The sequence below is a fragment of the Lepus europaeus genome, chromosome 4, assembly GCF_033115175.1.
Source record: "Lepus europaeus isolate LE1 chromosome 4, mLepTim1.pri, whole genome shotgun sequence".
Lineage (NCBI taxonomy): Eukaryota > Metazoa > Chordata > Mammalia > Lagomorpha > Leporidae > Lepus > Lepus europaeus.
In genome coordinates this window covers 139,306,463-139,588,423 of record NC_084830.1, presented here as the reverse complement: position 1 = coordinate 139,588,423, position 281,961 = coordinate 139,306,463, and the positions used below count along the sequence as shown (strand labels likewise).

At 45.1% G+C, this 281,961-nt stretch overlaps 8 protein-coding genes across 18 annotated transcripts; 4 read left to right on the top strand and 4 right to left on the bottom strand.

Moving 5' to 3' along the window:
* Nucleotides 1-27,872: 27,872 nt before the first annotated feature.
* Nucleotides 27,873-39,244, bottom strand: HBEGF (heparin binding EGF like growth factor). Its single transcript, XM_062189024.1, has 6 exons — nucleotides 38,957-39,244; nucleotides 38,571-38,744; nucleotides 35,742-35,919; nucleotides 30,738-30,893; nucleotides 29,895-29,985; nucleotides 27,873-29,261 (listed from the first exon to the last, which is right to left on the bottom strand). The coding sequence occupies exons 1-5, from the start codon at nucleotides 39,000-39,002 to the stop codon at nucleotides 29,913-29,915; spliced, it is 627 nt and encodes a 208-aa protein (XP_062045008.1). The 5' UTR covers nucleotides 39,003-39,244; the 3' UTR covers nucleotides 27,873-29,261; nucleotides 29,895-29,912.
* A 14,337-nt stretch (nucleotides 39,245-53,581) lies between these two features.
* Nucleotides 53,582-66,402, top strand: SLC4A9 (solute carrier family 4 member 9). The gene is made up of 22 exons (XM_062189944.1): nucleotides 53,582-53,799; nucleotides 54,145-54,305; nucleotides 54,555-54,668; nucleotides 55,051-55,106; nucleotides 55,253-55,410; nucleotides 55,658-55,745; nucleotides 56,020-56,174; nucleotides 56,534-56,650; nucleotides 56,822-56,996; nucleotides 57,512-57,645; nucleotides 57,809-58,071; nucleotides 58,816-58,874; nucleotides 59,096-59,284; nucleotides 59,413-59,526; nucleotides 60,633-60,794; nucleotides 60,928-61,106; nucleotides 61,726-61,798; nucleotides 63,140-63,208; nucleotides 63,461-63,634; nucleotides 64,222-64,377; nucleotides 64,687-64,787; nucleotides 66,187-66,402. Exons 1-21 carry the CDS (start codon nucleotides 53,582-53,584, stop codon nucleotides 64,738-64,740), a joined length of 2,868 nt encoding a protein of 955 aa, XP_062045928.1. The 3' UTR covers nucleotides 64,741-64,787; nucleotides 66,187-66,402.
* A 28,977-nt stretch (nucleotides 66,403-95,379) lies between these two features.
* ANKHD1 (ankyrin repeat and KH domain containing 1) lies at nucleotides 95,380-245,011 on the top strand. 7 transcript variants are annotated; one of them, XM_062189010.1, is made up of 36 exons: nucleotides 95,380-95,795; nucleotides 132,507-132,660; nucleotides 145,244-145,358; nucleotides 146,586-146,733; nucleotides 148,195-148,342; nucleotides 152,998-153,231; nucleotides 155,201-155,295; nucleotides 162,643-162,880; nucleotides 163,100-163,291; nucleotides 171,569-171,678; nucleotides 182,288-182,375; nucleotides 186,268-186,395; nucleotides 186,585-186,728; nucleotides 187,662-187,764; nucleotides 198,335-199,093; nucleotides 205,446-205,588; nucleotides 206,062-206,173; nucleotides 207,389-207,534; nucleotides 208,041-208,183; nucleotides 208,824-209,037; nucleotides 211,032-211,207; nucleotides 211,394-211,556; nucleotides 216,032-216,127; nucleotides 216,568-216,684; nucleotides 222,115-222,289; nucleotides 223,080-223,536; nucleotides 225,192-225,338; nucleotides 226,681-226,830; nucleotides 226,996-228,611; nucleotides 233,211-233,387; nucleotides 234,395-234,646; nucleotides 235,784-235,959; nucleotides 236,622-236,786; nucleotides 240,136-240,245; nucleotides 244,356-244,529; nucleotides 244,671-245,011. In XM_062189010.1, the coding sequence occupies exons 1-36, from the start codon at nucleotides 95,505-95,507 to the stop codon at nucleotides 244,672-244,674; spliced, it is 7,860 nt and encodes a 2,619-aa protein (XP_062044994.1). In that variant the 5' UTR covers nucleotides 95,380-95,504; the 3' UTR covers nucleotides 244,675-245,011. The 7 variants fall into 7 exon arrangements, with proteins under 7 accessions (XP_062044994.1, XP_062044995.1, XP_062044993.1 ...); XM_062189011.1 differs by having other exon boundaries at nucleotides 145,202-145,358; nucleotides 234,446-234,646; XM_062189009.1 differs by having other exon boundaries at nucleotides 145,202-145,358; nucleotides 235,787-235,959.
* Nucleotides 245,012-245,818: 807 nt separating this feature from the next.
* SRA1 (steroid receptor RNA activator 1) lies at nucleotides 245,819-252,095 on the bottom strand. The gene is made up of 5 exons (XM_062189022.1): nucleotides 252,003-252,095; nucleotides 251,726-251,851; nucleotides 247,151-247,353; nucleotides 246,403-246,511; nucleotides 245,819-246,244 (listed from the first exon to the last, which is right to left on the bottom strand). Exons 1-5 carry the CDS (start codon nucleotides 252,061-252,063, stop codon nucleotides 246,036-246,038), a joined length of 708 nt encoding a protein of 235 aa, XP_062045006.1. The 5' UTR covers nucleotides 252,064-252,095; the 3' UTR covers nucleotides 245,819-246,035.
* Nucleotides 252,096-253,057: 962 nt separating this feature from the next.
* APBB3 (amyloid beta precursor protein binding family B member 3) lies at nucleotides 253,058-258,725 on the bottom strand. 5 transcript variants are annotated; one of them, XM_062189019.1, is made up of 13 exons: nucleotides 258,336-258,470; nucleotides 257,901-258,064; nucleotides 257,747-257,823; nucleotides 257,109-257,169; nucleotides 256,781-256,927; nucleotides 256,528-256,655; nucleotides 256,274-256,279; nucleotides 256,013-256,148; nucleotides 255,837-255,921; nucleotides 255,490-255,573; nucleotides 255,103-255,218; nucleotides 254,775-254,966; nucleotides 253,058-253,294 (listed from the first exon to the last, which is right to left on the bottom strand). In XM_062189019.1, the coding sequence occupies exons 1-13, from the start codon at nucleotides 258,382-258,384 to the stop codon at nucleotides 253,058-253,060; spliced, it is 1,482 nt and encodes a 493-aa protein (XP_062045003.1). In that variant the 5' UTR covers nucleotides 258,385-258,470. The 5 variants fall into 5 exon arrangements, with proteins under 5 accessions (XP_062045003.1, XP_062044999.1, XP_062045000.1 ...); XM_062189015.1 differs by lacking the exon at nucleotides 256,274-256,279 and having other exon boundaries at nucleotides 256,013-256,127; XM_062189016.1 differs by lacking the exon at nucleotides 256,274-256,279 and having other exon boundaries at nucleotides 256,013-256,127; nucleotides 257,109-257,166.
* A 104-nt stretch (nucleotides 258,726-258,829) lies between these two features.
* Nucleotides 258,830-261,899, top strand: LOC133757992 (SLC35A4 upstream open reading frame protein). Its single transcript, XM_062189023.1, has 3 exons — nucleotides 258,830-258,977; nucleotides 260,584-260,682; nucleotides 261,284-261,899. Exons 1-3 carry the CDS (start codon nucleotides 258,963-258,965, stop codon nucleotides 261,479-261,481), a joined length of 312 nt encoding a protein of 103 aa, XP_062045007.1. The 5' UTR covers nucleotides 258,830-258,962; the 3' UTR covers nucleotides 261,482-261,899.
* A 12-nt stretch (nucleotides 261,900-261,911) lies between these two features.
* Nucleotides 261,912-263,819, top strand: SLC35A4 (solute carrier family 35 member A4). The gene has a single exon (XM_062189020.1). It carries the CDS (start codon nucleotides 261,912-261,914, stop codon nucleotides 262,884-262,886), a length of 975 nt encoding a protein of 324 aa, XP_062045004.1. The 3' UTR covers nucleotides 262,887-263,819.
* Nucleotides 263,820-265,314: 1,495 nt separating this feature from the next.
* LOC133758798 (uncharacterized) lies at nucleotides 265,315-277,241 on the bottom strand. The gene is made up of 14 exons (XM_062189942.1): nucleotides 277,103-277,241; nucleotides 276,846-276,928; nucleotides 276,459-276,578; nucleotides 275,912-275,989; nucleotides 275,619-275,701; nucleotides 275,070-275,156; nucleotides 270,162-270,295; nucleotides 268,941-269,149; nucleotides 268,785-268,868; nucleotides 268,210-268,270; nucleotides 267,179-267,246; nucleotides 266,676-266,840; nucleotides 265,555-265,713; nucleotides 265,315-265,476 (listed from the first exon to the last, which is right to left on the bottom strand). Exons 1-14 carry the CDS (start codon nucleotides 277,239-277,241, stop codon nucleotides 265,315-265,317), a joined length of 1,632 nt encoding a protein of 543 aa, XP_062045926.1.
* Between the last annotated feature and the right edge of the window lie 4,720 nt (nucleotides 277,242-281,961).

Here is a 281,961-nt window from a genome sequence, read left to right as displayed (position 1 = left end):
GGCTTAGTCTACCTTGAGCCTGGATCTAGTTCCATGTAGAAGCTATGTGGTTTTGAGCAGTTCACTCATCCCTGATGAGTTTCAGTCTCGTTATTTAATTCTGAGAATAAGAATATTAACCTAACAGGATCACTATTTGGAATTAATGACATCATGAGAAAATGCTTCAAGCACTGAACTATGCACTCATTAGGTACTCAAATGATTGACATTGTCCTGTTTGTCTTTCAAAATCAGTAAATGGGGGCCTGCTCTGTGGCTGTGGTGTAGCCACCTGCAGTGCCGGGATTCCATATGGGCGCTGGTTCAAGTCCCGGCTGCTCCACTTCTGATCCAGCTCTCTGCTTTGGCCTGGGAAAGCAGTAGAGGATGGGCCAAGCACTTGGGCCCCTGAACCCACATGGGAAATCCAAAAGAAGCTCCTGGCTTCAGATTGGCCCAGCTCAAGCTGTTGCAGCTATTTGGGGAGTGACCAGCGGATGGAAGACCACCACCCCCACCTGCTTCTCCCTCTCTGTAACTCTGCCTTTCAAATAAATAAATAAATCTTTTTTAAAAATCCAGCATATGGGTATCCATCCCCATCACACAGGCCAGAGATAATGTCTTCTCTGAACTCCACTCAAAACACTTGCTTCTCTCTCAAAGTACCTAATACTTACTACCTTTTCATTTTATTTTACATTTTTCTTATTAGACTGTAAGCTCCTTGAAATCAAGAGTATCATTATATTCCTAGAATTGGATTTATGAACCATAAAAATTTTTTAATTAAAAAAAAAGGACTATGGAACAATGGTTGCCCCACTGCTGATACCCAGAACACCTATCACAATGCATTAAAGGGAAAGAGTATAATATCTCATACCAGGGGCCAGCATCGTTGTACAGCAGAGTTGCTGCCTGGGACACCAGCTTCCCATATGAGCACTGGAGTGAGTCCCGGCTGCTTCACCTCTGTGAAGGGATCCAGCTCCCTGCTGGTGCACCTGGGAAAAAGTGGAAGATGGCCCAGGTACTGAACCTCTGCTATCCACATGGGAGACCACATAGAATTCCTGGCTCCTAGTTTTGGCCTGACCCAGTGCTGGCCACTGGGACCATTTTGGGAGCAAATTAGTGGATAGAAAGATGGAAGACCTCTCTCTTTCTGTTTCTCTGCCTTTCAAAGGAGTAAATAAATCTAAAAAAAAAAAAAAAAACAAACACCTGATGTGAATAAGTTCTTCAGAAGAAAGCTGTCATCCCTCTCTCATTTGAAAAAGGAAAGAAAAAAGGCCTGACCCATGACTTTAGAGTCACTGGGACTTCTTGGAAATTCATTGTAAATGATCACTAAATAGTGGCTGAACACTGAAATTCAAAGAAAGTCTCAGCTACGTTCTTGTATATTGCTTGTGAGATTTTGTTTTAAACTCTGCTCTCAGAAATGTGGGAAGTATAAAAGGAGCCCGGGGCTAAGCTGTCCAACAACCTGAGTCAGTGCTGACTGAAGCTACTTAAACTCAGGGTCAGCTCAGGCCTCCTCACCACTTTTTGGTCTTTGCTTCCCTTTGCATGCCACTCCTTCCTCCTGCATTTAATTTCCTTGTTGCTGATCATTTGTGAGGGTCTGGATTCTAGTGCTGGCTTTGCTCTCCATTCTAGCCTTCTCCTAATGCAGACTCTCGGAGGCAGCATGTGATGGCTCCAGTACTTAAGACCTGACACCCACGTGGGAGAATTGCATTGAGTCCCTAGCTCCTGCCTTCCACCTGACGCAGCCCCAGTCATGGCAGACGTGGGGAGAGTGAACCAGCCTGTGGGAGCACTTTCTCCCTCTCTCTCCCTCTCTCTCCCTCTCTCTCCCTCTCCACAAAAAGCAAAAATTAAATTTAAAAAGGTTTAAAGTAATATATCTTCTGTATGTTTTAAGACATTACACTTTGAATTCTACCATTCTATGCTGGAGTGTGTATTTTACCTTCTTCTTTAATCTGAGGCTTTGTGTCAGTTATGGAAAATGTTCAATGGAAGTTGGTATTCACCTCTCATTATAGAAGTCCTAGTAGAATGTGTTGCTCATTCTCTATTTTGTACTTACTATCTGTCTATTTTCCTATGCTAAACCCTAGATTTCTACAACTCTTCTCCCATATATTTATGTATTTTTTTTTTAATTTTTTTTTTTTGACAGGCAGAGTGGATAGTGAAAGAGAGAGAGAGACAGAGAGAAAGGGCTTCCTTTTGCCGTTGGTTCACCCTCCAATGGCCACCGCGGCCGGCACATCTCGCTGATCCGAAGCCAGGAGCCAGGTGCTTCTCCTGGTCTCCCATGCGGGTGCAGGGCCCAAGGACTTGGGCCATCCTCTACTGCACTCCCAGGCCATAGCAGAGAGCTGGCCTGGAAGAGGGGCAACCGGGATAGAATCCGGCGCCCCAACCGGGACTAGAACCCAGTGTGCCGGCGCCGCAAGGCGGAGGATTAGCCTGTTAAGCCACGGCGCCGGCCCCATATGTTTATGTATTGTCTCTTCAACTATGACTAGTTTACAGTTTAACCATAAGTTTAATTATTTCAATAACTATGGTATTTGATGTTGTTTTTAAATGTCCCTGATATTTGTTTGTTTAATTTATTTAGTTTTCCTAAGAGACAGAGAAATAAACGAGAGCTCCCATCCTCTGGTTTGCTCCCCTGGTACCCTCAGCAGGTGGGGCAGGGGGAGAACCAGGTCTGGAACCCATGCACTCCCTTATGGGAGGCAGGTGTCCCAAGCAGCAGCTTAACTGATGCACCAAATGCTCACCCCCTAGAGTCTTTACATCTTAAATTTCCATTTGGGCATTTTTCAAATCCATCTGCTCTTTCTTTCTCATAATGACTTTTTTAAGCATTTATTTGACAGAGTTACAAAAAGATAGGGAGAGACAGAAAGAGATCTTCCATCCACTGGTTCACTCCCCCAAATGGCCACACAGCCAGGACTGTGCCAGGCTGAAGCAGGAGCCCAAACACTTGGACCATCTTCTGCTGCTTTTCCCAGGTCATTAGCAGGGAGCTGGGTTGGAAATGGAGCAGTCAGGGCACAAACCAGGAGCAATATGGGATGCTGGCATCACAGGCCACACTTTCTTAATTAATATTGAACATAGTTAGAGCATAGTAAGCACAAGTATTTTTTAAACATCTATTTATTTATTTGAAAGAGTTATACAGAGAGAGGAGAGGCAGAGAGAGAGATCTTCCATCCACTGGTTCACTCCCCAGTTGGCCACTCCGATCTGAAGCCAGCAACCAGGAGCTTCCTCCGGGTCTTCCCATGTGGGTGCAGGGGCCCAAGCACTGGGCCATCTTCTACCACCCTCCCAGGCCATAGCATAAGTATTTTAAACTTTCTCTACAATGTCATCATGTGAAGGTTTTTGGATATGAATTCTTCTATAGGAGGTATCTGCTGGATCTCGCCTCTGAAACTTCTCTATGGATGGCTTCACATTCACTTCTTCCAAAACTCTGAGATTTATGGGATCCAGACTGGTTTTATCTTAATTAGTGATTCCACAGTAGGGAAGCCTATTTGGAGAGGAATAAAACTTGTCCTGAGCATAAGGTTGGCAGTATAAATGCATTTTTAGGGCTGGAAGTTGTTAGGCTATGTTTCTACATCTCCCTTTCACTTGGATCTTCAGAATAAATGAGCTATTTCCTTTCTCTCATAGGCACTTCTAAAATGACAGGAAGAAACCATGCCTGAAAGAGTTTGCAGTCCTTGGACAGCTGCCCAAAGAATAATCACGATATGCTTGTTTCTGTTACACTTGAAAAAGCAGACTTTGCACTCAAGGCTTAGCTAATACACAGATGTACCTTTTTTTTTTTTTTTTTGACAGGCAGAGTTAAACAGAGAGACAGAGAGAAAGGTTTTCCTTCCATTGGTTCACCCCCCAAATGGCCACTACGGTCTGTGCGCTGCGGCCAGCGCGCTGCACCGATCCAAAGCCAGGAGCCAGGTGCTTCCTCCTGGTCTCCCATGCAGGTGCAGGGCCCAAGCACTTGGGCCATCCTCTACTGCACTCCCGGGCCACAGCAGAGAGCTGGACTGGAAGAAGGGCAACCGGGACAGAATCTGATGCCCCAACCGGGACTAGAACCTGGGGTGCCGGCGCCGCAGGCGGAGGATTAGCCTAGTGAGCCACAGCGCCGGTCCACAGAGAAAGAGAGAGACAGACAGAGAGAGAGAGAGAGAGAGAGAGATGGATCTTGCATGTGCTTCACTCTGTAGATGGTTACAATGGCCAGGGCTGCACCAGGCCAAAGCCAGGAGCCAGAAGCTCACCGGGCTGCCCTCCCAAGATGTGCATTAGCAGGAAGTTGCATTGGAAGCAGAGGCAGGAATCAAATCCAGGAATTGCAATATGAGATGTGAGTGCCCAAGAGGTGGCTTAACTCATTGTACCACATTGCCCACCCTAATAAAGCTGTGTTTAAAAAGAAAAAAAAAAAAGACTCCTAGGTTTTAAATCTCAGCAAATTAGTTGAATGTTAACTTTTGCTGAGAAGGAAAATAAATTGCTATCATGTAACCTGTGTGCAGTCTCAAGGCTGCTGTGTGGAAACACTAAGAATAATCCTTCCCCTTGTGAACAGACGTGTAAGTTATAATAGATATATAGCAGGTTCAGCTGCTCTAACAGAGATCCAAAATAGTAATGGCTAACCCAAGATAGAAGCTTGTTTCTCTACCACAGTCACCCAGGCAGAAGCAGTGTAAGGGCAAGTGGGGGGAGTCCCCTAGTGCCAGAGTTCCCAGGCCCCTGCTCTCTTATCCTTCTGATCCGAGATCATTCATCACTACCATATGCAAAGTCCAGTTTGAAGAAAGGGGAAACAAAAAGGAGAGCTCATCCTTGCCCTCTAAGGGCTCGTCCCAGAGGTTGCAGGCATGGCTCTGTTCCCATCACATCTGCCCGAACAGAATCGCATGGCCATTTCTGGATGCAAGAGAAGTAGGGCAATTTTGTTAGTGTTATTGGCAACTGTGTGACTAATTGAACACTAATAATTCTATTATCATGAAAGAGGAACAAAAGAAAGACATTTAGGGGAAATTGTCAGTTTGCGACGTAAGGTTTTCAGCTTATACAGCCGTTTCCCATTCATCATAGCATTCAAGTTCACGCTTCCCGAGGTATATAGACCCTGAGCGGCTCATACCGCTTGAGAAGTTTTGTGGAATGGTTAACACTATGGACTCAGGAATCTGGCCTCACAGTTTCGAATCAGATTCTACCATTTACTAGCCATGAGATCCAGGAAAAGTCGGTTCACTTCTTGGAGTTTCAACTCTTCGCCTGTAGAACAGTCACTGAGAGCCAGTGTGGGGGGTGACCAGGTGAGGGGTGGCTCAGCGCTTTGGCACCGTAGCAGATATCACCATGGCTGTGCCATGCAGAAGATGAGAAGCCAGCTTAGATACCGAGGGGCCAGGAGGAAGATGGTCCAGGATGAGACAGCTCCAGAGTTCATCTGCTTTTCAAAAATCACACCCTGTCTTGAGCTTAAGTTCTCTCTCAGTTCTGCCTTATGCTACTTGTGCATCATTTAAATCACTAGAGACGCACCTTTTTTGCAAATATTTCTTTATGAAGGTGATAACCATTAGGGTTTGCCCAAGACTGTCCTGGTTTTTACACTAAAAGCGCTGCACCTCAGTAAACCCTTCAGTCCTGGACCGACCAGGACAGTTGGTCATTGAACCATTAGACAGTCAAGGGGGAATAATAGTTAAAATCAAGTTTTTGTGGCTGGTGCTATGGCATAGCCAATAAAATGACCACCTGTGACACCAGTATCCCATATGGGTGACAGTTTGAGTCCTGACTGTTTCACTTCCGATCCAGCTCCCTGCTAATGGCCTGGAAAAAGCAACTGAAAATGGTCCAATTGTTTGGGCCCCTGCCGTCCACAAGGGAGACCTAGAAGAAGCCTCTGGCTCTTGGCTCCTGGCTTCAGCCTGCCCAAGCCCTGACTGTTGTAGCCATCTGGGGAGTGAACCAGCAAATGGAAGATCCTCTTTCTGTGTCTCTTTCCCCCACCCCATAACTCTTTCAGAACAAATAACTCAATCTTTTTTTAAAAAATCAAATTTTGAAGTTGCCTGGGTTCAAATCCTAATTCAATCAAATGTGAGGATCAGTTGCTTTACCTCTAAGTACTCCAGTTTCCCCACATGAAAAATCAGGAGAAGGCATTGTAGTCACTAACCCACTGGGTCATTGTGAGAATTACATGAACTGATGAGAGTGCTGAGTATTTATTTATTTATTTATTGGACAGGCAGAGTGGATAGTGAGAGAGAGAGAGAGACAGAGAGAAAGGTCTTCCTTTTTGCCATTGGTTCACCCTCCAATGGCCGCTGCGGCCAGCGCATCGCACTGATCCGAAGCCAGGAGCCAGGTGCTTCTCCTGGTCTCCCATGCGGGTGCAGGGCCCAAGCACTTGGGCCATCCTCCACTGCACTCCCGGGCCACAGCAGAGAGCTGGCCTGGAAGAGGGGCAACCGGGATAGAATCCGGCGCCCCAACCGGGACTAGAACCCGGAGTGCCGGCGCTGCAAGGCGGAGGATTAGCCTGTTAAGCCACAGCGCCGGCCAAGTGCTGAGTATTTAGGGTGGTGCTTAGCGCACTGTGTTCCCTATGAACATTTTGAAATTAGAGCTGCTGTAAACATGTTGCCTCCCGGTTTGTTTCACTCCAGTTGCTGCACATCCCCTCGCTACATCATTGTATCCTGGATATCTCTGTATCTTCCAAGCTTTCCATCACCCCATCCCAGGCTGGTAAGGAAAAGTGGTTCTGTGACACTGGAGACTCTTCCAACCTATGCGCAGCCTCTGAGAGGACTCAGACTCTCTCCCAGTGGGCCACCCTCTGAAATCCTTAAGAATGGGGCACTCTGCAGCTGTTTCCTTTGAAGATGGATTCTGGACAATGGGAGTAGGATGGTGTGAGCTGGGGGCTTTTGGAAGGCCGGTCTGGCAGCTCAGTGATGGGGATTCGGAAAGGACTTTCCCAGGTGACACTTTGCCAAGACACTTGAGCTAGCCCTTCGAGTTAATGAGGTAAGTTCAAGGCTGGGACCTTCCACGGCCGGAAAGGGATTTCACTGCGCCTACAGAGTCAAACAGTCATAGGAAACTGCAAGCGGAGGAAGTGAGTCGCTGTTAGCGGGAACCGATGCTGGCTTTTCCCAGGCATCTCGCCACAACTGTTTCAACCCGTTTATGAACAAATCTCAAGAAAGGTAATATTTTCAATTAATCCTGATGATTTAAGCCTGGGTAAGAGATGAAGCTGTCAAGTTGTTTGTCCCAGAGAAAGTGACGGTGTGGGGCCTGCCAGAGGTGAGAGCCAAGAATGCAGACTTCGCACAAGAAGAGGAAATGAATGAAACTAGGGAAACCAAAAGTCGAGTGAGGAACCCATGCCTGCATCACCCCAACTCAGCAAGCAGGAAAACTTCACAGCCCTTTAGAATGACAAGGGGAAGGCTTGGCGTTGGGTGGAAGTTTGGACAAAACTCCAGACATTTTATGAACAGGCACCAAAAAAATACTATCACAGAGAATGTGTCTCCACTTTTAGAGCCATATCTAGGGCAAGATAATTAAGACTTTTCCCCAGGGCACCCACTTTAACAGCTCCAAAGGTTTTTTTATTAAAATCTTTTAAAAATTTATTTATTTGAAAGGCATAGCTAGAGAGAGGGAGAGACAGAGATCTTCCATCTGCTGGCTCACTCCCCAAATGGCCACAGGAGCTGGGACTGAGCCAGGCTGAAGCCAAGAGCCAGGAGCTTTAACCAGGTCTCCCACATGAGTGGCAGGAGCCCGAGCACTTGCGCTGCTTTCCCAGGTGCATTAACAAGGAGCTGAATCAGAAGTGGAGCGACTGGAACACAAACCAGCACCTGTACTGCAGCACTTAACTGGCTACGCCGCAACACTGGCCCCCATTTTTAAATGAAGGTTTTAAAAATTATAAGAAGCTTAAAAAGTAATATTGTTGCTTTTATAAATTAGAAGAACTTGAGTGAATGTAGTACCTACTAAGAAAGGAACTCACTTGAAAAAGGAAGCCATGGGGAGGGCATTTGGCCTAACAGTTAAAATGCCCACATTCTATATAGGAGTTTCCAGGTTCAATATGTGGTTTTATTCACAATTCCATCTTCCTGCTTATGTAAATCCTGATAAGCAGGTGGGGGGCTCAAGTACTGTGATCCTAGCCACCCATGTGGGAGATCTGGATTGAGTTTTTAGCTCCCAGCTTGGGCATGGCACAGCCCTGGTCACTGAGGATGATAGAGGATTGAACCAGTAGATGAGTGTTTGTTCTCTCTCTCTCTCTCTCTCTCTCTCTCTCTCCTTTTCATAAAACCACAGATCACACACCTTGTTATTTACTCTCAAATGTAACTACAAACAACAAGCTTATATTTGACCAGTTTAACCTCCATAGTGGAACAAAATAACACCTCTTTCCTTCACGGTTCTGGAAAGTGTCCCTAGATTGGATTTATCTGGCTTAGCTTGGGTCATGTGCCTAGCTTCAGAACAATCACAATGGCGAGAGACATGGAATGCTCTGTTCAAGGTGTAGGTCATAGCCATTCCTGGAGTGTTAGGAATATCATCCCCATCCAAAAAACCATGGACTGAGGGTGAGAAAGATTTCTGGGGCTAGCGCTGTGGCACAGCAGGTTAAGCCACCGTCTGGAGCGCCAGCATCCCATATGAGCACCGGTTTGAGTCCTGGCTGCTACACTTCTGATCCAGCTTCCTGCTAAAGCACCAGGGAAAGCAATGGAAGATGTCCCAAGTAGTTGGGCCCTTGCACCTACATAGGAAACCCAGAAGAAACTCCTGGCTCCTGGTTTCAGCCTGGCCCAGCCCTGGGTCATTGTAGCCATCTGGAGAGTAAACCAGCAGATGAAAGTTTCTCTCTCTCTCTCTCTCTCTCTCTCTCTTGTGTGTGTATGTGTGTGTGTCCTCTCTGTCTGTAACTCTGCTTTCAAAATAAATAAATCAACCTTTAAAAAATGTGTTTCCTTTGGGACAGGCATTGTGGCACAGCAGGTTAAGCCACTGCTTGGGATACCTTGTATCCCTTATCAGAGTGCCAGTTCGAGTTCCAGCGTTCCTGCTCATGTACCTGGGAAAGCAGTAGACAATGGCACAGGTGTTTGGGTCTCTGTCACCCCATGGGAGACTTGGATGGAGTTCCTGGGTCGTGGCCCAGCCCTGGGGCCAAGACTTTTGATGTTGAGTGCATTTGGGGGATGAACCAGTAGACACAATGTGGAAGACTGATCTCTCTCTCTCTATCTCTCTCTCTCTCTCTCTCTCTCTGCTTTTCAAATAATTAAATAAGTCTTTTCTTTAAAAAAAAAAAAGTCTTCTTTCTGTAAGAGTAAGTATAACTATCAAAACAAGTAGTAATGGATGTTGTAAGGGGGAAAAACATAGATGTCTGCTACAACTTGGCTGTCAACATTTTAAATTTTTCAAATTTCTCTCCTAGCAAACAGGTTGATTTATTTTCAATGGCTACATAGACTACATGATGTTGACCTCCTATTTTTCCTCAGATACTGATGACCAGAGATCTTACAGCAATAGGCTTGCTTTTCAGTGAAGTCCTTGGGTCCTACTAGCCGTGGAGGGTCCCATCCCAGACTTAATCTTGTTTGGTTTCTCTAACGCAGAGACACTGAGAACTGCCTCTGTTTTGTAAAGACAAATTGTTACAGACGCTGTTGGGGGGAGGTGGTAGTTACCACTTCCTTTTGTCCTCTCAGCTAAGGTCAAATGGCTGCGTGTGGGTTTGGGAAGATGCAAACCTCGGCTAGCTGTGGATGAGTGGCACTCATGACATCATCAGTCTTTGTCTTTCTGACCACAGTGCATAACAGAGAACAGCAAGGTCACTACAAGCAGTGCTTATACTGGAACAGTAGAAGCTGGATGTAGCCGTTGAATTCTCTACAATGTAGCAGTGGGTTCGTTTCTGAGAAGAGCAGCGTGGTGGGGGCAAGAGGCGCGGAGTCAATACACAGACCCCGGGAGTCCGGTGAGAGCAGGCTTGAGGCGAGCAGCCTGCAGACTCGTTTATTACAGTTGATACAACACTTATATAGCCAAGACCAGCCAATCTGGTCAAGGGGCGGTCTATACCCCAACCAATCACAGCCTGTTGCCAGGCAGTTTCCACAGCCATCCAATCACAGCCTGTCGCCAGGCAGTTTCAAAGCCATTCCTGACTAACTGACGCTCACTTGCCAGTGGCCACCTTGGCATGGCCTTCTCATTCCACTACATTTCCCCCTTTTCGTTTATTTTTGAGCAACGGGAGGCATGATTCTTGGCCATACCATTGTTGACCCCGTTTCCATGTGGTCTCCGTACGCAGCTGTGCCTGTCTTAGGTTGTCCCCCAGGGGATCTTACCCGTCGTTGACTAACCAGCGCTCAAATCGAGAGACCACAGGATTGCTTGCTCAGATAGGGGTAGGAATGAGGAATAATGGTTATCAGGAATGGCATGACCGCACACAGGCTGTGGGCTATTGGAGTGGCTGACCAGAGCTAGTGGGGTACACAATGGTAACAGATGTGGCTTTGGGCAGTTTCTTAGGGTAGGATGATAGGGCAGGTGCGTCTGCTAACAAGGCGGAGTCTCGGTCTTGTTCAGCTGGTTCTGGTTGGCTGTCAGTTGCAGGCTTGATGTTTCTGGCTGGTACCCAAATGGGCTGTTCCGCATTCTCTGGAAAGACACAAGCATATCCTCGACCTTTGGTTAGCAGGGGGTGTGGTCCTTTCCATTCTCCTGTCAGGGGGTCTTTCCATCTAACCATAGGGGCTGGGGTCTGGGATGGAAAGGATCCCCAGTGTTTATAAGCTGGGCTGATCCCTTGGGAATCAAAAGTAAGAAAATTGATAGTGAAAAGGACCTCAGTCAAAGCAAGCTGTGGGTCTGAGGGTATATGATTATTTTTTTGCCTTTGTAAGAGATCTTTAATCGTCCTATGAGTTCTTTCAATAATTGCCTGTCCCTGTGGGTTGTATGGGATACCTGTAGCAGAATGTATGTTCCAAGATTTCAGGAAGGAAGTAAATTCCTGTGATGTATACGCTGGCCCGTTATCAGTCTTTATGGTCCAGGGGACACCAAGGACCAGCATGGCTGATTTAACTGCCTTTATCACATTACTAGCCTTTTCTCCGGATTGGGCTGTTGCAAATACAGCCTTTGAATAAGTATCTACCACCACATGAACAAACTTAAGCTTACCAAAGGAATTAATGTGGGTGATGTCCACTTGCCATAGTTTATTAGGAGCAAGGCCTCGTGGGTTCACTCCTGCTTGTTGCAGTGGGCCTAATGGGGCGAGGGGTGCACAATTCTTGCAAGAGTGCACTAGGTGTTTGCATTGGCTCATTGTTAGCTCTGGGAAAAGCAATTTTATGTTGCTTGCTGACATATGAAATTTTTGGTGTAAAATACGGGCTTGTTCTAAGTGTCCAATGGAAGCCGTGTTGCAGGAGATAAGACGATCAACCTTTCTGTTGCCTTGGAAAATAAAGCCAGGTAACCCAGTATGTGATCTTACGTGTGAGATATACCATGGGTATTTTCTGTTCTCAGTTAGCTCTTTAAGTGTTGCGAACATCTGGTCAATTGGTTTACTGGTCGGGTTAAAGATTGCAAAAGGGATCGTCTTTGCTACCTGTACTGAGTATTTGCTGTCCGAAAATATATTTACTGGTCCATCTTGGCTAAGGAGTAGAACCTTGACTATTGCTCTTATTTCTCCCAACTGTACTGATCCCCCGTGGGGTTCTACATGGATCTTATCTTTTTCAGTTAAAGATTTGATCACTATTCCAAAGAGTGACTTGTTGGCATCCGTAAACGCACATGGTGCCATGGGTATAGGTTGATTAGCAGGGAAAGCATGTTTTGGATAGTCTATCTCTAAGGTTTTTAATGTCTGGAGTAGCCTGTCTGCTGGCAGGTGATTGTCAATCTGTCCTGGAAAATTTATCATTAAAGTTTGAAAGAGCGTGCTATCCTGCATCAATGTCGACAGTTCCAATTGTGATAGTGGTAGGACTACTATGTCTGGCTCTGCGTTAAATATCTTATTGGTATAATATCTTAATTTAAGTCCCATCATAAGGATGGCATCTACTTTGTTTACTATTTTACGACAATCGCTCCAGGCTATGTGCACCCAAAAAAGTGGTCCATGTCGTTGCCAAATAACTCCTAAGGGGGCCTTGAAGGTAGATATGGTTATGGCAAATAGAGGCACCTGAGGGTCATATCTACAGGTTTTTAAATTTGACAATTGGGTGTTAATCTTTTCTATGGTGGATTTGGCTGCTGGTGTCAATGTGATTTTTGAGGAAGGGCTGTTTTCCTTAGTCAGTAAATCGTATAGTGGTCTAAGTTCTGCAGGTGTTAGGGGAAGGAAGGGCTTCAGCCAATTGATTTGGCCACATAGTTGCTGAAGTTCATTAAGTGAGTATTTATGCTTGACTTTCAGGTTTGGGCCCAGTGGAGATATATGGGAGGAGATTTGATAACCCAAGAATTGAAAGGGAGGAAAATGTTGTACTTTTTCTGTGGCAACAGACAAACCCAGGAATTGTAAATTTCTTACTGTCTCACTTAGACAGGCATTCAGAATTGCTGGATGCAGAAGGCCAGGTGGAATCGAGGAGAAAAAACTCTTCACAGGACCCTGTCAGTCCGTATGTTTCCCTGTATCTCCACTGTGTTCTGCCATGAAAGACAGGACCTTGTATGAAGTTTCCAGGAAAAAAAAAAAAAACTGAAAGAACAGGAAGGAAACTTTGAGTTCTTCTTGTGTGCACCTTCACTTTATAGTTAAAAAATAAATAAGGCTTGCTGAGGAGAACTGATTTTCCATAGTCATAGCAAATTTGTATCCAAGCCACCTAGGAGTATCTTGGATTAGATTGGAGTAAATTGGATTAGAACCTAGGTGTCTTGGATTCTCTTCTAGAGTTCCTTGCATCCTACCTGGTGCATCTCTTGGGGACTTCTAGCAAGATTACTGAATCTCAAACAGGACAAGACGTTGGAGTTGAACGTTCCATTTGTTTTAGGAATACAGGACTCCTATTTGTGGTTGTTTACCTTTGCACTTAAACCTGTGGGTCTTGGAAAGGGCTTTGAAGAGAAAACGAGGAAGAAAAAGCTGTGGAGCTCTGCTTCCCGGAGGCAGGATAAACTTGCTGTTTTCAGGCTTGGCTTACCCACTAGAAACTCTGAGTGCTCTATCGACGCACTGGGCTAGCCAGGATGTGCTTGGCAGTCAAGGTCAAATGTGCAACTGCTGAGTGTTCTCCTGGATCAGGATCAACACAGTCTCCCTCAGCATCCCAAAGGGTCCACAGCCCTCAAAAAGTTAAAAACCACTACTCAAGGTTTTTGGTTGAGAAGCTTTTAAGGCCCCCCACAACCCATATCAGAGCTCCTGGGCTCAGATCTCAGCTCCTGAGTCCAGCTTCCTGTCAAAGCAGACTCTGGGAGGTGGCCACAGAAAAAACAGTGGAATTCAGAAGGTTGTGGTCCTGTGCCATTGGTGGTGACACAGCTTATACCCAAGCAAATCAGCTCTTTCACTGACTTGCTCAGTCCAAGCTTTGTTCCCTGACTCTCCTCCTCCAGCCACTGTCAGGTTCCATGAATCCCCTATCTTCGGGGCAGTAGAGCACCTGTATAAATGTATTGCTTCTCAACATTTCTGTAGTTTCTGAACAAAAAACTATTCATCCATTGAGTGCGTCCATTTATATAAACCATAAGCATCTAAGTGCTGTAAAGGATGCTAGGTATTGTTCCAGCAGAAAACAAAATACTCTCTCTGTCCTCACCATCCTTACAGCCCAGCACAGGTGCTGGGTCCTTTCAGAAGCTGAGAATTGGATTATAAAGAAGTCTTTTCCTTTGTTTTAGCAGCTCCAGCACCCTGGTCTCCCTTGGGTTCCCAGAACACACCAAGCATTTTCTTGCCTCTAAGCTTTCTATATGCTGGGTCCTCTTCCAGAACATTCTTCCCTGCATGCTGCTTGATCACCTACAACTTAACCTGTGGTCTCAGCTTCAGTGCCTTTAACTGAATCTTCAATTTAAAATAAAGCTTCCTGTTATCCTCTCCCAGAATACTTTCTATCTGTGACATTTATGTTTTTAGTAGTATATTTATGTGTGTCATTATTTTAAAACTCTGCTTTGAAAAAAAAAAAAAGTAAACACACAATATACAGCAGTTAGTTGCTGCTTGGAATACCCACTCGCCATATGGGAATGCCAAGTTCTGGGCCCAGCTCTGCTTCTGACCCGACATCCTGGGAACACAACAGTTAATGGCTCAAGTACTCGGGTCTCTGCTGCTCGTGTGAGGGACTCAGACCAAATGCTGAACTACTGTCTCTGGCTTGGCCAGCCCTGTCTGTTGGGGCCATTTGGGCAGAAAACCAGTGGATGGAAGATCTCTCTCTCTTTCTCTTTGTTTTTCAAATAAAATGAAAATAAATACTTCTTTTTGAGGATTTGTAGTTCACAGAAAAAACAGTTTTGAAAATAACCATATAGGGACTGGTATTGTGGAGCAGCAGGTCAAGCTGATGCCTGCCATGACAGCTTCCCGAGTGAGCAACGGCTTGAGTTCTGGTTGCTCTACTTCTGATCTAGCTCCCGGCTAAGCACCTGAGAAAGCTGCAGAAGAGCCCAGGTGCTTGGGCCCCTGCCATCCAATGGGATGTGTACCACAAGAATCTAAGTGCTCATGGAGTGGATGGAGTTCCAGGCTCCTAGCTTCAGCCTGACCCAGCCCTGGCCGTTGTGGCCATTTGGGGAGTGAATCAGCGGATGGAGATCTCTCTCTGGCTCTCCCTCTTTCCCTGTAACTCTGCCTTTGAAATAATTAATTAATTAAAATCTTTTTTTTTTTAAAGAACCATATACAAAATGCAAAGATTAAAAATGGGGAACCAGGAAAAGAAAATTCGCTTCCTGCTCCTGGCCCTCTGCTTCTTAGTTCTCTTTCCCAGAGGCGAATGCTTATCATTTAGATATCTTTCCAGAGATAGTCTGTGTGTTTTCGTGGTCTTCATGGTTGTTAAGTGGCTACCTTCTCTACTAGACAGAGGGTAGCACCAGGTCTGTTCTCTCCCCTATCCCTAGACTTAGCACATGATCAGCAGTTGGTAGATATTGGTGGAATGAATGAATGAAAGGGTGTTAAGAAAACAAGACAAAACAAAACAAGGGGCCGGCGCTGTGGCATAGCAGTTAAGCCACTGCCTGCAGTGCTGGCATCTCATATGGGTGCCAGTTGGAGTCCAGGCTGCTCCACTTCTGGTCCAGCTCTCTACTGTGGCCTGGGAAAGCAGTAGAAGATGGCCCAAGTCCTTGGGCTCCTACACCCACCTGGAAGACCTAAAGGAAGCTCCTGGCTCCTGGCTTCACATCGGTTCAGCTGCAGCTGTTGCAGCCGTCTGGGGAGTGGACCAGCAGATGGAAGACCTCTCTCTCTCCCTCTCTCTGCAATGCTGCCATTCAAGTAAATAAATAAATCTTTGAAAAAAATTCCCTTCCTTTAAAACAAACAAACAAAAAAAGGATTGGGTCAACATCTAATCTGTGGGGTGTTGTGCAGCCCCCACACCCCACTCAGGGCTGAGGGGCAGTAAATTTGGTGACTTTCCTCTGCCCCCTGTCAATCTATGCCTCTGCCAGAACAATGGCTCACACTGCACTGACACTACAGTCCTCTTGCCTGTGTATCTCCTCCCCATCCCCGCTTCCGCAGGCTGCAAGCTGCTGGGTGAAGGGACCACATTTGGATTTTCTAGAATGCTGGGCTGGGCATCTCAGAGCCCCACATAGAAGGACCCCTCGTCACTGGCTGTTTTTCTCATCTAACCGTTGGCTCCTTTGCAATTCTGTTCTCAACCTCAGGCAGTCTAGAGCTGCCAGAGCAGTTCATCAGAGTTCTCGTTTTTCCAATAAAGACTAACACTGCCCTCAAAATCTCTCCTCTAGGGGGATGCACCACATTGGAGCCTTCCTGTGGCTCCTCATCTCTTTTAGCTTTCAGTAGCCTCACCTAAAACCGACCACAAGAACGCCAGCCTCCTAGGGCTGTTGTGACTCCACGAGGTCTTCCGTATGCTGAGCCAGTTGTTCACTTCGCCATGTCTGTCAGCAAAAAGGAGCGTCTCAGGGTCTGTTTCTACTCCCAAGACGTAGAGTCAGATGGACTGGACCTTTAGTTCTGACCCCTGTTCAAATTTTACTGAGACAATGAGGCGAGAATCCAGCAGAATGTCACATCCCTTAGGCCCCACCCGGTCGAGTCCCTGCCCACCCCTCTGTCTCTTCTTGCAGTGCCCTCTCTGTCCAAGCTGCAGCCAACTGAACTTGCTTGGTGCTCCGTGCAGCCTTTTAGGACAGGCCTTTGCATAGGCTTTTCCGTGTGTCCGTCACCTACTTACCCTGTAGCTCTAAGCTGAAAAGTCTCTTCAGACCACATTACTGTGCAATAGGCCCACTTTCCAGAACCACACCCTTCCTGTTGCCCAGCACCGGTTACCTACATGTTCCCCAGAAGGACCTTCACACCTCCAGCCATTTTTCTGTCAATTCCTTCTAGACTTCCTGCCATATGCGAGGCATTGTTCTAAGTGCTGGGGGTGGGAAGGATAAGACACAGAGTCAACGATGAAACTTACATCCCAGGCGGAGAGCAGATCATAAGTCAGTTGAGAAGCCTCCGCCTTGTTTGTTGCTGCATTTCCAGAATCTGCTATTGCACCCGGCACACAGCAGGCACTCATTAAATGCTTGTGGAGGAGAAAGAAAGTGAAGAGGCGGTGAATAGCAGGGAAGAGGCAGGGGTGGCTGGGCCAGAGCCCATGTGATGACTACTGTGGAGCCCCTCTGCCCTGATGGTCTCCTCAACTTGCAGGAGAGACTAAAATGGCCTGGCCTCCCCTGCCGGTTTCTGAGAAGAAAGGGGAAAAAGGGAGGTGAGGAAAGAAGGTCAGGAAATGGCTGTCTCGGCACTTCTGCCTGCCCCTTGCGCAGGCATCTAAAAATGGGGACAAGCGAACGGGTGCAAGTTCCAGCCTTGCCAAGTGATTTTTTATGCACTGCTGTGCCTTCCTGTGCCAGAATCTGGCTAGCTCGTTCCCAGATCCTTTTCTTCTTCTTCGTGGACACCCAGCAAGGCTACACTTTCCCACTTCTCTGGGAGTTCGGTGTAACCACATCATGCGACTTTGAGTGGAATGGAAGCGACAGAATTTCCCATCAGCCCGAGCTGCCGAGTTCTCTCCCCTTCACAGTGAACTTGGAAACCACGTATCAGAGATGGCAGAGGCACAACATGAAAGGACCTGGGTCCCTGAACAGTGCCTTGGAGAAGAGCCCCGCAGTTTAATAACTAACTGGACACCCATCTTGGACTTCACCTGGGTGAGAAATAAGCAACTCCGATATGCTGGGGATTTTCAGTTAGAGCAGCTAGTGAAGTCTTTTTTTTTTTTTTTAAAGATTTATTTATATATTTGAAAGGCAGAGTTAGAGAGAGGCAGAGAGAGAGAGAGAGAGGTCTTCCATCTGCTGGTTCACTCCCCAGATGGCTGTAATGGCCAGAGCTGTGCCGATGCAAAGCCAGGATGCAGGAGCCTCTCCTGGTCTCCCACGAGGGTGCAGGGGCCCAAGGACCTGGGCCATCTTCTACTGCTTTCCCAGGCCAAAGCAGAGAGCTGGATCAGAAGTGGAGCAGCAGGGACATGAACCGGCGACCATATGGGATGCCAGCACTGCAGGCAGCAGCTTTACTGCTATGTCACAGCACCAGCCCCACCAGCGTAGTCTTGACCATTCACTTCCTTACTGTCTCCAGCCCAAGGACATCTTATCAGCCCAGAGCCTTCCCCAGGGCCACAGACACAGCCCTCACAAGTGCATGCTGGACACCGTCTACTGATGTGCTGGATGCCACTTCAGAATGAACGGCCTTGCTACTCTCACCCCTAGCAGCTATTCCTTCTCCAGGGTGGCCCACCTCAGTGGGATGGCCATGCTTTCTACTTATGCATGCAAGCCTAAAACTCAGCCCTTCCCGCTCTCTTCCCCCTGTGCTCATCCCTCCCAAACCTCCCACACTTATTCCTGCACTTTTCCCCATCGCTCTGACCATTCCTCCAATCCGTTCTCCAGCCACAGTCATCTACCGAAAAATAGGCCCGATCCGCCACTCCCTACCCACCTACCTTTGAACACCCTAGCTCGCTCCACATCACCCTGGGGACCCAGTCCATGCTCCTTGGCACCACCCTGAAAGCCCTTCATCATCTGGCCAGGCCTCCCTCTGCAGCCGCTTCTGCCAACCCTGACCCAGTGGTCTACCCAGCAGGCACATCAAAGTCATTTCAGTTCCTCATTGACATCATTCTCCCTCTCCACTCCAGCTGGTTCTGCTGCCCAGAGGACTCTTCTTTTCCTCTCTCTTCACCTGGACCATAGCTCTGCCATTCTCAGGCCTCAGCTCAAATTTCAGTTCCTCTGAGAAGCGGGGCCCCTCACCCATCACCCAGAATAGCTCCCTGCTTATTGTGACCTTGTGTTGAGCCGCCTACCTTGCCTGTTAGAGCATAGGTTCTCGGAGAGCAGGACCTGGTCCTGTTCACCGGGTGTTCCCAGCCTCTAGCACAGAGAGGAAATCACTAGATGTCCATTAAATGACTACATGGGGGCACTGAGCTAGTTCGGCTGCCAGTTAGGAGTCACAGCATGGCCTCTCTCAGGCTTAGTGGTGTTCTTGGATGCCAGCAAACGGTTAATCCTCAGAGTTTCTCCGCATCTGAGTCAGGGCAGGGCCATTTGCTTCCACTTCATGAGGAGCAGGTGATGTGCCACAGGGAGGCAGAGAGGTGAGCCAGTCGCCGGGCTCCGACTGTGGCCACGCAGCCTCCCCAGCCCCCTCCTACTTTTCTTGTTTCTGAGCACCAGGCGGAAACCTAACGTCATGACACATTGGGGGATTTCTTTCTTCCCCTGCATTTTTCTGATGTGACTCCAGCCTGGGGGGTTGGGGGAGCACAGGCTCGGGAGGAGGGAGGCGGGTGGTGGGGAGTTAGCGGCCACATTCCTGGGCAGCCTCCGTTTGCATAGCTCAGAGAAGGAAGAAAGAAGTGAGCAAGCTTTGGCAGACGCCCTGGGCATTCAGCTCCCGTTCCAGCAGCTGCAGAGGCCTGGCTGAACACAGGCTGTGCCAAGGCTGGGGAGGCAGGCCCTCTCCTTAGGCCCAGGCTGCCAAGATGAGATGGAGGGGGTCAGGACCTCTGCCTAACATGGGGGTTCACAGAAAGAGTCCCCTTTTTTCTGCCCAGCCTGGCAGCCTGTTGGCCGTGAGTCATTATGGGTATGTATGGGGGTCAGGGGGTGAGGGCAACAGTGGCAAGGGCCCCGGGCAGATCCTGCCAGATTGGGGGCCTAATGTGGGCATCAGATATCCAGGGGCTATCTCAATCTCTGCTTCACCCTGCAGATATTGGAAGGGGCAGCCCCTGGGTAGTTGTCCCCACCCAGCTGCCAGGGCCACTGCCATCACATTCCAGGGCAGGCTGAGAGCCACAGAGCGTGGCTTGGGAAGGAGCGTGAGGCCCTGCTCACCATGGAAACCAGGCTTCCTAGGGAAAGGTCACATATTTGATGCGGCTGTCATCCGGGCACCTTAAAGGCGGCACTGTTCCTGCCTTCCCAAGGACACTGCCAGCACAGAAGTGCTCAGACAATGGGGAGGCAGCTGACCTGTTTGCCTGGCTTTAGGAGGGCCCCTGTCAGTTACCCCTTCTCACTAAAACCCGGGGATATACCTACTTACATAGCCTGATCCCAGCTTGGGTCCGCGGGGGCAGCCCTTCAAGCCAAGCCTTGAGTCTGGCAAGGACATGACATTTCACAAATCTAGGGGGGTGGGGGGAAGCTACAAACAAGATCCAGGGGGTAAAAACCGACAGGAAGTTACAAGTCAGAGCTTGTTAATAAAGGTAATAGTGATTATGCATTGAGTACCTGCTCTCGTCAGGCTCTGTGATAAATGATTTACCTACACTGGAATCCCCACAAAAACCCAACAACAAAAACCTGAGGCTTGGAGGGTTGTTAAATAACTTGCCCAAGGTTATCACACAACCAGCAAATGGCACGATCGGGATTTGAAGCCAGATTTCTCTGGTCCAGAGGCTGAACTCTTTTTTTTTTTTTTTTTTTTTTGACAGGCAGAGTGGACAGTGTGAGAGAGAGATAGAGAGAAAGGTCTTCCTTTTTGCCATTGGTTCACCCTCCAATGGCCGCCGCGGTAGGCGCGCTGCAGCCAGCACACCGCGCCGATCCGATGGCAGGAGCCAGGTGCTTATCCTGGTCTCCCATGGGGTGCAGGGCCCAAGGACTTGGGCCATTCTCCACTGCACTCCCTGGCCACAGCAGAGAGCTGGCCTGGAAGAAGGGCAACCGGGACAGAATCCGGTGCCCCAACCAGGACTAGAACCCGGTGTGCCGGGGCCGCAAGGTGGAGGATTAGCCTATTGAGCCGCGGCGCCAGCAGAGGCTGAACTCTTAATCTTTATTCTATTTTCACACATTCATTTCTTGCTGCATTAATTTATTTATTCAATCATCTGTTCACGCACTGAGGCATTAATCATTTAGTGAGAGTTTCTCGTGTGCTACACACAGACTGGACCGAGTGCAGGAACACAGAGCTGCAAGGACATACCCCCGACCTCCGAGAGTTCACAGTGGCAGAAGCAGCTGAGCAGAAAGAGGCAAAGCTCAGGATGATGAAAGCCATGGGAGAGGAGCACAGAAGCTGCAGGGGGAGGAGGACCAACTTTCCCTGCATGGTCCAAGGCCCGGTGCAGTGGGAGCACAGGGGAGTGACTAAGACAGCCGGAACTAAGGATGGGCGGCAGACTTTCTCCAGAAGGTGTCCCAGCACACACCTGGGAAAGGATGTGTGACTACAGGGTTGAGCTTGGGTCAGACTTCTCGGGCCCAGAGTCCCAGGACCTTGAGCCGCATCTACTGGGCAGGAGAGAACAATTCTCCCCAGGAGAGAACCTGAACAGGCCTCCCTTAACCAGGCACAGTGTTTCCCAGGGCTCCAAGCCCACACAGTATTGCCAGCGAAAGAGAAGTCAGGCCATCCTAGGGAGCCAAGTGCACGGATGAGAGCCTGGTTTCCACAGCTACCCTTAACCTAGACGCCAGAGGCCCGAAGCAAGAGAGGGTAGCTTATTCCTTCTTTTGCACACACTATGAAGCCTGCCCACTATCAAAAGCTGGAGTACAGTAGGAAGAAAACTTGCCCCTCATTCTAGGGAAACCAGCTCAGTGACTTGTCTTCTAGGTTGGGCACGGAAGTAAGGGTTGGGGAAAAGGGTGACTTAATTCCTCCCGTCTGTCTGGTTCCTACACCCACATCATATGCCTTTGGGAAGCCTCCCACACAAATTATGATCCACTAGCTACAGCACTCTGGTCCTGAAAGGAGCCCTTTTCCTTAGATGCCCTACTAGTTAGTAATAGCCAGGATGCTGGGAGGGAAGAAGAGGGCGAGGGAGGAAGGGGTATTCTCTGCAGAGCGAGAGGGCAGCTGGCTTCCTTCGCTGCTGTGTGGGTGGCAGTGAGCTAAGCGGTCCCTGTTCTCTTCTCCATCAATCAAGGGGGCAATCAAGAAAACAAATCTGCAATTTAAGAAGTTCAAAAAGGAAAACCAAGCCACAACAACCTCCAAATTACATTAATCTGATGGCAACTCCACTCTCCAGAAACCAGTCCCGGGAAGAGGCAGTGCTAGCTTCCTCGTGCATTCTGCAATGAGGTTGGCCTCCACAAAGCTACATTGCTCAGCGCCTTGGGCCTCGGAGGCCTGGCCTAGCCTGGGTGCCTCTCCCCAGCCAGCAGGAAAGCACAGAGCCTTGTCCTCTCCTGTCTGGAGAATGGTGGCCAGGAAAGGAGTTCATGGTCGTTGATGAGCCAGGACCCTCCTGGGCAAGGCTGGCATCAAGCAGAATGGCATAGGCTGACGGCATTCTCCTGCCAAGTTGCTGTCCTCTGCTAAGCTCCAGGGCCCTCGCTCACCAACACTACGGATAGTAACACTACCTCCCTCCCTCCCTGAAGAAGATCCCGTAAAAGGGAAACACAGTTTAGAGCTGTGGAGCAGCAGGCAAGGGCCAGTGTCCCTATTCTTTCCTGCGTTAAGGGAAAATCTACCGCCCTTGCCTCTTTTCTCCTCTGTGCCTGCCCCTTCCTCCCCTGTCCTCTCTGTAGTGCCCTCCCCCACGGCACACAGATTCAACAGAACCCCCGAGGAGGACCTGGCATCCACGGCCCCTGTGAACTTGTTCCTTCCCCCATTGCTTTGCATTTTGATGACCAGAGCCATTGTTTACCCAACACCTCAGACTGAGATCTGGAAGCCGTCCTTGATTCCTGGCTTTCCCAGGACACCCACATGCAACCCTCCAGCGCGTCTTACAGGTGACTCCTCCAAAACCCGCCCTGAATATGACCGGCCCTTGCCGCCTCCTCTGCTGCCACCCTGGTCCCAGCCACCACCGCTTCTCCTCTAGACAACTACAGTCTCCTAGCTGCTGCTCTTCTTCCACTTTGCCCCTGAGAACCCTGCCTCTGCCCGGCAGAGTCTCATTTCTGACACATAAATCAGACCACGCCACTCCCCCGTGCCAAATACTCCATGGGCTCCTGAGTACTCCACAGCCCACCGGGCTCCCTGGGACCTGGCCCCTGCCTCCCTCCTCGGCCTCCAAGGACTGTGCTGCAGCAGCAGGGGCCCCTTTCTGAGCCTGAGCTGATTTTTGCCTCAGGACCTTGGCATGCCTGATCCCTTCTTGTCTCAGATCAGATGTGACCTCCTCCGAGAGAACTCCCTCCAGCCACCTGTGCCAGTGAACTCTGTTTGCATCCACCCTTCAGCACTTCACTGTGATGCGATGTCGTGCAAGGGGGAGCGTTACTTTTTTGTGAAATTATGTCCCATTTCTTCCTTCCTTTCTTTTTTTATAAAGATCCATTTATTTATTTGAAAGTCAGCATTACAAAGAGAGAGAGGGAGAGACAGAGAGAGAGAACTTTCCAACTGCTGGTTTATTCCTCAAATGGCTGCAATGGCCGAGGTTGGCCTAGGCCAAAGCCAAGAGGCAGGGGTTTCATCAAGGTCTCCTGCATGGGTGCAGGGGCCCAAGCACTTGGGCCATCTTCTGCTGCCCTCCCAGGCACACTAGCAGGGAGCTGGATTGGAAGTGGAGCACCTGGGGCTGGAACCAGCACCCACATGGAATGCGAGAGCTGCAGATGGGCGTCTCTACCCACTATGCCACAGCACCGCCCCATCCCCCTTTCTTTCTTTCACCTTGGATGGTTGGTCCAAGTGTCAGTGCTGTCCACTGAGAGGCGACTGGCCCTCCAGCAACAAGAATAGCACTTGGTGCTTTGTAAGTGCCCAGTCAATTGTTTCAAATGAATAAAGGAAATGTCATTGCTCCAGAATTACTTCTCCTTTTCTCTCTGCACCCTCACTCAGTCCATACGCCCTCTGTCAGTGTGGATCTCATTTGAAGGTGATAGGGAGGCCTCCACAAATATTTGCTAAATGAATGACACTACAGTGGATTACACCACCAAAGAATGCCAGCCTCTTCAGGCATAGCTATTCCCAGGAGTATTAGCATTCTCCAACAGGAAGCTTGAATTTCAGGCATTGTTGACAAAGGCAAGAATCTCAGGCCAGCAGAGCTGAAGTGATATATTTGGACAGAGTTGCTGCCCCACGGCTTCTTAAGCCCACAGCCACTTACTCAGAGCCTTCAGTGATCCTACGAAGCCAAAGCTGACATTAAAATGTGAAGTGCTGATTGAAAAGCCAAATTTGTTTCTAAGGAAAGAAGTGCCGACTGAGAATCAGTGGCCTGGGTTTCAATCCTACATGTGCTGCTAATTTAATTTTCGCAGCTCTTCAAGGTACATATTTTTAGTATCTCTACTTTACAGACAGGGAGATAGTGGTTCAGAGAGGTTCTGTTCCACACATAAAGGTGATTCCCTAACAAACAGTGGCACCTGCACTCAGACCAGAGTTGGGATCAGCTGTTCCCTCCACTGCGCCCCATCAGGCGTCTCGGCCACTTTCTGTGAATCTGTGAACTGTGGGCAGGGGAAGAAACTTTTGAGCTCCAAGGAGTTGCTCTGTCAGATCCTTTTCATGTGATTTCTTCACGTATGGTTTCTGGATATCGGAAGAAGAGAAAAGTCAGACACAGAGATTCTATGTGGGGGTGTAGCTCAGTGGTTAGCATGCAGGCTTGGAAGCTAGGTTGTCCCGAGCTCATTTAACAGCTCTGCGCCTCCATGGGAGCCCCTCCCTTCCAGGCTGGGGTGAGAGTGCCTGGAGAGTGTGCAGCCCAGTGTCCCTTAGTGAGCACTCTCTGAAGGCGAAATGCTTATTCCCCTAACCATGATTCCTATGAAAGGAAATGTCCTAAAGGAGGCTGGAAGGGAAGACCACAGACCGCAGAGCTCTGCAGCCAGATCTCAGGGGCCAGATCTCTCCTGACAGCCAGTGATGTGAAGCGGATGCAGCTTCGGAAGCCCCCAGGGCCACTGTCTCACCCAAGAAGACGAAGTCCCCAGAGGGCCTATGACGCCGCCTGGGAGGGCAGCTCCCGGCAGTACCACGGGTGGGAGGAGGGGTAGCTGCAAAGCAGGAAGCCCTGAGCCTGCAGGAAGCACTGGCTGGAGAAACAAAATCTGTGCGGAAAAGCCTAGCCCGGGGCAGAGGCTCGAGACTGGAGCCTGGAAGCAGGAAAGGGGGTCCCTGGGAGACATCAAAGAACTCACCACTCCAGTTATTTCTCACATCCTTACTAGGTCTCTGACTGCTAGAACCTGTCTGTAAATGTTAAATACACGGAGGCCAGCGCCGTGGCTCAACAGGCTAATCCTCTGCCTAGCGGCGCTGGCACACCGGGTTCTAGTCCCGGTCAGGGCACCAGGTTCTGTCCCGGTTGCCCCTCTTCCAGGCCAGTTCTCTGCTGTGGCCCGGGAGTGCAGTGGAGGATGGCCCAAGTCCTTGGGCCCTGCACCCGCATGGGAGACCAGGAGAAGCACCTGGCTCCTGGCTTCAGATCAGTGCGGTGCACCGTCCGCAGCGGCCATTGGGGGGTGAACCAACGGCAAAAGAAGACCTTTCTCTCTGTCTCTCTCTCTCTCTCACTGTCCACTCTGCCTGTCAAAAATAAAAATAAATAAATAGAAATGTCTTTTACTATAAAAAAAAAAAGTTAAATACATGGAATCACCAAGAATGTACTCTTGTGTCTGGCTCTGTTCACTCAACCACGTTGTGAGACTCACCCTAACTGCTATTCAGTGTTTCATGCTGTAGGTATTCTATAACTTAGTTATTCATTTCATTATCAAATGCTGATGAGTATGGGGCAATTTCCAGATATTAGTTGTCAGTAAAGCTAAGTTCATTCTTGCATGTGGCTTTCAGTGAACATTTGTATTCACCGTGTACATACCTAGGAGTGGAATTGCTGGCTGTGCATATGTTTATTTTTGGTAGTAATTGCAGCCCAGAGTTTTAAAGGCATATTCAAAGTATATCCAAGACCTCTGTATGGGCTCCTGGAGAAACTTTAGAGTATGACAACTCTCCAAGGTGAGAGGACAAGGAGGGGGAACTTCAGTGACGCTTGCCTGCTAATGGTCCTCTCTGCCTCCCATCCACCTAGAACACCATGTCACATGATATGGCCCAAATTCCACTGTCATGCTGTCATTCCCTTCCACCCTCCCCAAAGGAGGCCCATTTTGTTAAACCCAACCACACTCTCAGGGCAACACTGGATTGCTTGTCTGTCTACTTGGTGGTCTTAGACTGGATTTGTTTCTGAAATTCATTCATCCAACTAAATATTGAGTGCTGGGGCTGGCGCTGTGGCACAGCAGGTTAAAGCCCTGGCATCCCATATGGGCACGGGTTCGAGACCCGGATGATCCACTTCTGATCCAGCTCTCTGCTATGGCCTGAGAAAGCAGTAGGAGATGGCCCAAATCCTTGGGCCCCTGCACCCACGTGGGAGACCCTGGTTTCAGATCAGCCCTTCTTGGACCATTGAGGTCACTTGGGGAGGAACCAGTGGATGGAAACCTCTCTCTATGGTTCTACTTAACTTTGTCTTTCAGATAAATAAAACACTAAAAAAAATTGAGTGCCTACAACTTACTTGTCTTGTTTCAGAATCTGGTATGGGAGCAATGTTGCTAACATTCTAATAGGAGGAAACACACAACAAACAGGAATGTGTTAGAGCTACTAAGGGTTATGGAGGTACATAAAGCAATGGAAGGGGAATGAGAGCGGGGTGGGGGAGGTGTGTGCTATCCTCTAACAGGGTTATCTGGGAAGGCCTGCAGAGTAGATGAGAACAAAGTTACCTTTTGAAATGATCACTCCGGCTATTACCTGAGAAATAGGCTCCACTGAAGTAAGGTGGGACTAGAGACTGGAGGCCATTGCAAGAGTCCCGGCATGAGAGGATGCTGCACTGCACTGGCTGATGGCACTGGCAGTGATTCATGGTTGCACACCGCATACCTTCAAAAGGTGGGGCTAACAAGATTTGCTGATGGATCGGCTGTGGAGCAAGAGAGCCAAAAACCTCTTGTTCTTGCCAGGAGCAATATGTGAATGCTTGCACGGACGGCACGTGTCTAGGTCCCGAGTTCAGGTTTGGCCACTTAAATAGGTCGATGCCTTTCCTGGTTGCAGCTAGTCAGACTTCCTATGTGAAAAATCTACCCTTTCTTGTCTCACAGGTGATATGATGCAAGTATGAGACAGACAACCAGGCCGGCACCGTGGCTCACTAGGCTAATCCTCCGCCTGCAGCGCTGGCACCCCCGGGTTCTAGTCCCGGTCAGGGCACCGGATTCTGTCCCGGTTGCTCCTCTTCCAGTCCAGCTCTCTGCTGTGGCCCGGGAAGGCAGTGGAGGATAACCCAAGTGCTTGGGCCCTGCACCTGGATGGGAGACCAGGAGGAAGCACCTGGCTCCTGGCTTCGGGTTGGCAGAGCGCACTGGCTGTAGCAGCCATTTAGGGGGTGAACCAACGGAAGGAAGACCTTTCTGTCTCTCTCTCACTGTAACTCCGTCAAAAAAAAAAAAAAAAAAAAGCCAACCAATCCCAGTCCTGGCACTTACAGTATAACCTCAGGCAAGTTAAATAACCTGAGTCTGGAAAAATGAGACAGTAAGAGTCCCTCCATCACAGAACTGTTGGGAATACTGAGATAGTATACGGGGGCTGGCAGCCCTGGCATTCCATATGGACAACGGTTTGAGTCCCAGCTGCTCCACTTCCAATCCAGTTCCCTGCTAATGCATCTGGGAAAGCAGCGGAGGATGGCGCAAGTCCTTGGGCCCTTGCACCCACATGAGGGACCCGGAAGACGTTCCTGGCTCCTGACTGGCTCAGCTGCAGCCATTGCAGCCATTTGGGGAGTGAACCAGACCTCGCTTTCTCTCTCTTTCTCTCTCTGTAACTCTTTCAAATAAATAAAATAAAAATCTTTGGAAAAAAAAAAAAAGTATACACCCATCTAGATTCAAGCCCAAAACTCAGAGCCTAACACCAGAGCAGGGCTTAGAAAATAACCTATGTTAAATCAGTTTCCCATTAAAACAAACAGAGGCCATGGAGTAAGGGTTATCTTTATTTGGATTGCAAAGTATAAATACGAACCATGTTTGGAAATACAGGTTGTAACAGTTCAGAAATGGCACCAGAAACTTCCAGAAGGGACCATGACAGCATATCTTTGTAGTTTTGGTGAGCTAGGTGGGGTGACACAAAAGCCCTCCCCACCTCCAACCTTCTCTGTAGCAAGTGGCAGGTAATCCATGACCGAGAACAGTCAACTGCAACGTTCCCTGTTCCTCCTCGCCTGTTGCTGCTGCCTGACCCCTGCATGGAGTAGCACCAGAAGAATGGCAAGAGTTGAGAGAAATGTCTTGACACAGGGTCGGGCCAGTTCCCACTCTGTGGGGTGGGAGCCGTGGGGTGAAGGAAAGCTGTAGGCATGGAAGCCCAACCTCTTGTGAGATTTGGCCGGGAGAGGACACAGGGAAACACCGCTATCTGTTATGCTTTGACATCAGCACCTTGGGCTTTCAAAACACAAACGGTAGACAAAGTCGCCTAGGCAAGGCTGCAGTCCGACTCACAGAGCGGCTCTGGCCAAATTAACCCCTACATCCTGACTGTACGCAACGCCCCTGTGGCTCGCCGACCCTGGACGATCTTCCAAAAAGTGCACAGATGCGGAGTTACTACAGATGGGTCACAGAGCAGTTTCAGGACAGGGGGTGTGTGTGGCGCTGAGCTGATGGTGAGGACGCGAGGTGGAGGGCCAGGACATTGCCAAAGTAACAGTCTAGGCACTTGAAATATTATTGTTAGATCGTTAAAAACTAAATAAATTAACATACATAGAATAAAATAAATATATAATTTAAGAGGCATTTTACAAACAAACAAATAAAAATAGTTGTTATTTTTTTCATCTGGGTGTAAGTCCCAAAACTCAGAGTTCTTGGGCTTGTGGTTTTCACAGTTAGCTCATCAATTCCAGCGCTGAAGGATCCCAACGACCAGTCCCCTCGTAGCTACTTGAGTATGTGCTTTCCCAGTCTTTGCTGCTTCTCTTCCAGTCCACACATCTCTCCTTCTTCCTCTCCTTTTTATTTTTTTTTCAAAGATCCTGGAGCATATGGAATTTAACTGGCATTTTAATCCAGAACATGAGTGTCCAAACAAAGATATGAGGGGATACAGGGCTTGGTGGAAGGGAATCAGAAAGGCATGTAGGTCCCTTGCTTTTGCTTTCTTCTGATTCAGATCCCACTGGTTACGTTCTGTTTGGCACATGAAGGTTCTGGTCTTTTGGCAAAGCAATGATGGGAGGCCCAATCGAGACAGCAAGCGGGGACAAAAGAGTCCTCCCGGCGAGATGTGAAGGCCTTTCCCTCTGCAGAGTCCGCGACTGACCCATGCTTCTCAGACGTAGCCATCCCCGCGATTCCTAAAGCACCAGAGGAAGGAGTTAACGCTGGGCAGGGTGAGTCTCAGGGGAGGTGGGAGGAGCATCTGGGAAGGCGTGGGAGGGGGCACGAGTGGGAGGGGCTTCCCTCTCAGGTATCTTTCTGGGAAACATCTAGCAACTTCCATCCTAAGTGGAGATGAAGCACCAACAATCTTTCCTTTTCTAAAAATGTTCATTCATTTATTTATTTACTTGAGAGACCATGAGAAAGCAGACAGAGCTCTCTTCTGCTGGTCTACCTCCCAAATGTCCACAATGGCCTGGGCTGTGCCAGGCTGAAGCTGGGATCTCAGACCAGGTCTGCCAGGTGAATGGTAGGGACTCAACTATTCCAGCCACCATCACCCACTGCCTCCCAGGGTGTGCATTAGCAGGAAACCGGGATCAGGAATGGAGCCCGGACTTGAACTCAGGCTGCTCTGAGCAGCATCTTAACCACTGTTCCACATTCCTGCCCCACAACAGTCTTTGGGAAAACCACGCTGCGGTGGGACCCTCCTCCAAGGCAATCTGCTCCCCTGACTCCTACGTCAAGAGAACTCAGCACTCGCTGGGAACGACCCCGGAAAGGCAGTGCCAGCGCCAGGGAGAAGGCGGGCGGCTGTTCGTTACCTTGAGCACAGGTCTTCCTCAGTGGGAATTCGTCATGCCCAGCTTCACCTTCTCTTCATTCTCCACATCGTAACCTCCTCTCCTATGGTACCTGCGGAAGACATGTTTTGTGAGCAAGTCCTGCCTGCCGTGCAAGGAGGCAGACGCCAGAGCTGGTCCTTCCAAACTAGTTCCCCCCACTACTCGGAAAACCCCAGGGCACATGGCAGCCCATGCACCTGTGGCCAAAGGCCCTGCGGCCCTGAGGGATGCCTGCCTCTCACAGCAGGCTACAACATACAAGGAGCTCCCATCTTATCTGTTTGCTGCTCACAACATCTTTATGAGCTAGGCGCACAGAGATTACCATCACCAAAAGATGACACTCCTCAGAGAGCCAGGGCCTCACAAGCAATAAACTACACTGCTTGGAAACAGGCAGACGGGACTCGATGGGGCTCCTCCAACCGAGAATACCCCTGCATCGGGGGTCCTGCTGTCTCAGAACTGGAAGGACATACCAACAGCTCCACCCGAGCCCTGACTACCAAAACACACACCAGTGCTTTCCAAGAACAGAGCCAAGATAAAGACGTGTGTGAAGAGGTGGCCTCATGGCTGGCCAGCTGGGCCACTCAGGGAGGGAAACAGAGGCCTTTGGGGAGCAGAACCTGCTGTGGCCTGGCAAGCTTCACCCTGAGCTCCGGACACTGGCTTCACGGCAGGCCAGAAAAACCAGACTTTCGGAGAACTTGAACCCAGGAGTTAGTCCAGGATTTAGGGAGAGGGGAGAGGGGAGAGGAGAAAGAGGAGGAGGGATGGAAGTGATGCACACAAACAGCCCGCGGCAGCCCCGGCACTCACCTGAACATGAGAAGCCCCACGATGACGAGCAGACAGACGGATGACAGCACCACGGCCACCACAGCCAGGATAGTTGTGTGGTCATAGGTGTACAGGCGATTTTCCACCGGGAGGCTCAGCCCATGGCACCTCTCTCCGTGGTAACCCGGGTGGCAGCTAGATCAAGACAGAACAAGGAGGAGGTGGGGTTAGCCATGGCCCACCCACATAAGCCACAGCAGCCTTGGGCCTGTCCCTCTCCGACCAGCCCCCCCCCCCCCCCCCCCCCCCCCGCTCTAGCCTTCTCCTTCCAAAGGAGACTGGAGTCCCCGCCCTGAACGCGCGGTGGCTCTCCTCCCTCGTCTCCGGCCCTGCTTCTGCGGCCCAGGAGTCCTGCTCCAGGCAGGGAAAAAGCGAGGGAGGCGGAGAAGGTCTCAGCTAGATGTGTTCCACGTGTGCCTGATTCCTTACACGTGGGCCGTGGTGTTCTGTTGCAATGCCGTGGGCTGAGTTGAGGGGATTCTGTGCTGCTCTCGGCAGTGAGGCCCCTCAACATTCTGACCAGAAATAAACCCAGCCGTGCCCACCAGGGCTCCTCGCATTCAGTCCCTCCCCGCCGCTGCTCAGCCTATTAATAGGCTCTGTTCCTTTGCCAGGAGTTTTTCTCAAGTTTCCTTCATTTAACTCCCAGCTCCCCCCAGGGGTCAGTGCTCAACCTACGGGGTTCTCCTTGGCCCCTGGCCTCTGAACAGCGGTCTACCAAGCCCCCTTCAGCACTGAACACAGCAAGCAAACCCAGATCACACGTCTTCCTGCCCAGCTGCCCTGCCAGAGCTTAGAGCAATGTCAGAAACCAGCCCTTGGCTCTTCTCACTGGAGGAATAAACCACATGGCAACTGCCTCCGCAAACACAAAGCACTTCCTTGGAGCTCTTCGGGTATTCACCTCCCTTCCTTGCCTGAGCGCCCCAGATCCCCTGTTGGAGGTAGGAGCCCCGTTTTACAGAAAGGGGGAGTTTTCTGAAGGTCACACAGCAGAGCAGAAACGTGCTCGTGAACTGGGATTTGGAGCTTAGTGTGCTGCCCGCGTCGGGACTTCGGGGCACCAGTTGCTGAGGGAAACACTGAGAACTATCGGGAGCTGCGCCTTCTCTGGGAAGCAGGCTGTGCGCTGGGTGCTCCAAGGGAGGACTCCCTTCTTCCTGCTGAAAGGACACCAAGGATGCTCCAAGGAGCGGACCCAGGCGGGCAGAAAGGTCAGGTAAGGCGCCCCTGCCCCAGCAACCCCTGGATGCTTTGAGGAACCTCACTGCAGGACAAGTGAAGCTCAGGTGCGCGGTTCCTTGCCCTGCCTCTCCCTGCAGCTGTGCCACCAGCCCAGGTGCATGCAAACTGACCCTCATCCTGCCAGCACGCAGAGGGGGCAGAAGCGCCCCTGGGAAGTGACCTGTACACAGCAGTTTATAGTTAACAAGCACGGGCCTTAAGCACTAGCTCAGCTGACCCTCCTAACAATCTGGTAGGCAGGTACCGCCTCGTTCTACAGACTGCAAGGCTAAGATGAAGGGTCACAGAAGTTAAATAATCTACCCAATGTTTCACAATTAGGAAGCAGCAGGGCCAAGACTAAAAACCTGTCCTGGCAGATTCCAAATTCATGGTTGTTCCCACTCCAAACAGTGCAGGGGGCGCTAAGGAAATCAAATCTGGTCTGACCTTGCTCTCTGACTGTAGCATCATTATTATTTATTTACAACCTAAATGACAAGTAATAACAAACAGCACACAGCAAAGGCTTGCCAGGAGCCAAGAATTCCCTGTGAACTGCCTCCCAAGGATAATTTCATTCAGTCTCGAAACCGTCTCTGTGAAGGTCAAGTTACTACCCCCATTTTAGAGACAAAGACACTGAGGCTTAGCTTCTGTTCAGTAACTTGCCCAAAGTTACAAAGCTGGCGCCCCACAGTCTGGATGACTTCAGAGACTGCTGTCCCAGGGGAGGGAAGCTGAAGTCCAGGCTGTTTTTCTTGTCCAGTCCATCACCCAAACCCCACAGGTAGTTACTCAGATGATAGAAATAAAGCTTGGCCTCACAGGCCCACAATTCAGTTACATAACCACTCCACCCCCACCCTGAGTCAAAAGGATAATAATGTAAACATCCTAATATTACCCCTCCCCCTCCCTTCGCTGACTTCTCCTGGCTCCCCCCTCCCTCCCGAAAGAGAGGGGGATGGGTACATTCCAAGCATCCCGGGGTGGGGTCAAGATCCTGTGCCTTCCCCAGAGCTAGCCTCCCATCAAAATAGGACACATTCCTCCTGCCCTTGTCTGTGACCCATTTCAGGATGTGAATTACAACAGAAACAAGGACCCGTTAGGTTCCAGAGACTTCTTCCAAACTCCACCCCTCCCCTAGGTGGTGGAGGGGGCACCACTTGATGGGGGAGACTCAGAGAACTTGACTTCCAGGCTGGTTCTGCTGCTATTTCCAGCCAGGTGACCTTGGGCCAGTCACTTTATCTTTCTCGACTTTGGTGTCTGCGTGTAAAACACAGACAAGAAATGCCTACCTGGCTAGAGGACTGTGAGAAGATCAAACAAGATAATGTACCTGAAAGCAATTAAGAAAAGGCGCAGTCCTGACATGTGAGCTGTTACACCACTGGAGTGCCGAAGGCACTGCCCATATCCTGAGAAACGGGCCACTGATGTCAGTGGCGCCAAAGAGAAGCGGGCTTCCTTTGTGGTCTCTGGGCAGTGGAGCCCCAGGCCCATCTCTCCTCCAGCCCTGAGTCCTTCTCAGGCCCACTGTCCCCAGGTTTCCTCCGGCCACCGGAAGCTCAGCAGCCAATTTCTGGGTCAGCAGCCCCGGGAAACTACTCTTTGAGGGCAACTTTTGGCTGGTGACACAAAAGGGTTTTCCTGTTCTTGGTAGCTGCTAGGAAAGGCAGCCAGCTAGCCTCAGGCTCACCGCGGCAGCCTGGACACACCCTGGCTGGTGGTTCCCGGGTCGGGAGGCAAGGAGGAGCCACAAAGGGACCCAGATGTAGTGTACAGATGTCACAGTGTCCCCAGCGAGGAGCTCCGAATCTTCCTGCTGCTTCTGCCCTGGAGACAGGAGGCAGGCAGAGCACGCAGAGAATCCACGCCTGGAAAATCTGCCTTGGAAGCTGACACAAAGTCTTCAAGTGCAACTGCTATGCTGTCAGGCTAGGAAAAGCCTCAGAGCCCTCTAGGACAACAAGCTGCCCTCTATAAAATTCTGCTCAAACTCTGCTAGGGAAGAAGCATGAAAGCCAACAGCCAGTGCAACCTGGGGACGTGGAGAGCATGCTGGACTGGGAATCAGGCACCTGGGATCCTGTCCTGTTTCCACTCATTTATTTAGTAACTGACCTCAGGCAAATGACTTCCTCCTTCCTGGCTGCAGTTTCGTCATTTTTCAAGTAGAGAAAGCCAGTCCTTCCTAACTAGCAGAGGGATCCCAAAAATCCCAGCAGCCATTATCACCCCAATCTCTCAAATCCTCTCTGGCACCAAAAAGGTGCCCAACACACCTGCTGGGCTCAATGCACAGTTAATGTAAACAATGAAGCTCTCAGAGCAGAGAAGGCATCATGCCTTCTGTCATCACTACCCTTAGGGCACCCTTATCGGGTTCTCTGAGCACGGGTGGTCAGTAGAGCCCAGCTCGGCAGGACAGCGGCCTCCCAAGGCTTCTCAGCAGCACAGTGGAAGCCCCATATCCACCCACCAGAATGCCCTGGACCAACTTGGCCCAGACAGGCTCCTGGCCTCAATCCATCTTGACTAGGCTCAGAGTCACTCTCTCCACCCTGTGCTAATGATGCCATTTTACAAATTTAAGACAACGTTTCCTGCCCTGTCCCAAGAGTTTGGGACGGATAACATGGGGTCTCTCCAGGTCACTTTTAACCCCCTCCAATCCCAAGCTCCAGGTAAGGATGTTACAGAAAAGGACACACAAATGACTGGATGTGGTGGGAAGGGGCAGCTCTGCTACGGGTGATCAGATGGGGCCAGGGAGCTTACAAAAGCCAGGGGATCTGCACCACAAGAACACCAGGCAGCCAGCCTTTTTGGCAGGTTGGGAGGCAGTGTGGTCCTGGCTAAAGGCTCCCAGGTCACAAGGCCCCCAGAGCCTGCCCTGCTCCAGGGAAGGGAGTGGATGTTTGCAGCCTGATGCGGGGTGTTGGCCTCAGGCACAGAGGCGACATTATGCCTGCCAGTGCTGTCATCCCTGAGGGGTTGCCAAGGCAGCCGTTTGCTGGGTTCAGCTTAGAAGGGAGGCGAAGGAACCCACGGCCCCTCTGCCCACACGCCTGCCCAGGGAAGGAGTTCTGCTGCTGACCAACGGCTGACGCCTGCTGGGTTAGAGTCCATTTCCTATTAATGTTGCACAAAGGAAATGTTCACCCACCCTCTTGGCCGAAGGCCAACACCCTCTGTGCCGCCCCCCCTTCTGGCCCTTGGTAAGGAAGAAGGGAGGAGGAACTTCAACTGCCCCATGATAGTTCCTCTCTGTATGGTCACGCCAGCCTGTAGAGTTTATCCACATCTGCTCACACACACAGTGCACGTCCAACCGCATCGCACACCTGCCACCTGCCTGCAGGAGCCGTGCTCCACGTGGGATGCCCACTCTGCCGTGTTTCCTACTGGCCTCTCCTCCCAGAGGAGGGCATGAGGCAGGGATAAAGGACCTGCCTTCAGGTGCCAGCTCTCCCTAGCCACACACTCATTTCTGGGCAAGCAGGAAGTGTCCCCAAGGATTAAAGAGAGCGTCACAAACCCACACCACAGGAAATTGCATCCTCTTCGGTAGTGGGGAGGGGGCCCTTCCGCTGACTAAAAATATTTTCCCTCCTCCCAACTTCCGCTCCGAGGTTAAGAAGAAACTGGGTGAGATTGTGAATTCAAGGAACAGTGACAACGAGGAACAGGCACGTGGCTGACCTAGAGGGTGCTGATGAGCGTCAGCCCTGGGCAGGGGACACTTACATGCAGGACGGGGCTCGGAGCTCCTTCAGATATTTGCATTCTCCGTGGATGCAGAAGTCCTTGTATTTCCGAAGACATGGGTCTCTCTTCTTCCCTAACCCCTTGCCTTTCTTCTTTCTTTTCCCACGTTCCTCCTTGCTCGGTGTGGCCAGAGCTTGTGGCTTGGAGGAGAAAGCAGCTGCAAGGAAAAGGCAGCCTGTTAAGCCTTTGCCTCTTCGGGGGCAAGATCAGGACAGTATCGTGCGAGGCGGGAGTGCACGCCTGCTGATGGTACCTAACGTCGGAGGCCGCGGAGGCTCCCTTTGTTCGGTGCCTCCCAAGGACTAAAGACAGACTGGGCAGAAGCCCCAGACACAGGGAACCCTGGAGGAAGCAGAGGCTAGAGTGGGTCCCAGGGAAGCATTTCACAAACTGAGCTCAAGAACCTCATGTGGACACTGTGGAGCAACAGTAGCTCACCCCCACCCACTGCCTTCCACTCCCAACTCTGGCTGCCCTGTGCCCACTTCATTCTGTGTTGGCCTTAAGTCAGCTTGTTTCCTAATGCAGCACTCAGCGACCCACTTGCAGGAAGACAGTGTCACAGATACAGACTGCATCTGGGGAAGATACTTGGAGGTTTTGGGGTGAGAGACTGCTAAAGTAAGAACAGCGTCCATGTCTTCATGGGCACACGTCCTCTGGGGCTCCGTCAGCACCAGGATGCCATGAGCCCAGGGTACAGCCTGGCCTGGCGACAGCGAGCAGGCCATCCTGGACAGGACCTTGCTGTAAGCAGAATATTAACCCTGCTCTGTGCCCTTTACAGCTCACCTACCTTCTCAAAGATCCATTTACATCTAGCCCCAAATGTCCTACTTAGAATCCTCTGGGAAGGGGGACACAATGTGTATAAGGGGTCAGAGATGGAAAATAAGGAACTAGAAAGAACTAGAATGATGATGACTGCTCCACCCCGACCCCCACCCCGATTTTTCCAGGCTTCAATGAGAAATACAACCTCACCCAGACATCCAGCTGGAACTGGACATGGGCCACTCCCAGGGATAAAACACCAGCCCTGCCTACCCACTCCCAGCAGGGAAACTGTGCCCACATTCATGGTTACAGCCATGCATCTAGCAGAAGAGTACGCATGATAGTTAGACTGGAGCTCTAGCATCCTCGAGCTGGAAGGGACTTTGAAGAATATCACGGCCTTCTGCTTTCAGATGAAAATGCTGAGGTCCCAAAAGGTTGAATGACTTGCCCAAGGTCACGCAGGACTAGGGTTGAACTGTTGTTTCTGGACTTCATGTCCGGTGTTCTTTCCCAGTAGGCTGAGTTGCCTGCCACGCTCCCATCAGTCTAGAGCATCTTAGATGCTGAGCCAGGAGTGAATGGGCTCTGAAGTCAGCAGACATGTGCTACGGTTTCAGCCATACAACCCTGGGCAAGTGGCTTGATGTGTCTGTGACTTGGGGTTCTTGGTCAAACATTGCAGAAGGTTGCAACGAGTGTTAAGTCAACCAAGCTAACACCTCGTGCCTAGAACACGACACATTTGTTAAATGGTAGCAGCTACTTATTTTGGCCTGGCTCTTCAGATCTGAAAAACTGTCCCTTCCCAGCAAAACCGAGAGAAGGCAGAGGAGCAGGTGCAGGTGCTACACAGTCCCTAGTTTGCTCTAACCCACCCCTGGATCCCTTCAGAGCTCAGATGATGAGGCAGGTAGTGAGAGAATCACAGTGAGCAGGGCTTGCAGGGAAGCAAGGACAGAGGGCCAAGCCGATCAGAAAGGGGAGATAGAATGGCAGGGTGACAGCCAGGCTTCTCCTGGGGAGAGAGAGCAGTGAGTCAGGTCAGCAGAGGTATGAGGAGCAGCCGTGTGGGTGGGAGGTGAGTCACAGCCCAGCCCTGCCCAGCCTAGAAGAAGAGGGCCAGGAGAATCCAGAGCCATGGGTGACCCCAGAGGGCCAGTGTGAGAGTGGGAGCCCAGGCCCAGCTTGGGGGCACACTCCGATTTCCACAAGGCATAAAGGGCGTGCAGAGGAAGCTCCGGGTGAGGACAGAGACCGGCAGCTGAGGAGCAAGCAAGGCTGGAACAGGTGGGACGCTTTCCAACCAAATATGGTTATTCCGGGGCTGCAGGCCCGGCCCTGCTCCGCCCTGCGGAATCACTGCAGGTGGCTGGCCAGGGAAGCTGGCAGGCTCTGTACTCTGCTCTGGGCCTGTGCCCAGTCACAGTCACATAGGCTGGGTGCAGGATCCCCACGTGGCCCTTCTGTAGGGACTCACAGCAGTCAGAAGTTTCCAGTCTTCGGGTAGCCCTCACAGACACCCAGCAACTCAACAGCTCCCTAGGGACCCCCGTGCTCATCATCCATGGCTTCCCACAGAGGTGCTGGCCTCACCTACAAGGGCCAAGAGCTCCTCATCGCCTTCTGTGTTCCCAGCTTGGATGGAGGACCTACCTAGGTAGAGGGGACCCACACTGCACATTGCCCCTGTGCCTGGGCACCTTCAGGGGTGTAATCTTAAAGTGGCATTGGGACTCACACCCATTTCACACAGGAACCCTACGGACAGCAGCTCAGCCATTCCTGGTTCCCACCATCCAATTTCCCTCAGAGCACAAGTTGCCTGTTTCAGTTTGTCCCAAAGTAGGGAGCCACCTAGCAGGTGAGACCCAAGGACAAGACAGAGTGAGACCTGAACCCCAGGATACTCCCAGTCCTCCCATCAGGCTGATCAGCTTTTCCTCGGGGTCCTCCTTGCATACCCTCGACCCACAGAGGGAATCTCGGATCAGCCCAAGCCGGTCAGAGGATAGCGGCCTCCACACCTACCTCTGTACAGATCTGCCTCTTCCAAGTCCGGTACTTCCGGGCCGAAGCCACCTCCTGGGGTTAGCAGCTGGTCCTGGTCGGTAGCTCCAGTGGGAGGGTCTGGGTTGCTGGTTCCAGTCGTCAACCCTCTCCGAAGCCGTTCCAAGCTGTCACCAGTCACCAACGCGGAGAGTACTGCAAGCAAGGGGCGAGGCTGCAGATCCCTACCCCAGACTCAGGGCCACCACGCACCGACGCCCACGCCCGCTCGCTCGCCCGCCCGCCAGGGCGCACGGGCCCCACCAAGTGGCCCGCGCCGGGGGCGCTGCAGCGACCTTCCCCCGTGCACCCAGCACAGCGCCCCCCTCCCCCACCCCGACCTCCGGGGGCGTCAGCAGCCGTCTCACCTGCAGCCAGAAAGAGCTTCAGCACCATCGACGGCAGCAGCTTCATGGTCGCGGACCGAGTGGAGGCGGCGAGGCAGCAGTCACTTTGAAGGCGGCGGCCAAGGGGGCCGGCAGGGGAGCCAGGCGAAGGGGCGCAGGAGATTCGCGGGGCACAGTCTGCCGCCCACCTCTGGGTGCACACCCGGCTGGGGACCCGCGCGCAGCTACCGGCCGCTGTGCGTCTGTCCGCTCGCTCCGTCCGTACGCCCGAGCCGCTGCACCTGGGTCAGGCCGAGCACCCGCGTGCGGCGCGCAGCTCCCTCGGCAGACTGAGCGCTCCCGGCGCGCGGCCGGGAATAAGGCTCCGGGAGGCGCCCAAGCTCCGCCCCGCCCGGCGCCGCCCCCTCCCCCTCCCTCGCCGGGAAGCGCGCCCGGCTCGCGGCGCCGGCAGCGCAGCCCCCGACCCTGCGGGCGCGGCGGAGGCAGGGAGCGAAGGAGGAGGAGGCGGCGGCGGCGGCGGCGCTCACATTTTTGGGGACCAGGCCAGGGCCGGCGCGGCCTGACTGTGAGTAGGGCTGTTGGCCGGCAGGTGGCGGGAATCAATACCTACCTCTCCCCAAAAGCCTGTCGCTCTGCAGCCTTGTGACTGCTGAGCTGAGCTGTTGTTCCGGGTCTGCTCCCTTGGGCGGTCCTTACTCTCTACCAGGGGTCTCTACACGTGTCACCTTCCGAGATTCAGAAGCCCATTTTTGGGTCTACTAACACAGCAGATAGTAAATAATTATCTGCTTATCATTTAAACATTAGTTGCCTGAACGCCAGCAGGTGTCAAGCTGGGGGGAGCCACAAAGTTGCAGGTGCTTGGTGTCAATCCAGCAAAACCCAAGGAGGTGTGAAGATTCTCTCGGAGCTGGAGTGGCTTCCCCTCACCTGTTCCCTAGGTCACAGCAGCAGGCTCAGGAAAGCCAGCTTCAAACTTTTTCTCGCGATTTCCCCATACTTCTGCATCCCCACCCCCACCCACTCCTTTGAAAGTTCCCCTGGGACCGGGGCCTGGCTAACCTAGACTGCTGTGTTCAACAGGTGCCAGGATTCTGATGTGTTTCTCTTCCAGCCCTTATATTTTTACAGGGGTTTTCTGGAGTCACTTGTCTTGACCCAAAGAAATTACTCTCTCAGTAGATATTTCAGCTCCCGCGGACATGCTGGGAGGGAGTTGTTTGACACAGGGCTGGGTTGGCATTCGGAGCTCTCAGCTTGTGCCAGATGGAGCCCTGGCCTGATTCAGCCCTGTGTAGGGATAAAAACAGGCCTGCTATTTATATGCAGTCGATCCCACTCTCCCTCCCCCACCCCCATCTTTGCAGGGGTCACTCTGGCTCTGCCCTCTTCCCTTGCCCCAGCAACCCTCCACCATCCTAGGATTCCCCGGTGCACTGGAATCACTACAGACTTGGCTTTTGCATCCTGCCCTTGCTGCTTCCTCAATGACCTTGGATAAGATATGGAATGTCACTGAGCCTCAGTTTCCACATCTCTCAAATGGGGACAATAGCAATGATGATAAACATGTGGAGCGCTTTTGGAGGACTCCCCCCACCCGCTGTTCATAAAGGAGTCTGTGCATACTGCCAACTGTCATCGCTGAGCATTCCACTGGGACCCCTCTTTCTCTCCCTTCTCCTAGACCCCTTGCCTACCCCTAGGCCAGGCCTGAGGCTGCACGCTGTAGCTGGGTTGGTTTCCGATGGAAGCTCGCCTGTCACCTAGTTGGCCCATAGCCCATCCTCTGGTGATCACTGTGAGGCCTAGGACCTCAGTGGATGATCAGCACCCAGGCCACACCTTTGTTCTCCTTCAGCAGCCGTCTGACCTCCTGCTTCCCCCAAACAAAGCCACCGCAGGGTCAAGGCTGTCCCCAGGGAAGGGTGGACGGAAACACTTCCTGACACATGGCCAATTCACCCCCCTTTCTCCCCCCACCCGCTGTTCACACCCTCCTCTCCTGTTCCAGCCTGCCTCTCCCTTCACATGCATTTTCCTTCCGCCTTCTCACCCCCACATCAGCCTCAGCCCAGTTCATGGGGCAACTCCAAGCTTTCATCACACCTGGGAGCCTCACCCCAGCTAGGTTTGTGTTAACCAGGTTTTACAGGAAGGGCCCCGGGAGAAAAAAAAAAAAAAAAGACGTTAGGCCTGAATTGGATTTGGGATAGTCACTTCCCCTCTTGGAACCTTGGCCAAAAAAAAGGAATCACAGTTTATGCTGGGGCAACCTCATGATCTCACGCATTCCACAAACCTTCGCTGAACACTTTTCAAGCACAAGGGATGCAGCAGTGAACAGAACACCCAGGCACACGCTGCCCTGGAGCTTACTCTCGGTGGTCGGGGGCAACGCACACACATTAAGGAAGTGAACGAGGATCAAGTGGTACGTGCTGGATGACAGCTGAAGTGCAGTGTTGTGCTGCGACATGAGTGTCCCGGTGCCCGGGATGCTGATTCACTTTCCAAGCTTGTTTGAGCACAGCCTTCTCCCAGCAGATGACAGGGGAGATGAGGCCGAAATGAGAAGGAACCACGCTGGACGTCCATGCTGGGCAAACAGTGCAGAGACTGAGGTGGAAACATGCTTGGGTCATTCAAGGAACACAAGAAGCCAGGAAAGGAGGGCTATGAGATGTCATTGGAACAAAGGCCCAGGACAGGGGAGAGAAGACAGGATCAGCCTGGAGAGATGGGGGATTTAATTCCCCATCATCGTGGGTGGGAATCCAGTGTGATGTCAGTGGGACGGCATAGGGAGGCAGGATTCGTCCACTTCCTCCCCTCCTCCAACCCGTGTCTCCCCACCTGCTGTCTTGCTGTCAAGTACCAGAGGCACAGTGCTAAGAAAGCAGAGTTCCAATGGGCTTTCCTTCAGCCTCTATTGATCATGGATAAACTGAGACTTGGAGACTCACTGGCCCCAGGCTCCCAGTGAGTCAGAAGGGGGCAAATCCAGAGCACAAAACCTGGCATCCTCTTCCCTGGTCTGCTGGGTTCCCAGGTCTCTGGAAAGGCAGTCTCAGTTGGATGCTGAGTGCTCAGATTCATTATAGTCAGGCCACAGAGTCCTTGATCTGAGGAGAGCACTCACAAGCCAGTGGGGAGGACCTTTGAGAAAGGGGTGCTGGTAGAGACAAGAAAGCTGGGACAGCGCGGTGCATAGCAGGTTAAGGCACCCCCTGTGATGCCAGCATCCCATAGGAGCACTGCTTCCAGTTCTGACTGCTCCACTTCCAGTCCAGCTCCCTGTAATGTGCCTGGGAAAGCAGTGGAGGATGGCCCAAGTGCTTGGGCCCCTGTCATCCAGATGGGAGACCCAGATGGAATTTGCGATGTGGCCATCTGGAGAGTGAATCAGTGGATGGAAGATCTCTGTCCTTCCATGTCTCTGTAATACTGCCTATGTCTCTGTAATGATGCCTCTTTTTTTTAAGATTTTAATTTATTTGACAGGTAGAGTTACAGACAGTGAGAGAGAGAGACAGACAGAAAGGTCTTCCTTCCATTGGTTCACTCCCCAAGTGGCCGCCACGGCCGGTGCTGCGCCGATCTGAAGCCAGGAGCCAGGTGCTTCCTCCTGGTCTCCCATGTGGGTGCAGGGCCCAAGCACTGCCCTCCTGGGCCACAGCAGAGAGCTGGACTGGAAGAGGAGCAACCAGGACTAGAACCGGCACCCATATGGGATGCCGGCACCGCAGGCAGAGGATTAACCTAGTGCACCACCACGGCGCCAGCCCCAACAATGCCTTTCAAACAAATAAATAAATCTTGGCGGGGGGGAGGTAGGGAGAAAAGGGGATTTAGAGAGGAATCAATCTTAGTTCCTTGCCCAGGGTGACTGAAGCATCTACACCAGTGTATTGGCTCCCCAAAACTGGCTGTGCATCAGAATTACCTGGAAATTTATTAATAAAAAGGCCTGGGGCTAACACTGTGGCTAGGTTAAGCTGCCATCAGCAGTGCCGGCATCCCATATAGGTGCTGTTTCGAGCCCTGGCTGCTCCAATTCCAATCAAGCTCCTTGCTAATGTGCCTGGGAAAGCAGCAGGGGATGCCCCAAGTACTTGGGCCCCTGCACCCAAAAGAAGTTTCTGGCTCCTGGCTTTGGCCAGCCCTGGCCATTGAGGCCATTTGGGGAGTGAACAAGCAGATGGAAAGATTCTCTCTCTCACTCTCTATCCTTCTCTCTCTAAATTTTTGACTTTCAAATAAATAAATAAAATCTTAAAAATAAATAAATAAAAAGGCCCTAGTCCTCCTAAACAAAAATCTAGAGCGGGGCCAGCATTGTTGTATAGTGGGTTAAGCTGCTGCTTGGGAACCAGGTCCCTCATATTGGTGCCAGTTCATATTCTCGCTGCTCTACTTCCAGCCCAGCTTCCTGCTAATGCACCTGGGAAAGCACTGGAGGGTAGACCAAGTGCTTGGGCCCCTGCACCCACATAGGAGACATGGAAGAATCCCCTGGCTCTTGGCTTCAGCTTGGCCTGACTGTGGCCATTTCAGCCATCTGGGAAGTAAACCAGCAGATGGAAAATTCTCTCTCTCTCTCTCTGCCTTTCAAATAAATAAATACATCTTTCCAAGTAGTTATACTTTAGGCAGGTCATTCTGCCAGCAGCCAGGTTCACAAGCGGTGCTCGACATAATTAGCCAGGATAACATGTCAGCCATCTGAACCGAATCTGCAACTCTGAGGCTGAGGCGGAGGCAGAGGCACTTTAAGTGGTGACAGCTCCCCCGTGCTCAGCACTTCACATGCATTATCTCACTTGATCCTCACAGCAACCCTCAGAGTAGACACTGTCCTGATCATCATCCGCATTTGAGAGACTGAAGCTAAAGGAGGTAAGTAACAGCTCAGGTTCACCCGGTCAGCGAATATCTCAGCCTCTCTTTGAAGCCCTCTCTTTTACCTGGGTTTCAGCTCAAAACTCCCTGAGCAAACGAATGAGACAGCAGCAGACAGTACCATGGGCTTTACTGAGGTTCTGTCTCTCATCTGTCCTGGGGTGCTGGTGACGATCTCTGCCTCACGAGGCTGGAAGAGGGATTAAGTACAGGCTGGTGGGCAGCTACTGAAATGGGTTCACTCCTGGAAGTCAGATAGTTATGGGTGCAAATGTTGGTTCAGTTAATTTTTGGCTCTCTACCTTTAAACATGTTATTCCGTGGCTCTGACTTACAGCTGAAGTGCTGAATAATAGTTCCAGGGTACCAATCTCTTTGTGATTAGTTGAGAATAATCAGCATTTGATGAGCGTAAGTAGGAACATAAAATGACTGAGCAGGTGTTAAACTGTAAATCTAAAGACATGGGTTGAGTCCTTTTATGACCAGATCTTGCGGTGAAATATTATTCGCATTGAATTGCAAATTCACCGGAGCAGCTTCAGTTCTGCCAGGGCTCCTCTGGAAAATGGGGATAATCATAGTAGCTATTATCATAGGGCTCATTGGAGATTAAGTCAAATCATGTGTATATAGCAGATTATAGTACCTGGCACATAGTAGGTGATTACTCAGTGTCCCCTGATCATGAACAAATGCTTGCTTGGTTTTTTTTTTCAAGTAGAAATCTGAATAAAATGTTGCTTTAAGGTGGGCAAGCTGTCCTCAGATCCCCTGATGGGAGATGGTCCCCAAGTCCACCCAGAATTCAGAAATCTCAACCCAAGAAAACAATCTGGGCATGAAGCTCAGAGAATCATATGTCCCTTAAGCAAGAGAATTCACATGCTGCCTTCTTCGACTTGGACAGGAAATGAGTCAGAAGCAGCCTCAGAGCTGTGCTGGGTTGGGGACAGGGCTATAGGAGAGAGCATCAGTTGACCATGAGCCCAGGATTATGTAGACTTGAAAGGTCAGGATGCGGGGTCATTGCTTCTTGCACCAGGCTGGCTTTTTTCACCCTATCTTATGCAGTTGATAGGGCAGTTTTGGGGGTACAACTGGGCTGGAACACAGGCCTGCCATTTGGGGTCCTTTTGCCCCTCCTTATGCTGGTTGGGGACACTTGCAGGTGGTGTGCTCTGTGCGCACACCTGAGGATAGGTGGGCTCTCATGTCTGAATGGGACCAGATTCCAAATGGGAATGGAGAAGATAGGGAAAGGCTTTGGGGGAGAGAATCCCTGTAATTCCCGGGAGATGTTGGAGAAGGGACATGCATGACATGCTGGATCCAAGCCAGCGTTCTCCACTTCTGGGCCTGTTCCTATGGCTCTGAGTGATTAAAATCTCCAGGTCCAGGACTTGGCCCCTAGCACAGATGGCTCTTTGCCTGCAGGGAGGGAGCAAGTGACTCCTGCATCACACAGCCCACCTCCCTCTTCAAGCTTCAGATTCCTCATGGGAGAAAACGAGGCACTGACACAACTGTTTTGTATTCGGGCGCTGGCCAGTGACCTCCACCATGAATTGTTTGCTGTCAGGCCACTCTCAAAAGCCTTGCTGAGACAATTCCATGACAGTGGACCGCGCCTGATCACAGGTGGCGTGATGACCTTTCTGTCCATGCCGCAGTGGCTTCATCTGTAAGTGGGGTGAACACCAGTCTCTCTAAGGGGGCTCTTACTATGATTGAAGGAGACTGCATCTCCGGAGTGTTTAGCAAAATAAAAAATTCAATGTGAATGTCAGTACTCTTGATAACTTCTCCAGTGCTTAATCTTGAAATGTGATCACGTAACACTCTGTAACAGGAATGTGTAAGTTTGATTCTTTTAGAAATGTGGTCATAGAGTTGCAATTTAACGTTTCCCATTTGCTCTTTTTTCTGAGGGTTGCTCTGTTAACCCAGTGGTTTGCAAGGAAGAGATGTTGCCCTCTAGGGGACACTCTAGGCAACTGCAGGAGAGGTTTGAGATGTCACAGACTGGGGGGTCATCCTCAGGCATTTGGGAGAAAAGGAGGTCAGGTTCATACCACTAAGAATTCCCCCAAACTCCACACTGCTTTTGAGTGTCATGCCAGCCAGGCTCTTAAACTGGTGAAAATTCGATTATGATTACTTGAGCTGAGAACTATCTCTAATTTACACAAAAAATAGTTTTTGCATGGATTTTTTCAGGAATGAAATTAGATTTTGGGGCCAGCATTCTGGTGCAGCAGGTTAAGCCTCTGACTGTGATACCAGCATCCCATATGAGTGCCAGTTAGAGTCCCAGCTGCTCTGCTTCGGTTCCAGCTCCCTCCAAAAGCACCTAGAAAAACAGTGGAAGAGGGGCCAAGTGCTTAGGTCCCTGCCACTCATGTGGGAGACCCACTGTGTTGTCTGCACCCAGCAGAGCAGAGGCAACAAAGCTCAGGCTGAGACATTACTCTGAACACTCCTCCCCACCCCAGCCCTTTTTAAAATACTTTTAATTTCTTTCTAAGTACAATTTTTTAAAAAACATTTATTTATTTATTTGAAAGGCAGAGTTACAGAGAGGCCTTCCATCCACTGGTTCACTCCCCAAATGGACACAGTGATCAGAGATGCACCGATATGAAGGCAGAAGCTGAGAGCTTCTTCCAGGATCCAAGGACTTGGGCCATCTTCTCCTGCTTTCCTAGGCCATAGCAGAGAGCTGGATGGGAAGTGGAGCAGCCAGGACTTGAATCAGCACCCATATGGGATGCCCGCACTGTTGGCAGCAGCTTTACCTGCCATGCTCAGAGCCGGCCCTAAGACTTTTAGTTTCATTTAGCTTTCTTTTCTCTCTTCTCCTTTCTTTCTTTCCTTCTTAAAGATTGATTTATTTGAAAGAGCAACAGAGAGATCTTCCATTCGCCGATTCACTCCTCAAATGGCTGCAAAAGTCAGGCCAGGACAAAATCAAGAGCCAGGAACTCTTTCTGGGTCTCCTTTGTGGGAGGCAGGATTCCAAGCAGTCGAGCCATCTTCTGCCATCTCCTGGGAACATTAGCAGGGAGTTGGATCAGAAGCAGAGCAGTCGGGGCTCAACCTGTTGTACCTGAGTGAGTGCAAACAAAGGAGCTCTACACATTGATAAAATTTGATTGTCCCTTTATTGCCGGCGGTGGAGAGTAGGCTCATGCCCTAAAGAACTCTCGACCCTGAAGCCCAAAGCAACAGGGTTTATAAAGGCAAAAAACACAAAATCGGGAGGGGAATACATGGTTACTGGGGTCAAGCTGACCTAAAACCTATGCGAAACTAGTATCAATTATAATCTTGACAATACCAGTTACGATCTTAACAATTCCAATTATAATCTTGACATTAATCCAGGTATTGGTTTTAATCATATGTAGGACATAGACAAATTACATTTTTATCATTAACCCAGGTGTAGCCTATCCACTTCCAAGCCTGAGCGATCATGCTGGGGGTTTCTATGCTCTGCCAAGTGTGATGTAGTGGACTGCTATTGTTTAACTGTTTTAGATCATAGTTTCAGACCAGAGACTCACGGTGTGGGGGGGCACCTTCCCAGAATGCAGTCTCAGGTTCTCCAAAATGGAGTCCCTACTGTCAAGGTGCTGCTTCAAACCAGCAGTCCAGTTTGGGATGCAGGGCATCACAAGTCGTGGCTTAACCTGCTGCACCACAGTCCCCTTGTGACTTAGCTTTCTCACCATGTTCTTGTGCCTTCAACACTTTCACTTGATTTTCTACTCCTTGATATTGGCATTCCTTTTTTTTATAGATTGTTTGAAAGGCAGCATTACAGATGCGTGCGTGTGCGTGCACACACACACATACACACACAGATCTTCCATCTGCTGGTTCACTCCCCAAATGCCTCCAACAGCCAGGACTGAGCCAGGCTGAAGCCAGGAGTCTGGAACTCCATTCAAGTCTCCAACGTGGATGTAAGGGGGTCAAGCACTTGGTCCATCTGCCACTGTTTTCCCAGGTGCATTAGCAGGGAGCTGGATTGGAATCAGAGAAGCTGGGACTTCATGCTGTGCTCTGATGTGGGGTGCCAGCATTGTGGGAGGCAGCTTAACCCATGGTGCCACAGTGCAGCTCTCCAAGCAAAGCAGTTTTGGTCCAGTCGGGGATACATTTAGCACACGTGAAAACACACAGGCCCCTACTGATAGGATTTTTTGTTTTAGAGGATCTCATAAGAGCTTTAGCTCCCAAACCTTTCCAGGTCTGCCCAGGCACACACCATACACAGATTCCAGTGCTTTCCTTGTAAAAAGGTAAAGAATTCTCTTACTAGGGTGCCTGGCTCTGTTTGAGGCTGTATTGTTGTGTTAGACACTGGACCATTCTGAGAGCTTCCAGACGTTGTCCCGAGACTGAGCCCTTTTGGGGTCCCTATTCCCCAGTGACATTTTGGGCAAGACACCTCTCTGGGCCTCAGTCTCTCATTCAGGAGTGGAAAGGATCCAGGCGGTTCTGTGGCACAGCAGGTTAAAGCCCCAGCCTGTAGTGCCGACATCCCACATGGGCGCCAGTTTGAGTCCCCACTGCTCCTCTTCCCTGCTAATGTGCCTGAGAAAGTAGTAGAAGATGGCTTAAGTTCTTGGGCCCCTGCACCCACGTGGGAAACCCAGAAGAAGCTCAGATCAGAACAGCTCGGTTGTTGTGGCCATTTGGGGAGTGAACTAGTGGATAGTAGACCTCTCTCTCTCTCTCTGTCTCTCCCTCTCTTTTTCTCCTTCTCTCTTTAACTCTTTCAAACAAATAAAATAAATCTTAAAAATAAAAAAAAAGAAGTGGAAAAGGATCCGTAGCACAGGGCTACTGTGAAGAGACGCTGAGATAACCCTCGAAGGGTCTAAGGCAGTGCTCAGAACAAAGCAGGGGCTCCGCCGGCAGCCACTGCTCACCTGGGTCCACCCGGGATTGTCAGCCAAGTGCACCTGTCAGCCTCCCTCACAGGGAGCCCCTGCAGGCTGGGGAGCACCCTGAACCTCAGCTCCTCCCTCACAAGCTTGCTGCCAGGCAAACCGCCTCGAGGGTCTGAGCCTCAGGTGTTTCTAGGAACGTGGGGCTAATGAAATCCGCCTCAAATTTTGAACAAAATTATGAACTGGCTATTTTTAGGTAAGGACACTACGAAAGATATTTTATGTTATTTTTACTCTGGACATTTTTCTAACAGGCATTAATTAGGTATTTAAAATAACTTAAAACATGCTTTTTAAAAAATAGCTTAAATTTATTGACTGCTCACTGCAATTTAGTTATTACTCCGAGCACTTTACATAAGTTGTTTGTAATTCTCATGACAGTTATCTGAGGAAGGTAAATGATGTCACCCCATTTATAAATGAGAAAACTGGGGCCGGTGCTGTGGCACAGCTGGTAAAGCCGCCGCCTGCAGTAGCAGCATCCAGAATGGGCTCTGGTTCAAGTCCCAGCTGCTCCACTTCTGATCCAGCTCTCTGCTATGGCCTGGGAAAGCAGTAGATGTCCCAGGTCCTTGGGCCTCTGCACTCACGTGGGAGACCTGGAACAAGCTCCTGGCTCCTGGCTTTGGATCAACTCAGCTCAGGCTGTTGAGGCCATATGGGGAGTGAACCAGGGAATAGAAGACCTCTGTCTCGCTGCCTCTGCCTCTCTGTAACTCTGCCTTTCAAATAAATCATTAAAAAAAGAAACAGAAAAAACTAAGGCTTAATGAGGTTGAGCAATTTCCCCAGCCTGTTATCTATACATATAATAAATTTGGATGTGGGAATCTGAGTAATGTCTGTCATTTAGTTAACTTAAAAAAAAAAAAAGATTTATTTATTTGAGAGGCAGAGTTAGAGACAGAGAGAAAAGTCTTCCATCCTCTGGTTCACTCCCCAAATGGCCACAATGGCCAAAGCTGAGGTGATCCAAAGCCAGGAGCCAGGAGCTTCTTCCAGGTTTCCCATATGGGTGCAGGAGCCCAAGGACTTGGACCATCTTCCTCTGCTTTCCCAGGCCATAGCAGAGAGCTGGATCAGAAGAGGAGCAGCCGGGACACTAACCGGTGCCCATATGGGGTGCCGGCGCAGCAGACAGAGGCCTAGCCTACTATGCCAAAGTGCCAGGCCCCCCATTTAGTTAACCTTTTTTTTTTTTTTAAAGATTTATTTACTTATTATTTGAAATGAAGAGTTACAGAGGGGCGCAGAGAGAGAGAGGTGTTCTATCCACTGGTTCACTCCCCCAGATGGCTACAAGGGCTGGAGCTGCACCGATCCGAAACCAGGAGCCAGGAAGCTTCTTCTGGGTTTCCAGGAGCCAGGAAGCTTCTTCTGGGTTTCCCACGTGGGTGCTGGGTTTTCGGGGGCCCAAGGACTTGAGTCATCCTCTACTGGTTTCCCAGGCCATAGCAGTGAGCTGGATGGGAAGTGGAGCAGCCGGGACTCAAACCGGAGCCCATTCGGGATGCCGGCACTACAGGCAGAGGATTAGCCTACTGCGCCAAGGCGGCGGTCGTGTCCCCCCCCCCCCCCTCCCGACACACACTTTTGAAGGCCTCTTGGGTGCAGTAGCTCCTCCTCTTCCCGCTCAGGGAGGGAGCAGCCGGTGTGTTACTAAGCGCCAGACCTATTTCACGCGCAGTTTCATGGGATGAAGCTTAGGAAGAGAGTGCTGCTGTTTGTTGCCTTTTGCTTATGAGAAAACTCAGCTTTGGCAGAGGAGAATTCTGCCCTTGGTGGAGAGTAACCCAAGCCAGGCCTGACCCGCGGCCGGCCGGTTCCCAGCCACGCTGCACAAAGGTGTGCTTGGAACCCAACCGGCTGGGGCAGGGAGGGGGGAAAGGCCTTGCAGCGGCAAACACAGTCATTCCGTGGCCAAACCGGGCTGAGACCCGGGTGTTGCGCCCACCTGGCGCGTCTTCTCTGGGCCCTGACAGCAGACCGGCGTGCCCAGCTCAGGGAAGGTGGAGCCGCAGAGAGGCCAGGCGCAGACCTCTGCCCCTTGGCAGGTCGGGCTCGGGGAGGGAGCACAGGTGAGGGCGCGGGGGTGGGGGATCGAGTGGGGGGAGGGGCTGCCCGTGCCGAGCCCCTCAGGCTGTGTGAGTCACTTTCCCTAAGGTCGGAGCGCATTCTTGTCGGCAATGATCACGAGGGGTTCCCCGGCCCTTTCATGCCCTGGACCGGTTTCTGTTTCTCCTGGGACGGAAACAATGCCTCCCTCAGACTCAGTGCCCGCCCCAAAGGGTGACAAGGTGACTCACTTCTCTAACTCCGGCCCTGGGCCGGACCGGTGGGGAGGGCCAGTCTGGGACCCATTTCTCAGGGGTGGTCGTGGGGGTTGACCCACATTCAGATGAGTCTGATTGGCCCTCCCTTCCCTAGCCTGCTGCCCTTCCACACGCACCCCGCCCCTCCCTGCATCTCTGGGGGCCAGTCCGCGGTGCGCCAGGGCAAGGGGAAGGACCAAGGAGGAACCCCTCCTGGCCCTGTCGCCATCGCGGTGCCAGGGTCTAAGGGAGCGGCTCCAGCGATCCGGTCGTGGAGGGCAGCGCCCTCGTGTGGCCCCCACGAGAAGCGCGGCTGCTTTCCCAGATGCTTTCTTTGTATGCGCTCATCGAACAAGTATTTATTGAGCGAGAGACACTGTGTGCCAGGCGCAGCTCCAGGCCAAGGCCGATAAGATACCTGTTCCACGGACTGAGCAGGACATCCCAGTGCCAGTGTGTGAAGGGCCAGGCAATAAATGATAAACAAATAAAATGAACCAGTTGCTAGTAGTGATAACTGCTAGAAAGACAAACAGAAATGTGCTGGGGAGAGGGAAACAGATGGAAAAGGCAGGTCTCTTTAAGTAGGTGACTTCTGACATCAGATGTGGTGACAGGGTTCTGGTCCTGGGAGAATCTGGGGAGCAGCTTTCTTTCCAGAGAGAGTGGCTCCTACAAAGACCATTGCCAGCACAGCCTTTGCCCTGTGTGGCTGGAAAGGATTGAGCAGGGGGAAAGGTTTGGGATAGTTCAGAGAGGTGGGTCAGGCCAGGCGTGGCGCTGAGTTTGATTTTTCTTCCAGGTCAAATGAGCATATAGTGAGTTTTGAACAAAGTAACGTGGCTCAATTGTCTTTTTTTTTTTTTTAAGTTTTCTTTTTATTTGGAAGGCTGAGTGATGGAGAGAGAGAAGAAAAATCTTCCATTCATTTCCCAAATGCCTGTAACAGTCACGGCTGGGCCAGGCCAAAACCAGAAGCCAGAACTCAATCCAGGCCTCCTAGTTGGGTGGCAGGGACCCAAGCCTTGAGTCATGACCTCATTACTTGAGTCATTCCAGGAAGCTGGAATCGGAAATGGAGTCAGACCTCAAACCCAGCCTCTCTAATAAAGGGTGCAAGCGTCCCAAGTGGAGACCTGACCACCGTGCTGAAGGCCCGCCCCTCAATTGCCTTTTTGAAGGACCTGTAAGGCTGTGGGGGCTGGACTTGAAGCAAGTAAGAGTGAAGGCAGGGAGATTCCTGCAGGAAACTGGGAGGTTGTGGAAGCCATTCAGGGGAGCCGTGCTGGCGGCCTCTAGGGCAGCAGATCTGGTTGGATTCTGGGTTTATGTTGAAGGTAGAGCCAACAGAACTTCAACTTGCTAAGGGACCACATTCTCCTTTGCTCGTTTAGTTCCAGAAAGTCCTACACACACACACACACACACACACTGCTTCTTCCACCCTCACTGGGGGGTTCACTTAGAAGGCAGACCCCCGGCTGGTGCCACGGCTCTCTAGGCTAATCCCCTACCTGTGGCGCGGGTACTCCAGGTTCTAGTCCCGGTTGGGGCGCCAGATTCTGTCCCTGTTGCTCCTCCTCCAATCTAGCTCTCTGCTGTGGCCTGGGAGGGCAGTGGAGGATGGCCCAAGTGCTTGGGCCCTGCACCTGCATGGGAGACCAGGAGGAAGCACCTGGCTCCTGGCTTCGGATCGGCACAGTGCGCAGGCTGCAGCGCACCGGCCGTAGTAGCCACTTGGGGGGTGAACCAATGGCAAAGGAAGACCTTTCTCTCTGTCTCTCTCTCTGTCTAACTCTGCCTGTAAAAAAAAAAAAAAGAAGAAGAAGAAGAAGAAGGCAGACCCCAGGAACTAGCCAAATTGGGGTGGTTTCTGAGTGTTGTGGTACCAAGGAATCAAAGACTCCGGCATGGTGCTCTTCATAAACTGCCTCCGTTTCTATCATTATCCCGTTCAATGGGCAGGGTCTCTACCTGCTGTCTTCCTTACCCAGCCTGGCTTCCACAGATTCGGTTATTTAGTATATTAGGTCCTTGTCCACATGCCTGTGTCTGTGGTCCCGCATGTGCTGGTGACACCCAAAACACTGTTGGTGTTGGGTGTTTGTATTTGATACAGGCCGGGGGCAGTGATAATGTGGAGGGGTTGGGTGTCAGACCTGAGACACAAGGTAGCCATCTACTCCTCTTTATTTACATAAAACACAGCAAGGTCAGACCTGATCCTACAGGAAATGGACACACACTTTGGCCCCAGGCTGGGCCTTTCTGGAGCTCCTGGGAAAGGCCGGGCTAGCCTTGCAAACACTCTCAGGCAGGCCGCAGGTTGGGGGAGCAAGGAGGAGAGAGGTGACCCGGTAGGCTCTGGAGCCAGCAGGTCTCGCTCTGTTTGTGTTGTGCTGTGATGGGGGGTACATGATAAATACAGCCAGCCAGAGGGCCCCCAGAGCTGTGCCGCTCCCAGCATGAAGCTGCCAGGTCAGGAGGAGCTGGAAGCCGCCTGCACTTGTGAAAATGTGCCTGTGGGACAGATGGACAGTGGCCCCGCCTCTGGCCCCTGCCCTGATGACCCCTCAGATACAGGCAGCAGGGAACCAGGGCCTCCCGAGGACCCTCCACTCTTCCTCCAGCTGAATGAGCTTCTGGGCTGGCCCCAGACACTGGAGTGGAGGGAGACGGGCAGGTGAGTGACCCTGGGCTGGTACTAGAGCGTCCTTCTCCCCCAAAAGCTGGGGCTTCCTCCATGACCACAGCTCCTCTTGGAGGGCTCCTTCCCACCCAAAATCAGGATCTTCCTCTCGGTGTTCCCTTGTTTCAGGGCCTCACCGTCCATGGTGCTCAGTCTCCTCTATGGCCTGGTTTTGAGTTCCCCAAGACCAAGATGAGGGGCAACCACCTGGGGAGTGGGAGACCTGCACCTTGGGGCCCAGGACTTCTCACTACTCGGCTTTCCCTGACTCCCCTGGGTCCCCCTCCTCTTGGATGTGGGACAGATAGCCCTGCAAACGCTGCCCCCCACCCCCCGCAGGTGGGTGCTGTTTGAGGAGAAGCTGGAGGTGGATGCAGGCCGCTGGAGCGCCCCCCACGTGCCCACCCTGGCGCTGCCGAGCCTCCAGAAGCTCCGAAGCCTGCTGGCCGAGGGCCTTGTCCTGCTGGACTGTCCAGCTCAGAACCTCCTGGAGCTTGTGGGTAAGCTGGGAGCCTTTGCAGAGAGGGCCTGGGTCGCTGTGCCATTGCCCCCAGACTCTGGGAATCTTCTGGAGTCTGCTACACCCCGCCCAGCTGAGGGTAGAAGTGGAAAAGCCGAGGGGAAGCTGCCTGGCCCCTGAGTTCCCTGCACTCCCAGAAGGGAAAGGGGCCTGGGCAGAGAGGGGAGGAGGAGGGCGTGGGAGCAGGGAACTCTCAGGAAAGAGTTCAAGTTCCACATCTGTTCTCCAGAGCAGGTGACCAGGGTGGAGTCGCTGAGCCCGGAGCTGAGGGGGCAGCTGCAGGCTTTGCTGCTACAGAGACCCCAGCATCATACCCAGACCACAGGCTCCAGGCCCTGCTGGGGTGAGGCCCCTCCCTGGGGGGGGGGTCCCAGATCTTCTCTGCACCTTCTAGGGCCAAGAGTGGTCTAGCCTTGGCTCAGACCTCTCCACATGGGACTCATGGGCCAGGGAAGCTGGTGGGTAATGTTGGGGGTGGGGGAAAGGAGAGAGCAGGACAGAATCATAACCTAGGCACGGTGCCAGGAATCTCATTTAGTCTTCAAAACCACCCTGGAAGGCTGTAGCACAATTATTCCCATTTTAGTGATGAGAAAAGTGAGGCTCAGAGATGGTGAGATGTGCTCCAGTTCTCACAGCCTGTCAGTGGCAAAGCTGGCCAGGGAGCCCAGTGGATCCACCCCCAAAGCCTGTGCTAGTGATCACTGCCTAATCCTGCTTTCTAGGACCTGCCCAGTCAAGGAAGGCTGCTCACGACAAGGAAGCCCCCATGCAGCAACAGGTTAGTGGCCCTGCCTTGGGCAGGGTTGGGAGAGGGTTAGGAACATAGGATCAGACCCCTTGTCAGTTGAGATCCTGCCAACTTCCCCTCTCCAAATAACCTCTCCTGCGTACTCTGTGTCTCCTTGAACTCCATCCCCACCCCAGTGCCAGAGCCCCCTGAGACAGAAGCTGCCTCCGGGGGCCGAGGCAGGGGCTGTCCTGGCAGGAGAGCTGGGCTTCTTGGCACAGCCACTGGCGGCCTTCGTGCGACTCCGGGATCCAGTGTGGCTGGGGCCCCTCACTGAGGTGCCCCTCCCTAGCAGGTGAGGCTGAGTGGGAGTTGGGGGACGTGGGGCCCCAAAAAAGAGCCTCTGTTGGAAAGGGGATTGGAGGTCTCTGGGTCCAGCTCTCTGAGGATGTGTGGGGTCTGCAGGAGCAGGGGTGGTGCTGCTGGGTGGGTGTGCACATGTATGTGTACCTGCGGGCTGGGAGGACACAGGTCAGGGAGGGCAGGGCTGCCCCATGGGGAAGCAGCCTCTGACCCTGCCTGTGGCCCGCTCCCCTGCTCAGGTTTTTCTGTCTCCTCCTGGGTCCTCCCATGCTGGGAAAGGGCTACCTTGAGATGGGTCGGGCGGCAGCTGTCCTCCTCAGTGACCCGGTGAGTATGGCAGACATGCCTGCACGTGCGTGGACTCTGCAGCAAGGCAGTGTGGCCTTGTGTCCATAGCATGGGGACTGCAATTTCCTTAGCCAGTGCAGTCCTGTTGCTGATCCACTGCTGTGACACTCAACAGATACTCATTGACTGAGTGAGTGAATGCATGGACGTGTGCATGCAGGCAAAGCTTGTCTGCTGTGTCTTGTGAGTATTGGATTTTGTGTCACACACTGTGAAAATGCATGGACCAGCCATTCTGTGCCCCTAAACCCAGCACTTCCAGTGGTCAGTTCGCCGGGCCAGCAACCTTCATGACCTCCTCACAGCCCTGGATGCCTTCCTGGAAGAGGTTACAGTGCTGCCCCCTGGCAGGTGGGACCCGACAGCCCGGATTCCCCCTCCCAAGTGTCTGCCCTCTCGGCACAAAAGGTATGTGGGGGCTACCACCCTCTGTTACAGACCCTTCCCCACAGCCTCTGGCTCAGTGCCACTGTTGAGGAGGGCTGGGGTCCTAGGAAAGATAGGGATCTAGCTTTGGATTAGAAGTCAGGCAGGCATAATTCTAAGTTTGGTGCATCCACTCTCACCGTGAGATCTGAACAAATGGCTTCACTCTACTGTGGGAGCTCAGCTTTCCTCCCCTCGGGCACTATATGACCTTGACGCCACCTGTCCGAGGTCAGAGCCAGGTCTCCCCCCACACTGAGGGGCAGGGCGTCAGGAGCTCTGAGCTGGGTTGCCGAGGGGTTGGAGATCCTTCGCCAACTTAGAGGTCTCCTTCTCCTTAGGCCACCCTCGCACCTGCAGAAGGTTGAGGGCTTCCCTGTCCTGCGCAGGACCCAGGCAAAGGACAGGCACCGAAATGGGCAACTTGCACCAAGCCCAGAGTTGCAGCGGACGGGCAGGTGAGGCGAGCCGGCTGGGATCATGGGCTAGGGTCCTGCTGGTTGCATGTGGTTTTGGTGGGGTGGGGTGGGGGTGGGGAGAAGCCAGAGGGTGGCCAAGGTTGCTCACTGTGGGAGGGGATGCGGGGGTAGGTGTGGGAACTGGGATCACTGACGACACTTGGGCGGGAGGCTCTTTGGGGGCCTTGTCCAGGACGTGCGCCGGAAGGCCTCGTGGTACCCCAGTGATTTCTCGGACGCCCTGCACCCCCAGTGTGTCTCAGCTGTGCTCTACATTTACCTGGCTACCGTCACTAATGCCATCACTTTTGGGGGTCTCCTGGGAGATGCCACGGATGGTGCCCAGGTGGGTTGTGGAGGGAGGGGCAGGAATAAGCTTTGTTGGGGTGCCCAGATGTTGAGGAGACTCCTGGAAGTTGGGGCTCCCATGCTAGGACTCCAGGATCCTGTGCAAATATAAAAATAAACAGGAGGCCGGCGCCGTGGCTCACTAGGCTAATCCTCTGCCTTGCGGCGCCGGCACACTGGGTTCTAGTCCCGGTCGGGGCACCGGATTCTGTCCCGGTTGCCCCTCTTCCAGGCCAGCTCTCTGCTGTGGCCAGGGAGTGCAGTGGAGGATGGCCCAAGTGCTTGGGCCCTGCACCCCATGGGAGACCAGGAGAAGCACCTGGCTCCTGCCATCGGATCAGCGTGGTGCGCCGGCCGCAGCGTGCCAACCGCGGCGGCCATTGGAGGGTGAACCAACGGCAAAAGGAAGACCTTTCTCTCTGTCTCTCTCTCTCTCACTGTCCACTCTGCCTGTCAAAAAATTTTAAAAAATAAAATAAATAAATAAATAAACAGGTCCCTGTTGGTTTCCAGGGAGTGCTGGAGAGTTTCCTGGGCACAGCGCTAGCTGGAGCTGCCTTCTGCCTCATGGCAGGCCAGCCTCTCACCATCCTCAGCAGCACCGGACCAGTGCTCGTCTTTGAGCGCCTGCTCTTTGCCTTCTGCAGGTAGGAGGACCCCGCCACCTCACCAGGGCCGCACTAGCCACATCCTCAGCCTGGCCCTGGCTGGGACAAGAGGAGAGGTTGTCTGGCTTCTGGGTCCCCTAACTTGGGTTAGGTGGGGGCACTGACAGCCCTGCCGAGCCCTGCCTGTCTCTCACCCCTACAGAGATTACAGCCTGGACTACCTGCCCTTTCGCCTGTGGGTGGGCATCTGGGTGGCCACCTTTTGCCTGGTGCTGGTAGCCACAGAGGCCAGCGTGCTGGTGCGTTACTTTACCCGCTTCACTGAGGAAGGCTTCTGTGCCCTCATCAGCCTCATCTTCATCTACGATGCTGTGGGCAAAATGCTGAACTTGGCCCATGCCTATCCCATCCAAAGGCCTGGGTCCCTTGCCTATGGCTGCCTCTGCCAATTCCCAGGCCCAGGAGGTAGGTGAAGGAAACTACTCACCCAGGAAGCAGCAGTACTCTTGCCTGCTCTGGCTCTGAATCAATTGAGAAATAAGAAAGAAAATAAACAATAAAAAATGTCATGTTTATTTCTGACAACACAGAAAGAAGAACACTTCTAGAATTATGCCTAGAGGTGGATGGGCTTCTAAGTATGAAGCCAAAATTAGATAGATTTGCACACTCAGTCATGGCAACACTGGACAGGAATGTCTTGCCACAGAGGAGCAGAGCTAAATGCACGCACTAGGCAGGCAGCTTATTCCCAAGAAAGGGGAGAGGTGAGGCCAGGATCAGCCATGCCCGGCTTCATCTCCCAAACCCCCCAATTAAATAAATCAGTCCCTGTCCCCTAGGAGAGTGACTGATCCGGTGGACAGACACTTGGGATGTTATACTCCAAGGGGACGGCCACAGTGGGACTGGGGAGGAAGCGTCCTCTAATGCGTGCCAGACTCTGCTAGGCCTGAACACTCAGCTAACCCTTGCTCAGCATCTGCTACAGCCAGGTCCTGTGCTCAGGGGAACAGACAGGCAGAGAGTTTGAGGGGATGAGGGCAGGAGGTGACGTCATGAAGAGAGCACACACTGGACAGCAGTGGAGGTGAATTAGAATTTGGAATGCTCTGGCTCAGCTAGACCCCTCCGATTAGAATCCCGTGGGACCCGAGAAGGTCCCCAGGGGAACACACACACACACACACATTCTTCTCTGCTTCCCAGGAAATGAGTCGCAGTGGACAAAGCCAAGACCACAAAGCAAAGATGACCTCTTAAGCGTGGTGAGGGCCTGGGGAAAAAAGCCTGGGGGCAAAAGCAGTCAGTGGTTCCTGGTCTCCCCACCCCATAGGTGAGGGAAACTCTCAGGGGTCACTGAGCTGGGGACCTCCCACCTGGGGCCTCTGATGTCCCTGCTGGTCCCCCTTCCCTTAAGCTGGGTCCAGGAGAGCAGAACTTACACTTCACGGCCCATAACCCCACCCCTGACCACCCCTCCACACAGGACCTAGGCCTGGTCAATGCATCCCTGCTGCCCCCACACGAGTGTGTCCAGCAGGGCGGCTATCCACGTGGCCCTGGCTGTCATACAGTCCCCGACATCGCCTTCTTCTCCCTTCTCCTCTTCCTCACCTCCTTCTTCTTTGCCACTGCCCTCAAGCATATAAAGACCAGCCGCTTCTTCCCCTCTGTGGTGAGTGTCCCCTTTTTTCTGGGGGAGAAGCCTCGTGCTTGGGCTTGAATCCTGGTTGAAAACGGGAAAGGGTGTGGGAGGCGGGGAAAGCAGGCCTGACCCTGACTGGATGTCCCCTGTGTGGCCAGGTACGCAAGGTGCTCAGCGACTTTTCCTCAGTCCTGGCCATCCTGCTGGGCTGTGGTCTTGATGCCCTCCTGGGCTTGGCTACGCCAAAGCTCATGGTGCCCAGAGAGTTCAAGGTAAGGAGGTGGTGTGTGTGTGTGTATGTGTGTGTGTATGTGTTGGGGGGAACAGGGGTACAGAGAAGTGAGGAAAACAGGGCCAGCAGACCCTGGAGGAGGAAGATGGATAAATCCCACACCCCCACTCCTCTAAGCTCTTTACCACTTATAAAATAGAAATAAAATAATAATGGCCTCAGAGTCATGGTGAGGATTGTTTGAGATACTGACATAGAGACATGAGTGAATACAGAACACTGCATCACTACTACCATATAGAGGGTGGGGTTGAGAGGGTGGCTCTGGTCAGTCAGCCCTGGATCTGAGTTCCAGTTCTGCCACCTCCTAGAATGCAGCTTCCTGAGCCTCAGTTTCTCCATCTATGAAATGGAAGTAAGGAGTCACAGTCGTTCCTCCACCACAGGTTCTTTTGAGTTTTACAGGAGAGCATAGTGCGGTATTTCCTCAATAAATACTATCTATTGCTGTGAGTCTTCCCATTTTACTACTCTCCACTCTTCTCTGTACCCCTCTTTGCTCTGATTCCAAAAAGCTGGAGCTCTCTCCCCAGGCCATGACTGTGCAAGACAAGGCCTAGCTGACTCCTAGAGTGTCCATTTGGAGACCTCCAACTCTCACCAAGACAGGAGAGCAGGGGGGCTCCAGCTGGGGCAGCCTTGGGGGCTCAGAACCTGAAGCAGCAACTGGAGCTCCCTCCCCCACACAGACGCTTATAATCAGAGCAGACGCAGACACACCCGGCCCTGCCCCTGCCCCAGATCAAGACAAGTCTGAGCCCAGGTTGCCCCACCCTGAATGGGGGGGCATCTAGGGAGGAGGGCCTTGTATATCAAGACGTGTGGGCCTCATCCACCTCCTCCTCTTCCAGAGAGAGACCCCAACCCCCAGGCTAGTCTCCTTCCTCTGCCTCCTTTGAAGGCACCAAGATGCTCTGAGCTAACTATGCACATGCATGTGTGTGCACACACAAGCACAAACACTGTGTCCACCTAGCATCCAGGGTCTTGAGCTAGGGGGTGCAATGAGGTGCAGAAGTTGGGGTGTACAGATGAGGTATTCTTGGGTGACCCTCTCCAACCTGGCCACGGAATTTCCTCCTCCAGCCCACACTCCCTGGCCGTGGCTGGCTGGTGTCACCTTTTGGAGCCAACCCCTGGTGGCTGAGTGTGGCAGCTGCCCTGCCTGCGCTGTTGCTGTCTATCCTCATCTTCATGGACCAGCAGATCACAGCAGTCATCCTCAACCGTGTGGAATATAGACTGCGGGTAAGGCCTATTGGCCCAGACCAAGGGGAAGAAGCTCCCTGGCAGGTTCTGGGCTCCCCCTCACCCACCCCAGAGGACAGAGGACCCAGACCTGGGCTAGCCTCATCCTCATTATTCCCATCACTTCCTGCAGAAGGGAGCTGGCTTCCACTTGGACCTCTTCTGTGTGGCGCTGCTGATGCTGCTCACTTCAGTGCTTGGGCTGCCATGGTATGTCTCAGCCACTGTCATCTCCCTGGCCCACATGGACAGTCTTCGGAGGGAGAGCAGAGCTTGTGCCCCTGGGGAGCCCCGCAGCTTCCTGGGCATCAGGTGAGGCTAGAGTGAGAGGTGGGCAGCAAGGTAGGGTGGTGGGGTACATGGCAGAGTTCTTTGTGCAGCTCACTGAGCTGTAGGCACCCCATGAGCTCTGTGGTAGGTAAGTGGGTGGGTTCTGGGCTGTGAGGTGAGATCTAACATATCCTCTCCTCCTGCAGCCATGGGGACTAGGAGGGACTCAAGATACAAGGGTGGAGGCAGCCAGGGCTGAAGTGGAGGGTGAGGTACCACCTAATAATCCCCATTCAATGTAGAAGCACATCATTGATGTTACAAAGGAATGCATTACACAACAGCTTTGGAACTGCTGGAAACATGATCTGTCTAAAGTATAAGAAATCAGCTTTGCAAGTGGTGATATGTAAGTCTTTATGGCAGTGTAAAATTATTGATTTTCCACTATGGACTTGAACTGGGAGGCCTGGGACTCTCACGTTGAAGTGCTCTGCACCTTCCCATTTACCAGCATTTCACACCAAGACAAGGTCCTTTCCCCGCCTATCAGGGGATCCCTCTAGTTTCCTCTGGCTGCCGGAGTCTGAGTGGTGCAGTCTCCAGCCTAGGGGCCCTAGAGCCTCAGCCAGACTCCAGGAGCCCCCTCTTTCTCCCACAGGGAGCAGAGGCTGACAGGCCTGGCGGTGTTCATCCTCACAGGAGTCTCCATCTTCCTGGCACCTGTGCTCAAGGTACCCCTGTTCCAGGCTGGGGTCAGGGTCCATGAAGTTACAATGATACGTACAGCAAGAACTGACACACTCTGAGCATTTACTGTGTGCCAGGCACTGTGTTAGGGTTTCTTCCATACATGGTCTCATGGAATCCTCAAATTAACCCAGAGAGGCATATGAGGATCCTGAAGGGAAAGAGGTAAAGTAACTTGTGAGAACCCACCAATACAGCCAGCTTCTGAGATCTATCTGTGAACCCAGATTCTTTCTACCCAGCAGAGCAGGGTGTGGACGTGCCACCACCATCCCCTGGGGTCCAAGCACTGTCCAAGTAAGAGACTGAGAGTGTGATCATCACACGCCAGCAAACCTTGACTAGTCCTTCACTGGAACTGTACAGTGTGCACAGGACTGCGAGCAGTGAGGGGGCAGGGAAGTACTGCAAAGGAATATGGCACCAAGCCCCTACCAGAAACACAATCAGAAAGTAAGTAGTAAGTATTAGCAGAAAGATTCAACAAGCCATGACAGCAATGCAGTCAAGAGTGTGGAGAATGGCAGACAAGAGTCGCCGGCAGATGGCAAGAAGTTAGGGGAGGGAAAGGTCACGGGACCTGGTGAGAGTGGAAGAGTAGGAGCCAGATAGACCGGATCAGCCACTTACAGACTGGGCGGCTCTCAGCCAGCACATGTTTACCGAGCATAAGCCATAAGCCACGCAGCGTTCCAGGCAGTGGGGAACGTAGTGGTGATCAAAAGACATCAGGCCTTCATCTCTGTAGTCTGAGGAGAGGAAGCAGACTGTTTGCAAATTTAAATCAAGGATAACTTCAGATAGTAAGTTCTGTAAGATGTGAAAGGGCATTGGTGATTAAGAGTGCCAGGGGTCAGCACTCCGACCTTTCTGGAGTGTCACAGGATGAGGCATGCGTGGTTAGAAGGAAGTGGCCATGTGAAGGTGTGGAGGGGGCATTTTAGGTGAGGAGAATGGCAAAGGCCATGCAAGGGGCAGCAACAGATGTGGACTTGTTTGCTGAGGGAAGGAACAGGAGCTCCTAGCATACTAGCAGCATAAAGATCAGAGGGAAGGTAACAAGTAAGATTGAAGAGTAGGCCAGGTAATGGGCAGGTTACTTAGTCTCTTTGAAATTCTATCTCCCAATCTGTAAAATGGGGCAGTAATAGAATTGACCTCATTTGATAGATATGTAGATTCAGTGAGATCAGGTATGTAACATGGGAAAGGAAAGGAAAGGCCTGGTCAGGTTCAGATGCCGGCTGTTAGACGGCTGCGATCGGAGCCTAAGGTGGGGTCTCTGGGTGGTAAACTCCTATGGCAGCTTTCCACTTTTCTTCCAGTTCATCCCAATGCCTGTGCTCTATGGCATCTTCCTGTACATGGGGGTGGCAGCGCTTAGCAGCATCCAGGTGAGCCCACTGAAATCACCCAGCACCCCCACTCCTCTTCACTGCCGCTGGCCAGCACTTCCTGCCTACACTTGCCAGTTCCTCTGCTGTCCACGTTCCCTGCTTCTGCACAGAGACTCTGCTCCACATTCTGGTTGGGAAGGAGACTTCAGAGCCTTCTGTTCCTCCCTGCATCCCCACACTGGGCTGGGGAGCTGGCAGTGACACCCTCCAGGCTACCTGAGTTCCTCATTCCTCTTCCTCTTTTCCCAGTTCATGAAGAGAGTGCAGCTAATGCTGATGCCAGCAAAACACCAACCAGACCTGCTGCTCCTGCGACATGTGCCTCTGAGCAGGGTCCACCTCTTCACAGCCATTCAGCTGGCCTGCCTGGGTCTGCTTTGGATAATCAAGTCTACCCCTGCAGCCATCATCTTCCCCCTCATGGTGACTTGGGGCAGGCTGTCCTGGGGGTTCCTGAAAGATTCTGAGTCTGGGAAGTGGCCAGGGAGAATCTCCCCCTCTCACTTGTCCTGGCTCTGCCTGGCTGGAAATCCTAAGATGACGAAAGATGGCTGATGGATACCCACAAAAGGGCTACTCCTAGAATCGATGATTTACCTCCTTTCCCAACTTCTTTGGGCTGATGAACCATAAGTAGGAGTATAAAACCCAGAAGAAAATTGAATCCCGGGAGAAAGGCAGTTCTGACACTCTTGCTACTCAGTGAGGGGATGATGCAGGTGGTGTCTGTCTGTGTTCTTACTCACTGAGCAAGTTAAGAGCCATTGGCTTTGCATCAGGACCAGTCTGGTTCTCACGTGCCAGCTGTGTGACCTCTGGGAAGGTACTAGCCACCCACGGATTCAGTGTCCTCCTCTGTGCAATGGGAATGTTCCATGTACCTCATAGGAATGTGTTAGCATTCCGTGAGATGACCCATAATGCCTAGCATGTAGGACGTGCTCGGTAAGTGTTCCTGTTGTGTTCCTGCTCTAGTTGCTGATGGCTCTGCGCTGTTGCTATTCCTGCAGTTGCTGGGCCTGGTGGGGGTCCGGAAGGCACTGGAGTGGGTCTTCTCACCCCAGGAACTCCTCTGGCTGGATGAGCTGACGCCAGAGGAGGAGAGGAAGGTCCCTGAGCAGGGGCTGGAGCCGGGGCACTCCTTCAGTGGAAGTGACAGCGAAGACGTGAGTTCCGGCTAGGCCCTCTTGGGGGGAACGGTGTGGGGGTGGGGAGAGCCCTCTTGTCTGGAAGCTGTCCCTCAAGTCTATTATCTCCGTGAAGCCTGAAGATCTGATCAGCACAATGAGTCCCCTTAGCTTTGTACTGACACAGGCAGACTAGAGGGTGAGGGCAATCTTTCTTCCTCAAACCTGATCTTTGTTTTGTTTTGCTGGGGCTTTATAGTCTATCACTGGGTCCCTTCCTCAATGCGTGTCTTTCTCTCTGTATTTGTCTATCTATTCCTGACCCACCCTGGGATCTCTTTTCCACAGTCAGAACTGATGTACCAGCCAAAGGCTCCAGAAATCAACATCTCTGTGAATTAGCTGGAATAAGAATCTGAGAGCGAAGACCCCAGGAAACTCAGCATGAGGTGAGGGTATGAAGGAAGTGCATCTGTTGTTGAGGAGGGGGAAGTGCAGGGTTAGGCCTTGGAAACCTCCAGTGTACCGAACAGCCCTGTTTTCTCTTTATACTCTGTATAAACTCTGGAGAACTCTGGCATTGGGGAATGGGTAGGTCTCAACAGGTACCGGGGCTTGGCTCCCTGCAGCTCTGAAGTCTGGCCGGTAGAGGGAGCTCAAGCGAATAGGGAGGATAAAACTTGGCGCTCCTTTCCCTTGCCCAGAAGGCTCCTCCCCTTTGCTGCTGAGAACCACATGAGCCAAATGCAAGGATTCCCTAATCACTTGCCCTCTGTGCCATTCCTTCATTTTATTCATCCAGATAACATTTTCTGAGATATAGCAAACATGCATATCATGGAGTATCTGGGTGCTAGAGATAACAGTGGTGAGCAAAACAATCATAGCACCTAACCTCAGAAGCTTAAATCCCTGTAGGAGAGTTAACCAGTAAGAGGGCTACTAGCAGAGACAGGTGAGGGAAGCCACAGGCTGTGGAAACAGAGGCTCCTTGAACCTCTCCTCAGAGCAGTGGAGATGAGGTGATGTGTGGGGAAGTTTCTAAGTGGGTCAAAACTGCAGATGTGAAGAAGGAATAGAAACTAGCCAGGACGAAATGGAAGGGAACTGTAGGCAGAGACTGCAGCATGTACAAAAACCTGGGACTTTTTGCCCTTGATGAGCAGGCCTTTCTTTTGGGCCACAGAACACCTTCCTCTTCATGCCTCTCCAAGCCCAAGCGCCCCCGCCACCTGCAGTAGAGAATTTGAGAGGCTAGAAGGAGAAAGGGCAGTCCACTGGCTGGCTCAGCACCCAATCTCACAGTTCTCCATAGCCCCCAACACTTTTGCCCTGATCCCTTCCCTCCTGTGTCCCTCGCTCTGGCCTCACCAGGTCTTCCCTCCGTTCACAGGTGTTTGAGAAAGTCAGGACACTGTCGGCCTTCAGTTAGCTGCCAGCTGCTCAGTGAGCTGGGGACCTGGAATGGGGGGCGGGACTAATGGGCAACTGCCCAAGACCTTGGTGCCTCCGGAGCCAGGGTGGAGACTGACAGAGAGCAAGCAAGTCTGCTGGGGGCTGAGAAGAGGGTGATGAGCTGAGGGACTGACCCGGCCCTTGCACTCTTCCCCCATTGAAGAGTCCGGAGCCCTTCCCATTTGAACTTCCTGCCCTCACAGATTGTCTTTTACAGGATCTGGGGGTCATCAGGGAGTTCTTTCCAGAGCAAGTATTCTTCTATTTTAAACAGTTTTTTATGTATAGAAAAATAATCTTTCAGGGTCAGAGCTGTGGCTTAGTGGGTGAAGATGTCACCTGTGACCCATAAGGGCACTGGTTCAAGTCCCGACTGTTCCACTTCCTATCCAGCTCTATGCTATGACCTGGAAAAGCAGTAGAAGATGGCCCAAGTCTTGGGCCCCTGCACCTGCATGGGAGACCTGGAGGAAGCTCCTGGATCCTGGCTTTGGATTGGCCCAGCTCTAGCCATTGCGACCATTTGGGGAGTGAACCGCGGATGGAAGACCTCCCTCTCTCTCTCCCTCTCCCTCTCTCTCTCTTTCTCTCTCTCTGCCTCTCTATAACTCTGACTTTCAAATAAATAAATAAATCTTTTTTAAAAAAAAGTGAATGAGGTTATTGGAAAACATTGAAACAATATAGAAATGTACAATTTTGAAATGAAAACCATCACAGAAATAACTAGTGCTCACATTTAGTAAATATTATTCAGATTTATTTCTATGGAAAATCAGTATTTTAATTAAAATTATACTATTTTGAATTAAAATGTAATTATGCTATAGAGTTCTACAACATACTTGTCATTTAATATCCCTTGAACATTTTCTCCATGTCAGTACACATGTGTCTATCTCATTCTTGTCATCAACATAGAATGAATAATTTTAGAAATTCAAAAGATACCATATATATATAAAAGAATATACAATGTATCTCTGTAAGTGCAAGAAGTTCTCCAGACTAAATACTCAGGAGTAGAATTAAAGAATAACAATAAATAGCTGCGTATGCAACACTCAGGTTAAGACACAGGATATTTCTTGTACCTTAGAAGCCCCTCTGTATGCCCTTCCTAGATTGAATCCCTTATTCTGGGTAAACATTACCCTACACTTCACAGTAATTACTCTCTTGCTTTTCTTTACAGTTTTTTTAAAAAGATTTATTTATTTATTTGAAAGTCAGAGTTACACAGAGAGAGAAGGAAGGGCAGAGAGAGGTCTTCCATGTGTTGGTTCACTCCCCAGTTGACCACAATGGCTGAAGCTGGGCCGATCCAAAGCCAGGAGCCAGGAGCTTCTTCCAGGTCTCCCACGCGGGTGCAGGGGCCCAAGGACCTGGGCCATCTTCCACTGCTTTCCCAGGCCATAGCAGAGAGCTGAATCAAAAGTGGAGCAGCCAGGTCTTGAAATGGGGCACATATGGGATGCTGGCACTGCAGGTGGCAGCTTTACTCCCTACGCCACAGCACTGGCCCTTTCTTTACAGTTTTAAACATCTATTGATTATCCTTATGCATTTATTATTTTGCTTATTTTTGAGTGTTATGTAAATGGAATCATATTATTGCTTCTTTCACTCAACAAATATTCTTTTGAGACTCAATCATGTCGATGTAAGGAGCTGTAGTTTGTTCATTTTCATTGCTATGTAGCACTCAATTGTATAACTATCACAGTTCAATTCTTTATTTTTTTATTTTTTAATGTTTTTTTGACAGGCAGAGTGGATAGTGAGAGAGAGAGACAGAGAAAAAGGTCTTCCTTTTTGCCGTTGGTTCACCCTTCAATGGCCGCTGCGGCCGGCGCATCGCGCTGATCCGAAGCCAGGAGCCAGGTGCTTCTCCTGGTCTCCCATGTGGGTGCAGGGCCCAAGGACTTGGGCCATCCTCCACTGCCTTCCCAGGCCATAGCAGAGAGCTGGCCTGGAAGAGGGGCAACCAGGATAGAATCCGGCGCCCCGACCAGGACTAGAACCCGGTGTGCTGGCGCTGCAAGGTGGAGGATTAGCCTGTTAAGCCGCGGCGCTGGCCAATTCTTTATTTTTCTACTGGCTCAAAAATTCACCAGTAACACCACTGGGACCTGGTGTTTACTTTTTGGAAAGGTGGTTGATTCCAATTGTTTAATTTTGGGGCTCTTTATTTCTTTTTCTTTTTTGAAGATTTATTTTATTTATTTGAAAGAGTTACAGAGAGAGGTCGAGCCAGAGAAAGAGGTCTTCAATCCACTGGTTCATTCCCCAAATGACTGCAATGGCCAGAGCTGAGCTGATCCGAAGTCAGGAGCCAGGAGCTTCTTCCGGGTCTCTCACGCGGGTGCAGGGGCCCAAGGATTTGGGCCATCTTCTACTGCTTTCCCAGGCCACAGCAGAGAGCTGGATCAGAAGTGAAGAAGCCAGGACTCGAACAAGCACCGATATGGGATGCCGGCACTGTAGGCTGGGGCTTTAACACACCATGCCACAGCGCTGGCCCCTCATTTCTTTTTCTTTTTCTTTTTTTTCCCTTAATTTATTGATGGAGAAAGGGAGGGAGGGAGGAAGGGAGAGAAGGAGAGAGAGTCTCTCCCATGCACTGGTTCGCTCCCGCCCCCCCCTCCCCCCAATGACCTCACCAGCAGCCCCTGGGCCACACCTTCCATCCGAGTCAGGTAAGAAAACAAGTACTCGCCCCGTCACCTTGGCTCTTCTTTCTTTCGACCACACTCGAGTTTGTTCCCCTGGAGCACTGAAACGCCGCTCACAACTCCTTGATGCTAGGTGGCTGTCGTCTTTCTCTCGCCGCTGTTTTTCAGATGCTCCAGGCAAGCTCCAAGGACACTGCAGGTGGGAGGGACCGCGGCACAACACCACACAACCCCCTCATTTCTTTTTTAGCTATTTTTTTGTGAATTATGTAGGAATCTATTCATATTATCTAAGTTTTCATATTTATTAACATAAGATCATTACAATTCTTATCTTTTTAACCTTATAGCACATTTAACTATGGCTCCTGCATCTTTTCTAATATTATATCTGTGTTTTCTTTTTTGTTCTTGCTTACTCTTGCTACAATCAGTCTATTTTGCGTCTTTCAGTATAACGAATTTTGGCTTCGTTGTCCTTCTCTAGGAGTGTTTTCATAATCTCTGCTCTTTTTTATTGTTATTTCCTTCCTCCTGTTTTCTTTAGGTTTATTCTGTTGTTTTTCCTAACTTCTTAGTTACTTATTTTGAGCCTGAATTGTTTCCTATAGTGTAAACGCTACTGTGGTAAACTTCTTCCTAAGTACTACAGGTTTTTTTTTTTTATTGATTTATTTATTATTATTATTTTTTTGACAGGCAGAGTGGACAGTGAGAGAGAGACAGAGAGAAGGGTCTTCCTTTGCCGTTGGTTCACCCTCCAATGGCCGCCGCGGTAGCACGCTGCGGCCGGCGCACCGCGCTGTTCCGATGGCAGGAGCCAGGTGCTTCTCCTGGTCTCCCATGGGGTGCAGGGCCCAAGCACTTGGGCCATCCTCCACTGCACTCCTGGGCCACAGCAGAGAGCTGGCCTGGAAGAGGGGCAACCGGGACAGGATCGGTGCCCCGACCGGGACTAGAACCTGGTGTGCTGGTGCCGCAAGGAGTATTTTCTAATTTCTATTAAGATTTATTCTTTGACTCACAGTGTGTTGAAAATTTCCAAGACACGGATGTTGCGGTATAGCAGGTAAAGCAGTCATTTGGGACGGTTTCATCCCATATTGGAGTGCTTGAGTTCCAGCCTGGCTCCATTCAATGTGCATTCTGGGATGGCCTAAGTGCTTGGGCCCTTGCCACCGACATGAGAGACTTAGACTGAATTCCAGGTCCTTGGCTTCAGCCTGGCCCAGCCCTTGCTCTTGCAGGCATTTGGGGAATCAATCAGTGGATGTAGGATCTCGCTCTCTCTTCATCTGTTGCTCTGCTTTTCAAATAAATACATAAAAACAATAAACTTTAAAAATTTCCAAACATATTTCCCTCACTCAATTATCTTTTTGTAACTGATTTCTAACTTAATTGCATTTAGTCATTTTTCTAAGATTTATCTATTTTTTTATTTATTTGAGAGGCAGAGTTGGAGGGAGGGAGAGACAGAGAGAGAGAGATTTTCCATCCACTAGTTTACTCCACAAATGGCCTCAACGACCAGGGCTGGGCCGAGCCGAAGCTAGGCGCTTCCTCTCGGTCTCCTACATGGGTGCAGGGGTCCAAGAACTTGGGCCATCTTCTGCTGCTTTCCCAGGCACATTAGCAGGGAGTTGGATCAGAAGTGGAACAACTGTGCTCATATGGGATGCCTGCATGGCAGGCAATGGCTTAACCCACTGTGCCATGATGCTGATTCCAAGGGATTTTTGTTATTGTTGTTTTAATGAGAGAAAGAGAAAGAGAGAGAGCACGCGAATGAATCTTCTGTCCACTGGTTCATTTCACAAATGGCTGCAACAGCTGGGGCTGGACTAGGCTGAAGCTGAGCCAGGAGCTACAGCTTCTTCTGGGTCTCCCACGTGGGTGCAGGGGCCCAAGGACTTGGGCCTTCTTCCTCCACTGGATCAGAAGTGGAGCAGCCAGGCCTTGAACTGGAGCCCATATGGGATGCTGGTGTCATAGATGGTAGCTTAACCTGCTATGCCACAGTGCCGGCCCTTAGTCATTCGTGAAGATATGGCTTGGCATGGGGTTAATTTTTATAAATGTTCTATGTGTGTTTGAAAATAAAGTTTTTAAAAACCTTTTAAAATAAACAATAAAAAATAAGTGTTTTTAAAAATTATTTTTTATTTAAGGGCAGAGAGAGAGAGAGAGGGAAAGCTCCCATTTCCTGGTTCATTCTCCAAATGCCTGCAACAGCTGGGGTGGAGCTAGGGCTGTACTCATGAGCAGGGAGTGAAACATGGGAGATAGGAACTGAGTTACTTGAGCCATCACCACTGCCTCCCAGGGTCTGCACTGATGAGAAGCTGGAATTAGTACTCATGCCCAGGCACTCCTGTGTGGGATCAGGCAACTTAACTGGTAGGCCAAGAGACTGCTCTCTAGAATTTATTCTCTATTCTATTTATTAGGAGCAATTTTCTGTTTCTATTAGGCCTAACTATGCTATTCAAAATGTTCTATATATTTTAGGATTTTATGTTGATATATTAAGTGACAAAGGGGGTATGTTAAAATAACTCTTATGAAAACAAATTTGTTAATAAAACCTTGGGGATTCATCAATTCTTGCTCTTAGGGTTTTTTTTTTTTTTCCTTGACAGGCAGAGTGGACAGTGAGAGAGAGAGACAGAGAAAGGTCTTCCTTTGCTGTTGGTTCACCCTCCAATAGTTGCTGTGGCCAGCGCACTGCTGCTGGCGCACCACGCTGATCCGAAGGCAGGAGCCAGGTGCTTCTCCTGGTCTCCCATGGGGTGCAGGGCCCAAGCACTTGGGCCATCCTCCACTGCACTCCTGGGCCATAGCAGAGAGCTGGCCTGGAAGAGGGGCAGCCGGGACAGAATCCGGTGCCCTGACCGGGACTAGAACCCGGTGTGCTAGCGCCGCTAGGCAGAGGATTAGCCTGCTGAGCCACGGCACTGGCTGCTCTTAGGTATTTTTTAAAAGCTTTTGTCACTGAGTGCTTTCCAGTTTAAAGCTGTTGTATTTTCCTGGTTAAGTTTTTTATTGTTTTGTAATGACTAGTAATTCTTTACACTTGTTTGCTAGAAATACAATTAAATCAGCTTCCTTGTGGTTAGAATTAACCTATATTATATATTTAGTCTTTGAAATTTGGTCTTTCCATGTTCTCATACCTTTTTTATTTGTTTTTTCCATGTTCTTATACTTTAGGTATATCTTTCACAACCAGAATATAGCCAAATTTAGTTTTTGTTTTTGATTTTTTTTTTTTTGAAATGCAGAGAGACAGAGATCTTCCATCCACTAGTTCACTCCCCAAATGCTTGTTTAACAGCCAGGACTGGGCCAGGCCCAACCCAGAAGCTTAGAATTTCATGTGAGTCTCCCATGTAGGTGGCAGGGAACTAAGTACTTAATCCCATCATTTGCTGCCTCTCAGGATGTATATTAGCAGCAAGCTGGATCAAAAGCAGAGTAGGTGGAACTTCAACCAGGCCATCCCATATGGTATATGGCCATCCCAAATGGCAGTTTAGCTGCTGTGTCAGATGTCTGATTCTTGTTTTAGTTTTTTTTTTTTTAAATATTTTATTTATTTATTTATTTGAGAGGCAGAGTTACAGAGAGAGAGAGAGAGAGAGACAGAGACAGAGAGAGAGAGACAGAGAGAAAAATCTTCCATCTGCTGGTTCACTCCCCAAATAGCTGCAACAGCCAGAGCTGGGCTGATCTGAAGCCAGGAGCCTGGAGCTTCTTCCAGATCTCCCATGCAGGTGCAGGGGCCCAGGCATTTGGGCCATCTTCTACTGCTTTTCCAGGTCATAGCAGAGAGCTGGATCAGAAGAGAAGTAGCTGGGACACGAACTGGCACCTATATGGGATGTCAGTGCTGCCGGCAGCGGCTTAGCCTACTGTGCCACAGCGTTAGCCCCCTGTTTTAGTTTTTAAACCCAATATAGCAATCTATCTTTTGGCCAAAGAATTTAGTACATTTATACTTAATTACTATTTGATTCTTTTTTCATTTTATCATCCTGTTTTTCTGTTTCATTCCATTTTCTCACCTTATTTAGATTAATTGAACTAATTTTGTCTTTTTTCCCCCATTTTCCTCCTACTTGTTTGGGATATGAGAAAAAAGGATGTCAAAGATAACTTCAAGGGGGCCGGGTCTTGTGGTGTAACGGGTTAAGCCACCACCTGCAGCACAGGCATATCATATGGGCACTGGTTCAAGTCCTGGCTGCTCCACTTCTGATCCAGCTACCTGCTAATGCACCTGGGAAAGCAGCAGAAGATGGCCCAAGTTCTTGGGCCCCTGTCAACCACGTGGGAGACCCAGAATAAGCTCCTGACTCCTAGCTTTGGACTGGCCCAGCTCCAGCCATTAAGGCCATTTGGGGAGTGAACGAGCAGATGGAAGATTTCTCTCTGTCACTCCCTCTGTAATTCTGACTCTGACATAAATAAATAAATAAACAAAAGATAACTTCAAGATGGTGGTTGGCCTCATGGTTAGGACAGTTGTATCCCATATAGGAGTGCCTGGGTTTGGTACCTGTTTATGATTTCTGTCTCCAGTTTCCTGCTAATTCAGACCCTGAGAGGCAGCAGTTGCTGGTTCATGTAACTGGGTTCCTGTCACACATGTGGGAGACCTGAGTCAAGTTCCTGGCTCCCAGCTTTGGCCTCATCCCAGCCCTAACTCTTGTGGATATTTGTGGGGTGAACCAATAAGAGTTTGTCTCTCCCTCTCAGATTAAAAAGAATGCATATTTTACTAATTTCAACAGCATTTACATACTGTTAAAAAATCTTTATTTAGACTTCTTTATTTAAACTTCAAAGAAGTACTTATTGAACATCAACAACATAGTATCAGATAAGGTTTCTCACCTTAATATAAACTTATTAAAGGGAAAAAAGGCAAACCAAATAAAAGTTAATTTCAGATAATGGTTAGGTACTCTGAAGAAAATAAAACGGGGTAATATGATAGGGGCTGAGAGAAGACATTACTTTAAATGGGTGTTCAGGGAAGCCTTCTCTGAGGAGGTGACCTTTAAACTGAGACCTGAGTAACAAGGAGCCAGTTAAATTATCTGCCTACAATCAAGGCGTAGTAAGCATATACATATATTTAAGTGCTCTGAAGTTCCCAGATTAAGAATCACTCTCATAAGGGAAAAGACTTTGAGGTCAGTGTTGGTTTTAAAGCTAGGCATTAGCTTGTTCAGTCCAGGCCACATGAGCCTGAGATATTCCTTTCCTGGCTGTAAACCACAGGCTTCAGTTTTCTGTTAGTAAAATGAGGCCGAGAGCCTGGATTTTCAGTCTGGGGTGTTGCAAAGGCTAATCAATGCCTGTAACATTCTTCAAGAGCTTCAGATGAAGGACCCAGAACTGTATACAGGGTTATTAGAGCCTCCCAAGCCCCAGGCAAAAACCTTCCATATCAGTAACCTAGACCTTTGCTCTCCAGTCTAACCATAGGACAGTGCTTCTGAAACTTCTGTAGGCACTAGAATCAAAGGATATTATCATGTGAGTTCCTAGGCTCTGTGTCTGAGGTCTGGATTCTCCCTGAGATTCTGTGTTCTTGCCTTAGTTCTGGGTTCTTCTCTACCAGTGTCTGGTGCCTCATGTTTCCCAACTCTCTAGATTTTTGTCTTTGCAAATGGACCTGCGTGTTTGATTGTCCGTATATATTATGGTCAGATATCTTTGGTCCTTTTCCTGAGAGCAATCATTAGAGACAGGGGACGGTAGGAATGCATCAGTATTTGTCATCTGTATCTTCTTAAATGCTGACAGATATTAGGTGGAGAATTTAGGGTAAACTTCTGGATGAAAGGAGGAAGATGGTGGGAATTTGAGACAATGGTTAATATGCTACATGGGATGCTCACGTTCCATATTCGAGTGGCTGTGTTCCATTCTGGCTCTGCTCCTGATGTGTACCCTGGGAGACAGCAAGTAATAGTTCAAGTAATTAGGGCCCTGCCACCTAGATGGGAGATGTGCATTGAATTCCTGGCTTTTAGTTTTGGCCTGGCCCAGACTTGGCTGTTGTCAAATGGGAGATCCATTTGTCTCTTTCAAATAAATTTATTTGAAAGAGTTAGAAGGAGAGGCAGAGGCGGAGAGAGAGACACACAGAGAGAGAGAGAGGGAGAGAGAGAGAGACACACACAGAGAGAGAGAGAGAGAGAGATAGAGAGAAAGAGAGAGAGAGATCTTCCATCTGCTGGTTTACTCCCAGATGGCCACAACAGCCAGGGCTGGGCCAGACCATAGCCAGGAGCCAAGAACTTCATCAGGGTCTCCTATATGGATGCAGGGGCACAAGGACTTGGGCCATCTTCTGCTACTTTCCCAGGAACATTAGTAGGGAGCTGGATCGGAAGTGGAGCAGCCAGGACTCAAAGCAGAGCCCATTTGGGATGCTGGTGCTGCAGGGAGTGGCTTTACTAACTATGCCACAGTGCCAGCCCCACAAATAAAACTTTTTAAAACAGGAGGGATAATTGTTGAGTGGTGCAAAATGAGAGAAGAAGGTGTGTACAAAGAAAGTAACCTTGTGTTGAGGGCCTGTTTCACTGCCTCTTACCTCTCTCACTGGTGCTAAATCCTACTGTAGGGCTATCCAGGGATCATTCATTCATTCAATATGTGTTAAATATCCATTATATGCCAGGCAGGATTCTATGTGTAGGAATTCAGTGATAAATAAGACAAGAAATTTGCTCTCCTGAAGTTTCCATTCTAGTAAGGGAGACAGAAGCTAAGTAACAATACATACTGAAGACAGTTGTAGGCAGTACTAAGTGTAAAGCACAGGCTAATGTGATAGAGTGGAAGGGTTTGGAGGGCAGCTACTTTAGATCATGCATTAGTGAGGACTACTCTGAGAAAACAACATTTGAGCAGAGATCCCAGTGACAAAAGGAGTCAGCCTTGGTATTAGGTGGGAGGGAGTCTGGGGAGTTTTCTTGGCAAAAGGAGTATGAATTCAAAGTTTTTCAGGACTTCGGAATGTTTGAGAAACTGAAAGAAGCCATGTAGCAAGATGAGATTGGAGAGGGTGAGGATTAGGGTTGTTAGCTACTGTAACAGATAGCTTGGAAGAGGCAGTGTGGGTGAGGCCTTGTCACTTGGGAAAAGAATGGTAGGGGTCAACTCAATATAGCCAAAGCAATCTTAAAAAAGAATAGTCAGGGGCTGGCGCTGTGGCGCAATGGGTTAACACCCTGGCCTGAAGCGCCAGCATCCCATATGGGTGCCAGATCCAAATGGGTGCTGGTTCAAGACCCAGCTGCTCCACTTCCAATCCAGCTCTCTGCTATGGCCTGCAAAAGCAGTAGAAGATGGCCCAAGTCCTTGGGCACCTGCACCCATGTGGGAGACTCAGAAGAAGCTCCTGGGTCCTGGCTTTGGATCAGCGCAGCTCTGGCCGTTGTGGCCAATTGGGGAGTGAACAGGTGGATGGAAGACCTCTCTCTCTGTCTCTCTCTCTCTCTCTCTGCCTCTCCTCTCTTTAATTCTTTCAAATAAATAAATAAATCTTAAAAAAATAGAGCACTTACACTTTCCAATTTCAAAATTTTCTAGAAGTTATAATAATCAGGACAACACGTAGTACTACTGCCATACAGATTAACAGAACAGAATTGATAGTCCAGGAACCTTCAAAATTATAGTCAGTTAATTTTTGGAGGTGGCCAAGAAAGCCCAACAATGAAAGAAAAGTCTTTTCCACACATGGTGCTGGGAAAACTGGATATCTGCCTGCAAGAAGAATGCAGTTGCACCCATGCTTTATACCACATGCAAAATTTAACTCAAAATGGACCAATGACTTAACTGCAAGCGCTAAAACATTTCTCTAAGAGTGGGCATTGTTGCACAGCAGTTAAGTCACTGCTTGGGGTGCCCACATCCCATACTGGAGTATCTGGTTGAAGTAGCTGCTCTGCATTCCCAATCCAGCTTTCTGCTATTGCATGTGGGAAAGAGTGGAGGATGGCCCAAGTGCTTGGGCCCCTGCATCCATATGGGAGACCTGGAAGAAGTTTCTGGTTTCTGGCTTCGGATCAGCTCAGCTGCAGCCATTGCAGCCATTTGGGGAGTGAACCAGCAGATGGAAGACCTCTCTCTTTCTCTCTCTGTCTCTACTTCTCTCTGTAACTCTGCCTTTCAAATAAAATAAAATAAATCTTCTAAAAATCTTAAAAAAAAAAAGCTGATTAAAAAAATTAAAAAGGTAGGGACCTGAGCCTGGTATCTAATCAGCAGTCATAGACAAGGAGGCTGAAATTCTCTAGGGGCTCTAAGACCAAAGGAATTACCACTTCTAGGCAAGAACTGGGGAATTCTCTTATACCAACTCCAGGAAACTGCTAGCTAAGTGAACCCACGGGAAGGAACATGGCCTTGAGAGGTTTCTCTAGGTTGTTTTCAGAGACTTATGTTTGTTCACCTCCCATGAATATATCCATCCAAAGGGGATTACTTGCAGTGATGCAAACTAGCACTGTGTTCCTTCTCTATATACTCTGCTCATTTCAGTGACAAAATATTTACTTCAGAGTCCAGAGCTTAAATCTGGACATACCTCCTGTTTATTAATAACCATTGGATCACAGAGCTGGAAGACAGTATTTTATTTTAAATTTTTATTTATTTGAGAAGCAATGAGACAGAGAGACAGACAGTGGAGAGATCTATCTGATGGTACACTCCACAGATGCCTGCATCAGATGGAGCTGAGTTAGGTCAAAGCCATGTTCCAGGAACTCAGTCCAAGTCTCCTATGTGAATGGCAGGGATATAAACACTTGAGCCTTCACCTGCTGCCTTCCAGGTGCACATCAGCAGGAGACTGGGAGTGGAGCCAGGACTTGAACTTAGGTACTCTGACGTGGGATGTAGCTGTCCCCAGCAGCATCTTAACCATGGCAACAAATGCCTGTGACTTTCTCCCATCCCCAAATCCCATTTTAAAGATGCAGAAACTGAGAGTACAGAGATGGAAAGTTACTTGCTCAAAATCATACAGCCAGTAAATGGTATAGAAGTGGTTCAAATCATGGTGAAACACTTTACACCTAAATTCCCCACCCAAATGACTGTATCCAAAATGAATCAGAAATAACCTAGGGGGCTGGAACTGTGGCACAGTAAGTTAAGCTCCCGCCTGTGGTGCCAGCATCCCATATGGGCGTTGGTTTGAGTTCTGGCTGCTCTAATTATGATCCAGTTCTCTGTTAATGTGCCAGGGAAAGCAGCATAGGATGTCCCAAGTGCTTGAGCCCCTGCACCCACATGGGAGACCCAGGAGAAGCTCCTGACTCCTGGCTTTGGATCTGCCCAGCTCTGGCTGTTGTAGCCATTTTGGGGAGTGAACTAGTAGATGCAATCTCTCTGTTTCTGTTTCTCTTTCTCTCTCTGTAACTTTGCCTTTCAAATAAATAAATCTTAAGAAAAAAAATATAAATAGCCTATGGGAAGACAAAGCTGAGGTCAAGGGAAGGGATTTGATAGTTGGAGGGGAAGGGGAGGTGGTGAATGTAGAATGTAAGGTATTTAGTAAAGTATTAGTTGTTACTATGCTGATTTAATATCTTTTTTTTTTTTTTTTGAGCTGATTTCTTTCCATGCTGGCCTATTCTACTGAACCGGCCTAGAAGAATTGTTGAGCTTTACAGGTAATTGAAAGATTTAGGTCATTTTTAAGAAAAGGGCCAGAGCAGTTCCTGATATTCAGCCAGAGCAGACCAACTGTGGCCCCTGATAGCTTGTTCTAACCGTCTAACTTCAGGGTTTTTGTGTAAATGCTTTAATGACTGGTAAGTCCCCTCATTCCCATTTGCCATTCCTACTTTCTCTCTTCAGCCTATATATTTCCAAGTCTTGCCTAGAGATTTAGAGGGGCAGAAGAGAAGGGAGTGTCCTTTTCCTTTCATATTTTCACAGACACCTAGAGCACACTTCTGAGCTCCTCACTCCCAAGCTTTGACTGTGGGGCTAAGGGACGAGAGATGGCTAAGTGGGAAAGGACTGGAAGCCCGTGAAGTCTCCTTAGGTCATCTCCATTATTCTGCTTCCAGTGGAACTGCCACAGACTACTAAGGTAGTTCTGAAACCTTTTGGTCTCAGTATCCCCTTTATTCTTTAAAAATTATTAAAAATTCAAAGAGCTCTTATTTATATACATGGGTTATATTTATGTATTTGAATTATTCCTATTAGTTTTTCTCACATCAGAAGTTAGAACTGGGACTTAAAAGGGGCCTGGCATTGTGGCATAGTAGGTAAAGCTGTTGCCTGCAACGCTGGCATCCCATATGGGCGCTGGTTAGTGTTCCAGCTGCTCTACTTCTGTCACAGCTCCCTGCTAATGGCCTGGGAAAAAGCAACAGAAGATGGTCCAAGTACTTGGGCCCCTATCACCCATGTAGGAGATTGGTAAGAAGCTCCTGGTTCTTGGCTTTACCTTGGCCCAGCTCTGGCCTCTCTCTCTCGATCTCTCTGTAACTCTTTCAAATAAATAAATATTTTTTTAAAGATTTATTTATTTATTTGAAAGGCAGAGTTACACAGAAAAAGAAGGAGCGGTAGAGAGAGAGAGAGAGAGAGGTCTCCACCCACTGATTCACTCCCCATATGGCCACAACGGCCGGAACTGTGCCATTCCGAAACCAGGAGCAAGGAGCTTCTTCAGGGTCTCCCATGAGGGTGCAGGGGCCCAAGGACGTGGGCCATCTTCTACTGCTTTCCCAGGCCATAATAGAGAGCTGGATTGGAAGTGGAGCCGCCAGGACTTACCGGTGCCCATATAGGACACTGGCACTGCAGGCAGCAGCTTTACCTGCTATGCCACAGCATCAGTCCCAAATAAATAAATCTTTTTAAAAAAAAAAGTTTAGGGGCTGATGCTGTGGCTTAGAGGGTAAAACCTCTGCCTGCAGTGCCAGCATCCCATGTGGGCGCTGGTTCAAGTCCTGGCTGCCTCACTTCTGATCCAGCTCTCTGCTGTGACCTGGAAAGGCAGTGGAGGATGGCCCGAGTCCTTGGGTCAGACCGGTGGGAGACCTGGAGGAAGCTCCAGGCTCCTGGCTTAGGATGGGCTCAGTTCTAGCCATTGCGGCCTTCTGGGGGAATGAATCCATGGATGGAATACCTCTCTCTCTCTTTCTGTGCAGCTCTGCTTTTCAGATAAATAAATAAATCTTTTTAAAAAAGTTTAAAAATTAAATAAAAACCAGGAGTTTAAAAAAAAAAAATCTAACTTATCCGGAAGAAGCTCCTGGCTCCTGGCTTCAGATTGGCGCAGCTCCGGCCGTTGCAGCCATCTGGGGAGTGAACCAGAGGATGGAAGACCTCTCTCTCTGCCTCTCCTCTCTCTGTGTAACTCTGACTTTCAAATAAATAAATAAATATTTTTAAACATCTAACTTAGGAGCAAGCATTTGGCTTTCTTGGTTTAAATGTCCATGCCCCATACTGGAGTGTCCTGGCTGTCTTCTGATTCCAACTTGCAGACAATGCAGACTCTGGAAGCAGCAGATGATGGCTCAAGTAGTTGAGTGTCTGCTACCTACATGAGTGATCTGGATTGAGTCCCTGTCACCCAGCTTTAGCTGGCCCAGTGCTGGCCAGCGTGGGAATTTGGTGAGTGAATCAGCAGATGACAGGTCTATTTGTCTGTCTCTTTGTCTCTTGAATAAATTTTTTAAAAGCTAATTCATTTAATAATTGGGATCATAAGTACCATATTTTTATGAAAAAATATTTTTGAAACACAAAGAAACTTTATGAGAACAGTGGCATCTTTAATGTCTGGCTTAATAAAAGACAGAAGGACTCTTATATATGCTTTTGTATTTAGACAACTGCAACAGTGTTTTGATGAAGACTTTGAAGAAAATCTGCACTCATACAGCTATATAGCTGCAAAAGGAAGGGATATTTTCTTTCTTTCTTTCTTTTTTTTTTTTTTTTGACAGGCAGAGTGGACAGTGAGAGAGAGACAGAGAGAAAGGTCTTCCTTTTGCCGTTGGTTCACCCTCCAATGGCCACCGCAGCTGGCGCGCTTGAGGCCGGTGCACCGCGCTGATCTGAAGGCAGGAGCCAGGTGCTTCTCCTGGTCTCCCATGGTGTGCAGGGCCCAAGCACTTGGGCCATCCTCCACTGCACTCCTGGGCCACAGCAGAGAGCTGGCCTGGAAGAGGGGCAACCAGGACAGAATCCGGCGCCCCGACTGGGACTAGAACCCGGTGTGCCGGCGCCGCAAGGTGGAGGATTAGCCTATTGAGCCATGGCACCGGCGGAATATTTTCTTTTTTTAAAAAAATATTTATTTATTTATTTGAAAGTCAGAGTTACACAGAGAGGAGAGAGAGAGAGAAAGAAAGAGAGAAAGAGAAAGGTCTTCCAACTGCTGGTTCACTTCCCAATTAGCCGCAATGGTTGGAGCTGCACTGATCCGAAGCTAGGAGCAAGGAGCATCTTTCCAGGTTTCCCATGTGGGTGCAGGGGCACAAGGACTTGGGTCATCTTCTACTGCTTTCCCAAGCCATATCTGAGTGCTGGATCGGAAATGGAGCAGCCGGGTCTCAAACCGGCGCCCATATGGGATGCCGGCGCTTTAGGCCAGGGTGTTAACCTGCTGCCCCACAATGCCGGCCCCAGGAATATTTTCATAAAAATTTTCAGGTAATTGTGGATATTCTCTTCAATACTAACAGTTTAACAACTGTTTCTTACAGGTTGAAATTGTAACTAAAATTGTCACAGTCTGTTACATTAAAATCCACCGGACTAAGATATCTTGTACTACTGAAAGTATTTTTTATCTGAGAGGGAGACAGAGAGCTCCCATTCACTGGTCCACTTCCCCAAATGCCCACAGCAGCTGGATTTAGGCCAGGCTGAAGCCAGGAGCTAGGAACTCAATCCAGGTCTCCTATGTGGGTGGCAGGGTTCCAAATACTTGAGTCATAACCTGCTGTCTCTTAGGATGCTGGAGTCAGGTGTGGAACTGGGACTCAAATACAGGAACTGATATGGGAAAGATTTATTTACTTATTTAGTTGAAAGGGAGAGCAATAGAGAGGGACAGCCAGAGAGAGAGATATCTTTCATTTGCTGGTTCACCTCCAAATGGCTGCAACAGCAAAGTCTGGGCCAGGATGAGGCCAGAATTGAGGAGCTCCATCCTGGTCTGCCTTTTGGAAGCCAAGGGCTCAAGCAATTGGGCCATCTTCTGCTGCCTTCCCAAATGTATTACCAGGAAGCTGGATCAGAAGCAGAGCAGCAGGGACTTGAACCAGGCCCCGATAACGGCTGCCAGCAGCACAAGCAGTGGCTTAACCTGCTGTGCTACATCACCTACCCTTATTTCATTCTTTTTAAATTTTACTTTTCTTTTTAAAAATATTTACTTGCTATTTGAAAGAGAGAGAGAGGGAGAGCCTGCAACAGCCTGGTCTGGGTGAGGCCAAAGCCAGGAGCTTTTTCTGGATCTCCTTTGTGGGTGCAGTGGTCCAAGTACTTGGGCCATTTTTTGATGCTTTCCCGGGTGCATTACCAGGGAGCTAGATTGGAAGTGGAGCAGCCATGACTTGAACTGGCACCCATATAGGATGCTGGCCCTCATCCTGATCTTTCACATGGGTAACAGGGACCCAACTACTTGAGTCATTTTCTGCTACCTTCCCAGGTACATTAATGGAATTGGATTGCAAACAAAGCAGCCAGAACTCTCAACCGACACTCTCATATGTGATACTGGTGTCACATGCAGTGGCTTAAACCCTCTACACCGTAATGCTAGTCCCCCACTTCATTATGCAGTAAGTCATTTTACGGCTGTATCACAACTCATTGAACTACTTTTTACTGATGGACAAGTAAGGTTTTTATTTATTTATTTATTTTGACAGGCAGAGTTAGACAGTGAGAGAGAAAGACAGAGAGAAAGGTCTTCCTTCCATTGGTTCACCCCCCAAATGGCTGCTATGGCCAGTGCGCTGTGGCCTGCGCACTGCTCCGATCCAAAGCCAGGAGCCAGGTGCTTCCTCCTGGTCTCCCATGTGGGTGCAGGGCCCAAGCACTTGGGTTATCCTCCACTGCCTTCCCAGGCCACAGCAGAGAGCTGGACTGGAAGAGGAGCAACTGGGACAGAATCCAGCACCCTGACCAGGACTAGAACCCGGGGTACCGGCGCCGCAGGCAGAGGATTAGCCTAGTGAGCCGTGGCACTGGCCGGACAAGTAAGGTTTTAAGGAATATCCATGTACACCTATTTTTGAGTTCATGTGGGAATACTTCTGTACTACTTTCTTCCTCCCTTCAGAATTGGAAATGGATTTGCTCAATAAAAAGGTATATGTGTTCTAAATATCTGAAGGTATTTCCAGACTGATCTAAGACTGCATCAATTTCTACTACTGCTAGTGGTATGCAAGCAACAGGGTGAATATGAGAGTAATAGTTGGGTATGAGAATACTAGGATCTGAATAGTGGTCTAACCAGTATTCTAGTGGGTTCTAAAATATTTCTGAGTCCTTCAGTCACTCTGCAGGAATCTTAATAGTCACCTGAAATCCTTGGTACACATAATAGTATTGCTGTTTTCTTTGTACTCAAAAGTATGGCTCAATTCTTGTTAAACATCTTGCCAACTTATGGGCAGAGGCATTGGGACAGTTTAGGGTTTTAACCAAACTTCAGAGGCCACAGACAGGCCTGCCCACTTCTCAGATGTGTATTATACCTATAGGTCTGTAATGGTAAAGCAGTTCTCTTCAACTGACAAGTCTTCTGTAACAATTAAATCTCTACTGGAGAAGTCTAACCTTGGCCACCAGTGGTGCCAATGCTAGGATCCAAGAAGGCTTTCTAGGCTATTTTGGAAGCTTGCATCAGACTCATGTGTCAACCAGATTTTTTTTTTCCTTTAAGGTTTATTTATTTCTTTATTTGGAAGGCAGATTTACAGATAAAGAGGGAGAGACAGAGATCTTCTATACACTGGTTCATTTCCCAAATGACTGCACCAGCTGGGACTGGGCCAGGCTGAAGCAAGGATCCAGGAGCTTCTGCCTGGTCTCCCATGTGGGTACAGGGGCCCAAGCATATGGGTCATCCTCTGCCGCTTTCCCAGCCACATTATCAGGAAGCTGGATCAGAAGTGGAGCTTCTGGGACTCGAATTGGTGCCCATATGAGTTTCCAGCATTGCAGGCAGCAGCTTCACCCACAACACCACAATGCTACAATGCTGACCCCCTCAACCAGGCTTTCTGTAAATGTCCTTTTGGGGCCATAGCAGACAATATGCCACTTCTTTGGGGAAGAACACCTGATAGGTGGCACTGTTACCTGCCTTGAAGGTGAATGCTATGCTGAATCTCTTGATTTATGGGCCTGCCCTGATGAGCAAGGGGTGTGGCAAACCGAGCTGAGTTCAAACACTCCACAAGAGTCTCTGAGATCAGCCTCCAGAGTGACTCAGTCCTCACTTACAAGCCAAAATTACTCCCTGAGTTGGGATTACTGGACCTATTCCCTCCCCATTTTGGAAAGCAATGATACACTTCTGATTGTCACAGATAACATCAGGTGATGGATGAGGTTTGATAGATCACCTCAGAGATTCTATGCGGAGATACTGGCCCTAATGCCTACTCCTCCAGTTACCCCTCTATTAGAAATGAGTGTGAAAACCAGAGGACCCCTTAAGGGTCTTTCTGACTCTAAAGTGCTGATTTACTTTTCCAGGCTCCATAACTTGTAAAATCAGCTGATTCTCGCTGGTAGGCTTGGTATCTGTTTCTCTCATTAGGAAAGAGCTCAGACTTTAAGATTATAAACTTTCACCATTAATGGTAGTTTCTTTTTCTTGACAGGCAAAGTGGACAGTGAGACAGACAGAGAGAAAGGTCTTCCTTTACCATTGGTTCACTCTCCAATGGCTGCCGCGGCTGGAGCATCGTGCTGATCGGAAGCCAGGAGCCAGGTGCCTCTTCCTGGTCTCCCATGTGGATGCAGGGCCCAAGCACTTGGGCTATCCTCCACTGCACTCCCAGGCCATAGCAGAGAGTTGGCCTGGAAGAGGGGCAACTGGGACAGAATCCGGCGCCCTGACTGGGACTAGAACCTGGTGTGCCGGCGCCGCACGCAGAGGATTAGCCTATTGAGCCACAGTGCCGGCCCATTAATGGTAGTTTCTAAAGTCTGTAGCAGAAATACATGGTACTATCCATGGAGAGCACCTAAAGAAGGTGGGTGAGGCTTCTAGGCTGCAGTGTGTAAGAGGAAATGTTAAAGATTGGGGATGTTTGGAGTGGTTAGCCTCAGATTTCCCAAGGGTGGTACGGTAGAAGCAAGGGTAGGGTTGTGGATTTCTCCAAGGGATCTATTGATTCCAGATTCTTAGAACCCTATTCATAACAAAGAGCTTGTATAATTGTGGACTGGGGGATTCTGGGCTGAACTCTTATATACTTGCTAGTACTTATTTCACAGTGTGATTTTCAGCTTTCACTTTTAATTAGTACCAAAGTGGGGGGAGCTCACAGAACTGCTATCGCTGATATTTTCAATATGTATTTTCCAGTGGATGCAATACACATAATGTATTCACCACAAATCAGCTTGGAGTGGGGGAGGAATGGCTTTATTTTATTGTTAACCAATATGACCTTTCTGCAAAAAGATGCTTGTGTTTTGCAAAAAGCAAGGCTACAACTTCACATCTTAAAATTTGTTTCTAGCTACAGAAAAGATGTCTGTGTTTCATTCAGCACATTCTCTCCTAAGGGTTTCTGGCTGACTCAGCAAGTCATGTTCTATTAAGGCTAACTTCTTTCAAGCATATTGGTTGAACCCATCACGTTTTCACTCAAAAAAGAATAGCTCACGGTCAATTTTCTAATAATATCAATAAATGTTCCACTTGATCAGCCTTCTGATTTTTATACCCAGTGATTTTTTTTTTCTGACCTTCACTTAACTCTTTACTGATTACCACAGTAATACATTACTTATAGAAAAACTGAGATCAATGGCCAGCACCGCGGCTCAATAGGCAGCACCGGGTTCCAGTCCTGGTCGGGGCGCCGGATTCTGTCCCGGTTGCCCCTCTTCCAGGCCAGCTCTCTGCTATGGCCTGGGAGTGCAGTGGAGGATGGCCCAAGTCCTTGGGCCCTGCACCCGCATGGGAGACCAGGAGAAGCACCTAGCTCCTGGATTTGGATCAGCGCAGTGTGCCTGTAGCAGAGCACCGGTCGCAGAAGCCATTGGAGGGTGAACCAATGGAAAAGGAAGACCTTTCTCTCTGTCTCTCTCTCTCACTGTCCACTCTGCCTGTCAAAAAAAAAAAAGAAAAAAAAAGAAAAACTGAGATCAAATAAACAAAAATCACTCACCATTACTATACATAGATAATCTGTCTCTACAGGATTTTGTGTGTGTGTACATTTTCAAATCAGTGGGTAAATAACTACAAGTGGATTGCATGGTAAGATTATGTTTAGCTTGTAAGAAAATTCTAAACTATCTTCTAAAGTGGCTGTACCATTTCTTATCCTCATCAGCAATGAATAAGAGTTCTTGTTTCTTTGCATCCTTGTCAGCAAATGATATTGTCAGATATTTATATTCCATTCCTTCCAATGGGTGAAAATAAAATTTAAAAAGATGATCTTGATATATAATGCCACATTATTAGAATGTTTGTATGGGGACCAGTGTTGTGTCACAGCAGGTTAAACTACTACCTGCAATGCCTGCATCTCATATGGGTACTGGTTCATGTCCCGGCTGCTCTATGTAGGATTCAGCTCCCTGTTAATGTGCCTGGGAAAGCAGCAGAAGATGGCCCAAGTATTTAGGCCCCTGCATCCATATGGAAGACCTAGATGAAGCTCCTGCTCCTACCTTTGGCCTGGCCCAATCCTGGCCATTATGGCCATTTGGGGAGAGAACCAGTGGATAGAAGATCTCTTTCTTTCTTTCTTTGTCTCTCCCTTTCTCTGTAACTATCCCTTTTAAATGATTTTTTTTTAAAGTCTGTATGAATTTATCTGGAGTAATTTTTGTTCTTACATTCCTTTGTTTCCTACATTTAACAAGGCATCAAGTCATGCTTATTCTTTATGCTTACTGAGAGTTCCTCTCTTTTTTTTTTTTTTAAAGATTTATTTTATTTACTTGAAAGACAGAGTTATAGAGAGAAGTTGAGCCAGAGAGAGAGATAGAGGTCTTCCATTCCACTGGTTCACTCCCCAAATGAATGCAATGGCCAGAGCTAAGCTGATCCGAAGTCAGGAGCCAGAAGCTTCCTTCAGGTCTCCCACGTGGGTGCAGGGGCCCAAGGAGTTGGGCCATCTTCTGCTGCTTTCCCAGGCCACAGCAGAGAGCTGGATCAGAAGAGGAGCAGCCAGGACTCGAACCACCCATATGGGATACCAGCGCTGTGGGCTGGGGCTTTAACCCACTGCGCCACAGTGCCAGCCCCAAGAGAGTTTCTCTCTTCTAATAGCCACTCTCCTAATCCAGGCCTTTATTAACTCACACTTAAGAGGAATGGCAACAGCAGGCTGCTTGTTTCCTAGATTCCAGTATCTCTGTTTCAACCCATTTCATAAAATGAAGCTAAAACAAAACAAATCATAATTTTCCTTTAACAATTTTTACCTTGGTAACTTGGCCTTTCAAAAACCATGATAGGTGACCTGTTGAACCACCAACTTAAAGTTCTCATTCCAGTATTCAGCGTTTCTTTAACCAAATTTCTATTAAGACAAGAGACAGGTACAGGAACGGGGCAGATAATCTCAGTCTACTCCCTCAATCTTGTTTTTCAAAGATATTTGAAGAAAGCTTATCCTGCAACACTGTACTCAGAGGTGGCCAGACCTCCCCCACCCCCAACACAATCTGTGAAGACATGGGCTGCCTGAGCAGGAATGGCCCTCCCACTCCTCTTCCATGCTCAGTAACCCTGCTACAAAAGCTCTGGCAAAATACTTGGGGTACGGGACAGTTTCTTTAGGGAACTTTATCTTCCCAGTCTCCTTAATTTGTTACAAGTAAATAAAGCTTTCCTTTTGAGCAACTCCCACTTAAGGCTGATGATTTAGGGGCACCCAAAGCATATGGAATCCTTATATCTGCTAACATTTCTATTTTATTTATTAATTTAAAATAGTTATGTATTACTTGAGATTCAGAGTTAGAGGGTGAGGGAGAGGGAGAGGGAGAGGGAGAGAGAGAGAGTGAGAGAGAGAGAGAGAGAGAGAGAGGAAAAGACACACACACAGAGAAGGAGAGAGAAAGAGAGAAAGGGAGAGAGGAAAAGACACACATACACACACACAGAGGGAGAGAGAAAGAGAGAGAGAGAGAGAGAGGAAAAGACACAGAGATTTTCCATCCCTTGGTTTACTCTCAGATGGTCACAATGACCAAGGCTGGGCCAGGTTGAAGCCAGGAATTAGGAGCATCAGCAGGTTTTCCATATGGGTGGCAGGGGTCCAAACACTTGGCCATCTTCCACTGCTTTTTCCAGACCATTAGCAGGGAGCTGGATAGGAAGTGGAGAAGCCTCGACATGACTGGCACCCATATTGGACGTCAGCATCACAGGTGGTGACTTTACCAGCTATCCCAAGTTACAAGCCTCTACCAACATTTGAAATCCCTTCTGTTTTCTGTTTACTGACCAGGTCAACTTTTTACCATCCATATTATATACAACTTGGAGATTTTCAACTGTGTTATCATTCCTATCATCCCTTTCCTGGAGTGCTTTACATCTTCTATTTTCTCTAAGTGTCCTAGCTCAAAATGCTCATAATCCAAGCTTTGTCCTAAATAAACTCACCCCCTTTTGACTTCTCTTTTACTTCATAACTACTCAATACTTCTGCAATATTTTGGCTGTCTTGAATTTGTCTTGAAGTTTGCTCCAGCAAACATTCTTAAATGTGTGTGGTATATCAAGTTAAGCCACTCCACTTCCTATCCTGCTCTCTGCTAATGGCCTGGGAAAAGCATCAGAAGATGGCCCAAATGCTTAGGCCCCTGCACCCACGTGGGAGATCCAGAAGAAGTTCCTGGCTCCTGGCTTCGGCCTGACGCAGCCTGGGCCATTTTGGCCATTTGGGTAGTAAACTGGCAGATGGAAGATCTCTCTCTCTCTCTCTTTCTGTTTCTAACTCTACCCTTCAAATAAATAAAAATAAAATTTAAAAAAGGATGTTTGCTATTATTCCAGGTGCTTTTTGTCTAATGAATCATCAGTCAAAAAGTATAAGTGTCAGGATAATTAGAAATAAGTACATTAAGTCTTTTTTTTTTTTTTTTTTTTTTTACTTTTTGACAGGCAAAGTGGACAGTGAGAGAGAGAGAGACAGAGAGAAAGGTCTTCCTTTTTGCCATTGGTTCACCCTCCAATGGCTGCTGCGGCTGGCGTGCGGCGGCCGGCGTACCGCGCTGTTCCGAAGCCAGGAGCCAGTTGCTTATCCTGGTCTCGCGTGGGGTGCAGGACCCAACCACTTGGGCCATCCTCCACTGCACTCCCTGGCCACAGCAGAGAGCTGGCCTGGAAGAGTGGCAACCAGGACAGAATCTGGCGCCCCGACCGGGACTAGAACCTGGTGTGCCGGCGCCGCTAGGCGGAGGATTAGCCTGTTGAGCCACGGCGCTGGTCAAGTACATTAAGTCTTTTGCTTGTGTTTTTTCAAAAGTACCTGTCCAATGCCATACAAAAATAGCAGGAATTAAATAAATGTTGGTTGAATTAACAAATGAAATAATTGTAACAGTTATTTCAAATATTTAGTTTTTTTTTTTTTTACACTATACTGAAAGTATTTTTGCTGAAGGAAGACTTAAAAAAATTTTTTTTAAGTATTTAAAGAAAAAGTATTTAAAGAATCTGTAATTCCACTACCCAGAGATAATTACTATTAACATCTTGGTTTTACATGTAACCTACTATAATATTGCTTTGCAGTTCTGGTATTTGAAGTGATGACTATGTTTTGCGTTGTGAAATGCCTCTGAAGTCATGAGCCTTTATAGTGTACTTCTAAAGGTCAATGGACACAAAGAGTCATTTCCAATATAGTCAGTACTTGATTCTCAGGTCTGAGAAATGCCCATCAAATCCTACTTCCTTGTAATCTTAATGCATATTCTTGATATGCTATTCTTTACTCAACAATTCAAGGGTTAAGGAATCCTAACAGAGCTCCAAGAAAAGAAGTTGGATATTAATTGTTCCTTTCTGGCCTATGTTGAAAATCTGAGTAATTTCACAAGAGGTATTTATGTACTCCTTGGAAGTTTGGGAAAAACATACTCTTGGCATTTAAGGTATATAATCAAATGGAGCCATATTATTTATTTGACTCATTCTTGTTGGGCAGCAGCAGGGACAGAACTTTCAGTGGGCAAGCAAGTCACATCTGTATCTGTATCCATACACAGACACACATGTACATTTCCCCTTTGAATAAGGGTGGGATCAGTAGCAGATTAAATTCTACTAAGTTTCCTGACTAATATAATATTTTTAGGTTGCTAGCTGAGGGTAGTGCAGTTGCAGTAAAGCTCCTTGATTTTTAACATGTCTGCTTCCTAGATGTTGCTAGACATCTTGCAGGTGTATTCAACTGTAGCCCAAACAAGTGGCAGCCCTAAGTCTAAATGTAATTTCAATTAAACCACCATGTGCCCAGTACCTCTGGGGAGACAGAGTAGCTTAGCAACTTAGGTATTACAGCACTGCTTGTTAATACCAGAAAAAGAAAGGAGAGAGGAAGGGAAGGAGGGAAAGAAGAAGGGATGGAGGGAGGATGTGATAGAATTGAACAATCAACGGAATACTATGAAGTAACAGACAAGAATGATAAAGCTCTTTATATACTTCATGGAATATTTCCAGAACAAAGTAAATGAAAAAGCAAGGTGTGGAAGTGTGTATATTGTTCCATTTTGTTAGTAACAGAAAAAACAGACATGTGTGAAATTGCTTACATATGTATAAAACCTCTAAAAGACTGTTTAAAAACCTTACATGGGGCCGGCACCGTAGCTTAACAGGCTAATCCTCCGCCTTGCAGCGCTGGCACACCGGGTTCTAGTCCCGGTTGGGGTGCTGGATTCTATCCCGGTTGCCCCTCTTCCAGGCCAGCTCTCTGCTATGGCCCAGGAAGGCAGTGGAGGATGGCCTAAGTCCTTGGGCCCTGCACCCGCATGGGAGACCAGGAAAAGAACCTGGCTCCTGGCTTCGGATCAGCACGATGCGCCAGCCACAGTGGCCATTGGAGGGTGAACCAACGGCAAAAAGGAAGACCTTTTTCTCTGTCTCTCTCTCTCACTCTCCACTCTGCCTGTCAAAACAAAACAAAACAAAAAAACCACAAAAACAAACAAACAAAAAACCTTACATGGTTTGTTTATGAGAAGGGATGTGGGTATTTAGCAGGCAAGTATTAAGACTGTTCTTCATTGTGTGTTCGTTTTGAAATTTGAACTATGTCAACATATTTACTATTAGATTTTTCAATGTGGCCTACAAAACTAACAATATAGTTGGAGAAGCCAAGAGAAAGATTTTTTTTAAATAATAAATTTACTTTTATTTTATTTGAAAGGCAGAGAAACAAAAAGAGAGGCAGAAAGACATCTTCAATCCACTGGTTCATGCCCCAAATGATGGCAACAGCCAGGCCTGGCCCAGGCTGAAGCCAGGAGCCCAGAACTCAGTTTAGGTTTCCCACGTGGGTAACAGAGACTCAAGTATTTGAGACATCATTTGCTGCCTCCCAAGATGTGCTGGATGAAGTTGAAAGCTGGATGGGAAGCAGAGTAGAAGGGTCTTGAGCCCAGTGCTCTGATTTTGTTTGCAGGTGTCCCAAGTAGGCACTAAGTGCACCAACTGCCCATCATAGGAGACCAAATTTCAAAATAAATGTTTCAACTGCTATAAAACAGGAGGATACATTTGAGGATAGTCAGACGTGACAAAACTGCCAGGGCTAATTAGCAGGTTTACAAGAAGGGTTTAGTGGTTGGGGTATGTCTACCTGATTGATGAATTTTCCTTATATCTGAGGGTACCAAAGAATCAATGTGATACAGTGGAAAGAATATGGGTATTGGAATCAGGCAGAAATCCCAGCTTTTCCATATACTGGCCTTATATCCTTCAGCAAGTTATTTCATCTTTTTGAAATTTTAACTTCCTTATCTGTAAAATGGATGAAATCTAATAGGATTATCGTAAAGGTTAAAGGATATAACATCTGAGAGGCAGAGTTACAGACAGAGAGATCTTCCATTCACTGGTTCACCCCCCAAATGGCCTCAACAGCCGGAGCTGGCCAGATCCGAAGCCAGGAGCTTCTTTTGGGTCTCTGACGTGGGTGCAGGAGCCCAAACACTTGGGTCATCTTCCACTGCTTTCCCAGGCCATAGTAGAGAGCTGTATTGGAAGAGGAGCAGCCACAGAATTCCAGCCGGCACCACAGGCAGAGGCTTAGCCCAATATGCCACAGCGCCAGCCCTTAAATTTGTTAGTTTTACTTCACCTTCTTTTCCACTCTGCCACAGCACCAGCCCCACTTCACCTTCTTTCCTTACATAGACGGAACTATATAAGAGAACAACTGGCATGAAGAAACTAAATACCTTGAGAAAATGCAGGTTACATGTAAAAGAACTGCATGTAGTTAAAGTCTCTGTATCTATGATTTAGTCAATCTTGGATTATGAGGAATTAAATTTCTTATTATCCCACAAGTTTTAAAAATTCTTGGGCTATAAATTCCTTTTTCTTTCCCTCTCTGAAACACGGTCAAAATGAAGAGAGATCTTTCAAACACAGGGCAAATATGCCCTAGGAAACATTTTGTTTTAGTGCTCATTTGTAACAAATATAATTTTAAAAAAGATTTATTTATTTATTTGAAAGAGTTACACAGAGAGAGGAGAGGCAGAGAGAAAGAGAGAGAGGGAGAGAGGGAGGGAGGGAGGGGGAGAGAGAGAGAGAGAGAGAGAGAGAGTCTTCCATCCACTGGTTCACACCAAATTGGCCACAACGGCTGGCTGTAGCTGCGCTGATCTGTAGCCAGCAACCAGGAGCCAGGAGCTTCCTCTGGATCTTCCCATGTGGGTACAGGGGCCCAAGGACTTGGGCCATTTCCTACTGCTTTCCCAGGCCATAGCAGATAGCTGGATTAGAAGTGGAGCAGCTGGGTCTTGAACTGGTGCCCATATGGGATGCCGGCACTGCAGGCGGCACTGCAGGCTAGTGCTAGGCTACAGCGCTAGCCGCAACAAATACAATTTTAAGGGGGATTTTGTAGCAGCCAGTGGTTCAGCCTTTAAAAAAATCAGTGTATTACTTTTCTTTTACTAGTAAATACCACTGTGAAGATATACCAAGACAAAGGCTACCCACTAAATCATATTTATAATTGATATTTTATATTCAACACATTGAGTGCGATTTAATATGGTCATCAAATATACTACTTGATAAGGCAATGATTTCTCTTTTCACACTTGTAAAACCACAGGAATGTCGTACATATAAATATATTAAATTGCATTTAATACAGACTATATAGCAGTCACCAAAATCTAGAAGACTGGGAATTCCTTCCATTCTGACTCAAATTACTGACAGGTGTCTCAGGTAAAGGTCCAGGTGAAACACAGATTATTGCTCAATCATATCTCTCTGACTATACTCATTGTTGGTTGCTAGGCTCTGAGTAGAGTGTATTTTTCCCTCTCAAATATCCAGGGGAAAATGTATCTAATATATCTAAATTGTATCTAATGTATCTAAAATTTCTTTCCCTCTGTCCTTGTGATTCATTTTATTTGTTTAAAGAATTTAATGAGTTTGTTCAGGGAGTTGCATCAGAAATTGTTTTTGTATTAGTGGTAGGAATGACAAGTAGTTCTTTGTAATGTTGCACCAGTCAATACCTGTTTTTGCCTAAGGATGTATCCTTACCAATTCTGGATAATCCTGCTTTGAAGTGGGTTGGGCAGTACTAGGTTTCTTTTGTTGGTGTTCTAAGTTTGGGATGTGACCTAGGCACACATGCTTTGAAAACTTAAAGGCACTGAGGATACAGGGGAATTAATTCCACAAATGCTAACTAAAGCCAGTATACACAGCATTTAAATCAAAAGAGTTCTATAGAATAGGTAAAAGACTTTTTTTTTTCTTTCATTTTCTACAACATATTTATTATCTAGAAAGAACATTTACCTAACATGTTCTGCTCATAGCAAATAATCCTTTGGATGAAAAATGTCAAAATGAGCAATTACAGCATCAAAGAAATGTTCACGATTTTCAGAAGTGTTTAAAAAAAAAAATGTCTTGCGGAATCAACTTTTAAAGCTGTTACAATTTTTTTTTATTCTTGGGCCGGGAGTTGTGGCATAGCAGGTCAAGCCTCCACCTGCACAGGCTGGTCGAGTCCTGGCTGCTTCACTTCGGATCCAGCGCCCTGCTAATGCTCCCTTCATCAAATTCTTTCCTTGTGATCTCTGATCACAGGATTGGTTGGAACGTGAGCATTTTCCACCCTCCTCTTAGAGGAGGGCAGACCCCCTCGCTATCTCTGTGCTGCATCCCAGAGACCTGACTGGAGTTGGTTCGTCGGGCGGGCCCCCGGGGGCAGGCCGAGAATTCCTGAAGCAAGAGGCGGCGGGATCTGAAACCCCGAGTCTCTGCTCTCGGTCGGGCACAGCCAGGTCACCGCCGCGTTCAAGCCCGCGGTCTTCCCACCTTCCCCGTGGGACAGTTCCCGGTACTGAGGGACGGCGCTGTCCAGCCCTCAGGCCCGCCGCCGTCCTCTGGCGTCCTCTGAGAACCGGGCCCAGCCAGGCGATCCCGCCCGAAGGCTGTAGAGCCGCCGCGCTCAGCCACGTCCGGCACGCGGGCGGGTCGAGTCACCCTCAGGGGGGTCATCCAGAGGAGCTCCCTCGGTCCCCAAAGCTCCGCGTGCTGGGCTCCGCTCTCAAGGGCCGGAGGCGCGGCAGGATCAGCCCGTGCTACCCCTCGTCTGTCCCCTAGCCTCTCCCGGTCCCCAACTCCCGCCTAAATTGCCAGGCGCAGATAGGTTACGCTGCCTCACCTGTCCCAGAGGCGGCGACCGTTCCAGTGACTGACGCTGTGCTCCTCCAACCAGACAATGGCAGGAGGGTGGAACCTCGCAGAGACTGATTGCTCCTTTCCTCCAATCCCCATGCAGCTACTCTGGCCAGTCTCGGCGCCCGGCAAAGAGCGACAGGTGAGAGCTGCGTTATCTCAGCGCCTCTTGCATCCAGACGTACAAGCCTCAGTAAGCGCAGGGTTAGGTCTACTCCAGATTTTACCAGTTCTTGTGGGTCATCCCTATAGCCGTCATTTTCATCAAAAGGGGAAATTTCCCAGCCCTTTCCCGTCACCTCAGTTGGGGGCGGGACGAAGAGTATCCCGCTCCGGCCAATTGTACCACGCGACGTCCTGTGACAAACTGACCGACACTTCATGGCGCCAATGAAGTTTCCCATTGTTAGGGGTCACTGTGACTGACCACAAGGCCAACTAATCCACTTTAAGGTCGTGACGCGATCGTCAGAGAGGCTGACCAATAGACAAAGAAAAAGGCCGGAAGTCGGCTCGTGGGTAGTAGAAGGCGGGTGTTCGCAACCGCCTAGGCCTGCGCGGGTCAACGCAGCTTGGGGGCCGCGAGCCAGCGAGCGGCGCGTGACGAAGAGCCTGAGCGACGGGTCACCGTGGCCAATGATCTGCTGCCGCCGGGGAGCTGCAGCCACTGGTGAGTCGAGTGGGCGGGAGGCAGCAGGTTAGGCAGTGAGAAGTTAGTGGCGCTGCTGGGACGGGGGAAAGGAGACGCTTCTTCCTCCTGCTGCTCCACTCGTTCCTGGGATCAGCGGAGGCGTTGGCCGCGAGTGACTGGGCTGCGTCTCCGGTTCCGCGTGCTAACCATGCTGACCGACGGCGGGGGCGGCGGCACCTCCTTTGAGGAGGACCTGGACTCTGTGGCTCCGCGATCCGCCCCAGCCGGGGCCTCGGAGCCGCCTCCGCCGGGAGGGGTCGGGCTGGGGATCCGCACCGTGAGGCTCTTTGGGGAGGCCGGGCCCGCGCCGGGAGTCGGCGGCGGCGGTACGGGTGCAGGCGGAGGGGACGCGGCGCTGGATTACAAGTTGGCGGCTGCGGTGCTGAGGACCGGGGGTGGAGGTGGTACCTCTGGCAGCGACGAGGACGAGGTGTCCGAGGTACGGCTTCGGGACCCCCGCCTGCCACACAAGCGTGAGGCGTGGACTCTTTTTGGGGTGGCACAGGGCTGGGGTCAGCCTCGCGCGTCCCGGGCACAGTGGTTCTCTGACAGCACTGGGCTCCATGGCGGCGCTGGCTGCGGCGCGGGCCTAGTGAGCCCAGGGCTTACGCCTCAGCTCGAGCGGGACGGCTTCCCGTCCCCGTCTGTAGACCCACAATGGGGAGCCCTTCGGGCTGTAAGCTTCGCGCGGGAACAAGGACTGCTCAAACTACCTCCCGCCCGCCGAGCTGTGGAGTTGGGGGCGGGGGGCGGGGTCTTGCCAGAGTCCCTGCCCTTGGTACTGAGAGAGACAGAGACAGAGAGACACTGACCGAGCTGGCTCGCTCAGGGAGCGTTTTTAGGCTGTGCCTCTCTGCAGAGTCGAGGCGTACGTTTATTTGCCTTAGGCCTTTTACGGAGAGTTCTTATTTTCCCTGTTGAGTTTGAGGCAGGTGAGTATTAAGGAGCGCTCAGCCTTTACTCCGAAAAATCACGTGACTCTTGTTCCTGCGACGTTTTTGTGAAGTTAGACAGGAAAAGGAAGTTCTAGCGCATCTTGGCCTTCGGAATTGCTGGGTGGCAGAACTCTGAGGTTTTTCAGCTTTGGGAAGATGAGGCGTCCATTGGGCACCTTCTGCAGTGAGTGATGCTGGTTACGAGGTCCATCATTTCTTTTAATTCTCAGATGCACACATGGTTAGGTCCGAGCAACCTAGGATGGTAGGCACCCTTTTCTTTTAGGCTCCAGGGAACAGGGGGGTTTTATTGGCATATATAAATTTTTTCTCTTGACTCTGGCTTGGGTTTAGCCCTGTCCTGTGGTGACTGTTGTTTTAAGTGCTCGTAGTATACCTTCCATTTTGGTTGTTAGGTGCCTGGTTCATCCCCTGTGACCAATTATTTGAACCTCTGGTCTTGGTAGTAAAGTATGGGAATTTCTCTGTGTGTACTAACAATCCTGGCTGCTGTGTTTGAGAGGCATAAGGAGAAATTTAGTGTGTTGCAGAATAGTTAGTGCACTGTCTTTTCACTCTAGTTCTGTACAGGGATTTCCTTCGATTTTAAACCTTAGCACGTTCTGATCCTAGCATTCTGCTTGGAAAAAATGCTGTTTGAGTTTTAAGGGGTTTACTCGCTTGAGTTTATCTGTGAGTTTTGCTACAAGGGAAACAACTTCTACGTCAAGACAAGACATGGATTTTATCCGAGTAGGCAGTTATGGTGAGAGTCTCCAAAGCACTTCTACTTGGGCTTGTGAAGGGCTTCTTTTTTTTTTGACAGGCAGAGTGGACAGTGAGAGAGAGAGACAGAGAGAAAGGTCTTCCTTTTCCATTGGTTCACCCTCCAATGGCTTCTGCGACCGGTGCTCTGCTGCAGGCACACTGCGCTGATCCAAAGCCAGGAGCCAGGTGCTTCTTCTCCTGGTCTCCCATGCAGGCGAAGGGCCCAAGGACTTGGACCATCCTCCACTGCCTTCCCGGGCTACAGTGAACCTTGATGAGAGACGAACCTAGAAGACGTGTACTCTTTAGCTAGGAATTTAGAGGGTTACCTTTAGAGTCCCAAGATTAGAATTTTCCTTTGAAACTTGGAGAATCTGAAAAAGTTCATTTTGTCGACGTGATGAAAAGAGAGTGTCCTTGATTCTTTGGGCCATTTTTACATAATTGTCATGGGTAAGGTGACGTTTGCTTTTATATGAGTATATTCTTTTTTTTTTTTTTTAAGATTTACTTACTTACCTGAGAGGCAGAGTTACAGAGAGAGAGGTCTTCCATCCGCTGATTCACTCCCCAGATGGCTGCAATGGCCAGAGCTGGGCTGATCCGAAGCTAGGAGCTTCTTCCAGGTCTCCCATGTGGGTGCAGGGACCCAGGCACATGGGCCATGCTCCACTGCTTTCCCAGGCTGTCAGCAGAGAGCTGGATCCTAAGTGGAGCAGCTGGAACTTGAACTGCTGCCCATATGGGATGCTGGCACTTCAGGCTGATGGTTAACCTACTATGCCACAGTGTCAGACCCTATATAAGTATATTCTTAAATTTCTCTAGAAGTGGAGTGCTGGTGAGCTTCCAAAGTTATAAATCTTTCTCTTGTCCTCTCTCCACCCAGGAGAACTTCAAAATGTTCACAGAAAATGGAATTGAAAGATAAGTTTATTTTGATGCAAAAATAATGAGATCCATGCATATGAGGGGACCTCAGAAAGTTCTTGGAAAACTTAAAAAGGTAGCACATTTTCCATGAAATTAAACAAATTAAAAAATTTATCAGAGTTCCCTTTTGCTGGTTTACTCCCCAGATGCCCACAACCTCCAGCCTGGGCAAAGCTGGGAGAACTGGGAGCTGGAAACTCGATCCAGATATCCTACAGGAGCCATAGTAACCCAATTACTTGGGCCTTCTCCACTGCCCCCCGGGGTCTGCATCAGCAGGAAACCGGGGCAGGAGTTGGAGCTGGAATCCAAACCAAAGCATTATGATATGCACTATGAGCATGTTAACCACCTGGCCAAATACCACCCCTCCTTGAACGTTTTGAAGATTCCTTATATTTCTTTCATTTGGAGTTTCCGTTCTGTGTTGTTAAAACTATGGGCACAGTCCACACCTTTTGTATTTTATTGCCATTTAGTTAGAAATCATATGTTGATTAGTATTTAGGCATTTTAAATATATATATTGACCTCATTTTTAGAATGAAGTTTTCTAGGGTACTCACAGACTATTTAATCTAATCTAAGGTGATCCTCTGTGTGTATGTAGATTTTTTTTAACCTGTGAAGAAAGAAAATTATGTTTTTGTGTCCCATTTTCTCCTATATTGTATAAAGAAATTCCTGGAGTTTCTATGCTTTGCTATAAAGCATGTTTAATAGGGAATAGTTTATGTGTTTGTGAATGGAATGACCCAACAAATGTCTTACCTTTTTTGTTTTCTCTTTGACAAGATGTACTGTTTTCTTCCATAGTATTGCCTTTGAATTTCCAATGTGAAGAGATCATAAGTAACGCTGTTCGAGAAATACTCAGACTGACATTGATGGATAATATAAAATCCTCATTTTCATCTTTCCTAAATATTTTAGAACCAAGTACCTACACATCCAGAAAGATGATGAGTTGGTGTGTAGTTTGGGAGTGAAGTTTATCTTATTCCCCAAATGGAGCAGCAGGACCACGTGAGAAGTGAGTGAGAATTGTGGAGACCTAGTATATTTGCTGTAGAATTAGTTGGAGTCCTAAACGTTTTGTGTGCAGAGGAGTAGATACTGTAAGGACTTCTTTTCTATCATCAGAGCCAAGAGCTGAAAAAAAAAATACTGTGTTCCCTTGCTGGTCAAGTCAAAATAACTTTTAGTTCAAGGAAGGGACTAAGGTATTTTAGCAAATTCTTTATATTGGAATTTTGCTGTCTTAGGGAATGCCACCATTTGGGGATCATTGGTTTTTGTTGCTTTATACATTGGGATAAATATTTGTTTTGTGTTTCTTTCTTTTTTTTTTTTTTTGACAGGCAGAGTGGATAGTGAGAGAGAGAGAGACAGAGAGAAAGGTCTTCCTTTTTGCCATTGGTTCACCCTCCAATGGCCGCTGCGGCCAGCGCACTGTGCTGATCCGAAGCCAGGAGCCAGGTGCTTCTCCTGGTCTCTCATGCGGGTGCAGGGCCCAAGCACTTGGGCCATCCTCCATTGCCTTCCCGGGCCATAGCAGAGAGCTGGCCTGGAAGAGGGGCAACCGGGATAGAATCCGGCGCCCCAACCGGGACTAGAACCCGGTGTGCTGGCGCCGCAAGGTGAAGGATTGGCCTGTTGAGCCATGGCCCCGGCCTGTTTTGTGTTTCTTCAGTCTTGCTGAGCATGTTCCTTAGCTGTCTAAGGCCTTGAATATAAGAGTCAGAGCTTGCATTGGGTCTTATTGAAATATACCTATTGTTCACAATAGAGATCAGGTTAAAAATTCCTTAAAAACTAGTTTTTAAATGTTAATTTTTTTTTTCAAATTGAAACAGATTTTAAAGAAAGGACTTTACTATGATTTAATTTTTCTGTCATAAAGAATATATGCACATACTATATGTATATATGTGTGTGGCATCCTCCTTTAAAAATTGTTACAAAAGTATAGTCATGGTGAAAAATTCAACAGTGTAGATAATAAACATAAGTTGAAAAGTAAGTTTTCATTCCCACCCCCAGTGACCCTTCAAATCTCACTCTTCAAGGTAACCAATATTAGAATTTTTCTTTGAATAAATTTTCTAGGCCTGTCTATGTAGATATTTGTATAAGTTTATACACGTACACTTTAAAGGCTTATCAAATTAAATAGCATAGCTTTATATCAGACTTAATTTTCTTGAGGCAGAGGCTGTATTTACAATTACATAAAATCACACAAAATTGTGAACAGCTCTGAAATTATAGCAAAACCTTTATAGGGATTTTTTTCATCTGAAAATTACTTTTAAAGGCAAAAGCACAAATCCTGGCAGGCGTTGGGACACAGTGGATTAAGTCCCTGCTTGGAATGCTTGCATTCCCTATTAAGAGTGCTGGTTCAAGTCACAGCTGCTCTGCTTCCTGTTGATGTAACCTAGGAGGCACAGATGACGACTTGGGTGCTTGAGCCCCCTTCCCATGTGGGAAACCTGCATGGAGTTCCGGGATCCTGACTTGAGCATGGCCCAGACCTGACTGTTGTGGACCTTTGGGGAGTGAACTAGTGAATGGAAGATCTGTCTCTGTTTCCGTCACTCTACTTTTCAAATACACTTTTTTTTTTTTTTTAAAGCACAGGTTATATTTACATTTTGGATATTCTTTGTTAGTTCTTTATTATGAGGAGCCCTCCTATGCATTAGCAGCATCTGTGACTTCTAACCGCCAGACCCCAGTAGAACCCATCCACTGTGATAGCCAAAAATTCTTCCGGATGTTGCCAAATGTATCCTGGGGGCAAAATCACCCTTAATTGAGAATCACTGGTGTAGAGGCCACTGTTTCCATCAGAGATGGCAGTTTTGTCATGAATACTCTGTATTCAAACTTCAGGTAAACAAGGTGAGTCACAGCTTTTAATAGCATCTCAGAGCTTATACTCCTGATGAACAAGGAGAAACTGAAAGAAGGTGCTAAAAGGTTTAATGTAAAACCAGCATGTGTTGCTGTCAGTTTTCTATGGTAAAAATTAATATTTTGTGGAACTTTCACTTAAAACATACAGTTTATAAAAGGTTATTACTATCCATCAAAGTGAACTTTAAAAAAAAACCTTACTAAAGAAAACCTTATGGATGCTTTCAGTTTGTTCAAGGTAGAAGTAGCTTTATTCATCATTTATCACTAGTGATCAAATAGGAAATATAACTTTGCTTTTTAGTGGACAAATTTTGGAGATATTAGAAGTGGCGATTGAAGACAAAAAACTGTAATTTGTTATATACTACATTAGTCTCAGCCTTGCACAGGCTTCATTCTGTAAGGCATTAAGACTTTATATATAAACTGATAATATTGATGAGTCTGATTTTATGAATGGTGGGTCAGTGCATAGTTGATTCATGTGGGTAGGAGGAAAACTTTGTGTGAAACTTGAAGTATAAGGCATTTTTTTGTTTTTTGTTTTTTGAGGGGTTGTTTATAACCTTTTCAGTAAGTGATTACGTTCCTATAGCTCCTAAATTGAAGTAATATGAGTAGATGCAGTGAAGTCTTGATCTCACCCCTGCTCTCTGCCTTCTACACTTTTCATATATATCATTTCAGAATTTCTTTATGAGAATCTAAATATGTACTTTTATTTTCCACAAAAAGTAACATACTAATCATGTGAAAATTTTAAATGGTAAAATTGAGAGGGATTTAGACTCTTTTATTTTTAAGATTTATTTATTTGAAAGGCAGAATTACAGAGAGGCACAGGCAGAGAGAGAGGTCTTCTGTCTTCTGGTTCACTCCCCAGATGGCCGCAACGCAGGAGCTGTGCTGGTCCGAAGCCAGGAATCAGGAGCTTCACCTGGGTTTTCCACATGGGTGCAGGGGCCCAAGGACATGGGTCATCTTCTACTGCTTTCCCAGGCCATAGCAGAGAGCTGGATCAGAGGTGGAGCAGCCGGGACTCCCAGCTGGCTCCCATATAAGATGCCCGCACTGCAGACGGCGGCTTTACCTGCTACGCCAAAGTGCTGGCCCCCGTATTTAGACTCTTAAAAGTGATGAGTTGTGTTATGAATGAAGCATGGGATGGATTTAAGTGCATTTGTTTCTGAACCTGTTAGTAGAGTCATGATGGACTGACTAGATGACCTCTGAAACCAATTCTGGCCTATTAATTTGACGATAGATAAGATAAATAGAATATGTTGATTTAAAGAAAAGCAAAGCAATTTTAAAAATCATTAGTCTTGAGTTGGCGAGTATGGAACCAAAGTTGTAAGAAATAAAATCAATTTTTTTTATGCACTGTGAATGAACTGTTAATATAGCTGTCCTCTCACACCTTATTGATCACATTTCCCTCTCTTGTTGCTTGTCTATATAGCCATAGAATCTTGGTGATAATCCTATCTCATCTCATTTTAGGTAACTGCTACCATTTATTGAATGCTTATTATATGCCAGTACCGTACTAGATTCTTTGGTTATTTTATTTAATGGTTTCAACACCCCTTTGAGGTAGGTATTATCTACATTTTTATGGATGAATAGAGTATGTTCAGAGAAATAATGAATTCGGAAAACAAAAAGGTGGTTAAAATGTTACACAGCTAGTGAGTGGTAAAGCTAGAATTTGAATCTATTATTGAATTAAAAGCCCATGCTACTATTTTGCTTCTTTACATTAAGAGCTAGGCAAAGTTTTTGGTTACTAAATACTGTTTCTGCATTAATTAATTGAAATGAGGAATATAAGGACAATGTAGAAAATTTCATCATGAAGCTAATTTTTTAATTTCTTTGTGTTTGGAGATTATGCTCTTCTGTTTTATAAAATAGATGTTAAAAGTATCTGCATTTGACTAAATATCAAATTGAAAACTTTATGTCAAGACTCTGTAAAGCCTGAAAAGTGTGAGAACCACGGAACTAAGGGACTTGACCAGGATTACACAGCTGATGTGTAAGCAGTCAGCAGAAGATAGATCATGTGACTCCCATTCTAGTTATCTTTCTTGTTAGATTGTCCTGGTGACTATCTTTTTTCTTATGGGTTATATCTATGAATTTAATTTAGTTTACGAGTACTTACCTCAAGCTGGCATATAATCAATTTATAGTTGGCCGTTTTGGAAAAATTTTATATTATTTAATTAAATTGCTGATAGCCATTAGATCAGCATATTAAGAAGACATATCTTTGAGTTTCAGTAAGTATAGGAGGGGCATTATTTGTAGGTAATTATATTACAAACTTACTTGAAAAGTTCAGAACTTTCATTATTTTGAAAGGATTAAGGAATAAGTAAAACCACTGATAGAGGAAAGCATATGCCTTACTTTATACCTTTGCCAATATAGGAAACAGTGGCTTTGCAATATTGTCACAGTCCAGTTCTTTTGTAAAAATTAAAATTCCTGTGTGCTGTTCCACTGGTAGTTACTGACATGGTTCTTGTGAATGAAAGTCAGTTGCCTTATGATTGTCTGGCTTAACTATCTTTCTGCCCAGTTCATCCAAAGAAAATATAGTTGTATATAAAGCACTTTTTTCTTTGCTGAACTGAGATTTGGTAACTCTGTTTGCCAAGAGCACATTTTGATTTTTTTTTCCCATTACATTTTTTTATTCTTGCAAAATTTTCTTGTTTCTGAATAGGTTGCAATTTCAGTAGTAGGAAGGGTTTTTCTTTAAAAATGTGGATATCCCACTGCTTCCTAGTGATTTGGTTTATTTATATTAGTATGCACTTTTGAAGAGAGAAAGGCAAATGTACCCCTAGGAATTAAACTCTAAGAACTAAAGAATTAAACTAGAAGACAACTTTTTAAGTTGCCAAGGTAAGTTTAATTTGTGTGTTTGTAATGAGGATAGTTAGATTGAGAACATTTTTTTAACTGTGGTAAAGTATTCATAATATACAGTTTAGCATTTTTATTTTATTATTTATTTATTTATTTGAAAGTCAGAGTTATTTATTTATTTGAAAGTCAGAGAGAAGAGAGGCAGAGAGAGAGAGAGGTCTTCTATCTGATGGTTCGCTTCCCAACTGGCCACATTGGCTGGAGCTGCACTGCCTCCTCCGGGTCTCCCATGCAGGTGCAGGGGCCCAAGGACTAGGGCCATCTTCGACTGTTTTCCCAGGCCACAGCAGAGAGCTGGATCGGAAGTGGAGCAGTCAGGTCTCGAACTGGTGCCCACAAGGGATGCCGGTACTTCAGGACAGGGTGTTAACCCCCTGCGCCACAGTGCCGGCCCCAACGTTTAGCATTTTAACTGTTTTTTTCTTTGTGCTTTTAAATTGTGACAGAATATATAACAAAGTCTACCATTTAAACCACTTCACCTTGTTGTAACTGTTACCATTGGCCATCTGTAAAATTTTTAGTCTTCCCAAAATGAAACTTTGTAGCTATTAAACAGTAATTTTCCAGTTCTCTCTTTCCCAGCCTATGACAACTCCCCTTCTACTTTCTGTTTGAATTTGACTACTCTACATACTTGATATAATTGGAATCATGCCGTATTCGTACTTTTGTGACTGGCTTTATTCTATTAGCGTAATATTCTCAAGGTTTATCTAGTTGTAGCATGTGTTAGAATTTCATTCCTTTTTGAGGTAAATAATATTCTATTGTTTGTATACTCTATTTTTTTCTATGCTCATCTGTTAATGGACAGTTGGGTTACTTCTACCTTTTCCCTGTTGTGAATAATGCCACTGTAAATGCAGGTGTATAAATACCTCTTTTAGACCGTGCATTCAGTTCTTTTGGGTATATACCCAGAAAAGGAATTGCTGGATCATGATAATTCAATTTTTAATTTTTTAAAGGAACTTCCATACTGTCTTCTGTAGCAGGAATGTGTAAATGTTCCAATTTCTCTACATTCTAGTCAACACTTATTTTCTGTTTGTAGCTGTTTGTGTTTTTTTTTAATTTTATTTTTTATTTTTTATCTTTTCACAGGCAGAGTGGACAGTGAGAGAGAGAGACAGAGAGAAAGGTCTTCCTTCCGTTGGTTCACTCCCCAAATGGCCGCTACGGCCGGTGCGCTGTGGCTGGCACACTGCGCTGATCCGAAGGCAGGAGCCAGGTGCTTCTCCTGGTCTCCCATGGGATGCAGGGCCGAAGCACTTGGGCCATCCTCCACTGCACTCTCGGGCCACAGCAGAGAGCTGTCTTGGAAGAGGGGCAACCGGGACAGAATCCGGTGCCCCAACCAGGACTAGAACCCGGTGTGCTGGCGCTGTAAGGCGGAGGATTAGCCTATTGAGCCATGGCGCCAGCCTGTTTGTGTTTTGATAATAGCTATCCTCTGTGGTATGCAGTGGTGTCTCATTGGTTTTGATTTATATTGCTCTGATGAGTGGTTATGCATTTTTTCATGAGCTTATTGGCTGTTTGTGTATCTTTGGGAGAAATGTCTATTCACATTCTAAAACACATTTAAAATCTAAGTTTTCTTTTTCCTAGGTTTTTATTTATTTGAAAGGCAGAGAGATAGAGACAAAGAGATCTTAAATCTGCCAACTCACCCTCCAACTGCCCACAATATCCTGGGCTGTGCCAGTCTTAAGCCAGGAGCCAGGAACTTGATCCTGGGTCTTCTACATGGGTGGCAGAGACCCTAGTACCTGAGCCATCACCCTGCTACTTCCCAAAATGAGCATCAGCAGGGAGCTGGATCAGAAGCAGATGAGCGGGAACTAAACCAGGCGTTCTGATGACAGATGTGGGCATTCCAAAATCTAACCCTCTGTTCCAAATGCCTGTCCCTGGTTGTTTGCTATTTAGTTGCAGTAGTTCCTTTTATTAGTTCCTTATCAGATATATAATTTGCAAATTCTGTGGCTTACCTAGACTTTAAGATAATTTTTTTCTTTTGTTATCTGTGCTTTTGCTGTTATATTCTTGAAGTCATTGTCAAGTATAATTTTTTAAAAAGATTATTTCATTTATTTGAAGGACAGTTAAAGAGAGAGACAGAAAGGTCTTCCATCCGATGGTTCACTCCCCAGATGGCTGCAAAGGCTGGAGATGCACACGAAGCCAGGAGCCAGGAGCTTCCGCTGGGTCTCCCACGTGGGTGCAGGGGCCCAAGGACTTGGGCCATCTTCTGCTGCTATCCCAGGCCATAGCAGAGAGCTGGATCAGAAGAGGAGCAGCCGAGACTAGAACTGGCACCCAGCGCTTCAGGCCAGGGCTTTGACCTGCTGTGCCACAGGGCCGGCCCGTCAAGTATAATTTTTTTTTATTTATTTTTTATTTTTTTTATTTTTGACAGGCAGAGTGGACAGTGAGAGAGAGAGACAGAGAGAAAGGTCTTCCTTTTGCCGTTGGTTCACCCTCCAATGGCCGCCGCGGTAGCGCGCTGCGGCCGGCGCACCGCGCTGTTCCGATGGCAGGAGCCAGGTGCTTCTCCTGGTCTCCCATGGGGTGCAGGGCCCAAGGACTTGGGCCATCCTCCACTGCACTCCCTGGCCACAGCAGAGAGCTGGCCTGGAAGAGGGGCAACCGGGACAGGATCGGTGCCCCGACCGGGACTAGAACCCGGTGTGCCGGCGCTGCAAGGCGGAGGATTAGCCTGTTGAGCCACGGCGCCGGCCAATTTTTTTTTTTTTTTTTTTTGACAGAGTGGATAGTGAGAGAGAGACACAGAGAGAAAGGTCTTCCTTTTTGCCATTGGTTCACCCTCCAATGGCCGCTGCGGCCGGCGCATCGCACTGATCCGAAGCCAGGAGCCAGGTGCTTCTCCTGGTCTCCCATGCGGGTGCAGGGCCCAAGCACTTGGGCCATCCTCCACTGCACTCCCGGGCCACAGCAGAGAGCTGGCCTGGAAGAGGGGCAACTGGGACAGAATCCGGTGCCCCAACCGGGACTAGAACCTGGTGTGCTGGCGCCACAAGTTGGAGGATTAGCCTGTTAAGCCACGGCGCCGGCCCCGTCAAGTAAAATTTTATGAAAATTCTCTTCAGCATTTTCTTCTAAGAGTTTTGTAGTTTTAGCTCTTAAATTTTATATGTATGATCCATTTTGAGTTAATTTTTTATTTTAAAATTTTATTTATTTATTTATTTGAAAGGTAGAATTACAGAGAGGGAGAGATGGAGACAGAGATTTTTCCATCTGCTGGTTCACTCAAATAGCCACAACTGCTGGGGCTGGGCTAGGCTGAAGCCAGAGGTCTGGAACTCTATCCAGGTCTCCCACTTGGTTTCAGGGGCCCAACCACTTGAGCTAAATTTTGCTGCCTTCTTAGGCACATTAGCAGGAAGCTAGATCAAAGGTGGGCAGCCAGGACTTAAACCAGAACTCATAGGGGTTGCTGGTATTGCTCTGTTGGGTTACCCCGCAGCGCTAATTCAGGCCCCTATTGGTGTTTATATGTGGGTTTTCTGATCTATTTCATTGTATGTTTGTCCTTATTGCTAATACCACATTGTTTTGATTTCTGTAGCCTTGTATTAAGTTTTGGAGTAAGTGTTATTTCAACTTTGCCCTTTTTCAATATTGTGTTGGCTATTCAAGGACTCTTGAAATTTCATATGAATTTTAGGATGGGTCTTCGTATTTCTTCAAAAAATGACTTTGGGGGGGGGGGTTGGCGCTGTGGCATAGCAGGTTGAGCTGCTACCTGCAGTGCCAGCATCCCATGTGGGTACCAGTTCAAGTCCTGGCTGCTCCACTTCTGATCCAGCTCCCTGCTAATGTGCTTGGGAAAGCAACAGAAGATGGCCCAAGTATTTGAGCCCCTGAACCCACATAGGAGACCTGGAAGAGGCTCCTGGCTCTGGAACATCCCAGTTGTGGCTGTTGGCAGCCATTTAGGGAGTGAACCAGCACATGGAAGATCTCTCTTTCTCTTTCAAACAAATAAATCCTGAAAAAAAAAAAAAAAAAAAAAGGACATGGATTTGATAGTGATTACATGAAATCTCTAGATCATTTTGGATGAGAACACGTTTTGATACAAATCATATGTAATTACTTCATCACAGATAATAGCAAATCAAAGGGTTTGAGCTTCGCAAAATACTAAAAAGCATCTGTAGCAGAAAAAGACTGCTTGACCATTACTGATGATCTCCCTGAAGCCATTAAACTCAAATAGCCTATAATTCTTTATTAGTTTTTTTTTTTTTTTTTTTTTTTTTGCAAGCAGAGTGGATAGTGTGAGAGAGAGAGACAGAGAGAAAGGTCTTCCTTTTCCGTTGGTTCACTCCCGAATGGCCACTGCGGCCGGCATGCTGTGACTGGCACACTGTGCTGATCCGAAGCCAGGAGCCAGGTGCTTCTCCTGGTCTCCCATGCGGGTGCAGGGCCTATGCACTTGGGCCATCCTCCACTGCACTCCGCTGCAGGCGGAGGATTAGCCTATTGAGCCACAGCACCGGCCGGTAGATGTTTTGTATTTTTTCCTGATTTGTCCTTATTTCCTTGTTAGTCCTTGATTAGTTTGCGATTGATCAGACTGTTTCATATATTGGTTATATGCTATTTTTTTTGACAGGCAAAGTTAGACAGTGAGAGAGAGAGAGACAGAGAGAAAGGTCTTCCTTTTTCTGTTGGTTCATCCCCCAAGTGGCCGCTACAGCTGGCGCGCTGTGCCGATCCGAAGCCAGGAGCCAGGTGCTTCTCCTGATCTCCCATGCGGGTGCAGGGCCCAAGCACTTGGGCCATCCTCCACTGCACTCCCAGGCCACAGCAGAGAGCTGGACTGAAAGAGGAGCAACCGGGTCAGAATCCGGCACCCCAACCAGGACTAGAACCCAGTGTGCTGGCGCCGCAGGCGGAGGATTAGCCTAGTGAGCCTTGGCGCCGGCTGGTTATATGCTATTAAGAGTACTTTTTATCCATTATGTGAATAGAGATGAGTTCATTTTGGAAAAGCTATTTCAATATTATATTAAACCTAAATGTATTAACCTGTAGTATATTCTCTAATGATGTAGAATTTTTTTTTAAAGATTTATTTATTTATTTGAGAGACAGAGTAACAGAGAGAGAGAAAGAGAGAGAGAGAGAGAGAGAGAGAGAGGTCTTGCATCCACTGGTTCACCCCCTAAAGGGCTTCAATGGCTGGAGCTGGACCAATCCAAATCAGGATCCAGGAGCTTGTTCTGGGTCTCCCATGCAGGTGCAGGAGCCCAAGCACTTGGGCCATCCTTTGCTGCTTTCTCGGGTAGATTAGCAGGGAGCTGGATCTGAAGTGGAACAGCTGGGACTTGAACTGATGCCCATATGGGATGACAGTGCCACAGTTGGAGGCCTAACCTACCATACCACAGCACCAGCCACAGTGATGTAGAATTGAGAGTTTTAACTGGCATTTTATGAAATCCCATATCTGTTAATTCCTTGACTGTTACAATTTGAAGGGATGTTCAGCTCTTATCAGCCTCTAGTTGTATTTCTTTTCTAAGTATGTACTCATTCTTCTGTAACATTTCTACATTTTTGTTTTTGCCTTTTAAAGATTGAACAGTTGGTAAATTTCATAACATATGAAACCATCATTACTAAAGAGAAAATTCCATAAGGGGTAGTGGTCCAAATTATGTTAGATACATTCTTTTCTTTTGTTCCTTTTTATTTTGATACAGTTTTAAAGTTCCTGGAAAGTTGCAAGATTAATACAAGGAACTTTTCCCATATTCTTTTACCCTGGTGACCTGCATTGAGTTCTTGGCTCCTGGCTTCTCTCTGGCCCAGCCCTGAATATTGCGGGAATTTGTGAAGTGAAGCAGTAAATATGAGATCTGTCTTTTACTCTTTTTCTCTGCCTTTCAAATAAGTAAAAATAAATAAATTTAGAACATAAAAAAATTGTTTTGAGAGAGAACTCCCATCTACTGACTCACTCCCCAAATTCCTGCAATGATGGCAGTTGGGCTGTGGCCAAAGCTAGGAGCTGGGAACTCAATCTCAAGTCTTCCTTGCAGGTGCCAGCAACCTGGTTACTTGCGTTGTTGCTGCTGCCTCCCAGAGTCTGCATTGACAGGAAGCTGAGGTTGGGCTGGAGCTGGGAATTGAACCTTGGTACATCAGTTTGGAAATTGAGTGTCTTAACTGGTAAGCTGAATGCCTCCTTGAGTTAATTTCTGTATAGAATGTGAGGTAGAGATCCAACTTAATTCTTTTGAATATAGGTATTCAGTTGTTCTAGCACCATTTGTCAAAAAGACTATATTTCTTTGCTAATTGAATTGGTTTATCACCCTGTTCGAAAATCAGTTGACTGTAAGGGGCTGGTGTTGTGCAACATGTTAAGCTGCTGCCTGCAATGCCAGCATCCCATATGAGTACTGGTTTGTGTCCTGGCTGCTCCACTTATGCTCCAGCCCCCTGCTAATGTGCCTGGGAAAGCAGCAGAAGATTGCCTAGGTACTTGGGATGCTACGTCCCACACAGAGAACTGAATAAATTTCTTGGCTTCTGGCTTCAGCTTGACCCAGCCCTGGTCATTGCAGCCTTTTGGAAGGTGGGCTATCAGATGGAAGAACTCTGTCTCTCCCTCTCTTTCGCTGTAACTTTAGCTTTTAAAATAAATAGATGAATCTAAAAAAAACAAAACAAAAACAAAACAGAAAAAAAACAGTTGACTGTAAATGTGAGAATTCTTTTCTGAACTGTCTTTTCTAGTCCATTGATCTATTAGTCTCCTTATGCCAGTTCCATACTCTTGATTACTATAGTTTTTTGTAGTGAATTTTGAGAAAAGTGTAAATCTTCTATCCTTTTTCAAGATTGTTTTGGCTGTTCTGGGTTCATGGATGTTTTTGTTCCCTTGATCTAATTTCTTTATTATTATTATTATTATTATTTTTTATTTTTGACAGGTAGAGTGGACAGTGAGAGAGAGACAGAGAGAAAGGTCTTCCTTCCGTTGGTTCACCCTCCAATGGCCGCTGCGGTAGCGCGCTGCGGCCGGCGCACCGCGCTGTTCCAATGGCAGGATCCAGGTGCTTCTCCTGGTCTCCCATGGGGTGCAGGGCCCAAGCACTTGGGCCATCCTCCACTGCACTCCCTGGCCACAGCAGAGAGCTGGCCTGGAAGAGGGGCAACCGGGACAGGATCGGTGCCCCGACCGGGACTAGAACCCCGGTGTGCCGGCGCCGCAAGGTGGAGGATTAGCCTGTTGAGCCACGGCGCCGGCCTTGATCTAATTTCTAAGAATCATGTTAATTGGTGATATTTAAAATGCTGCAGGATATTAAAATACACAGAAGACTCCTCCTATAACATTCTAGCTCTTGGAATTTCTTCTCCTCTGTATATGTTGAAGGTGGTTGGGGTTGGGGAATTCATGTGATTTAAAATCTGTAATTTGCCAGACTGAAAAAAGAACAAGTTGCCATAGTATCAATACTTGCTTTTTTCCCTTGTATCCTCTCCTTGAGAAAGCCTGGGTATATAATACAAAACCAAAGAGAGAAGAGGTGGTTGGTTTGGGTACTACAGTGTCTTAGTAAATCCTATGGGTACAATAGTTTGCAAGAGGAATATAAAGGTTAAAGAGTATCTTTTTTCCAGGATAATAAACAAATGAATAAAAGGAATAGAATATAATGCACAATAATTTTTTAAAAAGATTTTTTATTTTACTTGAGGGGTAGAGTTACAGACAGTGAGAAGGAGACAGAGATCTTCTTTCCGCTGGTTCACTCCCCAATTGGCCGCAGTGGTCGGAGCTGGGCTGATCCAAATCCAGGAGCCAGGAGCATCCTCCAGGTCTCCCATGCGGGTGCAGGGGACTCAATGACTTGGGCCATCCTCCACTGCTTTCCTAGGCCACAGCAGAGAGCTGGATCGGAGCTAGAGCAGCTGGGACTAGAACAGGTGCCCATATAGGATGCCGGCACCGCAGGCAGAAGATTAACCTACTGCGCCACGGTGCCAGCCCCGCACAGTAATTTTCTAACAAATCCTTAAGAGGTGTAAATTCCATAGTTAAGTAACCTGCATTTTGCTTAACATCCAAGCTGGTGTAATCCCTTGTTGGTTCAGTTACAGACATCTTGTATGTCACTGCTCAAGTGGTCTAGTGTTAGATTACTAGTTACTTTAACTGTGAAAAATAAGGCAGTACTGTGTTTTAGAACCAGTTTCACTTGGGACTAGACTGACATGTTAACAAAGAAAATTTTGTTTTAGTTTGAAGAGACATTGTTTAAGGCTATACTTAATTCATGGATGGATTCGGCCTCTTATCACCCCCCCCCCCCAACAGAATTTAAAATAACATGATGATACAATATAGTTACTTACTATTGTATATTATCATCTTGTTGTTTATTTATTGAAATTATTTACTGAAGTCAATTTAGTTTGAGGTAGGACTTCTTTATTAACTCTTATCTTACATGTAGAATTTCTTCATTCACAGGTTCTTGGTTAGAATCTGTTTAAGAATTCTGATTGGCGGTAATAAAAGAAAAAATTCTGATTGGTGTTTTAGACTGGGTTTATTTATTCACATTTAGAACCTACTTTTTTTAAAATTTAATTATTTGAAAGGCAGAGTTAGAGAGGCAGATGTAGAGAGAGAGGTCTTCCATCTGCTGGTTCACTCTCCAAGTGGCTGCAAAGGCCACAGCTGGGCCAATCCGAAGCCAGGAGCCTGGAGCTTCTTCCGGGTCTCCTATGCAGGGGAGGGGCCTAAGCACTTGGGCCATCTTCTACTGCTTTCCCAGGCCATAGCAGGGAGCTGGATCAGAAGTGGAGCAATCAGGACTTGAACCGGCAACCATATGGGATGCTGGCACTGCAGACTGGGGCTTTAAGCCGCTGCGCCACAGTGCCGGTCCCTTACTATTTTTTAAGCTTTGTTTTAGGCTTTGGAATGAAATAGATGAAAAAATTTATTTCTTGCTCTTAAAGACATTAGTGTCTTCAGGAATATGAACATTTCAGGGAATGAGAAAATAAGGTAAATTATTTATTTGGATTATATTTGCTCTGATCTTTTCAGGAGAATTTATTAATACATAAGTTGAATTTGAGTGTTCTTGATACTGTGCACTTTAATTGCATTACCTCATTTAATTTTCTGATCATTCTGTTACAGTCAAGTATAACAAATTCATTGTCAGTATTCATTGCTAGTTGGATGATCATTATAAGGTTGATCTTTGTCTTATTTCAGGAGATTTCAGTGATTTGAAATGAAGATCCATAGCCCAGAGGCATTACATTTTCTTGTCTTTTATTTTAGCAAAACAAGGCCTGCATCTTCTTTTTTTTTTTTTTAAAGATTTTATATATGTATTTGAGAAGTAGAGTTACAGACAGTGAGAGGGAGAGACAGAGAGAAAGGTCTTCCTTCTGTTGGTTCACTCCCCAGATGGCCTCAGTGGCTGGAGCTGCGCTGATCTCAAGCCAGGAGGGAGCCAGGTGCTTCTTCCCGATCTCCCATGAGGGTACAGGGGCCCAAGCACTTAGGCCATCTTCTATTGCTTTCCCAAGCTATAGCAGAGAGCTGGATTGGAAGAGGAGCAACTGGGACTAGAATCGGCGCCCATATGGGATGCTGGTGCCACAGGCAGAGGATTAATTTACTGTGCCACGGAGCCGGCCCCAATGCCTGCTTCTTCATAAATTCTGTAAGCATGTCCTGCTTTGGGGACCCTTGACATCTGTGATTCTCTCTGCAGGAGCATTCTGTTAGATATCATGAGCTTCCCTCTCTGTTCTTTCAGCTGTTTAAGAGGCCCTCTGACTATATACCATATGTATTTTTCATATATATCTCAGGCTCAATAATTCTCAAGCTGAGAAAATAAGGTAAATTATTTATTTGGATTATATTTGCTCTGATCCTTTCAGGAGAATTTATTAATACATAAGTTAAATTTGAGTGTTCTTGATACTGTGCATTTTAATTGCATTACCTCATTTCATTTTTTTTTTTTTTTTTTGACAGGCAGAGTGGACAGTGAGAGAGACAGACAGAAAGGTCTCCCTTTTGCCGTTGGTTCACCCTCCAATGGCTGCCGCGGCCGGTGCGCTGCTGCCGGCACACTGCGCTGATCTGAAGGCAGGAGCCAGGTGCTTCTCCTGGTCTGCCATGTGGGTGCATGGCCCAAGCACTTGGGCTATCCTCCACTGCACTCCTGGGCCATAGCAGAGAGCTGACCTGGAAGAGGGACAACCGGGACAGAATCTGGTGCCCCAACCAGGACTAGAACCTGGTGTGCTGGCGCCGCTAGGCGGAGGATTAGCCTGTTGAGCCACAGCGCCGGCCCTCATTTAATTTTCAAGCTGAGCTCATCATTTCCCTCCACCCTCAAGCCTTTCTTCCCCATTCCCCATCTTTGTAAGTGGCATTGCCCCCAGCTAGTTACTCTAGCCAGAGATCTCAGAGCTCATATCTGCTACTGCTTCTCACCATACATCTGAACATTCCCCTTTTCTGTATCCTCATTGTTTCTTCTGTAAACCTGTGTATATCATGTGTACCATTACAGTGATCCCTGGCTGTTATTGACCTTCAAGATTATAGCTCTCCAATTCTTCCTCTAGCCTACTGTTGGAGTAAATTTTTCTGATGTTGGCTCAATTATACCATTCCTTTGACTAAAATCATTCCCATTCCTTAGGTAAGGATTCAACTTTTTTGGTATGGCAGATAGCAGGGGTGGAGAATGTCCTGCCTGCGGGCCATGTAAGGCCCACAAAATCAGCTGGTCTGATTTTGCCAAGGCATCTGCAGGTGGGACTTGAAATTTAGTAAATCTGTGGCAGGATTTTTTCAGTTGATAATTTTATTTGACCCATGAATGATGTTATAAATATCCAAATGACTATTGGTAGAAAAAAAGATTCCCATCCCTTGGCATACAGGGTTGTTTAGGATTTGGATTTTGTCTATCTTTCCAACTGTATTCTCATTATATGATACTTCATTTGCTTTTTATATGCCAACCATACCAAATTGCTATAGTTTTGAAAATATGAAGCTGTTATATGCCTTTAAATATGTACTTCATTGCTTTGGTCTTCTAGAAGTATAACAATAGCTGCTATGTTGAGTGCTTATTGTCCATAGGTAACTGCTCACATATATATATATATACACACACACACACACACACACTTTTTTTTTTGACAGGCAGAGTGGATAGTGAGAGAGAGAGACAGAGAGAAAGGTCTTCCTTTTTGCCGTTGGTTCACCCTCCAATGGCCACTGCGGCCGGCGCATCTCGCTGACCCAAAGGCAGGAGCCAGGTGCTTCTCCTGGTCTCTCATGCGGGTGCAGGGCCCAAGCACTTGGGCCATCCTCCACTGCCTTCCCAGGCCATAGCAGAGAGCTGTCCTGGAAGAGGGGCAACCGGGATAGAATCCGGCGCCCCAACCGGGACTAGAACCCGGTGTGCCGGCGCCGCAAGGCGGAGGATTAGCCTGTTAAGCCACGGTGCCAACACACACACACATTTTAAAGATTTATTTATTTGAAAGAGTTGCACAGAGAGAGGCAGAGAGAGAGAGAGAGGTCTTCCATCCACTAGTTCACTCCCCATTTGACCGCAAAGGTCGGAGCTGTGCCGATCCGAAGCCAGGAGCCAGGAGCTTCTTCCAGGTCTCCCACGCGGGTGCAGGGGCCCAAGGACTTGGGCCATCTTCCATTGCTTTCCCAGGCCATAGCAGAGAGCTGGATCGGAAGTGGAACAGCCGGGTCTTGAACCAGCGCCCATTTGGATCTGGCACCCATATGGGATGCTGGCGCTTCAGGCCAGGGTGTTAACCCACTGCACCACAGTGCCAGCCCCAACCTATGTATTTTATGATTTCTATGTATTCTCTTTTTTATTTGAAAGGCAGACAGACAGAAGCAGAGAGACAAATGGAGAGAGATTTTTTTATCTGTTGGTTCACTCCCCAGATGCCTGCAACAGCCAGTGCTGGGACAGGATGAAGCCAGAAGCCTAGAACTCAATCTAGGTCTCCCACGTGGGTGGCAGGGACCCAAGTACTTGAGCCATTGTCTTCTGCCTCCCAGAGTGTATGTTAGCAGAAGCTGGATCTGAAGCAGGGAAGCCAGGACTTGAACCAGGTAGTCTGAAATGGGATATGGACATCCCATGTGGTGACTTAGCTGCTGTACAACATGCATGCCTCTATGTATTTTAAAAGAAATGTAACTATCATCTGAGGAAAGTGATGTTATTGTCAATTAATATATGAGAAAATTGAAGCTTCGAGATAATTTATAACATACACCAGGTCATATGTCTAGTAATGATGGAGCCAGAGTTCAAATCTGGGTCTCTTTGTAAGCACTTTTTATTTTATTTTATTATTTTTTTTATTTGAAAGGTAGAGTTACAGTGAAAAGAAGAGACAGAGAGAAAGGTCTTCCATCTGTTGGTTCACTTTCCAAATTGCCATAACTGCTGTAGCTGCGCGGATCTGAAGCCGGGGCCAGGAGCTTCTTCCAGGTCTCCCATGCAGGTGTAGGGACCCAAGGACTTGAGCCATCTTGTACTGCTTTCCCAGGCCATAGCAGAGATCCGCATCAGAAGTGGAGCAGCCGGGACTAGAACCGGCGCCCATATGGGATGCTGGCGCCACAGGCAGAGGATTAACCTCCTGCGCCACAGTGCCGGCCCCTGTAAGTACTTTTCTAACACTGCTGCAGTAACCTTTTTTCCGTCCTGTTGGATACTTTTTTTTTTCTCTTAGTATTCATTTATTTATTTAAAAGGCAAATTTACAGAGAGTCACAAAGAAAGACACAGATCTTCCATCCACTGGTTCACTCCCCAAATGGCTGCAATGGCAGGAACTGGGCTGATCCAAAGCTAGGTTCCAGGAGCTTCTTCCAGGTCTCCCATGTGGGTGCAGGGGCCCAAAGGACTTTTTCAGGATCGGAAGTGGAGTAGCTGATTTCCTTCAGTACTGCCCCAATTGAAATGATAATCCCCTCCTCTGTGTTCCCGTTTTTTGTATGTAACTCTTTTGTAGTGCCTGTAATACTTTATTGCATTTTTGTGTTCATGCTCATGTTACTGGTTAGCCTAAGACAATTATTAATGGATTCTGTTGTATTTTTTGTGGAGTGGAGAGGTAGGAGTATGAAGAAGAGATCTGTAGGCAGACTTACCTTAATAATAGTAGCAGTGGTAATTTTAATAGTAATAATGGTTTATTTTTTATTTTTTGACAGGCAGAGTGGATAGTGAGAGAGAGAGACAGAGAGAAAGGTCTTCCTTTTTGCCGTTGCTTCACCCTCCAATGGCCGCTGCAGCCGGCACATTGCGCTGATCCGAAGCCAGGAGCCAGGTGCTTCTCCTGGTCTCCCATGGGGTGCAGGGCCCAAGGACTTGGGCCATCCTCCACTGCCTTCCCAGGCCATAGCAGAGAGCTGCCTTGGAAGAGGGGCAACCGGGATAGAATCCAGCGCCCCAACCGGGACTAGAATCTGGTGTGCTGGCGCCACAAGGTGGAGGATTAGCCTGTTAAGCCATGGCGCCGGCTAATAGTAATAATGTTTAATATTTGTTGAGCAATTACAATGTGTTAAACACTGTTGTGCATTTAGATATATTGCTTACTCATCAATGATGCTGTGATGTAACTGCTGCTATCCTTGTTTTAGAGCTGAAGAAAATGAGGCTAACAGTGGTAAAATAAGTCAGCTCAGATTACGTTGTGAGTGGTGAGCTCGTATTCTAAGAGTCCTGTTCTTGTTATGCTGTCCTCTCCTGATTGGTATTAGAGATTTATGAGTCTTTGAGGCTTTTTTTTCTTTTCTTTTCTTTTCTTTTTTTTTTTTTTTTTTAACTCAGTGAGTATTTCTTTGGACTGTTCAATGCTCATCTTATGTTTAGGATGGTGAGCAGAAGTCAAGACTTCATTGTAATCTTAATCTTATTTATTAGGATAATGGAAATAATGTTTTGTTTTTTAGCATTAAGATTCTCTTGGCTTAATTGCCAGGTTCTTCATTCCATGTGGCTTTTCTAATGTGTAACTGAGCACTCTTTTTTTAAAAATTTTTTTAGTTTAAAAAAAATTTTATTCATGTGTAAGTCAGAGCTATAGAGAAGAGGGAAGATAGAATAGAGACAGATCTTCCATCTGTTGGCTCACTGCCCAGATGGCTGCAACTGCCAGGACTGGACCAGGCAGAAGCCAGGAGCCAGGAGCTTCATCTTGGGTGCAGGGTCCCAAGTATTCGGACCATCTTCCACTGCTTTTCCAGGCACATTAGCAGGGAGCTGGATTGAAGTGGAATAGCTGAGACTTGATAGCTTGGATACTGGCTTCCCAGGTGGCATCTTAATCTGTTGTGCCACAATACTGGCCCCAGTAGGAAGATTTTGATTACAATTTTGTTTTTATAGATCTATTCAGATTTTTTTTTTCCTGAGTCAGTTTTGCTAGTTTATGACTTTCTAGGAGTTTGTACATTTCATCTAGGTTATGTGAGTTTTGGCATACAGATATGTAATAACCAAATTTGTTAATAATATTATGTTATAATCTCTTATTTCTATGTTAAGATCTTCTCTCTTGTTCCTAATTTTAATAATTTGAGTCTTTTTTTCTTGGTCTCTCCACTAAAGTTTGTCAACTTTGTTGATCTTTTCAAAGAGAAGGACTTTACCTTCTAGCCACAGTACTAGCCCCAGTCTCTCTTAAAAAAAAAAAAAAACCTTTGGTGGCACAAGCATTTTTTTTTTTGGACAGGCAGAGTGGATAGTGAGAGAGAGAGAGAAAGGTCTTCCTTTGCCGTTGGTTCACCCTCCAATGGCCGCCGCGGCCGGCGCATCTCGTTGACCCGAAGCCAGGAGCCAGGTGCTTCTCCTGGTCTCCCATGCAGGTGCAGGGCCCAAGCACTTGGGCCATCCTCCACTTCACTCCCTGGCCACAGCAGAGAGCTGGCTTGGAAGAGGGGCAACCGGGACCAGAATCTGGTGTGCCGGCGCTGCAAGGCGGAGGATTAGCCTATTGAGCTGCAGCGCCGGCCACAAGCATTTTTTTTTTCTTGTGTGTATGCTGGTTAGAAATATTTTAATAGCTGTTACAGTTTACTAAATCGAAGTATTTGACTCTTTGAGAACCCTGACAGCTTTAAGTTAGTTAACTTGATACTCAGTTACATTTAGTTTTAAATTTAAAAGGTTTTTTCTAATACTGTTTGTGACCTTAGAACAGTTGTAGATTCTCTGGTTATTCCATTGGTTTAGTAGTTGATTTAGTTATATTCTGTTTTTTACAGAGTTCACGTAGTACAATTTGTGGTGAAAAGGGAGTAGATTCTCAGACATGTGTTCAGACTCGTTCATAGTTATGTGATCTTGATAGGTAACTAACTTTTCATTTCACTTACTTAAAATGGAAACTGTTTAATCTGTTTCATGGAGTAGTTAAGATGATTGAATGGGGGCCAACGCCATGGCTCACTTGGTAAATCCTCTGCCTGCAGCTCTGGCATCCCATATGGGCACTGGGTTCTGGTCCCGGTTGCTCCTCTTCCAGTCCAGCTCTCTGCTGTGGCCCGGGCGGGCAGTGGAGGATGGCCCAAGTGCTTGTGCCCCTGTACCTGCATGGGAGACCAGGAAGAAGCATCTGGCTCCTGGCTTCAGATCAGCGTAGCTCTGGCCATTGTGGCCATTTGGGGAGTGAACCAATGGAAGACCTTTCTCGCTGTCTCTCTCACTGTCTGTAACTCCACTGTCAAATAAGTAAATAAAATCTTTAAAAAAAAAAAGATGATTGGATGGAAAATGCTGATACATATGAGGTATTTTATTAGTGGTGGCCTATTATTTTAAAAACTTTTTAAGCAGGTAATAGTCTTTTTTTTTTTTTTTAAAGGCATTGGTAGCTTTTTTTTTTTCTTAGAAAACCTTTCTCTCCCATCTTTAATTAGACTTTAAGAGATAGTTTCTGTTTTAAAACTATAGTTTAGAATGATGTATTAAAAGTATATTATAGTTTAGATTCTGTATTAAAGCTGTAGTTTAAAATGGTGTTTTTGTAGTTGAGTAAGGTATAGTTATTGTTCTTCAGCTTTAACTTAACAATTAGGAAAAATGTGATGATTCTCTTTTGGGCTGTGGTGAAGCCAACCAATTTGGATATCCCAAGATGCTACTTAGGTACTTTGACCAGAGGTTATGGATCTGACATTGGAAATATATTATTCTTTGTAGAAAGAAGCTTGAGAGTTGGGCATTGTGGTACAGTGGATTGCTACCACTTAAGGTAGCATCGTATATTAGAGTCTCTGTTTCGAGTCCTGGCTGCTTCATGTCTGGTCAAGCCCTGTGCTAATGCACCAGGGAGATCAGGAGATGATTGTTCAAGTGCTTGAGTTCCTGGCACCCACCATGGAGACCAGATGGAGTTCTTGGCTCCTGGTTTCAGCCTGATCCAGTCCTGGCTATTGGGGCCATTTGAGGGGTAAACCAGCACATGGAAGATCTCCCTCCCTCTCTTCAAATAAATAAATAAATAAATTTTTTTAGAAAGGAAGCTTAAAAGGATTTTATGTTAATGAATACAGGCTTTTCCTTCTAGTATTTCAAGATGTTGCTGATTATATTAGACTTTTCGTCAGAAATTTATTCCTAAATTTGTCATATTGGGCCCTGAATTCCAACTATATTACTTTCTTCAAATGGCTCTTGGGGCATGTTTGCAGTGGATGCTACTGTTGAAACTTTGAAGTTCTGTGTTTTGTTTTTTGCAAAAAGGAATTGCTGTGTAATTATGGCTTTCTCTCTCTTTTTTTTTTTGCCTTTGGAGTTCTCAGTTTGTGTAATTACCTTTGTTGCTCTTGGAATACTAGCCTATTCTGTTTTGCTGTTCTGGGTAGAAATCAGTAGTAAGCCACCAGCATTCTGAAAATTGGTATTAATAATGATTCCAATTTAAAGTAGAGTGCGTGGGGTGGGCATTGTGGCTCAGTTGGCCTGTATCAGAGTGCTGGTTTGAATGCCAACTACACTACTAGGATGTACTGCTTAATTGGTACAAATTATTTTCCAGGGGAATGAGTTTTGGTTAAATCTATAGCTGGATTAATAAATGATTTTTGTTTCTTTTTTTCTTTTTGTTTTTTTTTGCCAGGCAGAGTTAGACAGTGAGAGAGACAGAGAGTTATAGCCAGTAAGAGAGAGACAAGAGAGAAAGGTCTTCCTTCTGTTGGTTTATTCCCCTAGTGGCTGCCACAGCCAGTGCTATGCCGATCTGAAGCCAGGAGCCGGGTGCTTCCTCCCGGTCTCCCATGCGGGTGCAGGGACCCAAGCACTTGGGCCATCCTCCACTACCCTCCCGGGCCACAGCAGAGAGCTGGACTGGAAGAGGAGCAACCAGAACTAGTACTCGGCGCCCCAACCGGGACTAGCACCTGGGGTGCCGGCGCCACAGGCGGAGGATTAGCCAAGTGAGCCACGGGCTGGCCTAAATTTTTCTAACTAGATTTGGACCAGGATGACTGAGTTCTTTTGGTGGTAACAACTGAGTCTGTGGTCAGTCTCTCTTGGTAACTATTGCCATCCAGTGGTTCATTTATGAAATGTCAAAATGTGATATAAATGTGACTGAGTTTTTGTTCCTTTTCCCACTGTCTTGCCCTTTATTTCTTTTAATTGAAACTAAAAGCCACATGCTTTTTTAAAAAGGAAAGTTGAAGGGAAGACCTTTGAGGAGGAAGACAAAGTTTTTAGTCTTCAGAATTTCAGGAGAGATAACTGTAAAGGGAAATTATGTAGTTTTTGATTGGCCATATTCCTGACCACTCTTTTTCCTTCATCTTTTATTCTTGTACCTAATCAGAAAAAAAAAGATTCTACAATGTTTAAAACTTGAAATTAGCAAAAATAGTATTTTGTAAGTGGATGTATTTATTTACTTCTGAATGTAGCTGTGGGATAGAGATGAGCTATGTTAATAGTATCATTAGGCAGTAAGGAAATTGCCATGCTCTTTAGCTATATGTAAGAAAGTAAGAGCCTTTTATATTCATTTGCAGGATGAATACTAATTTTATTAGATATACCATTATGTTAAGCTTATCTGTCATATATGGACATTTTTGTACTATCAGCAAGCCTTTTATATTGAATATACAGAATTGGTCATATTTAACATCTCTAGATAGCTAGCTGTACCTGATCTTCATCTTGACTGCCCTGATATATATATATATATATATATATATATATATATATTATTTATTTGAAAGTCAGAGTTAACACACAGAGAGAAGGAGAGGCAGAGAGAGGTCTTCCATCTGCTGGTTCAACTCCTCAACTGGCCACAATGGCTGGAGCTGCGCGCATCTGAAGCCAGGAGCCAGGCGCTTCTTCCGGGTCTCCCACACAGTTGTAGAGGGTCAAGGACTTAGACCATCTTCTACTGCTTTCCCAGGCCATAGCAGAGAGCTGGATAGGAAGTGGAGCAGCCGGGACTTGAACTAGTGCCCATATAGGATGCCAGCACTGTAGGCCGAGGCTTTACCAGCTATGCCACAGTGCTGGCCCCTACCCCATATTTTTTGAGGTAATGAAATGTGAATTGCAAGAGTATGATTCAGCAGGTTTATCTGGTAAGATATGAGGGATCCTCAAAAAGTTAATGGAGGGACCAGCATGGAGTGCAGTGGGTTAAGCTACTGCTTGTGCAGGCACCCATTCTAGTCCTGGCTATTTGACTTTTGATCCACCTCTTTGCTAATGTGCCTGAGGATGAGGCAATTGATGGCCTAAGTGCTTGTGTCCCTGCCAACCGCATGGGAAACTCAGATGGAATTCCAGGCTCTTGGCTTTGATCTGGCCCAGCCAAAGCTGTCATGACCGTTTGAGGAGTGAACCATCAGATGGAAAACAAGTTTTGTGGATATTTAAAATTTGATCTTAGGGGCAGTTAATTGGCACAGCAGTTAAGATGCCCATATCCCATATTCCAGTGTGTGAGTTCAAGTCCCAACTCTGCTCCCAGTTCTAGCTTGCTTCCTCCTAATAAATACCCTGGGAGGTAGCAGGTGATGGTTGGGTGGGTCCCTGCCACCTGTATAGGATATCCCACTAGAGTTCCTAGGTTCTGGCTTCAGTCTGGTCCAGCCCTGGGGATTTGGGGAATGAACAAGCAGATGCAAGAGCTGTCTTTCTGTTTCCTTTTCTGTCTGCCTTTCCAATAAGTAAATTTAAAAACATTGATCTTGTGAGTCATATCTTAAATATAAATTGCCTAAAACCAGAATTGAAAATTCAAGTAAATGTTGATAAAAATGGGTCATGCTAGATTCTCAGTCAGTATGATTTGTCCTGTTTTGAAAGGTACAGAAAATAGACACTGTGTTGAGAGACTGGACAAAAGAATTGTAATTACATAGAACTACATTCTGAAAATTATATATTTTTAAAGGATTTATGTATTTGAAAGGCAGAGTGACACAGAAAGACAGAGACCTTCCATCCTCAGGTTCACTCCCCAAAAGACTGCAACAGCCAGGGTTGGGCCATGCCAAAGCCAGGAGCCAGGAACTCTTGGACCTTTTTTTGCTGATTTCCCAGGTACATTAGTAAGGAGCTGGATCAGAAGTGGAGCAGCTGGGACTCCAACTGGCATTCATATGGGCTGCTGGTGTCATAAGTGGTGGCTTAACCCACTGCACCATAATGCTGACCCATAAAAATTATTTTTATACAGTTGGTTTTATTTCTTCCAAAGAAAACTTTTATATAATGAGTACAGATTTCATGAGTAATACACTGGTTTTAAAAAAAAATTTTTTTTTACTAATTTGAAAGGCAAAGAGATGGAGATTGACTTTTTAATCTACTGGTTTACCCTCCAAATGCCCACAGCAACAGAGACTGGGCCAGGTAAAAGCCATAAGCCTGGAACTCGATCTGGGTCTCCATGGTGGTGGCAGGGACCCAAATAATTCAGTCATTACCTGCTGCCTCCTAGAGCATGCATGGACTGGAAGCTGGAAGCAGAGTTGGGACTTAAACCCAGGTAGTCAGGTTTCCTAAGGGATAGCTAAACTACTATGCCAAAATTTTATTATTTTCAAAATGCTTTTACCTATGTTACCTTGTTTTACCATTTCGATAACACTGTAACATAGGAGCAGATGTTGTCTTTATTGCTGAAAAAGTTGAATGTCAGAAAGGTTGAGTTTTGAATGATACTTAAAATAAAGGAAAGTCATGAGATACCTGAAGTTACAATACATTATGGAGCTGATACTGAACTTTTTTCTTCTGCTTTCTAGTGCAGTATTCTTTCTATTAATCCCAGTTGCCTGTTGATTTATATGCACTTTAAAGACATAGAATAATTCAGGAAATTGTCTTAGGTGTTGTGCTTTTCAAAGAATAGTTATTAGGCTTTCTGAAGACAGGGGACACATTTCTGTTTTGTGTTTTTCTTCTGAATTTGATTCTTTTCAAGCATTTAGAAATGTGTTGTTTTTTGTGATGCTGACATTATTGACACCCAGGAGAGCATTGTTACTAATTCTCCGCCTAGTGATAGTGACCAGGGAGGCAACTTTTATATGATGTAATGCAGTATTCTCAGTTGTTCTTTCTTGTCTAATACCATAGTTGTATTCTAGGTACCTTTATGTCTGTTTAAAAAACAATTATTATATACTTTAAATATCATACAAATTAGCATTTAAAGTCACATTTCAGTGACTTTTGGTATATTTGTGAGGTGATGGTTTTGCAGCAGAATAATTTCAGAATATTTTCATCATTCCAAAAAAAGAAAAAACATCAGACTCATTAGCAGCCCCTCGCATTCTTCCCTCTCTGATTCCCCAGGCAACCGCTAATATAGTCTGTCTGTCTGGATTTTCCAATGTTGAACATTTCATATAACTGAATTCATGTGATATGTAACCTTTTGTGTCTGACTTCTTTCACTGTTTTTTTTGAGGTTTATCTATATTACTGCATGTATCAGTATGTATTCCTTTTTATGACTGAATGATATTCATTGTATGGCTGTACCACATTTTGTTTAGCCATTCATTGGTCAATGGATATTTGGGGTTTTTTCATTTTTTGCCTATTATGAATAATGTCACTACAAATATTTGTATTTCATTTTTCTTAGGTTTATATACCAAAGAGTGGAATAATTGGGTCATATAGTAATTCTTTGTTTAACTTTTGTGCTGTCAGATTGTTTTCTATAGTTGGTTACACCATTTCAGTACTAATGCATAAGAAACTACTGTTTTTGGAGCAGAGCATTCCTCACTTCGCCAATGCATTTCTAAGCCCTAAAACTTTTTTTTCTTTTAATTTTATTATTTATTTGAGAGGTAGAGTTAGAGAGGGAGACACAGAGAGAAAGGTCTTCCATCTGCTGGTTCACTCCCCAGATGGCCGCAATGGCTGGAGCTGAGCTGATCTGAAACCAGGAGCTTCTTCTGAATCGCCTGTGCAGGTGCAGAGGTCCAAGCACTTAGGCCATCTTCTGCTGCTATCTCCAGCCATAGCAGAGAGCTAGATAGGAAGAGGAGCAGCCAAGACTAGAACTGGTGCCCAATGGGATGCTGGGGCCACAAGTGGAGGCTTAGCCCACTATGCCACAGCGCTGGCTCCCACTCTGAGCATTTTTAAAAATTGATTTCATTCCTTGCTGTACCTGAAATACTTTTTTAAAAAAAGATTTATGTATTTATTTGAAAGTTGGAGTTACACAGAAAAGGAGAAGCAGAGAGAAAGAGAGAGAGATCTTCCATCCCCTGGTTTACTCCCCAGATGACTGCAATGGCTGGAGCTGCACTGATCTGAAGCGAGGAGCCAGGAGCTTCCTCTGAGTCTTCCCACATGGGTTCAGGGGCCCAAGGACTTTGGCCATCTTCTACTGCTTTCTCAGGTCATAGCAGAGAGCTGGATCGGAAGTGGAGCAGCCGGATCTTGAACAGGCGCCCATATGGGATGCCGGCACTGCCTGCTGCACCACAGCCTCCTTCACCCATTTATCTGACCTCTTAATGAAGTTCTCTGCATCCTTCGAAGTCTTCAAATGCTGCTTCTTGTCCATGGTCTTCATAGATAACTAGAGCTGGAAGTTATTTCTCCCCCTTTAAATGCATATAGTTGTACTGTTTATTTCTCTTTGAGGCCATTTGTAGTACTTGTTAGAATCTTCCTTATTTCTTCTGCCACATTTTTGTATTCTCATGGTACATTGTGTAGTATAGGCCTTAAGCAAATGGAAAATTAATGGGAGAGAATTGGAAATCCTTACTTAGGTTTTTTTAAATGTTACATAACACATATTTATAAAATACAAGATAACTTCAAAAATTCATTGAAAATGGAATGAAAAGATAAATTTACTTTGGTGCAAAAGATTCTGAAAACCATACAGTTTTTTCATAATACACACTTTCCATGAACTTTTTTATTTAAGTATTTATTTATTTGAAAGGCAGAGTTATAGAGAGGGAGTGGGAGGACAGAGGCAGAGAGAGAGCGAGCAAGTGAGCGAGTTGTCTTTCATCCTCTGGTTCACTCCCCAAATGGCTGCAACTGCTGGAGCTGGGCCAATCTGAAGCCAGGAGTCGGGAGCTTTCTCTGGGTCTCCCATGTGGTATGCAGGGGACCAAGGACTTGGGCCATCTTCCACTGCTTTCTCAGATCATAGCAGAGAGCTGATTGAAAGTAGAGCATCCCGCTGGCGCTGTGGTGCAGTGGGTTAATGCCCTGGCCTGAAGTGCCAGCATCCCATATGGGCACTGGTTCGCGACCCGGTTGCTCCACTTCTGATCCAGCTCTCTGCTATGGCCTGGGAAAAGCAGTAGAAGATGGCCCAAGTCCTTGGGCCCCTGTACCTGCGTGGGAGACCTGGAAGAAATTCCTGGCTCCTGGCTTCAGATCAGTGCACCTCTGGCCATTGGGGCCAATTGGGGAGTGAACCATAAGATGAAAAACCTCTCTCTCTCTCTCTCTCTCTCTCTTTCTCTCTTTCTCTGCCTCTCCTCTTTCTGAGTAGCTCTGGTTTTCAAATAAATAAATCAATCTTAAAAAAAAAAAAGTAGGCCGGTGCCGTGGCTCAGTTGGCTAATCCTCCGCCTGCAGCGCCAGCACCCCAGGTTCTAGTCCTGGTTGGGGTACCGGGTACTAGTCCTGATTGCTCCTCTTCCAGTCCAGCTCTCTGCTGTGGCCTGGGAGAGCAGCGGAGGATGGCCCAAGTCCTTGGGTCCCTGCACCCGCATGGGGGACCGGGAAGAAGCACCTGCCTCCTTGCTTCGGATCAGTGTAGTGCTGGCTGTGGTGGCCATTAGGGGAGTGAACCAACAGAAGGAAGACCTTACTCTCTCTTTCTCACTGTCTATAACTCTACCTTTCCAATAAAAGAAAAAAAAAGAGCATCCGGGACTCCAACTGATGCCCATATGGGGTGCTGGCACTGCAGGCGGCAGCTTTACCTGCTACACTACAGTGCTGGCCATTTCTGTGAGCTTTTTGAAACCTCATGGAAACGTTAACATAAAAATGTACCATCTTTATTAAAAAGAATTTCCAGTGGCAGATTTATATATCTACAAATATAATTTTTTTGCCTTTCAACAAGCTCTCTGTTGTACAGGGTTACCTTTCAAGGTTCTTTGACGACTGATTGTCTACATTTTATCTGTTGATATGGAACTAGATCTAGAATGTTGTGTTTATAATTACATGTTTTAGAAGCTGTGTTGGGGCTGGTGCTGTGGTGTTATGGGTTAAAGCCCGGGCCTGAAGTGCCGGCATCCCATATGGGCATCAGTTTGAGTCCCGCTGCTCCTCTTCTGATCCAGCTCTTTTCTGTGGCCTGGGGAAGCAGTAGAAGATGGCCCAAGTCCTTGGGCCCCTGTACCCACGTGGGAGACCTGGAAGAAGCTCCTGGCTCCTGACCTCAGATCATCACATCTCCGGCCGTTGCGGCCATCTGGGGAGTGAACCAGCAGATGGAAGACCTCTCTCTGTTTCTGTCTCTCTCTGTAACTCTGTATTTCAAATAAATAAATCTTTAAAAAAAAAAAAATAAGGTTGTGTTTCAGTATAATACATGGCTCATGGCTCAATGTTACTATGGCTGAAGTTAAAGATAATGTTTTATGACTTTATGGTATTTAGTATATCACTAAGTAATAAAGTGATATAAATGATATAACAAAGTGATATATAAATAAATATAATATATAATATATATGTTTAATTATTTCAACTTTAACCATTTCACTTTACAAATTTTATTAGGAGATCTCAATTTGGTGTCCATCGTAAAAATTCATGGCCAACTAGCAAAAAAATCAGCCTAGATACTGTTGTTTTTTGCTTATAAATTTGTGAGCTATTATGCCCTAGTGGTTAAAGAGCATGGAATCTGAAGCCATCTGGCCTTGGTTGAAAGCTGATTTTGCCATTTATTAACTGTATTACCTTAATTTTTTTTTTCTTTTTAAAGATTTATTTATTTATTTGAAAGGTAAAGTTACAGAGAGAGAGAGAGGGAGAGACAAATCTTCCACCTGCTGGTTCACTCCCCAAATAGCTACAATGGCTGGAGCTGGGCTGATCCAAAGCTAGGAGTCAGAAGCTTCTTCCAGGTCTCAAGTGAGTGCAAGGGCCTAGTGATTTGGGCCATTCTCCACTCCATTTTCAGGCACATTAGCAGGGAGCAGGATCTTAGTGGAGTAGCTGGGACTTGAACCAGTGCCAATATGGGATGCTGGCACTGCAGATGGTGGCTTTATCTGCCATGCCACAGCATTCTTGGTTTTTTTTTTTTTTTTTTTTTTTGACAGGCAGAGTGGATAGTGAGAGAGAGACAGAGAAAGGTCTTCCTTTGCCGTTGATTCATTCTCCAATGGCCGCTGCGGCTGGTGCATCACGCTGACCTGAAGCCAGGAGCCAGGCGCTTCTCCCGGTCTCCCATGGGGTGCAGGGCCCAAGGACTTGGGCCATCCTCCACTGCCTTCCCGGGCCATAGCAGAGAGCTGGCTTGGAAGAGGGGCAACCGGGATAGAATCCGGCGCCCCAACTGGGACTAGAACCCGGTGTGCCAGCGCTGTAAGGCGGAGGATTAGCCTGTTAAGCCACGGTGCCAGCCAGCATTCTTGTTTTTTAAAATCTGGCATTGTTAAGCTGTTGCCTGTGAAGCCACATCCCATATGGGTGCCAGTTTGAGTTCTGGCTGCTCTGATTCCAATCAAGCTGCCTGCTAACACACCTGGGAAAACAGCAGAGGATGGCCCAAGAGCCTGGGATCCTGTCCTCGTCCTCACATGGGAAATCAAGAACAAGCTCCTTGCTTCAGCCTGGCCCAATCCAGGCCATTGTGACTATTTGGAAAGTGAACCAGCAGATGTTACAGATGTTACAGATCTCTCTGTAACATTGCCTTTTTTTCTTTCTTTTCTTTTCTTTTTTTTTTTTTTTTTTTTTTACGATTTATGTATTTATTTAAAAGTTAGAGTTACACAGAAGAGGAGAGGCAGAGAGAGGGAGAGAGGTCTTCCATGTGATGGTTCACTCCCCAAATGTATGCAATGGCTGGAGCTGCGCCGATCTGAAGTCAGGAGCTTCATCCAGGTCTCCCACATAGGTGCAGGGGCCCAAGGACTTGGGCCATCTTCTACTGCTTTCCCAGGCCATAGCAGAGGGCTGGGTCAGAAGTAGAGCAATTGGGACTTGAACCGGCGCCCATGTGGGATGCTGGTGCTTCAGGCGAGGGTGTTAACCTGCTGCGCCACAGCGCCGGCCCCAACATTGCCTTTCAAATAAATAAAAAATTTTTTGTTTGTTTGTTTTTAGACAGGCAGAGTTAGACAGTGAGAGAGACAGAGAGAAAGGTCTTCCTTTTTCCGTTGGTTCATCCCCCAAGTGGCCACTACAGCCGGTGTGTTGCGGCTGGTGCATTGCACCTATCTGAAGCCAGGAGCCAGGTGCTTCCTCCTGGTCTCCTATGTTGGTACAGGGCCCAAGCACCTGGGCCATCCTCCACTGCACTCTTGGGCCACAGCAGAGAGCTGGCCTGGAAGAGGGGCAACCGGAACTAGAACCTGGGGTGCCGGCGCCGCAGGTGGAGGGTTAGCCTAGTGAGCCGCGGCACCGGCCAATAGAATACTTAAAAAAAAAATTCTGTCTACGAATATGTTAACTTCATGGCCTTGCATATTTACAAATTAGTGGACATGTTAAGTATATAAATATATGTACTCTGAATATATATGCACATACTTATCAGTTCATATTTACATACATACGCACATAAAACTTTTAGCAAAGTAAACATATATTTTCATTCTTGTGAATTTCACTTTACGAATATATATTTTTAAAATGTACTTATTTATTTGAAAAGCAGAGTTGAGAGGGAGAGAGATCTTTGAACTGCTGATTCATCCCCAAAATGGCCCCAAGGGCCAGAGCTGGGCCTGTCCAAAGCCAGGAGCCAGGAGCTTCTTCTGAGTCTCCCATGTGGGTGCAGGGTCCCAAGCACTTAAGCCATTCTCCACTGCTTTCCAAGGCATTTTTGCAGGGAGTTGGATTGGAAATGGAGTAGCCAAGACCTGTATTAGTGGCCATATGGGATACCCGTGTCGCAGGCAGCAGCTTTACCCACTGCACCAGATCACTGGCCCCATGAATGTTTTCTTGTGCTATTAAGAGTGCTTCCAAAACATTGTTTTTAATGATTGCATAATTGTCTGCCATGTGGATGTACAAAGTACATTTACAAAATTCCCTATAATTATTTTAATGAACACTACAATGAATGTCCTTTCATAATAATTTTTGTCTGGCTTTCAGATAAATTTTTTGTGACATACTTTTTTTTTTTTTTTTTTGACAGGCAGAGTGGATAGTGAGAGAGAGAGACAGAAAGGTCTTCCTTTTTGCCGTTGCTTCACCCTCCAATGGCCGCTGCGGCCGGCGCATCTCGCTGATCCGAATCCAGGAGCCAGGTGCTTCTCCTGGTCTCCCATGGGGTGCAGGGCCCAAGGACTTGGGCCATCCTCCACTGCCTTCCTGGGCCATAGCAGAGAGCTGGCCTGGAAGAGGGGCAACCGGGATAGAATCCGGCGCCCCAGCCGGGACTAGAACCCGGTGTGCCGGCACTACTAGGCGGAGGATTAGCCTGTTAAGCCACGGCACCGGCCGTGACATACATTTTAAAAAAATTTTATTTATTTTATTTTGAAAGATCCTACACTTGTTGGTTCACTTCCCAAAACTGAAGCCAGGAAGCCAGATCTCAATCCTGGTCTCCCTTCTTGGTGGTAGGAACCCAGCTGCTGAAGCCATTTCTAGCTTGCCACCTAGGGTGTGTATTAGCAGGAAGCTGGAAGTGGAAGGGGAACTGGGACTCTAACCTAGGTACTCCACATGGGATGCAGGTGTCCCAAGTAGTGCTTTAATCATGATACCTAATGTGTGCCCTAGTTTTTAAAGGATTGATTCCTTAAAATGGAATTACTGGATCAAATGGCATGACATTTTTAAAGTATTTTGATATACATTTCCGATTGTTTTGTAGAAAGAATGTGCATATTTTAAAAAAAATTGTTCATAATTGACTTGATCTGAAATTGGGCTTGATCTGAAGTCTGAAATTACATGTTTATTTTTTGCAAGTTGATTTTTCCTTATACCATTCATTCATTCATTTCAACAACTATGTATTGAATATGTACTATGTACCAGATATGGTTTATAACTTCATGGAGCATTCCTGTCTAAGTGTCTAAAGGTTTCTAGATATTTGATAGTGGGTTAATGTTTATTCAATAAACTGTATGAGAAATAAACTGGGCCTTAGCAACCTAGTATGTTATTAGGTTTTTAAAAACTATCTAATACTGGGCCGGTGCCGTGGATCACTAGGCTAATCCTTTGCTTGCTGTGCCGGTACTCCAGGTTCTAGTTCTGGTTGGGGTGCTGGTTCTGTCCCGGTTGCTCTTCTTCCATTCCAGCTCTCTGCTGTGGCCTGGGAAGGCAGTGGAGGATGGCCTAAGTGCTTGGACCCTGCACCTGCATAGGAGACCAGGAGGAAGCACCTGGCTCCTGGCTTCGGATCAGCACAGCGCGCTGGCCGTAGCAGCCATTTGGGGAGTGAACCAACGGAAAGAAGACCTTTCTCTCTGTTTCACTCTCTCTCACTGTCTAACTCTGCCTGTCAAAAAAATAAATAAATAAAATAAAAATCTAATCCTGTATATATCTTCCCAGCAGTTAAGTTCATGTATTTGTTTCATTTAAAAAAAAGAAAGAAGTACTTTTCATGCTCTTTGCTAGGCACAGAAGATATATTACTCTCCAGAAGGCTATAGAGTATTTGACTTATACCTGTAGTCGTGTCTGAAGCTAGGCAAACAGTCTGAATCTTTCCTCCAAATCCTTTCCCATAATCCTGTGTTTCGATGGTAGTTTATTTGCTTACATTTAAATTCCAAGTAAGTTACGTTACCTTAAATTTTAGTTGTTCTTATGTGGATAGTCAGTTTCATGGATATTACATCTTTCATTTATAAACAGGTTGAATCATTTATTTTGGACCAAGAAGATTTGGATAACCCAGTACTTAAAACAACCTCGGAGATATTCTTATCCAGTACTACAGAAGGAGCAGACTTACGCACTGTGGATCCAGAGACTCAGGCACGACTAGAAGCTTTGCTGGAAGCAGCAGGTACTTTTTTTTTTTGGTTTTTCTTTTCATCTCTTTAAAAAAAAGTCTAGTCCGGCGCCGTGGCTTAACAGGCTAATCCTCTGCCTTGCGGTGCCGGCACCCCGGGTTCTAGTCCCGGTTGGGGCGCCGGATTCTATCCCGGTTGCCCCTCTTCCAGGCCAGCTCTCTGCTATGGCCCGGGAAGGCAGTGGAGGATGGCCCAAGTCCTTGGGCCCTGCACCCGCGTGGGAGACCAGGAGAAGCACCTGGCTCCTGGCTTCGGATCAGCGCGGTGCGCCGGCCGCAGCGGCCATTGGAGGGTGAACCAATGGAAAAGGAAGACCCTTCTCTCTGTCTCTCTCTCTCACTATCCACTCTGCCTGTCAAAAAAATAAAAAATAAATTTTTTTATTTGAATGACAGACAAAGACAGAGATTCTTCCTTCTTCTGGTTCGTTCCTCAAATGCTCACAAAAGCTATGATTGGGCCTAGCCAAAGTTAGATCTGGGAACTCAATCTGAGACTCCCAGATGGGTGACAGGAACCCAGCTTCTTGAGTTTTTAACTGCTGCCTCCCAAGGTGTGCTCAAATTGGGAGGAGAACTGGAACTTGAGCCCAGGCACTCCAGTGTGGTATATGGTGTCTTAAACTGTGTCTTAACTTCTACATCAACCACCTGCCCCACATTTTCTTTCTTTCTTTCTTTTCTTTTTCTTTTTCTTTTTCTTTTTTTTTTTTTTTTTTTGACAGGCAGAGTTAGACAGTGAGAGAGAGAGACAGAGAGAAAGGTCTTCCTTTGCCGTTCGTTCACCCTCCACTGGCCGCTGCGGCCAGTGCACAGCGGCCAGCACACCGCGCTGATCCGAAGGCAGGAGCCTGGTGCTTCTCCTGGTCTCCCATGTGGGTGCAGGGCCCAAGCACTTGGGCCATCCTCCACTGCACTCCCTGGCCACAGCAGAGAGCTGGCCTGGAAGAAGAGCAACCGGGACAGAATCTGGTGCCCCAACCGGGATAAGAACCTGGTGTGCCGGCGCCACAAGGCGGAGGATTAGCCTATTGAGCTGCGGAGCCGGCACCCCACATTTTCTGATCTTTGTTTATGGCCTCTGCAACGTTTACTTTGTTTGACACTCCTTTTTTTTTTTTTTTTTTTTAAAGGATTTGTTTATTTGAAAGGTAGAGCAACAGAAAGAGAGCTTCTGTCTGCTAGTTCACTCCTCAAATGGCTTACAATAGCCAGGATTGGGCAGGCCAAAGCCCGGGGCCAGGAATTCCATCCAGGGCCTCTCATGTGGGTGGCAGGGACAAACACCTGGGCCATCATTTGCTGGTTTCCCAGGTCCATAAACAGGAAGCTGGATTGGAAGCAGAACAACTGGGACTCCAATATGGGATACCAGGATTACAAGCCTCAGCTTAATGAAGTGTGCCACAATGCTGGCCCTTCTCTTTAAAAGATAATTTTATCTCTTTTTTATTTGAGAGACAGAGTGTGCTCCCCCATCGCTGATTTCACTCTACAAATGTGAACAACAGCCAGGAGTGAGCCAAGCTAAAGTCAGGAACTGAAAACTCAGTCCGGGTCTCCCACATTGATGGCAAGGAGCCAATCACTAGAGCTATTATCTGCTTCACAGGGAGCACTTTAGCAGGAAGCTGGAATTGCGAACGGAGCTGGAACTAGAATCCAGACACTCCAGCATGGGATATAGGCATCCTAACTGTTGGCTTAACTGTAGGTAAAACTATTGCCCTGATACACTCTGTTTTTTTTTTTTTTTTTTTTTGACAGCTAGAGTTAGTGAGAGAGATAGTTCGCCCCCCCAAATGGCTGCTACTGCCGTAGCTATGCCGATCTGAAGCCAGGAGCCAGGTGCTTTCTCCTGGTCTCCCATGCAGGTGCAGAGGCCCAAGCACTTGGGCCATCCTCCACTGCCTTCCTGGGCCACAGCAGAGAGCTGGACTAGAAGAGGAGCAACTGGGACTAGAACCCGGTGCCCATATGGGATGCTAGCGCCGCAGGCGGAGGATTAACGAAGTAAACCATGGCGCTGGCCCCCTAACACACTCTTTATCTGATCTCTTAATGTATTTATATGTGCATAAAAATTTAATCTATTGCCGGTGCCGTGGCTCAGTGGGCTAATCCTCCGCCTTGCAGCGCCGGCACACCGGGTTCTAGTCCCAGTCGGGGCGCCAGATTTTGACCCGGTTGCCCCTCTTCTAGGCCAGCTCTCTGCTTTGGCCAGGGAGTGCAGTGGAGGATGGCCCAAGTGCTTGGGCCCTGCATCCCATGGGAGACCAGGAGAAGCACCTGGCTCCTGCCATCGGATCAGTGTAGTGGGCTGGCCATAGCACGCCGGCCGCGGTGGCCATTGGAGGGTGAATGAACGACAAAGGAAGATCTTTCTCTCTGTCTCTGTCATTGTCCACCTGTAAAAAAAAAATATTAATAATAATAATCTAGATGAAGATACATATAGAAAATTTCATCCAGTTTCTGGTTCCTTTATTCAGTGTAATTTTATTTAAAAAAATAATCTTTTAAAAAGAATATTTGCAGGGACCAGTTCTGTGGTATAGCTGGTAAAGCCGCTGCCTGCAGTGCCGGCATCCCATATAGGTGCCGGTTTGAGTCCCGGCTACTCCACTTCCTATCTAGCTCTCTGCTTTTGCCTGGGAAAGCAATAGAAGGTGGCCCAAGTGCTTGAGCCCCTGTTCCCCATGTGGGAGACCCGGAAGAAGCTCTTCACTTAGGATTGGTGCAGCCCCAGTCATTGCGGCCACCTAAGGAATGAACCAGCAGATGAAAGACCCCTCTCTCTCTCTGCCTCTGCCTCTCTGTATCTCTGCCTTTCAGATAAATAAATACATCTTTAAGGAAAAAATATTTGCCAGAGGGGAAGCCTACCCATGCACGGAATCATTTCCTGAATGATTGCAGTGGCCAGGGTTGGGCTATGACTAGGGCCAAAGCTGGGAGGCACTAATGCAACCCAGATCTCCAATGTGAGTGGCAGGAATCCAAATAGTTGAGGCATTATTGCTACCTCCTGGGGTCTGCATTAGTATGAAGCTGGAATCAGCAAGAGCCAGGAATCGCAAATACTCTATTGAAGGCTATGAGAATCTTAACAACCAAGTTCAGTGCTCCCTCCCAGTAAACATAATTTCATAGTCACTTTTTTTTTTTTTTGAAAATTATTTATTTGAAAGGCAGAGTTATAGAGAGACAGAGGCAGGGTGGGGGGATGTCATCCATCCAGTGGTTCACTCCCCAGATGGCTATAACAACTGAAGCTGGGCCAGTCTGAAGCCAGGAGCCAGGAGCTTCTTCTGGGTCTCCCACACAGGTGCAGGGGCCCAAGGACTTGGGCCATCTTATACTGCTTTCCTAGGCCATAGCAGAGAGCTGGATCAGAAGTGGAGCATTCCAGGACTTGAACTGGTGCCCATATGGGATGCTAATGCTGCAAACTGGAGCTCTAACCTGCTGTGCCACAGCACCAGCCGCCATAGTCACCTTTTAACATATTTCTTTTTTTTTTTTTTCTGACAGGCAGAGTTAGATAGAGAGATTGACAGGCAGAGTTAGACAGTGAGAGAGAGAGAGAGAGAGAAAGGTCTTTGTTCCATTGGTTCACCCCCCAAATGGCCGCTACGGCTGGCGTGCTGCACCGCTCTGAAGCCAGGAGCCAGGTGCTTCCTCCTGGTCTCCCATGTGGGTGCAGGTCCCAAGCACTTGGGCCATCCTCCACTCCCTTCCCGGACCATAGCAGAGAGCTGGACTGGAAGAAGAGCAACCGGGACAAAATCTAGTGCCCCAACCGGGACTAGAACTCGGGGTGCCGGTGCTGCAGGCGGAGGATTAGCCAAGTGAGCCATGGCGCCGGCCTACATATTTCATATTAAAGGGAAAAACCTATTTCATTTCAACAAATAATGAATAAAGTGAGGCTGGAATGTAAAGGAAATTGAACATTTTTATAGTATTCTCAGATATTGTGTTATGAATATTTACCTGATATTAATTTTAAACTCCTTAAACTTTGTCTGTGATTTTTAGATCATCTATTGTGTATTTTTGGAACTGAGATAAGGTTACAATTAGTTTGAACAAAATCTTTAATTATCTAGTAGATGACCGGTGAATTTAGGACAGGGATAGTAATTTTTTTTTTTTTTTTTTTTTAAGATTTATTTGTTTATTTGAAAGGCAAAGGTAGGGCCGGCAGTGTGGCATAGCAGGTAAAGTTGCCACCTGCAATGCCGGCATCCCATATGGGCACCAGTTCGAGACCCGGCTGCTCCACTTCCGATCCAGCTTTCTGCTATGGTCTGGGAAAGCAGTGGAGGATGGCCCAGGTCCTTGGGCCCCTGCACCTGCGTGGGAAACCTGGAAGAGGCTCCTGGCTGCTGGCTTTGGATCATTGCAGCTCCGGCCGTTGTGGCCAATTTGGGAGTGACCCAGCGGTTGAAAGACCTCTCTCTCTCTCTCTTTCTCTCTCTAACTTTCCTTCTCTGTGTAACTGTGACTTTCAAGTAAAATAAATAAATCTTTAAAAAAAAAAAAAAAGGCAAAGTTACAGATAGGCAGTGGCGGGGGATGGTGGTCTTACATCTGCTGGTTCATTCCCCAAATGGCCACAATAGCTGGAGCTGAGCCAATCCGAAGCCAGGAGTCAGGAGCTTCTTCTGGGTCTCCTATGTGGGTGCAGGGGCCCAAGGACATGGGCAATCCTTCACTGCTTTCTCAAGTGGATTAGCAGGAAGCTAGATCAGAAGTGGAGCAGCCAGGACTCGAACTGGTGCCCATCTAGGATGCCAGTGTTGCAGGCTGGGGCATTAACCCTTTGTGCCACAGCGCTGTTCTCTCTGCTCTTTTCTAGACTTAATTCTTTTTATTTATCTATTTTTTAAGGATTTATTTATTTATTTAAAAGTCAGAGTTACACAGAGAGGGGAGAGAGAGAGAGAGAGAGAGAGAGAGATCTTCCATCTGATGGTTCACTCCCCAATTGGCCACATCGGCTGGAGCTATGCTGATCCGAAGCCAGGAGCCAGGAGCTTCTTCAGGTCTCCCACGTGGGTGCAGGGGCCCAAGGATTTGTGACATCTTCTGCTTTCCCAGGCCATAGCAGAGAGCTGGATCGGAAGTGGAGCAGCTGGGTCTTGAACTGGCATCCATATGGGATGCTGGCGTTTCAGTCCAGGGCCTTAACCCACTGCGCCACAGTGCCGGCCCCTAGACTTATGTCTTTTGCCTCCCAAGTGCAGGTTTGTTTTCTGGTGATAGTACATCTTTATTCTCTGGTTCAGATTGAAACTTCACCCATGTTGTACTACTATGTGTGATCCCTGATTAAGGATTTTTAATCCATTTCCATTCTTCTTGTTACCTCAGGTTTCTCATTCCAGGCTTACTCTTTTTTTTTTTTTTTGACAGGCAGAGTGGACAGTGAGAGAGAGAGACAGAGAGAAAGGTCTTCCTTTTCCATTGGTTCACCCTCCAATGGCTTCTGCGACCGGTGCTCTGCTGCAGGCACACTGCGCTGATCCAAAGCCAGGAGCTAGGTGCTTCTCCTGGTCTCCCTTGCGGGTGCAGGGCCCAAGGACTTGGGCCATCCTCCACTGCACTCCCAGGCCATAGCAGAGAGCTGGCCTGGAAGAGGGGCAACCGGGACAGGATCGGTGCCCCGACCGGGACTAGAACCTGGTGTGCCGGGGCAGCAAGGCGGAGGATTAGCCTGTTGAGCCACGGCGCCGGCCTCCAGGCTTACTCTTTTCTGGTGCATTAAGCATTTTTCATTGCTTTTGGGTCAAGATAAAAATGAGAATCCCAGAATGTTAGGAAGAAAAAAAAGCTTGAAAATAATTATTCTTGGTCTTCTAGGAAGTATCATAAATTACTTAATTTTAAATTTTTGTGTATTGACACTTAAACTCTAGACATTTTTGGATAGGTTGAATATGGTATCGTATCCAAATTGTCAGATGAGTTTTAAAATAATGTGTCTTTGTGCAAGTCAATTATTTAATGAAAAATTCTTTTGAGCTTCAGTATTTTCATTTGTTTTATGGCCACTTTGTTGAGCCTATGGCATGTTAGAGGAATTTTTAGACTTATATTTGGGTTTTTAATTGTGAGATTGTGCTAGATATTAATAGACCTTCTTAAGGAAGATAGAGCTTATTTATTTATTTTTAAAAGATTTATTTATGTATTTGAAAGTCAGAGTTACACAGAGGAGAGGCAGGGAGAGAGAGAGAGGTCTTCCATCTGCTGGTTCACTCCCCAGTTGGCCACAACGGCCAGAGCTGCACCAATCCGATGCCAGGAGCTTCTTCTGGGTCTCCCACGCAGGTGTAGGGTCCCAAGGACTTGGGCCATCTTCTACTACTTTCCCAGGCCATAGCAGAGAGCTGGATCCGAAATGGAGTAGCCAGGACTTGATCTGGCGCCCGTATAGAATGCCAGCACTGAAGGCGGCAACTTTACCCACCACGCCACAGTGCTGGCCCCTATTTATTTATTTTTAAGATTCTTAAATTTATTTTGAAAGAGTTACAGAGAGGGAGAAGGAGAGAGAGATCTATGTGTTTGTCTACTCCCCAGAAGGCCACAAAGGCCATTGCTGGACCATGCTGAATTCAGCAGCCAGGAGCTCCATTTAGGTTTCCCATGTTTGTGACAGGGGTCCAGATTCTTTGGGCCATCTTCCACTGCTTTTCCCAGACAGTTAGCAGGGAAGTGTTTTGGAAGTGGAGCAGCTGGAATACAAACTGGTGCTATATGGGATACTAGTATCACAGCTGGCAGTTTTACCTGAAGTGCCACAATACCAGCTTTGACATTAACATTTTTAATTTGTTTATTTGAAACACAGAGTGACAGAGAAAGGGAGATATGGGGAGGGAGAGAGGGAAAGAGAATTTTCCATCTAATGGTTTATTCCCCAATTGCCTATAAGAACCAGGGCTGATCCAGGCCAAAACCGGGAGCCATGAACTACCTGTGGGTCTCCCTTGTGGGTGGCAGAAACTCAAGTACTTGGGACATCATTTGCTCCACCCAAACCTCATTAGTAGAAAAGCTGGATCAGAAATGTGGAATAGCCTGGACTTGAACCAGGCACTGTATTATGGGATGCCCGTATCCCATGCCTAAGTTTAATGTGCCGCGTCACAATACCTGCTTCTCTTGACACTATTTTAAACAAAATGAAATTGAAAATAAAGATGTTTAGAGAAAATTAAGAATATATCAATAAGAGTTAAAAAAATTCTTTTTAAAGTTATCAGTTTAGAGCATTATAAAGTAACTAAGGCAATATGAAATGTATTAAGTAAATAATAAAGTCTTTCCATGGTCTGTCAGGGTTTTAATGAACTTTCATACTTTCCCCCTCTTAATATATTGAAATGTTCTCTCTTTTTTTTTTTTTAAGATTTATTTTATTTATTTGAAAGAGTTACAGAGAGAAGTAGAGACAGAAAGAGAGGTCTTCCATCTACTGGTTCACTCCCCAGATGGCCGCAACAGCTGGAGCTGCGCCAATCCGGAGCCAGGAGCCAGGATCCAGGAGCCAGGAGCTTCCTCTGGGTCTCCCACACAGTGCAGGAGCCTAAGGACCTGGGCCATCTTCTACTGCTATCCCAGGCCATAGCAGAGAGCTGGATCCAAAGAGGAGCAGCTGGGACTAGAACCAGCGCCCACATGGGATACTGGTGCTTCAGGCCAGGGCTTTAACCCACTGCGCTACATTGCCAGGCCCTTGAACATATTCTTTTTAAATGAAGTAAGATCATACTACACAAAAGTAAAACTTTTCCCACTATTTTTTTTGGTGACCATTCTCCCATGACAATATATGTCAATATTTCTCCTTTTTATTTTCTTATTATTTTAAGTAATTTGTTAAGACATCAGCTTCTTAGGGTCACAGCAAATGCATGATATTTACTTCAAGGACAATTATCATGTTAATGTGATATTAATACTGAAAACAGATTCCATGAATTTTATAAGTAAATTTATTTATTTATTTATTTGACATGTAGAGTTATATGCAGTGAGAGAGAGAGACAGACAGAGAGAAAGGTCTTCCTTCCGTTGGTTCACTCCCCAAATGGCTGCTACGGCTGGCGCTGCACTGATCTGAAGCCAGGAGCCAGTTGCCTCTTCCTGGTCTCCCATGCGAGTGCAGGGGCCCAAGCCCTTGGGCCATCCTCCACTGCCCTCTCGGGCCACAGCAGAGAGCTGGACTGGAAGAGGAGCAACCGGGACTATAACCCGGCGCCCATATGGGATGCTGGCACCGTAGGCAGAGGATTAATCAAGTGAGCCACAGTGCTGGCCCCCATAGATAAAATTCTAAGAATATAATACTTTGCCTCCTCCCACCCTCTCTCTTGTCCCTCCCTTCTTCTCTCCCTTTCTTCCTTCCTTCCCTCCCTCCCTCTCTCTTCCCTTCCTTCTTTCTGTCTCTCTCACCTTTAAAATTCACATTATAGTAAAAGATTTAATGCTCCATTAAATAGTTAAGGAGGCAGGTGTTGTGGTGGTAGCTGGTTAAGCTGCAACCTGTAACATACAATATGGGTGCCAGTTTTAAGTGACTGCTTCACTTTTGATAGAGCTCCCTGCTAATGTGCCTGGAAAAAGCAGCAGAGGATGGCCCAAGTGCTTTGGCCCCTACACTCACGTGGGAGATGGGATGAAGCTCCTGGCTCCTGGCTTTGGCCTGCTCCAGCCCAGGCCATTGTGGCCAACTGGGGAGTGAACCAGAGGATGTAAGATTTTTCTTTCTTTCTGTTAAGTCTGACTTTCAAATAAAGTAAGTCTTTAAAAAAAAAAATAAACTTGAACAAGTAAAAAGATCAGAGCTTGCTGGGATTATAGGGTAAAGCTATAAACAATGATCAAATAAAAAGATGTCCATTTCACTCATTATACAGATTTTTAAATAATTGCAGTCATTAAAACTATAGTAGTATATCACTTTTTTTAATTTTTTTTTTTAAAGATTTATTTATTTGAAAGAGTTCCAGAGAGGTTAAGACAGAGAGAGAGAGTGGTCTTCCATACACTGGTACACTCCCCAAATGGCCACATTGGCTAGAGCTGAGCTGATCTGAAGGCAGGAGTCAGGAGCTTCTTCTGGTTCTCCCTCGTGAGTATAGGATCCCAAGGACTTGGACCATCCTCTGTAACTTTCCAAGGTGCATTAGCAAGAAGCTGGATCAGAAGTGGAGCATCCAGGACTTGAACCAGTGCCCACATGGAATGCTGACACTGCAGGGCAGGGCTTTAACCTGCTGTACCACAGCACCTGTCTCAAGTAGTGTATTATTCTGAACCATTGGTTTGACTAAGATATGAAAGTTTTATATTTACAACAATACTGATACACACAGGCCTTTCTTTTTTTGTTTTGCCTTTATGATTTTTTTTTAAAGATATTTATTTATTGGAAAGGCAGAATTACAGAGAGAAAAAGGAAGAGGCAGAAAAATCTTCCATAAATGTCCACAACGACCAGAGCTGGGTCAGGCTGAAGCCAGGAGCCAGGAGCTTCCTGCAGGTCTCTCATGTAGGTACAGGGGCCTAAGCATTTGGGTCATTTTCCATTACTCTCCCTGATCTATTAGCAGGGTCCTGAATCAGAAGTGGAGCAGTGGGACCTCGAACCAGTGCTCGTATGAGTTGCTGTTGTTGCAGGCAGCAGCTTAACCTGTTAGGCCACAAGACCAGCCCCTGTGATCTTTTTTTTTTTTTTTTTTTAATTTTAGCTCCATATATAAGGGAAAATAGGAGATTTAGCTTATTTCTGTGTTCAGCTTATTTCACTCAACATGATTTCCTCTAGTTGCATATGTTTAGATGCAAATGGTAGAATTTCATTCTTTTATATAGCTGAATAATACTATGTTTATTTTACTTTGTTTATCCATTGATCTGATTGTAGATCACTTAATTGATTCTGTATTTTGGCTATTATCAACATGCTGCTGTAAACATGGTGGTGCAGGTAGTTCTCTGATACAGTGGATTCATGTCTTTTGGGTATATACCCAATAATGGGATTGCTGGATCATATAGCTAGTTTTTTTTTTTTTTTTTTTAAAGAACTCTCCATACTGTTTTCCACAGTGGCTGTGATATGTTTCCTTTTTATTTTTTTTTTTAAGATTTTATTTATTTATTGGAGAGGTAGAGTTACAGACATTGAGAGGGAGAGACAGAGATCTGCCATCCTCTGGTTCACTCCCCAAATGGCTGCAATGGTTGAAGCTGCGCCAATCCGAAGCCAGGAGCCAGATGCTTCTTCCAGATCTCCCATGCGGGTGCAGAGGCCCAAGGACTTGGGCCATCTTCTACTGCTTTACCAGGCCACAGCAGAGAGCTGGATTGGAAGAGGAGCAGCCGGGACTAAAACTTGCGCCCATATGGGATGTTGGTGCCACAGGTGGAGGATTAACCTACTGCACCACTGCACTGGCCCCTATCTGTCTCCTTTTGAAAGAGTATAGTAGTAATTCTCTTGCTTGGATATATCATAATTCATTTTATTAATTCCATATTGAAGGATGCTTAGATTATATCCAGCTTCTCAACATTACAATTAACGCTGTTGTTATATGTTTATATATCTGCAACTTTTCGTACATTGTAGAAGTATTTCTATAGCACAGATTTTTGGAAAGCAATATGACTGGGTCAAAGGATATTTGAATTTTTTTTAAAGATTTATTTATTTGGGGCTGGTGCTGTGGTGTAGTAGGTAAAGCCACTGCCTGCAGTGCTAGCTAGCATCCCATATGGGCATCGGTTCGAGTCCTTACTGCTCCACTTTCAACCCAGCTCTCTGCTATGGCCTGGGAAAGCAAAATATGGCCCAAGTCCTTGGGCCCCTGCACCTGCCTGGGAAGACCCAGAGGAAGCTCCTGGCTCCTGGCTGCAGATTAGCGCAGCTGCAGCCATTGGGGCCAATTGGGGAGTGAACCAGCAGATGGAAGACATCTCTCTCTCTCTGCCTCTCCTTCTCTCTCTCTGTAACTCTGACTTTCAATCTTTTTTTTTTAAAAGATTTATTTATTTGAAAGGCAGAGTTACAAAGATTTTTTGAATTTGCAATCTTGATAACTGGGGCCGATGCTGTGGTGTAAATGATTAAGCTGTTGCCTGCAGTGCCGGCATCCCATTCTGGCATCAGTTTGAGTCCCGGCTGCTCCACTTCCAATCCAGCTCCCTGCTTATTTACCTGAGAAAGCAGTGGAAGGTGGCCCAAGTGCTTGGGTCCTTCATCCATGTGGTAGACCCAGAAGAAGCTCTGGCTTCTGCCTTCGGCCTGGCTCAGCCTCAGCTGTTGCAGCTGTTTGGGGAGTGAACCAGTGGATGGAAGATCTGTCTCTCTCCCTCTGTAATTCTTTCAAGTAAATAAATAAATCTTTAAAATATGTTGATAACTATTGTAAAATTGGTCCCCAAAGCCCCAAAGTTTTTATCAGAATACATTCCTATCACCAGTTTTTAAGAGGACCTTACACCTCAGGTAACTTTTTTCTTGTGAATTTAAATTAATAGATGAAAAATAATATCTTACAATTTTGCTTTGTATTCATCTTTATTTTGTTAGTAAATTGTGTGGTAGCTTTTTATAAATAATGATATAAGTTCATTGGATGTGGTTGTATGAATTTCTTCATTATTATTTTGCTTTAAGTTTAGTTACAGTGTTTACAAGAAGGAACTAATTTATTCATAGTAATTAATTACTTCAAAATGTTGCTCCAGAAATTGGCGTTGTGGTGCAGCAGGTTAAGCCACTGCTTGCATTGCTGGCATCCCATATTGGAGTGCTAGTTCAAGTTCTTCCAGTCCAGCTTCCTGCTAAGGGATCTGGGAAGGCCCAGAAGATGGTTCAGGTACTTAAGCAGCTGCCACCATGTGGGAGACCAGGTAGACTTCGTGGTTCCTGATTTTGGTCTGACCCACATTTGGCTATTTCAGCCACTGAGGAAGTGAACTAGCAGATGGAAGATCTTTTTCTTTCTTTCTTTCCCTGTCACTCTGTCACTCTCTCTGCCTTTGAAAACAGTGAATGAATGAATCAGTCAATCATGGGGAAGAAAAATGTTGACCCAGAAATTGGTGCTAAGTGGATATTTGACCAAAGGAAGAAACTGTTGGATTGTTACGTGACAGAATTTTTTTCCTTCATTGTCCATGAAAATAACATAGTTATCTAAGCGATCTTTTTGTATGTACACTTTAAGAGAAACTGTATTCATTTGATAAACTTTATATTATGATAAATTTGGAATTCAGTTAAGGGCAAGGTAATATGTGCATTGTGAAGATATACTAAAATATAGGTGGTTATATGATTTTTTAACATTAGTGACAATTGAAATTATTAGACTTACCTTCTGTCAGTCTTACTGCTGGAGCATATGCCATTTTTTTTGTCATAGATAATAGTGTTTAGAAATGTAATTACAATTTGCATTTTTATGCTTATTCTTCCCCTGCGCTACCTTATTGATGCACACGGAAGGAATTGGCAAATTATCAACTGCTGATGGTAAAGCTTTTGCAGATCCTGAGGTACTCCGAAGACTGACATCCTCAGTTAGTTGTGCGCTGGATGAAGCTGCTGCTGCACTGACAAGGATGAGAGCAGAAAACAGCCATAATGCAGGACAAGTAGACACGTATGTGTTTAATGACTTCTGCTGTGTATTAGACATTTTCTTGAGTGGATTTGGGAAAGTAGCTAGCTTTGGTATAATGTATATTTTGGAAGAGTTTATCATTTTTAGCCAAATGCCTATTATATTTAAGTGTATGTATGAATGTATATATGTTATATTATATGGTTATAAAAATTGGTCCACATCTTATTTATTTAGCAATCTTATGGAATGTACTATGCTAGAGTCTGTGGGAAATTCAAGTTAAATAATACATGTTTTCTACGCATGATTTACACATGGATTACTACACATAATGGAATAATCTGATTGGTTATGCTATTCAAAAATGGTCTTTGGTCTTAGTCTTAGCAATATCAGCATCACCCCAGAACTTGATAGAAATGCAGAATCTTGGGTCCTACCCAGATCTACTGAGTCAGAATCTGCATTTGAGAAATGTGAGTGATTTTTATGCATGTTAAAGTTTTTTTTTTCTTTTTTTTTTTTTTTCTTTTTTTTTGACAGGCAGAGTGGATAGTGAGAGAGAAAGACAGAGAGAAAGGTCTTCCTTTACCGTTGGTTCACCCTCCAATGGCCACTGTGGCCGGCGCACCGTGCTGATCGAAACCAGGAGCCAGGTGCTTCCTCCTGGTCTCTCATGTGGGTGCAGGGCCCAACCACTTGGGCCACCCACCACTGCCTTCCCAGGCCACAGCAGAGAGCTGGCCTGGAAGCGGGGCAACCGGGACAGAATTCGGCACCCCGACTGGGACTAGAACCCGGTGTGCCAGCGCCATAGGCAGAGGATTAGCCTATTCAGCTGTGGCGCCGGCTGCATGTTAAAGTTTGAAACTCATTGGTTTAGTCATTTTGCAGTAGAATTGTTTTCTTAAATTTTTACCTTCGTTGTTACCAAATAAAATTTTAAACCATAGAACTATAGCTCAGAATACTTTATTACACTGATAGAATTTAAAAACTTGTACATATAATGCTTTTAAAAACTTTTTTTAAAGTTTTGTTACGTATTATTAGATTTTGAAGGGTGAAAATAGCAACTATTTTGAAGTTCCCCTCTGACTTTCTGGTTTGGTTGACATATATGTTTAATTAAAATTGCAAACAAGATGCTCAGCAAGTAAGATTTGTTTATACAATTTTTTTTCTTTTTATACTTAATATATTTTTGTCTTTGGATCCTGAGTCTTTTTATATTAGTTAATTGTTGAATGCTTTTAATTTCAGTCGAAGTCTGGCAGAAGCCTGTTCGGATGGGGATGTGAATGCTGTACGCAAATTGCTAGATGAAGGAAGAAGCGTAAACGAGCATACAGAAGAAGGAGAAAGCCTGTTGTGTTTGGCTTGTTCAGCAGGGTATTATGAATTAGCACAAGTAAGCAGAAGTAATCCATAGTGATTAAAATTGTGCATGGATTTTATGGTTTTATTCATTTTTATTCTTTAAAAATAAATTATGATTGGTTGCCAGGGTCATTTTTTGGAGTAGGTTAATGGCACAGATGTACAATGACAAATATAGTAGTAAGAGATGTTAGGGGAAGTAGGGTAAGAAGTATATGGGAACTGTTTATGTTACTACTACAGGTTTTGATTTGCAAATTTAAAGCTGTTCTGAAATAAAATTTTGAAGGAAAAAAAAAAACAAGATATACTAGAGTACTTCATGGGAAGGGGAATTAAAAGATAAATTTAAGGACCAACGATGTGATGTAGTGGGTAAAGCTGCCACCCGTGGCACCTATATACCATACGGACTACAGTTCAAGTCCCAGCTGCTCCACATCCAATCCAGCTCCTTCCTAATGTGGGGAAGGCAGCAGAAGATGGCTTAAGCACTTGGGCCTCTGTACCCATGTGGGAGACCTGGAAGAAGCTCCTGGCTCCTGGCTTCATCTTGGCATGCTCTAGCTATTGCAGTCATTTGGGGAGTGAACCAGCACACTGATGGAAGATCAATCTCTCTCTCTCTCTCTCTCTCTCTTTCTCTCTAACTCTGCCTTTCAAATAAATAAATAAATCTTTAAAAAATATTTGTATTGGTCCAAACATTTGAAATCCATGCATACAAAGCTCATGGAAAATGTACGTTATGAAATAATTCTGTGTGGATTTCAAAACTGCTTACACCAAAATGAGTTTACATTTTTTATTTTCTTTTTTTTCCTAAGAGGTTTATTTATTTATTTGAAAGGCAGAGAGATAGGGAGAGACAGAGAATAAGATCTTTAATCTACTGGTTCACTCCCCAAATGGCTACAACAACCTGGCTTGGGCCAGGCCCAAACCATGAGCCAGGAAGTCCATCTGGGTCTTTCTCACTAGTGGACCATCTTCTGCTATCTTCCCAGGCACATTAATGGGAACTAGATTGAAAGTGGAGTAGCTCAACTCAAACCAGCACTCCAGTATGGGATGCCCAAGCAGTGGCTTAAATTGTGGTACCACCACACCAACACCTGCCAACTTTTTCAAGCCTCTCATATAATTCATTTTGTTGGCTATGCACAGAGGTTCATTTTTCTGCTATGTACTTAAAACAAATCGTACTTACTTAAACATTATGTATGGGTTTCAGAAATTTTTTGTGTCATATAAACTCAATTTATTTCATTTTCACCCCACACTTTTTGAAGTACCACTATACTGTAAAGTAATAGTATCTTACCTGGCATTTTGAGCAGTAAAAACTAGCATATTTTCCCACAATGCTGACTTTTGATTTTTTGTCACCCCCGCTGTAAAAGTATATTTTCCCAGGTTTGGTATATTTTCTGGAAATGCTATTAATAGTAAAAACTGACAGTTTTTCTCCCTGTGTATATGTGTTTTAAAGGTATTACTTGCGATGCATGCTAATGTTGAAGATCGAGGGAATAAGGGAGACATAACTCCCCTGATGGCAGCTTCCAGTGGAGGTTATTTAGATATTGTGAAATTATTACTACTTCATGATGCAGACGTCAATTCCCAGTCTGCAACAGGTATGTAGATAATTATGTGTTAATTGAAAAAGAAATTAAGTTACCATACTTATTCTGAGAGCTAAAAATTTGATTCCTGAGGAAAAGCAATAGATTTCCAAAAATTTTTTGTACCAAAATAAACTTATATTTTAATTCTGCTTTTGCACAACTTTGAAAAAAAATGATGTGTATATTTATTTGAGAGGCAGAGACAGAGCAAACGAACTGCCATCTGGTTCACTCCCTGAAACTGGGAAATCAATCTAATCTCCCACATGGTTGACAGGGACTCAACCACTGGAGCCATCGCTGCTGCCTGCCAAGATCTTCATTAGCAGGAAGCTAAATTCTGGATCCTGAGATGGGTACTGGACTTGGCTAACCCTAATATGGGATATAGATGTCTTAACTTTTAGGTTATATGCTTACCCCTGTCTGTGAACTTGTTGAAGCATCCTCATATATCTTGAGTTAAATATATAGATTTGATAATGAGTTTCCTTGGATGTATTATGCTCTAAGAGGCAACCATATGATTTTTTTTTAAATAAATGAAAACATTGCCATTTTTCATACCATGATATATAGTCTAATTTATTTACAAAATGAACACGACATTCTATGAAGGATTGTAGGTCATTTTGCTGTCTAGTTTGTCTTTTAGTAGTAAATACTTCCATAATGTCTGAGAGAGTTGAACAGTTGAATTCTAAACAGATTGAGTTCTTTTTTTTAAAGATTTATTTACTTATTTGAAAGGCAGAGTTACACAGTGAGAGAAGGAGCAGCAGAGAGAGAGAGAGAGAGAGGTCTTCCATCCCCTGGTTCTCTCCCCAGTTGGCTGCAATGGCTGGAGCTGGGCTGATCCGAAACCAGGAGCCAGGAGCTTCCTCTGGGTCTCCCATGTGGGTGCAGGGGCCCAAGGACTTGGGCTATCTTATGCTGCTTTCCCAGGCCATAGCAGAGAGCGGAATCGGAAGTGGAGCAGCCAGGACTTGAATTGGCGCCTATATCTGATGCCAGTACTGCAGGCGGTGGCTTTAAATGCTGCGCCACAGCACTGGCCCCACAGATTGAGTTCTGAAATGATAGTTTTCTTTAAAAGTCTTCTTTGCCTAAATCTGTATATATGAAATTCATGAAACTTACATAACTTAAATAAAATTTAAAAAAAGTCTTCTGTCCCCTGCTGTTGCATGGTTAAGCAACCTCCTCCCTTCCTTTAATAAAAAGCCCACAAAACAAAATCAAGAAACAAGTGGCAGATCACAAGAATAGTGATCTTTTGGAAAAATGTTTCTTTGAAGGAGTTATGCTGAGGAGGGCATATACATGTCTTTTCTGGTTCATATTGTAAATATAGGTTAAAGATCAGAGGAAAGCATTTCTCAACAAACTGTCTTATTAAATCTGTAAAGATAAAAGGGTGGGTAAAAGAAAATCAAGAAATGAGTATGCATTGAAAGAAAATGTTAAATGCATTTTAGAGAGAGTTGGTGACCCTCTAGACCTACTTAACTTTTTTGTCTGATTATGAAAGCAGTATATGCTCATTCTAAGAATATTTAAACAATGCAGACAAGTGGAAGGGATCGAAGATTACTGTCCTATAATCTTTGTGGCACAGAAGTAACCACTATTATGTTAATTTAATTTGTTGTAATATTTTTGGTATATAAAGGTAGGTATTGCATTGTTGGTTTTGTTTTTAATTAATTTATTTGAAAGGTAGAGTTACAGAGAGGAAGAGGCAGAGGCTGAGAGAGAGAGAAATCTTCCATCCACTGGTTTATTCCCCAAACAGCCACAACAGCCAGGGTTAGGGCATGCTGAAGCCAGAAACCAGGAATTTAATCTGGGTCTCCCACGTGAGTGCAGGGGCCCAAATACTTGAGCCATCTTCTGCTTTCCCAGGCACATTAAGCAGGGGAGCTGGATCAGAAGTAGAGCAGCCTGGACTCGAACCATTGCCCATATGGGTTGCCAGCAGTATAGATGGTGGCTTTACCTACTACACCACAGTGCTGGCATTGGTATTGAATTGTTATACTGCTATTAAAAAATAAATACATACATACATACATATACACATACATACATACATACCAGGCACTGTGTAGTTCTGACTTCACTTATTTTCTGTTTTATCATTTAAAATATGTTTTAAAGGTTGCACAGTGTCCCATTGTATTGCTATACCACAATTTTTGGTGTGGGAGCATTTACTGATTGCTGAAGCATAGCAAAAGATTTAAAATTAAGAAGATAGGGGCCAGCACTGTGGTGTAGCAGGTAAAGCCGCTGCCTGCAGTGCCGGCATCCCATATGGACACTGGTTCGAGACCTGGCAGCTCCACTCCAATCCAGCTCTCCGCTATAGCCTGAGAAAGCAGTAGAAAATGGTCCAAGTACTTGAGTACCTACATCCATGTGGGAGACCCAGAAGAAGGTCCTGACTCCTGACTTCAGATCGGCCCAGCTCCAACAGTTGTGGCCAATTGGGGAGTGAACCAGTGAATGGAAGATCTCTCTCTGCCTTTGCCTCTCGGTAACTCTGCCTTACAAATAAATGAAATTAAAAAAAAAAAAAAACTTTAAAAATAAATAAAATTAAATTAAGATGATAAAAGTAAAAAAACTTTCTTTGTGCTCTGCTGTTTTAGTGCAGTGGTTTGAGCTACAGCTTGGGATGCTGGATTCCATATCAGTGCCAATTCCAACCAAAGCTGCTTTCCTTCTTATCTGGCTTTCATTTAATGGGTCTGGGAAGGCAGTCAAAGATAGCCCAAGTGCTTGGGCCTCTGCCACCCATTTGAGAAACCAGAATGGAGCACCTATGGTTGCAGCCATTTGGGGAGTAAAGCAGTAGATGGAAGATCCATCACTCCCTTCCTCTGTCTCCACCTCCCTCTCTCTCCCTCAGCCTCTTGGTAACACTGCCTTTCAAACAAAAAATGATCTTAAAAAAAATTCTCTGTGGGTATCTTTCTCTACCTTTCAAGCAAAGAATGAAGTATATGGTTAAAAAAATCACAAAAACTTGCTTTAGTTAATAGCATCTTGCTATGTACATACATTCTACTTTGACAAATGCGCAATAGGGACTGTAGTTGTACTGTAGTGGGTAAAGCTGCTGCCTGTGGCACTGGCATGCCACATGGATACCAGTTTGAGTTCCAGCTCCCTGCTAATGGCCAGGGAAAAGTAGTGGAAGATGGCCAAAGTGCTTGGGCCTCTGCACTCATGTGGGAGATCTGGATGAAGCTTCTGTCTTTGGCCTGACCCAGCCCTGGCTGTTTCAGTCATCTGGGGAGTGAACCAGCAGATGGAAGATATTCATTCATTCATTCACTCTTTCCCTCCCTCTCTCTTTATCTGTCTCTCTCTCTCTGTAACTCTGACTTTCAAACAAATAAATAAATCTTTAAAAAAATACACAACGAAGAGGTTGTTGCCATCAAGGAAAATTTTAATTTCTCCTTGAGAATTTTTGGAGATTATCAGATCCATTGGGTTTTAAAGTTGTTCAAAGAACCTTTTTTTTTTTTTTTTCCTAACGATTTATTTATTTGGAAGTCAGAGTTAGAGAGAGAAGGAGAGGCAGAGAGAGAGAGGGGGGTCTTCATCCGATGGTTCACTCCCCAATTGGCCAAAACGGCTGGAGCTTTGCTGAGCCAAAGCCAGGAGCCAGGAACTTCCTCTGGGTCTCCCACGTGGGTGCAGGGGCCCAGAGACTTGGGTCATCTTGTACTGCTTTCCTAGGCCACAGCAGAGAGCTGGCTCAGAAGAGGAGCAGCCGGGACTTGAGCTGGCACTCATACAGGATGCCAGCACTGCATGTCAGGGCGTTAACCCACTGCGCCACACTGCCGGCCCCTCAACAAACCTTTAAACAAAATACTGTGTGAAAACAAAAATATAATAGTATGCTGATAAATGGGGAGTTACTGAAATTAGAGTTAGGGTGGGATGAGTTTGGTGTAGCAGTTAAGTCGCTCTTCGGGATGCCTGCATTCCATATTGGAGTCCCAGGGTTGGAGTCTTAGCTCTGCTTCTGATCCAGCTTTCTGCAGATGCACATGTGAGGAGGTAGCAGGTGTAGCTCAAGTAGCTGTATTGCTGTCACTCTTTTGGGAGACTCAGAGTTCTTGGCTTCCAGATTCCACCTGGTGCATCTCTGGCAGTTAGAGGCATTTTGAGAGTGAAATCATGACTATCTCTGTCTCTCCTTCTCTCTCTCTCTATCTGTGTGTCTGTGTCTCACTCTGCCTATCAAATAAATAGAGATAGATGGGAGCTTACATTCCTGGTCCCCAGGCTTTCCTATCTCCTGTGGTGTCTAAGGAACATCTTCGTGTTGGGGAAAGAGGGAGATTCTAAAGTCCTTTGGAATTTAGTTGAAAAGTAACAGATTGTCCTAGCATCTTTTAATTTTAAAAGGAAAGTGAGACATTTTGAGAGGTTAGGGCCTGGGAGAGGTCAAGTTTTTGTTTTTTTGTTTTAACTGAAGTGGATACACTATGTAGAAGGAAGGAATGATGTTATGTACCAGACAGTGTGCACATACTCATTGATGAGAGCAGTGATTTAATGTAATCGAATTGAAAGGTATTAAGTAGAATGTAGCACAATCTTAATGGTACCTTATTTTATTTCTTTTTGCTCTTTGTTAGGAAACACTGCACTGACATATGCCTGTGCTGGAGGATTTGTTGACATTGTGAAAGTGCTACTTAATGAAGGTGCAAATATAGAAGATCATAATGAAAATGGACACACTCCCTTAATGGAAGCAGCCAGTGCAGGTCATGTGGAAGTTGCAAGAATTCTTCTAGATCATGGCGCAGGCATCAACACTCACTCTAATGAATTCAAAGAAAGTGCTCTTACACTTGCATGCTACAAAGGTACTCATATATGTAAATATTTCATATGTAAATTTTTCATAACAACTCTGAATATTTGGATGTTTGAGGATTGAGTATTTGAGTTAACTTTATATTATTTGTTTTCCTTGTACTGTAAAATGGTCTAGTTTATTAGAGGTTTATAAAAAAGTCCATTTTGGCTTATATTTCATGTAGTATAGTTTCCCAGTGTATCTTTTTTTATTATTTTAATTCAAATTTATTCTGTTGCCTATGAAATTAGCACAGATTTAGAGCGTTTCCATTATTTAGTAACTTTTGTTTTATTTTTCTAACCTTTATTTAAAAATATAATATGTATACACATAATAATAATACACACTTGATGTAGAAAACCTGAAAAATTCAGACTAGCACAAAGAAATTTTAAAATGACATATAATGCTATCTAAAGATAAAAAGCATGTAAAACTTTAATGTGTGTACTTTCAGTGTGTTATATATGTTTATAAACAAATACATATATACATATGGGCTCATATTTTCTAAACAAAATAATTAACACTATTTAATAGTCTGCTTATTTTATTTAGCAGTATATCATGAACATTTTCTACATTTCAGTAAATATTCTTGCCATACAATTTTTGATGATCACATAGTATTTCAGTTAGGATTAGATTTTGTTGAATAGTCACAAAACCTAAGTTAGTTTGAATAAAAGAAAATTCCAAGGGTAAGCCATTTTATTGCAGGTATGTCAGTTCCATTGTCATCAAGATCTCAAAATTCTCTTTTTCTCCTTCACCATCCTGGTATGTGGTTTCTATGTACGTGGTTACTTCTGAGCCAAAATGTTAGGGAGGGCCACAATAATCCATATTCTAGGAAAGATAAAGAGGGTAAGGGCAAAATAGGAAGTGCCTTCCAGTTTAGTAAACTCTATTAAGGGAGTCTAGAAGTTCCATCTTAAAATTCCCACTTAGATTTTATTGGCTACACATTTTTCTGCAAGGGAGGCTGGGAAATGTAGTCTTTTTGTCAAGCATGTTACCACCCAGATAAAACTGGAGTTCTGCTAAGAAAGAATGAGAATAGATATTGGGTAGGGTACTAGCTGTCTCTGCCAAATGCAACAGATGGATGCACCGTAATTGCCTATTGTTGGACACTTGAATTGTTCCCAGTTTTTCACTATTATTAAAAACACTGTGATAACATCCTTGTGCAGACATTTTTGCCTAATCTCTGATTATTTCCTTAGGATAAATTCCTGGAAGTGGAATTGCTGGGTCAAAGGGTATGGACATTTTTAAGGCTTTTGATACATATTGCCAAATTGCCTTCTAGAAAGGTTGAGCCAATTTACACTCCCACCAGCAGTGTTTGAGAGTGCCCTTTACCCCACCCTACACCCTCACCAACACTGGGTATTATCATTCTTTTTAATATTTACCATTTTGATAGTTTTAAAAAAAATGGTGTCTCATTTTAATTTGTATTTCTTTAATAGGAAGGTTTAATATTTTTTTCATCAGTTTAATATTTGTTTGCATTCCTTTTTTGATCTATCATTTCATGTCCTTCACCCATTTTTCTATTGAAGTGTTTGTGTCCTTTTCTTACTGGCTATTAAGGCTTTTGTATATTAAATATATCCAGAGGATTGGAATTATCTTGAATGGAGTTTTCTGTGCCTACCCAGTGTCATAGTGAGTTCATGGTTATTTTAAAGCTGTTTTCCTGGAGCATAAGATCCAAAGATACTTTACCCAGCTTTCTGTTTGAGCTCAGTGTTTTGAATTGATAGTTTATACAGATTAAAGAAAAGAAGCATTATTGCTTGACCTAACTTGAATTATGTGCTTAAAACTATTGATTTATTTATTGAATGCAAAATAAGTTTGCATAATTTTTATATAGACATCTGAAAGAAAAATATTCCCCATTTTAATACTTAAATATTAAATTGATAGTCAATCCTTTAAAAATAATTTTTTTTTTCAAGGCCATTTGGATATGGTTCGCTTTCTTCTTGAAGCTGGTGCAGATCAAGAGCACAAAACAGATGAGATGCACACTGCCTTAATGGAGGCTTGCATGGTAATTTTAAATTGCATTCACTTGAGATTTTTATGGGAAGGAAAGGTCATATGTGCTTAAGCCTTTGTGAATTATTAGCTGATGTTTGGTTTCTATAGTTTCTTGATTTGATTTTAAATTAAACAGTTAATACTTGAGTATCTGTGCTTTTTGAAGAGGACAGTAAAATGTAATCCTAAAGTAATATATTTGGCATTGGGGATACTATTGATTAAACTTTTTGAGATCATAGACCTATTTATAATGTTTATAAAGGTTTATGTTAAACTCTTGTGCAGATTGATCTCAAAATATATTGACTTTATGCTATATGAATGTCCTATAAAACATGTAATTGATTTTTTAAGGATAATCTGGGATTACATTTTTAATCTACATGATATGTGTCAAAGAGCATAATCACCTTTAATGCTATCAATCCAGAAATCATTTTTCGTCTTCCTTTGTAAGCACATGGATATCATACATTTATGTGAATCTGTAAAGAGTACGTTAAATCCAAAGAAATTCAGAGTGTTCTGAGAAGGTTTTAAGGCATATTTATTTAATCATGAGAAAATTACCTGGTAGTATAAATGTTTTTGAGATGTGAATAAGTAAGTTCATTGTTAGCTGTGTTATTTTTTTTTTTTTAAGATTTATTTATTTATTTGAAAGTCAGAGTTACAGAGAGAGAGAGAGAGGTCTTCCATCCGATGGTTCACTTCCCAATTGGCTGCAACGGCCAGAGCTGTGCCGATCTGAAGCCAGGAGCCAGAAGCCTCTTCTGGGTCTCCCACACAGGTGCAGGTGCAGAGGCCCAAGGACTTGGGCCATCTTCTTCTGCTTTCCCAGGCCATAGCAGAGAGTTGGATCGGAAGTGGAGCAGCTGGGTCTCGAACTGGTGCCCGTATGGGATGTGGATGCTTCGGACCAGGGCATCAACCCACTGCACCACAGCACCGGCCCTTGCCTGTGTTATTTTATGGGCTACTGTTGTATAACAGATCACTTAAGACATAATGGCTTAACAATCACTTACTCTCTCTTATGGTTCTATTGGTCAATTGGATTGTTCTTTTGCTGGTCTTCCTTTGTGGTTAGTTTCTCACGTAGTTGCCATCAGATAATGGTTGGGTGAAATTTCTAAATTGACTTAATTTATATGTCTGGCAACTTGGTGGAGATCACTGGAAGGCTGAGACCTCAGACCAGGGGCAGTCTCTTCATGTGACTTGGGCTTAAGTTTGCTGGATCCTAAGTATTAGCATTCCAAGAGAGATTGAGAACTGGCACAGTATCATTTCTGCCAAATTCTGTACATTAAAGCAGTCATGAAGCAGCCCAGGTTCCAGGTAGGGAATTGGGAATAAAGTTCATTTATTGATGAGTGCTTTATAAAATGTATTTATTTGTTTATTTATTATATATTTATGAGGCAGAGGGAACTTATGTCTACTGCCACACTAGCCAGAAACCCACAGTGGCTGGGGCTGGGTCTGATTGAAGCTGGAAGCCAGGAACTTAATGCAGGTCTCTTATGTGGGTGGCAGGAACCCAGCCACTTAAGTTGTCATGTGTTGCCTTCCAAGGTTCACATTAGCAAAAGGTTGCAGTCAGAAGCAGAGCCAAGACTTGAACCCAGGCACTATAATATGGAACCTGGGCATCCCAATCAGCCCCCTTAACCAAGAAGCCTAATGCCCACTCTTTGATGAGAGTGTTTGACAGAAAATTTATAGCCATTTTTGCACTATTCCTAAGAATCTGCCATCATGTAATGCTATGTTTCTTTCTTTTTTTCTTTTTTTTTTTTTTTTGACAGGCAGAGTGGATAGTGAGAGAGAGAGAGACAGAAAGAAAGGTCTTCTTTTTTGCCGTTGGTTCACCCTCCAATGGCTGCTGCGGCCGGCGCACTGCGCTGATCCAAAGCCAGGAGCCAGGTGCTTCTCCTGGTCTCCCATGCGGGTGCAGGGCCCAAGGACTTGGGCCATCCTCCACTGCCTTCCCGGGCCACAGCAGAGAGCTGGCCTGGAAGAAGGGAAACCGGGATAGAATCCGGCGCCCTGACCGGGACCAGAACCCGGTGTGCCGGCGCCGCAAGGCAGAGGGTTAGCCTGTTAAGCCACTGTGTCGGCCAATGCTATGTTTCTGAATGAGATAATCTTTGTATTCTTGTTTTACCAAGAACATAACAATATTTTATGGTAATCAGTAGAGTACATTTAGGAAAATGAGGTAACAACATATATAAACAGTTAACAGTAGAAAGATTTAATTTATTTGCTTAATTATTCTTCTAAATAACTGCAGAGTAAATTAGAAACATGTTTTTGAAAAAATTTTTCTAACTCCTGGAAATGATGGATTAAAATATTTAATATATATTTTTATATATAATGTAAAATTTAATATAGCACAAGGCCAGCATTGTGGCACAGTGGGTTAGGCCACTGCCTGTGATGCCGGCATCCCGTAATGGGCACTGATTTGAGTCCTGGCTGCTCCACTTCCAATCTAGCTCCTTGCTAATGCTCCTGGGAAAGCAGTAGCAGATGGCCCAAATACTTGGACCCCTGTCACCCAGGCTCTTAGCTTGGGACTGGCCCAGCCCTGGTCATTCTGGCCATCTGGGGAGTGAACCAGAAGATAGGAAATTTATCCTGCTCTCTCTAACTTTGTCTTTCAAATAATTGAAAAACAAAAAACAAAAATAACTTAGTATAACTCACATACAGTGAACTGCCGTATATCAAGTATATAGCTTGAAATCCTATATGTGTATGTAGACTTGTAGTGACCAGAGCAAGATACTGTATCCCAGAGGGCTACTTACACGTCCTCTGCCTCCCTTTAAGAGTAACCATGATTCCAACTTCTGTCACCATGATTAGTTTTTCTGTTTTTGATAAGATAGTTCATAAATATGCTTTTGTATCTGACATCTTTAATTCAACATTATTTATATTTAAGATAATTATTGATACAGTTTTTTAAATTTGTATTCTGTCAGTTTTTTTCCCTTCATTTTTTTTTCTTCAAAGATTTATTTTATCTATTTGAAATAAAGAGTTACAGAATGAGGTAGAGGCCAGAGAAAGAGGTCTTCCATCTGCTGGTCCACTCTCCAAATGACTGCAATGGCCAGAGCTGAGCTGATCGAAGCCAGGAGCCTCCTCCAGGTCCCCCACGCGGCTGCAGGGGCCCAAGGACCTGGGCCATCCTCTACTGCTCTCCCAGGCCACAACAGAGAGCTGGATCGGAAGTGGAACAGCCAGAACTCAGCTGGCTGCCACATGAATGCCAGCACCACAGGCCGGGGCTTTAACCTGTTGTGCCACAGTGCCAGCCCCTTCCTTCATTTTAAATTTTATTTTCTTTAATTTATCATTAATAGTTACTTTGAGGTCCATTTCTGCTAATGCCTATATTTGATTCACTTTTTTTTTTAAGATTTGTTTGTTTATTTGAAAGTCATAGTTACACAGAGATAGGAGAGGCAGAGAGAGAGAGAGAGAGGAAGAGGGAGGGAGAGAGAAAGAGAGAGCGCGCGTGCGAAAAAAAGAGAGGTCTTCCATGTGCTGGTTCACTCCCCAATTGGCCGCAGTGGCCAGAGCTGCACCGATCTGAAGCCAGGAGCCTCTCTGGGTCTCCTATGCGAGTGCAGGGGTCCAAGGACTTGACCCATCTTCTACTGCTTTCCCAGGCCATAGCAGAGAGCTGGATCACAAGTGGAGCAGCTGGAACTCAAACCAGTGCCCGTATGAGTTGCTGGTACTGCAGGCGGCAGCTTTACCTGCTATGCCACAGCGCCAGCCCCTTGATTCACTCCTAGTATTCCTTTAATTATTTCATACCTTGATTGTAAGTCACTTTCTCCTCTAGTGTCTGCTAACTTTCCTTTTATTGTAAACCATACCTTGTAAGTATAACCTTTTAGAAGCTCTGGGTTATGCTGTCCTTTTAAGACGGTTTTTAAGATCTATTTATTTATTTATTTATTTATTTATTTATTTATTTGAAAGGCAGGATTAACAGAGAGGCAGATACAGAGAGAAATCTCCCATCCGTTGGTTCCCTCCCCGAATGGCCTCAATGGCTGGAGCTAGGCCGATCCAAAGCCAGGAGCCAGGAGCTTCATTGAAGTTTCCCATGTGGTTGCAGGGGTCCAAGCCCTGAGCCATCTTCCACTGCTCTCACAGGCCACAGCAGAGAGCTGGATTGGAAGTAGAGCAGCTGGGTCTCAAAATGGCAACTGTATGGGATGGCAGCAGTGCCAGCAGCAGACTTACCTGTTACGCCACAGTTCCAGCCCCAAGACTGTTAAATTTTGTTCTGGAAAACAACTGAATTTGCAGTGGATCGCATTGATCCTGATGAGGCTTGATTTCAATTTTGCCCCTATTCCTATGGTGTGTTCCATAGTCCTTGGGGATGGCCTTCTACCATCTCAGCTGAAAGCCTGGAGTTTGCCAAGGTCTGTCCATTTTGGCTGAGCTAATAGCTCTTCTCTTCTAGGCATCCTAGAGTCTCATTTTTGGTGTGCTCACCTCAGGAGTTGTGTAAATATTTGAAAAGGATTTTATAGAGATTCAGGATTCCTACTCTGTATTTTCTTTCTTTTTTTTTTTGTGTGTGTGTGTTGGGGGGGGGGGGGGACCCTGCCACTAGTCCCTAGATCCTAACTATCTTCACTGCCTTGTATTCTGATCTTTTTTCCTTTATCCCAGCAAAGTGTTCACTATGTGTGGACTGTGTTTCCCATGGCCACAGTTTGGAAGATGCCACTAGGAAGAAATGAATTTCGGCTTTGTTTCCTGTGCTGCTTTCAATGATTATAGCCCTAGCTTGGCTGCTATAATGCCCCCAAACAGTTGCTTTATGTAACATTCTTCATAAAGTTCATGAAAAATGTGTATTATCAAAACTATGCATGGGTTTCTAAAACTTTTTTTGCAACAAAATAAACTTTTCCTTTTCCTTGAGCTTTTTGAAGTATCCTCATGTATATTTCTAGCTGTTATAGTTGTTTATGGTAGGAGATTAGTCCTATTCCCATTACTTCTCCATAGCAAAGAGCAGTCGGAAAATTAACATTTTTTATTATTTTATTGTTTAAAAAGATTTATGTATTTATTTGAAAAGGTAGAGTTAACAGAGAGGCGGGGGTGTAGATGGTGGTGGAAGAACAGATCCTCCATCTACTTGTTTACTCCCCAAATGAGTGCATTGACCCTGGTTGGACAGGTCTGAAGCCAGGAGCCAGGAGTTTGATCTGGGTCTCCTATGTGGTTGGCAGGGCACCAGGTGCTTGGACTGTCTACAGATGCATTAGCAGGGAGCTGGATAGGAAGTGGAGCAGCCTGGACTTGAACCAGGGCTTATATGGGATGCTTGCATTGCAGGCGGTAGCTTCACCCACTGTACCACAATCTGGCTCCTGAAAAAAAAATTTAATGAATGCTGACATTAGACCTCTAAGATTGCATTATTTTTATTTCTTCTTTTTTTCCTTTGGCAAATTAATATTGCTAGTTAATATCAAAAAGTACCTAGCACGATTCTTCTTTTTTTTTTTTTTAAGATTTATTTTACTTATTTGAAAGAGTTACAGAGAGAGGTAGAGAGAGAGAGAGAGAGGTCTTCCATCCGATGGTTCACTCCCCAGATGACCGCAAAGGCCAAATCTGAAGCCAGGAGCTTCCTCTGGGTCTCCCTCGCAGGTGCAGGGGCCCAAGGACTTGGGCCATCCTCCACTGCTATCTTTGGCCATAGCAGAGAGCTGAATCGGAAGAGGAGCAGCCAGGATTAGAACTGGTGCCCATATGGGATTCCGGCACTTCAGGCCAGGGCTTTACCCTGTTGTGCCACAGTGCCGGCCCCCAGTATAATTTTTGAGATATATATATTCAGGATATGTTAGCAGAACCTATGATCTCCTAAAATTCAAGTAATTACTAAAATATTTTTTGAGAGCCTAGAGAGATGTGTCATTAACAGCAGTTCCCTGATCTATAGACACCTACAGATCCTTTTCAATTAGAAATGTATTTCAGATATGAAGTAGCTCAGTAATTTTGTTTAAAAATGTTTTTATATATACTTTTAAAATATGTAATCATCTATATTTAGTATTGTATCAAAATTAAATTTAGCTATTTAGTAGATATAATGAAACTTCTGATGGCTATTGGAGTTTAACATTAAATTAAGCTTTCTTTAATGAGAGAATTAACCTTACAAAGAATTTTTTTCCATACTTAGTATTTTCTTTTCAGTAGAAGTATTTTGGTTACTTTGAAATATAAAACAACATAGGGGGGCTGGTGCTGTGGCATTGTGGGCTAAGCCTCTGCCTGCAGTGCTGGCCTCACATATGGGCATTGATTCAAGTCCCGGCTGCTCTGCTTCCCATCCAGTTCTCTGCTATGGCCTGGGAAAACAGTAGAAAATGGCCCAAGTTCTTCGGATCAGCCCAGCTTTGGCCGTTGCGGCCTTTTGGGGAGTGAACCATCAGATGGAAGTCCTCTCACTTCTCTCTGTCTCTCCCTCTCCCTCTGTCTCTACCTCTCTGTAGCTTTGCCTTTCAAATAAAGAAATAAATCTTAAAAAAAAATAAAAAATAAAAACATAGCATCATACTTTATATGCCACAGTTAACCTCATGGCTTTCATAAATATTGAAGTCAAGTATTTGAAGTTCTTTAGAGAAGAATATTTATGGTGACGGAGGGATTGAAGGGTTACCTTCCAATAGAATGTTTTATTGTTAATTGCTATACAGATGGGCCCATAATAAAATTATTTTGAAATATGTAAGATCTTTATTTTTACACTTCTGTAAAAGCCTTTGCCTCATTGCAACAAGCTGTTGTGATGAAAAATATTAGGTAGTATCCGTTCACAGGGGTTTATCTTAGATACAAAATTCCAGTGGTAATGACCTCACAGCATTTGTTGTATTATATTTTTTGTTAAACCTTTGTTTCTAAAATAGATGTAATACAGTTTCTGTACTGGAACATGACACCTGAGTTTGTATGAGTGACTATTTGACCTAGCAGTATATAAACAGTAATAAATTTGAGATACCATGTGGATTTAAGTTTTTGCTTCAAAGTTTGTGTAAATTAAGAATTATGATTAGATGTCACCAAGTCCAATTCTTTGGAAGATTTTGGGCTTGCTCAAAAGTAAGGTGAAATAATTTAAAAATATTAATTGATTTTTGGTAAGGCTCAGATGAGCATGCTAATAAATATGCCATGTAAGCTAAATCTTACCTGTTTTCTCTCTTCCTTTCTGTCATCAATCTCTTTTCCCACTTAAAATATCTCTCCTTTTTGCTTTACTTCTGAAAATCTGCAGGATGGACATGTAGAAGTGGCACGTTTACTTTTGGATAGTGGTGCTCAAGTAAACATGCCTGCAGATTCATTTGAGTCTCCATTGACGTTAGCTGCCTGTGGAGGACATGTTGAATTGGCAGCTCTACTCATTGAAAGGGGAGCAAATCTTGAAGAAGTTAATGATGAAGGTTATACTCCCTTGATGGAAGCTGCTCGAGAAGGACATGAAGAGATGGTGGCACTGCTCTTAGCACAAGGTAAGGCAGTTTTACTGCTTTAGAAAAATCAATTTGGTTTGCTTTTTTTTTTTTTTTTGGTCAGTATCAGTGAAGTTACTACAACTACAATATTTTTTGGCATTGATGATAAAATCTGAAGAGAGCTACAGAGCAGAGAAAGTAGAGATGATACTTCAGAACACTAATATCCTTAGAAGTCGCCTGCAGTTATTTTTATCTGTTTTTACACTTTCTTAGGAGCAAATATTAATGCCCAGACAGAAGAAACCCAAGAAACTGCTCTTACCTTGGCTTGCTGTGGAGGATTTTCTGAAGTTGCAGACTTTCTGATTAAGGCAGGGGCTGACATAGAACTTGGCTGCTCCACACCTCTGATGGAAGCATCTCAGGAGGGACACCTGGAGTTAGTTAAATACTTGCTGACTGCTGGTAAGTGGCTTTAAAATGTCTTAGAGTACAAAAAGACAAATGCAAATAATACTTCACTTACATGTGGAATATAAAAAAGTTGAACTCTTAGAAGTAAAGTATAATGCTGCCCAAGTCTAAGGGTCGAGTCAAAGTGTATAGATGTGAAAAGAGAAGAAGAATTTTTCTGTTAGATAGGAAGAATAGGTGTACTGATCTGTTGCGTAGCATGATGTCTGTAGTTAATAAAAAATCTATCTTTCTTTCTTTCTTTCTTTCTTTTTTTTTTTTTTTTTAAATTTTTGACAGGCAGAGTGGACAGTGAGAGAGAGACAGAGAGAAAGGTCTTCCTTTTGCCGTTGGTTCACCCTCCAATGGCCGCCGCGGTAGGCGCGCTGCGGCCAGCGCACTGCGCTGATCCGATGGTAGGAGCCAGGTGCTTCTCCTGGTCTCCCATGGGGTGCAGGGCCCAAGCACTTGGGCCATCCTCCACTGCACTCCCTGGCCACAGCAGAGAGCTGGCCTGGAAGAGGGGCAACCGGGAGAGGATCGGTGTGCCGATGCCGCAAGGCGGAGGATTAGCCTAGTGAGCCGCGGTGCTGGCTAAATCTATCTTTCAAAGTGCTGAAAGGGGTACTGCATTCCATTTCAGAATATCTGTGTTCTAGTCCTGGCTTCATTTCAATTCCAGCTTCCTGCTAATGCACAGCCTGTTAATGGTGACTTGACCCAGCCCTAGCCATGAGCATTTGGGGAGTGAACCAGCAGATGGAAGATGAAATGTCATTTTGTTCTTAAAGCTGTTTATATGAAATATGTTCCCTTTATTTAAATTTTTTAAAAAAGAAAAAGAGAAAGTGAGGAAGGGAGTGAAGGTAGGAGAGGAAGCTAGAGGGCGTACACTGGTTCACTCTCCAAATGGCCACTACAGCCAGGTCTGGGCCCGGCCAAAGCCAGGAGCCTGGAATTCATCCTGGTCTCCCATGTGGATGGCAGGGGCCACAAGCACTTGGGCCATCTTGCACTGCCTTCCCAGGCACCTTAGCAAGAAGCTGGATCAGAAGCAACGTGACCAGGACTCAAACCGGTGTTCTTGTATAGGATGCTGACATTGCAGGCAGCAGCTTAAGTTGCTATGCCGCTATACTGACCCAAGTTGGAAGATATCTGCCTCTTGCTCTTTCTGTGTTTCAGAAAAAAATGAGGGAAAAAAAAAAAAAGTAGACTGAATTTTCTCATCACAAAGAAATGATAAGTATGTGAGGTGTTGAGTGTGTTAACAAACTTGGTTTATTCAATCTGCAGCATATACATATTTTATAATACCTCATTGTACTCCATAAACACATGAGAGGTCTTCAAAATGTTTGTGGGAAATTAATTAAAAGATGATGTAGGGTACACATTCCTTTTTTTTTTTTTTTTTTTTTGACAGGCAGAGTGGACAGTGAGAGAGAGAGAGACAGAGAGAAAGGTCTTCCTTTGCCGTTGGTTCACCCTCCAATGGCCGCCGCGGTTGGCGCGCTGCGGCCGGCGCACCGCGCTGATCTGATGGCAGGAGCCAGGTGCTTATCCTGGTCTCCCATGGGGTGCAGGACCCAAGCACTTGGGCCATCCTCCACTGCACTCCCTGGCCACAGCAGAGAGCTGGCCTGGAAGAGGGGCAACCGGGACAGGATCGGTGCCCCGACCGGGACTAGAACCTGGTGTGCCGGCGCCGCAAGGCGGAGGATTAGCCTAGTGAGCCGCGGCGCCGGCAGGGTACACATTCCACCAGCAGTTAATACACTGGTTAGTACACCGAGATCCAATGTCAGAAAGAGTACCTGTATTCCATTCCTGACTCAAGCTTCTGATTCCAGCTTCCTGCTACTATGAGCCCTAGGAGGCAGAAGTGATGGCTCAAGTATTTGATTTCATCCCTCTTGGGAAACCTGAATCAAATTCCTGGCTCCTAGATTCAGCCCAACTGGCCATTGTGGGCATTTGGAAATTTAAATCACTGGATAGGAGCGCTATATGTCTCTGCCTCGCAAAAAAAAAAAAAAAAAAGTGATTTTCCACAAACTTTTTGAACCTCCCTTGTATGTAGTTGTCAGTTAAAAATAAACATTAAAATTGCCTTTTGTATTGCTTTTTTAACTTTAACAATTTAACTTTTTCATTTTTACAGAAGTTGGAAGATGGCCTCACAATTTAACTGTTCTTCTTTAGACTCCTAAATCTCTAAAAATCGTTATTTTATTTTTAAAATTGTATTCATTTTATTTGAAAGAGTGACAGAGTGGGAGAGGCCCAGAAAGATATCTTAAATCTGCTGGTTTTGCTCCCCAAATGCCGCAGTAGCCATGGCTAGGCCAGACTGAAAACAGGAGTTGGGAACTCCAATCAGATACCTACTTGGGTGATAGGAACCTAAGTACTAGGGTCATCCTCTGCTATCTCCCAGCATGTTAACAGGAAATTGGATAGGAAGTGTGGAGTAGCTGGGACTAAACCAGTCACTTTGATATGGTGTACTGGTGTCCTAAGCAGTAGCTTAGCCTGCTGTGCCACAATGCCTGTCCCTAAAAACAAAAAGTAATTTCAAGAGAGATTTTCTATTGTTGCTAATGTTTGCTTAATGACCATAAATTTTTTCATTCACTTGTTTACATTAATGGTTTGTGGCATCTGAGACGGGGAAGGTAGTTCCTTTTAGTTAGTTCCTGTTAATAAGAAGTAGGGATGACATTGTAGAGGTTATAGTTTGGTACCTTTAAACCTGCTCATATTTTTAACATTTCTAAGTCATCTCAAAAAAGAAAAAAAGGAACAGGTAGAATTTTTTTTAATTTATTTTATTTTGCAGTCTTTATTTTTTTAATTTGACAGAGTTATATACAGTGAGAGAGAGAGACAGAGAGAAAGGTCTTTCTTCCGTTGGTTCATTCCCCAAATGGCCACCACAGCTGGCGCTGCGCCAATCCAAAGCCAGGAGCCAGGTGCTTCCTCCCGGTCTCCCAAGCGGGTGCAGGGGCCCAAACACTTGGGCCATCCTCCACTGCCCTCCCGGGCCACTGCAGAGAGCTGGACTGGAAGAGGAGCAACCGGAACTAGAACCCGGCGCCCACATTGGATGCCGGCGCCGCAGGAGGAGGATTAACCAAGTGAGCCAAGGCACTGGCCCCATTTTGCAGTCGTTACTTTTAAAATATTTGTTTGGGGACAGCATAAATAAATAAATCTTTAAAAATAAATTCAGTATTTTTACTTTATTCATTATTAAGCAGTGGTATTAATAATTATTTTTACATAAGATATTTGTAGTTTTCTAAGATATGCCAGAGAAAGATTCATCTATATAAAGAAAAATATTTAGCAAAACTTTATTCATGTTTTTGGGTTTTCTGTTTTTTTAAGATTTTATTTATTTGAGAGTTAGAGTTATAGACAGAGAGAGGGAGAGACAAGAGAGAAAGGTTCCAATGGTTTACTTCCCAAATGGCTGCAAGGGCCAGAGCTGGGTCAGTCCAGAGCCAGGAGTCAGGAGCAGGAGCTCCTTGTCTCCCACATGGGTGCAGGGGCCTTAGGACTTGGGCCATCTTCTACTGCTTTCCCAGGCCATAGCAGAGAGCTGGATCGGAAGTGTAGCAGGCGGACTCAAACCGGTGCCCATATGGGATGCCGGCACTGCAGCCAGCAGTTTTACTCACTATACCACAGCACCAGCTCCTATCTTTTTATCTTTACTTTAAAATTTTTTTTATTTATTTGAAAGGCAGAGTTAGAGAGAGACGGAAAGACAGAAAGGTTTTCCGTGCACTGGTTCACTCTGCAAATGGTCACAATGACCTAGGCTGGGCCAGGTGAAAGCCAGGAGCTTGGACTCCATCTGGGTTTACTAGGTTGGTGACAGGGGCCCAAGCACTTGGGCCATCTTCTTCTGCTTGCCCAGGCACATTAGCAGGAAGCTGGATGGGAAATGGAGCAGCCGGGACTCCAGCTGGGTCTCATAATGCGATGCCAATGTTGCAGGCAGCAGCTTAACCACAGCAACTCCTCTTCCCAAATATTTTTAAAATAAGAAATAAATAAGTGGGCATTTGGCCTAATGGTTAAGATATCTGCATCTCAGGATAGAGGATCTGGGTTTGATGCCTGGCCCTGGCTCCTAATTCCAACTTCCTACTGTTGTATGCCCTGGAAAGCAGCAGTGATGGCTCAGATAATTAGATTTCTGCCACTCAGTGGAAAACTTGTATTGGATTCCCAGCTCCTGGCTTGCCCTGGCCATGGAAAAGCATTTGGGGAGTGGGACAATAGATAGGAGTTTTGTCTGTTTCTGTTTCTTTGCCTTTCTAACAGATCTTAAAAAACAGACTAAAAGAACATATAAATGTTTATTAAGAAATTATTCATGGGACTAGGGTTATGGGGGAGTGGGTCAAGCCACCACTTATGATGCTAGCACCACATATTTGAGTGCTGGTTTGAGTCCTAGCTTCTCTGCTTTTAATCCAGCTCCCTGCTAATGTGCCTGAGAAAGCAGCAGAAGATGGCCCAAATACTTAGGCTCCTGCCACCCATGTGAGAGACCTAGATGGAGTTCCTGGCTTTCTAGCTTTGGCTTGGCTTAGCCTGAGCTATTGCAGGCATCTGGGGAGTGAACCAGCAGATGGAACATCTCTCTGTGTTTCTTCCTCTCTGCATTTCAAATGAATAAATAAACCGTTAAAAATAAAGGTAATTCTCAATTCTTGTTACCTCTATTAATTGTAGTGAGAAATATTAAACATATTCTTGTGGGTAATAAAACTAATGCAGTGCTGTTATCTAACATCCATGTAGTAACGAAGCAAATAGTGACAGAATCAGCATTTCAGCTTAGAACTCCTGTCATTGTTTTTTTGTTTTGTTTTATCACCATTGATTCTCATATTTAGTTCCTTTTGCTGATTTGAAGTATGTAGTTCTCAGAACTATCTTAGGGGTTTCAGGCTGATTTATTTATATTAAGTTCTTACAGTATAGAGCTAAAGAAAATTCCAATAGGTCTTTTAATAAATTGCTTTTACAATTAAAAACATTTTAAAAATCTTTGTTATTGCATTTTTCCCCAAATATATAGAGTACATAGAATAAGGAGCCCTAAGATCCCATTACCCACTTTTAACTGGGTGATGTTTAATTTATTCCATCTATGGGTGTTTATAATTCCAACTATAGTCCTCCACATCTCTTACTTATTTTTTAAAAGATTTATTTATTTGAAAGGCAGAGTTACAGAGAGAAATAGAGAGAGAGTGAGATCATCTGTCTGCTGGTTCACTCCCCAAATGGCTGCAACAGCTGGAGCTGGGCTGGTCCAAAGCCAAGAGCTTCTGTGTTTCCCACATGGGTGTAGAGGTCCAAGGACTTAGGCCATCCTCTGCTGCTTTTCCAGGCACATTATCAGGGAACTGGATGATTGGCAGAAGAGCAACTGGGACTCAGACTGTCACCCATATGAGATGTCAGAACTGCATATGACAGCTCAACATGCTGCACTACAGTGCTGCCCTTCCCTTATTTTTATGAAGTTTTTTTTTTTTTTTTTTTTTTTTTTTTTTTTTAAGATTTGCTTGTTTACTTGAAAAGCAGAGTAACAGAGAGAGGGAGAAAGAGATCTTCCATCACTGCTTCACTCTCCAAATGGTTGTAATACCTGGATCTTGTCCAGGAGCCTGAGACTATGTATAGGTGTTCCTTGAGGGTGGCAAGGGTCCAAGTACTTGGGCCATCTTTTGCCTTCCCAAGTACATTAGCAGTGAGCTAGATCAGAAGCAGAGCAACCTGGACTCAGACAGATGATCCCAAATGGAATACTGGCTTTGCAAGCTATGGCTTAACCCACTGTGCTGCAATACTGACCCTTTGAAATTATTTTTATTTAAAATAAACATTTTTGAGTTTTAATTTTGTATAACTTGAAAATAAGTTATTTTAGAGTTTTATAAAATTATCTGCAAGGAGCCAGCACTGTGATGTAGTAGGTTAATCCACCTGGGGTGCCCACATTCCATATTGTTATTTAACATCCCATATAGTTATTTAAGCAAGTATCCAACCAGTTTTCATGTTTTCCTGGTAATCTTATAAACATGTATATTTATATGTTTGTTTTAATCAAGATTCAAGTAAAATTCATATAATCACTGTAGCTAAATATGTTTCTTAAGTCTCTGAATCTGTGGGCTTCCTTTCATCATTTATTTTACTGAAAATTTTTGGTTGAAGAAATGGAATGCTTATCCTTTAGGCTTCGTAGAGTGTAGAATTTATCTGCTGATTATATCTCTGATTTCTTATAATTTGTTTACTATCCCTTGGATTTTCTGCAGATTAGTAATTAGATATAGACTAGTCAGGTTTGATTTTGTTTTTTTAAATTTATTTTATTTTATTTTTAAAAAATTTATTTATTTTACTTGACAGAGTTACACAGAGAGAGGAGAGGCAGAGAGAGAGAGAGAGAGAGAGAGAGAGGTCTTCTATCCGATGGTTCACTCCCCAATTGGCTGCAACAGCCAGAACTGCGCTGATCTGAAGCCAGGAGCAGGGGCCCAAGGACTTAGGCCATCTTCTACTGCTTTCCTAGGCCATAGCAGAGAGCTGAAAAGGAAGTGGAGCTGCCAGGTCTTGAACCGGTGCCCATATAGGATTCCAGCACTTCAAGCTAGGGCATTAACCCACTGTGCCACAGCGCCGTCCTCTGATTTTATTATCTTAGAAATAGTATTTGTGTACTGTGTTCAGAAGATAATGAATGTTTGTTCCTCTTTTTTTTTTTTTTTTTTTTTTGACAGGCAGAGTGGATAGTGAGAGAGAGAGAGAGAGAAAGGTCTTCCTTTTGCTGTTGGTTCACCCTCCAATGGCCGCTGCGGCCGGCGCATCACGCTGATCCGAAGCCAGGAACTAGGTGCTTCTCCTGGTCTCCCATGCGGGTGCAGCGCCCAAGCACTTGGGCCATCCTCCACTGCCTTCCCAGGCCATAGCAGAGAGCTGGCCTGGAAGAGGGGCAACCAGGATAGAATCCGGCGCCCCAACCGGGACTAGAACCTGGTGTGCCGGCGCCGCAAGGCGGAGGATTAGCCTGTTAAGCCACGGCGCCAGCCTAGTTCCTCTTTTTTAATATTGTTAGCCATTAATGATTGTTGCTTAGATCCATTAATTCACTAATGTTTACACTAAGGTAATTTTCTATTTTTATTATTCCTTTCTTGTTTATTTTCTGGAATATGTCTCTACAGAGAAGCACCCTCATCAACTATTTGTTCTTGAGTACAGATTATATAGGAATGGCAGAATAAGTGTTTGATTATTTTTCTCTTTTATTTACCAGTTTCCAAAATAACGAGGTAGTTCTGTAACATCTTCCAAAGGTGACTAGTGATGTGGTTTTCTTTGTTTTTTAATTGAACATCACTTTGAACTTTTGAATTTAAATATATATGATGATTTTAGTTCATCACAGTTCTTTTTGATGCAGACATCTTCTGATAAAGATCTAACAGTTTCAGTATCTTTGGTCAGTGAGTTTAGCTCCTAATCATTTTGATATGACCTCATAGCATCCAGTACTTTGATTACTTTCTGTTATAGCAAAGTGCTCCAGGCTCATCTTGTACAGTTTGTGCTCCCTTCTTGAAATCAATCATTTCTCTAAGAAGCCTTAATTTCATATTGTAGGAAATCATACTAAGGGACCATAATCTAAGATAGAAATGCTATTTCTGCTTAGTCTGACACTGTCTTCAGACTTTTTTAGAAGGTCAGGATTAGGAAATGCGTTTTTTCATGGATAAAATTCATGATTAATTCATGTCAGTCCTTACAGTTCAGAATTATGGGGGTTGTATTTGTCCTCAACAGTCTTTATGTTTTCTTTTATTAATTGTACCAGATATTTTGATTCACCCAGTACTCATTTGATTTATACCACATATTCACAGTAATACAAACCAGTACTACCACCAACATGATTTCTGAAAACTGTTTAATTTTTTTTTGCTTTTTCAACTCTTTTATTCCTTGAGGTATATCTTGCTACAGATCATAGAGGCAGATTACTATGTTTTAAAATAATTTAGCTTGGTTCTTTCTGTGAGGCTGTAAGTATTTTTAAGAAGCATATTTAAAGGAAAATTAGAATACTTAAAATGCATTCTGATGTTTTCGCATTTAGAATTCTTCAATTTTTCCAGTTTGTAAAATTGTACTATCTAATACAGTTTTACAGTTCACAAAGTAAACGTATGACTGTTTTCTGTTTGCTAGGGGCTAATGTGCATGCTACAACAGCAACAGGAGACACGGCCTTAACCTATGCTTGTGAAAATGGACACACAGATGTTGCAGATGTTTTACTTCAAGCAGGGGCTGATTTAGTAAGATATTTTAAGTATTTTTGCATAAATATTAATATATTTAACATTTAGAAAACACTAATGAAGATAATTTTGCATACTTCATACAAAATAACTTTTAAAAAGCTTGGCTATTTGTCCTAGCTGTTGCATATTATTAAATATATTTTAAAATACTTAGTGTTTATATCTATGATGAGGTTGATGAACCATAATAATTTACTTAATTGTTAAACTTTTAACTTGGTTTTCATTTTTTACCATTATAAGTACTGTTAGATTTAATAACTTCATGTTCGTAACTGTTTCCTTTTTCTGCTCTTGAATTATTTCACATATTGATTTTAAATTTTAAAAATAGATTACCTATTCCATACTTTTGCTATCTGTTGAGAGATGTTTCCATTTTAATATTATTTTCCTGATAATAAGAGGCTATAGCTGTTCTTAATAGAAAATCTAGAAAGTATGGGAAAATATAATAATTTTGATATTTAGAACCTATAAATAAGTATTATAACGTCAAGCTGTATTTAGGATAGAGCAAAGAAAAAGTTCTTATGAAAAATAAGACATATCAGAGAGTAATCTAAGTAGATCAATCTCTTGTCCTGAGAAAAAGGGACGTAATTTTTACTAGCTTTCCCTTTCAAGGCAGTACCATCTTTGTTGTCTACCAGTCTTTGCTGCTACTTCTTAGTATCTTTTTCGTGCTCCAGTGTTTCCTCTATTGACTTTCAGATAGAAGACTGTCCATCCCCTATGCATGGAGTGGGGATGGATTTCATTCCTGGTATCCTAAAGTGTGTTTTTGAGGTTTAGGTTTGCTAATTCTTAAGATTTGTTTTTCTGTGGAATTTCTTTTTAAGGTTTATTTTATTTATTTGAAAGTCAGAGTTACATAGAGGAGAGGCAGAAAGAGAGAGAGGTCTTCCATCAGTTGGTTCACTCCCCAGATGGCCGCAACAGCTAGAGCTGTGCGATCGGAAGCCAGGAGCCAGGAGCTAGGAGCTTCTTCCAGGTTTCCCACGCTGGTGCAGGGGCCCAAGGACTTGGGCCATCTTCTGCTATCCCAAGCCACAGCAGAGAGCTGGATCGGAAGAAGAGCAGCCAGGACTAGAATCCATATGGGATGCCGGCACTTCAGGCCAGGGCTTTTAACCCACGGTGCCACAGCGCCAGCCTCTATGGAATTTTAAATGGAATTAAATGCTGTTGTTTCTATTTGTTAAAATATTCTGAACCAAGTTGAGATAGGGTATTACTTATGGTTTAGAAATATTTTATGTAACAATTTGGTTTTCTTACTTCCTCAGATGAAACTGAGAAGTTTAAGGACTTTTTGTTTGAATGTGTGGTAGGCATAATTTAGAACTTGATTTTAAAAGAAATATCTAGAAATTTTCTTAATTATTGCCTTTTAAAAATTTGTAGCCACAACTCATGATAGACTTGAGCATTTTCATGTAGATCTTCAAAATTGGTGCATGTTCTCATTGTGTATTTGAAATGGTTGTTTGAAACTTCATTTTTTCTAGTCTAAAACAGTTTAAATTGAAACTATCGATATTTCTAGTTTGTGCATTGAATATATTTTATATATTAGAGAACAGTAGAAAATGGGTTACATTTTGGCTCATTGATGTAATAGCTTGTCTAACTTTAATAATTACATAAATTTGAATAAGAAAAGTCATAGTATTTAAAACTTTTGGTCTAGTTTAATATTTTTTTTTTTTTTTAAGATTTATTTGTTTGAAAGTCAGAGTTACACAGAGAGAGAAGGAGAGGCAGAGAGAGAGGTCTTCCATCCACTAGTTCACTCCCAATTGGCTGCAGTGGCTGGCACTGCGACAATCCGAAGCCAGGAGCCAGGAGTTTCTTCCAGGTCTCCCACGTGGGTGCAGGGACCCAAGGACTTGGGCCATCTTCTACTGCTTTCCCAGGCCATAGCAGAGAGCTGTATTGGAAGTGGAGCAGCCGGGTCTCGAACCAGTATCCATATTGAATGCTGGCACTGCAGTCGGCGGCTTAACCCGCTACGCCACAGCACCAGCCCCAAGTCCAATATAATATTCTTAATTAAATCATCTTAAATGTTACTTTTGGAAATAAAAAAATTAAATGAAATATAAAGTTGCCCATTAATTCCAGAGTTTTTTGAAAGATCTCCTTTATTAACATGCTGAATCATTTTAACTACTCTCTAATAGTCTTGAACAAATAAGTCAGTCCATGCCTTCCTACTATGTGCATTTCATAATACTACAACAGTGAGAATCATTGTATATAGAAATAAAGAGTTTTCCTTTTTATGTATTTTCCATTTCTGCCTAGCCTTTGTTTACTGAGCCCAGGTTTTTTATTTTTGTTTTTCTAGATTTTGTTGTAATTATAGGTATAATATGGTATAAACCAGTTGTAAGAAAGCTTTTATTAATAACACTTAGGCATTCCTAGTACATATTAAGATTTTATTTATTTGAAAGAGTTTGACATAGAGAGATCTTCCATTTGCTAGTTCACTTTCCAAATAGCCATAATGGCTGGGACTGGGCCAGGCTGAAGCTAGGCACTTGAACCTCCATCCGGGTCTCGCATATGGGTAGCAGGGGTCCAGGCCATCTTCCACTGCTTTCTGGGTGCATTATCAGGGAGCTGGATGAGAAATGGGACATCTGGGACTTAGTTGTTCATATGGGAAGCTGGCATTGCAGGTGGCAGCTTAACCTGCTGTACCACAACACTGGCCCCAATACATAAACTCTAAAGGAAATATATATTTTTTTAAGATTTATTGATTTTATTTGAAAGGCAGAGAGAGAGAGAGATCTACCATCTGCTAGTTAGCTCCCCAAATGGCCGCATTGGTAGGAGCTGGGCCTGTTTAAAGCCAGGAGCCTGGAGCTTCTTCCGAGTATCCCACACAGATGCAGGGGCCAAAGACTTGGGCCATCTTCTGCTGCTTTTTAGGCCATAGCAGAGAGCTGGATCAGCAAGCAGAGCAGCTGGTATTTGAACTGGTGCCCATATGGAATGCCTGCACTGCAGGTGGTGACTTTACCCATATGCCACAGTGCCAACCCCAGAAAATATTTTTTTAAAAGGTCTTTAGAAACCACTTGTGTTTCTCTGAAAATAATTTTACATATTATCAATGTCCTTGTAAAATTTTTGCTGAGCTACTTGATCAAAAATAACCAATAAATACCACTTCAAAACAAAGTGATCAACTCCCGTAGTATTTTTTGAGTCACTGCTATAGTGTCCTGTATTACTTCAGTGTTTTTTTTTTCCCAATTACTGAATTTTAGGACAGAAAACAAAGTTTTGATATTTCATACTTGGTCAAAGTGATTATAGCTTAACTTATTTACCACAGTCTTATCTTTAGTCCCTCTTCATTATTAATTCTTGAAGTTCAAGATGGAGAACTTCCATATGGTTAACTGTTCAACAGTATAATTTGGATTATAAAGCACTACTCTACTTCTTTCTTTTACTTGTTTTTAATTTTGACCTGCTTTGACGTTCATGTTTTCCTGTTCCATGCCCAATAATTTTATTGTTATCTACAGTAACTATAACTTATTGATGAAATATGACTCCATCATGGCAGGTTTTTCAAAGACCCTAATGATAGTATGAATAGTCACTTATGTTTAGTTAACAACATTGTGTTAACTAACATGTTAGAGGTGATTTCCGTATTAAAACTTTGATATATTTGTTAAGAGAGAAGACATATTTTTCATCTGTAGAATTTCCTGTGTTTATAAATAAAGCTGAAGTTGGAGTGAGCAGAACAGTATGTAAATCAGATAAATAAATATTCCTTCCGTATAGTTTTTTGGCCTTTCTTTTCTAGAAGAGGTATACCACAGTATTACTGATCAGTAGGTTTTGAACTCAAGGAGTGTTTTCCCATAATAAACAGCTAATATAGATATTAGATGAAGTAAACACATTCTAGTTATATATTCATACAAAGAAATTTTGTGATCTCATTTAGCATTTTATAGACCTGCATTGCTATTCAAAAACACAACAACTATGAAGAAGATATGCTTGTGAAAAATAATCCTGTATCTGAAAACAAGTTTAATGAGTGAAAAAGACTGTACTTCATTGTTTAGAAAACACTGCCACTGAACACTAGAAAAGGCACCTAAGTGTTCATCTTGGATATCAAATCACTGACTTATGAGCAAACACTTGCCTCACTATTTTAGTAAATGAAATTTAATGTAATCTTCTGGGCTATTTTGCCAAGGTCATGTAAATGTTATTAATATTAAGATTTGGAAGGGAAACAGTATAGAATAGCATTCTTGTCCTGGAAATTTCTGGAAAGTTGGATTCTTATTTTGGCTCTGCTGGTTGTCTTTGAGCAGATCCCTTAAATTCTCTAGACTTCTTTTCATTTTTTTCCTCCTCTTGCTTTTTCTGTTTTAGTAAGGGGTGTGGAGCAGATATTTCTTAATAATGTAGTTAAATCTTAAGTATATTATTTATTTTTAAAGATTTAATTTATTTATTTGAGAGGCAGAGAGGTCTTCCATCCACTGGTTCACTCCCCAGATGGCTGCAACAGCTGGAGCTGTGCTGATCCGAAGCCAGGAGCTTCTTCTGGGTCTCCCATGCAGATGCAGGGGTCTGAGGACTTGGGCCATCTTGTACTGCTTTCCCAGGCCACAGCAGCGAGCTGGATCAGAAGTGGTGCAGTAGGGACTTGAACTAGCACCCATATGGGATGCTGGCGCTGTAGACCGGGGATTTAACCCGTGGCACCAGAGTGCTAGCCCCAAATATATGATTTCTTTTTTTTGAAAGACAGTTACAGAGAGAGGTAGAGATAGAGATAGAGAGAGAGGTCTTCCAACCGCTGGTTCACTCTACAGATGGCTGCAATGGCTGGAGCTATGCTGATCCGAAGCCAGAAGCCAGGAGCTTCTGCCAGGTCTCCCACATGGGTGCAGGGGCCCAAGGACTTGGGCCATCTTCTGCTGCTTTCCCAGGCCATAGTAGAGATCTGGATTGGAAGAGGAGCAGCTGGGACTGGAATGGGATCCCCTATGGGATGTTAGTACTTCAGGCCGGGGCTTTAACCCACTGTGCCACAGCACCGGCTCCAAGTATATGATTTCTAAAGAACCAATTAACCCAACTACCTGTCTGGAATTATTAGGTAGATTAGATGATCTTGAATGCTTTGTTAACTCAAAGATGAGTAAAGTACAATGAGATCCCAAAGAAAATGAATTTTTAAGATATAAATCATCATAATTAATGATGATAAGTGTTAAATAAGTTATTCCCTTCAAATCTTTGTATTTAGATATATTATATAAATTACCCTAAACATAATTATTTTTGGAGTTATTTATAATGAGCTATTAGCAGATTTAGATTTTTTTTACATGTTTAGTTTTATTTGAAAGGCAAGGAGAGCATGATCAGATCTTCTATCCACAGGTTTACTCTCCATATTCTCAAAAATGTGAATACATTTCTTCTTTATTTCTTTTAATGGAATGATTTCACTTTAATTTTCAAATCTCTGATCATCGTCCTTAAGTTTATTTTATCTAAAAAAATAAAATAAAAATTCACTGTGTTCCCAAAGCTTCAAGGAAATAGAAAACAGAAGTAACATTTCTTTCTGGAAGAGTGTTCAGACATCATTTAAAAATTGGGGGGAATGGCTCTGTGGCATAGTGAGTAGAACTATCGCCTGCAGTGCCAGAACCCCATATGAGCGCCGGTTTGAGGCCCAGCTGTTCTACTTCCTATCCAGCTCTCTGCTATGGCCTGTGAAAACAGTGGAAGATGTCCCAAGTCTTTGGGCCCCTATACTCATGTGGGAGGCCTGGAAGAAGCTCCTGGCTCCTGGCTTCAAATTGGTGCAGCTCCAGCCGTTAGGGCCATCTGGGGAGTAAACCAGCGGTTGGAAGACCTCTTAGTCTGTCTCTCTGCCTCTGCCTCTTTGTAACTCTACCTTTCAAATAAATAAGTCTTTAAAAAAATTGAGAATTTTGAAATATTTTATAAATTTATATAAGAATTAAAATTCAAAATTTTTTATCTCTTTAAATTTTTTATTTTAAATTTTTTTTTACTTGAAGAACAAAGAGAGAAATAGTTTCCCCATCTGCTGATATACACCTTAAATGTCGGCTATAGCTGGGACCATGTTGGGACCAAACCTTGAGACCTGGGAACTCAATACAAATTTCCCATGTAGGTGGCATGAATCCCATCACTTCAGTCATTATTGCTGTTTCCCAGGGTCAGCATTAACAGGAAGCTAAAATCAGGAGCTTGGTATTGAACTCAGATACCCTCATATGAAAAACATGTTTTGCCTGTTTTGATTTTAAAAAATCAACTGGAAGAGCCCGATGTGGCCTACCGGGTAAAATTGCCACTTGTGATGCAGATATCCCATATGGGCGCCAGTTCGAGTCCATTTGGCTAAATGCCCTTGTCTAGGTGATTTAAGATTTATTTTTATTTACTTGAAAGGCAGAGTTACAGAGAGAGGGGAAGAGACAGAGAGAGAGAAATATCTTCCATCTGCTGGTTCATTCCCCAAAAGGCTACAGCAGTCAGGGCTAGGCTAGGCCAAAGCCCGGAGTCAGGAGCTTCTTCCAGGTCTCTCATGTGGGTGCAGGGGCCCAAGTACTTGGGCCATCATGTGCTGCTTTCCCAGCAAATTAGCAGGGAGCTGGATCGAAGTGGAACATCCAGGACTTGAAACAGCATGCATGTGGGATATTGGCATTGCAAGCAGCAGCTTTACCTGCTAGGCCACATCAGACCCTCTAATTGATTTTTTAAAGTCAATTTTTTTTTTTAGATTTTATTTATTTATTTAAAAGGTAGAGAAAAAGGTCTTCCATCCGCTAATTTACTCCCTAAATAGCCACAATGGCTAGAGTTGGGCCAATCTGAAGCCAGGAGCTTCTTCTGGGTCTCCCACGTTGGTGCAGGAGCCCAAGCACTTGGACCATCTTCACCTGCTTTCTTGAGCCATAGCAGAAAGCTAGATCTGAAGAGGAACAGCCAGGACATGAACCGGTGCCTACATGGGATGCCAGCTCCGCATGCAGAGGCTTAGCCTACTATGCCATGGCACCAGCCCCCTAAAGTCAAATTTTCAGTTAGAGTAAGTTGTCTGCATTCAGAAAGACAAGGAGATTAATGTATTTTCTACCACAAGATTTTCATGAATACTTTATTTTACCATTGACATAATTGAATAACATTTAAATTCTATTTTGTCACCCTATTTCTTAAAGTTGTTTACCTTTTTTCATTCTTTTTAAACTTAGGAAATACAGTCTTATTGTACAGTATTTACATTTGTTATATCTAAGGGAAAAAAATGAAAAAAAGATGTGGGTGTGGGGTGCCCAGGTATTGTGACACATCAGGTTAAGCTGCAGCTCGTGATGCTTGTTTTAAGTTCCAGCTGCTCAGCTTCTGAGCCAGCTCCCTGCTAATGCATCTGAGAAAGCAACCAATTGAAGGTGACTCAAGTCCTTGCCTCCTGCACCCATGTGAGACTAGGTTAGAGTTGCAGGCTCCTGGCTTCAGTCTGCCCCAGCCCCAGCCATTGTGGCTATTTGGGGAGTGAACCAAAAGATGAAAGATACCTTTCGCTCTTCTCTCTCTCTCTAATTCTTGTCTTTGAAAAAATAAGTGAATCTTTTAATAACAAATTTTAACAAGATTTAAATAGGAGCCAACATCGTGGTATATTGGGTAAAGCCGCCACCTGCAATGCCGACATCCCATAGGGTCCCGGTTCAGGACCAGGCTGCTCTTCTTCTGATCCAGCTCCCAGCTAAAGTGCTTGGGACCCTGAACCCAAGTGGGAGAGCTGGAGGAGGCTTCTGGTTCCTAGCATCATCCTGGCTTAGACCTGGCTGTTGAAGCCATTTGGGGAGTGAACCAGCAGATGGAAGATCTGTCATTCACTCTGTAACTCTTTGAAATAAACAAATAAACCTTTTTTTAAAAAAGATGTAAATTTGTAATCTTAAAATCAAAGTGCTACTAAAATTCCAGATAGCAGACGCAGTAAATTCAGAAAGATATGTTACAAGGTTAAAAAGCTGACCTAAGGCCGGCGCCAAGGCTCAACAGGCTAATCTTCTGCTTAGCGGCGCTGGCACACCGGGTTCTAGTCCCCGTCAGGTGCCAGATTCTGTCCTGGCTGCCCCTCTTCCAGGCCAGCTCTCTGCTATGGCCCGGGAGTGCAGTGGAGGATGGCCCAAGTGCTTGAGCTCTACACCCCACTGGAGACCAGGAGAAGCACCTGGCTCCTGCCTTTGGAACAGCGCGGTGCTCCGGCCGTAGCGGCCATTGGAGGGTGAACCAACAGCAAAAGGAAGACCTTTCTCTCTGTCTCTCTCTCTCTCACTGTCCACTTTGCCTGTCCAAAAAAAAAGCTGACCCAGAGTCCTTTTGTTGTAAAGGTAAAGGAAAAGGTAAAGTGTAACTATAGACTTTTTTAGAAAAATTTACAAGTAATCAGAACAAAAACAATCTATTGAATTCTGTTAAAGGGCAGACTTTTGAATAAGATTCAAAATGAAAGTCTAACAAATGCTGTTTTCAGGACATAAACCTAGAGCAAAATGACAGTGAAAGAGTAAACAAAAAGAAGATAGAAAAAAAGTTATGTAAGGCAATATAAATATCAGACAATTGAATTTTGAGCCAAAATACTTTCAGAGGGTATTCCTCTAACTGACAAAAGTTACTTATCAATAACTTAACAATCTACCCTCCAAATAAAATAGAAAACTGTAAAATTACAAGGAAAATGATCACATACACGTTTTTAGTGGTAGGATTTTTTTCTCATTCTTCCCTATGAAACTGATAGAAAAATTAGAGTTGATATTATGGTACAGTTGGGCCAGCGCTGCGGCTCACTTGACTAATCCTCTACCTGCGACGCTGGCACCCCAGGTTCTAGTCCCAGTTGGGGCGCCAGATTCTGTCCCAGTTGCCCCTCTTCCAGTCCAGCTCTTTGCTGTGGTCTGGGAAGGCAGTGGAGAATGGCCCAAGTGCTTGGGTCCTGCACCCGCATGGAAGACCAGGAGGAAGCACCAGGCTCCTGGCTTTGTAGCAGCCATTTGGGGGGTGAACCAACAGAAGGAAGACCTTTCTCTTTGTCTCTCTCTCTCTCACTAACTCTGCCTGTCAAAAAAAAAATTTTGATATTGTGGTACAGTGGGGTAAACAATGATCCCATATCAGAATACAAGGTTTGAGTCCTGACTGATAGGCTTCCAATCTGGCTCTCTGCTAATGAACCTAGGAAAGCAGCAGAAGATGGCCCAAATGTGTAGATAGATCCCTGCCTTCCTTGTGGGAGGCCTGGATGGGATTTCAGGCTCCTGGCTTCAGCCTGGCCCAACCCTAGTGGTTGTGGCCTTTTGGAGAGTGAACCAGCAGATAGGAGATTGTTTCTCTGCTTTCAAATAATAACATAAATTTTTTCTTAAAAAGAAACATTGTTTTAATGTTACAGAGATCTCTCTGTTTCCAGTAAATGTACTTTTTATAATAAATGGAACATTATAAAAATTGTACATGTTTCAGGCCACAAAAAATTCCTAAGAGACTCTCAAACTCTTTTTCATTTGAGTTACATTGTCTGATCTTTTGCTTTAAAATCACGAATCAACAAAATATTTTTTGATCTGACACATTTAGAAAAGGAAGACCTTTCTCTCTGTCTCCCTCTCTCACTATTTTTATTTTTTTATTTTTCAGTACAATTCATACAATAAGGATTTTTTTTTTTTTTTTTGGACAGGCAGAGTGGATAGTGAGAGAGAGAGACAGAGAGAAAGGTCTTCCTTTTGCTGTTGGTTTACCCTCCAATGGCCGCTGTGGCCGGCACATCGCGCTGATCCGAAGCCAGGAGCCAGGTGCTTCTCCTGGTCTCCCATGCGGGTGCAGGGCCCAAGCACTTGGGCCATCCTCCACTGCCTTCCCGGGCCATAGCAGAGAGCTGGCCTGGAAGAGGGGCAACCGGGATAGAATCCGGCACCCCGACCGGGACTAGAACGCAGTGTGCCGGCGCCGCAAGGTGGAGGATTAGCCTGTTAAGCCACGGTGCCAGCCCTCCATCTTTTACTTTTGACTATACTGTTCTGGTATTTAATTCCTACTATTTAAAAAATATATGCCTATTGATATCTTTTTCTTTTCCTTTTTATCCCTAAAATACCATAGTTTCTCCTAAGGGATTTGTTTCTGTTGAGAGAGCTCTTTTTGGCTTGTGATATTAGATCTAGGTCCTTCTAATCATAGTTCACATAAATCGTTGGGAAAACATATTTTTAGCCTTTGAATTAGAAGTATGCGGTCATTTCTACTAAGTAGTAAACATTAGTATTATCTTAACTGGTTATTGTTCGGTATATAAAACAGAACTTGTTCAAAAAAAGATATACTATTAATTCCAAATATTTGAAGGAATTAAGATAGATAATATGAGTGGCAACACTGAGTATTACATTCTTATTATTTCTCTAACAGTACTAAATGTTTAAAAGGTGATTAATCAGTTGGCCTTGATGGATTATTTTTTCTGTTTCTTTAACAGGAGCATGAATCTGAAGGTGGAAGAACCCCTTTGATGAAAGCTGCAAGAGCTGGTCATTTGTGTACTGTGCAGTTTCTTATTAGTAAAGGTAAGGAAAATACAAGTAATCTTTTCTAAGAGGCTGCAATTTCTAGAAAAAAAATTCAAGATGTTTGCAGTTTATGTTAAAACTGCTTTCCTAAAATATAACTGTTGTATTCTAGTCTTTTGTTGGTTTATTTTGTTAATCTAGCATAGAATTTGTGAGGTAAAGGAATTTTAGTAGTTTTGGGTTTTAAATTTCTGTCAATAAGGCCGGCTCCGTGGCTCACTAGGCTAATCCTCCGCCTTGCGGCGCCGGCACACCAGGTTTTAGTCCCGGTCGGGGCACCGGATTCTGTCCTGGTTGCCCCTCTTCCAGGCCAGCTCTCTGCTGTGGCCAGGGAGTGCAGTGGAAGATGGCCCAAGTCCTTGGGCCCTGAACCCCATGGGAGACCAGGAGAAGCACCTGGCTCCTGCCATCGGATCAGCGCGGTGCGCCAACCGCGGCGGCCATTGGAGGGTGAACCAACGGCAAAAAGGAAGACCTTTCTCTCTGTCTCTCTCTCTCACTGTCTACTCTGCCTGTCAAAAAAAAAAAAAAAATTTTTTTTCTGTCAATAAAATGGCATATGATTGATTACTCCCTAAAATTGGAAAAGCCAAATGTGAAGTGTCTAGCTGTGTTCATGTAAATGTTCAACACTTAATGATAGGCATTTCTTTTGGATGTAGAGGTGAAGCACAGAGAGAAAGTCTGCTATGGTGGTACTTCTTGTGGTACATTTTAATTAACTGAGTATCCAAGGATCTTATTTATTTTTATATTCCTCTAAAAAAATCTCTGGTATACGAGAATATATTTAAGCAAAGACGTTCAGGTGATGGGTGAAGAATTAGTTGGAGGCTCTTTACTATAGAAAAAAATGATGCTGAACTCGTATTAGCTCAAGCTATATAAACTTGTCATTTTACAGGTCAAAAATGCTAATGTCAGGAATTTCATTTGACTCTTTGTAATAGTGTCAGAAGTACTCTGATATCTTATAAAAGAACCTAGGACAGGATAGTAAAATACGAGAAAGATCTACTCAGGTGGTATCATTTAAAATAAAAATTTTGCATCTGTAGTCTGACAGAGTTCTGATATTTTATAACATTAAAAATGCAGTGTAAGGGCCGGCGCCGCGGCTCAATAGGCTAATCCTCTGCCTTGCGGCGCCGGCACACTGGGTTCTAGTCCTGGTCGGGGCACCGATCCTGTCCCGGTTGCCCCTCTTCCAGGTCAGCTCTCTGCTGTGGCCAGGGAGTGCAGTGGAGGATGGCCCAAGTGCTTGGGCCCTGCACCCCATGGGAGACCAGGATAAGCACCTGGCTCCAGCCATCAGATCAGCGCGGTGCGCCGGCTGCACCGCGCCGGCCACAGCGGCCATTGGAGGGTGAACCAACAGCAAAAGGAAGACCTTTCTCTCTGTCTCTCTCTCTCACTGTCCACTCTGCCTGTCAAAAAAAAAAAAAAAAAAAAAAAGCAGTGTAGGGACTGGCATTGTGGCATAATAGCAGGTTAAGGCACTGCCTGCAACACTAGCATCCCATATGGGCGCCAGTTCTTGTCCCAGCTACTCTACTTCCAGTCCAGCTCCCTGCTAAAGGGGAAAGCAGTGGAAGATGGCATGGTGCTTGGACCCCTGCACCCATGTGAAAGACCAGTAGGAAGCTCCTGGCTCCTAGCTTCAGCCTGGCCTAGCCCTGGCTGTTGCAGCCATCTGGGGAGTGAACCAGGAGATGGAAGATCAATCTCTCTCTCTCCCTTCTCTCTCTGTATAACTGGCCTTTCAAATAAATAAATCTTTAAAAAACAAAAAAGGTAGTGTAAAACAAAAAGTAGTGTGAAATTTTGTCTTTTAGAGATACTTATTTTCTTCTTTAATTAGATAAACTAGGTTGATTTGCTTTATATTACATTTTTATTGCCAATTAAGGTATTTATTTTTACATAATGTTTTATAATATTATCTGTGATACCTATTTACCTCAACCACACAGAAGTGAGAAATAGATGACTAACTTTTTGAACTCTTTTATGCCTCTTTACTAAAAAAGGGCATCTGATCATACCCAAACATTGATTATAGCCTTTCTAGGTTATAGTAATTGCTAAACAATACTACCATCTAGTTTTATGGTTAACAACTTTAAAAATAATCTCATGTTGCTCATGTAAGGATGTTCATTGCTTTGTCTTAATCTTTCCAAAAAGTTCTTTTGAGAAGTTAGGATTAGGTACATCTGGATGTTTTCTGAAAATTAAATAAATTAAAATAGTTGTTTCACCTATTGGCTTATTTTCCTTTTAGATAAATGAGTCTAAAATTAATGAAGAATGCATATTCATAATAAGCTTTCTAGCTGAAAACTTTAGAAATTATAGCTGAACTAAAAACCAGTGCTTTATCAAGGGGTCAAAAATCTTTTTTTTTTTTTTTTTTTTTTTTAAACAGGCAGAGTGGATAGTGAGAAAGACAGAGAGAAAGGTCTTCCCTTTTGCTGTTGGTTCACCCTCCTGCCAGCTCATCGTGCTGATCCGAAGCCAGGAGCCAGGTGCTTCTCCTGGTCTCCCATGTGGGTACAGGGCCCAAGGACTTGGGCCATCCTCCACTGCTTTCCCAGGCCATAGCAGAGAGCTGGCCTGGAAGAGGGGCAACCGGGATAGAATCCGGCACCCCGACCGGCACTAGAACCCGGTGTGCTGGCGCCGCAAGGCGGAGGATTAGCCTGTTAAGCCACGGCACCGGCCTCAAAAATCATTTTTTAAAAAAGAGGCAGGAGGCTGGTGCCTTGGCTCACTTGGTTAATCCTTCGCCTGCGGCGCCCGCATCCCATATGGGCTCCGGATTCTAGTCCCGGTTGCTCCTCTTCCAGTCCAGCTCTCTGCTGTGGCCCAGGCGGGCAGTGGAGGATGGACCAACTGCTTGGGCCCCTGCCCCTGCACCTGCATGGAAGACCAGGAGAAGCACCTGGCTCCTGGCTTCAGACTGGCGTAGCTCCAGCTGTAGTGGCCATTTGGGGAGTGAACCAATGCAAGGAAGACCTTTCTCTCTGTCTCTCTCACTGTCTATAACTCTACTTGTCAAATTAAAAAAAAAAGAGAGAGAGTTCTATGCCCTTCCTGTACTTGGACCTTCCTTTCTTAAAATATAAAAATAATTTTAAAAAAAGAGGCTAAGAAAATAATGTGTATTTAGATTTTCTTCAGGTCCTTTTGTACAAAGCTGTTGAACAACTTACTAAATAGCCTTTGGATAATCTTCTGTCTTCTCCATATCCATGTTGTCTGGCCCTTAAAATCCATGACATAAGGAATTATGTGTCACTTAACTACAGGTTTAAAAACATCTGTTTCTCTACTTTCAGATCTGGCTGTTTTGCCACTTTCTAGGTCAAAAGTGTCTTTGAAACATTTTGAGAATTACATACAATGGTATTACTTGATGCTTACGTTAACCTGTATGTATTTATCAATCTTAGTCTTCTAGATTTTCCATTTTAAAAGTGATATTGAATGAACGAGCTGCAACTACACGCAACAATGTGGATGAATCTCACAAATATAATATTGAGCGAAAGAAGCCAGACACAAAAGAGTACCTTGTATGATTTCATTCATAAAAACTCAAAAACTAAAACCAGTTTGAAAGTCAGGGTAGTAGTTACTCTTGTGGGGAGGTACTGACTGAAAGGGGGCACAAGATGGAACTTTGGTATGTGGAGAATGTCCTGTTTCTTGATCTGGGTGCTGGTTACACAGGTGTGTTCACTTTGTGAACAATTTGTGAACTATACCTTTTTGATTCATGTACTTTTTTTTATCTGTTATACTAAAAAGATCTTTAAAATGTTACTATTTGTGCACTGGCCTGATTTCACTCTTTTCTAAGATTGTTGTTTATTTTTATTTGAAGGTGCCAATGTGAATAGGGCTACAGCCAATAATGACCATACAGTAGTGTCGTTGGCATGTGCAGGGGGCCACCTGGCAGTAGTTGAACTACTCTTGGCTCATGGTGCTGATCCTACTCATCGACTCAAGGTATTTTACTGTAAAATAGTCAAACAAGTAATATACATTATTATAGAAACACGTTTTATATCTTAGTACTTATTGCTTATTGTTTAAATATTTGATTTGTGCAAGCTGCTAAGAAATTAAATGTGTATATAAATCAAATTATAAGAATATATTTGTAAAGAATTAATTATGATGTTAAATTTTTCTCAGGATGGCTCCACAATGCTCATTGAAGCAGCAAAGGGTGGTCATACTAATGTTGTTTCTTATCTATTGGATTATCCAAATAATGTTCTGTCAGTTCCTACTACCGATGTATCTCAGCTTACCCCACCTTCTCAAGATCAATCTCAGGTAAAGTAAAACAGAGCTTATTTGTTAATATAAATATTCTTCAAAGTGATTGGAAGTTTTTATTTGAATCTGGTTTTAAGCAAAATGAGTTTGTTTTCTGTTACATACTAAGGTGATCATGATGCTAAATTCTTTTTAAGATTTGTTTTTCTTCAAGATACATGGAGTGTTTATTATCTCATTTAGTTAAAATAGGGGTTTTTAGAAATCACTTAATATCAAACATTAATATAAATATTCCAAGTTGTTGTCATGCTACAAGTAAGTTTTTTTCTTTGTTTTTTAATGAGATCTTTGAGTGTGATCTTGAACCAAAAGGAAGTTTTTTCCTTAATACCTCACAAGGGAGTTTTAATTATCTTAGTGATAATGACTTTTGTCAACCAAGAAGGTGTAATTGGCCAGGCTACTTGATTCAAAAATTTTTTAAAGTAACTATCTGAAATTATGGAAAGATTACAGAGAAAACACTTAAGTGTATTCATTTCGTTGGAATCTCAATTTCTGTTCTACAGTTATTTTGAGAACTTCTAACATACCTTAAGTCAGGAAATACGTTGGTTTTTATTTTTCTTTTGACCCATGTAGAATTTGAACATGAGTAAATTGGCAAGTGAATACTGAATATTCGACTTGTACTCCAAGGTATAATTGGGACTAACAAGACATTCGCTTTAGCAAGAGAGTACTGTTAATTCCATTTAGTTTCTTTCACTCATAATAATCTATGTAATTATAGTTTGATTAATCTGCCCAATAAATTTTCTCAGAAATTATTCCTTTGCTGAAGTGAAGCTTGTATTTTTAAGCTCTAAGAAATACAGTGAAAGTGGTGGTATATGATGAAAATCTAAAACAGCATCATTGTTTTATTTATGGTTCCTTGTTTTCTTCCTTGATCTGAGATATTTTTTTTGTAAGTTGATTTTTTAGGTTCCACGTGTACCAGTGCATACACTTGCCATGGTTGTACCTCCACAGGAACCTGACAGAACTTTGCAGGAGAACTCTCCTGCCCTTATAGGAGTACAGAAAGGTTAGCTATTAAATTGTCTTCCTTAAAATATTTATTTTTAACCTAATTAAGAAATAAAGTGCTTTAAAGCTAATGATATGCAATACTATATAGTTTTTGTTATTGAGGTAGATAATTCTCACAAATTAAATATTCTTAGGCTATTTAAAATAGTAAAGCTATAAGTACTAGGAAAAAGGCTTACTGTTTTTCTGTTAATGTATTGCTGGGTTTACCCTATATCTGGCATAGATGAAAATACTTAGGCAAACTAAGTTCCTGATAATATTAAAGTAGCAAGAATTTATTGGACATTCATTTTCCATTTGATAATTCTTTAGGTAAACAATATTGTATTATGAGAAATGAAGATGCTTATTTGCTGTCTACCTAAATCTGTATCACTGATTTGATTAAATTCATTTTCACTTGGGTGATGCTGAAGGTGGTAGATTAACATCTGTCAATATGTGAACCTGGATAAGTAACTATCATAGTATATATATAAATAAGATCCAAATGGTTACCAAGAGGAACTCGGGTTTAGAGCTCTGATATTTTTCTGTTATCTTTATTTATAGATTAAAAAATACTTCTCTTAAAAAGAAAGATATGAGCATAGTTCATTCAGTGTATAGTAATATGTTTTAACATATTGAAATCACAGTGAGATAGGTTTTTTTAGTATCTTTAATGCTATAATTTAAGAAAAATTAAGTATAGGCGGCTGTTAAAACAACAAACAAACTTCTTTCAAATTATGCCAATTTTAGTAACAGTATTATAGGCCTTTGCCAAAGATTGCTTAGATTCTAAAGTATTAATTTCAGATACGAAATATCTATCTGTAGTCTCTCTAACTTCAGATAATTCTAGCGATTTTCTATTGGATACTTAACTATTCAAACTTTTCCTGCTTTTTAAAAATTAATCTTAATAATTTAATCTGAACATCATAACCAGTTGATAGACATTATTAAAATATTTAAAACCAGATGGACACTATTTTTGTTGTTTTTGTTTGGCTAAACCCTGTGGCTTGGGAAAAAGAAATAATTTTTAAAATGAACATAGAGTCAATAAAATGACAGAGGAATATGCTAGATAAATTATCTGTAGATAGAAAATGAAATATTTTTAAGTTAATATGTAAGCAAACTGAAATGTTTGCGTAGTGATTTTAAGTTGATACTCAAGTGTCATTTTTCCTTACATATGTGTCTTACATAAGTGTCTTACACAGAGTATCTTATTTTCTTTAATGTTTTATTTTTTGCTGAATAGTGTAGTAATGAACTAACCCTAAGCAATCTTTCATTTTACTAAATTGTTAAGGAAGAAAAAAAATACTTGTATCCAGACACTTATGGGTGTTCTGTTGCCCAGCTCCCAAGTGGCATTGCCAACCTAACGATTATTTATGCAGGACCAAGCTTATATTACATGGTGTTAAGGTGTCATTTTAGTACAAACCATATTTATCACAGAATATTTTGGGGCTATAAGTTAGGAAAAACCAACTGATGATTTAAAAGCACACAATGAATTACCAAGATAGGAAAAAGCCTATCTTAAGTAATTAAAGATATAGTATTTCTTTTTCTACTGAAATTGTCTTTTAAATCTCCAGCTCCTTTGAGTAATAAAATTGCTGCTTTACTGTTTTGAGTTTTCTCAGTCCATATATTACTTCTCTGTAGTATATATAATTAGAAATAGTTAGATTCTTATTCTTCAGGACTCTTCCTCTTCTAGCAATTAGTCCTTTCAAGGTCTTTCATTTTACTGTTTGTTTCAAATAAATAAATCCTTTTATGACTTATATTCTCATCCTTTTAAAATATATTTGTACCCTTAATTTTTTTTCCTTTTTAAAAAGATGTATTTATTTATTTGAAAGGCGGAGTTACAGACAGGCAGAGGCGGGGCGGGGGGGGGGGAGGGGGGCTTCCATCTGCTGGTTCACTTCCCAAATGGCCGTAACTGCTGGAGCTAGGATGATCTGAAGCCAGGAGCTTCTTCTGGGTCTCCCATGCGGGTACAGAAGCCCAGGCACTTAGGCCATCTTCTACTGCCTTCCCAAGCTATATCAGAGAGCTGGATTGGAAGTGGAGCAGCAGGATCTGGAACTGGCCCCCCATAGGATGCTGGCACTGCAGACGGTGGTGGCTTTACCTGCTACGCCACAGCACTGGCCCCTGCATACACCCTTAAATATTACCCATGAATTTGACATACACCCTATTCAGATATTCTTTCCTTTGTTTGTTTTACTCATCCACTTAACAAAAGGCAGTCATTATTGAGGTTGCTCATGGTGCTTGAGCAGGAGGCTACCCTGTGGGGGAGGGTCCTTATTTGACTTTGTCAGGGAGGAAGTTGTTGGTGTGACCACATTTCTTCTTGTGGCAGTTGACAGCAGAGTCGTGAAGGCAAGTGTAAGGCTGCAGATGATCTTGTTGCATTTATACTGCAGCCTGAGCTGAGGGAGGGAGGACTCGATGATGTCTCCTTAAAAGTGAAGCACTGGCTGCAGGGTGGACTCATTCTGGATATTATAGTAGGAAAGAGTATGGCCATCTGCCAGCTGTTTGCCAGCAAATATCAGATGCTGCTCGTCAGGCAGGATGTTCTCTTTGTCTTGGATTTTGGCTTTGACACTCTTGAGGGCGATGGTTTTGCCCTTCAGGGTCTTCACAAGGATCTGCATCTCTGTGCACTTGACTTCTTTGTTAAAAACAGATAATCTTCTTTCATGCCCCATATATACCATTTTGTAAGCTCTATCCTTCTTGATCCATATCCTCCTGGTTGAGGCAGTTAATCTCATTTATCAATTGTTGATCTTCAAGAATTTTTTTTTTTTTTTTTTTTTTTTTGACAGGCAGAGTGGATAGTGAGAGAGAGAGACAGAGAGAAAGGTCTTCCTTTTTGCCGTTGGTTCACACTCCAATGGCCGCTGCGACTAGCACATCGCGCTGATCTGAAGCCAGGAGCCAGGTGCTTCTCCTGGTCTCCCATGCGGGTGCAGGGCCCAAGGACCTGAGCCATCCTCCACTACCTTCCCGGGCCACAGCAGAGAGCTGGCCTGGAAGAGGGGCAACCGGGATAGAATCCGGCACCCCGACTGGGACTAGAACCCGGTGTGCCGGCGCCGCAAGGTGGAGGATTAGCCTGTTAAGCCACGGCGCCGGCCGATCTTCAAGAATTTAAGATTCTAAGGGCTGACATTCCCATATCACCACCAGAGTGCGGTCTGGCTCTTCTACTTTTGATCCAGCTCTGTGCTAATGCTCATGGGAAGGCAGCAGAAAAGATGACCCAAGTACCTGGGCCCCTGCACTACATGGGAGAACCAGATGGAGTTCCAGGCTCTTGGATTTGACCTGGCCCAGTCTGTGCCATTGAAACAATTTGGGGAGTGAACTGATCAGTGGAAGACCATTTTTTTCTCTCTCCCTCCCTCTACCTCCTTCCTTCATTATCTCTCTGTAACTCTGACTTTCAAATAAATAAATAAATCCTTAAAAAAAATTCAAGATTCTAAGTGGCATTTCACATAGGCCTCAGTATCACCTCTAACAAAATATAAAACTGAGAGTGGTGTGTTCAGTTTTCTAGCATTATTTAGCTTTATTAATTATAGTTATAAATATTAGGTTGGAAAGAATAAGTGAGTTAATGTAAAACCTTTGCCTTTTAAAGTCAGTTGTGTAAACTGTTGATTGCAGCCACATTTGTTATTTATTTATTTATTTGAGTGAGAGAGTTGCCATGTACTGGTTCATTCCCCAGATGCTCACAGTGACCTGGGCCCACCTGGCCTAAGTGCTAAATGTAGAACTGAAAAACTCAGTCCAGGTCTCACACATGGTGCCTTCCAGGGTCTATTTGAAGAAAGTGGAGTTAGGAGAGGGATTGACTATCAGACCTAGGCACTCCAGTGTGGAACATGAAGATCTTAACCACAGGACCAGATACATACTCCTGCTTTTTGCATCTAACTGGTAAAGAAGACTCATTTTGATCTGCAAAACTTATAGCTTAGCCCTAATCTGCTACAGAACATTGAAATAATGACAGGAAACATAAAACACACCTCAAGCCCGCTAGAGTATTAATTTCTTTTCTCTGAATTTCTGTGGTATTTTATTGGCATCCTTCTGGCTCTTGTCATTCCCACACATTCCTTTCTCCTTTGGACCCCAAATACAGACAGCTATATCAGTTATACTCAGTTCTTGGTGCTTCATAATCATTGATTGATTTTTGTTTTGTTTATTCTCTTTTATCCCTCTTTGTATTCTCCTACTTTTCCCATAAGCAGTCATTCTAAAGTTTTTGATGTGCACAGCCTTTTGTTCTTACAAGTTCTTATAAAATGTTTACTACTTTGTGTATATTTTAAATTTGTATAAATGGTGTTGTGCTGTAGATGCCCTTTGTTTTTTACTTTTTTACTCAACACTGTTTTTACGATCTGTCCATGTGTCTATCTCTAGATTATTTATACCTGCAGCACAATACTTTACCTTTTGTATCCTCCGTATTTTACCTTTTCTTTCTCCCGGTAATGGGTGGGTACCCAGGTTGCCTTAAATTCCTCATCAACACAGAAAGTTCTTTGATGAAAATCTTTGTATAGTATAAGAATTTCTGTGGGATGTTATCTCCCTTCTTAGACTGTAAGCTCCTCAAGGGCAGGATTTACATTGCTTATCTCTGTGTGGTCCACCATGCCTTACTTGTGTTAGAGATTCAAGTAGTTGTTGCATGAATTTAGTGACAGGCCAAGAATATAGATTATCTTGAAGGCAGAAGAAAATTATTAAGAATTTTTAAGAAGAGAGATATTGTGATGAAAAAGAATGTTTAAAAATGTTAACCAAGAAGTATTATTCCAGAGTGGTGAGAAAGAGATTGAAGATAGAAGTTTAAGTGTAAAGAATTGAATTAGGGGCCGGCGCCCTGGCTCAATAGGCTAATCCTCCACCTTGTGGCGCCGGCACACCGGGTTCTAGTCCCGGTCGGGGCACCGGATTCTGTCCCGGTTGCCCCTCTTCCAGGCCAGCTCTCTGCTGTGGCCAGGGAGTGCAGTGGAGGATGGCCCAAGTGCTTGGGCCCTCCACCCCATGGGAGACCAGGATAAGCACCTGGCTCCTGCCTTCGAATCAGCATGGTGCGCCGGCCGCGGCGGCCATTGGAGGGTGAACCAACGGCAAAGGAAGACCTTTCTCTCTGTCTCTCTCTCACTGTCCACTCTGCCTGTCAAAAAAAAAAAAAAATTGAATTAGGGGGCCGGTGCGGTGGCATAGTGGGTAGGGCTGCCGCTTGCGGTACCAGCATCCCATATGGGCACTGGTTTGAGTCTCAGCTGCTCCACTTCGGATCCAGCTCTCTGCTGACCTGGGAATACAGTAAAGGATGGCCCAAGTCCTTGGCCCCTGCACCCGGTTGGGAGACCCAGAGGAAGCTCCTGGCTCCTTGCTTCGAATAGGCACAGATCTGGCTGTTGTGGCCATTTGGGGAGTGAGCCAGTGGATGGAGGACCTCTCTCTCTCTCTGCCTCTCCTTCTCTGTGTAATCTGACTTTCAGTAAATAAATAAATAAATCTAAAGAAAAGAAGAATTAGTATATTGCTTTATATTTCAGAATTTGTTAGAGTAGATAACATGGAATTCACATTTTATATAAACTCATTAAAATTATATAGAAAAGTGAAAGATGCAGTGAGTGAATCTGAATGTTCCTCAGGAAATTTTGTTACTAATATTCTCTACAATTTCTACTACATAATCATGCTCCTGTGAATTTGTGAATTTACATATGCTCAAATTCAATAGTATATATTTTTTTTGACAGGCAGAGTTAGTGAGAGAGAGACATGCTCAAATTCAATAGTATATATTTTTTTTTTTGACAGGCAGAGTTAGACAATGAGAGAGAGAAAGAGAGAAAGGTCTTCCTTTCCGTTTGTTCATCCCCCAAATGGCTGCTGCGGCCGGCGCGCTGCGCTGATCCAAAGCCAGGAGCCAGGAGCTTCCTCCTGGTCTCCCATGCAGGTGCAGGGCCCAAGCACCTGGGCCATCCTTGACTGCCTTCCCGGGCCACAGCAGAGAGCTGGCCTGGAAGAGGAGCAACCGGGATAGAATTCAATAGTATCTTTTAACATATAACTGCTTATAGTACAAGGAGTAAAGGTTGAGTTAATCTGTTAGTATGTAACATAGATGCTTGCTTGATTGCTTTCTTTCTGTCTGTCTGTCTCTCTGTTACAGAGAGAGGGTGAAACAGAGAGAAAAGCCTTTCATATGCTGGTACACTTCCCAGATTGCTGCAACATCAGGAGCTGAGCCGATCAGAAGCCAGGAGCTGGGAGCTTCTTGTCTCCCATGAGGGTACAGGGGCCCAGGCACTTGGGCCATCTTCCACTGCTTTCCCAGACCATAGCAAAGAGCTGGATCAGAAGAGAAGCAGCCAGGACTAGAACTGGCACCCATATGGGATGCCGACGCTGCAGGCAGAGGCTTAGCCCAGTACACCATAGCACCAGCCCCTGGGTCCTCTATTTTTAAACATATTGGCTAAAAGATTGCTGTGTCAGTCATTTAATGTGCCCTGTTACTTTGGGAAATTTTGACACAAATATTTAGATATAAAGAAAAAAAGGGTAAGTTCTAGGCCAGTGGCTTTCATTTTTATTATGTCTGCAGTAAGAAATATTTTATATTGAAACCCAGGACAATGTTGATATTCTAGCACTACAGGTTAAGCTGCCCTTTTAACACCAACAGTCTATATCAGAGTGCTAGCCTGAGTTTCAGCTGCTCTGCTTCCAATCCAGCTCCATGCTAACACACCTGGGGAGGCAGTGGAAGATGGCTCAAGTACATGGGCTTCTGCCATCTATGTAGAAGACCAGGACAGAGCTCCTGGCTTTGGCCTGTCCTATCCCTGACTGTTGCAGCATTTATTAAGTGATTGGTGGATTGAAGATCTCTTTTTTTCTCTATTTGTTTCTCTTTGTCCCTCTACCTTTCACATAAATAAATCCTTTTTTTTTTTTTTTTTTTAATTTGACAGGTAGAGTTCTAGACAGTGAGATAGAGAGACAGAGAGAAAGGTCTTCCTTCCGTTGGTTCAGTCCCCAAATGGCCGCTATGACTGGCGCTGTGCTGATCCAAAGCCAGGAGCCAGGTGCTTCCTCCTGGTCTCCCATGCGAGTGCAGGAGCCCAAGCACTTGGGCCATCCTCCACTGCCTTCCCAGACCGCAGCAGAGAGCTAGACTGGAAGAGGAGCAACGGGGGACTAGAACCCAGCCCCGCCCGTATGGGATGCCAGTGCCGCAGGCGGAGGATTAACCAAGTGAGCCATGGTGCCGGCCCAGTAAATCCTTTTTTTAAGATTTATTTATTTATTTGAAAGTCAGAGTTACAGAGAAGGAGGGGCAAAGGTAGAGAGAGAGACTATTCCATTCACTGGTTCACTCCCTCAAATGGCCACAACAGCCAGGGCTGGAACATGCCGAAGTTAGGAGCCATGAGCTTCAACCCAGTCTCTCACATGGGTACAGGGGCCCAAGGACTTGACCGCATTCTGCTATTTTCCCAGGTGCATTAGCAGGGAACTGGCTTAGAAGTGGAGCAGCTGGGACACAAACCGGCTTCCATATGGGATACCAGCAGTATACATAGAGGCTTTATCCACTACACCATAGCAAATAAATAAATCTTTAAAAAAATATATTTTAGTAGGGCACTGTGTGATGTTAAGAAAATGAAGAAATTGAATTGCAAGGTTTCAATTTGATTAGACAAAGCCAACTAAGGATATATAAAACCAAATCTAGAGCCTCTGTATATCGTGTTTTACTTTGGCCATTATTTTTCTATTGCAGAGTATACTGATTAGATACAAAGATGCTAGAATTAAGCTCATTTCATCAGTGAACTAAATATTGGACCTGTATATGTTCACCCCATTCCCTCATTGTGCATTAGAAAAAAAAAAGCTGTTTATGTCATGGTTGATGCTATAAACTTTTTGTAGTTTTGTTGATGGGAGAAAAGTGAGAAGCAAAGGGAATGGAATAACTGGTGTTGTTTCAGCTTCTAGGAAAGATTAGGGGACATTCTATTTTTTTCCCCACCAACTTGGTTTATTCTTGATACTATAGCTTAGGTTACTGCTTTGATTTGTATCTAGGCAATTCTACCAACTCCATGGTTACAGACATTCAGCCATTCACACTTTGAGGAAGAACTGCTTTTTGTACATTACTTTTCATTGTCTTACATTATTTAATGCTATGTTTGTTCTGGGAAGGTCCCCCTATCCAGTTAAATAAATTATTCTTAGTTATTTTGTGCTTCAAGCTTCTTGCATATTTATTAACAAGCTGGGTACATTCTTGTTATTATCCTCAAAATCCCATTCTTTTTTTTTTTATTTTTTTTATTTTTGACAGGCAGAGTGGACAGTGAGAGAGAGAGAGATAGAGAGAAAGGTCTTCCTTTGCCGTTGGTTCACCCTCTAATGGCCGCCGCGGTAGCGCACTGCGGCCGGCGCACCGCGCTGTTCCGATGGCAGGAGCCAGGTGCTTATCCTGGTCTCCCATGGGGTGCAGAGCCCAAACACTTGGGCCATCCTCCACTGCACTCCCTGGCCACAGCAGAGAGCTGGCCTGGAAGAGGGGCAACCGGGACAGAATCGGTGCCCCGACCGGGACTAGAACCCGGTGTGCCGGCGCCGCAAGGCGGAGGATTAGCCTGTTGAGCCACGGCGCCGGCCTCAAAATCCCATTCTTATTTTGGGTCATCTTTTTATAAAGATTCAAAATATGTAAATGTCCAGTCTGGTTAGTCTTCAATGTAGAAAGGTATTTTGAAATTAACAATGTAAAGGAATAGTCAGTTTTCTCAGAACTTCTAAAATTCTGTGCTGATGTCATTGAGTTTTATTACACAGCTGAAAATTTATTTACCCTGCAAGTTGATTTATACATTGCTTTGTCAAAGCAGTGTATCTCCTTTTTCTTACTTGTTGATTGTCATTGAACACTTCAAACAAAAAAACATGGATATACGGCCTTTTTGTAAAGATTTATTTTATTTTAGAGTTACAGAGAGAGAGAGAAAGAAAAGAGATCTTCCATCTGCTGGTTTACTTCCCCAGATGGCAGCAATGGCTGGCGCTGGGCCAGGCCGAAGCCAGGAACCAGGAGCTTATTACCTGTCTCCCACATGGGGCCCACGTACTTGACGCATTTTCCACTGCTTTTCCCAGGCCATTAGCAGGGAGCTAGATCAAAAGTGAAACAGCCGGAATGCAAACTGGCACCCATATGGGATGCCAGCAACACAGGTAGCAGTTTAACCTGCTATGTCACCACACCAACCCCAGATTTAAGGTCTTATAGAAGTAGTGAATCTAGTCTTTACCTGACATTTTGTTCAGATAGGAATATAAAGTTGAATATAGACAATATTACTTGGCTGAAGTTTACTTTTAGGGAAAAATTAAGTCCTTGGATCCTTGCACCCACATGGGAGACCTGGAAGAAGTTCCTGGCTCCTGGCTTCAGCCTGGCCTAGCTACAGTTGTTGCAGGCATTTGGGGAGTGAACCAGAGGATAGAAGATTTATCTGTCTCTCCTCTGTCTTTCAAATGAGTAAATATAAATCCTTAAATAAAAGTATTAAATTGCCATGTTATTCATGTATCTTAACTGCACTCAAGAAAACTGGACAGTTGTTTGTTTTTTTTTTTTTACCTAGTCTTCATACATGTTTTTTGTTTTTTGAGAGTGTTTTACACAGCATACTCCTTTTAGATATGTAGTGCAGTGAGTTTTAGTAAATTTACCAAGAAGTATAGCTATCATTATCTGGTTTTGCCTCTCTCATAGGTAGACTTTATTTGAAGTGTTTTTATTTGAAATTAGAATAATTGCCCTTTGTCTGTAAGTTTAATGTAATGTTTGGGTACAGAAGTGTTAAATACTTAGTGGAGAATTTTAGAAAGATACATCTTGGAAAAAATTATTTCCATTATGTTTTCATATAGGAAGAGAAATTTTTTTTCCCAGCTTGATATTCAACACTTATGCTTACTTTGAAGTGCAAACTTCATTCTCTTGTAGTAGGCTTTACTTGTATAGTTCATGTTGTTAAAAGAACAGTTATTATAAATGAATAGTGAAACTAACATTAATGGTATCCTCAACCCTATTTTGTTACTCCTAGAGGTTCTTTTTTAAATATCCAATCTAATCAGAAGGATTTTGAGATTATTTCCTCTTTATTTTATTTTCTCTGCCTTAATTTTCTTATTTTTGAAAATCCTCCTATCCTAAAGACAAGGTTTTTAAAAATTCACATTTTGAATTGGCAACATCCTAGAATGTGCTGTGTGAAATAGATTAGTATAGGCTTTAATTGGCCTGACACTTGTGTGACTCTTTGAACATTCATTCTGCAGCATTAGTTATAAGGGTTTTGGGAGGGAGGTCCATATGTGTGGGAGGAGGGAGTGATTTTTTTTTTTTTTTTTTAGCGTGGCACTTTTTCAAACATTTTTCATGTGCTTAGGTACATCCAAGCAGAAGTCCAGTTCCCTGCAGGTAGCAGATCAGGACCTACTGCCACCTTTTCACCCATACCAGCCTTTGGAGTGCATAGTAGAGGAGACTGAAGGCAAGCTGAATGAACTGGGACAAAGAATTAGTGCTATTGAAAAAGCACAGCTTAAGTCATTGGAGTTAATTCAAGGTGAACCTCTGAACAAAGATAAGATAGAAGAACTTAAAAAGAACAGAGAAGAACAAGTCCAGAAGAAGAAGAAAATACTGAAAGAACTGCAGAAAGTGGAAAGGCAGTTGCAAATGAAAACACAGCAGCAATTTACCAAAGAATACTTGGAAACCAAAGGTCAGAAAGACACAGTGTCTCTACAACAGCAATGCTCTCATAGAGGAGTCTTCCCAGAAGGGGAAGGAGATGGTAGTCTCCCAGAGGATCACTTTTCAGAGTTACCTCAGGTTGACACAATCTTATTTAAAGATAATGATGTTGACGATGAGCAACAGTCTCCACCATCGGCAGAACAAATTGATTTTGTCCCGGTCCAGCCTTTATCATCTCCACAGTGTAACTTTTCCAGTGATTTAGGTTCTAACGGGACAAATTCTCTTGAACTTCAGAAATTATCAGGTAATCAGCAGATTGTAGGACAGCCTCAGATTGCTATTACTGGACATGATCAGGGGCTGTTAGTTCAAGAACCAGATGGACTAATGGTGGCAACTCCAGCCCAGACGCTTACCGACACTCTTGATGACCTGATAGCAGGTGGGTTAAGAAATGTATCTGTAATAGTTTTTCTTTAATCTCTGTTCTCAACTTCCTTACATGTCCCTCCAAAAACATATACTTTGTACTTTCCCATTTTAGAACTATCTTTGTAAAATTACTCGTTTCTTATATGTTGGAAATGAATTTAACCAAGTTCAACAGCACTAACACACAAAAGTATGTTTCCAACTCTTCATTTTTGTCATACTGCAAAGGCAAAGAAATAAAATGGCCATACTCCTTTAGGGTTTAAGGATATTTGCATAAGATTATACATTAAATTGTCCTGGTGATTTTGATGTTTAGAAATCATAATTTTAAGTAGCATTGCTTTTCTGTATAAGTTTATTAGGTGAGTTTCAATATTTCTAATTAAATGAGATGTTCAGAAAAAAGTTAGCATTCCACTTAAAATATTTGTGGTTAGAAAATTAATGTACATTGAAATTGCTACCACTTAATGATTTTGAGAATGGGATTTTTACATTACCTTTGTCTATGAAAACACATAGACATATCAAACACACAAACACTCACATACACTCCCAAACACCAACATGCATTTTTGTTAAGAATAAAAAGAAAGGCCTTATAACCTTAAAGTATATGTTTCTGTTTATTGTTGTGTGGAAAATTACAACTAGATTTGAAATGAGGTGCACAAGTTTACTTTCCCTTTCATTGTCCTTGCAGCAGTGGGAAAACAGTGCAATTAATCATTTACCTTCCTAAAGATGGCTGGTGAATGTATCACCTCCATGAGAGCCCAGTTCAGAAATGCAGCCAGAATGGCTGTTGACAGTGGATGAAGACCAACAACTAAGATGTAGCTGGAGTGATATTCAAAGGCAGGCCAGTCCTCTGTCTCTTGATTGCAACATTTTTTTTTTCCCTTACTGTTGTCTGTTTCCGCTTGTCATTCTCTTCCCCTCCTCCCATCCCAGTAATGCTATCCCAGTTTTCTTTCTTCTTTTGTGAGCCCTTATCTTCCTAATCTTTACTGAATCTTTAAAAATGTGAAATAAGATTGCATAAATCAGGAATTTTATTGGGCATGTGTGTGACTTCCAATGGTTATAGAATTGTGACTGCCTTTGAGGCTTCTTTGATAAGTAAGGTATTGCTGTGCAGAGGAAGAATGTCTTAGTTTTCTTAAAGAAAGTAAAATGCTATGAAGTATTTTGAAGAGTTAGGTTCTTTATTCTTTAATTTGGGTTTTTATAGCTTCAGGCTGTAGCTGCTTTAGTCGTTATCATGGAAAGATGTTATAAAGTATGAATGAATTATAATTTTTATAGTTTTAATTTCTAATCTGGATAAAAGCAGATATTACAATGTTAAAATTTATTTTGAATAATGATGAAACTGGTGAATGGGAATATTTTTAAGATGTAGTGTTCTGTAAGTACCATCATAATATTCTTAATTAAATTCTCAGTTTTCTGATAGGAAACTCAATAGTCATAATCTTTTTTTTTTTTTTTCATTTTTTTAAGAATTAGAAACAACTCTAAAGGGAACTTCTAGGTGTCAACTTTCTGGTAGTATTTATAGAAGGTGAAGTTTTGCTTATTTCATTGGAGTTTGTTGTTAAATTGAAATATAGTGTTTTTCAGAGTTCATACTAAGCTGTTTAGATATATATGGCAATAATTATATTTTCTTTGTTCAAGAAGATGACCTCACTTAACATTTTTTTCAAAGTCCAACTTTCTTTTAAATTTTAGTAGAGAATACAATACATTTTAGGTTTTTCTTTAGAGTAATTATAATATCTCTTTTACTTTTTAGAATATTATGTAAATTCCTATGTATAGTGGCAATAAATTTCCTTACATTCAGAAGTATGTTTTCTCTATTGCTGTTCTACTCTAAAAATACATATCATAATGATTTGGTTTTATTCTTGCTGTTACTTGATTAGCTGACTAACTTAGCCTTCTAGTATGTAGTCCTGTATGTGTCCTCCTGGATTTGGTCCCACACAGAATATATGTAAGTCTTTTGATTAGGAGCAGGATTCCTCCAGTCTTTTTCTTCTGATAGTGAATGTTGAGCCTTCAGTAGTTAACCATAATAGCTAGTGATTCTTGAAGTTCAAGTTTCTTGAAATTTACAAAATGATTTAAAGAAATTCTAAGTAGCTTTGGTAATTGAGCAGTTCTAGAAACACTTAGTAAAATTGTTACTCTTAATACATAAACATTTGTTAAAATTCAACTAATATCTGTTTGTTTGTACTTACATGCCAGGCTCTGTGCTGAATGCTTGATATATATATATATATATGTATGTATACACACACACACACACACACCTTGAGAGCTACTGATATTAACCCTATAAAGTAGGTCCCTGTCTGAGCTCTGATATGTCTTTTGAAAAACTGAGGTTTAGGGAAATTAAGATGCTAATAAATACCATGATTCAAACTCAGATAAGCCAGGTTAAAGAACCTGAGGTGTAATACGCATTCATCTGATTCAACTTAAGTTCTAAGTTAAAGATACTGTTATTTCCTTAGCCATCTAAATTCTATTAGATAACGATTACCCTCATTATTTTTATATTGATTTGGCATACCATATAAATTTTAAAATACTTTTGTGACTTTTGGGTGTATCGTTACTGTTGTTGGCACCTTAATAGCCTTTTCCAAAAGAAGTTGCAAGTTTAAAGTATGAGGGGCCTTCAGAAAGTTCATGGGAAGATGGAATCAAAAGATAAATGTAGTCTGGTACAAAAATAATCTTGAAATCCATGATTTGTTTTTTCATAGTGCACATTTTCCATGAAACTTTTAAAGACCTTTCATATTTTGCTGATTTAAAAAAAAAAGGACATCACCGGCGCCACGGCTCACTAGGCTAATCCTCCACCTGCGGCACCAGCACACCGGGTTCTAGTCCCTGTCAGGGTGCCGGATTCTATCCCGGTTGCCCCTCTTCCAGGCCAGCTCTCTGCTGTGGCTTGGGAGGGCAGTGGAGGATGGCCCAAGTCCTTGGGCCCTGCACCCGCATGGGAGACCAGAAGAAGCACCTGGCTCCTGGCTTCGGATCAACACGGTGCACCGGCCGCAGCGCGCCGGCTGCAGCGGCCATTGAGGGGTGAACCAACGGCAAAAAGGAAGACCTTTCTCTCTGTCTCTCTCTCTCACTGTCCACTCTGCCTGTCAAAAAAAAAAATTTAAAAAAAGATAGGATATTATCATAAATGAGATGCTTACAGTAAAATGACTTTAGCATCTAATTAATGTTAGTATTTATAGATTATTATTTATATGCAATTACTTAATGAAGTTACTATTATTTATAACAGAGTAATTAAATTTCTTAAAATCTCACAACATATTTTATATACATCGTGTGTATCCGTAAGATTTTTTATGGTAAGACTTATTATCCACATTGCCTATAAAATTATTGTTCTGCAACTTCAAAAAGATTCAAGTAGAGTTTTGCACCTCATTGTTGTATCTCCCATTTTGAGGGCAGTAAATAAATTTAATTTGAATTATGTCTTGACTTTTGTGATAGTCATTTTCAGAAACATGTCATTCAGAGGCAGAAAACATTTTAAGATTTATGAAAATATAGTCCTAGTAGTATAACCTTTATTCCACATGTAACTTTCCAGTGCCTTGCTACTGTCTAATTTTATCTTTTTATAACTTTTTATTTGTAATTAATCCTGTTAAAGTAATTTTCTGTGGAATGTTCCTGATTATCATTATAATAAGAAGAAAAAATCTTCTAGGATAATGTAGCTTAAAAATTGTATAGTATTTGTATTACAACACATACTTGATAATAGAGTTGTTAAATGCACTAAAGTATATTTTAAAAGCCAACTCTGTGAAGAAGTGCTATTCTGGCATAGCACTCTAATCAACTATATAAATGTTTTAAATATCTCTTTTTCATAATGAGAAAGATAATCTGCAAAAACAAAATGATATATGTTAATTACAGGGCCACTGTTGAAAAGTGTGGTTTTTTTTAGCTGTCTTATAGACAAATCAGTTATTTTGAGGAGTAACAAAATACTGTCTGCTTTTTAATTCATTGACTAACTAAATTTTTGAAGCCCTGTTTCAATTGTCCATTTTATGGATAAAACATACATATATAATATTTCCCATTTGTCATTGGATAATTATGTTATTTTTTAGTGAAAGAAGCTGCAGAAATTTATATTGCCAAGATATTGGGGAGTAAATGGAGATACTTCATGTAGAAGCATAATAAATGAGTTACTTAAGCTGGAAATATACTAAACTGAGTGATTCACACTTGTTGTGAACAGTATCCTTGATTGGGTTCCAGTCATATAAAAATTCTAGGGAGAAAACATTTTCATTTTATAAAAATTTATTTATTTATTTGAAAGGCAGAGCTACAGAGAGGCAGAGGCATAGAGAGAGAAAGGTCTTCCATCTGCTGGTTTACTCCTAGATGGATGCAACAGCCAGAGCTGAGCCGATGTAAAGCCAGGAGCCAGGAGCTTCTTCCGGGTCTCCCATGTGGGTGCAGGATCCCAAGCACTTGGGCCATCTTCTACTGCTTTCCCAGGCCATAGCAGAGAGCTGGGTCAGAAGTGGATCAGCTGGGACTTGAACCGGTGCCCATATGGGATGCTGGCACTGCAGGCAACAGCTTTATGAGTTATGCCACAGTGCCAGCCCCGAAAACATTTTCTAACTAGAAATGCTTACATTTTCCTTTAAGTCCTTGATTAACTTCTAATCTAGGTACAGATACAAGGTTGTAAAATAAAGGGTTATTGCTATTATTAAATCTTTATTTTTTTTCTTGTATTATTAATTGTATTTTTCTGAGTTTTTTCTATCTTAAGTAGTTTGTAATATAGTGTAACAGTGTCGACAATCCTATAAAATATCTGCTAGCTACGTTTATTTAACACTCAGTATGTGTTATGCATTCTCCTTCTCGACTACTCACAACATGCCTCTGAGATGAGTCCTGTTTCCTGCTCTGTGGGTCAGACTTTATCTTTTTTTGAAACATAAGAAATATTCAGAGACAAGAAATATACAACTTCTGGCCGGCGCCGTGGCTCAACAGGCTAATCCTCCGCCTTGCGGCGCCGGCACACCGGGTTCTAGTCCCGGTCGGGGCACCGATTCTGTCCCGGTTGCCCCTCTTCCAGGCCAGCTCTCTGCTGTGGCCAGGGAGTGCAGTGGAGGATGGCCCAAGCCCTTGGGCCCTGCACCCCATGGGAGACCAGGATAAGCACCTGGCTCCTGCCATCGGAACAGCGCGGTGCGCCGGCCGCAGCGCGCTACCGCGGCGGCCATTAGAGGGTGAACCAACGGCAAAGGAAGACCTTTCTCTCTGTCTCTCTCTCTCTCACTGTCCACTCTGCCTGTCAAAAAAAAAAAAAAAAAGAAATATACAACTCCAATTCTGTTTTCCCACACCTAGATTTTGAGGTTCCATTGTCAATTTTAAAAATATTTTTTATTTTTACTTATTTTAGAAGATTTTCAAAGTAAACACTAAATTTAAAACCATGTACTGCCTGCTGTTTTTGTATCATATAGTCTAGCTTGCTTTTCTTCCTTATCCCCTACCCCCACTTTTTTCCCCACATTATCCACAGCATATTTTTATCTGATTTTTGCCTTTTACAAAGTAAAAGGTAAAAATGTAAAATTTTTCAATTGGAAATTATTTTTTCTGTATAGACAGCGTTAAAAACTACCATTTATTGGCCGGGGCTGTGGCTCAATAGGCTAATCCTCCACCTGCGGCACCAGCACACCGGGTTCTAGTCCTGGTCGAGACACCGGATTCTGCCCGGTTGCCCCTCTTCCAGGCAAACTCTCTGCTGTAGCCCGGGAAGGCAGTGGAGGATGGCCCCAAGTCCTTGGGCCCTGCACCCGCATGGGAGACCAGGAGAAGCACCTGGCTCCTGGCTTCAGATCAACACGGTGCGCGGGCCACAGCACACCAGCCACAGTGGCCGTTGTGGGGTGAACCAACGGAAACGGAGGACCTTTCTGTCTGTCTCTCTCTCACTGTCCACTCTGCCTGTCAGGAAAAAAAAAAAAAAAACCTATCATTTATTGTGTGCAGTAAATATTGGGGAGTGTGTTAAATATTTTATATGCAAAACTTTCCATTGCAGAGACTGTAATCCACATGCTGTATATAAAGAAAATTGAGACTCAGAGAAATTAAATTACTTGCTGAGTGTAGAATGATCTGATTATCATTTAACTGTATTGTATTACTGATGTAGAAATGTCAGTTTTCTGTGTTTTTTCTGTATACTAATGATCTTACTCTTTTAAGTGAAATGTAGCAATATGAATTTTGTTTTTCAGCTGTGAGTAGCAGAGTACCCACTGGTTCAAACAGTTCTCAGACCACAGATCGTTTTGCACCTGAATCCTGTTCACAGACTCCAACCAATGTGGCTTCCCAGTCTGTCCCCTCTGTGTATCCATCAGTTGACATTGATGCACATGTGAGTAGATTGCTTTACTTAATTTTATTTTATATGCTATGATTTTCTTTGAAAAGGGAAATTTTTGTGTCTTTATGGGGAAAAGAAATATTATTTGCTTTTCAATTGATAACCCTTTTGTAAAAACAAACAAAAAAATCTAAAGGCCAGCGTTGTAGCCTAATGGGTTAAGACACCACCTATGATGCTGGCTTTCTAGTTGAGTCCTGGCTGCTCTGCTTCCAATCCAGTTCCCTGCTAATGCACCTGAAAGCAGCAAAAGATGGCCCAGGTGCTTGAGCCCCTGCGTATGAAACCCAGTTGAACCTCTTGGCTCCTAGCTTCAGCCAGGCCCAGTGCCAGCAGTTGGGGCCATTTGGGGAGTGAACCAGCAGACGGAAGCTCTTTCTGCTTTTCCTCCCTCTCTCTCTGCAACTCTGACTTTCAAATAAATAAAATAAGTCTTTAAAGAAATTTAACTTTTTTTCTTCTAGACTGAAAGCAATCATGACACAGCATTAACATTAGCTTGTGCAGGTGGTCATGAAGAACTTGTGTCTGTACTCATTGCAAGAGATGCTAAAATTGAGCACAGAGATAAAAAAGGTAAGAAGTAAAATCTGACTGTAATTATACCAGAAAAGAGTTGTAGCCTTTTCACTGTAAGTAAGTTGTTCCAAGACTGACTCAGTGATTAGATATATATGTACATTTCAGTTAGGAATATCCAGATTCATTAATCTGCATAGGCAAATAATTCTCCAGTAATTAAAAACATGACAGACATCAGTGAATTAGATCAATAATTGGTTGCTTCTTAACCCAAAGACACTTCATACAGAGGCATCAAAGCTTATTATGGGTATGAATTTCAATAGTTATTATTGACTTGCCATTTACTTTTTTCAGGAGTCTATGGGGTTTGTTACTAACAAAATAGGATTTAGAACAATTTTATACTAAATGGTTATTTGTATCTGCTGAAAAGGCTTTTTTCTTTAATTAAAAGGAAATTTAGGCCGGTGCCGCGGCTCAATAGGCTAATCCTCCACCTTGTGGCGCCGGCACACTGGGTTCTAGTCCCTATCGGGGCGCCAGATTCTGTCCCGGTTGCCCCTCTTCCAGACCAGCTCTCTGCTGTGGCCCGGGAGTGCAAAGGAGGATGGCCCAAGGGCTTGGGCCCTGCACCCGCATGGGAGACCAGGAGAAGCACCTGGCTCCTGGCTTCGGATCAGCACGGTGCGCCAGCCACGGCGGCCATTGGAGGGTGAACCAACAGCACAAGGAGGACCTTTCTCTCTGTCTCTCTCTCTCTCACTGTCCACTCTGCCTGTCAAAAAATTTAAAAAAAAAAAAAAAAGGAAATTTTGGCCGGCACCGGGGCTCACTAGGCTAATCCTCCGCCTGGGGCGCCAGTACCCTGGGTTCTAGTCCCAGTTGGGGTGCCAGATTCTGTCCTGGTTCCTCCTCTTCCAGTCCAGCTCTGTGCTGTGGCCCGGGAGTGCAGTGGAGGATGGCCCAGGTCCTTGGGCCCTACACCTGCATGGGAGACCAGGGGTAGGCACCTGCCTCCTGGCTCCGGATCGGCACAGCATGACAACCGTAACGCACCAGCCGTAGCGACCACTTGGCGGGGGGGGGGGGGGGGGTGTGACCCAACGTAAAAAGGAAGACCTTTTTCTCTGTCTTTCTCTTTGTCGCTCTCACTGTCTAACTCTGCCTGTCAAAAAAAAAAGAAAGAAAAAAAGGAAATTTAAAATAGTGGATTTTTAAATAAGTAAAAGATGTAAATTTTTTTGACATTTGTATATTCTGGTTTAGGTTTCACACCACTGATCCTGGCTGCAACAGCAGGGCATGTTGGTGTTGTTGAAATTCTTCTGGATAAAGGTGGAGATATAGAAGCACAGTCTGAACGAACTAAGGATACTCCGCTTTCATTGGCGTGTTCTGGTGGACGTCAGGAGGTGTGTTAATGTTGACTTTAATCTTGTAAACATTTTTGCTTATGTTTTTTCAATATGCATATGACTATAGTGTTTTAGATACATGAATAAATTTTACATGCATTTTGACACATTCCATATACTTTCAGAGAAACGGGGTTAAGTTGAATGGAAATGATAAATGCTCTTTTGAGGAATCTGTTTCTTGCCCTTAAGTCCAAATTCTCTTTATTTTTACATTTATTGGAGTTGGATGAACCCCAGTACTAATACATATGACATGCAAATTCATTGCTTAAAATTTGGCAAATAGGGTAGCTCGTTATTTCAGTATAAGGGATTTCAAAGCTGTTAATTTGAATCCATTTCTCTAATGCTGATACTTAAATATTTAGGGCCAATGAAAATAATTAAAATGTGAGAAATTTGGAGCAGAAAGTTGTAGGTTCTGTTTCTTTGTGCTTCCTTCATTATAAGTTGATCCTTTAGTGTAACCTGGCTTTCTCTGTTAATATTTTACTTTGCAGGTAGTAGACTTGCTGCTGGCTCGAGGTGCAAATAAGGAACATAGGAATGTGTCTGATTATACACCACTGAGTCTAGCTGCATCTGGAGGATATGTTAATATCATTAAGATTCTGCTTAATGCTGGGGCAGAAATTAATTCAAGGTATCACCTGTGCATTCATTTTATTACTCATGATTAGTAAATTATTACCTTGGAGTTAGTATCTTCTTCTGGATCCTTGGACAGATATCATTTTGAACTAAGACAGTTCTGAAGTTGCAAAGTCAGTTCTTCTTATAATGTACCTGTAAGTAATATAAGTAATCTAAGCATATTTCAGTAATGTGGGTGCTTTTAATAGGTGTTGCTTCAAAAAGTACTTTGTTATATGTAGTTGGAAGTTTGTAACCCCTAAATAGGAGTTACGTTTTTAGTTGTGAAGTTTTCCTATTATTGATTGTTGATCTAAACCAGGGGTGGGGAACATCAGACCATGAGCCATATAATACCCACAGAATATTTGGTCTGGTCCTGTCTGCGTAGCCACAGACAGGACTTCAAATTCAATAAACCTATTAGCCAGCTAATTTTTAAGTTGATAATTTTGTATGGCTTACAAATGATAGTATAAATATCCATATGGCCCTTAGCAGAAAAAAAGGTTCTCCACCCCTGTAAAAAATATAAAATCTCTTCATTGGTGTTAGAAATCTTTCTTTTTACTGAAACATTTTCATATTTAATGCTTTACAAAAAGCATAAGTAACATATTACAATTTTCTGAGCACATTTTCCCTCCTAGGACTGGGAGTAAACTAGGTATTTCTCCCCTGATGTTGGCTGCAATGAATGGACATGTTCCTGCAGTGAAACTGCTACTTGATATGGGTTCAGACATTAATGCTCAGATAGAGACAAATCGGAACACAGCCCTCACCCTGGCCTGTTTCCAGGGCCGAGCAGAAGTAGTGAGTTTGCTTCTGGACCGAAAAGCCAATGTGGAACACAGGGCAAAGGTAAGCATTTTGTATCTTGTTTGCTATTTCAGATATATTTCTAGTGAAAAGAATGTGATACTTCAACTCAATTAAATGTAATTTTTATGTTTATTGAAAGATTATTTATTTATTTATTTATTTGTAAGGCAGAGTGACAGAGAGAGAATGAGATCTTCCATCTGCTGGTTAAATCCCCAAATGGCTACAATGTCCAGAGCTAGGCTGAGCCAGATCAGGAATTCCATCTGGTCTCCTATATAGATAACAGGGCTATCTGCTGCTGCTTTCCCAGATGTATTAGCAGGGAGCTGGATAGGAAGTGGGGTAGCTGGGACTGAAGCCTGCACTCCAATATGGATGTTAAATGGTTATTTGTATCTGCCCTGAACCGTAACACCAGCCTCATATTACCATTGTTAAGAACCTCAAAGGCCAACGCTGTGGCTCAACAGGCTAATCCTCCGCCTTGCGGCGCTGGCACACCAGGTTCTAGTCCCGGTCGGGGCGCCGGATTCTGTCCTGGTTGCCCCTCTTCCAGGTCAGCTCTCTGCTATGGCCCGGGAGTGCAGTGGAGGATGGCCCAGGTGCTTGGGCCCTGCACCCCATGGGAGACCAGGAAAAGCACCTGGCTCCTGCCATCGGATCAGCGCGGTGCACCAGCTGCAGCGTGCCTACCGCGGCGGCCATTGGAGGGTGAACCAACAGCAAAAGGAAGACCTTTCTCTGTCTGTCTCTCTCTCTCATTGTCCACTCTGCCTGTCCAAAAAAAAAAAAAAAAAAAAAAAAAAAACCCTCAAACAAAAAATTAGTTCATAGATTATAAGATGTAATCTGACCATTTCAGATTCTAACTTTCTTGACTGCTCTGCATTTAAAACATAGAAGTTAGTTCAAGTGTATCAATGATTTGAACTTTTTAAAAAAATTTCTTTATTTTTTTACTTATTTAGAAGGCAGAGAGACAGAGACAGAGATCTTCCATCCTCTGGTTATCTTCTCACATGCCTGTAACAGCCTTACTTGGGCCAAGCCACAGTCAGGAGACTGCAATTGCCCCCAAGGTGCATATTAGCAGGAAGCTAGACTCATAGTATCCCAGACAGTATTTTATTTTGTTTTGGTTTTTGGGTTTTTTTTTGACAGGCAGAGCGGACAGTGAGAGAGACAGAGAGAAAGGTCTTCCTTTTCACCCCATAATGGCCACTGCAGCTGGCGCACTGCAGCCGGTGCACCACGCTGATCCGAAGCCAGGAGCCAGGTGCTTCTCCTGGTCTCCCATGCGGGTGCAAGGCCCAAGGACCTGGGCTAAACTCCACTGCACTCCTGGACCACAGCAGAGAGCTGGCCTGGAAGAGGGACAACCGGGACAGAATCGGTGCCCCAACCGGGACTAGAACCCAGTGTGCCGGGGCCGCAAGGCGGAGGATTAGCCTATTGAGCCGCGGCGCCGGCCCCAATTTGTTTTTTCTATTACAAGTATTCATTGTAAGTTATGAAATTGTTTCTTTTAGTAAAAGGTAATATAAGTGAATTTATTCTAGCATGTCTGACTAAAGATAACAATTTCTACTTGCTGTTTAGTAAAATTCATGACTGAATACTGCTTAGCTCTTTGAGAGAAAAATCGAAAATGGAACCTCTTCAAAGTCAATTGCTTTAGTTTTTCTAAGAAATTGTGTAACAGCAGATGTTTGGCCCAGCAGGTAAGTCCCACTTGGGATGCATACATCCTGTGCTGGAGTGCCTGGAGTCGTGGCTGCTCCAGCTTCTTTGTGGTGCATACCTTGGGAGGCAGCAGATAATGCTCAAGTGCTTGGGTTCCTGCCATCCATGTAGGAGACCCACATCCTGGCTCCTGGCTTTGGCCTGGCCCAGTCATTTGAATTGGCAGATGGAAGATCTCTGTCTATCTCTCTGCCTTTCAAATAAAATGAGAGTTAGTAAATAACATTGTTAAAGGTATTTAAAAAGAAATTATGTAATTTAGTTGTGTAAATTATTGGTTTGAACAGACCGGTCTTACTCCATTAATGGAAGCTGCTTCTGGAGGATATGCAGAAGTTGGAAGAGTTCTCCTTGATAAAGGAGCAGATGTCAATGCTCCCCCTGTGCCTTCCTCAAGAGATACTGCTTTAACAATAGCAGCAGACAAAGGTCACTACAAATTTTGTGAGCTCCTGATTAATAGGTGAGTAATTTTCTATTAATATATACAGAACTTCCTGTGATCTCTTTGACTTTTCAGTCTATAAAGTTTAAATTCTTTTAGATTTTTAAGAACTTTTTTTCCATGTTATTTTTTAAAAATAAAAACCTCCAAAATGTTAACCACTTCGTCTGAGAAACAAACTATGTTAACGTTCTTTGCTTACAGAGGAGCTCATATTGATGTTCGTAACAAGAAAGGAAATACACCACTTTGGCTGGCATCCAATGGTGGTCATTTTGATGTAGTTCAGTTGCTAGTACAAGCAGGTGCTGATGTGGATGCAGCAGATAACCGGAAAATCACACCACTTATGTCAGCATTCCGCAAGGTAATTTGTTTTTTTGTTTTTTTTTTTTTAATTCACTTTTACTGGGGTTCTGCTCCCGGGCGAGGTTCCCCACAGAGCAACAGAGCAGGGGCCAGGGAAGTCGCACGTCAGAGATTGGGAGAGCTCCTTTTATAGATTCAGGGCATGGGGGTTAAAGGTTGAGGTGGGTCTGATCCTCATTGGTTGATCTTTAGGCACCCGCAGGGACCTTGACAAGGACTTTTCTTCCCTGCAAGTACAGGTAGGGACTTTTCCATTCCCGGAAGTATAGGCCTTCCTCCTTGTGGATCCCAAAGCTACCATCCCGACCTTTTGATTATAGGAAAGGGGGCGACAAAGAGTCTCTGGCTACTTCCTGCTGACTGGGGACGTTGTCTACAGGGGCCCGCTGAGGGTATCTTGGGGCTCCGCAGGGACAGGCATGTATGGATGGTGAAGCATCTGGTTGATTGCATGGTTTGCTGATTTTTGTTAAAGCAGACCAGAGGATGCAAGTCAAGGGGGTGCTCAAGTCCCATCTCTAATCTAAAAATCAAATTGTGCACCTTGGAGAGTCCTTCAGAATAGAATTAGTTTCCTACCTTGAAGAGAATCACAAGTTAGACTTAGAATAGAGAAATGGGAGTGCCAGTCCCAGATCACTTACTGACAATAGCAATATCAAATGAAAATTTAGAAAGCATTTTCAATCATTAGATAACAAATACAGCAGTTTAAAATACTAGCTTTTTAAACTCTTTAACTGTTTTTTAATTTACCAATTGATTCGAATTACTTTCTGCTTTTAGTAACCTCAGTTTTCAGTTGGTACCTATAATACATTATTGGCTTCATCTGTTTACAGCGTCATCCCAAAATACTGAATATAATAGATGTGGTGGAAAAAGTCCATCAGAACCTATAGGAGGACAGCTAAGCACAGAACCAACAACGCTTTAGTTTTATGAGCAGCAAATCTGATGTATAAAACTGTAGATGACAAAAGACAATAAGTTGCCTCATTTAAAATTATAAACTTATTATAAACTCAACAAGAGGCACATGTTGACTACTTCACATAGCATTTTTGAAAGCACCTGTAGGATTTTACAGAACATTTAACTCTTCAGGCCTCTGTGGCTTTCTCATTGGCCGGCGCCGTGGCTCAACAGGCTAATCCTCCGCCTTGCGGCACCGGCACACCGGGTTCTAGTCCCTATCGGGGCACTGGATTCTGTCCCGGTTGCCCCTCTTCCAGGCCAGCTCTCTTCTGTGGCCTGGGAGTGCAGTGGAGGATGGCCCAAGTGCTTGGGCCCTGCACCCCATGGGAGACCAGGAGAAGCACCTGGCTCCTGCCTTTGGATCAGCGCGGTGCACCGGCTGCGGCGGTCATTGGAGGGTGAACCAACAGCAAAAAGGAAGACCTTTCTCTCTGTCTCTCTCTCTCACTGTCCACTCTGCCTGTCAAAAAAAGAAAAAAAAAAGTCAAAAGTTAATGATTTTAAATCAATTCTACTTGAAACTGTGACAGAAAGGTTGGTTGATTTTGGATAACTGAATATATTTTAAAAAGAAAATAACTGCTGTTTTCTATTCTTTAGTGGCCAAACCTAAGAGCTGTGTGAAAGTTCATTATTAGCACCTTTGTTGTTACATCATTTGGTAACTTGACTGTATTTGTTGTAGTATTGTACTTAACACAGGAGCTTTAAGGAAAGCTATTATATGCCAGTGGATGTTTTCTCTACCTAAGGAGTGAACTGCCATAAAAACTTACTATATGTCCTATTTGAGCATATATGAAGGCTCATTTACCTGCTATGTTTTTAAAACTCCCATTGCAATTAAGGATAAATAATACACTATTTACTATGTGCTACAAAAACACTGCATAATATACAGTTTGTGTTTATCTCCTCAGACTGAGGATTCATGGTACTCTCCTTTACTCACTAGACTCTGAAATTACTTACCTTAAATGCACTAAGTTTTTAACTTCCTCAGGTCTTTGCTCACAGGTTTTCTTTTCCTGAAATGTTTTCCCTTCCTCTTGACCTGGCTTACCTCTGTACTCATCCTTCCCTTTTTAATTTTGTATTGTTTTGCTTTAGTTCATATTTTAAATGTCACTTTTCAGAGTCTTTCCTGGTACCCAATTTGAAAAGGATACTTCTGATTTTCTTTACAGTTGAATTTTGACTTTACCTATCCTATATTGTAGTTATATATTCAAACATGCCTTTACCCTTGCTTTCATGCCTATATTGCCAACTAGACTGGAAGGTTCCAGGACCAAGAGTCATGACTGTCTTTTTTACCACTGTTTATGCCCAGTCATTTAGGACAATACCTGCACCAGGTAGTCACTAAATAGCTGTTAAATGACAGCTTAAAAAAAAATTAGTTTTTTATACAATTCTTTAGAAAGTCTTTTTCTTTTAACAAAAGTATAACTTACATGTAGTGAAATACATGAATCTTAAGGCATATAGTTCCATGAATTTTAATAAATGCATGTATCCTTGTAGCCCATACCCCATAAAGATACAAAATACTTCCACAACCCTAGAAGGTTCCCTATTGCCCATTTGTAGATAGTGTCCTGCCCCAGTTAGTTTGGCTCCAAACTGATTTTTGATGTTGTTTTAGAACCTTAGTAAGAGGGAAAATTATTTTAAAATAGATGCGCTTAGAACTGATTATAGATTATTCAGCCCTTGATAATGGCATTTAGAAAGTGTTCTATCCAGATTCAAGTCAATAGGGCTCAGAAAAATATGCTAGTCCACCTTGCTTAGTTGAGTAATATAAAGCCAAATTAATGTTTTAAAGTTTAAAATATCCTCTTCATTTTAGGGCTAATATTTCTGTTATACTGAGTTTCATTTCATACTACCAATTTTTATTTTATTAATTTATTCTAGAAGACAGTATTTTTCTCAGAATTTTTTTAGGAAGACAGTGACTGAATGACAAAAAGTGGCCACCTTGGCCGGCGCCGTGGCTTAATAGGCTAATCCTCCACCTTGCGGCGCCGGCACACCGGGTTCTAGTCCCGGTTGGGGCACCGGATTCTGTCCCGGTTGCCCCTCTTCAAGGCCAGCTCTCTGCTATGGCCCGGGAAGGCAGTGGAGGATGGCCCAAGTCCTTGGGCCCTGCACCCGCATGGGAGACCAGGAGAGGCACCTGGCTCCTGGCTTCGGATCAGCGCGATGCGCTGGCCGCAGCGGCCATTGGAGGGTGAACCAACGGCAAAAAGGAAGACCTTCCTCTCTCTCTCTCTCACTCACTATCCACTCTGCCTGTCAAAAAAAAAAAAAAAAAAAAAGTGGCCACCTGCCTCCTCCCAACCCTTATTCTGGACTTTAGAGAGGATCACTTGGGCCTTGCAGTCATGCCCTGTTCTGTCACTACACTGATGCACAGCAGTAAGAGTTTCTCACAGTCTTGCTATACAAAGGAATAAATGGCAGATCTCATGTAGCTTTTGTTCTCAGCTTGGCCCCTTCTTCTTCTTCTTTTTTTTTTTTTTTTTTTTTTTGACAGGCAGAGTGGATAGTGAGAGATTGAGACAGAGAGAAAGGTCTTCCTTTTGCCATTGGTTCACCCTCCAATGGCCGCTACGGCCGGCGCATCGCGCTGATCTGAAGGCAGGAGCCAGGTGCTTCTCCTGGTCTCCCATGCAGGTACAGGGCCCAAGGACTTGGGCCATCCTCCACTGCCTTCCCGGGCCATAGCAGAGAGCTGGCCTGGAAGAGGGGCAAACCGGGATAGAATCCGGCGCCCCAGCCGGGACTAGAACCCGGTGTGCTGGTGCCACAAGGTGGAGGATTAGCCTGTTAAGCCACGGCGCCGGCCGATCCTTGCTTCTTAAGAAACCTTTCTGAAGTCCTTAATGTGTCCTACCTGTTGCCCACTGCTGTGTTTAACATGTGTCACTGATATCCATTAGGTCCGTTAGTGCCCTTTGCTTCCCCAGCACCTAGTGTGCTCCCTGTGAATGCTTGGCAGCTGAAAGCAGTCCTTCCTAGACCATCAGACTCCATGGTGACAGGCTTGGTCTTGCCTTTGTTCTCCTCCACTCACTACCCTCCAGGAAGAACACCTGCCCCAGCTACCCATACTGTGAAGTCGAGAGTGGCCTCCATTGTGCTTCCTGTGTACTGGTCTTGCCATCATTCTTTTGAGATGGAACATGTGGTCTCTCTTGGATGCATCTTTGAGGCTTTTTCCCACATCTGTCCTCCTCCTGACTGTCCCTGTTTAAAAAAAAATTTTTTTTTTTTTTTACTTTCAATGCAAAATAGATTATCTTTTGGTCTACCATAAATTCCTGAGCAAGATCTCTTTTTAGAAACTGAATACTATTCTTTTTATTTTTGTAATTTCAATTTTAATTTAGTAAAATGTATGCCTTGTTTAACTCTTAAGTTTTTAAGCATATGAACAGAATTTCAAGGGAATTTTTTATATATTTTTTGTTGTACTCCTTACAGGGTCATGTAAAAGTTGTTCAGTATTTGGTGAAAGAAGTCAATCAGTTCCCTTCTGATATAGAATGTATGAGATACATAGCAACAATTGCAGATAAGGTAAGTCACATTTGCTATTGATGCACAATTCAGTTCTTTGTGAATTATATGCATTAAATGTGTGCAATTAAGAACTTGGTCTTTTTTTCTTTAAGAGGTTGATTCACTGATCTTTCTATGCTTCAGTTTTCTCATTTGCAAATTAACAGATAATAGTACTTTTAATGAAATAGTTAAAGATTTCTTTCTTACTGTGACCATTATTGCTTATTACTAAGCCATTAGCTTTGTTAAGTTTTCTAAGAACATGTGAATTTTTTTATAAAAGATGCCTTATTTTGATGGAAGATTGATATATGATTTTACTAAAAAAAAAAAAACAGATTTAGTGAATTTTCAGTTGTTTGAGATTTAATATTTTGGCATGCTCATCAGTTCAACTTTTATTTGGCTTCTTGTTATGTGAGTCTGTACTTCTATAATTACATTTTCTCCTGTAGGAACTGTTGAAAAAATGTCACCAGTGTGTTGAGACAATTGTGAAGGCTAAAGACCAACAGGCTGCAGAAGCAAATAAGAATGCAAGTATTCTTTTAAAGGAACTTGATCTAGAAAAGGTGAGTGGGAAAAATAATTTTCCTTAGTACAAATTGTTTAAAGACTGCTAAAAGGGCTCATGTTGTGTTATAACAGGTTAAGCCACCACCTGAGATGCCGACATCCCATATGGGTGTCAGTTCAAATCCCAGCTGCTCCATTTCTGATCTGGCTCCCTGCTAACACACCTGGGAGAGCAGTGGAATATGCCCCCAAGTACTTAGGCCCCTGCCATCCACATGGGAGACCCAGATGGAGTTCCAGGCTCCTGATTTTGATCTGGGGAGTGAACCAGCATATAGAAGACCTCAGTGTCTGTCTGTCTGTCTCTCTCTGTGTATATAGATATAGATATAGATATAGATATAGATATAGATATAGATATAGATATCTCCTTCTGTGTAATTCTCTCTCTTCTCTATAACTATGCCTTTGAAATAAATAGATCTTTATAAAAGAAAAAAGTCTGCTATGATGTGTATGTCACCTATATTTCCAGTGATCTTATCAAAATATCATTCAAAAGAAATGGTTAATAGAGTCTCAAATGTTTTTTTATTCTGAACTATTTCATATATAAAAAATATTTTGAGAACATATGCGTGAGGTACTTAATTTTGAGCAAAGTCCCAACTTACCAAATGACATGACTGATTAAGTGGTTTTAAATTAAGATCTGAAAAGAAATTTAATAAAAGCATTGGAAATAATTTATTTAAAAGAACTGGAGTAGGGGCCGGGCCAGCACTGTGGCATAGCGAGTAAAGCCAACCACCTGCAGTGCCGACATCCCATATGAACACCAGTTTGAGTCCCAACTGCTCTACTTCCGATCCAGCTCTCTGCTATGGCCTGGGAAAGCAGTAGAAGATGGCCCAAGTCCTTGGGCCCCTGCACCCTTGTGGGAGACCCGGAAGAAGCTCCTGGCTTCAGATCGGCCTAGCTCTGGCATTTACGGCCGTCTAGGGAGTAAAGTAGTGGATGGAGAATGTCTCTCTCTCTCTCTCTCTCTCTGTGCCCCTCTGTAACTCTGCCTTTCCAATAAATAAGTAAATCTTAAAAAAAAATGAATTGAACTGTAACTGATTCACTAGATTCCCAATTGCAGAGTAAGTATCTCGTTTCCTAGAATGTATGGTCTATTGAAAAAGACTTAAAAGAAAAAAAAAAAGGATTCTGAGGTTCAGCCTGCTTATCTGGAAAATATGGGTATTGATTTTTGTATCCAGAAATTGTATTACAAAAGAAAATGCCATTATTAAGTGGAATTTTTCTAGGAATGCAAGAAAAGGATAAGATGAAGATATTTTGTTAATAGTTAAAAGACAAAAAGTATAATCAGTTTGAATGATACTAAAATTTTGATATATTCTTTCTTGGTTTAAAAAAAAGCTGTGGCAAGTGTCTGCCTTGGCAGTTAAGCCACCAGTTGAGATGTTTGCGTGCAGTATCAGAGTGCCTGGAGTCAAGGTCTGGTTCTGCTCCTGATTCCTGCTTCTTGCTAATGCATACCTGGGAGGCAGTAGGTGACAGCTGAAGTGGTTGAGTCCCAGTACCCACGTAGGAGACCGGGACTGGGTTCCCAGCTCACAGCTTCAAATTCTCCAAGCCCCAGCCCTTGCAGGCATTTGGGGAGTGAACCAGCAGATGGGAGCTCTGTCTGTCTTTGTCTCTGAAATAAAAATAAAGTTTTTTTAAAAAAGTTAAAACAGAATGGTAAAAACAGAAGAAAAGATTTCTTATAAATCAATGAGATAAAAAGATAACTCACTGGGTCTGACACTGTGGTTTAGCAGGTTAAGCTGCTGCCTGCAGTGCTGGCATCCCATGTGGACTGTTGGTTAAGTCCCTGATGTTCCACTTCCATTCCAGTTCCTTGCTAATGCACCTGGGAAAGCAATAGCAAATGGCCCAAGTACTTGGACCCCTGCATCCAGGTAGGAGGCCCAGAAGGAGCTCGTTGGTCTTGGCTGCAGCCTAGCCCAGCCCCAGCTGTTGTAGCCATTGGGGGAATAAACCAGCATATGGAAGACCTCTCTTTCTCTCTCTGTCTCTCTTACTTGATTTTTCAGATAAATAAATCTTTAAAAAAATAACAGAATAAAAAGTGATCACATGGATAGGCAATTCACAAAAAAATAATAAATGTCCAATAAGTAGATGGACAATGCTCAACTTTATTAGTAAACAAAGCACTGCACAGTAGAAGAGCAATTTAATTTTTCCCTGATTAGCAAAGCTTAAAAGTTTAATATTTTTAATATTATTTATTTATTTATTTGACAGGTAGAGTTACAGATAGTGAGAGTGAGAGAGACACGCACTCCGTTGGTTCACTCCCCAAATGGCTGCTACGGCCGGCACTGCGCCGATCTGAAGCCAGGAGCCAGGTGCTTCCTCCTGGTCTCCCATGCGGGTGCAGGAGCCTAAGCACTTGGGCCATCCTCCACTGCCCTCCCAGGCCACAGCAGAGAGCTGGACTGGAAGAGGAGTAACCGGACTAGAACCCGGCACCCATATGGGATGCCAGTGCCACAGGTGGAGGATTAACCAAGTGAGCCACGGCACTAGCCCTTTAATATTTATTGATAGCAAAGGTGTGGGGAAATTAGCACTCTACTGTGACTTTTGATGTGTAAGTCAGTATAACTTTGGAGGGGATTTGACAAATGAAGCCATAAAAAAGTATAAAGTCTTACTTCCAGCTGTTCCATTTTTAGAAATTTAATCTGAGGAGCATAATTAGATAAATGCTCAAAGATGTGGATTTATAAGGATATTTGTTGTTGCATTGCTTTTAATAGTGGATAAGATAACACTCAAATCTTACTACTAGGAGATTAAATAAATTCTAGTACTTCTATGGAGAGCTTGATTATACTTAAAATCAAGAAGGAAAAAATTTATGTTCATTTTAAAAAAGTTAGAGTTTGAAGCTAGAGAAATGCTAATGTCCAGTATCTGTATTTTTGTAATTACCCAGGGATATGGGATATAATTTTCCATATAGCAGTTTCCTCTTATACCAATAAATTAATGAAATGATTTTTAGCAGAAGATGTTATCTTTTTATTCCACCCTCAGCTTTTTTCTCATTTACATCAGAGATCAGTAAACTTTTTTTAATGAAATACCACATAAATATAGGCTGTGTTTGCTATGTAGTCTCTCAAAACTCTTCTGGTTTTGTAGCATGAAAGGAGCCATAAACAATAGGTAAGTGGATGAGTATGGCTGTGTTCCCATAATATATTAGCCATGGTTACTGAAATGTATAATTTCCATATGAAATTTTAACATTTTACAAAATGTTCTTTTTAATTTTTTCAACCATATACGATGATGTAAAAAACAATCTTAGCTTTGGGGCTATACCAAAATAGGCAACAGACTGAATATGGCACTCAGGCCATAGTTTGCCCATTCCTAATTTAATAAATAAAAGTTTCAGCATAAATTAATTTACTTAAAAGGCAGAATTAGAGAGAGGAGAGACAAAGAGACGTTTCTATCCACTGGTCCACTCTCCAAATGGCTGCAACAGCTGACGGTGGGCCAGGTTGAATTCAGGAACCAGAAACTCCATCCGGGTCTCCCACCTGGATGGCAGGAGCCCAAACTGTTGGGCCATCTTCTGCTGCCTCCCAGGTACATTAGCAGGGAGCTGGATTGGAGTGGAGCAACCGGGACTTGAAATGGTACTCTTAAGGGATGCCAGCATCACAGGTGGCAGCTTAACCTGCTGAGCCACAACACCTGATCCTATGCATCCTTTTCTGAAAAACTAATACTATATTTTCTGCTTATAACCATATTAACAGAACCTAAAGGTACGTGTCAGGTGAGCAGTGTTGGGTTGCAGTAGATTAAACCACCACTTGAGACACCCACATCTCATATCAGAATGCTGGTGTAAGTCTCAGATGGCTGCTCTGCTTCTGATACACCTTTCAGCTGATGCATCCTGGGAGGCAGCCGATGATGGCTCAAGTGCTTGGGCTTCTCCCACCCACGTGAGAGACCTGGAAGGAATTCTGGGTTCTCAGCTTTAGCCTGCCCCAGCCCTGGCTAGGCAGGTATTTGGTTAGTGAACTAACATATGCAAGATTGTTTTCTTGGCCGGCACCGTGGTTCAACAGGCTAATCCTCCGCCTTGCGGCGCCTGCACACCGTGTTCTAGTCCCGGTCAGGGCGCCAGATTCTATCCCGGTTGCCCCTCTTCCAGCCCAGCTCTCTGCTATGGCCAGGGAGTGCAGTGGAGGATGGCCCAAGTCCTTGGGCCCTGCACCCGCATGGGAGACCAGGAGAGGCACCTGGCTCCTGGCTTCGGATTAGCGAGATGCGCCGGCCGCAGCGGCCATTGGAGGGTGAACCAACGGCAAAAAGGAAGACCTTTCTCTCTGTCTCTCTCTCTCACTATCCACTCTGCCTGTCAAAAAAAAAGATAAAAAAAAAAAAGAAAGAAAGAAAAAAAAAAAAAGATTGTTTTCTTGCTTTTGGTCTGCCTTTCAAGTAGATGAAAATAAATATTTTGAAAAAAATGAAGTTGGTGAGAATTCAGAATATGGCTTTTTCAAAGTTCTTCAAACTTAGAAAAACAATTATTTTTAAGCTTTTATTTTATAATTTTACAATGAAATCTGCATGTCTTTTTCTAAAGATCTTGATTTTAGGTCAATAAATGCTTCAGATAAGCATTTTTAGTATATGTGCTGCTGAAGCAAGCATACAGATAAGCATTTTTAACAGCTTTCCTGATATTTAGTTCACCTAAAGTTAAACAATCAGTGGCTTTTAGTATATTCACAGAATTTTTCATTCCATCAGCTCAACTTTAGAACATTTTAATTATCCTGAAAACAAACCCTGTATACTATAGCTTTTTTCCTCACCTGCCCCCTCATCCTGAAATCCCTCCATCTTAGTAACCATTGTTCTACTTTACATTTGTGAATTTGCCTAGTGTGGACATTTCATATATATGGAATCATACGTTACTGGTCTTTTGTGCCTGGCATTTTTACTTAGCAAAATATTTTCAAAGTTCATCCATCTAAAAGCATAAATCAGTACTTTTTTTCTTTTTATTGCCAAATAAATTATTGTACAGATATATTACATTTTCTTTATCTGTTTATTAGTTGATGAACATCAAATTGTTTTCACTTTTTGGGTATTATTATAATTAATGCTGCTATAGATAGAAGCAGACAAGTTTTTATATGAACATAGTTTCATTTCTGTTGGATATACCCAAGATGGAGTGCTGGGTTATCTGGTAATTCTATGTTTAACTATTTGAAGAAATGGAGCATCCAGGACTCAATTTCATGCGCTTACGGCATGCCGTTGTTACAGGTGGTGGCTTAACTTGCTGCACCACAACATTGGCCCCTGACTTGTCTTTTAAAATATTGTATTACTACTAAAATTATGTACTTTATTTGTAGTCAAGAGAAGAAAGTAGGAAGCAGGCTCTTGCGGCTAAAAGGGAGAAAAGAAAAGAGAAGAGAAAAAAGAAAAAAGAAGAGCAGAAAAGAAAACAGGAAGAAGATGAGGAAAACAAACCTAAGGAAAATTCAGAAGTACCAGAAGATGAAGATGAAGAGGAAAATGATGAAGATGGTGAGTAGTGATCTATCTGAATTGGCTGTGTTTATCAACTTCATTTTGCTATAGGTAATTCTGGCTAGATTTGATTACTTTAATTGGAATCAGAAAAGTAACTTTTATAGTATTTCTTTAATTTTATATACTATATATACTATAATTCCTCACAGAGAAATAAAAAGGAGAAGGCAAAAAAAAAAAAAAGCAAAAGAAGAGGAAATCAAATACATAATTTGAAGTTCAGTTATAATTTGTCATGTTTTAAAATACTGTGGGTATACTGATAATAGTCAAGTAAGAGATTTGCCAGATTTCCTTAAGTTTTTCTTCTTCCCTTGATTAGAAACTAGAGAAACACGCACTCATTAATCAATTAAAATAAATTTTTAACCAAGGATCAAGACTTGAAGCTATAGAGAGCAGAAATGTTAGTAGAAACTAAGATTCATTATTCTAAGAGTTGTTTATTGTGTCATCTGGCAGTGACTGTACTAGGTAAATAATTTTGCTCTACCTAGATTTTAATTTGAAACAAATAGTACTTGAAAATTTTCCTAAATTCAAACTATATTATAGTTTTTGGTTAGGTCATGAGACTAGCATTTCACATCTGAAATATATTAATGAATTTAGACATCAAAATATCATATTGTATATTCTAACAACAGCAAGAATTTCTTTATTTAAATACTGGTGAAATAGGACCTAAAAGATTGATTATTATGGATTATTAGGTATATTCTGTCATATTTGTTTTGAGATCTGTGGCTCTCAGTGTGATTTTTATCCTTTTTGATCATTTCAGTGGAGCAAGAAGTTCCCATAGAGCCTCCTAGTGCAACTACCACCACCACAATTGGAATCTCTGCAACATCTGCAACGTTCACAAATGTGTTTGGGAAAAAAAGGGCCAACGTGGTGACAACCCCCAGCACCAACAGGAAAAATAAGAAGAATAAAACGAAAGAGACCCCTCCCACAGCACATTTAATACTACCAGAACAACATATATCTTTAGCACAACAAAAGGCAGATAAAAATAAAATAAATGGAGAACCTAGAGGTGGTGGTACAGGTGGGAATAGTGATTCAGATAATTTGGACAGCACAGACTGCAACAGTGAGAGTAGTAGTGGTGGTAAAAGCCAAGAATTAAATTTCACTATGGATGTGAATTCTTCTAATGATAGGAGATACCCCCCACTGCTCCTCCATTCCCAAGAAGAAAAGACAAGTTCCACAACTTCCAAAACTCAAACACGGTAAATTTGTTTGATTTGTTAACTTTACATTCACCTTTGGTTTTTCATACCTAGTACAAGAATTTGATGTACCTTATGCAAGCACAACTTGTATAAAACAATTTAAGTCTATCAGATTATTTGTCTTCAGTATTTATCAGTTACAGCCCAACTTTTGGCTCATGAGTCTATTTTAATAGTAAAATTGATGATCTCTGTTCACTATTTGATATGACAAGGAAATTCTTTTAAAGATTTATATTATCTTTTGCTGGCGTTGCGGCTCACTAGGCTAATCCTCCGCCTGCGGTGCTGGCACACCGGGTTCTAGTCCCAGTCAGGGTGCCGGATTCTGTCCCGGTCGCTCCTCTTCCTGTCCAGCTCTCTGCTATGGCCTGGGAGTGCAGTGGAGGATGGCCCAAGTCCTTGGGGTCTGTACCTGCATGGGAGACCAGGAGAAGCACCTGGCTCCTGCCTTCGGATCAGCTCAGTGCGCTGGCCGCAGCACGCCAGCAACAGTGGCCGTTGGAGGGTGAACCAACGGTAAAGGAAGACCTTTCTCTCTCTCTCTCACTGTCCACTCTGCCTATCAAAAAAAAAAAAAAAAAAAGATTTATATTATCTTTTAATTTTTTTTCAAGTTTTATTTATTTAGTTGAATGTCAGAGTTACAGGGAAGCAGAGCCAGAGAGAGAGAGGTCTTCCATCTGCTGGTCTACTCCCCAAATGGCTGCAACAGCTGGAGCTGGGCCAATTTGAAGCCAAAAGCCAGGAGCTTCTTCCTGTGGGTACAGGGGCCTGAGCACTTGGGCCATCTTCTGCTTTCCCAGGCCATATTAGAGAGTTGGATCAGAAGTGGAGCAGCTGGGACTTGAACAGGCATCCATATGGGATGCCAGCACTTCAGGCGACAGCTTTACCTGCTATGCCACAGCACCAGCCCCAAAGATTTCTTTTATGTAAAAGGTACAATAACAGAGAGAGGGGGAAAAAAGAGATTTTCCATCTGCTGGCTCACTCCCTAAATGGCCACAACAGCTGGGTCGGGGCCATGCCAAAACTAGGAGCCATGAACCCTGTCCATGTCTCCCTTGTGGGTGGCAGGGACCCGAGTACTTGGGCCATCTCCTACTGCTTTTCATAGGAGTGTTAGCAGGGAGCTGGATTGAAAGAGTAGAAGGAAATCAAAACAGCACTTCGATAATGGATGCACATCTCACAAACAGCTTAACCAGCTGTGCCACAATGCTAGTCCATTGATGTGCCAAATTTTATTTATTTATTTTTTTAAGATTTATTTACAGAGTAAAGGAGAGACAGGGAGATCTTTCTTCCATTGGTTCACTCCCCAAATGGCCTCAACTGCCATGGCTGAACCAGGCCAAAGCTAGGAGCCAGGAGCTTCATTTGAGTCTCCCACATGGTGGCACGGGCCCAAGTACTTGGTCCATCTTCTGCTTTCCCAGATACATTAGCAGGGAGCTGGATGGGTAGTGAAGCAGCCAGGACTTGAACTGGCATTAATATGGGATGCCAGTGTCTCAGACAGAGGCTTAACCTGGTGGGCTATAGTGCTGGCCTCAGTGTGCCAAATTTTAATTCCCTAAAGGAATAGTCACTTGAATTTCTGTCTTATAATTTATCTTTTATTGGACTTGATATTTCTCTCTTCTCAGACTTGAAGGTGAAGTGAATTCTAATTCCTTATCAACAAGCTACAAGTCAGTGTCATTGCCATTAAGTTCTCCAAACATAAAGCTGAATCTCACTAGCCCTAAAAGGGGTCAAAAAAGAGAAGATGGGTGGAAAGAAGTTGTGAGAAGGTAAGTAGAATTTAAAGATTTATTTATTTGAAAGTCAGAGTTACAGAGAGAGAGAGGAAGAAACAGAGATCTTCCATCTGCTGGTTCACTTCCCAGATGACCACAACGGCCAGGCTGGGCTAGGCTAAAGCCAGAGCCAGGAGCTTCTTCTAGGTCTCCCATGTAGGTAGCAGGGGCCCAAACACTTGAGCCATCTTCCACTGCTTTTCCCAGGCTGTTCTTGGGGACCTGGATCAGAAGTGGAGCAGCCAGAATACAAACTGTACCCATATGGGATGCGGACGTCATAAGGAGTGGCTTTACCCACTACACTACAACACCAGCCCCAGTTAATGAATAATTTGCATATAGCTAGTGTTTAAAATTCTAGTGCCTTACAAAATATATAATATGGTAAAGCAGAATATAAATTTTATATGCATATTTGTTTCTGATACATCCTGTAAATTGGCTTTCTAAAATGCTTCATGTATTTATTTGAAAAAGAAACAGATCTCATATCTGCTGGTTTACCCCCAGATGCATGAAACTAAGTCCCAGCTCACTCTGCATCCAATCTAGGTCCCTCCTAATGTGCCTGGGAAGGCAACAGAGGATGGCCTACTTGGGGCCTTGCCACCCATGTTAGAGACCGAGGTAGAGTTCCTGGTTCCTGGCTTTGGCCTGGCCCTGACTTGGCTGAGCAGGCGTTTTGACAGTCAATAGTAGATAGAAAGTCTATCTCTTTGTCTTTCTATGTCTGCCTTTCAAAAAAAAAATAATGAGAGAGAGGTCAGGGTTTTTTTAATATATGTATAACATATATATATATATATATATATATTTAGTTCTAAATTTTTTTAAGATTTATTTATTTATTTATTTGAGAAGTAGAGTTACAGAGAGAGGGAGAGACAGAGAGAAAGGTCTTCCATCTTCTGGTTCACTCCCTACATGGCCTCAGTGGCCAGAGTTGAACTGATCCAAATCCAAGAGCCAGGAACTCTTCCAGGTCTCCCATGCAGGTGCAAGGGCCCAAGGACTTGGGCCATCTTCTGCTGCTTTCCCAGGCCATAGCTGAGAGCTGGATCAGAAGTGGAGCAGCCGAGACTCGAACTGGCGCCCATATGGGATGCCGGCACCATAGGCGGTGGCTTTATCCGCTACCCCACAGTGCTGGCCCCCAAAGAGGTCAGGTTTTACAATAACTTTTAATTTTCACTTTAATGTTTGAGAAATATTATTTTTTTAAATTTTTATTAAAATAAAGAACAGATTTCATGATTGCCTTTCTAAATAAAAACATTTACTCTATTCAAAAATATTTTATTTCATAAGGTCATGTGTAGTCTTTATTTTATAGGTCAAAGAAATTGTCTGTTCCAGCCTCGGTAGTATCCAGGATAATGGGAAGAGGTGGATGCAACATCACTGCAATACAAGATGTTACTGGGGCCCATATTGATGTGGATAAACAAAAAGATAAGAATGGTGAAAGAATGATCACAATAAGGTAATTGTAAAAAGTGCACTTTAGCTCTGAGTCAGGAATTATATTTTATAATTAGCGTACTTTTCTTGGGTATGGTACAGTTAAGGATTTTATTTGATGCTTAAAGTTATCTGGGGTTTTTTTTGGTCATCTTTTTGGTCTTACTTTGTTTTTATTTTTCTCCAGGGGTGGTACAGAATCAACAAGATATGCAGTTCAACTTATCAATGCACTTATTCAAGATCCTGCTAAGGAACTGGAAGACTTGATTCCTAAAAATCATATCAGAACACCTGCCAATAACAAATCCATTCATGCAAACTTCTCATCTGGAGTAGGCACCACAACAGCTTCCAGTAAAAATACATTTCCCTTGGGTGCTCCAACTCTTGTAACTTCACAAGCGACAACATTATCTACGTTCCAGCCTGCTAATAAACTTAGTAAGAATGTTGCAACAAATGTACGTTCTTCTTTCCCAGTTTCTCTACCCTTAGCTTATCCCCACCCTCATTTTGCCTTGCTGGCTGCTCAAACTATGCAACAGATCCGACATCCGCGGTTACCCATGGCCCAGTTTGGAGGAACCTTCTCACCTTCTGCTAATACTTGGGGACCATTCCCAGTGAGACCTGTGAATCCTAGCAACACAAATAGCTCTCCAAAGCATAATAATACAAGCAACCGTCTACCTAACCAGAATGGGACTGTTTTACCATCAGAGTCTCCTGGACTAACTACTGCTAGTTGTCCTATCACTGTCTCTTCTGTAGTTACCGCCAGTCAGCAACTGTGTGTGACTAATACCCGGACTCCTTCATCAGTCAGGAAGCAGTTGTTTGCCTGTGTGCCTAAGACAAGTCCTCCAACAACAGTGATTTCTTCTGTGACAAGCACTTGTAGTTCCCTGCCTTCTGTCTCCTCCGCGTCTGTCACTAGTGGGCAAGTTCCCACCACGTTTCTGCCTACAAGTACTCCTCAAGCACAGCTTTCTTCACAGAAGATGGAGTCTCTCTCTACTGTGCCAGCCCCCAAAGAGAAGGTGTCCACACAAGACCAGCCCATGGCAAATCTGTGTACCCCATCTTCAACTACAAATAGTTGCAGTAGCTCCGCCAGCAATACTCCAGGAGCTCCAGAAACTCACCCATCCAGTAGTCCCACTCCTCCCTCCAGCAACACACAGGAGGAGGCACAACCATCCAGTGCGTCTGATTTAAGTCCAATGTCAATACCATTTGTATCTAACTCAGAACCTGCTCCACTGACTTTGACGTCACCCAGATTGGTTTCTGCTGATAATCAGGACACAAGTAATTTACCTCAGTTAACTATACCAGCACCTCGTGTTTCTCATCGAATGCAGCCAAGAGGTTCTTTTTACTCAGTGGTACCAAATGCAGCTATTCACCAGGATCCCCAATCTATTTTTGTTACAAATCCAGTACCTTTAACACCACCTCAAGGTCCACCAGCTACTGTCCAGCTTTCTTCAGCCGTGAATATAATGAATGGTTCTCAGATGCACATCAACCCAGCAAATAAGTCTTTACCCCCTGCATTTGGCCCAGCCACACTTTTTAATCACTTCAGTAGTCTTTTTGATAGCAGTCAGGTGCCTGCTAACCAGGGTTGGGGAGATGGCCCATTGTCCTCACGAGTTGCTGCAGATGCTTCTTTCACTGTTCAGTCAGCATTCCTGGGTAACTCTGTTCTTGGACACTTGGAAAATGTGCTCCCTGACAACTCCAAGGCACCTGGTTTCAGACCGCCTTCCCAACGAGTTTCTACTAGTCCTGCTGGTAAGTTGTTATTTACTATTACAGGTTAATTTGGGGCTCTCATACCCTATTCTCATCTTCCAAGATAATAATAAAGTATTTGTTTTGAACCTAATACCACATGATTGGAAGAAATTGTAACATGTCTCAAGTGGTAAAGACCCTTATTGATTGAACAAAAAAGGATGCATAACTAAATCACTCACAGACAGTGAGCTATTCTGTATTCTGTATGATCTTTTATTTCTCCTAATAAGGAAGTTATGTCTGTGAAAGTCCATTTTCTAGGATTGGTGTCAAATGATGCTATTAAAAAAGATTCCAAATTCAGACTTTTAGAAATTATACTGATTATGATTCTCAGATCTAAAAAATTGGAATTCTGGGGCCAGGATTGTGGCTCAGTAGGTTAAACTACTGCTTGCAATGCCAGCATCCCATGTTGGAGGGCCAGTTCAAGTCCAACCTGCTCCACTTCTGATCCAGTTTCCTGCTAATGCACCTGGAAAGGCAGCAGAAGATGGTCCAAGTACTTGGGCCCCTGCTGCCCACTTGGGAGAACAGGATGAAGTTCTTAGCTCCTGACATCAGCCTGGATGAAGCCTTGTCTGTTGCAGATTTTTGGAGAGTGAGCCATCAGATAGAAGATCTCTGTCTCTATCTCTCCCTTTCTCTGTCACTGCAATTCAAACAAATCTTTCCAAAAAAGAAAAATTGGAATTGAAGAAGTGTTTAGGCATTTCATAATTTACATTGTTTAATAGTACTCTATATTAGTTTCATTAAATGCAGTTATATCAAAAGATTTAGTCATTTGTAAGCTGTTATTTCAAAGCAACCAACTTATATTTGGCTGATTCCTCAAAATTAGAAATTATCTGCTAAGACATTAAGAAAAGATACAGATCAGTCTGAGGCCAGTGTTGGCTTGGAGCTCTTTGGAAAAGCCCAATCAGAATTTAACAGCCAAATTTTAGTTCGATCTGTACCATTCTGAAGGACAAATTAGAAATGTGGCTGACCCAGAGTGAATCTTAGAAGCACTATTGCCACATAGTGTTTCTCTTCTCGTTAGAAAACTATCCCACGCTACTTTTTTGTTAATTATAAACTGATCTGTGTTGTTTAAAATTAATTGTGAGCTATGGATATGTCTTAGCCCTCATTTTAGATGTATTTCCATTTACTTGTCTTTTCAGGAAAGCATAGCTGTTATATCATCTTTCAAACAGAAATATAAGACTGCATAGGACAGCTGTGGTTAAAATATTCTCTGGGATTTTGTTCCTTCCTACCTTTAGGCATCTGTTGTTAACTTTTCATTTTGATAAACTGGAAGAGATTTTCAGAATCCACACGATGAAAGAAGAGCTTCTTTGCCAGTGCTCAGGCTGCGATAGAAAGCATTTGTTCTTGATGTTCCTTCTGAAGCCCAGGGTTAAGAAACTCAGCCTCATTTCTTAACTGCCTTCATGGTTTCTTGTGTTGATGTTTTTCTTTCATGATTATCGTTTACTTTCATGAATATAGTTTTCAGATAAGAAGTAGCAGTACCTTATATGAGGATGGATGTGGACAAATTGAAGTCGTCACATGCTGCTGTTAGAAATGTGAAATAGAGGCCGGCGCCGTGGCTTAACAGGTTAATCCTCCACCTTGCGGCGCCGGCACACCAGGTTCTAGTCCCGGTCGGGGCGCCGGATTCTATCCTGGTTGCCCCTCTTCCAGGCCAGCTCTCTGCTATGGCCCAGGAGTGCAGTGGAGGATGGCCCAAGTGCTTGGGCCCTGCACCCGCATGGGAGACCAGGAGAAGCACCTGGCTCCTGGCTTCGGATCAGCGAGATGCGCCGTCCGCAGCGGCCATTGGAGGGTGAACCAACGGCAAAAAGGAAGACCTTTCTCTCTGTCTCTCTCTCTCACTATCCACTCTGCCTGTCTAAATAAATAAATAAAATTATAAAAATTTTTTTAAAAAAAAGTGAAATAGAACAACCAATCTGGAAAAACAGTTCACAGTTCCTTAAAAAGCTAAACATATCTACAAATGTTATTACTATACATATGGCTTGTTAAGCAGATAAAGAGTAGATATTAAACATAAATTGTGTGATCCAATGATTCCACTCCTAAGAATACTTAAGACATATGTCTGTAGAAAACTGGTATATTAAAAAAAAAACTGGTACATAAATGTTCACAGTAGCATTATTCATAATAAACAAAAAATGGAAACAATTCAGTGTCCAGCAGCTGGTGAATGAAATGTGGCACTGTTGTATAAAAGAATACTTTCTTAATTTGGAAATAAAAAGTGAGGTACCGGCCGGCGCCGCAGTTCAATAGGCTAATCCTTCGCCTGCGGTGCCGGCACACTGGGTTCTAGTCCCGGTCGGGGCGCCGGATTCTGTCCCGGTTGCCCCTCTTCCAGGGCAGCTCTCTGCTGTGGCCCTGGAGTGCAGTGGAGGGTGGCTCAGGTCCTTGGGCCCTGCACCCACATGGGAGACCAGGAGAAGCACCTGGCTCCTGGCTTTGGATCAGCGCGGTGCGCTGGCCGCAGCGCGCTGACCGCAGCAGCCATTGGAGGGTGAACCAACAGTAAAGGAAGACCTCTCTCTCTCTCTCTCTCACTCACACACACACACACATACTGTCCATTCTACCATTCTACCTGTAAAAAGAAAGAAAGAAATGAGGTACTGATGCATGTTCTAACATGAGTAATGAATTTTAAAAACATTTTGCTAAGTGAAAGCACCAGTCACAAAAGACAAATATTGATTCCATTTATATGAAGATTCTAGAATAGGCAAATATGTAGAGACAGAGATATTAGTGTTTACCTAGGGTAGAGGGATTGCAGTGTGGAGGATGGGGCAATCAATGTGTTGTATGCAGGGTTTCTTTTTAGGATAATGAAAATATTCTAAAATTGGTTGTGGTAGTGATTGCACAATTATGGGAATATACTAAAAGCCACTGAATTGCAGAACTTTAAATAGGTGAGTAGTATGATGTGAGTTAAATCTCAGTAGGGCTGTTAATTACGTATATGTGGCATCTGTTTCACTTACCAAAAATGCCACTATTGTAATCTTTATAAAAGATTGACAGATTTCACTGTAAAAATATAGACAAAAGGTTGGGTTTTATTTATTTTTTATTTTTTGCCAGGCAGAGTTAGACAGTGAGAGAGAGAGAGAGACAGAGAGAGAGTTATAGACAGTGAGAGAGAGACAGAGAGAAAGGTCTTCCTTCTGTTGGCTCACTCCCCTAATGGCCACTCCAGAGCCAGGAGCCGGGTGCTTCCTCCCAGTCTCCCATGCAGGTGCAGGGACCCAAGCAGTTGGGCCATCCTCCACTGCCTTCCCGGGCCACAGCAGAGAGCTGGACTGGAAGAGGAGCAAGCGTGACTAGAACTCATGGTGCCGGTGCCATAGGCGGAGGATTAGCCAAGTGAGCCATGGCGCCGGCCAAAAGGTTGTTTTAAAAATGATTTTTCCCCTACTTAGTGCAGCTTTGAAAGCCACATTGAGAATTGTCACTACCTTTAGATGTTGCTAACATCTACTCTGATTAGCACTATAAAATACTTTTTTTTTCTTTTTTGGAAAGAGGCACATGGTGATAGTTGCCAGCACCATAATGAAAGTCTGAAACATATCAGTTTACCTAAATGGAAAGATTAATGTCACTTAAAAGTAGGGATATAGGGATGACAAGTGATAGTGGCAAGCAATGGATATGAAGTTTCTTTTAGAGAAGACAGAAATGTTCTAAAATTGATTGTGATGATGTTTACGTAGCCCTGTGGATATATGTACTGAAATCCATCAGATGATTATATGAGAGTGAATTGATTATATGGTAAGCTATTTCTTTTAATCATGAGGAAATCAATCTATTTGAAAATAAGAAAAAAAAAGACCTGCTTGAGAGAAATTTTGATAATTTTTTATTGATATTAACTACTTTTTCCTGAGATGAGCACCTATAATCACTTTTGCCCTTGTTCCTTTGTCTAATACATTCTCCAGAGAACATGGTAGAATTTGAGAATACTGCTAAGTTCATACTTTTATAATCTGAATAGAAATTTTGATATAGTTTACAACTATTGATATTTTTTTGCCTCAGATAGAATACTAAAATTATCTTTAATAGTATGTTTTTCTTCTTTGTGTGGATACAATCATTGGGAGACTTTGTTACTTGTCTTCCATAGGAAATGAATATAGTTACATGATGAAAAGCTATATTTAGAGATTTTCCACAGAAGGGAATATGGGTTTTTGATAGGTACCACTTAGTCATACCTCCAATGAAAAGCTTTGAGATTTATCTAGAACATTACTTCAGGTGACTTCCATCCCTAAACACTGGACTCTATTTTTCTGTATCTAGTGGTATGTATTGGTATTGTGGATTGTATGAAAAAAATAGATTTGGCCTTACAATATCAAATAAGTGAATTATTTTTGCTGTGCTATAAAAATAAACCACATGCTTTTTAAAAAGGGAATTAAAAATAATAATAATGATGGTTGATACCAATAATTAAACAGGTGACTTTCAATTTTAAACCTTTGCCTAATTGGATGTCTTGGACCTGTTTTATTTCAGGGTTACCATCCATTGACCCATCAGGCAGTTCGCCATCTTCCTCTTCTGCTCCTCTGACAAGTTTTTCCAGCATACCAGGAACAAGAGTTTTCCTACAAGGGCCAGCTCCTGTTGGGACTCCTAGTTTCAACAGACAACATTTTTCTCCCCATCCTTGGACAAGCGCCTCAAACTCATGTAGGAATCCTGGAGGAACTCTTCCCAAAGAGTCTTGAATAAGTTATTAAACTGTTTGTTTCAGGGAATACTATGTTGTTACTTTTGTAAGCTAAATGATTTGCAGATCCCCAAGGTTTGTATCACAGTCATCAGTCATTTATAGGATAGAAAACTTGAGAAGGGTCAAGCTATTCTTCCAAGCCAGAAATGCTTACATTTGGATTTGGACCACGAAAAGAGGTAGTTTTACAAAAGGACCCTTTGGGGACAGTGTTGTGAGATAATTTCTGAAATCTGAAAAGAAGCTGCATTTATACATATGATTTGGTATGATTTCTTATTTTACCTTATTTTATGAAACTATATTGTTGATATTTATAAGTAAAAAATATTCCTTTGTTCTGTTATTGCAATATTTAGAACAGATAAAATATTTTTAATTGAACAGGATTTTATATTTTTAAATACCATGAGGCCCTTTTGACAAGCAAAACTGCCCAGATTACCTGAGAGGTTCTTTAAGAGACAAAACTGTGAATGCTACAATGAATTGAATCCTAAAATGCTTTACTCAGTGCTTAGCCTTTCTTCCTTATAGCAAAAAAGAGATAGAAAGGAAAAAGAAAAGAACTCTATATCTATAGAGGGCCAAGTGTTTTCTTGACATTATGCTAGCTAGGTACTGTGTAAACACTGCCACATTTTAGCTAATTTAAAATGTGACAATATATGTTTTGAGAAGATTATTTAGAACTAGAGTGAGAATAAATGTGGCCTTTTTCCTTTCTAGTTTTATTCAGTTTACTTGGGAAAAAAATTTGGGGGGTATTTGTTTATACACATTATTGACAGAAGTATTCTAGGTTAATGCTTGCAGAAATTATATATTTTCATTAGAATGATTTTATAAAATGAAATTTTTCTTTACAGAATCTATGTTTTGGAGTAGATCTTTCCAACAAGGTTTCTCATATTATTATAGTTTTTATATGTAATAAAACAATAGAGACATATTTTGCCACCAGGTGACTCTCCTATTCCATCTGTTTCTTCGGGATCATCTTCACCTCTTTCAGCCACTTCTGCTGCACCAACATTGGGCCAAGCCAAAGGAGGCAGTGCCAGTCAGGATCGTAAGATACCTCCCCCCATTGGAACAGAGAGACTGGCACGGATTCGGCAAGGAGGGTCTGTTGCACAAGCCCCTATGGGGACCAGTTTTGTAGCTCCGGTTGGACACAGTGGAATCTGGTCATTTGGTGTTAATGCTGTGTCAGGTACGGTTACTTGGCCCTCTTTCTAGATGCATATCTCAAATAAGTTCCTAAGAGTTTGCCATTAAAACACAGTTCCTTTAAAAAAGCAAAAACAAACTTAGTTTCTGTGTTTAACGTTCAGTCAAGGAAAGGTAGTTAAACCTTTGAGGAATTCAGCCCAATGTAAGAGTCTAGAGTTGATTAGAAATAAAAGATTCGGGGCTGGCGCTGTGGCGTAGTAGGCTAAGCCTCCACTTGCAGCACCATGCTGGTTCCTGTCCCAGCTGCTCCTCTTCCAATCCAGCTCTCTGCTGATGGCCTGGGAAAGCAGTAGAAGGTGGTCCAAGTGTTTGGCCCCTGTACCCAGGTGGGTGACATGGAAGAAGCACTGGGCTTTGGATTGGCTCAGCTCTGGCTTTTGCTGCCATTTGGGGAGTAAACCAGCAAATGGAAGAACTTTTTCTCTCTCTCACTCTCCCTTTCACTATCTGTAACTCTGCCTCTCAAATATGTAAAAATAAATCTTTTTTAAAAAAAGAAAAGATTCAAGGCCGGCGCCGTGGCTTAACAGGCTAATCCTCCGCCTTGCGGCGCTGGCACACCGGGTTCTAGTCCCGGTTGGGGCACTGGATTCTATCCCGGTTGCCCCTCTTCCAGGCCAGCTCTCTGCTATGGCCCGGGAAGGCAGTGGAGGATGGCCCAAGTGCTTGGGCCCTGCACCCGCATGGGAGATCAGGAGAAGCACCTGGCTCCTGGCTTCGGATCAGCGCGATGCACCGGCCGCAGCGGCCATTGGAGGGTGAACCAACAGCAAAAAGGAAGACCTTTCTCTCTGTCTCTCTCTCACTATCCACTCTGCCTGTCCAGGGGGAAAAAAAAAAAAAAAAAAGATTCAAACAAGCTTCCTTTCCCTATTAATCAGCTTGCCAGTGTAGAGTGTAACAATCATTTATGTTCTTTCAGAGTGGCAAGATAGTCTGTGGACTTCATTGTTTTCCATGTCTCCCCTCTCCCCCCACCGCTAGTGAGACTGTAGTTTCTGTGCTGTTCTCTTCAGAGGATTTATTTTTATAAAATTTGGTTTGAAAAAAGAATGAAGTGGTAATGCTTTGTTGTCTTATCTAAATATCAAATTATATTTTCAATTCTTTTTTCCAGAAGGCTTATCAGGTTGGTCTCAGTCTGTGATAGGGAACCATCCAATGCATCAACAATTATCAGACCCAAGCACATTCTCCCAACATCAACCAATGGAGAGAGATGATTCTGGAATGGTAGCCCCCTCTAACATTTTTCATCAGCCCATGGCAAGCGGTTTTGTGGATTTTTCCAAAGTGAGTTGACAAACATCTTTGTGACATGTTTGACACTTTGCCAACCTTTGTAGTCACATGTTAAGGAAGTTTATATTGAAATAATTCTCTATTTTCCATGACTTTGTCAAATCTTCATTGAATTTCAAGATGAGAGAATGTTGTCTACTGTAGTTCATTCTCACACCATCCTGAAGATGTCCCTATCCTCATATTTAGGTTTTGCTACTTTGTGTTCTGTTGCCCCAGCTTTGGAGATGGCTCCTACCCCTCTAAAAAAGCTTGCTGTGTCCTGTTCGATGCCTTCTTGTCTTTTCTGACAGCTTCCTGTCTGTCCTAAAGCTAGATTATGGCTGCAGACAATCTCTTTTCATTAGGACAAGCTTATTCATGAAGCTAAAATATGGGAAAATTGAGAGTATTACGTATTTTCATCAAGTTGGGGAAATTGGCTGATGATTTGACATTGGGTCTAGTTGTATTTTTGTATTTTTTCCCTCTTTCTTGTTGAAAAATGTCTATGCTGATAAACATTCAGTTTCTCAACACTTTACCATGATGTACTTACAGGATTCTCTGGAGTTATTTGAATTTGGGGAAGTTAAAGAGGTCTAAGCTGTTACAGGAATCATTATTTAAAATTGCTTCAGAATTAAACTTTTTTTTTTCTTTTCCTGTTTTAGGGTTTGCCAATTTCCATGTATGGAGGCGCTCTAATACCCTCTCATCCTCAGCTTGCTGATGTTCCAGGAGGCCCACTGTTTAATGGACTTCACAACCCAGATCCTGCTTGGAACCCTATGATAAAAGTTATCCAAAATTCAGCTGAATGCACTGATGCCCAGCAGGTAAAATGGGCTTAATTCTCTTTCTGTTTTTCAGATTTGTTGTGTCATTCTTTTAATTCTGTTGGTAATGACAATTTTGAATATTAAAAGTCATGACTGACCACCTTGGTTGCAATGTTTTTCAACCTCAAAATGATGCTACTAAACATTTTATTTCATGTATACGTATTCTTCCTAGGCAGAAACAGTGAATTGCCATTGCATTTATATATTCATTTTGTAAATGTCTAAATATTCCTAATTAGAAATTCCAATTTTTCCTCCCCCTTTTCAGATTTGGCCTGGCACATGGGCACCTCATATTGGAAACATGCATCTCAAATATGTCAACTAAGTTAGAAGGTCTTTACTCTTTAGCCCTGTTTGAGAAACCTATGACCTTGGAAGAACACTGGGGATTTTTTTCTTTAATGTGCCTAATTAAGATATTTTTTCTGAGGCTTTAGCAGTGGAAATATGATTGCCCATTGTATAAAAACAAGTTGATTTCCTATCCACCTGATTATGTTCTTTGGTTAGATTAGCCATTTTCAATTTAAGATCACATGAACGTAGTGCTTTTGGCTAAACATACTGGATGCTACTTGTATGCAGAAGAGAATTAGTTGATTACATGTTTCAACATTTTAGGGTGGTAAATACATGTATAATTGTTTACATGCTTAAAAGGAAAAAATTGAGTAAATTTCTTGTCATATAGTAGCTCTACTAAATATAGCCTGTATTAATGTGAAATATTTACCAGAATATTCAATAAAAAGATGAACAGTGTTTAGAAGTGGGGTGTGATCCTTTCAGTGGTCATGAAGATAACTGCCCAATCCACAATCATATTGATTGTTGAAACTGTATTTGCAACAGGCTTCTCACGTTTTTCATTTTAGAGTTGATTCTTAGAACTGCCTTGAAAGAGCTCTTTTAAAACTAGTTGGCTGTTTGTTCTGTGTTAAACATTTCTTATTCCCTTCAGTATCATTTTACATGTAAGAAAGTTTCAAGCCTTGGCAATATGTCTTATCTGAATTTAGCAGATAAGCCATTGATAGTTTTCACTCTTTATGGATCCAAGAGTATGTCAATAAGAACAGCTGGATTCAATCAGTTTACACTGAACAAACTTGAGGACACCTAAATCATCAATTTCTAGTTCTTTTTGTGTTTCCTGAGTCTTTTTTTTTTTTTAAGATTTATTATTATTTTATTTATTTGAAAGGCAGAATTACAGAGAGACAGAGAGAGGGAAGGAGAGAGAGAGGTCTTCCATCCACTGGTTCACTCACCAAATGGCCACAACAGCCAGTGCTAGGCCAGGCCAAAACCAGGAACCAGGAGCTTCTTCCAGGTCTCCCACATGGGCACAGGAACCCAAACACTTGGGCCACCTTCTACTGCTTTCCCAGGCACATTAGCAGGGAGCTGGAGAGTAAGTGGAACAGCCGAGACTTGAACTGGAACCCCGTATTGCGTGCTGGCGCTGTGGCCAGCAGCTTAACCCACCATGGCACAATGCTGTCCCCTGTTTCCTGAGTCTTTTTTCTAAAACACTGATCTTGTTATAGGTGTTTTAGTTGAGTTGAGACATAAGGAGGAATGACTACTGTGAGCCTGTTGTATTGTTGAATCAGCTGAATAATGTTTATATGTATGTGACTAATTCTGGGCTTAGTATGAGTAGAAAAGAGACAGTATGTTCAACAGACTAAAAATAGGAACAGTGAAATGGGTTGTCTTGATCAAATCATAGGCTATGCCAAGAATCTGATGCAATAGAAAATTATTCCATTGAAAAGCACATTCATCAACTTGTCCATGTTTGAGTATCTCCTGGTCTTAGATATACACAATATAAAAAAGAAAATGGGGTTGATTAAAAAGCCAAAAATGTCAAAGCAAAGGAGGATACACAGAAAAAGGGTAGTAACTATGGGTAGAACCGTGCAGGTAGCACTTTTCTACTTCTACCAATAGGAATTCTTAGTTTTCTCTGCCCAAGTCCTAAAGGCAGATCATTCACACTATGTTTGTTCTTGTTAGACATAAGCTGGTCTTTTTGTTTTCCTGTCAGTTTAACATATGAGAGAGCTTCCTCAAGTGCAATTCTTTTTTTGTATTTTTATTAGATCTGGAAAGTTATCACTGGTGAGGAAGCTATTGCCTTTGGGTAGTTAATGACCTTATCAGGCAGTCTCCAGAGGTCCCCTCACCTTAGTGGTGGCACAGAAGACCCCTTCAATCATGTATATAATATTGCTGTTTCCACTTACACTAACAAAAAATACAAAATAAATGAAAATACTCTTAAAGAAATATAAAGTAGTGAGGAAAAATATGAAGTAAATGAATTCAATGAGATGCAGGTTTTGTCTGAACTATCTACAATATATTTGAATTGTCTAGAGGAGCCCTGTATATCTGTATTCTGTACCTTGAGGACAGTAGAATGAGAAATTTTATCTCAGGTTAAGAACTAGAACGCATAAAGAAAAACAAAAAGGCAATGATGAGAAACCCGGGAGAATGAGGAGGAAACGGGAGTTACACAGTTGGAGGTAGTTCTTTAGGGTACCCTCCTCTCTTTCCTCTTACCAGCACTGCCTTCTTTTCTTTGTATTTGGATCCCAGTAGCCTACTCCCAACCCCATTTCGCCTGATAAAATCTCTTCTTCCTCTGCCTACCTCTCCTGGCATTACTGTATTGCTATTTTACCAACCTGAACATTGGATAAAACCTAGCTCAGGTAAGAACTTGGTTACTTACAAAATACACAAGGGATATGGGGGAGGTAGCATGGGTACAATGAACAAGAGTCAGAAGTTGACATTCTGTCTTCATTTCTAACACTTAAAGCTATATGACCTTAGGCAAATAATTTCATCTTTGTGAACTGAACTTTCATAATCTGAAAATGAGATTGAATTTAAATTAACTCAAAATGGAGTTTCTAGTTCTAATGCAGCTTTTCTTGTTTTTGTGAGTGAGAATATAAAAAAAGGGAATTAGAATGTTTGCAGTGCAGAGGTTTGAGAGCCCTTATTATTGGTTCTGACATGCAATCAAAAGGCCTGCTACTATAGGGGAGAGTATTTGAGATTTTAGTGGAGGCAGAAGAAAACCGTGCATAATCCATAGGGAGCCCTCAAGTCATTAAGAAACATCCTTCTAAGGCACAGTCAAACCCTGTGAGAGTAATGGCTCTTTCAAGAATAAATCTATAACATCAAGGTTTCTGAACCCACTTACTTCAAGTACTGTTCAATGTAATAAAATTCTACCACCAACAAAATTATTGATGTTTTAAGACCCTTTAAACCTGTTGTGGCTACAGTGTGCTGACTTGCCCTTTTATAGGCCAGTCTGCTTCCTTCAGTCCCTGCTCTCAAAGGGGAAATCCCATCACCTCAGCTAACCAGGCCGAAGAAGAGAGTTGGACAGCCAATGGTGGCCTCTCCTAACCAGAGGTAAGAAATCTCAGGACTTGGGACTATGGTTTCCATCTGTTTGCGTAGGTTCTGGCCAAATCCTTGTCCCAGCCTCAAAAGTAGTGTACAAGTGGGCCATCCTCAGTTTTGAGTTAACTTGTGAAAGGGGAAATATGGTCACATTATGATTTAAAGCCAAACAGAAAGGAGTGCTTCATATAGGTGGTTATCTCCCACTGTTTAAGACCTTTGGACCATATTGTAAACCCAGGAAGAGACAGATAAACCTGGAGTAACACTGATTCTGAACATTTGGTTCTCTAACTAGCAAGATGCACTTCTACCAAGAAATGTGACTGGTTGTGACGTTGTACTCAGTGGACTCTGCCCTGTGGGCGAGGGCTCTAATAATGCTGCACTTTATTTTTTATTAATGATTGGTCTTTTGCCAACATCCAGGTTCTATCACCTTCACTTCCTGTGGGAAATGGGTGAGAGCTAAAGGTAGTTGTGTCAAAACTTCAGTGTGTTAAGACCACCTCCAGTAAAGGCACGAGGCTGGACTTTAAGACCTAATTTTGAAAATTTTGAAATTTGTGACTGCAAGTATATTTTGTGATTACTTGCTACCTCCTGTTTTGTCCTGGTAGTCAAGACCTGTATTTCCTTATATGCTTAATCACAACTCTGAAAGTGGGGCCTGGGTTTAATTTTTTTTTAAGCTTACATATTCTAATGGATAATTAATCTTGTCTCTCGTTTAAACTCAGTCCTTCATCCAGCTTTCATGGATGATGAACCTGGCTTTCTCTCCAAAGCCAATTACCTATTCTATAGTTTCCCATTCTTTTTTTTGGACAGAGTGGACAGTGAGAGAGACAGAAAGGTCTTCCTTTTTCCATTGGTTCACCCCCCAATGGCCGCTGCGGCCGGCACACTGTGCTGACCCAAAGCCAGGAGCTTTTCCTGGTCTCCCATGCAGGGGCAGGGCCCAAGCACTTGGGCCATCTTCCACTGCACTCCTGGGCCACAGCAGAGAGCGGGACTGGAAGAGGAGCAACCGGGACAGAATCCGGCGCCCCGACTGGGACTAGAACCCGGTGTGCTGGCGCCGCAGGTGGAGGATTAGCCTGTTGAGCTGTGGCACCGGCCAAGTTTCCCATTCTTGACTGGCACATACTTTGTCTAGGAAAGTTAGCTATAAACAGTAGTCATTATTGTAGTAACTGTGGCTGTTTTGTAATAGAGATTAGTAGAAGGGAAACCCATTTCCACACTGGTCCTTCCTGAAAATCATTGATATGTCTCTCCTAGTTCTATTTCTGATTCCTCTTTATTATTCTCTTAGTGAATCCTCTTCCTCTGCAACCCCTTAAACAAATGTTGATATGTCCCGGTAACCTCTTCCTGCACTCTTGGATTTCACACTGCTCAAATCTGGAGTAGTAGCCCAGAGTTCCCTCCTGAACTTCAGACTAATAGATCTAGCTCCTTCTTGTGTTCCACCCGGATATTCCACAAACATTATTCATTTCCCACTGTAAGATATGCCCCTATTCTTGTTTTCCCTATTATACAGTATACCAGCTACCGAGACTCTATCTTCCTGTACCTCCCCCCAACCTTGATTGGGTGACCTTATCCTTCCTCCTCTGTGTATCTGAATCTCATCCACTTCTGTCCATCCCCACAGCTACTGCCCTTTGTCCCACCTGGTTTCACTAGGCTTTTCTACCCTCCTTCATTCTCACTATCCTTTACCCCACACTTCTTCCCCCAACAGATTTACTTCTTCACCTTGCTTTAAAGCTGTTTTAATAAATGGCTGTCCACAGTCTTTTCCAAAGCTTTACCCTTCCATACTATTAAGACACTTTATTTCAGTGCATTTGGCTCAAAAACCTTTTTTCTAACAATATAGCCTTGCTACCTGAAGTATGTTTGAGGACCTGCAGCATCTGCATTATCTGGGATTGCATTAAAAATTTAGAATTTCTTCTTATACCTACTGAATCAGAGTGTTCATTTTTTAAAAAGATATTTATTTTAAAGGCAGAGTTAGAGAGAGATTTTCCATCCATTGGTTCACTCCCTAAATAGCTGCAATGGCTGGGGCTGTGCCAGGAGCCTGATTTCTTTCAGGTCTTCCATGTGGGTGCAGGGACCCAAGCACTTGGGCCATTTTCCACTACTTTCCCAGGTGCATCAGCAGGGAGTTGGATCATAAGTGGAGCAGCTGGGTCTCGAACCAGCCTCCATATGGGATTCTGGCATCTCAGGCATGAGCTTAAACCCACTTCACCACAGTGCTGGCTTCAGAATGTTCATTTTAACAAAATATGCATGTGATTTGTGTGTACATTAAAATTGAGAAGCACTGATGTACACAATAATGCCTTTTTTAAAACAAATGAGTGAAGAAATTACAGCTAAAAAAAAAAGAAAAAAGAAATTTGAGCTAGAGAATCTGAAGCAGCCAGAGCTGATTTTCATAAATGAGTGCAGTCAAACATTCTATTCTGTATGTAATTTTGGGTTGGGAGGGGGAGCAGTGCTGATTTTGAGGAAGCCAAACAGGACCACTGGATGAAGCTGAGATGTTTTTACTGTACATAGGTACTAGACTTAACTCTCCCACCACTTCTCTCTTGCCTGTCATATCACTGTACTGACATCAAAAAAACACCTTCAAAGCTAGACTGTCTGACCTTTATTTTTAACTAAAGACCAAGCCCTCCTTACCAGCTCCCTGCTTTTCCTTAGCTGTGGTGGGAAGGTCAAAGGGCTAACAGTAAATAGCCCAGCTAATACAGCACTTTTAGGCTAGTTGGCCAACGTTGGCCCAGGAGCCACTGGCCACGGTTGCTAGGACTGAGGCTCACAACCCTTAAACGGTTTTGGCCCAGCAGGGACTTGCTCCCTAGCGGCTGGGGCAGAGCTTTCAGGTTGAGAGATGGCAGGTGGCCCGCCTCAGGCGTGATGTCATTCTGATGTTGCCTGCGGCCGCAGGTACTTACTACTAAACTAGTCTGTCTCAGACTCAGTGCCATGCTCCGTACCCACAACACTAACTGCTTACCTTCCTGAACCTCCCGCTCTCTATGTCCACATCCACAAACTGTCCGATTCCTGAGGGCAGGGACTGGCTGCCCAGCTGCTACAGCACCACGCCACGGGGCCACTACCCTGGGAGGTCAGCGGGCCAGGTCGACAAGCTGCCAGCAGACCAGTGCGTGTGAGCTGTCACGGGGTGGGGTGGAGAGTTGTGTGTTTAGTACTGCAGTTCCCTCTTTGAGGGAGGGTATTTGAAGCTGAGGCTTAGTTTCCATAAACCTCAAGTGATTTAACAATGCCTTGAGCCCACTTCCTGATAACTGGGCTGTGATTCCTCTCTGGCTTGGATTCTGGGCACCTCAGGCAAGCTCCACGTCCTCCTGAAAGCCTTAGCAGGGAGCAGCAGGTCTGGAAGCTGGGGGTAAGAGCTTCAAGGATGTGCAGTGGTTGGTTGGTTGGGTGAGCAGCCTGGGATCACAAGGTGCTGGGCTCCTGATCCCAGGGGTTGCTGCCACCTGGAGGCACAGGGGAGGGGTGATACCTGGGCAAGGGCCCTTTGGGAACACTGAGGGCCAAGATGAAGTTCCTGCAGGCTGAGGCTTCCAGGAACTGGGAGAAGTCCAGATAAGAACAGCATGTCCCTGTGTCTCGGGAACAAGTTTTCTCCCTGCAGAAGATGAGAGCTCAGGTGGTGGCACTGAGTGAAACCCTTCATTTCTTAATCCAGCTGAAGCTGAATGGTCAAACAAGGAAGTTCTGGAGAGGTAGAGGAGCACCCTTAAGTGACCAGGCTCTCTGTTTGGTGCTCTTCTTTGAGCCAAGACCTGAAGCTCCCCCATACCTAAAGCCCCTGCCCTGACCATCTAGAATGCCTCACTTGATTTATGGTACTTACCCACATCTGGGGTAGGCCCAGAAGTCTTTAAGTGAATGCTCCTTGTCAGCTGAGATCCTAGCATTGCGGAGCAGGTGGTCTTTGATACAAAGGGTAACACAGGCACATACCCCCTACCTCCATTCTCCAAAGCCTTTGGGGCCCCAGTGATGTCTGTACCCGGTCTCCTGACTCTTACCTCAGACCCTACCCCTTAACAGGCACCAGGACCATCTACGACCGAAAGTTCCTGCTGGAGTGCAAGAACTCACCCATTGCCCGGACACCCCCTTGCTGCCTCCCTCAGATTCCCGGGGTCTCAACTCCTCCAACAGCCCCACCCTTCAAGCTAGAGGAGCTGAAGGAGCAGAAGGAGACAGAGGAAGAGATACTCGGTAAGGAAAGCAGGACCTAATATTAAGAAATGCCCCCAGCTCTTGAGTTCAGATGCCCTGTGAAGTACAATGGGTATTGAACTCCAAGCGGGGTTTCTGCACAACCTGACCGGCAACGAGTCCTGCTTTTTCTCTCTCCAGATGACGCACAATTTGAAATGGACAACTAATCCAGTGCAGATGAACCCTGTGTGTGGAGTTATAGAGGGATCCCTCGTGCCGCTGCTGCCACCACCTCTTTCTGGGGTATCCAAAGGCCAGCTGGCCTCATCTGATCTGGAAGGGAGTGACTTGTTGCTTCTGGGCCTCTTTTAGTTAAGAGGCAGCTAGACCAGGGATAAGAGTGGGCAATTTGCCAAGCCCTTAGCTCTTTGTCTTTGGTCTGTAGGTACTCCTCCCAACCCCCATCCCTCTAAGCTTAGAGGCTGGGACTGTGGGATGGAGTATGTCACCTCTGTCTGCTTAGTAAACATTCAAAGAAATATCTTGGCTCCAGAGTTCTCAATGCTGACATTCCTAACTGTCACCAGGTTCTTCCCCAGGTTCCATTAGGCCTACTGGCAACAATTAGAGCCAAGGAAGGTTCTGAGGGCAAACGACAAGAACTGCCAAGCCATAAACAGTAATAGCCTATGCTTGTCAAGAGCTGTTCCTGTCTTTCTAGGAAGCAGTCTTCATAGAACTGGGCTGCCTCTGACCTCCCTAATTCATTCCAAAGCTGAATGCTTGGAAAAGATTTGCTGTTCCCATCTATACAACCACCCTGGTTTCTTCACACGCCTTTTCTGCTTCCTGTTAAGTACCAATCTCCCATTCCAATACTGAAAACCTGTACTCTCTCTTCTCACAGCATCATGTCCAACTAAAACCTCTCTGGCCCCTTCCACCCAGGCTTGTTCTCAAAGGTTCAGAAGAAACTGTGGCACCCACATTGAAGCCCAAAATCAGATAGTACCTTCTTTGGTGAGTCAGATAGAGGCCTAATCCCAAACCTCAGTAATCTGGTCTTTTTCTCTTCAGTGTACACTGTATAACCCCCACTCACTGATTCTTACTCTTGTAACACCAACATACCTCAAAGGTGGTACAGTACAACAGGGGGCAGCAGTCTGAGTCTGTTCTCATGCTTAAATGAAATCAAAGCTGGGGCTGCTCCACAAAGGATGTTTGGTGAAAGTGGCAGGCACCAACTTGGTCTTGCCCAGTAAGGCCCTTTGTGATGAATGAAGAACAGAGGTCTGCAGGGTCCACAGGGAGCAGGGCATTTGAGGACACCAGAGGGGACAGAATTCGCATAGGAAGGGCTCGTTTCCTACCCAAGGCCCACCACTGAGATGTTTTTATTAAAATGCATGTTCAGGTAACCCAGGTGGGACCCTTTTCCCATACAAGTGGGTCAGGCCCATGGGATGGTCTCCCTGGTGGTAAGAAGGAGCCAAGTGAGAGAAGTCCTCCCACACCAAGGCATAGGTGATGATGTGAAGTGAGTTCAGGGAACCAGCAGGATTATGGAGCTTGTTGAAGGCCTGACATGGTCTCATTCTCAGTTGCAGCTGCCAATTTCTCTTCATTGGCCGCCTCCTCTGAAGATAGGCTCCTTTTTTCTGCAATTAATCTTTTAACTCCCACCATCCACTGACTGACTTCAGTCACATGGTCAACCATGAGTGAGCGGTGGATGTCATCTGCTGCATCCCACTGGTGGCTTGAAAGCTCTAAAGAGGAGACAGGGATTGAGCAAGCTATGTGGGGTAGAAGACAGACTTCATGCTTCCCATCCCAATCAGCCAAAATGTCAGCACCTGTTCCAGCTCAGTCAGCCATGGCAAGACAAAACAAAACACTTAGGCTGTGCCAAAGAACCCACCCATACCTTGCACCAGTAGAGCCATCCTCTTCTTTACCGGCACTGACAGCTTCCCTCCAGCCCACTGTTCCCGCAGCAGTACCAGGCGTCGGCTGATGTCATCACATAGCTGCTTCTGAGAGACAGAGTGCCCTTGGAGTCAGTGTTGCCAGACCAACAGAGAGAGAAGCTATCACTAGAGAAAAAAGGACCTGCTTTCTCTGGCCCAGGAAATTTACATTTAGACCTTAGAATGTGGTTCTTTATCCAAAGGTTAGAGGCTCCCACTAAGAACCTGATAAAACCTATGGATTTCCTCCCCCTGCCAAAAACTGCATGTATGGCTAAAATTTTTAAATTTCAGGGGTTTTTCAGGTCCCCAAAAATTCATGTTACTTTACAAATAAGAAAACTAAAAGCTGAAAAACTTGAAATTACTGCATTACTTCCACATATCCCTTGCCTCCAGAGAATCTGGGGAAACACTATAGATAGGAAGTACCCAAGCACAGAATCAACAGTATGCTATGAATGGCCTAGAGGTATAGAATATCAGGTTGTTAATTGGTTCATTACTGGAAACTGAATTCTCACAGCCTCTTCCACTAATTGGTTTCTGGAAGTCCAGTGAACCCTTGAATCCAGTGTACATTTTTCTGGGCAGAGCTTACCAGATTCTGCAGAAGTCTATAACTGAAAGAATGAAGAGCCCTTGTTTACAGGCGTCTGACTATGGATGGGAACCCTCTGTACCACTTGGAATGCCAGGGCTTACCCTTGTGTGGCCATGACAGTCCTTCAGTGCCTGTTCCAAAGGTCTCAGCACATCCTCCAACAGAGCCTCAGGCTCAATGACTGGGGAACTTGTGGACACCACACAAGAGGAAGGACAGCTCTCCACAGATGGAGGCCCAGGAGCCTTACTCGGAGGTGGAGGCCCAGTTGGGGGATGCCCAGGAGATAGCTCTGACGTGGGGACTGAAAGGTAAAGTAGGATCAAACAATACAGAATAGGTCAGAAGCTCAACTTTAAATTCACTGGCCCAACTCATTCATACACACACAATGTATATTTATCAAGTCTCTATGCTAGACAATGTGGTAGGCACCAAAGATGGTAAACCATCACAGATTATGTTCCTGACCTCAGAAAATTTATAATCTTAAGAGGGGGGGAAATTACTAAATTATGTTACATGTCATAAAAAAAATAAAAATGATGTGATATGTGATGAAGAGAAATGGGGGAACCTATCTAGACTAAATTTTCAAGGAAGACCTTCTGAGGTAACATCTAAGTTTATCCTGCTCACCTACTATGTGACTTTCAGCAAGATATTTTTCCTCTGAGCTTGTGTTCTGCTTAAAATGGGCATAGTACTGTAATAGCACTATTTCACAGGGTTGCAGTGAATATTAGGAAAACAGGTAGAGCTGCTAGATTTGTGTATAGCAAAATGTAATAACAAAGCTAGCTGGTTTTATTGAGAGCTAATGGAGGAGAGAAATGCAGCTGTAAAAAACTGAAGGAATATGTACTAGATGAAGATGAAGGGCAGTTCCCAAGAGGCAGGACAAGACTTGTCAGGGGACAGAAATGAGGCTTGTTGTGTCTGGAAATGATTAACCCTGAAGCAAGTTTTATCTGCTGTCACTGCAGAGGTAAGCAGGGATCCAGACCCTGCAGGGCCTTCAAGGAGTTTTGTCTTGAGCCTAACAGCAACAGGAAGGCACTAAAGATTTATAAAAGCAGAGGGTGGGATGACCTGACTTACTGAAGATATGTGCTCTATGAAAAACTGATGAGAACAGGTCAAAATGGAGGCAGGTACACCAGGTGAGTGGTTAATAAAGTAGCTCAAGAAAGAAGATGCTGTCCTGGAGTAGGCTGAAAGACTAGCTGATGGAAAATGGACTGGTCTGAGACTGGTTGAGGAACAGACAGCAGTAGGACTTCAGTGGGGTGGAAGTAAGGAATAGTTGTCAAGATTACTTGATTTCTGATTTTAATAATGCAAACCACTGGGAGAGAAAAAACCAAGAGTTTACTTTTAAGCATCAGCATCAACAAGGATGATTAATTCGTCAATCATTTGCTTTCTTGGGTATCTGAGCTCTTCACCTCCAGTGATCATGTTTGTCCCTCCTACTACCGCTTTTCATGCCCCTCTGCCTTATTCACAACGCACTATCACCTTGGAAGTGTGACCTCCCCTCCCTGCTCTTCCAGCCCAGCTACTCAGACTTCATGGTGTATAAAATCATTCCCTTATAAATTCTTTTGTCTCCTTTACCTCCTCCCATTGTACCACTTTTCTGGTTAAACCTAACTTGCCTGTACCTGGGAAGAAAAATACAACTATGTAGATAGTTATGGCTACAGATTTTAGAATGTACTAAACACTGGGTAGTCCATTCTTCAGGACAACTATTTTCACATTTCCTCTAGACTTTCTATCTTCCCCTTTCTCTATTGTCTCTCTGCTTCTTCATATTTATTGAGAATATGCCTCATATTTCATTGAGAAAAGAGTTCACTAAACAGGAACTCAATCATCTTCCCACCACCTGTTCTAATTCACCCGCATATGTGGTCACTTTCCTTCCTTCTGTAATAGAGGAAGGGGCCGGCGCTGTGGTGTAGCGAGTAAAGCCGTGCTCCCTGTGGTGCCAGCATCCCATGTGGGTGCCAATTTGAGTCCCAGCTGCTCCACTTCCCATCCAGCTTCCTGCTAACACACCTGGGAAACCAGTGGAAGATGACCTACTTCTTGGGCCCCTGAACCCACATGGGAGACCTAGAAGAAGTTCCTGGCTCCTGATTCGGATCAGCCTAGCCCCAGCCATTGGGGAGTGAACTAGCAGATGGAAAATCTATTTCTCCATCTCTCCCTCTCTTAACTCTGCTTTTCAAATACAAAAATAAGCCTTAAAAAAAAAAAAAAAAAAAAAGATGAATGGTTCCTGCTCCTGTTAAAAGGCATCTGTGCAGCTGTCCTCTGCATCCCAGCCTCTCATCGTCGGGCTTTCCTCCTCCAGTTTTCCCTTTTCTCCTTCCTCGTCGGTACTCCCTTACTCAGTCACCCCATGAGTCAGCACAGATGCTGCAGTACATACAGTACTATCAGAAACAGCTCCCCTTCCTTCGTATTCATCTTCACTTTCTGCCCCATTTCTCATCTCTGCTTCACAGAACTTCTTCAATGAGCCATTCATAGTCGCTCTGCTTTCACACTGTCATCAGCCCATTCCAGCTGCACAGAGACCGCTCTTGTTAAGGTACCAGTGATTGCTGGGTCCCTTGTCTACCATACATGTCCACTCAGCAGCATTCCTCGCTGTTGATTCATGACTTTATGACATCCCTAATCGGAGTGCCTGGGTTCAACTCCTACCTCTAGGTCTTGATTCCAACTTCTTGCCACTGTAGATCCTGGGAAACAGTGATGATGGCTCAAGTAACTGAGTCTCACCCACATGGGAGACCTGGAATGAGTTCCTCTTTCCCAGCTTCAGGCTGACCCAGCCCCAACCTTTGGTGGGCATGTGGGGAATGAATCAGCTGATGGGAACTTGGTCTGTCTCTTTCAGCCTCAAAAGAAAGGTTTTTTTCGTTTTCATTTTAACTTGCCCATATTACTGTAGTATCCTATTAATTTACCTTTACATTGCCCCTAAAATCTCATTTTCCACAGAGCAGACACAGTGATCTTTTTAACATGCAAATCAGGGACTGGCAATGTGGCGCAGCAACTTAGGCTGCTGCCTGTGATGCCAGCATCCCATATAGGCACTGGTTTGAGTCCCGGATGCTCCCATTCAGATCCAGCTCCCTGGACAAAAGCAGATGGCCAGAGTGCTTGGGTCCCTGCCATCCACATGGGAGACCTGGATGGAGTTCAGGCCACTTCAGCCAGTGGCCATTTGAAGAGTAGAGTATGGATGCTGTCTTTCCCCTTCTAGCTATAACTCTGCCTTTCAAATAAATAAATCTTCAAAAGGGGTAAAAAAAAAAAAAAAAAGACCTAAATCAGTTAGTGATTCCCATGTGGGGAGATCCCCCGCCCCCCGAAGAAATGACTGGAGACATTTTTGGCTGTCATAACTGAGTGGGTACTACTGTTATCTACTGAGTAGAGGTTGGGTATCTTACAATGCACAGGACAGCCCTGCCCCCAATATAAAGAATCACATTGTTCTGAGGTTAAGAAACTCCATCTTCGGGCCAGCATTGTGGCACAGCGGGTTAAAGCCCTGGCCTGAAGCGCCGGCATCCCATATGAGCACCAGTTCGAGACCTGGCTGCTCCACTTCCAATCCAGCTCTCTGCTATGGCCTGGGAGGGCAGCAGAAGATCGCCCAAGTCCTTGGGCCCCTGCACCCACGTGGGAGACCTGGAGGGAGTTCTTGGATCCTGGCTTCGGATCGGTACAGCTGCAGCCATTGCGGCCAGTTGGGGAGTGAACCATCAGATGGAAGACCTCTCTTTCCCTTTCTGCCTCTCCTCTCTCTGTGTAACTCTGACTTTCAAATAAAATAAATATATCTTAAAAAAAAAAAAAAAAAGAAAAACTCCATCTTCTATCATTCTGTGCAGCTTAAAAAATGAACCTGAGTTTCCTACCTAGGGGCAACAGCCCACTTACTGGCCTGAACAATTCTCTGCAGAAAAGGCAGCCTTCCCTAAATGTTTCAGTGGTTTCCTACTTTAAAAAGATCAAAATGAAAATTCCTTATTCTGGTTTACAAAAAGCACTATACTCTAGCACTGAGTGTTTTAGTTTCTCCAAACTTGCTGTCAACTCAGCGTCTTTGCACTAGCGTTTGCTTGCTTGGAATACTGCACCTCATCTTTGCATGCCTGGCTTCTAATCTTGATTTCAGGCTGTCAGCCGGCTGCTCAGACACCTGATTTAGTTACCCAATCACTACTACATCTCCAACAGTGCTTGGCTCTTGGTGGATGCTCAGTAATGCTGACTGAATTATACCACGTTAAATCAAAGATGCTAATTACATATCTAAGTGAAGAAGCAGAACAGACAAATACACCACTATGGGGTCGAGGAAGATTTAGGTCGGAAACAAAACTGGAAAGTACTTTGAAAATAAAAACGGTATTAAAACCCATAAGTCTGGACTGGACCACCCAGGATGAGTCCTTTAAAAAAAAAAAAAAAGTGTTACTGACCTGAGCAATAGCCATGGAGCTCAGAAAAGCGCCTGCCTGCCACGAACCCTTACTGGGGCTCCAAACTGTTTTTATGGAATTCTCGGAAACGCCCTTCAGAAAGGCTTATCCCTGGCACCGCCCATTCACTGCCGGTCTCCGCGCACAGAGCCCACGCACCTCTGGGGGATCCATCCTGCGGGGCTGCAACCCTCTTGGTGAGCGGCGTGCGCTTGGGTCCGCCAGTCTGGGTCTGCAGCCCGTAGGAGAACTGCGGGGGGTCGTTCCATCCACGCTCCTTGTTGCCTGGGGAGGAGACAGGACGTTTGAAGCGAGACGGAACTGCACCCGCAGTTTATACTGGGGCTGAGGAAGGCACAGGGTCCGCCAGCCACGGCGTTACCGCCCCCAGTCTGAGCCGGGGGCGAAGACCCAGCGCCCCGTCTCCCGCGCTCACCCGGCTTCACGTAGAGCTCCGCCATCTCCACTTCCGCACGGCCAGCGAGGCAACACGTCATTTCCGGGGCGGCAGCTCGCGAGCGCCGACTGTCTGGAACCCTTGCAGGATGCCGCTGTGGGACCCTGTGCCAACTCCCTAAGGAACTCGAAATCTCCTGCAGTTAATGAGCCATCGGGGCCCCGGGCACCAACGACGCTGTTTTCCCAGAGCCGGTGCCGCAGGAGCTTTCATCCTCTCCGGAGCAAATCTCTCCCAGTTCTCTAAGAATTAAGTTCAAATCGCCAGAGAGCCCTGCCCCGCAAATGACTCTCTGATCCAGCCAGGTCGACTTCCAGGGGCCTCACCTCTGCCCACTGCCCTCAAAATCTCCACGTATTTCTGTCGGCGCAGTCACTAGTATTAATCTTCCTTCAGTAATCGGCTTAGACGTCAATTCTTGAGGAAGCCTTCGATACTGCCTCAAGACAGGTTAAGTGCCTCACCTGAGCTCCCACAAGCCTTGGAGATTGCCTCATTGCACTACATAATAGCGTCAATATTGTTTGATTTGTCTCCTCTCTAATAGCCCCATAAGGTGGGACTCCTGAGTGTGTCCCAGTGGCAAGTTTAGCGCCTGGAGCAAGTATGGTTGTTGAGTGAAGTCAGATTTCCATCACACCAAACACAGACAGCAAGAAACTCACTACATACAGGTTATTAGCCTCCCAACCCTGTCCCAGGCCCAATATAGCCACACCTAGTGAGGTCTCTGAAGGATTTTTATTTGCACTGATTTTGCTATAAAGTGTTGCTGAGGTAGAGCCAACTGTCAAGGGCTGGACAAGGGCAAGGAACACAAGGACCCAGAAAAAGGAAGCCAGGGGCCTCGACTGTGGTCCAGGGCCTCCCAGTCATCCATATAAACAACAGACGGGGAACAGAGGGTGGGCAAAGGCAGGAGGGGCAGGCAGAGAAGGCGCCAAGAGGTAAGAGGCTGCAGTTCCCTGGGGAATGAAGGGGTCAAGAGTTGGGCACGGACCCAGAGCCTCCTTTCCCAGCCCTCCCAGATCAATTTAGGACATATGGAGCAGAGAAGGTTTCAGCCTGAAGGCCTCAAGAAAAGAGAAGACACCCCGCTTTCGAGGTGCTGCTCCTGCACCCCCAACCCCTCCTTTGAGCAGGGGGAGAGGCGGGGGGCCTCCTGGGGAGTCCATGGAGCTGGTCCGCTTGAGCCGCAGGCGGGCACGGGCCTGAGCACCCCAGGCCTTGCCTCGAGCTGCAGAGGCCACAAGACATTTCTGGTACTGAACCTAGGGAGAAGGGGAATGTGAAGATCCAGCTACTTTCTGCCCCCTGGACTCCCTGAAAGCCTCTGCAGCACACAGAACCGGCCAAGACTTCTGTCTGATACAAGGCTGGTCGTGGGCCACAGCTGGAGTTCCCATAGCATTCCCAGGTAGCTCATTAACAAAACATAAAATTCAACATTTACTGAGTACTTAAGAAGGGCTGGACACTGCGGTGTTTTGTACAATGCAACTTAAGCTGGTTATTTATGAGGTGTGTTTTCCCCATTTTACAAATGAGGACGTAAGATTTAGAGAACAGATGAATGACTTTACCAAGGTCACTCGGCCAGAAAGTGGTAGAATCAGCATTCAAACTCAGTGTTGACAAACTGTAGAGCCTACCACTTGGCTGCCTCTCTTCCATCTCTCAGTGGTGTAGACTGGTCCCTAGCAGGGCACATTCACTACTCACAGGGAGCATCTACAACCAACGCTCCAGTCCCACTGCAACTGCACCAACTGTCTCCAATCTGAACTAGTCAAAGGGGCCTAACTGGCCTTTCTAGCTTCCTCGTGCCCTCCCAGTCTTTTATCCATACTACACTGTAGTGAGTCATCCTAATCCACAAACATGACTTCACTATCCAGCTGAATATTGTTCAATGGTTCCTAGCACCTTGGGATAAAATACTCACCGTCCTGACCTATAAGGTCCTCTATGACCTGGTTTCTGCCATTCTTTCGGCCTTCATCTCCCACTCCGTCCCTCGGCTCCCTTGCATACTCTAAGCCATTAAGATCTCTCTCACCTTCACAACTGAGGTTCTCTCTGCCTGGCACATCTGCCCTGCCCCCCTCCCCCCTCACCTGGTCTACTGCTTCCTTGGACCTTTAACTCCTGTTGTCCATCACCTCTTAGAGGTAGCCTTCCTGACCCCTGAAGGGGCCATCTCCTCCATCATCCCGTGTGTCCTTCTCTCTGGTCTGTCTCTGCAGCAGCTCAAGTATTTTGTGAAGGCACAGGCTGTGCTCTCCAGACCTGAGTCCCCAGGGTCAAATATGAGGCCTGGTACCTGCAGGCACCATTTGTTGAATGATGAGTGAACTAACAGAGTTTAGGTATCCCACACTCAAATGCCCATGGATGCCAGGCAATAACCTAAATGAGACCCGCAGGAAAGACAACACCCTTCCTGTCTTGTATAGCCTACACACAACTCCAGTGGCATGCTGAAACTTATCCGTGTGAACCCAGTGTTAGAGCCCCTGATATTTTTTAAAAAGTGAGAATAACAATTACTATGTGAAATGTCCTAGTTTTTAAAGATTGGCAACTAAAGAAAACGTCCTAAAAACATAAGGGCCCAAATACTAGTGAACCAGAGTCAGCCCTGGGGTCACTGGTTTGTGATCTTCGGAGGGGCTGCCAGGCCCAAGTGTGACTCAACCACACAGAGCAGCCACAGGGCAATCCCACCTGCCCATTCCCACCCCTACTCACCATACAGGCAGCCTGCACAGCTTCGGAGAGTCCGCCTGCATGGGGCTGGCACCAGAAAGCTGCACACTGGAAACTCTGATGGCCCAGGTCGGCGATGAGGCCGAAGGTGTGTGGGTCACGGCCAACACCAATGAAGGTCATGAGGCGCACAGGGCATTGCCACAGTGGTTCCTCCTCTGCACGGGCCTCTGCCTGCCCACACCAGGGCTGGTCACTGGCAAGCCAAGCACCTGCCGGATCCCCTGACCTCTTCCAGCAGCAAGCAATGACCCCTCAGCAGCCCTGCTCACCACCCCTCCTCCACCCTAAGTTCACCCTCTGCTGGTACCTGAATGGGATGTGCAGTCATGAGAGAATCAGATACACTGATCATGGCAGGCACCCAGGTGCTCCGGTCCCCCCGGACGGTGAGGGTACCAATGGCCTCGTTCAGCACGTCCATGCCTGGGGTGACATGCCCACAATGGTGTCTCCCAGGTGTAAAAGAAAGGAAGGATCTATGGGCAATGCCTAGGACCCTCTTACTGACTTGGAATTCAGAGATGGGAAAAGGATGGCTGAGGCTGGGCCTAGAATTCCAACCTAGGAAGACTGGTATTTGGCAGACCATGCATACAAGGCCCTGGGAGGACTCTGGGACATGGTGATGGACCCCACTTCACCCACCTTCCTTTTGCTTACACAGCCCACCCCATCCTGCCCTCTCAGTCCTCACCCATGGCTTTGGGGACTGGCAGGGTCCCAATGTACAGTGCCTCATACTTCTGAGCAGCCTGGCTCACCGCATCCAACAGCTCCACTGAAATATACACACCATGTTGGCCTGGGAGCTCTCCCAGCGACCTCGTTCCCCATCCCGTGAGGGCCAGACCCAGACCAAAGCTGATCCTGGTAGAACAAAGCCCATGGATGCTCTTCCAATTCAGGGCTTGGAATCCTGAGACCAGACACCTCAGAAGTCCGTCTCCAGACAAGTATTAGATAACAGAACCACCCCCACTCCACCCTGCATCTTTCACCAAAGCAGCCCAATGCTGCAATGTGGCACCCAGCTACCCATACCTTGCCGCGGTAGGTCTTCAGGAGAAATGGGGTCCAGGGAGCAGCAAGAGCCATCATTACTGACCCCTACTCGCTCTGACAGGATCTGAAATGCAGTGTAGCCATATACCACTCTGCCCCGTACTTTAGAAACTTCAGCGCCTACCTACATTCCCTGCCCCACACCTGGCTCTTACCTGGGCGCAGAGACCATGTAGGGCACTGGCAATGGCCTTGGCAGGGACATCACAGCGGAATACATGACATTTGAGCATACAGCTGTCTTTGTCACCCGCCACAAAAGCGAAGTCCCTGGCAGAGGCAGAGATGGGGCTGGGGTAGCTGGTTAGGGGCAAAGGTCAGTAGTGGCGGCAGTAGACTGGAGTCATGCCAGGGATATGGCACGGATAGAGAAGGGAATTCAGGGGTAGGGCTTAGTGTACCTGGTGGTCACTCACCTGTCACTGTTCCAGAAGCATGTGGGAGCACAGGAGAGAATCAGCCCAGCCTCTTGGGCTCTCCCCAGTCTGTCCCTGCTGAGCGGGACCCACCCTCCCCAACCAGGGCTTGACCAGGCAGGGGAGGCAGTGCTGGGTCCATGGCAGAGGATCTGTGTCCAGGGGTTCAAATACCAGGGAACAGCATCAGTGGGGAATCACAGCCTGCAGGGGGAGGGAGAAGCAGCTCTCGCTTGGGGAAATAGAGTCCTCACCGACCCTTGGAGCTGCCCACGCCCCACACACGGATGTGCACCAGAGGCTGGCAGTGGATCAAACTGTGGTCCAGTGGATTCACCAGGCTCATGGCGTCCTTCTTCAGGATCATCAGCATGTTCTGGCCCTGCCAAAGACAGAACCCAGCCCAGAGTTCAGATGAAGGTAGGTGTTATAGGGGGCAGGTAGTTCATGGGCAACTCTGTCTTCCGGGCGCTGGGCTCAACGCTTTGTGGGAGCCAGACAGCTCACCTCGCCCCAGGCACTGTCTGGAGGCTGGCTGCGGCTGCGGGTCTGGGCCAGCTGCTGGATGCAGTTATTAACTGCAATACTGCTCTTCCCAGGGGCCAGGTCCTCTTCGGGTACCTCTACCCATCCCAGAGAGCGGACAGCAAAGCACTGATGGATTGGAGGAAGGGACAGGAGTACAGAGATGGAGCTCAGCGGCAGATGCAACAGGTTTCACACATTCAAACATACTGATAGTCCCTCCCTTCACATTTGATCACCTCTGCTCAGTCCTTTCCCACCCCCTGGAACCTCCCAATATCCTGGGCGAGCTCTCAGGTCCAGTCACTACCTTCGCTCCTGGCTCCAGGCTTTGGATGTAGGATTCTTCACCATACCAAGACAGAGGGCTACTGGAACAGACCGTAAAACGGGTAAGAGGAACACACTTCCTACCATAAGTGCACTGGTAAAACCCACACTATTTGATGACTACTTGGTGAGCACAGCACAGAGGACAGGAGTCAGAATACAGCACCATGAATATAAAAATCAGAATAGGATGGAACCCAAGCTATGTTAAACTTGCTTAACTTGAAGTGTGGCTTAGAATTTGCGGAGAAACTCAGGACACAGAAATAGAATTAAAAAGTCACAAGCATGCAGGGTCCATCATGTGGACCCAAGCCCCAAACTAGAACAAGAGACTCTAGTATCAGGAACAGAACCACCATACCACACAGATCCTAAGATAACAGCCAAGATCTAGAACATGCTAGGTCAGGACTAAAACACTAAAAAGAGCAAAGAGCTCAGACAAGAGTTTAGAACACCGTGAAGAACATGGGACACAGCCAAGAACACAGAACAGAGCCCAAACCATGGGACAGAGTCCAGAACCTGATCTGGAAATCAGACCGTGGGTCCAGCTGCATTTCTGAATGCCACAGAATCTCAAGTCTTTCATTTTGTCTGAGCTATGTCCCTTACCTTCGGTCCAGTGAGCTCTCCAGGCTGGAAAAGGATCGTCCTTTCGGGGGGCGCAGTCCCCAAATCCTTTCCGACCCCTGCAGAGTGGAGATTAGTGTAATGGCAGGCCAACGACCCTACATGGGCCCAAGTCCCCTCCTCGCTCTCCACCTACCTTGCCTGGGTCCTCTGCATCTCCTGATTCCCAGGTTGGGCGCTGCCACTGGGTGCTACCGCTGGGTACATGCCAGTAATAAGTACCAGCAGCATCGCGGATTTTCCTCCAGCCAGGGGGCAGGCCTGGTTCCCCCTCCAGATTCTGGTCCCCCCACAAGTCATCTACAGAAACACGGGATGGAAGAGGGGGAGCATATTGTTCGTGAGTTCAGAATAACAGCCTGTCAGAACTCTCCCTCCGTTTCAAAGGCTGGAGGTCCAGATTTCCCAATCCTGAAGACAACGCGAGTAAAGATCAGGGCTCACTTGACACCTGGTCCCCACACCGAGACGTATCCCACCACCACCCTGACTTTGAGCCTCCAAAAAGCCTTTCCCGCTCCTTCGTCCCCCGTCTGCTCCTGGTCCTCCCACCCGGACCCTTCGTGCACACCGTCGCAGTTGACCAGAATGATGGCCAGCATGTAATCCTTGCCCAACATAGCCCCGGCCGCGGCCCCGCCGGCACTCCCAGCCCAGCGCGACCTCCGGAGCTGCTGCGCCGAGCAAGCCCAGCCTCTCTGCGCCCGAGACGGCCCTTCCAGCTGGCGCCGACAGACACTGGGCGGGGAAGGGGCTGGTCCCGGGGGCGGGAAGGGGAGGGCCTGAGCAGCACCGCCCGCCGAGGGGTGGTGCGTGTAGCCCGGCGTGTGGATCCCCGAGTGGGTGCGCGCTTCCGTGCGTGGGCAGACGCACCGACGCCGGACGGCCCGCTGACGCCACAACGCAACTATGAGTTCATCAGGCGGCGGGAGACGGCCCAGGCTTTCGTGCAGGCGGAGGTTTGCGCATGAATGAGAACATGGCGCCCGGGTCGTGTGCGCGCGCACGTTCAGCCTGGGACGCGACGGGAGGGGTCACACGGAAGTATCTGTGAGGAAACCGCCGGCCCCAGCCTCCCAGAAAGCGCTGCACCCTCTCCAGCAGTGCCCCGGAAGTGCTTCTGCCCTCAGTAAAGATGGCCATAGCGCTGGCTATGAGGAGGCGGGGCTGCGTCTGCGCAGCAAGTTAGGCGGAGAAGATGGCGGATGACAAGGTGAGTGCATGTGGGGTGGTCTGCAGTCGTGTGGCCACTGCACCCCATGACCTTAATTCTGGGGGAAGGTGACGCTGGAACTGCTCAAGCGTGACGGTGTCCCTTGTTTCCCCGAAGGTTCTTGTAGACTGTCTCAACAGTGGGGGAGGGCGGTTTAGGAAAGCGGAGCCGGACACCCCGCAGCGGGACCACCGTCGCCCAGCTACTACCATACACACTGATGCTTTCTCTTCCGCGTCCTAGGCCCCGAGTTATTCCCTGCAAAGACGCAGTGTTTCCTGTCCACATGGACACTCAGACCGCCCTCGAGACTCCCTTTTGCACACACTGAACTTTACACTTAGATGCAATCAACAACATTCAGTTGACTTACTCTTGTCAACAGTTATTACCCATCGCATCCAGTCACTCACATTCAGTTTGGGGTGGCCTTGGCAGGAGGAGGATACAGCCTGGGCAGAAATCAGTTTGACCCCGGGTTGTTCACAGAAGCGCCTTAGGCCACTCCTGGAAGTTCTGGGGTTCTGGAAGCTCAGCAGAACCCCCACGTCTGGGTGCTGGCCGGTCCCTGCAGGCCCTGGGACACGGCAGTCAAGACAGGCTGGTCCCACTTTTAGGGTACTCGTGGTCCAGTTAGTGGTGCTTTCTTGACAGACCTAATTGAAGATTCTCTAGCTGTCCCTGCCTCCCCTACACACTACTTGCTATGTGAAATTCCTGGAGGATTTGTTAAAAGTTATTAGTGCCTCTCCCATCGGTCCCCTTCCCGGCCCCCACGTTTTATGGTTATTGTCTTTCCTCCTTTATCACTGCCATCTCAGGAAGGCTTTTTAGGAAGAGATTTCGTTGGTTCACTCCATCCTCACTCCCAGCCGTTGTTCACTAGAACAGAGGAAGGGGCAGCTGTTTGGTACAGTCGTTAAGACACCACTCGAGACTCCCACATACCATATCCAAGTGCCTGGGTTTGAGTTCTGGTGCCAATTCCAATTTCTGCTTCCTGCTTAGATGCACCCTGGGAGACAGCAGATGAAGGCTCCAATATTTGCATTCCTACCACCCACCTGAGAGACCTGGATTGGGCCCCTGTCTCCTGGCCTTGACTTGGCCCAGCCCTGGCTATTGTGAGCATTTAGGGTGTGAACCAGCAGATGAAAGATTCTCTCTCTCTCTCTCTCTCTCTGCCTATCATGTAAATAAGAATTTTTTAAAAAAGAGTTGTTGGGGATGGTTCAGGGTTTTTAAAATTTATTTATTTCATTTGAAAGAGTTACAGAGAGGCAGAGACAGAGAGAGAGAGATCTTCCATCCTCTCGTTCACTCCAGAAATGGCCACAACGGCCAGAGCTGACCCGATCCGAAGCCAGGAGCTTCTTCTATGTCTCCCACATGGATGCAGGGGCCCAAGGACTTGTGCCGTCTTCTGCTGCTTTTCCAGTAGGGAGCTGGATCAGAAGTGGAGCAGCCGGGACTCACCAGCTCCCATATGGGATACCGATGCTGCAGGCAGTGACTTTACCTGCTACATGCAGCAACTTTACCTGCTGTACCACAGCGCTGGCCCTGACGGGTCAGTCTGTTGGAACCAACCTCTCCCTTGTTCTAGGATTCTGTACCCAAGCTTAAGGACCTGGCATTCCTCAAAAACCAGCTGGAAAGCCTACAGCGACGTGTGGAAAGTGAGGTCAACAGTGGCGTGAGCCAGGTAGGGGCTGCTCTCCCTCGTCCCTTAGGTTTCATTGCCCAACATGCTCTTGTGAGTTTTGAACGGGTGATAGAGATTTATTCAGAGAATGGTTATTGTTATCTGTTTTCAGATACCCCAAGGAAAGTTTCCCTGAGAAAATGGTGCTTGAGCTGAGGTCTTAAGTAGGAGTTAACTTGGTGACGAGGGGAGGAAAAATCATTCCTGGCAGATAGAACAGCATAAGCAAAGCTCTGGTGAAACGAAGTAGCATTATGAACTTGACGGAGTAGAAAGAGGTCAGCTTGACTGCTATCACTGGGAGTGTGCCCGGAAATGAGGCCAGAGAAATAGGTAGGCATTGGATAACCTGGACTTCTCTGGCCTCGCAGTAGGGTTTTGTGGTTGGAACCTTCTGATCCCAGGGTTCTGAGATTGTGTCATCAGGGCTCCTGAGTTCTTTTTCTGGTGCCATAACCTTGAGGAAATCTTTGGAGAAAGTATCACAGTTGTCCCGAGGAAAGCAGGGCAGGTGGTGGAATGCTGTCGGCCCAGTTTGAATAGCCCCTGGGCAGGAAAGGGGAGAGCCTGGCTGAGTTTGCTTCTGCATTTTTCTCCACAGGATGGCTCACTCTTGTCCTCCCCATTCCTCAAGGGATTCCTGGCTGGCTATGTGGTAGCCAAACTGAGGGCGTCAGCCGTATTGGGCTTTGTTGTGGGCACCTGCACTGGCATCTACGCAGCTCAGGCATACGCTGTGCCCAACGTGGAGAAGACATTGAGGGACTATTTTCGGTCACTGCGTAAGGGGCCAGACTAGTTCTGGATCCCATGGGGGAGGCAGGATGAGTAGCTGGGGCCTGCAAGTAGAGGCCTTTCAATCACAGACACTCTGTTTGGCTTCCCTGGCTGCTACCCATTGGCTTTTTTCAACTTCCCTGCTACCTTCATCTTTGCTTCCCTTCCTGCAGAGGGTGGGTGGTGGCTTGTCAGCCTGCACCTTGGACTCCTTCTTCCCTCCCTAACTCCATGGTACTGTTCCCAAGACTGTGGCTTCGAGGGCCAGCAGCCCCTTCTTCTCCCAGCCCTGAGCTCCCAGTCTGCAGCCGACTCTCATCTTCAGTATTCTCTCTGGCGATGTGCCACGGCTCCTCCCTCCTGCGCATCAGCTCCATAACTTGATTTCCCCCAAACATTGCAACTCCCGCTGTCCCTTGCTAGGTATACAGGCCACTCAGTCTGGTGTGGGCATGAGTGTAGAGGACGGGGGTATGCCACGCCTGGGCCGTCCACGGCAGGCCCGCTGGATCCTGATGCTACTCCTGTCCACTGCCATGTATGGTGCCCATGCCCCGTTGCTGGCGCTGTGTCACGTAGACGGCCGAGTGCCTTTCCGGCCCTCTTCAGCCGTGCTGCTGACGGAACTTACAAAGCTGCTGCTGTGCGCCTTCGCCCTCCTGGTGGGTTGGCAAACATGGCCCCCAGGAGCCCCACCCTGGCGCCAGGCTGCTCCCTTCGCACTATCAGCCCTCCTGTATGGCGCTAACAACAACCTGGTGATCTATCTTCAGCGTTACATGGATCCCAGTACCTACCAGGTGCTGAGCAATCTCAAGATCGGAAGCACAGCCCTGTTCTACTGCCTGTGCCTCCGGCACCGCCTCTCCGCACGCCAAGGGTTAGCACTGCTGCTGCTGATGGCAGCAGGGGCCTGCTATGCAGCAGGTGGTCTTCAGGAGCCTAGGAACCCTCTTCCCGAGACCCCTCGAGTAGCTGCTGCCAGCCCCATGCCCCTGCATATCACTCCACTTGGACTGCTGCTCCTCGTCCTGTACTGCCTCATCTCGGGCTTGTCATCTGTGTACACCGAGCTACTCATGAAGCGACAGCGGCTGCCCCTGGCACTTCAGAACCTCTTCCTCTACACTTTTGGTGTGCTCCTGAACCTAGGTCTGCATGTAGGCGGTGGCTCCGGCCCAGGATTCCTGGAAGGTTTCTCGGGATGGGCAGTGCTGGTGGTGCTGAGCCAGGCGCTCAGCGGCCTGCTCATGTCAGCTGTCATGAAGCACGGCAGCAGCATCACACGCCTCTTTGTTGTGTCCTGCTCGCTGGTGGTCAACGCTGTGCTCTCGGCGGCCCTCCTGCAGCTGCAGCTCACAGCCGCCTTCTTCCTGGCCACACTGCTCATCGGCCTGGCTGTGCACCTGTACTATGGCAGCCGCTAGCCCCTGGACACCTGCTCCCTGACCCTAGACCCTATAGATCGGGCACCACCTTCAGAGCCACCTCCCAGGTCTCCGGCCCCCTCCCCTCAGCAGCCCTGTAACAAGTGCCTTGTGAGAAAAACGGGAAGTGAGAGCATCCAGACTGGTGTCTGGGAGGTGGATGGATAATGGGGTACCTCTGGGAGTTGTGAAGAGTGGGTTTGGTTAAGGAAACTCTTGCCCTCCCTACCCCAAATTCTTCCAGACTAAGGAATTAAATATCTAGGCCTGAGAAATGACCCTATCCCTGATGAGGGAAGCACTCTGCCTTATCTTGGATGAAGGCAGCTGCTCAGAATAGGGTGTGGGTGACAGGTGGCTTTCCTTGCCAGCTGTGGTCATCCCCGCAGACCCACTTCTCCCAGGCCTGGTACTTACTGCTCCAGACACCATAAAGGATACTTAACCCCTGACTGTCATGCAGGAAGAGCCAGTTGCCACAGTTCATACAACCACCACTCAGGCGCTCTGCCAGCTACAGTAGTTCCTGGAGATGTGGCCCTCCCACCCCTGCAGTGCTGCTCCCCTCCCCCCAGCCTTTGTTCTGGAAACCCCAGAGAGGGCTGTGGCTTGACTATCTCAGGGAATGTTGCCCCTGGGCCCTGGCTTAAGCCCACACTTCTGACATCTCCACTCACCCCAAGGGCCCTCTTGAAGCCCTTCGCCACCTCTGAAGCTCCTAGGAGATATCACCCTTCCCACTCTGGGTCCTGCTCCAACCTGGCAGTGTCCAACTTCCAACAGCCTGGGGAAGCTCTCTGCAGAGTGACTGGTTACAGGAAACTTCTACAGTTCAATCAATGTCTCTAATTGCATAAGCAATAAGGTGTTAATAAAGTGTTCTAGGGTCTGGGTTGGTTCCTACAACTGGCTTTGATTGTCCTTTATTGTCTCTGTTGCACAGTTCTTCTCAAACATAATTTTGTTCCCCCTGGTGTCCTGAGTATTTTAATTTGGAGAAACTTCTAGACTAGAAGAAAATGTTTGCTCCCAGCTGTTGCTAATGGCATTATTTCTTCTGGGAGTTCTATGGAGCTGATGCTGTTCCTTGTCAGACAGCTTTTGAGACTTCTCTAAAGTGCAAATCTTGGGCTCTGGGGTTTTTGGGGAGAGTTGAAAATAGAAGGTACAAGACCCAGCAGGACAAATGACTCCAGGCTCGAAAACTCTGATTGCAAATGGTCTGATTCTCATTTCCTCTGCTTCCCTCACTGATGATTCCAGATAGAATCTATGCTTTAAAATCATGGCTAGAGATTGGGCATTCAGCTTGGTGCTTAAGGTAGCTATGTCAGAGTTCCTGAGTTCAAGTCCCTGCTCCGCGCTCCAGTTCCATGCCAGCGCAGACTCTGGGAAGCAGCAGTGATGGCTCAAGTAATTAGATTCTTTCCACCCATGTGGGAGACGTGGATTGTCATTGCAGCTCTGGCTCCAGCCCTGGGTTTTGGAGAGCAAACCAGCAGATAGCTTTGTTTACATCTCTGCTTTTCAAGTAAATTCTAAAAATTAAAAAGTCGTGACCAGAGGAGTGATTCTGTGGTAGAATACTTGGTGAGCTTGTGAATTCAAAAAAAATAGTGTTTGGCCTACCCCAGACCTATTAGAATCTTAGAGACTTGGGAGGCCAGCGCCGTGGCTCAATAGGCTAATCCTCCACCTTGCGGCGCTGGCACACCAGGTTCTAGTCCCGGTCGGGGTGCCGGATTCTGTCCCGGTTGCCCCTCTTCCAGGCCAGCTCTCTGCTGTGGCCCGGGAAGGCAGTGGAGGATGGCCCAGGTGCTTGGGCCCTGTACCCCATGGGAGACCAGGAGAAGCACCTGGCTCCTGCCTTCGGATCAGCCCAATGCGCCAGCCGCAGCGGCCATTGGAGGGTGAACCAATGGCAAAGGAAGACCTTTCTCTCTGTCTCTCTCTCTCACTGTCCACTCTGTCAAAAAAATTTTAAAAAAATACATAAAAATAAAAAAATAAGAGACTTGGGGTGGGGAGAGGTTGGGAGTATTTTTTTCCCACTTTAAACAAGCTCCCTGAGTGCTTCCCAGATTCTGATGCACACTGAAAGGTTGAACTGCTACTATCTGCAGTGTAGAACCATGGCCAGAATTGATTTTTAATCTGGCTCTGCTGCTACTTAATCACTGACTGTCCTTAGGCTGCTAATCGCTCCTGGCTTCAGTTGTCACATCTCTGAAACGAGGATCAAACAATACCTACCCATAAGGCAGCTGAAAAAAACTAAATAGTGGATGCTGGGTGTTAAGAGACTGGCACAGTGAGACATGGTTACTAGTATTATTGATGATCTGTAATGAGGGTTAACTTGATTGTGTCCCACCTTCCTCTCACTTCTAGGACCTTCAAGACAGGAGAGAGAACTGCCCCCATACACCTAGTCTGTTCCCTGCCGGAACTGCCAGTTCTGGGCTTGGAGCTCCTGATTCTGTGTAGCCAGCTTGATGTTGTCTTGCAGGACACCAGCCAGCAGGCTGCGATGATGGCGCTCTGTAGTCACGGCCTTCTCCTCCCACAGCCTCTGCCAGGCTCGGAATACCTGTGCCCAAATTCAGAGAAGCCTGTGGGTCAGCCAGCTGTGGCAGCAGCCCGAGGCACACCCTCCATCCCCACTGACCTGCAGCATGTGGCATGTCTGAGCTTGGGTGGCCTGCACGTGCAGGTCATAGAGAGCTGCCAGGTCCTGCTCTGCGCCGTCCCGCTCTGCCTGCAGGGCACCCAGCTGGAGCCTCAGCACTGTCTGCTCCCGGCGCCACCTCTGCCTCGCCTCGCAGGCCTTCAGTGACAATATGTACCCTTTGTTGAGTGCCACCATATGCCAGGCTCTGTGCTAAATACTTTGTGTATTAGCTCCTTATGGGGTTGTGACCATTTTATGGATTTGGAAACTGGATCAGACAAGTGACCTCACTTTCCCAAATTCCTGTGGCTAGTGGGGGACATAGAATGAGATGGCACATTCATATTTTCCTGGAAGCAAAATCCAAACCCAGCAGTGTGGCATACACCTGTGCCTTTAGCCTTGCCCTGACTACACACGGCTCCAGCCAGACTGGACAGCTGGTGCTTCCCAGAACCCCTTCAGTTACTGCTTCCCTCTGGAGCTTTGCTCATACAGTTTTGTTGTAAGAACATACTCTCCTCCCCCATGCCATGTACATAAGTTCTTAATTTGTTCAAACAAGTTAGGTTTGCTGAGTGCGTCTATCAGGGGTGGGGAATGTCCAGCCTGCAGACCATCTAAAGCCCATGAAATCATTTGGTCTGGCCCTGGCAAGGCAACCACAGGCAGGGCTTGAAGTTAGGTAGGTCTGTAGCAGGATAATTTTTAAGTTGATAGTTGTGTATGGCCCATGAATGATGTTATAAATATCCACATGGCCCTTAGCAGAAAAAGTATTCCCCACCCCTATATATAAGCAACACAAAATGCCTTTGTGGAGCTGGGAATCTAGTGAATTTCTCTCGCTGATTTGTTTGCCATTTGAGTTTCAACTTAGATGCCCTCTGCTCTGATCCACACCAGCCTGGGTCAGCTATGCCTCTTTGTACCCACAAGCCCCCAGATCCCCCATCCCAGCCCTTAGCATGAGAATTGCCTCATCTGTGGCCTGCAAGACTGAGGGTCGTGAGAGAAAATGTGAGCCCACTGGTTGCGGTTGATGCTGGGTCTCAGCCCCCAGCACAGTGCCTGGCCCAGTTACAAAGAGCCTCAGGCCCCTCCTTCACCCTCCTAACCTCTTCAGTCATCAGGTCTTTGTCCTGTTCACTTGCCACCTCCTTCTCCTCTTGTTCCAAACGCTTCAGCTCCTCTTGGATCCGAATTTGGTGCTGCTCTCGTAGTCTCTGCCTCCGAGCCTGGGCCAGGAAGAACTGCAAGGCCACATCTGGGGCCTTTTGGGCCTAGGTAGCATCAATCTAGGCTAAGCCAGAAGCCCATGTGTGCACAAAGCTTTGAGACACAGAGCCCAGCTTTTCCAATAGAACCTCATTGTCAGGGCTGCTTCCAGAACTAAATTCAGGACCTAGCTGGCCTGGAAGAGCCTGTGGACCCCTGCCCCTAATCCAACCCAGTGGGAAAATAGCCCCAATCCTCTCTCTTCCCTGAGGGATTCAGGGTTCCTGACTTGCCCAGTAAGTATTTCTCCATGATGTCAGGGCAGGGTAAACAGAAGGCAGATTTGCTGAGCTCTGCAACTCGGCTCAGTGGTCAATCATTCTTGGAGTCCGTGTGGTCTTACCTGTTCCTCAGTGTCCCCACGAGGGTGCTGTGGGGGGAGCCCAGATCCTAGAGTTGCTGTTCTTGCTGCTAAAGGAAAATGGAAGTAACCATACCATAGGTGAAGAAGACCACTCTTCCCATAACCCCCATGTCCCAGATCACCTTTAGGCTCCCCTTGAGGCCTGCGTTCTGGCTTGCTATTGAATCTATCACAGACTGACAATTCTGTACTCTTACTCCTAGAACAATACAGGTTAAGCTTGGGGCTTTGAAACTGGATCAGGGTCCTGGCCCCTCCCTTTCTTCTCTGTATGACCTCAGGCAATTGACTAACCCTTTGCATCTCCATGTTTTGTAAAATAGAGCTGATAAAAGTTGCAGAGAGCATGAGATAAGCAATGCACACAGAACCTTGAGCACTCAGGCACCTCTTAGTAAATGGAGACTAACATGCCTAATGCCTGGGCCTAATGTCCAGGGCTCTAAACACAAGTTGCAAATAACCATGAAAAGGGAAGTAAAGGGACCCATGGTGTGGTGTAGCAGGCTAATCCTTCACCTAAGTTGGCATCCCATATGGGCACCACTTCCTGTCCTTGCTGCACCTCTTCTGATCCAGCTCTCTGCTATGGCCTGGGAAAACAGTAGAAGATGGCCCAAGTGCTTGGGCCCCTGCATCTGCTTGGGAGACCCAGAAGAAACTTCTGGGCTCCTGGCTTTGGATCGGCCCAGCTCCTGCTGTTGCGTCCATTTGGGGAGTGAACCAGTGGTTGGAAGACCTTTCTCTCCATCTCTCCCTCTGTAACTCCACCTCTCAAATAAAAAGGAAGAGAAGGACCAGGAGAAGTTGGGCAGGAGCAGAGTTTCAACCATCCACAACACATCATAGCACACAGCACCCCTTTATGCACAAGAAAGGCCATGCCTAATGGGATGAAGGAGCACTGTATTTGGCTTCTAGGGTCTGGAGTATGATTGCATCTCTGCTGCCTCTGGTTATGCCAGTGGCTATGGCCTATTCACATCTCTTCTGAGTGTGAATTCACTCACCTGAACCGTAGGAACATTGTTGTCTTCCCTGGTTAAAATACTTCAGTGGTTCGCTTTTGACCTTCAAGCAGAATCCAAACACATCAGTAAATTTACAAGTCCCTGTGTGGCCTGTCCCCTGCTTTCCTTTGCAGGCCCTCTCTCCTGACTCTCAAATTCTGTTCTTCCACAAGTGGAGCCATTTGGATGCACTTGCTTACCTCTGAGTCTCTGCCTGTTGTTTTCTGTCTGAAATGCTCTTCACTCATCTTTGCTGACCCCCTTCAGGAATCACTTCCTCCATTAAATCTTCCTTCCTTCTCTTGCCAAGACTTAGATGCCCCAGAGAACACTGTTTTTTAGAAGCCTTTCAGAGCACTGATCATGGTGTTAAAATGTTTTTTTCCCAGCAGATCGTCAGCTGCACAGGACAGGGAATACCCAGGGCTGTGCCCAGCATACAGTGGGTGGTCACTAAATGTTTGGGAATCAATAAATCAGTGAATGAATGGAGGGCTGCCTCATGGTGCTCTGTAAACACAGGAGAGGAAAGCATATCTAAATGGGGTTCTGGAAAAGCTGGGTGAGAAAAATACCTGTGGTTCTGGGAGCCCCCCAGCCTCAGCTCTGGCCCTTTGGAATGTCTGGCTTCTCAGGGGCTGACTCCAGGCTTTTACCACCTATGGAGGGAGAATTCATGGTGGACATTGGCCGATGCTTTCCCGGGTGCCCACAGGCCTAACCTGACTCACCTGTAGTTCCCGCAGGGCCTTGCCCAGCTGGCTAAGCCGGCTCTCCGTCAGTGTGTCCCCAAGGAGGCCTAAACGCAGAGTCTTCAGGCCAGCCCTGCGGACCCTGGCCTCTTCTACTGCATCCCACAGGGTGGGCCTCACCTGTTTTGCCTGCATCCTCCTTTCCGAGGCCCCCAACAAAGCAGCCTGGAGCAAGCTCAAAGAGGTGCCTATTAAGGGGAGACTCAGTAAATCATTCCTTCCTGTGGACTCCAAAGGACGCTGCTTGTAATGCTTTTTTATTTTTATTAATGGTGCTATTCATAAAAATATCTAATCTCCATTAGGATTTTACATGTGCTGATGGCCTCATGCCAGAGCCATTTCTGGATTATCTGCTTTTATCCACACGACACTCCAGTGAGGCAGCAGGTGTAATCTCTCCTGCCTCCCCCATGTTTCCCGGATGAGGCAAGGAGCTCAGAGAGGTCAGGCAGGCATCTTCTCGGTGAGTGGCAGAGCTGAAACTCAAGCCAGGGCTGTCTGACACTGAAGCCAGTGTTCTTAATCAGGATCCCAAACTAGCCTCTAGATAATCATGCCTGCCCCTTGCTGCTTTATCCTTGAGGGTGTGGGCTGCCCCAGCTTATCTTCCTCATTCATTGGGGCCTGACACAGGAAGATATCTGGAACTTAAATTGTGTTTTTGTTGGTTTTGGAGACAGTTAGAAGGTCAGATTTTTTTTACTCTTGATATGGAAAACGTCCAGCAGACACAATACATAGGAAATCCATCTCCCTGTCATCCTCCTTCAGTAACTATCAACTGTTTCTTATTTGATCTGTACCCCCACCTTGACCTTCTCTAAGTCTTTGACATTGCTTTCAGAGGACTGATTTTTAAATGTATCGGATGCTCTCTGAGCTATAAATTAAGCCTTTTCTCTTGTGTGAATTAGGCCTGCTTCATGGGATTGTGGCAAGAATTGAATGTATTTGTGCAAAATTCCTTGGTAAGCTACTGAACGTCTCCCAAGTGTGAGAACTGCCTTTACCTTGGATTTCCTGCTTGGACTTTGGCATCCTACCCACCCTGGGACCTTCCTGAACTCCTAGGAGATCAGTCTTTCTCTCTGTGTGTCCCCCTGGGCTGGAGTTAGGATGGATCAGGCCTAAAGCCAGATCCCAGAGCTTCCCAAGGAACCACACACACACACACACACACACACTCCTCCAGGTCACCTTGGGGGTCCAGGCGAAGAAGTAGGCCACTGTAGTTGTTTCCTTCCAGGAGCCTTGAGACAATCCAGGGCAGACAGCCCTCCACCTCCTCACCAGTCACCTCACCAGCCAGTACCTGCAGCAGGGGGCAGTCTCTGCCAGAGGGAGAGAGGAAGAAAGGCGCTGTCTGCTGCTGATGGGAAAAGAAACTGGACAGAATCACACTCCGACAGAAAAGCTCACTATCTCCAGTAACTTTTGAGTACCAGTAGACACAACTGCAACTTTATATTGATCTTTATTTTGTTATTATTTTAAAAAATTTAAATCATGTACCTGACAAGGGATTTGTATCCAAAATATGTCAAGAGATCTTACAACTCAATAATATAAAGACAAGTTAATTTTTAAATAGGCAAAGGAAAGTGACCTCTGTGGAAAGGGTAAAGTTAGGCTCCCCTGAGGATCCGTCCCTCCTCAGAAATACCTGGCAAAAATGGTCAGAATCAACCTTATCAGAACTCTTGGAAACAGGCAAAGGCTTTCAGCTACCAAGTGAATGCTTAGCCGGAGGAAAGGCAACTTCAGTGTGGTATATAACTTTCTGGTCTGATCCTCTTCCCCAATACAGAGATAGTCTTGAAGACAGCAAGCCCAATCTCTGGTGGGGTAATCTGTTTCTGAAGGGAGCAGAGTTGATTAAAAAAAAAAAAAATCTATTTTATTTCAAAGGCAGAATGACAGAGAGAGAATGAGAGATCTTCCATCTGCTGGTTTACTGCCCAAATGGCCACAACAGTCAAGGTGAGGCCAGGCTGAAGTCAGGGGCTCCATCCAGTCTTGTATGTGGGCCCAAGTAGTTGGACCATCTTCCACTGCCTTCTCAGGCACTTAGCAGGGAGCTGAATTGGAAGCAGAGCAGCTGGAACTTGAACCGGCACTCTGGTATGGATATCAGCATCACAAGCCACAGCTAAGTCTGCTGCACCACAATACCGGCAGTAAACTGAGTGGCTCTTGTTTCCAATTGGAAATTGGAATTGGGTTTGTCCTTTTTGACTGACTTGGTTTTCCCCCAAAGAACTTATTAAAGGGACTTCCTTTTTTTTTTTTTTTTTTGACAGGCAGAGTTAGTGAGAAGGAGAGAGAGAGAAAGGTTTTCCTTTCTGTTGGTTCACCCCCCAAGTGGCTGCTTTGGCTGGCGCGCTGCACCGATCCGAAACCAGAAGCCAGGTACTTCCTCCTGGTCTCACATGCGGGTGCAGGGCCCAAGCACTTGGGCCATCCTCCACTACACTCCAGGGCCACAGCAGAGAGCTGGACTGAAAGAGGAGCAACTGGGACAGAATCTGGCGCCCCAACCAGGACTAGAACCCGGGGTGCCGGTGCCGCAGGCGGAGGATTAGCCTAGTGAGGCGCAGCACCAACCTAAAGGGACTTTTTTTTGTTTTACATATCTCTGAACTCTATCAGGGCAGAGTGGCTTTGTGGATGATGTTCTCTGAAAACATTTAAAGACAAAAAAACAAGCCACAGTTACCTGGAACAAAAGCAACAATTGAGAGGCAAACAGTGGACATGCTGAAAGATGAGGCTATAAAATAAGGTATATAAAATACAGAAAACCAATGAAACTGAAGTTTATTTCTTTGAAAATATTTTAAAAATCAACAGAAGTTTGAGAGAGATTTATTTCTAAAATCAAAGTGAGGACATTCCTATCAACCTTATGGAAATAAGACTTGTGAAAATACTACAAACAATTGTAGACTGACAAATTAGAGACCGTAGATGAAATGGACAAATTCATGGAAAGACAAAAATGACCAAAAATGACTTAAGAAGAAATAGAAATTTTGAATAAACCTATAACAAGAGATTGAGTCACTAATCAAAAACTCCGAATAAGAAAATAAAGTTACTTCTGGTTCTCTCTCTCTCTCTCCCCTCAAATAAGTAAATAAGTAATTAAAATTTATACACTAGGACCAAGTGTGATTTCCCAGGAATCAAAGGATGGTTCAACAATTGCAAATCAATCAATGTAATTTACTACATTAATATATTAAAGGAAAACCTACACAGCCATTTCAATTGATGCAGAAAAACCTTTGACAATATTCAAAACCCTTTCATGATAAAAATACTCAACAAGATAGGAAAGAAATAAATTCACAACAGGATAAAGAGCATATTTGCAAAACCCACAGCTGATGTCATACACAATGGTGAAAGACTGAAAGCTTTCCCCTAGATGAAGAACAATACAAGGATGATAGCTATGAAACTGCTACTCAAAGTTACCCAAAATAATTGAAAAAGAATGTTAAAGTATGTGGACAGGAATATTCATAGCAGTGCCACTCACGATAGCCAAAAGGTGAAAAAAACCAAATACCCACTGACTGATAGATGTTTCAACAAAATGATGTATATAACAGAAGAATATTCAGACATAAAATGAATGAAGGCCATAAAACAAATGAAGACAATATACTATAATGTGATGAATCTTAAAAACCTGATGGTACTCGAAGGAAACCAGACATAAAAGTCACATCTTGTATGATTCCATTTATATGAAACATCCTCAATACGTAAATCCAGAGAGACAGAAACCAATTAGTAGTCATTAGGGACTGGAGGAAAGGGGAAGTACAAATAAGTTGCTTAGTGGGTACAGGATTTAGTTTTGGGGTGATGTAACTGTCTTGGTACTAGAGAATTTTACAACATCATGAACGTACTAAATGCCACTAAAATGTACGTTATAAAATGGTTGATGGTTAATTTTATGTTATGTGAATTCTACCTCAATGAAGACGAAGTTAAGAATAGGGTTACCATGTGACCCAGCAATATCGCATCTTGGAATCTAAAGTAACTGAAAACATATGTCCAAACAAAAACTGGGACATGACTGCCCATGGCAACATTATTTATAATAGCCCAAATGGTGACATTTAACGCCCTCCAAAAGATAAATTGATAAACAAAATCTGGTAAATCCATACCATGAAATACTATTGGGCAATTAAAAAAAAAGTGAAGTTCTGATGCTACAACATGGATGAGCTTGAAAACATTACGCTAAGTGAAAGAAACCATATACAAAGGGCCACACATTGTATGATTCCATTTATGTGAAAAGCCCAGAATAGGTAAATCTACAGATTAGTGACTGCCTTGGGCTGGGAGTGGGAGGCGGGCTCGGAATGCTTGCAGATGGGATTGGATTCCCTTTTTTGGGGTGAGGAAACAGTTCTAAAATTAGAAAATGCTGATCAACACACAACTTTGTGAATATACTGAAGGCTCCAAAATTATACATTTTAGAGGAATGAACCTTTTGACTTGTAAGTTATATTTTTTAAAAGCTGATTTTCTTTTTTATTAGAAAAGGTCCTTTACATAATAAAATAAAGACAAGACTTTAGAATTGTCTGGAATTAGGGTACTCCCCCCCCCCTTTTTTTTTTCTCTGATTTCCAAAACTGAGATGGAAAACTTCAGGTAACCATGTCTTCATGCTTCATTTTCTATCCTTTGCTCAGTGCTCAAAAGTTAATGTGAGGGGCCAGCGCTGTGGTGTAGCAGGTAAAGCCACCATCTGCAGTCCTGGCATCCCATATGGGCGCCGGTTCGAGACCTGGCTGCTGCTCTTTCAATCCAGCTCTCTGCTATGGCCTGGGAAAGCAGTAGAAGATGGCCCAACTCCTTGGGCCCTTGCACCCACATGGGAGACCTGGAAGAAGCTGCTGGCTCCTGGCTTCAGGTTGACTCTGCTCTGGCTGTTGCAGCCATTTGGGGAGTGAACTAGTGAATGGAAAAACTCTCTCTCTCTCTCTCTCTCTCTCTCTCTCTCTCTCTCTGCCTCTGCCTCTTTCTAACTCTGCCTTTCAAATAAATATTTTTTAAAAAAAAAAAGTTAATGTGAATTGGTGATAGAAAATAATAATGTCAAGTCAATTTGCAAAATTTGCAATATCAGGAAACAGATGGCATTTTCCATCTTGGTTTTGGAAATTTATGTCCTTTCCACATTTTCAGCCTGCTAGATCATAAGTGGCTGAAAAGAAATATTTAAAAAAAAAAAAGAAAGAAAGAAACAGGCCGGCGCCATGGCTTAACAGGCTAATCCTCCGCCTTGCGGCGCTGGCACACCGGGTTCTAGTCCCGGTTGGGGCGCTGGATTCTATCCCGGTTGCCCCTCTTCCAGTCCAGCTCTCTGCTGTGGCCCGGGAAGGCAGTGGAGGATGGCCCAAGTCCTTGGGCCCTGCACCCGCATGGGAGACCAGGAGAAGCACCTGGCTCCTGGCTTCGGATCAGCGAGATGCACCGGCCGCAGCGGCCATTGGAGGGTGAAGCAACGGCAAAAAGGAAGACCTTTCTCTCTGTCTCTCTCTCTCACTATCCACTCTGCCTGTCAAAAAAAAAAAAAAAACCCAGAAAATCAAAAAATTGGACAAAAGTACTTAGAGACTATTTATAGATGCCCCGTGGTGTGCTTATGAGCATATGAAAAAGTAGTCCCTGGAAACATTAATTTTATTTTATGGTTCCTCTAATTCTCAACCCTGTTGCCTTTTGCTACATCATCTGCCCACAGAGGGTCTTAGCCCAGGTCTGGGCTATCCTTAACTGTCAGGAGGAGAGACTTCGATGCTGCCCTGGGCCTTTACATCCATACTTCAGCCCCCAGCCACCCCCGATGCAGTCAGAAGGCATCCTCAGACTTACGGAACTCCTGGCAGCTGCAGGATCCGCAAGGCCCCTCGCCACATGCCCCGAGGTCCAGCCCCCTCCGCAGGGTCAGGCCCCGGGCAGGACATGGTGAGAGTAAGCAGAGAGCAGGCCCTGTGGAGTAGAAGGGAGGCTCAGGCCCAATGCCCAGGGGCTGGGGGCTGACAGCTGCCCTCGGCTGCTCACCTGCCTTCCCTAGCTGTGGCCTGCAAGTACAGTTCCGAGGCAGCCCTCGAGTCAGACACCGCCACTTCACTGGCACCTTCCCCCACCCTGGAGGAAGAGAGGCTGAGTTCAGCTCCAGAGCACCAAGTCCCCATCTGGCGCCCTAGCTGGATGGGGAGCCCACAGAGGTCCCTGCAGCCTGTAAGATGCTTCCCAATGGCTCCAGGTCCAGCAGACCTCCCCGCAAAACCTCCCCTCTTCATCATATTACTCTTTCTTCTGTGATCTGCCCAGTGAGGGAGACAAGGTAGTTGGAGTTGCCCCCATTTTACAGATGGAGAAAATGAAGTCCTGCTCAGTAAGATGCTCGAAATCACCCAGTGCGACTGACAGTGGCTAACTCGGGATGTGGGGTAGGGGGTAGAGCTGCAGAGCTGTAGATGGGATGAGAGGAGTGGCAGGGATGGCCATGCAGGAAGAAGTGAAGAGGGCGGTAGGGAGTCCTGGGAACATATCAGTCCTGCCTTAAGACAAGCACCCTCAGACCCTGCCGAGCCCCCAAATACTCACAAGCCCAGAGGGGCCACGTCCAGCACTGATAGGTTCTCCGTCGCTGGGGAGAGCAGGTCCCTGGTCCTCCCGCTGGGGCTGAGCTGGGGTCACACAAGCATTCCTGTTACAGACTGAGCCTTTCCCCTACCTCGTGCTCCGGTGAGGAGAGCAGTCAGGGAGAAGGAGAACCCTGGAGAGGTAGGGTCACACTGCGGAGCTGCAGAGTGCAGCTGGGGCCAAGCTCTTCTGGTTCCCCACAGGCTTGGCCCTGAGTCCCCAGGTTCTGCTCTCTGCTCCCCCAGGTGTCTCACCTGCACCAGGCTAAGAGTACTGAGCACAGGATCTGAGTGGCTGAGTGGCTGAGCTTCTTCAAACAGCAGGTGCAGCAGCTGGAGTGGAGAAAGGGAGCCGGGGGACTGAGAGAAGATTCACCTGTCCTTCAACACTGCCTGACGGTGAAGTCTGTGCCAGGCCCTGGCTGGGGGGCTGGGGACCTGGCATCCAGAACACAAAGAGCCCAACCCTCTCCCCAACGTTCACATCAAGCAATCATTTCCAGTGTTTGCACTGAAACACTATTACTAGTATTATTACTATAACTATATTACTATCACTATCACTATTACTATTATTAGTACCAAGAACTGTGAAGATTAGACATCATGGATACTTGATCTATGTACACCACCCATCCTATCAGCCCCAGCCGCTCATCCTCCTTGGTCATTAGCAAATGTCCTGTGTGGAGCACAGGAGCCCCCCACCCTGGAGGGGAGGGACATGTAGTCTAGCTGGGCTGAGGAAGGGAAAGGTTCTTGGAAATCTGAAAGAGCATGAGGTCTGTGTCCCGGGACTCACCTGAGGCACAAGTCGGGGTGCCTCGGTTTCCCGGCCACGGAGCAGCAGGGCCACACTGTACCCTTGGCTCACGGAGCCCAGGGTGGCCTGGACTCGTGCCAGCAGCTCCTGCTCTGCCTCCTGCAGGGAGACACAGGCACACTTCCCTGGCTCAGGTGCCCCATCCCAGCCTCCCCTGAGCAAAGGGGCCGGGGCGGAAGTAACCACCCCAGGACCCAGGGACTGGCTGGCCTCCTCCTCATCCCATCACCCTGTCAGACCCCTTACCACAGCAGCATCAGTGCCCAGGACTCTGTCAAAGATGAAGCTTTGTTCCTGTAGGCAGTGCAGGGGTCAGCAGTGTCATCCCCTCTTCCTCACCCTTCCTCTACCCCCCATCCGTTCTACCTGAGTCTCCAGAGTCCCCTGCTGACGCAGACGGAGGCTCCTGAGCCCCTCTGGAAGGAGGGTGGGGCCACAGGTCCCAGAGCCTAAAAAAGGCAGACTTCAGGTCAACTCTCAGGAGGGAAATGGAGCTCCAGGATTGCTGGGTCCTGCCCCCACCAGTGCCCAAGTTTCCCACCCTGTGCAGGTCTCGCACTCCTCCCCTCCTTACAGGCTCCACTGGGCTGCACCTCTCTGAGAGTGACTATGAAGCTCCTTACCTGAATCCCTGCTCAGCTCCACTTCCACCACCACGGTCAGCATGGCAGGGGGCCGGGGGGAGACAGTGAGGGCCCCTGGAGCGGGCAGAGTGGCCTGGCCCAAACCTGCGCCCGTGCCCGCCTGCTCTCCACACTCCATGCCTTCCTCGCCTCTTAGATTCCCTTCAATAATTCATGTGCGTCTCTGAGAGCTTGGTGACTCTGGACAGTAACCTGTCTTCTGAGGAAATACTGCATGAAGTTGCCCCACTTTTTTTTTTTTCTTAAAAGTTCAAACATCTAACAGTTGAGGGAATGGTATAATGACCCTCCAAGTACCCAACTTCAGCAATGACCAGCATCTGACCAGTCTTATTTTTCATTCTGCAATCCCCAGTGGATTTTTTTCAAAGAAAATCTATTTCTGTATGTATCTGTAGAAGGCACTCCTTTAAAATAAACAGTTTTTATTGATATGTAATTGGCATGCAATTCTCCCAGCTGAAGTGTAGGATTCAGTGGCTCTTAGTGTCTTCAGAGACCTGTGCAGCTGTCACCACTGTCAGTTCTGGAACATTCCCAGCACCTACTAAAGAGCTCCATACCTTGTATTTTTTTTAAACTATTATTTAATGAATATAAATTTCCAAAGTACAGCTTATGGATTACAATGGCTTTCCCCCCCCCATAACTTCCCTCCCACCTGCAACCCTCTCCTTTCCCACTCCCTCTCCACTTCCATTCACATCAAGATTCATTTTCTTTCTTTTTTATTTATTTATTTATTTTTTATTTTTGACAGGCAGAGTGGACAGTGAGAGAGAGAGACAGAGAGAAAGGTCTTCCTTTGCCGTTGGTTCACCCTCCAATTGCCACCGTGGCCGGCGCGCTGCGGCCAGCGCACCGCGCTGATCTGAAGGCAGGAGCCAGGTACTTATCCTGGTCTCTCATGGGGTGCAGGGCCCAAGCACTTGGGCCATCCTCCACTGCACTCCCTGGCCACAGCAGAGAGCTGGCCTGGAAGAGGGGCAACCGGGACAGAATTCGGCGCCCCGACCGGGACTAGAACCCAGTGTGCCGGCACTGCTAGGCAGAGGATTAGCCTGTTGAGGCACGTCGCCGGCCCAAGATTAATTTTCAATTCTCTTTATATACCGAAGATCAATTTAGTATATATTAAGTAAAATTTCAACCGTTTACACCCACATAGAAACACAAAGTGAAAAATACTGTTTGAGTGCTAGTTATAGCATTAAATCACAATGTACAGCACATTAAGGACAGAGATCCTACATGAGGAGTAAGTGCACAGTGACTCCTGTTGTTGCCTTAACAATTGACACTCTTGTTTATGGCATCAGTAATCACCCTAGGCTATTGTCATGAGTTGCCAAAGCTATGGAAGCCTTTTCAGTTCACTCTGATCGTACTTAGCCAAGGTCATAGTCAAAGTGGAAGTTCTCTCCTCCCTTCAGAGAAAGGTACCTTCTTCTCTGATGACCTGTTCTTTCCACTGGGATCTCACTCATGGAGATCTTTCATTTAGGTCATTTTATTTTTTGCCAGAGTGTTTTGGCTTTCCATTCCTGAAATACTCCCATGGGCTTTTCAGCTGTATCCGAATGCCTTAAGGGCTGATTCTGAGGCCAGAGTGCTGTTTAGGACATCCGCCATTCTATGAATCTGCTGTGTATCTTGCTTCCCATGTTGGATCGTTCTTTCCCTTTTTACTATCGGTTAGTATTTGCAGACACTAGTCTTGTTTATGTGATCCCTTTGACGCTTAGTCCTATCATTATGATCAACTGTGAACAGAAATCGATCACTTGGACTAGTGAGATGGCATTGGTACATGCCACCTTAAATTGGAATCCCCTGAACTCCATACCTTTTAGCCATTTTTCCCCACCTACTAGACCCCAACCTCCTCAGCCTAAGCAACCATTAATATAGACTTTCTGTCTCTGTAGATTTACTTCTGGTGGGTATTTTGTACCAATGGAATCATACAATATGTGACCTTCTGTGTCCAGTTTTCAAGGTTCATTTCTTTCTACAGCTATGGTATTTATGGAATACCATTCCATTGCATAGTTATAAGATATTTTGTTTATCCAGGGATTTGAGTTGTTTTCACTTTTTGACTGCTATGATTGGTGTTGCTTTGAGCATTAGTCTAAAATTATTTGTTTGAATATATCTTTTTTTAAAAGATTTTATTTATTTTATTTGAAAGGTAGAGTTACAGACAGTGAGAGGGAGAGACAGAGAGAAAGGTCTTACCTCCATTGGTTCACTCCCCAGATGGCCACAACAGCCGGAGCTATGCTAATCTGAAGCAAGGAGCCAAGAGCTTCTTCTGGGTCTCCCATGCAGGTGCAGGGGCACAAAGACCTGGGCCATCTTCCACCGCTTTCCCAGGCCACAACAGAGAGCTGGATTGGAAGAGGGGTGGCCAGGACTAGAACCGGTGCCACAGGTGGAAGATTAACCCACTGCGCCACAGTGCCAGCCTCTGAATACCTCTTTTCAAGTTTTTTGGTTGTACAACTAGAAGTGGAATTACTGGGTCATGTGACAAATCTGTTTAATTTTTGGAAGAACTGTCATACTGTTTCCCCCAGTACTACACCATTTTATATTCCCATAAGCAAGTACTAGATTTCCATTTTCTCCACATTGTCCCTGATGCTTGTTATTTTTTTCTTTTTTGGATTCTAGCTATCCTAGTGAGTGTGAAGCAGTATAACTCCTTTGATTTGCATTTCCTTAATTACCAGTCATGCTTAGCATCTTTTCACTTTTTTTTTTTAATTTTTTTTTTTTTGACAGGCAGAGTGGATAGTGAGAGAGAGAGACAGAGAGAAAGGTCTTCCTTTTTGCCGTTGGTTCACCCTCCAATGGCCGCTGCGGCCGGCGCATCTCGCTGATCCGAAGCCAGGCGCCAAGTGCTTCTCTTGGTCTCCCATGTGGGTGCAGGGCCCAAGCACTTGGGCCATCCTCCACTGCCTTCCTGGGCCATAGCAGAGAGCTGGCCTGGAAGAGGGGCAACCAGGATAGAATCCGGCGCCCCAACCGGGACTAGAACCTTGTGTGCTGGCGCCGCAAGGTGGAGGATTAACCTGTTAACCCACGACGCCGGCCTCTTTTCACTTTTTAAAAAAAGATTTATTTATTTATTTGAAAGGCAGAAAGAGAGAGAGAGAGAGAGATTTTTTCATCTGCTGGTTCTCTCCCCAAATGGCCTCAGCTGGACCAACCTGAAGCCAGGATCCTGGAGTCTCTTCCGGGTCTCCCACATGGGTGCAGGGGCCCAAGCCCTTGGGCCAGCTTCCTCTGCTTTCCCAGGCACATTAACAGGGAGCTGGATCAGAAGTAGAGCAGCTGGGACCCAAACCAGCGCCCATGTGGAATGCGGCCCTGCAGGCAGAGGCTTAATCTTCTCTGCCATAGCATGGGCCCCTGTATGTGTGTGTGTGTATACATATATATACATATATACACACACACACACACACACATATATATGTTACATTTTTGTTGGCTATCTTCTACACAGAAAAGTTTGTTCAAATACTGCCTATTTTTAACTTTTTAAATGTGTATTTTCATCTATTTGAAAGGCAGAGTGACAGCAAGAAAGAGCTGTCTTCCATCTGATGACTCATTCCCTGAATGCCTGCAACATCAGGGCTGGGCTAGGCTGAAGCCAGACTCAATTTATTGAGTCTCCCGTGTGGGTGACAGAGGCTCAAGCATTTGAGCCACCCTCTGTTGGCTCCAGTTTTTTGCATTAGCAGGAAGTTGAGTCAGAAGCACTGAGTAGCCTGAACCAGCACTCAGATACAGGATGCAATGTCCCAAGCGGTGCCTTAACCCATTGCACCAAAACAGCCACCCCTGGGTCTCTTTGTAAAACACTTACTCCATTCATGAGAGTATAGCTTCCATGACCGAATCTCTCCCCAAGGCCCCGCCTCCTAAACCATTACACTGGGAGTAGGGATTTCAATACACAAATTCTGGAGCGTCACAAGTAGTCTACAGCACACCTGGGCAAAGGACAGGTTGAAAGGGGTCAGGGCCATGCCCCAGTCACTTGGAAGTGCTGAGGTGTGTGGTTCCATGCAACCTGTTCTGGCTGAGATCCAAGTGCTGGGGTTGTACGCCAGCCACAAACAGCGAAGCACACACACCACTATGGCTCTGCATCTCTGCAGTGCCAGTCTTCAGATCCCGGAGAGCTGAGGCCCCAGCAGGTACAGAGCCACAGTCTGGGTCTGTTTTACAAGCACTAGGAATGGGTAGCTTTTTGCAGGTAATGGCAAGTGAGTGTGCTTGTGCCACAGTGCTGGCAGCAGCCACAGACAGAGCAGGCAATGCTAGGAAGAAACTTGAGGTCAGGGTGGTTGTGCTGGCCTGAGTTTCCTGGATTACCCCAGCCCATGCTTGAGGCTCCTGGGTAGCCTTGTTCACCTCTCGGGCTGTCTAGTCACCATGGCTGAAGCTTCCTCTTGCTTCTGTTCCTCCAGGGTGAGCAAAGAAAGTATCTTAGTTCATTTTCTATTGCTGTAACCATATTGTGGAAATCATATTCCATTCATAATTTCATGTTATGATTGCAGAATTACAAAAATTATCCTAACAGCAATTTTCTCTATTAGTCATCTCTATAGGTATTTTTAGTGAATGATGTGTACAGTTTTAAAAGCTTAATTTATTTTTCCTATGTTTGATAGCTTGTCAATTATAATTCAAGAGTATATAAATATAGACTATTCAAAAATTAATATAAATGTAGCTATATATTTACAGAATAAATTGATGGAACTGTTCACTTTTTTTTAAAGATTTTATTTTATTTATTTGAAAGATAGAGT

Coding starts and splice junctions, on each gene's coding strand:
- LOC133757992 (XM_062189023.1), top strand. Junction 260,683..261,283: donor TCAACAGTGGCGTGAGCCAG/GTAGGGGCTGCT, acceptor TTTTCTCCACAG/GATGGCTCACTCTTGTCCTC.
- SLC35A4 (XM_062189020.1), top strand. CDS start 261,912: ATGAGTGTAGAGGACGGGGGTATGCCACGCCTGGGCCGTCCACGGCAG.
- SLC4A9 (XM_062189944.1), top strand. CDS start 53,582: ATGAAGCTGCCAGGTCAGGAGGAGCTGGAAGCCGCCTGCACTTGTGAA. Junction 55,746..56,019: donor CTGTCCTCCTCAGTGACCCG/GTGAGTATGGCA, acceptor CCCTAAACCCAG/CACTTCCAGTGGTCAGTTCG. Junction 56,175..56,533: donor CTGCCCTCTCGGCACAAAAG/GTATGTGGGGGC, acceptor CCTTCTCCTTAG/GCCACCCTCGCACCTGCAGA.
- SRA1 (XM_062189022.1), bottom strand. CDS start 252,063: ATGACGTGTTGCCTCGCTGGCCGTGCGGAAGTGGAGATGGCGGAGCTC. Junction 246,512..247,150: donor ACTGTCATGGCCACACAAGG/GTAAGCCCTGGC, acceptor TCTGTCTCTCAG/AAGCAGCTATGTGATGACAT. Junction 246,245..246,402: donor GATGGCTCTACTGGTGCAAG/GTATGGGTGGGT, acceptor TCTCCTCTTTAG/AGCTTTCAAGCCACCAGTGG.
- LOC133758798 (XM_062189942.1), bottom strand. CDS start 277,241: ATGGAGTGTGGAGAGCAGGCGGGCACGGGCGCAGGTTTGGGCCAGGCC. Junction 276,579..276,845: donor AGGGGACTCTGGAGACTCAG/GTAGAACGGATG, acceptor GTCTCCCTGCAG/GAGGCAGAGCAGGAGCTGCT. Junction 270,296..275,069: donor GCCACAGCTAGGGAAGGCAG/GTGAGCAGCCGA, acceptor TCCCTCTGGCAG/AGACTGCCCCCTGCTGCAGG.
- HBEGF (XM_062189024.1), bottom strand. CDS start 39,002: ATGAAGCTGCTGCCGTCGATGGTGCTGAAGCTCTTTCTGGCTGCAG. Junction 38,745..38,956: donor GAAGCTCTTTCTGGCTGCAG/GTGAGACGGCTG, acceptor CCTTGCTTGCAG/TACTCTCCGCGTTGGTGACT. Junction 35,920..38,570: donor AGAGGCAGATCTGTACAGAG/GTAGGTGTGGAG, acceptor TTTTCCTTGCAG/CTGCTTTCTCCTCCAAGCCA.
- ANKHD1 (XM_062189008.1), top strand. CDS start 95,505: ATGCTGACCGACGGCGGGGGCGGCGGCACCTCCTTTGAGGAGGACCTG. Junction 145,359..146,585: donor AATGCAGGACAAGTAGACAC/GTATGTGTTTAA, acceptor TTTTAATTTCAG/TCGAAGTCTGGCAGAAGCCT. Junction 216,128..216,567: donor TAGCAACAATTGCAGATAAG/GTAAGTCACATT, acceptor TTTCTCCTGTAG/GAACTGTTGAAAAAATGTCA.
- APBB3 (XM_062189019.1), bottom strand. CDS start 258,384: ATGTTGGGCAAGGATTACATGCTGGCCATCATTCTGGTCAACTGCGAC. Junction 255,574..255,836: donor TGAAGACCTACCGCGGCAAG/GTATGGGTAGCT, acceptor TGTATATTTCAG/TGGAGCTGTTGGATGCGGTG. Junction 254,967..255,102: donor TGACTGCACATCCCATTCAG/GTACCAGCAGAG, acceptor TGGTGTGGGCAG/GCAGAGGCCCGTGCAGAGGA.